General features: G+C 44.3%; 3 protein-coding genes across 7 annotated transcripts in view; all 3 read left to right on the top strand.

The window, feature by feature from the left end:
• The first annotated feature begins 2,886 nt into the window (after positions 1–2,886).
• Positions 2,887–149,281, top strand: PTPN22 (protein tyrosine phosphatase non-receptor type 22). 5 transcript variants are annotated; one of them, XM_056558334.1, is made up of 22 exons: positions 2,889–3,064; positions 16,915–17,010; positions 77,829–77,937; positions 84,214–84,290; positions 90,120–90,215; positions 101,684–101,722; positions 104,841–104,912; positions 105,002–105,061; positions 107,852–107,994; positions 109,344–109,410; positions 111,884–111,961; positions 113,486–113,578; positions 117,684–117,745; positions 121,901–122,607; positions 127,830–127,895; positions 130,550–130,692; positions 137,859–137,886; positions 139,966–140,049; positions 141,829–141,938; positions 144,572–144,602; positions 145,739–145,810; positions 147,188–149,281. In XM_056558334.1, the coding sequence occupies exons 1-22, from the start codon at positions 3,062–3,064 to the stop codon at positions 147,250–147,252; spliced, it is 2,301 nt and encodes a 766-aa protein (XP_056414309.1). In that variant the 5' UTR covers positions 2,889–3,061; the 3' UTR covers positions 147,253–149,281. The 5 variants fall into 5 exon arrangements, with proteins under 5 accessions (XP_056414311.1, XP_056414309.1, XP_056414312.1 ...); XM_056558335.1 differs by lacking the exon at positions 2,889–3,064 and adding an exon at positions 75,135–75,275 and having other exon boundaries at positions 16,971–17,010; XM_056558336.1 differs by lacking the exon at positions 139,966–140,049 and having other exon boundaries at positions 2,887–3,064.
• A 14,497-nt stretch (positions 149,282–163,778) lies between these two features.
• Positions 163,779–188,928, top strand: RSBN1 (round spermatid basic protein 1). The gene is made up of 7 exons (XM_056558333.1): positions 163,779–164,359; positions 174,180–174,862; positions 175,548–175,685; positions 179,732–179,874; positions 180,755–180,922; positions 181,792–181,900; positions 186,332–188,928. The coding sequence occupies exons 1-7, from the start codon at positions 163,969–163,971 to the stop codon at positions 186,725–186,727; spliced, it is 2,028 nt and encodes a 675-aa protein (XP_056414308.1). The 5' UTR covers positions 163,779–163,968; the 3' UTR covers positions 186,728–188,928.
• Positions 188,929–204,355: 15,427 nt separating this feature from the next.
• Positions 204,356–212,304, top strand: part of PHTF1 (putative homeodomain transcription factor 1) — a 250,128-nt gene continuing 242,179 nt past the window's right edge. The window contains exon 1 of the mRNA XM_056558324.1: positions 204,356–204,374. The gene's annotated coding sequence lies outside the window, so the exon portion shown is untranslated. The remainder of the gene's footprint in view (positions 204,375–212,304) is intronic.

Raw genomic sequence — 212,304 nt, 5'->3', positions numbered from 1 at the left:
AAACATTGGCATATTCTGGGTAGTTGTTATAAGAATATCCCTGAATTTGCCAACCCTCCTTTAATGTCTTTTAGGAGAACACCAAATTTGTGTGACAAGATAGTGAGAGCAGGGTCGGCCTTAGGTGTTCAGGCGCCCTGTGCGAGCTAACCATGTCCCCCCCCCCCCTATTACCCCTCATACATACCTTTTTGTGAAAAGGCGCAAAAAAGGTGCAAAGCCACTGAAAAGTCTCTAAAACTACACCAGCCCCGACTTAGCTTTGGGGTGTATGTGAAGAGAAAATTTTCAGAAAATGTGACCTGCACAAAATTTATCAAATGCTCTGTGACCATTTAATAAATGTGGTGCTCCTACACATTACCAGCACACACAAAAAAAGGTGTAGAAAAATGCGTCACTTACACTACAATGATAAATGCCGGCCTATACCTCTGAAATGCAAAACACTCTGTCCCCCTCATATATAGTAATAATGCCCATCCTGTGCCCCCACATATAATAATTACAACCCGTCCTGTTCCCCCCCCCCCACATAATAATGCCCCATGTCCTGTGCCCCTCGCATATAATGCACCCTGTCCTGTGCCCCCGAACATATAATGCCCCCTATCCTGCCCCCTCAGGGGGCATTATATGCGAGGGGCACAGGACATGGGGCATTATATGTGGGGGCACAGGACAGCCCCCCTCTGTCATGTGCCCATATAATGCACATATAATGCCCTGACTTATAATGCCCCATGTCCTGTGCACCTCACATATAATGCCACCTGAGGGGGCAGGACAGGGGGCATTATATGTAAGGGGCACAGGACATGGGGCATTATATATGGGGCACATGACAGGGGGGCATTATATGTGAGGGGCACATGTCAGGGGGCATTATATGTGGGGGCACATGTCAGAAGGCATTATATGTGGGGGCACATGACAGGGGATATTATAAGTGAGGGGCACATGACACGGGGGCATTATAAGTAAGGGGCATGTCAGGGGGCATTATATGTGCATTATATGGGCACAGGACAGGGGGGCCCCTGTCATGTGCCCCCCACATATAATGCCCCCTGACATGTGCCCCTGCCATAAAATGCCCCCCTGTCATGTGCCCACACATATAATGCCCCCCTGGCATGTGCCCCCACATATAATGCCCCCTGACATGTGCCCCTCACATAAAATGCCCTCCTGTCATGTGCCCCCATATATAATGCCCCCCAGTCCTGTGCTCCCACATATAATGCCCCTGTCATGTACCCCCACATATAATGCCCCCTGTCCTATGCCCCTCACATATAATGCCCCCTTGTCATGTGCCCCCACATATAATGCCCCCCTGTCCTGTGCCCCTCACATATAATGCCCCCTGTCCTGCCCCCTAAGGGGGCAAATTATAAGTGAGGGGCACAAGACATGGGGCATTATATGTGAGGGGCACAGGACATGGGGTATTATACAGGAGGGGCACATGACAGGGGAGCATTATATGGGCACATGACAGGGGGTGGGCCTTTCATGTGCCCCTCATATATAATACTCCATGTCCTGTGCCCCTCACATATAATGCCCCCCTGTCATGTGCCCCTCACTTATAATTTGCGCTCCCCCCCTTTCTCACACCCGTCACCTTTCTCACACGCTGCGCCTGCTCTGTTCTTGCAGTGTGAGTGAGAGCCAGGCGCCGGCGCGATGATGTGATGTCATTGCGCCGGCCTGCCGTGGATGGCGTCCCTGCGGCGCTCACTCACACTGCAAGAACGGCCGCAGCGTGTGAGAAAGGTAACGGGTGTGAGAAAGGTGAGGGAGTGGTGGAGCTCCGCCATGCTATAGTACGGGAGGAGGTGGAGCCACTGGATCCACCACTGCTCCGGCCGGTCTGTTACACTGCAAACTGTGTTGGCCGCCCAATGCCCCTGTTGCTATGGCGCCCTGTGCGGCCGCACAGCTCACACACCCTAAAGGCCGGCCCTGAGTGAGAGCAGATGTGTCCTTAAAAAAATCTACACAACGCTCCCTCACCACAGTTAGAAAGGGATCTTATCCATGCATTACGTGCATTAATTGTTCATACATGCATAAAATTACAGAATTTATTCACCCTTCTACTTTGAAAAGTTATAAGATTAATTTTTATTTGTTATTTTGTTATTTATATATTAAAATGTTTAATGTTTAATTTACTATATGTGGGGGAAACCACGCTAAGTGTTAAGACTAGAATAAACCAACACCGCTATTCAACAAGGAAAATATGAACAGATTTACCAGTGCCCAGTCACTTTGTTGAGGCTGGACACTGTGAGAAAGATTTAACATTCAGTATCATCGATCATGCACCCCCACTCAAAAGAGGTGGGAACCGCACCCCAGTTCTCAAAAAACGAGAACTGTGGTGGATATATGAGTTGAATACTTTAAAACCGTATGGATTGAACGTAGATTTCAAGATAACACAAGAAATATATAATGCATAAAGTACTGTGACTCTGTTCCTGTATAGGATTGTAATTTTATTATTATTCTTTTAGCTCTTGTCTTTTTTAATAATTTTTTACAGATGGTGATGCATAAGGGAAGGATCACTCACTTAATCATTCAATCACTGTTTCCTCTTATACAAATCCTTTGGAGTTGAGCTGTACAGTTGTTCAGTACTTTAATCATACAAAATGATAAATGCATGAAATGTAGCTGTACTTCTCTATATAGAAACACAAGGCACCTTATGCACCCGGTGGTGGTTGCCTATGGAGACACCTCCGGGATGCTATGAGAGGCTTATGTGTGTGCAACATTAAATTGCCGCACCACTGTTATGCCCTGTGCAGATTGTGATCGCTCAGAGACTGCTGTATAGCTAATGAACGAAATTGCTCTCATGCAAGATTGCGCTGATGTCTCACAAGTGAACAGGACTCATGAGCAGCCTGTACAGACGCATCGCTTGGCAACTGTACCACACGACCTGCAATAACTGAGGTCACATCCGGTCCATGCTGCTCCATACCAGAAGTGCCGAATACCAGCGTCTGCATGGAATACAGTGTGAAGCATACGAATGGTGAGTGAATCCATCCCCCCGCCCATCTGATGAAATATGTATGACGACACAGCTGCTCGTAATTGATGATTAACAGGAATATCAATATTTTAATGTATATTGCACAATTTTATGTACAAATGAATATGGAACAATATCTGTATATTCCCTATGATTATGCACAAGGCACTTTCTGTATATTATTACTGTCACGATTCGTCTGGCAGGAGGTGGATCCTCTGTGCCAGAGAGGGATTGGCGTGGACCGTGCTAGTGGACCGGTTCTAAGTTACTACTGGTATTCACCAGAGCCCGCCGCAAAGCGGGATGGTCTTGCAGCGGCGGTAGTAACCAGGTCGTATCCACTAGCAACGGCTCAACCTCTCTGACTGCTGAAGATAGGCGCGGTACAAGGGAGTAGACAAGAGCAAGGTCGGACGTAGCAGAAGGTCGGGGCAGGCAGCAAGGATCGTAGTCAGGGGCAACGGCAGGAGGTCTGGAACACAGGCTAGGAACACACTAGGAAACGCTTTCACTGGCACAATGGCAACAAGATCCGGCAAGGAAGGGAAGGGGAAGTGAGGTTAAATAGGGAAGTGCACAGGTGAATGACTGATTAGACCCACTGCGCCAATCAGCGGCGCAGTGGCCCTTTAAATCGCAGAGACCCGGCGCGCGCGCGCCCTAGGGAGCGGGGCCGCGCGCGCCGGGACAGGACCGACGGAGAGCGAGTCAGGTACGGGAGCCGGGGTGCGCATCGCGAGCGGGCGCCACCCGCATCGCGAATCGCATCCCGGCTGGGGGCGGTATCGCAGCGCACCCGGTCAGTAGATCTGACCGGGGCGCTGCAGTAGCGAGGATGTTGCGAGCGCTCCGGGGAGGAGCGGGGACCCGGAGCGCTCGGCGTAACAGTACCCCCCCCTTGGGTCTCCCCCTCTTCTTGGAGCCTGGGAACCTGAGGAGCAGACTTTTGTCTAGGATGTTGTCCTCAGGTTCCCAGGATCTCTGTTCAGGTCCACAGCCCTCCCAATCAACCAAAAAGAACCTTTTTCCTCTGACCGTCTTGGAGGCCAGTATCTCCTTTACTGAGAAGACGTCAGAAGAACCGGAAACAGGAGTGGGAGAAACAAGCTTGGGAGAGAAACGGTTGATGATGAGTGGTTTAAGAAGAGAGACATGAAAGGCATTAGGAATACGAAGAGAAGGAGGAAGAAGAAGTTTGTAAGAGACAGGATTAATTTGGCACAAGACTTTGAAAGGACCAAGATAGCGTGGTCCCAGTTTGTAACTGGGGACACGAAAGCGGACATATTTAGCGGAGAGCCATACCTTGTCTCCGGGAGCAAAAATGGGGGGAGCTCTTCTTTTCTTATCGGCAAACTTTTTCATGCGAGATGAAGCCTGTAAAAGAGAATTTTGGGTCTCTTTCCATATGGTGGAAAGATCACGAGTCACTTCATCTACAGCGGGCAAACCAGAGGACAAGGGAATAGGGAGGGGGGGAAGAGGGTGATGGCCGTACACCACGAAAAATGGGGATTTAGCAGAAGATTCAGAGACTCTAAAGTTGTACGAGAATTCGGCCCAAGGTAGAAGATCTACCCAGTCATCCTGGCGGGAGGAAACAAAATGCCGTAAATAGTCACCCAGGACCTGGTTAATTCTTTCTACTTGCCCATTGGATTGAGGATGATAAGCAGAAGAGAAGTTTAATTTAATCTTGAGTTGTTTACAGAGAGCCCTCCAGAATTTAGACACGAATTGGACACCTCTATCCGAGACAATCTGCATGGGCAAACCGTGAAGACGAAAAATGTGTACAAAAAATTGTTTTGCCAACTGAGGCGCAGAAGGAAGACCAGGAAGAGGAATAAAATGTGCCATCTTGGAAAATCGATCAACGACCACCCAAACAACAGTGTTGCCACGGGATGGGGGTAAGTCTGTAATAAAGTCCATACCAATCAGAGACCAAGGCTGTTCGGGGACAGGCAGAGGGTGAAGGAGACCAGCAGGCTTCTGGCGAGGAGTCTTATTCCGGGCACAGACAGTACAGGCCCGCACAAAATCCACAACATCTGTTTCCAGAGTCGGCCACCAATAGAAACGAGAGATGAGTTGCAAGGACTTTTTGATGCCCGCATGGCCTGCGAGGTGGGAGGAGTGACCCCATTTGAGAATCCCGAGACGCTGGCGTGGAGAAACAAAGGTCTTCCCTGGAGGAGTTTGCCTGATGGAGGCTGGAGAAGAGGAGATCAGACAGTCAGGAGGAATGATGTGTTGCGGAGAGACCTCTACTTCCGAGGCATCCGAGGAACGAGAGAGAGCATCGGCCCTAATGTTCTTGTCGGCAGGGCGAAAATGAATTTCAAAGTTAAAATGGGCAAAGAACAACGACCACCTGGCCTGGCGAGGATTCAGCCGTTGGGCAGACTGGAGATAGGAGAGATTCTTGTGATCGGTGAAAATGATAACTGGAAATTTTGATCCCTCCAGCAGATGCCTCCATTCCTCAAGTGCCAATTTAATGGCCAGTAGTTCTCGATCCCCGATGGAGTAGTTCCTCTCCGCCGGAGAGAAGGTCCTAGAAAAAAAACCACAAGTAACAGCATGCCCGGAAGAATTTTTTTGTAGAAGGACCGCTCCAGCTCCCACTGAGGGGGCATCAACCTCCAATAGGAAGGGTTTAGATGGGTCAGGTCTGGAGAGCACGGGAGCAGAAGAAAAGGCAGACTTGAGACGTTTAAATGCGTCTTCCGCTTGAGGAGACCAGGACTTAGGATTGGCATTCTTCTTGGTTAAAGCTACGATAGGAGCCACAATAGTGGAAAAATGTGGAATAAATTGTCTGTAATAATTGGCGAACCCCAAAAAACGTTGGATAGCACGGAGTCCGGAGGGGCGTGGCCAATCTAAGACGGCAGAGAGTTTATCTGGGTCCATTTGTAGTCCCTGGCCAGAGACCAAGTATCCTAGGAAAGGAAGAGATTGACATTCAAACAGACATTTCTCCATTTTGGCATAAAGTTGATTGTCTCGAAGTCTCTGAAGAACCATGCGGACATGCTGGCGATGTTCTTCTAAGTTGGCAGAAAAAATCAGAATATCGTCCAGATATACAACAACACAGGAATATAAGAGATCACGAAAAATTTCATTAACAAAGTCTTGGAAGACGGCAGGGGCGTTGCACAGGCCAAAGGGCATGACTAGATACTCAAAGTGTCCATCTCTGGTGTTAAATGCAGTTTTCCATTCGTCCCCCTCCCTGATGCGGATGAGATTATAAGCACCTCTTAAGTCCAGTTTGGTAAAGATGTGGGCACCTTGAAGACGATCAAAGAGTTCTGAGATAAGAGGTAGGGGGTAGCGGTTCTTTACCGTGATTTTATTAAGTCCGCGGTAATCAATGCAAGGACGTAGGGAGCCATCTTTTTTGGACACAAAGAAAAATCCAGCTCCGGCAGGAGAGGAGGATTTGCGGATAAACCCCTTTTTTAAATTTTCCTGGATGTATTCAGACATAGCAAGAGTCTCTGGGGCGGACAGAGGATAAATTCTGCCCCGGGGTGGAGTAGTACCCGGGAGGAGGTCAATAGGACAGTCATAAGGCCTGTGAGGAGGTAAAGTCTCAGCTTGTTTTTTGCAAAATACGTCTGCATAGTCCATATAAGCCTTAGGGAGACCGGTTACAGGGGGACCCACAGGGTCACGGCAGGGAGTTCTGGAAACCGGTTTAAGACAGTCCTTGAAACAAGAAGTACCCCAGCTCTTGATCTCTCCTGTGGACCAATCAAGGGTTGGGGAATGGCGTTGAAGCCACGGTAGTCCAAGGAGAATTTCGGAAGTGCAATTGGAGAGGACCAAAAACTCAATTTTTTCGTGATGAGGTCCGATGCACATTAGGAGGGGTTCCGTGCGGTAACGCACGGCACAGTCCAATCTTTCATTGTTAACACAATTGATGTAGAGGGGTCTGGCGAGACTGGTCACTGGGATGTTGAACCTGTTGATGAGAGAGGCCAAAATAAAATTTCCTGCAGATCCGGAATCCAAGAAGGCCTTAGAGGAGAAGGAGAAGGTAGAGGCAGATATCCGCACAGGCACAGTAAGGCGTGGAGAAGCAGAGTTAACATCAAGAACTGTCTCACCTTTGTGCGGAGTCAGCGTACGTCTTTCCAGGCGGGGAGGACGGATAGGACAATCCTTCAGGAAGTGTTCGGTACCGGCACAGTACAGGCAAAGATTCTCCATGCGGCGTCGTGTCCTCTCTTGAGGTGTCAAGCGAGACCGGTCAACTTGCATAGCCTCCACGGCGGGAGGCACAGGAACGGATTGCAGAGGACCAGAGGAGAGAGGAGCCGGGGAGAAAAAACGCCTCGTGCGAACAAAGTCCATATCCTGGCGGAGCTCCTGACGCCTTTCGGAAAAACGCATGTCAATGCGAGTGGCTAGATGAATGAGTTCATGCAGGTTAGCAGGAATTTCTCGTGCGGCCAGAACATCTTTAATGTTGCTGGATAGGCCTTTTTTAAAGGTCGCGCAGAGGGCCTCATTATTCCAGGATAATTCGGAAGCAAGAGTACGGAATTGGATGGCGTACTCGCCAACGGAAGAATTACCCTGGACCAGGTTCAGCAGGGCAGTCTCAGCAGAAGAGGCTCGGGCAGGTTCCTCAAAGACACTTCGAATTTCCGAGAAGAAGGAGTGTACAGAGGCAGTGACGGGGTCATTGCGGTCCCAGAGCGGTGTGGCCCATGACAGAGCTTTCCCAGACAGAAGGCTGACTACGAAAGCCACCTTAGACCTTTCAGTAGGAAACTGGTCCGACATCATCTCCAAGTGCAGGTAACATTGCGAAAGAAAGCCACGGCAAAACTTAGAGTCCCCATCAAATTTATCCGGCAAAGATAGTCGTAGGCCGGAAGCGGCCACTCGCTGCGGAGGAGGTGCAGGAGCTGGCGGAGGAGATGATTGCTGGAGCTGTGGTAGTAGCTGCTGTAGCATCACGGTCAGTTGAGACAGCTGATGGCCTTGTTGCGCTATCTGTTGCGACTGCTGAGCGACCACCGTGGTGAGGTCGGCGACAACTGGCAGTGGAACTTCAGCGGGATCCATGGCCGGATCTACTGTCACGATTCGGCTGGCAGGAGGTGGATCCTCTGTGCCAGAGAGGGATTGGCGTGGACCGTGCTAGTGGACCGGTTCTAAGTTACTACTGGTATTCACCAGAGCCCGCCGCAAAGCGGGATGGTCTTGCAGCGGCGGTAGTAACCAGGTCGTATCCACTAGCAACGGCTCAACCTCTCTGACTGCTGAAGATAGGCGCGGTACAAGGGAGTAGACAAGAGCAAGGTCGGACGTAGCAGAAGGTCGGGGCAGGCAGCAAGGATCGTAGTCAGGGGCAACGGCAGGAGGTCTGGAACACAGGCTAGGAACACACTAGGAAACGCTTTCACTGGCACAATGGCAACAAGATCCGGCAAGGAAGGGAAGGGGAAGTGAGGTTAAATAGGGAAGTGCACAGGTGAATGACTGATTAGACCCACTGCGCCAATCAGCGGCGCAGTGGCCCTTTAAATCGCAGAGACCCGGCGCGCGCGCGCCCTAGGGAGCGGGGCCGCGCACGCCGGGACAGGACCGACGGAGAGCGAGTCAGGTACGGGAGCCGGGGTGCGCATCGCGAGCGGGCGCCACCCGCATCGCGAATCGCATCCCGGCTGGGGGCGGTATCGCAGCGCACCCGGTCAGTAGATCTGACCGGGGCGCTGCAGTAGCGAGGATGTTGCGAGCGCTCCGGGGAGGAGCGGGGACCCGGAGCGCTCGGCGTAACAATTACACTGTATAATGATATTTTTCCACTAATTTGACTAATTATTGTAATGGTCCTGCGTGACCATAAATATGCACTGACTATTTCCTTTGTAGCTTGAAAATGGTTTGGTGAGCAAACCGAAACGTCGCCTCACGTTGTGTGAATAAAAGACCCAATTTTGCACCTTAAATGGAGTTGCTGCTGCCTATCTGCTATACAAGGTGAACTCTGGACCTGGGTTCTGTGCGCTTTCTTTGCTTTGCTTTTTTTTAACCCTAAAAGAAGCTATACAGGCTGCTCTAGAGGTGATAGATGAATTCCATTAGGTTTCCGGGTTTCTTATAAATAATGAACGAATCGAATCTGACGAATCCGAATTCGTTATGAATTTCATGTAAAATTCATTTCGTAACTAATGTGAATATTGCCGCGATTCTATTGCGCAAATTGCTTCATTAAACTCCATTTAGAGCTGTCCAGGGCATCTAAAATGACAGATCCACATGTGAGGACATGGAGCAAGGAATCCTGGAAAGACGGGAACAAGGGTAGGCAGGATGACCCTGAATCACATGCAGGATGCATTCTTTCAGCAGCCAGTCACCCCTGGGATGTCACAGCCCTATATAATCGGCAGCCATATTGCGGCCAGTCACTTCATCCTTACACTGCAGAAAGATGAAAGATACATAGGGACAGACAGCCCTGTGTGTTACACAGAAAAGATTTTTCCAGTAGCAATTTACCTCTTAGTCAAGTCAGTGTTCTGTTGGACAGAGAGCAGTTTGCTTGTCACAGAAAAACATTCTTACTGCAGCGATCCCCCCCCCCCCCCAAAATGTCACTGTTTACAGCGCTCTATTATAGGGAGGATCAGAGAGCAGTGTGTTGCACAAAAAAACAGCAGCGATTCAGCTGAAGCACAAATCCTGGCTAGAAGCACTGATAGGGAAGGGAGTGAGATTGAGAATTTTGAGTGCAATTTTGGCTGTAGTACACAGCGACTGTGTGCTGCAGCACTGGTGTCTACTGCTGGTGTTGTGCAAAAAAAACTTTTTTAAGCGTACTGTAGCGCATTTTTAAGCCCTCATAAGTGCATAACACATACGTACATCAAAGTGTTGTTCCATTTTTTTCCTGATAAAGTCTCAAGGGCCTAGATTCTGTGAAAGGTCAACAAAAAGTAATCACTGGCTGGTGTTGTACACAAAAACTTTTTTAAGCATACTGTAGCGCATTTTTATGCCCTCATAAGTGCATACCACAGACGTACATCAAAGTGTTGTTCCATATTTTTTCCTGATAAAGTCTCAAGGGCCTAGATACTGTGAAAGGACAGCCAAAAGTACACACCTGCTGCTGTTCTAGACAAATACTGTTCTAAGCGTAGTGAAGTGTATTGTACTCCCCTCAAATACGCACTAAGTATGTCAGACAGAGAAGTGCCAGGACATCCTCAGAGGAGTGGCTGAGGCCTAAATTCATCAGGCACAGGCAGAGATCAAAGCAGGAGTCACAGCAAGAGGCCTGATCTCCTGGTATCAGCTAGCGGTCATGTCTCGACCAGCAACCCATCTGCTATCTTTAACTGGTTAACACAGTCATCCATTTTATCACAAGTGACATTTGATACCCCCAGTCGGTGGGTTCCTCAGACACAACCCTCAGTTGGCATGGCCTGGGAGCAGTCCCTGTCTTCCCATTGCCTCTGTCCTATGCTGTTCCCTCCCCTACAGAAATATCTAATGCTATGGGTTCAGCTCCACTATTCCATGAGGAAAATCTGTGGTAGCCCTTGGGGGGTGTATGGTAGTGGTGGTATGGTATCGGTATAGGAGGGGTTAATGTTAACTCTATAGTTCGTGAATCCAGGCTGAGGGCTGGTATGCTGAGTCAATGCTCCGGCCTATCGCCGCCCTTCACAGTAACGATAGGTGCATGAAGTGACTGAAGGTCCACAAAGAGATTGCACTTGAACAACTTTACTTAAGTGCTTGCAGCATCCAAGGCACAGTAACAGTCTCATATAAACAGTCCTTATCTTGCTTAGTGACTGGCAGTTGTTGCAGACCTTGAGCTAGTCATACAGTCTCTGAATTTAGGGTAGATATTTGCAGATCCGTCTGGATTTAGGGGTATTATTAGGTCCGGTGATGCTGCAGAGTGTCTGGGGATTGATACACTCTAGACTTAGAATTGTTCAGCCGTTGCCGCAAAGCTCGGGCCTAACTCACTGCGTTAGTTGCTGCGCAGATCCTTCTCTCATGACAGCCCACGAGGTAAGAGAGAGAAACATGGCCGCCGCTCCCTTATATGGGCAGGGGGTGGGGCAAATCCGATTGGTCCGAACATCTGCCATTCACCATTACAGAGAGTAATGGGATTGCTTACGTCACAGGGCCTCCAAAGGTCCTTAAGCTTGATACCATAGAGTTCACCTAATTGGTATAGGTCACAGCAAAAAGTATGCAGACTCCCAGTTTCAAAAAGGCTGTGGTCTTTATTTAGGTCATCAGCAATGCAACGTTTCGGCTATGGTGTAGCCTTTGCCAAAGGCTACACCATAGCCGAAACGTTGCATTGCTGATGACCTAAATAAAGACCACAGCCTTTTTGAAACTGGGAGTCTGCATACTTTTTGCTTTGACCTATACCAATTGGATGTTCTGTATCTGGACTGGTTATCCGGATGGTCACGGGCATAAGAGCAGGGACTAGTGCTGTCTTCCTCCCTGGACATAGAGTTCACCTAGTCACATGACCCGCAGGTCCTGCAACGCTATGGCACAGGTAATTAACCATTTATTTACAGATATATCATTATATTTACATTAACCTTATATAGACCACTGATCTATTAGTAGAAATAGAGGCGACAAGGGATTAAATAAGTGACAGGGATCCCTACGTCCTAGGGACTCTGGCAATGGGGACCCACACATACATAGGTACCGTATAGTATGCAGTACCGGGACACCACAAATCTAATAGAGGACAGTCAGCAACTACTGCCCAGCCAAGAAGTGGAGGAGACATCCGTCGCTTCCTCCGCTAGGCGGACAGGTAGTGATGAGGAGAGTGACGTGGGAGGTGGTGTTGTCAGCATTCAGGGTCCTGAAGCAGACACTGTTGAGGGACCTGAGGAGGACAACAGTGACGTTCAGACACTTGTTGATGATGATAATGAAGCTGATCGCAATTGGGAGCTAGGTGCAGAAGGGGCTTCATCATCATCAGGAGAAGAGGGTTGCAGGTTGCCTGTGAAGCATCAGCTGGTGGCAGAAACGGAAATTCTGGACCCAAACGTGCCCGGGGGAGACCACCTGCTTTGCGGAAGCCTACCTTCCCGGGAGGTAGTGGAACAGGGGTTCCTGGAGACGGTGACATTATCAGTCAATTAGTGCGGACTGTTGGTGGGAAAATCAGCTACTCGGCAGTGTGGCAGTTTTTCAACAAGCATCCGGAGGAGGTTAACATAGCCACATGCAAGATGTGTCGGCAGAAGGTGAAGCATGGCCAGGGTCCCAATGTTGGCACCACAGCCCTGCGTCAACATATGCTTTGCCACCATAAAGCGGCCTGGGAGAACCGTGGGTCCAATGTGGTGGTCCAGCCTGCTGCATCACCCTTGTGGTATGCTGCTCTCTCTTTCAGCCAGCCAAGGCTCCACCACCTCAGCTGAAGGGAGCTGTGTGTCATCCCCTCCTTCGCTCCAGATGCTCCTCCTACTTTTAGTCAGTCATTCCACCAGCAATCCATCGGCGAAGTGACAACAGTATGTGCCCACTCATCCAACAGCGCAGAAGCTGATTGTGCTCCTGTCTAAGTTGCTGGTGCTGCAGTCCCTCCCTTTTCAAGTGGTGGACTCTGCACCTTTCAGAGAACTGATGGCTTGTGCCGAGCAAAGGTGGAGAGTCCCAAGCCGTCAATTCTTTGTGAAGAAGGCAGTACCTGCCCTGCACAATTTTTTGGAAGAGAAGGTGGGCCAGTCCTTGAGCCTGTCGGTGTGTACCAAAGTGCATGGCAGCGCCGATTTCTGGAGCTGTAACTATAGTCAGGGAAAATACATGTCCTTTACGGCCCACTGGGTGAATGTGGTTCTTGCACAGCCACAACACCAACTTGGACAGGTCACGCAACTTCGTCCTCCACACTCTCAGGACTGACAGTGTGCAACTCAGCCTCCTCATCCTCCACCGTGTCCTCAGCCACCACTGCACAGGCAAGTCTCAGTGCCCCTTCAGCATACCATGTGTGCAGGGCACAGCGGTGTCACATTGTTCTTCACACAGTGGAGGAACACAGGGGAGGAACTGCTAAAAGTAATTCATAAAGAAATCGGAGCATGGTTTACTCCACGAAAACTGGAAATGGGAACCATGGTGACTGACAACGGGAAGAACATCTTGTCTGCACTGCGACAAGGAAGGCTGAGCCATGCGCCCTGCATGGCACACATGTTCAATCTGGTTGTCAAGCTGTTCCTGAAGTGTTCCCCCCATTTGTAAGACTTCCTAACAATGGGAAGGAAACTTTGCATGCACTTCAGCCACTTGTACACCGCAAAGCCCACCCTCCTTGAGCTCTAGCGTCAGAACGGTATCCCCCAATATAGTCTGATTTGCGACGTTGCCACACGTTGGAATTCAACCCTCCTTATGTTGGACCGACTATACGAACAGATAAAAGCCATTACCGATTTCTTGATGATCCAAGCGGATGGGGGACTCCCCTGTGTAACTTCAATGTCAACCAGTTGCAGCTCATACGTGACACATGCCGTTTGCTCAGGCCCTTTGAGGAAGCCATATAATTTGTCAGTCACCAGGATTACGGGATAAACAACATCATTTCACTGCTTCAGTTCCTACAACACATGTTGGAAATGATGGCTGGTCAGGGCACTGGAGATGTGGCACCTACATCTCACAGCCACACTAGCTACCATAAATCTTCAATTTTAATTTGAAAATTCTTCTTTTAATCTTAGGGATTGTGAAGCCCTATTGTCTCCTCATGCTGCCGCCAACTCCAGATTGTGTAATTCAGCCACTATATGGTTTACTGATGCTGCTGGGCCTGGGACATTACCTAAAAAAATTTATGGTAGCACTAGCTACCAGAAATCTTCAATTCAAAATTGAAAATTCCATTTTTAATCTTAGGGATTGTGAGGCCTTATGGTCTCCTTATGCTGCCACCAACACCAGGCTGTGTCATTCAGCCACTATATGGTCTCCTCTTGCTGTCGCCAATTCAAGGCTGCGTCATTCTGCCAGATTATGGTCTCCTCATGCTGCTGCCACCTCTAGGATGTGTCATTGTGCCGCCACTTGACTTTTTGTTAGATTGGGTTTGTGGTCATACAGTATTAGTTCAAAGTAAACGCCGGGACATTAAACTTGGGAATCTAATATAAATCTTAAATTAAAAAAAATATTGATGTAATCTTTTCAAAACTGAGGCTCTATGGTCGTCGACATCATATTACCTGTGGAATTATCACAAGAATCCAATTAAACAGCTTGGAGCGAAAACAATTAACCTTAACTGATTAAATGAAACATTTGCACTTTAACAGTAAGGGGGGTGCTGAGAGGTAGGGGCTGGAACAGGTGGTTCGATGCTCACCAGAATGGGTAATCTAAAAGTAAATATAAATTCTAAATAAATTAAATAAAAATTACATAAAAAATTGTAATAGTGATGCCTGTAATCTGCATGTCATACTGAATAACAGTATTATTTCACTAACACAGCACACTCCCTATGCGTGTTAGGACAAGGCAAAGTGTTCTTCACCCCTATTGATCCTCTCTTTAGGCCAGAAATAGCCGTTTTTAATAGCGATTCACAGTGAAGAAATTTGGTCCGAACCAAATTTTTTCAGAAATTCGCTCATCTCTAATGCTATGTCTCATGCCCTTTCTCTTTATACATCAGCAGGGATGGACCAAGAGTTTTCCATTTGACTGGCAGCCTGACGCTTTCACTTATATGGGAGTTAAATTTCCTTCTCAACCACATAATAATCATTATGAATTCAATAACAGCCCTCTCCTATGAGATCTCCACATCTTTCCTTATGGGCCGTTCCCATTTAATATAAGCAATTGCCTTCCCTGAACTACTTTTTCTATTACAGACCCTGTCAAACTTTTTTTGAAAGGCTGATGTCAAACAGCTTGATACTACTTGAATGTATTTGGAGGTCTCATTGGGGAAACCATATCAGCCTTTTTTTATTTATAGCAGACAACAGTTCTGGATGGTATTAACCTGCCTAGTAAAGGTTTGCGGTATTGGGGCTAATTTATGCTACAGACTGGATAGGGTGCAGGAAAAGATTTGCCAACTCTTCTCTTGATACTGCTCTTGCTTCTCCCTTAGTGTTGCCTATCCTACTACTCTTGCAATCCTCTGAGGTCTCTCCCATTCTTAAAGATAATCCAGTCATATGGTGTACCATTCAGAGCTGTGTACTTTCTAAACTTGATTCACATACTTCAGCATTACTTTCTTTTCTGGGTAATCCTTTATTTCTTAATGGTGCACCAACCCCTTTTTTAAGTCCTTAGAACTCAATAATTGTGCTTATGTGTGCAACCTCTTGTGTGACTTGTCTGAATATATAAAACTCATATATTTGGGGATTCGAATTCTGAACAATTGCATCCTACTACATGACTTCTTCATGTATGGACGGCAGCCACTCGGAAGAGTATTCTGTAACTAAGCACAGGATTCAGTTCCTTTACTTTGTTTGATCACTAGTAAAGTACATTTTTTGTTTCAAATTCACTGGATTGAAACCCTCATGGATAAGGAGAGATTCTTCAACACATGGACAGTTTATGTTAAGGGAAAACTGTCAGCTTGTTGACCCACACTAAACCCAGTACTTTGAGTTATAGTTTGGGTGAACAGGAGTCCAACGAGTCCATACTTAAATGTGCCCAGTAGGTCCTGAGATATGTCCCCCAGAAGATCCTCTGCTAAATTCAGTGAATCGCACACAGAAGGCGGGGCTTCACCGGCTCAATTTATATATTCATTGTCTGTGACTTCACATTATTGTTTGTTTTTTATTTTTTATTTTTTTTCTGCTTTATTGGTAAGTAATTTAAATAAAAAATAAAAGGATAAGCTAAGGATAACCTGTCTAAAAATAGCCTGAGGGGCCCCACCATTTGTTTCCATGGTCCCCATTTTATATAAAACCATCCCTAATTGTATCTGGTATTGCAGTTCAGAGGGTAGGGCTGAGTTGTAGTACCATACAGGGCCCATGGACAAGAGTGGCAAAGTTTCTAACAAAAATAACAAAAACAAAAAAAACAGATAACCTGTTTATTGTAATATTAGCCATTGCTCATTCAATCCATTAAATTGTTGATCAACTTTAAAGATCTTGGACAACCACTAAATTTACAGGAATTTTAGGGGATTTAGTCTTTAACAATTATTTACAGATAAATAAGGCATTAAACTAATATTTATTGTTATAAATGAAATTCTAAATTACAACCATAGGCATAAATTAAGTATGTTGGAAATAATCTAATGAACTTCATATATTGTATTGTACTATGGCCCTAAAGTAGCACAAGTATACAGTATATCCAAAGTAGCAACTTTCTGGCGATCTCTATCAACAAAGGACACATTGTTCATGAGACAGAGGAAGAGGTAACCAGATATTGTCGCAGCACAAGCATGTAGAGTATATGCACAACCCTCCGAGGGATGTGTGATCTCACAGCTGCTGTGTGAAACAACTACTACAATATCAATCTAAACATTTTCTACCACAAAGCTATAAACCAAGGCCTTGAATAATAACTGAACTTCTCGCTTAACATGAAATAAGAACTGGAAGGCAGTAGGACCCAGTTCATTTCTGGTTTTATCTTGACCACAAGTAGCTGTCAGTAATAGCTTCCGCTTAAGACTTTATACTTGTTTTGTGCTGTCGTGATGTTTGCTAACCACACTCTTCGCCTCTGCCTGGTGGTCTCTAGAAGCGTATACTTGATGTGACCATATTCATTGACAGCCTCACAAGATGGAGCAGAGGGAGATTATTCAACGTTATATCAGTGGGTACGAAAAGAAGAAAACGAAATCAGAAGAGTTTGCCAATGATTTTACGGTAAGATAAAACTTGATGCAATCATTTTGTTGTTGTGATGTTTAGTTTTTATATATACATGGTACTCCACATACATGTCTAGTATGCAGCCAGATCAAGATGTATATTTAGCCACCTTAAATTATCACAATCCAATGTTGTGTTTTATACCTATTTTACATTATTTCTATAAAAAATAAAATGTATTATAAAATACATGAATATCTCAGGAAACTAAATACTATGACTTGTGATTTTAGTCTTATGATATGGTAATATGTACTCATTATTGTGTTGTATTATGTTATGTTCATGCAGTATAGTCACTTGTGACCATATTGTATCATGCCCTGTTATCTCTGCTTTGGACAATATACCATATGAATTAGTGGTGATCAATTCAAAATACTGTAGGGGAGTCATATATTCCCCTCATGAACTCTACCAAAAGCCTACACCTAAGTTGATGGGTTGGCACAAACAATCACTATATTATTGTTATATTTGTGGCACAAGTTTCCTTCGTAGTAGCTCTTCTGTGTATAGTTGTGCCAAGCATGTTGTGCAGATCATTATCTTAGGAATGGTAGCTGCACTATATGAATATGACTTTATCTATGTAAAGTCATTCATACAAGGGCCACATGTGGAGCCCACTCTGCCAGTTGAGCATTTCTGATCTACCTAGATATGTGTGGCTTATTTGTGGGCTAAAGTGCTCCAGGATCATATCTACAAGTGGACACCGCAGGTCTCCTAAGAAAAATTGTGATTCCTCTAGGATTCTGTTGGTAAACTATAAACTACAAGCTACGTGTACTAGATTGCTTGAGATTAAATGTTTATCTAGGGATTTATCCTTAAAGGGGTACTCCGGTAGAAAACATTTTTTTTTTTTTTTTTAAATCAACTGGTACCAGAAAGTTAAACAGATTCCAGTATAGCAGCTGTATGCTACAGAGGAAATTCTTTTATTTTTTAATTTCTTTTTTGACTTGTCCAAAGTGCTCTCTGCTGACACCTCTGTCCGTGCCAGGAACTCTCCAGAGCCGGAGAGGTTTGCAATGGGGTTTTTGTCCTGCTCTGGAAAGTTCCTGATACGGGAATCAGGTGTCAGCAGAGAGCACTGTGGACAACACAAAAAAGAAATTCAAAAAGAAAATAATTTCCTCTGTAGCATACAGCTGCTAAAAAGTACTTGAAGGGTAAAGATTTTTTAATAGAAGTCATTTACAAATCTGTTTAACTTTCTGGCACCAGTTGATTTAAAAAAAATATTTTCCACCGGAGTACCCCTTTAATGTCATATTTGTGCTCAAGAATGTTCTTCACTTAAAAGTGTTTTCCAGCAGAAAATAAAACTGTTAACTGAGAGAAAAAAATAGGATTACTCCCCTCAATGATCCATTGTCACTGACATTCCAATGTTCAATAAATTCCTGCTGTTCTCCACTTCCTGGTCTTATCTTGACTCACAGGAAATGCCCGCTCAGCCAATCATTGACCATAGTAGTTGCCCACCATAGCCAGTGATTGGCTGAACCTGCATCTCCTGTGTGTTGACACGTAACTAGAAAGTGGAGAGAGATCTCATGAGCATTAGGAAAAAATGTCAGTGAGATGATATATATATATATATATATATATATATATATATATATATATATCTCACTGGACAACCCCTTAAACATAATGACACCCAACAACTGCCATATAGGGGTTATTTCACCTTCTTTAGATCAACACTGCATGGATGACTGTCTTTAAACAATGTTTGACCTATGGCAATATATTAAATACTCATAATGAAACCTCCAAATGTGTTTGTTATATTGTTTATAGGGGGCAGGTATGTCTTATATGCACAATTTTTTTATGACTCAAAAGGGGGAGATTTATCAAAACCTGTGCAGAGAAAGAGTGGTGCAGTTCCCCATAGCAACCAATAAGATCCCTTCTTTCATTTTTAAAGATGTCTGTGAAAAATGAAAGAAGCCATCTGATTGGTTGCTTTGGGCAACTGCACCACTCTTCCTCTGCACAGGTTTTGATTAAACTCCCCCAAAAGAATCCCTATATTTCATGCCAAAATGGCCTGAATATCTCAGGCATTTTTTGCACAATGGACATTTTTTTCAATAATAAAACATGGCTATATTTTTCTGATACATTTTCAGCTGTTATTTTATTGGGCTGTAGAAAAAGCTATAAACATCTATTTCAGTTGGAACATATTGTGAGCCCAAATTAGATACCAAAATACGGCCATATTTTGGCACCTTAATGGCTGACAGTTTTACGGCCATAACAATTACAGCCAAGAAATCAATACATGTGGGCATAACTGCTCAATGATAAAAAAAAAAAAAGACACAGAAGGTTTCAGTGCATCTTTTGGAACATAAAACAACATAAAATGGCCACAATTACTGTTAGTCCACACAGCCCTATAGTTTTTTAAACAAAAAAGTTCCTCTTTCTTTCTTCACGCACAATAATATGCCTTCAGATCTGTGAGAAAATAAAACTCTCTGCCAATGACCTAAAAGCACAGCCAGAGTACAGGTGCAGTTTATACACTACTTGGCCCGCTCACAGACACCATGGCAATGTACTGCGGGCATCAACCAAGTTTAATGTCACCTGTATTTTCATGATAGGTACTAGCAATGAATGGGATTTTGCCAACTGCTTACAGACTTTTTATTGATATCTACTGCCGTTGTATAATATGAATCTTATATTAAAGAATTCTCAGAATTCAACTTCCTACCATAGAATGTTAAAAGCAGCTTAAAGGGATATTCCAGGCAAAAACATTGTATCCCCTATCGAAAGGATATGGGATAAGATGTCTGATCGCGCGATCTCCCTGCAGCAGCCCGCATTCTATGCGCAGCTGCGTCTGAAGTTTCAGAAACCGCCGGGCTTCCGAGACGGGGACGTGACATCACACCACGCCCCCTCCATTCATTTCCATGGGAGGGGGCGTAATGGTCGCAACGCCCCCTCCCATAGACAGGAATGGAGGGGGCGTGACGTCACATCCCCTTCTCGGAAGCCCCGCAGTTTCTGAAACTTCAGACGCAGCTAGGCATAGAATGCGGCCTGCTGCTGGGAGATCGCGGGGGGTCCAAGCGGCAGGCCCCCGGCGATCAGACATCTTATCCCCTATCCTTTCGATAGGGGATAAGATGTTTTTGCCTGGAATATCCCTTTAAGTGCTGCCGCTAGTGCCCCATGATAAATGACATTGTAAGGCTACTTTCACAAGAACGGCCGTCAAACCCTCTTTTTTTAATTTTTTTTTAGTTTGACAGCCGTTATTTTGATGGGGCGCAACGAGCAACAGTGGGTCCTGATGGACCCCATTATAGTCAATGGGGTCCGTCGGGCGCTGTTGTTTTTTAACAAAAGTAGTGGGAGAAAAAGATGGCGCAAGCTGTATTTTTTTCTCCCGTGTCATAACGGTAATGACACTCCAGTCTGGAGCCAGAGGAAGCGCTATACAGCGTGAAACAATTGTCGCTCCTCCGTTCGTCTGTCTATCCCCGCCTCATGTCCGAACCTTGCTCACCTTGCTCCTTGTCTTGTCCTGTGATGTCCGGAATGGAATAAACACATTTTTTCAAGACTTTATTTTGGGGTGAGTGCTCCATTTTTTTCTTCAAATCTTTTGTTGAAAGAATGAAAGAATTCTACATGAACATCCAACTATTTGTTGATGGGAAAACTTTTTCACATTTACCGTACATTGTCTTACTTACTCTATGCATCAGTATTTAAGAGGTTAAGTTGGGAGTTGATTTTTTCCCATGACATCAATATGAAATTGTGTGCACATATTCTCTCCCATACTCACATGTCAGATGACATTAATCAGGGCACCAACCCAAACATGAAGAAACCATTATCCTCCGAGACAGAGCTGGGGCACACAGACGCTTTTCCCTTTAAAGCTGCACATCAAGAAAGACAGAGTTTTAACAGCTGTGTCTTAAGCCACATCGCGAGGATACATATTTTGTGATGTATTTATATAACATTTGTCTATTCTATATGAACTGCCTAAAAGCAGAGAAGCATAATGACTGGATACCAGGGCAGACACAATGACGACCCCTTACTAATCACTTTTTTTTTTTTACGCAAATGCACATATATATATATATATATATATATATATATATATTTTTTTTTTTTAATTTTTTTTTTTTTTTTTTTTATTTATTTTTTTTTTTTTTGCCTATCTATTTATTTATTTTTATTTATTTATTTAACAATACTTTACTTTGAAATCGTGGGCCTTTTCCATAAATTGTTTTAGTAAACTGTATTTGCTGTAAAAAAAAAAAAATGTCATAATGAAAAAAACTATTATATTAAATATTGCTACTACTTTCATGTGCTAAAGCACATGAAAGTAGTAGCAAAATTCAATATAATAGTTTTTTTTCACAAAGAAAAAAAATGATAGCATAATACAGTTAACAGCATCTTCTGCTGTTTATTTTTATATATAACGTGTTCTTGTAAGAGCCAATTGATACATGGCAGATTTGTTGCAGTAATGCCATCCACTTAACCCCTTAAGGACCAAGCCCATTTTAACCTTAAGGACCAGGTCAATTTTATTTTTGCGTTTTCGTTTTTTTCCTCCTCGCCTTCTAAAATTCATAACTCTACAGACCCATATAAAGACTTGTTTTTTGCATGACCAATTGTACTTTGTTATGAACCCTCTCATTTTACCATAAAATGTACGGCGAACCCCCCAAAAAAATTTTTAGGGAGGAAATTTAAATGAAAACCACAATTTTGCACATTTTGGAGGGTTTTGTTTTCACACTGTACACTTTATGGTAAAAATGAAATGTGTTCTTTATTCTGTGGGTCAATACGATTCAAATGATACCCATGGCTAGATACTTTTATATTTTTGTACCACTTAAAAAAAAATCTAAAACTTTTTGTACAAAATCAGTAATCTAAAATAGCCCTATTTTGACCACCTATAACTTTTTTATTTTTCCGTATATAGGGCAGTATGAGGGCAAATTTTTTGCGCCGTCATCTATACTTTTTATCGATATCACATTTGCATATATAGAACTTTTAGATCATTTTTTATACATTTTTTGTTGAATAAAATGTGACAGAAAGCAGCATTTTTGGATATTTTTTTATTTTTTATGTTTACGCCATTCACCGTACAGGATCATTAACATTATATTTTGATAGTTCGGACATTTACGCACGTGGCGATTCCAAATATGTTTATTTAAAAAAATTACGCTTTTTGGGGGTAAAATGGGAAAAACTGACCATTTAAATTTTTATTGGGGTAGGGGATTTTTCACTTTTTTTTTAACTTTTTTTTTTTTTATTTTTCAACTTTTTTTTTACACTTTTTATGTCCCCATAGAGGACTATCTATAGCAATCATCTGATTGCTAATACTCTTCAGTGCTATGCATAGGACATAGCACTGATCAGTGTTATCGGTGATCTTCTGCTCTGGTCTGCTCGATATCAGACCAGAGCAGAAGACCCCGGGAGACAGCCGGAGCCAGGTAAGGGGACCTCCGGCCGCCATGCTGGATGATCGGATTGCTGCGGCAGCGCCGCGGGCGATCCGATCATCCATTCAAAGTACCGCACTGCCGGGGTTAATGGCGGACATCCGTGTGATCGCGGCCGGAACCTGCCGTGTATGACGCAAGCACCGTTCCGATGCTCACGGTCATACATAGGACGTAAATGTAAGTCCTGGTGCGGGAAGTACCGCCAAACCAGGTTGTACATTTACATCCGTGGTCATTAAGGGGTTAAACCAGAAATCGATGGGCCACCAAAATTACTCCATTTAGATTTTTCTGCAATTCTGCAACACAGTTGCTTAGTATGAATTCGGGTAGAAAACAGACATGGTGCACATCTACAATCTTGTATAATGATCTGATTGCTTCTCAGCATAATATCAAAAACTAACAGGTTGTTAGTATACATTTTTGATCAAAAAGTACAAGCCCACTCGCCACATCAAGGCCACCTATTTAGAGTGGGTCCCTAACGTCCCTAGCATAAAATGGCGCAGCACCGGGCGGCGAACACCACCGCCGCGACACCAGTGCCCACAGGGGGGAACGACCCACCGGCAGAGCGGCCCCAATGCCACTCAAACCAGTCTATGGGCCGCACCTCCCCGCAGACACGGCGCCACGGCAGCAGCGGACGCCACACAGCACCACACAGTTGCTTAGTGTGTACTCACCTTTACAGTTGGTTGTATAAACGCACATATTCTATGCAGGACTATAAAAAGTTGCAAAATTATAGCTTAAGCCTCAGTTTTGCTCAAAAATTCAGCAAATTGTTGAACTTCCGGCATCACTTGTCAAGTGGGCGAAGCTTGATGTGAAGTGGCCGTGACAGGATATGTGGCTTCTTGCAACACTGGATTCAATACAATTTAGACATTTTTCTAAACATTTTTGGACAGCAAATGCTATTATGCAATTTACAAACAAGTCATTTTTTGGGATGTATACTGTATAGGGGGGAGATTTATCAAAAACTGTCTAGAGGAAAAGTTGTTGAGTTGCCCATAGCAACCAATCAGATCGCTTCTTTCATTTCTAAAAAGGCCTCTGAAAAATGAAAGAAGAAATCTGATTGGTTGCTATGGACAACTCAGCAACTTTTCTTCTGGACAGGTTTTCAAAAATCTTTCCCATTGTCCATAAAAATGTGCATTGACATATATAACCCAAATAAGTCCCTGGAACATCATTTTAAGTCCGTAGTAAAATAACAGATGTTTTGCCATTGAATTCAAGACAAATAAATGGTAAACAGTCATTTTTTTTTAAGATGCAAAACATGCCAAAATACTGTGTGTGTACATAGCATTAGGGTAGTGGCACGCGCTGATGAAATGCTGTGAATTTTCCACAGCAGAATATCTGCAGCATTTTAGTAGCAAAATCTGCAACACAAATTCCACACCAAATTGGTGCAGAGTTTGCCGCAGCAGGTTAGTTGTTGCATATACAATACTAATATTTTAAAGTTTAAAAAGTTATTTATTTGACCTCTTAATGTCTGAGGGTTTTTCAGTTTTTTCACTTTTGTTTTTTCCTCCTTACCTTTAAAAAATCATAATTTTTTCAATTGTGCACCTAAAAATCCATATGATGGCTTATTTTTTGCACCACCAATTCTACTTTGTAATGAATCAGTCATTTTACCCAAAAATCTACGGCAAAATGGAAAAAAATCATTGTGTGACAAAATTGAAGAAAAAATGCCATGTTGTAACTTTTGGGAGCTTCCGTTTCTACGCAGTAAATATTTTGGTAAAAATGACACGCTATTAGCCACGGGTCCCTGCTTTTGTTAGAGGCCGGGCCTAACTTGCTATGACACTTGGTACGCCCTGAGTCCTTTAGTGGTTAAAATTAGCAATTGTTTATTTTGCTGCAGGTCCGCAGCATTTCCACAATAAGACCAAAATACTATTAGGGGGAGATACATCAAAACCTGCGTAGAGGAAGAGTGGTGCAGTTGCCCATGACAACCAATCAGATTGTGTCTTTTATTTTCCACAGGTCTCTTTAAAAATGAAAGAAGCGATCTGATTGGTTGCTATGGGCAACTGCACCACTCTTTCTCTGCACAGGTTTTGATAAATCTCCCCCTATCTCTGGATAGTATTTTGGTTAATATTTTAGGCAAAACCAGAAATAGGTTCACAGGAAAACAAAGAAAAAGCGGCAAATCTTTCTATGAACCCCTTAACGACGAAGGATGCAAATGTACGTCCTGGTGAGGTGGTACTTAACGCACCAGGACGTACATTTACGTCCTATGCATAACCGCGAGCATCGGAGCAATGCTCGCGTCATCCGCGGCAGGTCCCGGCTGCACATAGCAGCCAGGGACCCGCTCGTAATGGCGGACATCCGCGATCGTGCATATGTCCGCCATTAACCCCTCAGATACCATGATTAATACATATCACGGCATCTGCAGCATCGCGGTACTTTGAAAGTGTAAAAATAAAAGTAAAAAAATTAAAAAAGAAAAGTAAAAAATGTGAAAAACCCCCTCCTCCAATAAAAACGTAAATTGTCCCATTTTCCCTATTTCACCCCCAAAAAGTGTAAACAAAAATATTTTATATACATATTTGGTATCGCCGCGTGCATAAATATCCCAACTATTAAAATAAAATTTTAATGATACCGTAAGGTGAACGGCGTGAACGTAAAAAAAAAAAAGTCCAAAATAGCTGCTTTTTTATAACACTTTATTCCAAAAAGTTTTTATAATAAAAAGTATTAAAAGCTTTATATAAGCAAATATGGTGTCAATAAAAAGTACAGATCACGGCGCAAAAAATGAGCCCTCATACCGCCGCTTATACGGAAAAATGAAAAAGTTATAGGTCTTCAAAATAGGGGGATTTTAAACGTACTAATTTGGTTAAACACATAGGCAGTAGATAGAGATCTGACACCGGCACCACGGTCTATGGTAAGGAGCAGTTCATACAATATCGGACCTATTCGATGGCAGCGAAGGTCTCGATGAATGGCTGTATGGCTCATGTGTAAATGGCTTCAGGAGCCCGATGAAGCGCTACACAGTGTGAAACAATTGTTGCTCCTACACCTGTCTGTTTTCCCCTCGCCTCATGCCCATACCCCGTTTGTCCTGCTCCTAACCGTGCGATGTGATCCCGATGTCGTAATAAACTACTTTTTGCAAGACTTCTAATTGGGTGAGTGCTCCATTATTCCTATTCTCTCTGGATAATAATTTAGTTAAACAGTTTGCGAATTTTTTTAAGTGCAACAGTAATTGAAAAGTATATTATTATGGGTATCATTTTAATCGTATTGACCCAAAGAATAAAGAACACATTTCATTTTTTTCGTAACTTGTACGGCTTGAAAACGAAACCTTACAAAATTTGCAAAATTGCGGTTTTATTTTTAATTTCCCCACACAAATAGTATCATTTTGGTTGTGCCATACATTTTATGGTAAAGTGAGTGATGGCATTACAACGGACAACTGGTCGAGCAAAAAACAAGCCCTCATACTAGTCTGTGGATGAAAATATAAAAGAGTTATGATTTTTTTAAGGCGAGGAGGAAAAAACGAAAACGTAAAAATAAAATTGTCTGCGTCCTTAAGGCCCAAATTGGCTTCATCCTTAAGGGGTTAAAGATTATCTTGTGGCAGTTCCACTTAGGGTTTTGGCTAAAATTACTGACCAAAATACTGTGTGTGTACTCGGCCTAAATCTGCAGAAAATCTAACACAACTATTGACATGCTGCAGGTTTCAATTTTTTTCAAATGTCATCTACTTGGCTATTGTATTTGCTGCAGATTTTCTGCACACTAATGTATGTATTACGCCACTGGAATTGTAGGCACTGTTTTATTAACTTTTTATTCTTTTGGGTCAAAGGAAATATTTTATTTATTTGAGGAGAGGAAATATTTTATTTTCCCATTTTCTTTAGAGAACATATTTTACACATAAAGCAACAGCTAGGGAAACAACTATATGTTGTGAAAACCATCACATACAGAAACCCTGACCCTGCTCCAATTTTTGACCTGCTTATGTGCTAAGATAGCTGTTTGTGTTGCCTAAAAAGAGAATGGGTGGCTTACTCCAAGATAGCTGTGGATAATTTTCCCTTGGGCATAGTCTCTAGTGCGGTCACAGTATGTCCTCCTATGAACCTGTACAACTTTTGTCAATGGGGGTCTGCACAAGAAAGGAAATCCTTGACCCTGTGGAGCACTTGGGTGAGATGTCTGGGGGGGGGGGGGGGGGGGGTATGTGTGCAACAGAATCAATCCAAACACATAGATAAGTTGTAAAACAGAGTTAACCTTACTGAAGTCCACTGTTCCCATCCGAGCAATGTATACTCCTTTACAGCACATGGTAGCAAAGTTCCAGTCCATTGGTTGGATGCTTGAAAATTTGTCATAGTTCTCTTTAGTTGCTTTGTGAACAGTGATATTGACAGGAAAGTCATTAAATATACTGTTAGCATGTTATTGCTGCTAGTGATGATGTATGCAGTCCAGATAGGATATACTCTGCTGAAGGGGGGCCTACACAGCTTGTCTGACTGGAGAAAGAACTTGACAGATTTGTACTCACAGTACTGGTATTTTGATTCCCCTTTACAGGGTGTAAGACAAATACAATAGTGATGTGTAAGCCACTCAGCACTATCTCTGGCCCAAAGCCCACAAAGAGTTAAGTGTTGGCAGAAGAGTCCTTGCACAGCTATTCCCTCTTCTAGAAAGACGATTTTCAGTATGACAGTAGAGATGATTGCTTTCTGAGCATGAAATAGAGACAGTCTTGGGTTAAACACCTCCTAAAACACCACATGGTGCTGTGATCACCTTGACCGACCCAGAGCTTACTCATTTTAGACCTTAGCAACTGAAACTGGATGTAGATTTACTGGCAGATCTAGGGCTTGGTTAACTTGCTTCACAGCAGGTGAAAACAGAAACTGAACTATGCCTAAACCCTTTCTCACGTGGCCGAGCAGCACACAGTCTGACTAGATGCTCACACTGGGCTGCACGAACATCGCTGACGATTCATTTATATAATTGTTGGGCACACATCCCCGCGATTGGCCAACGATGAATCCCAGAGATTGTTACAGTGAGCGCTCCGGTCATTACCTCAGGACCGGAGCACCCGCTGCTTCTGCCCGCTGTTACTGGGTCCCGGCGTCCCACAGTAGCAGAGACGCGGCTAGCGTGGCGGCTGGTCCCCGCTCACACGCCGCGTTCCTGTCTTCCTTACCCGCTCCTCGCGTGGTGCTCTGTCCTCCTGTGTCCCGGCGCGCACGGCCCCGCTCTCTAGGGCTCGCGCGCCCCGGCTTCAGTAAATTTAAAGGGCCAGCGCACCGATAGTTGGTGCTCTGGTTCCACACCTTCCACTGGTCCTTCCCTATAAAATGTACCTGCCCCTTCCTGCCCTTGCCGGATCTTTGTGCCCTAGTGCCTTTGAGAAAGTGTTCCACACTGTGTAATCCGCCTTGCCTGTTGCCGTACCCTTGCTACCGTCTACTCGCCTTTGAATCCTTGCCGCCTGCACTGACCTCTGCTACGTCCGACAACACTACTGCCTGCTCCCTGTGTACCACGCCATATCAGCCACCAGTGAGGTCGAGTTGCTACTGGGGGATACGACCTGGTGGTTACCGCCGCAGCAAGTCCATCCCGCCTTGCGGTGGGCTCTGGCGAAAACCAGTAACCACTTAGAACCGGTCCCTTGGTACAACCCGCGTCATCGCCTCACTGGCCTAGAGGATCCACTACCAGTCCTGCCGGTTCCTGACAGCGATCAGCTGATGAATGAGTCATTGCCAGTTTGCCAGCTGATCGCTGGGGCTTTTACATGGTGCAATAATTGGCCTGTTTGACAATGGCTCCACAATAACTTTAAGTACTTTGATATACCATATATATAGCAGGCCCAAACTACCTCAGACCCTTGACATACTATTATATTAAGAAGCAGAAAGGGTTAAAAATACAAAAGAAATTATAGCTCTCATATAATATTTGCACGAGCGGTTTTGTTTAAGGCTGTTGTTGCTGACTTTGCAGTACTTTGGCTTTTAACATTTTACTACACAAGCAAAAATGTCCAGCTCAAAGAACCCTCTGCACTAGGTAGAAAATAGATGCTGTACGAAATGATGCATCATTGATGTCCAATCTAATATAGGAAAAATCGTTGGAATTATGTATTTCAGTTCCATGATATCATGAGCTGTCATTTGCATATTCTCCATTAACCCCTTGGGGACGGAGCCCATTACGACCCTAAGGACGGGATCATTTTCTTTTTCGTGACATATTCTACTTTATGGTAGTGGTACATTTTCGTCTATACTTGCATAATTTCTTGGTGAAAAATTCAAAAATGTGATGAAAAATTTGAAAATTTAGCATTTTTCTAACTTTGAAGCTCTCTGCTTGTAAGGAAAATGACATTCCAAATAAATGATATATTGATTCACATATACAATATGTCTACTTTATATTTTGATCATAAAGTTGACATGTTTTTACTTTTGGAAGACATCAGAGTGCATCAAAGTTCATCAGCAATTTTCCAATTTTTCTCAAAATTTTCAAAATCGGAATTTTTCAGGGACCAGTTCAGTTTTGAAGTGGATTTGAAGGGCCTTCAAATTAGAAATACCCCACAAATGACCCCATTATAAAAACTGCACCCCTCAAAGTAGCCAAAATGACATTCAGTAAGTTTGTTAACCCTTTAGGTGTTTCACAGGAATAGCAGCAAAGTGAAGGAGAAAATTCAAAATCTTCAATTTTTACACTCGCATGTTCTTGTAGACCCAGTTTTTGAATTTTTACAAGTGGTGATAGGAGAAAAATCCCCACAAAATTTGTAACCCAATTTCTCTCGAGTAAGGAAATACCTCATATGTGTATGTCAAGTGTTCGGCGGGCGCAGTAGAGGGCTCAGAAGGGAAGGAGCAACAATGGGATTTTGGAGAGTGAATTTTGCTGAAATGGTTTTTGAGGGGCATGTCACATTTAGAAAGCCCCTATGGTGCCAGAACAGCAGAAAACCCCACATGGCATACCATTTTGGAAACTACACCCCTCAAGGCACATAACAAGGGGTCTAGTGAGCATTAACACCCCATAGGTGTTTGAGGACTTTTTGTTAAAATCGGTTGTGTAAATAAAAAAAATGAAAACTTTTCGCTAAAGTGCAGTTTTTTCCCAAAATGTATCATTTTTACAAAGGGTAATGGGACAAAATGCCCCCCAAAATTTGTAACCCCATCTCTTCTGAGTATGGAAATCCCCCATGTTAGGACGTAAAATGCTCTGCGGGGGAACTACAATGCTCAGAAGAGAAGAAGTGCCAGTGAGCTTTTGGAAAGAGAATTAGTTTGGAATGATAGTCTGGTGCCATGTGCGTTTACAAAGCCCACTCACAGAATTTAATAAGGGGTGCAGTGAGTATTTACTCCCCACTGGCGTTTGACAGATCTTTGGAACAGTGGACTGTGCAAATGAAAAACTAAATTTTTCATTTTCACGGACCACTGTTCCAAAAATCTGTCAGACACCTGTGGGGCGTAAATGCTCACTGCACCCCTTAATACATTACATGAGGGGTGTTGTTTCCAAAATGGGGTCACATGTGGGGTGGGTCCATTGTTCTGGCACTATGGGGGCTTTGTAAACACACGTGGGCTTTGTAAACACACGTGGCCTTCAATTCTGGCCAAATTTTCTCTTCAAAATCCCAATGGCGCTCCTTCTCTTCCGAGCACTGTAGTGCACCAGCAGAGACTTTACATCCACATATGGGGTATGTTCTTACTCACAAGAAATGGGGTTACACATTTTGGGGGGCTTTTTCCCTTGTGAAAATGAAAAATTTTGGGTAACACCAGCATTTTAGTGAAAACATTTTATTTTTATTTTTTTTTCCAATCCAAATTTAATGAAAATTCGTCAAAAACCTGTGGGGTGTTTAGGCTCACTATACCCCTTGTCACGTTCCGTGAGGGGTGTAGTTTCCAAAATGGGGTCATATGTGGGTATTTCTTTTTTTGCGTTTATGTCAGAACCGCTGTAAAATCAGCCACCCCTGTGCAAATCACCAATTTAGGCCTCAAATGACCATGGTGCACTCTCACTCCTGAGCCTTGTTGTGCGCCCGCAGCACATTTTATGCCCACATATGGGGTATTTCCGTACTCAGGAGAAATTGCTTTACAAATTTTGGCGGTCTTTTTTTCCTTTTACTGCTTGTGAAAATAAAAAGTATGGGGCAACACCAGTATGTTAGTATAAGCATTTTTATTTTTTTACACTAACAGGCTGGTGTAGACCCCAACTTTTCCTTTTCATAAGGGGTAAAAGGAGAAAAAGCCCCCCAAAATTTGTAGTGCAATTTCTCCCGATTACGGAAATACCCCATATGTGGCCCTAAACTATTTCCTTGAAATACGACAGTGCTCTGAAAAGAGAGCGCCATGCACATTTGAGGACTAATTTAGGGATTGCATAGGGGTGGACATAGGGGTATTCTACGCCAGTGATTCCCAAACAGGGTGCCACCAGCTGTTGCTAAACTCCCAGCATGCCTGGACAGTCAGTGGCTGTCCAGAAATGCTGGGAGTTGTTGTTTTGCAACAGGTGGAGGCTCCGTTTTGGAAACACTGCCGTACAATACGTTTTTCATTTTTATTGGGGGGACAGTGTAAGGGGGTGTATATGTAGTGTTTTACCCTTTATTTTGTGTTAGTGTAGTGTTTTTAGGGTACATTCGCACTGGCGTGTTACGGTGAGTTTCCCGCTAGGTGTTTGCGCTGCGGCAAAAAATTTGCAGCAGCCCAAACATGAAGTAGGAAACTTACTGTAAACCTGCCTATGTGAATGTACCCTGTACGTTCACATGGGGGGGCAAACCTCCAGCTTTTTCAAAACTACAACTCCCAGCATGTACTGACAGACTGTGCATGCTGGGAGTTTTAGTTTTGCAACAGCTGGAGGCACACTGGTTGGAAAACCTTCAGTTAGGTTCTGTTACCTAACTCAGTATTTTCCAACCAGTGTGCCTCCAGCTGTTGCAAAACTACAACTCCCAGCATGTACTGATCGCCGAAGGGCATGCTGGGAGATGTAGTTATGCAACAGCTGGAGGTACGCAACTACAACTCCCAGCATGCCGAGACAGCTGTTTAAGCTGTTTGCTGTTTGGGCATGCTGGGATTTGTACTTTTGCAACATCTGCAGGGCCACAGTTCAGAGACCACTACAGAGTGATCTCCAAACTGTGCCCCTCCAGATGTTGCAAAACTACAAAACCCGGCATGCCCAGACAGCAAAGAGCTGTTTGGGCATGCTAGGAGTTGTAGTTTTGCAAGATCTGGAGGGATACAGTTTAGAGACCACTGTATAGTGGTCTCAAACTGCAGCCCTCCAGCTGTTACAAAACTATATATTCCAGCATGCCCAAACAGCTGTCTGGGCATGCTGGGAGTTGTAGTTTTGCAACATCTGGAGGGCTACAGGTTAGAGACCACTGTATAATGGTCTCAGATTGTAGCCCTCCAGATGTTGCTAGGCAACTTACTGGCTTCTGTACGATCCAGGGAGCCGTCCTCTTCTTCCGCACAACATCGCCGCCGGCCGATCACGTCGCCCCAGCCTCCAGAGGGGTAAGTGGACCTTCGGCGCCCAGTCCCCTTCGGTTCCCCGTTCTGCCCCACCTATTGTGAAAACGAAAGTTAACGATCTGCTATTGGTGGTTGCGTCTAGACCACCAATAGCAGGGATAGGAGGGGTGGCACCTCTGCCACCTCACTCCTATCCCTTCAGGGGGATCGTAGGTGTTATGGACAACCGCGATCCCCCTTTAATTCCGGGTCACCGGGTCACCATAGACCCGTATGACCCAGAATCGGTGCAAATCACAAGTGTGAATTCCCTTGCGATTTGCTCCGCTCGCCGACATGGGGGTCTAATGACCCCCCTGGGCATTTGCACGGGGTGCCTGCTGATAGATATCAGCAGTCACCCCAGTCCGGTCCACGCCAGGCGCGCGGCGGGGAACTAAATTCCCACGGGCGTATGGATACGCCCTTCGTCCTAGGCCTCAAATGTACATGGTGCGCTCTCACTCCTGAGCCTTCTTGTGTGCCCACAGAGCATTTTACGCCCACATATGGGGTATTTCCACACTCTTTTTTTTCCTTTTACCTCTTGTGAAAATAAAAAGTATGGGGCAACACCGGCATGTTAGTGTAAAAATATTTTTTTTTTTACACTAACCGGCTGATGTAGACCCCAACTTTTCCTTTTCAAAAGGGGTAAAAGGAGAAAAAGCCCCCCAAAATTTGTAGTGCAATTTCTCCCGAGTACGGAGATACCCCATATGTGGCTCTAAACTGTTTCCTTGAAATACGACAGGGCTCCGAATTGAGAGAGCGCCATGGGCATTTGAGGACTAAAATAGGGATTGCATATGGGTGGACATAGCATGCCCAAACAGCAAACTGCTGTGTGGGCATGCTGGGAGTTGTAGTTTTGCAAGATCTGGATGACTAAAGTTTATAGATCACTGCAAAGTCATCTCCAACTGCAGCCCTCTAAATCTTGCAAAACTACAAATACCAGCATTCCCAAACGGCTGTATGGGCATGCTGGGAGTTGTAGTTTTGCAACATCTGGGGGGGGGGGGCTACAGTTTAGAGAGCACAGTATCGTGGTCTCCAAAGTTTAGCCCCCCCCCCAGATGTTGCTAGGCAACTACTCACCGGCTTCCGTAGTCTTCATCAGGGAGCCACGAGGAAGCCGCACGTCATCGCCGCCCACCACAGCAGATCAGGTAAGGGACCTCCGCCGCCGCCTGTCACGCTACAGTTCCCCCGTTCTGCCCAGAGTACCGTCGGTGGGCAGGACGGGGGAACCGAACTTTAAACCCCCCCCCCACTCCCGACCTGCTATTGGTTGTCGCATCTTGACGACCAATAGCAGGGATAGGAGGGGTGGCACTCTTGCCATCTAACTCCTATCCCTTCAGGGGGACTGGGGGTGTCTTGGACACCCACAATCCCCCTGATTTTCCGGATCACCGGACACCGGTATGGGGGTGTCTCAGGATCCCCCTGGGCATATGCACGGGATGCCTGCTGATAGTTATCAGCAGTCATCCCGGTCCGGTCCCCAACCCAAGCTAGCGGCGGGGACCGGAATTCTCACGGGCGTATCCATACGCCCCACGTCCTTAAGGACTCGGGATGCAGGGCGTATGCATGCCCTGCGTCCTGAAGTGGTTAAAGCTTTTCAAAAAATGGCAATTTTTTTTTACTGAAATGGAATTGGACTGTGTTTCTGCATGATGGTGAATGCATGCATCAAAAACAACATCTCCATGTGTTCTCTAATGACTGTCTGATGTTGCTGATAGGCCCACAGGTGCTTCATGGCAAAACAACACTGCTTATCTGTGTGCATATTATATGACTATCCGTAATGCATGAAATATTGGTTTCAGTACACCTGTAAGGCTGGGTTCAGACCACATTTTTGCAATACAGTTCCCGTATCAGGTTTTTGATTTTTTTTTAAACGGATTCCTCAAAACCTGACTAAACTGTGTCAAAACGTGTGTACAAATTTTAATCCATATACAGTTGAAAACCGTATACGCTTTAACAAATTATGTCTGGTTTTTAAGAAATGATGTTCATGTTGTAAGAAAAAAAAAGTATACATTTTTAACTTATCACTCCATTATGAATAAAACTTCACTTGTTTGATTGAAATTCCAAGAAAAAAAACTGTGCAAAGTCAAAAACCGTATGGTGAAAACTGGATGGAACCGTACGCACATACAGGTCTGTATGGTCCCCATTGACTCCCATGTTAAAAAAAAAACAACTCATACGTTTCAATACAGTTTTTCACCCGGACCAAAAACCGTGGTAGACTACGGTTTGGGTACAGGAAAAAACTGACAAAACACTACAGGGTGCAAAACGGACACAACCGGATGCATCTTTTGGCTTAAAGTTTTCAATACAGTTCTGTACAGTCAAATTGAAAACGTTTACGGGAACTGTATTGCAAAAACGTGTAATCATATTAAAACATGAAAAAATTATATTATGCTTTAATGACACCTGTCAAGAAAAGGGATGTATTGAGCAGCAAGCGCACATGAGTTCATGTGCTAGAAGTGTAATCTGAGCAACTTAGTCAACTGGGTAAGCATCTTCAAAATGGTAGGTCTTGTAGGGTGCTGAGGTTATGTAGTGGTTGATACCTTCTAAATGAGACCTAAGGAAGGACATCTGGTGAACCGGCTAGAGCAGGGCCGCCATCAAGGGGGTACAGCCAGTACTCCAGTAAGGGGCTCGGGCCCCCCGCTGCACCACTTTACACAGCAGTCTCCTGATTCGTTGGCCGGTCCAGGACGCATTAAACTATAAGTGCATCTTACATATGCGCCTATAGTTGAATGCTGCACTCGGGCTCGGCTAATTGAGAGAGCGAAGAGCCATTGGCTCCTTGCCCTGTCAATCACTCTTGTGGGCCACCCACATTATGCAGGCGCCGACAAGAGGCCCGGGCATCTGTCCTCTGCGTTCCGGCACATGAATTACATCATCATCATGTGCCGGAGCAGAGACCGACAGAAGAGGTCATGGACCGAGCGGGAGCCAGGTAAATATGTTTTTTTTCCCTTTATTTTTACTTATTGGGGCTACTGATTTCTACCTATTGGGGCTACTAATTACTACTTAAGGGGGCTACTGATAGCTATCTAAGGGGGCTGCTGATAACTACCTAAGGTGCTACTGATAACTACCTAAGGGGGCTACTGAAGTCTCACAGGATAGGGGATTAGATGTATGATCTTATGGGGACCCCCGCGATCTTGGTGCAGCCCCTGTCATTCTGTGCTGCCTCCGAGATGGGGACGTGAGTCACGGCCACGCCCCCTAGTGACGTCACATCACGCCCCTCCATTCATGTCTATGGGAGGGGGCGTGATGGCTGTCACGCCCCCTCCCATAGACATAAATGGAGGGGGCTGCCCCGAGATCGCGGGGGTCCCCAGCGGCAGGACCCCTGGATTCATACATCTTATCCCCTATACTTTGAATAGGGGATAAGATGTATAAAGCCGGAATACCTTTTTAACTGTAAGTGCATACATACATGGACAGATAAAAGCAATTATACACAAAATTTGGTGAGCATTTGGATGGATGGCTGCACTCCCCACCCAGTGGTAGAGACTGCCTTGGTATTAAACATAGTAAGTAGGACATCAGAGCCAAATGTGACTCATTTATCAAAATTTTTCATAGTTTTTATGCTTAAAGGGGTATTCCAGGATTTTTTTTTATTTGACTATGCTACAGGGGCTGTAAAGTTAGTTTAGTTCATAAAATAGTGTCTGTACCTGTGTGTGACGGTTTTCTCACAATTCTTATGTGATTTTCCCCCCAATATTTATTTTTAACAGCATACAAAATGACTTTTGTCTCCGATTTTTCCCAGCTTGCAATGCGGCCGAGACCTGACTCACTAGTCAGCTGATGACAGGGAGCCTGTCTGCTTCAATGGGTGGAGCAATCGCTTGGTGGGAGAGAGATCAATCTGCAACTAATGCCACAGCTGTAGGCACCCTGATTGAAAACCACAGGTCTTTTGAATGGATGCAGCTCATTTATGTTTCAATGGGTGGGGTGGCTGATGTGCGGGAGGGAGGAAAATGGAATTATGGGATTTGTAGGCAAAAGAAGAAAACTCAAACAGGAAATACCAGTTCACAAAAAAAGCCACAGTGTTATGGTAATCTCACAACATAGTCATTTAGCCCCAAGACAAGTGCAGATCCTTCCTAAGCATGTCCATTACTGCCTGCCAGGTACGTACTAAAATCACCTTATGGTGGATAACCCCTTGACACCATGCAGATTTTTATTGCAGACATGTGATCTCAATATCATACATCGAATGGAATAAAAATCTCACGCACGTGTTGCAGAAGCAACCCTGTATGTATGAAACACATTTCTACCACATAGTATGGAACACATTTCTACCACCAATGTGATCATAGGTTTGCAATGCTTCAGTACATTTAAAGGAACACATGTACCTGCTATAACAAGTACTTCCCTTTTAGACCTAACCGTTGATTTCATGAGAATAGTTCTGAAATAAGGCAGATATTGGCACAGCTGGGCCACAAATAATGCCATTTTGCTTTATTCAATTGCTTTTAGAGGATTTAAGAGAATCCAGTTTTTACCTAAATGACCAAAGCCAATTTTTCAAATCTGACATGTGTCTCTTTAAATTATAATAACTTTGACATGCTTTTACTGAGTAAAATCATTCTGAGATAGTTTTTTGTTATATATTGCACTTTATATTAGTTGTAAATCTTTGTTGATACATTCAGCATTGTTTGTGAAAAACTCCAGAATATTTTGGAAAATGTCTGTGTTTCTTTTATTGCATTCACTGTGCAGTAAAAATGATGTTATCTTTATTCTCTGGATCGGTACGATTATAGCAATTCCCAATTTATATTTTATAGCTTTTTATGTTCTTTTTACAATAAAATCCTTTTTTTTTTTTCTCGTTTGTTTTGCCATGTTTGGACAACCATAACATTTTTAATTAGTTTTTGCAGGACAAGCTGTACCTTTTTTTGGTACTATTTTTGCCATACATGCTACCTTTTGCTTTTTTATTCCAACAGCAACGAACAAGACAAGTCATAAAGAACGTGGCAATACCTATGTTACATAGTTACATAGTTAGTATGGTTGAAAAAAGACATACGTCCATCAAGTCCAACCAGGGAATTGAAGGGAAGGGTGTAAGGGGATAAAGGAAAGGGATTTAGTTTTATAATTCTGCATAAGATTTAATGTTATTTTGTTCCAGGAATGTATCTAACCCTGTTTTAAAGCTGTTAATTGTTCCTGCTGTGACCAGTTCATGAGGTAGACCATTCCATAAATTCACAGTCCTCACGGTAAAGAAGGTGTGTCGCCCCTTTAGACTAAACCTTTTCTTCTCCAGACGGAGGGAGTGCCCCCTCGTCCTTTGGGGGGGTTTAACCTGGAACAGTTTTTCTCCATATTTTTTGTATGGGCCATTTATATACTTTTATACGTTTATCATATCCCCCCTTAAACGTCTCTTCTCAAGACTAAACAATTGTAACTCCTTTAATCGCTCCTCATAGCTAAGATGTTCCATGCCCCATATTAGTTTAGTCGCACGCCTCTGCACCCTTTCCAACTCCGCAATGTCCCTTTTATGAACAGGCGACCAAAACTTAACAGCATATTCCAGGTGAGGCCGTACCAATGCTTTATAAAGGGGGAGTATTATGTCCCTGTCCCTTGAGTCCATGCCTCTTTTGATACATGACAATATCCTGCTGGCTATGGAAGCAGCAGCCTGACATTGCATGCTATTCTGTAGTCTGTGATCTACAAGTACACCCAGATCCTTCTATACCAGTGACTCTGCCAGTTTAATCCCCCCTAAGACATACGATGCATGCAGGTTATTAGTACCCAGATGCATTACTTTACATTTATCCACATTGAACCTCATTTGCCAAGTGGATGCCCAGACACTTAGTCTATCCAAGTCATCTTGTAACTTATGCACATCCTCTATAGACTGTACCGTGCTACAAAGCTTGGTGTCATCTGCAAAGATACAAACAGAGCTGTTAATACCATCCTCTATATCATTGATAAATAAATTAAACAGCAGCGGTCCCAGTACTGAACCTTGGGGTACACCACTAATTACCGGGGACCAATCAGAGTACGAATCATTGACAACCACTCTCTGGGTACGATCCATGAGCCAGTGTTCAATCCAGTTACAAACTAAAGTTTCCAAGCCCAAGGACCTTAACTTACCTGTCAGACGTCTGTGAGGGACAGTATCAAACGCTTTGGCAAAATCCAGAAACACTATATCCACAGCCATTCCTCTGTCAAGGCTTCTACTCACATCTTCATAAAAGCAAATTAGATTGGTTTGACAACTTCTATCCTTAGTAATCCATGCTGGCTATCACTTATAATACTATTATCCCCTATGTATTCCTGTATGTAATCCCTTATAAGTCCTTCAAACAATTTACCCACAATGCACGTTAGACTTACCGGTCTATAATTGCCTGACGAAGACCTAGAGCCCTTCTTGAAGATTGGTACCACATTCGCCTTGCGCCAGTCCCTTGGCACAATACCAGACACCAGAGAATCTCTAAATATCATGAACAAGGGTACAGATATTACTGAACTTACCTCTCTAAGAACTCTTGGGTGTAGTCCATCCGGCCCTGGAGATTTGCTTACATTTACTTTACTTAACTTACCTTGTACCATCTCTACATTAAGCCAGTTCAGTACATTACATGATGTGTTACCAGCACTGACCTGGCCAATGTCAGCTCCTTCTTCCATAATATATACAGAACTAAAGAACCCATTCAGTAGCTCCGCCTTCTCTTGATCGCCCGTGACAACCTCCCCATTATCATTATTAAAGGGTTCTTCATGCTCTGTCCTTGGTTTTTTTGTATTTATATATCTAAAAAAAATATTTAGGATTAGTTTTGCTTTCTTTGGCCACCTGTCTCTCATTTTGTTAAATTTTTACAGATTTTATTAAGCTCTTTGTACTGTTTAGATGCTATAGCTGACCCATCAGATTAGATTTTTTTGAAGGCTATTTTTTTGTTGTTTATTGCTCTTTTAACCTCATTTGTCAGCCATGTAGGATTTAGTTTTAATCGTTTATATTTGTTCCCCTTTGGTATATATTTAGCTGTATAGTTATTTAGAGTTGATTTAAAGATGTGCCATTTACCTTCTGTATCAGTATTTGAGAACACCTCCCCCAGTCTATGTCCTGTAGTGCAGCTCTCAGCCCAGGGAAATTTGCCTTTTTAAAGTTATATGTTTTTGCCTTCCCCGTCTGTCTTTGTTTTCTACATTTTAAGTCAAAAGTAACTATATTGTGGTCGCTATTACCAAGGTTTTCCCTCACAGTTACATTACCAACCAGCTCTGCGTTGTTGGAAATGATCAGATCCAACAAGGCATCACTTCTTGTTGGGTCCTCCACAAACTGGCCCATAAAATTATCCTGCAATAAATTTAGGAATTTTCTCCCCTTTGTAGTTTTAGCCAGCCCCCGGCCCCAATCTATATCTGGATAGTTAAAATCTCCCATTATTACCACTGTACCTGCCCGGGCGGCCCTCTCTATTTGTTTATGAAGCCGACCTTCTATCTCTTCAGTGATATTAGGGGGTCTGTGTTACGCCGAGCGCTCCGGGTCCCTGCTCCTCCCCGGAGCGCTCACGGCGTTTCTCTCCCTGCAGCGCCCCGGTCAGACCCGCTGACCAGGAGCGCTGCACTGACATTGCCGGCGGGGATGCCGTTTCAGTGCATCATACAACTCAGCGTCCCGGACTGATCTGTGCCTCTGTGATTCGCATGCTTTGGTACAGACCAAAAATAGTTTTTACTCTACTAAGTCTATATCAGATCATTGCCCCATAACAATGATAATAGGTGAGATCCAACAGACTAGTAAGCGTCCCTTATTTAAATTAAATCCATATTGGATGGAAATTGTTGGTGAGGAGGAATGGTATAAGAAGGAGTTAGAACAGTTTTGGCAGATAAACTGTCCATCTACTGCTCGAAAGATTGTATGGTACTGTATTTAAGCCTACTTGAGGGGTTTGTATAAAAAAAGATAGCTATAAAGAAGAAAACATTTGTGGAACAAGGAATAAGACTTAAACAAAAAGTGGACCAGTTAGACCATCAAATAAATGGGGAGGGGCAAGAAATGGATATTGATTAATTAAGATTAGCACAAGAAGAATATGCAAACTTTATTATAGAAAAGGCGCAGCACAAAGTAAGATTTAGAAGTCAAAAGGTATTTTTTGAGGGAGGTAACCCAAATAAATTGCTATCAGATACATTGAAAAATCAGCGGGATAGTCGAGAAATTATTATGTTAAAGAACCAGCGTGGAGAGGTAGTTAGAGACCAACAGGGTGTTGAGAAAGAGTTGTTATCATTTCATTCCAAACTCTATCGATCAAAAGTTGTGTTGCAGATGAAGTAATTAGCAATTAACTACCAAATTAGATGCACCAATTACAGTAGGGGAATTGGAGAATGCTTTGAAATTAACAAAGGGCAATACATGCCCTGGACCAGATGGTCTACTGTTTCAGGTGTATAGAAATTTTTCCTCAATTTTGTTACCCAGACTGGTATTTGATGAATCCTTATTGACGGGTACCCCTCCAGATTCAATGAGGGGAGCTAATATAATTCTAATACAGAAGCCAGGTAAGGATGTGTTGGACCCGGGATCATATCGACCAATATCTTTACCAAACACAGATATTAAATTAATAGCTGAAGTACTAGCAAATAGGTTAAATTAGGTAATAAATCAAATTATAGGTGAAGAGCAATGCGGCTTTATGCCTGGGTGTACCGTACACACTAATATTCATAAGATGTACGAATCCTTGCAATTTTCAGGCAATGGCCCCCGCTCTATCCTGTCTTTGGATGCATCTAAAGCTTTTGACAGGGTAGAGTGGGAGTATCTATGGCTAGTATTGGAGAAATTTGGAATAGGGGCTAACTTTATTAAGTATGTTAAACTATTTTATAATAACCCTGAATCAAGTATCATATTAAATGGAATCCCCTCAGATTTATTTAAATTAACTAGAGGTACCAGACAAGGGTGCCTGTTGTGGCCATTACTTTTTGCCATATATATATGGAACCTCTCACAGTCTGGATAAAAGATAGCAATGCATTTGAAGGGTTTGGGGTAAGGGGAATAAAAAAATAAAATTTTACTTTATGCTGTCGACATACTACTCTTTGTCAGTAATCCCCGTGAAAAGGTTCCAATATTATGGAAATGTTTAGGGAGTTTGCAAATATAGCCAGATTGGAAATAAATTGGTTAAAAACCACAATAATGCCAATAGATGAAGATCTATCTGAGAGGGAGTTTGGCAACCTAGGCAAATTGAAGCAAACAGAACTTTTCACGTATTTAGGGGTTAAAATATCATCGTCAATCGATAAATTTACTAAAAATAGTATTGTCACAATTATTTCCAATCTCACCCGTAGAATATCAATTTGGAATAGACTACCTTTCAGTACCCACAAATATTGTTCCTATTTAACTCATCTCCGTTGTGGATCAATGAGATCTGGTACAAGAGAATTGAAATTCAACAGGGTAGAGTGATTTGTGGGCAAAAAAAGAGTCAGATTAAAATATGAGAGATTTACCCCAACATGGGAGAAAGGGGCTGCACGGTTACCAAATTTAAGATTGTATTACATCACTATGCAATGGTTGATGAAGTTGGTAACAGATGCGTAAGTCGGGAATGTATTTGAACTACTAGAACAGATGGGCTACATAGTGATGGGAGTAAGGATAAGGGGTTGTTTAGGAAATTCACAAGGGCTTGGAATTATTTGAGGGTTAAATTTCACATAACTGGCAGTATGCCGTTTACACCAATATGGGGGAACATGAAAATGAAAAAAAAGGGATCACTAGAATAACACAATTGTTCACTAATGGAAAACATAATAGTTTTCAATATATTAAAGACACTTATGGAGTTAAAGATAATGAATGGATTTACTATATGCAACTGAGATTTGCATATGGTAAAACCATTGAAAAAAAAATATGTTTTTTTTACTCAGGAGCACCACGGGTTAGAAGCACTGACACCAATGAGCAACATCAAGAGAGGGTTATCAATGTTAGATAAAAGTTTGAATAAGTCAATAGGTAGTAATGGTTTAGGATATCTAGGAAAGAGGTGGAGGGGAGATATAGGAATCATCCCTGAGGAGTGTTGGAGTAATATTTGTCAGAATATATGTAAGATTTCACTGAACTCGGAACATAAGTTGACCAAATTTCGTATTCTCCATAGGGTCTACTATACACCTAGGGTCCTGTTTAAATTTAGCAAAGGAGATACATCAGACTGCCCAAGATGTGCGATGGTAAATACAGATCTGCTACATATGTTGTGGGGTTGTACACACATTCAGAATTTTTGGGTAGATGTAGTTGCAGTCCAGCAAAGTAAATTGGGTCGTCCCGAATAATTGTAAAGAACTAATATTCAGAAAGACTCAAAAAGTAGGAAGTTCATCTAACATGGTGTGTAAAGCTCTATTTGATGCGAGATTATTCATTTTACGTCAATGGATGAACCCAGTAGCACCGGAGGTGAAAAATGGTTATCAGAATTACAACAGCTCAAAAAAAAGGAGAAGATGTGGTTGAGAGGAAGGAAAGGGAGGTTGAATTAAGTTCGAACTTGCAAACAATGGTAAAACAGGTTAATACGGTGGTTTGTCGAGTCACTACGGAATTTTAATTTTTGAGTTATTACTTATACTTACACTTATTATATTTCTCTCTCTCGATCTCTTTGTGACTGATGCTGGGGGGGTTGGAGGGGAGTGGGATCGCATTCTGTGTATTATAATATGTACCGTATATACTCAAGCATAAGCCGAGTTTTTCAGCATGATTTTTCGTGCTGAAAACGCCCCCCTCGGCTTATACTCGAGTGAACTCTCCGCCAGTCAATCCCTTATCAGTGGTCTTCAAACTGCGGACTTCCAGATGTTGCAAAACTACGACTCCCGGAACGACTAACCCTCCCCACCGGACAGTCCCTGCAGCATAGATGGCCCGGACCAGCTCACCCTTCCTTCCCAGCGAAGGGAGGTGAGTAGAAAACTAAAGGGGGGTCTGGATGATGATGAAGGCCGCAGTGGTCTTCAACCTGTGGACCTCCAGATGTTTCAAAACTACAACTCCCAGCATGCAGGGAGTTGTCCGGGCATGCACTCGGCTTATACTAGAGTATATATGCAATGGATAGTAGATATGGCACAGCTCACACACTCGCCCCTCCCGCGTCTCGGACCGAACCGGACCTTGGTTCAGAGAATACTGGTAAAGCAAAGAATGTCCAGCGCGGATGTCAAGCAATACGAAAATTTATTCAGCCATAACACCAAACGATGACAGGTGACGCGTTTCGGCCGCAATCAACGGCCTTAGTCTTACAAACAAAGTGTGCACATGGATCTCTTTTATGAAGGGGAAAAATGGGGATCCACCCATGGGAGGATCTCCCAGGGTTTAACCCATCATTCTCCTACATATAACATACATTATAAAAACATGTTCAATGTGAATAGTAACTAAAATTAACACATGAAAAAACATGTACAAAAAGTAACAAAAATTTTTTTTACAAAAAGGATTTTTTAAAACAATGTAATACCTCCATATTGATGTCGGATTCATATTTATGTTTATGTGTGAGCATCGGAAAATGCATGAGCCAACATTTGTTGTTTATTTATACTATAATTTACTTTATACATATTATTTCTATTTTGAAAAATTTTCAAAAAATAAAATGAAATTAAGCATATCCAATGTAACACACATCCGCATAAAACGTCTTATTATATCGTATACCTTAAACATAATATTTAAAAGATTATTACAACTTGCTGTTATGCATATAGAATCATCCACCTACCTAACTAAACTATGTGAATATATCTAGAAGGAGAACCCATACTGTGTCAGTAATGGAACCCCACAATATTTTTTAATACAGTATTCTTAATATAATGTATATATTACCAGACAGGGATTTTAATAATGCAGGATTACATCCTGTCTTAAATTAAGACCGGATGGATTCCTCGTCTGCAATTTAATAATCCCCAAAACTTCCCTGTCTAGTAATTTTTGTTTCAAGTTCCCTCCTCTGATATTTTGAGTAACCCTATCAATCCCCTGAAGGCTCAAACCAGAAAAATCTCCCTCATGGTTTTCGGCAAAATGCCTACTTACCATGGAAAGGTGACGTGTATGAAAATGCGGAATATCCGACAGGTGCTTTCTGGTCCGAGCCTTCAGGGGGTTGGTGGTACATCCCACATACTGTAACTGACAGATCTCCCATGTCTTAAGGTATACTACATTATTCGTATTGCAATTTATATATTCTGACATGGTGAAAATTTCTTTAGTTACTGTAGATGAAAATGTTTTACTGTTTTTCATGATTTTACAGCATGTGCACCTTGAGTGTCCACACTTAAAATTGCCCTTGATGTTCAGCCAAGTAGGTTTCTTTTCCGCCCTTGAATTGTATAAACTGGGGGATACATGTTGACCTATGGTTTTAGTCCTACGTGACACATATTTGTATCCATGTTCAAATGTCTTAATATACTGAGTGTCATTGGCTACCATGGGTATATATTTCTCCACAATATTACAGGTTTGTCTAAAATTCTGACTGTATGATGTGGAGAAAACTAAAGGTTTTGTATCCTTATTTTTTATTTCTTGATGAGTGGAAACATTAGTGGGAACATCCTTACCATAAATTAAATCTGCTCTATTTTTGTTGGGGGATGATGACAGGGGTCTGGATGATGACAGGGGGAGATGATGATGGGGGTCTGGATGATGACAGGGTGATGATGACGGGGGTCTGGATGATGACAAGGTGATGATGATGGGGTGATGATGACAGGGGTCTGGATGATGACAGAGGGGTATGATGTATTTCCCAACCTAGGCTTATAGTCGAATCAACTTTTCCTGGGTTTTTGGGGTGAAATTAGGGGCCTCGGCTTAAAGGGGTTCTCCGATGCTTACACATCTTATCCCCTATCCAGAGGATAGGGGATAAGATACCTGATTGCGGGAGTCCCGCCGCTGGGTACCCCAGTGATTATGCACACGGCACCCCATTTGTAATCAGTCCCCGGAGCGTGTTCGCTTCGACAGCAAACAGATATTTGGTATAAGATATGATGAAGAACTCAAAGACAGTGGCCAAGATTAACAAACATTGTTCGCTCCGGGTCTGATTACGGGCAACTACAGGGCCGGCGGCGTGTGACGTCACGCCACCGCCCCTCAATGCAAGCCTACGGGAGGGGGCGTGATAGCTATCACGCCCCATCCCGTCGGCTTGCATTGAGGGGCGGAGCGTGATGCCACACGGGGCAGAGGCGTGACGTCACACGCCGCCAGCCCTGCAGTTGCCCGTAATCAGACCCGGAGCGAACAATGTTTGTTAATCTTGGCCACTGTCTTTGAGTTCTTCATCATATCTTATACCAAATATCTGTTTGCTGTCGAAGACACTATTACAATTGTATTGGATTGTCCGGGCATGCTGGGAGTTATAGTTTTGAAACATCTGGAGGTCTGCAGGTTGAAGACCACTGCGGCCTTCGTCATCATCCAGACCCCCCCTTTAGTTTTCCTCCCCTCGGTGGGAAGGAAGGGTGAGCTTGTCCGGGTCATTTATGCTGCAGGGACCGTACGGTGGGGAGGGTTAGTCATTCTGGACTGTCCATTTTCACCGGGAGGCCCTCTTCTCCACTCCGGGCCCGGCCCCGGACTAGTGACGTTGCCTTGACTACGACGCACAGGGATGTTCATGTGCAGGGAAGTCTGCTGTGCACGGACGTCCCTGTGTGTCGTCATCAAGGCAACATCACTAGGCCTCCTGGTGAAAATGGACAGCCCGGAACGACTAACCCTCCCCACCGGACGGTCCCTGCAGCGTAGATGGCCCGGTCCAGCTCACCCTTCCTTCCCACCGAGGGGAGGTGAGTAGAAAACTAAAGGGGGGTCTGGATGATGACGAAGGCCGCAGTGGTCTTCAACTTGCGGACCTCCAGATGTTTCAAAACTACAATTCCCAGCATGCCCGGACTGCCGATGGCTGTCCGGGCATGCAGGGAGTTGAAGTTTTGCAACATCTGGAGGTCCGCAGTTTGAAGACCACTGCTAAGGGATTGACAGGCGGAGAGTTCACTCGAGTATAAGCCAAGGGGGGGGCGTTTTCAGCACGAAAAATCGGCTTATACTCGGGTATATACGGTATCTACTGTATGTCTGCAACATCTCCACAAAAAATAAAGGAATAACTGGTTAGATAGTAGGGATGTAAGAAAAAATCGATTCTCGCGATAATCGCGATTTTTCATTTGCCGATACAGAATCGATTCAAAATATTTTTGAATCGATTCTTTTAGGGATGTGGAATTTTTATCTGCGGACGCCCGGAACAGCATGTCATGTCCCGGGCATCAGGAGATAAAAGTTCCACATTAGTGGAGCCGGGCAGGCCGGATCTGACACGGCTATGGAGCGGGCTCCGACTCGTGCCCACTCCGTACTACGCGACCCCCGGCTGATTTCAGTAGCCGGGGGCCGCCGCTAATAGCCAGCCGCGGCTGGCTATTAAAGGAGTATCCGGTGCGCACTTTTCTCATTTTATCCTATCCAGGCTGCAAAATAAAACGCACTTTATCTTACCTGCCAACGAGCCCGCGGAGCTCCGGTACAGTCCGGTACAGGTGTTCGGTCCCCGGGCTGTATTGTTCTTACTTCCTGTTAGTCCGGCACGTCACATGGAGCTTCAGCCTATCACCAGCCGCAGTGATGTCCCGCCTCCGCTGGTGATAGGCTGAAGCTCCATGTGACGTGCCGGACTAACAGGAAGTAAGAAGAATACAGCCCGGGGACCGAACACCTGTACCGGAGCTCCGCGGGCTCGTTGGCAGGTAAGATAAAGCGCGTTTTATTTTATTTTGCAGCCCGGACGGGATAACATGAGAAAAGTGAGCACCGGAGTACTAGATCGCCGCTGTCAAAGCTGACAGCGGCGTCTATTGGGATCTATGAATGCTCCCAGGTGGGCGATATATCGGGATATATCGCGATGTATCGTCACCTAGACGGTATCGCGATATATCGGGATATATCGAATCGCCACACTGGTATCGCGATTCGAATCGAATCGCCAAATTCTTGGCGATTCACACCCCTATTAGATAGTAATACACATTAGACTTCTACTTTTTGCAAGGAGGGCACTTGACAATCTCTAGAGGTTCTTGCACAGTTCATTGATAATCCATCTCACCTTCCTTACATTCAAATACTTCTTACTGTTGCATCTTAAGTAAATGTATTAGGTAATAAATATAGTAAATACAATTACAGTGGTCCCTCAACATATGATATTAATTGGTTCCAGGAGAACCATCATATGTTGAAACCATCATATGTCGAGTACATATGTCTATGTAAAAATGGTAATTGGTTCTGGGGCCTCGGAACCATTGTATGTTGAATGCATATCTCTATGGGAAACTGCCAATTGGTTCTGGGATGACCATTGTATGTGGAGTGTATGGGGAGTGTTTAACAAACCAGGGTGCCTCCAGCTGTTGCACAACTACAACTCCCAGCATGCATGTACAGCCATTGACTGTCTGGGCATGCTGGGAGTTATAGTTTTGCAACAGCTGGAGGCACACTGATAGGGAAACATTGATGTATGGGGTGTATAGTGTGTGTATATGTATTGTATGTGATGTGTGACATCGCATACAGTACTGTACAGTTCTTTAAATACCTTCAGGGGGGACAGAATGTCCTCATTACGATCCTGCCGACTACAGCTCTATGGGAAAGGAAGGGGAGCAGCTCATTGGATGCCTGCAGCAAGATGCTCCAGGCTATTGGCTATAAATGCACTGGGGGCGGGGCTTACACAGAGCTCACAGTGGAAGCCTGCGTGAGTTAGCAGGACAGCATGTGAGTAACAGGAGGCAGAAGGGGCACACCGGGCACATTAAACAACTGTCAGTTGCTGAAGTTATCAGCGCTGTCAGATAGCTGTTTGTACGATGGCCCCAACACACAGCAGCATCATATGTCGAGGCTGCCTTCAACATACGATGGGCTCTGAGATGCCATCATATGTTGAAATGATCATATGTCGAGGCCATCATAAGTCGAGGGGTCACTGTACAGATTATATTAACTTTCTATTTTGGGGACTCCCAATGATGAAATCACGTCAGCTAGGTCAGCAGAGAGTGGGTAGGTCTCCTACATATATATGAGCAACATAGGAATTCCATTTTATATTAAAAAAGCTTAACAAACATTCTGCTATGTTTTCTTTCAACCTGAAGATTGTACAAAGCTTCTATTGAAACCTTTTCTTTCTAAACACACCCTGGTTAGACATTATATTTCCATTTCCTGAAGAGTTGGAAAATATGAGTATTGTGTTTGTGCAGCATTTCAATATTCTGACATGCTGTCAATGAGAACAGTTAATACACTGCTCAAAAAAATTAAGGGAACACTTAAAGGGGTACTCCGCCCTGAGACATCTTATCCCCTATCCAAGGATAGGGGATAAGATGTCTGATCGCAGGGGTCCCGCTGCTGTGGACCCCCGTGATGTTTCCTGCAGCACTATCCATTCATAAAAGAATACAAAGGCACTCACCGCGTTCAATGTGACTTCTTCTTTATTGCTAGTAGTTAAACAGACAGGTATACGGCGGCACCATGCCGCAACATGTGAGTAGACGCCAGTGCACGCTGAGTGGTTACAGCTGTCCACTCAGGAAGCAACACTGATTGACAATCAATTTCACATGCTGTTGTGCAGATGGAACAGACAACGGGTGGAAATTATAGGCAATTAGCAAGACACCCCCAATAAAGGAGTGGTTCTGCAGGTGGCGACCACAGACCACTTCTCAATTCCTATGCTTCCTGGCTGATGTTTTGGTCACTTTTGAATGCTGGTGGTGCTTTCACTCTGGTGGTAGCATGAGACGGAGTCTACAACCCACACAAGTGGCTCAGGTAGTTCAGCTCATCCAGGATCCCACATCAATGTGAGCTGTGGCAAGAAGGTTTGCTGTGCCTGCCAGCATAGTGTACAGAGCATGGAGGCGCTACCAGGAGACAGGCCAGTACATCAGGAGATGTGGAGGAGGCCGTAGGAGGGCAACAACCCAGCAGCAGGACCACTACCTCTGCCATTGTGCAAGGAGAAGCAGGAGGAACACTGCCAGAGCCCTGTAAAATGACCTCCAGCAGGCCTTTCTTTGGGGGGGGGGGGGCACACAGCCCTCCATGTGTTTGCCAGAGGTAGCCTGACTGCCATTAGGTACCGAGATGGGATCCTCAGACCTCTTGTGAGACCATATGCTGGTGTGGTTAGCCCTGGGTTCCTCCTAATGCAAGACAATGCTATACCACATGTGCTTGGAGTGTGTCAGCAGTTCCTGCAGAAGGAAGGCATTGATGCTATGGATTGGCCCACTCGTTCCCCAGACCTGAATCCGATTGAGCACATTTGGGACATCATGTCTCGCTCCATCCACCAATGCGACATTGCACCACAGACTGTCCAAGAGTTGGCGGATGCTTTAGTCCAGGTCTTTGAGGACATTCCTCAGGAGACCATCCGCCACCTCATCAGGAGTATGCCCAGGCATTGTATGGAGGTCAGACGGGCACGTGGAAGCCCCACACACTACTGAGCCTCATCTTGACTTGTTTTAAGGACATTACATCAAAGTTGGATCAGCCTGTAGTGTGGTTTTCCACATTGATTTTGAGTGTGACTCCATATCCAGACCTCCATGGGTTGATACATTTGATTTCCATTGATAATTTTTGTGTGATTTTGTTGTCAGCACATTCAACTATGTAAAGACGAAAGTATTTCATATGATTAGTTCATTCATTCAGATCTAGGATGTGTTATCTTAGTGTCCCTTTATTTTTTGAGCAGTGTATATCTAAGGGTAAAAATGAAAAGGTACATCTATAAATAAATATATTTCCTGCACAAATAGTATTCTTTTTCTCAGTTCTTTTTTTGTATATCATTGAATGCAAGAAATCAAACAGTGTTGCAGTATTTCAAAGTAATGCAGATTCACTACTTTATTTACTGTATATGCTGTATGCAAACACAGTCATGCAGTGATCTTTGTTTTCACATCAACATTGTGAATACTAAAAGGGGCATATCATGACAACAGATACTCTTTATAAAGTACCATGTGGGAGAATTATCATTGTTTTTAGAGCATTTTTTTTGTCTATGTTCAGGCGCAGTTCAGACGCAAGCAGCATATTTTATGCGTCTTTTGATATAGACCATTTCACTCTTTTTGCCTAGCCGTAGAACTTTTTTCTTTTTGACCATGCAGTGGTCACGTATTGATCATTTGCGACTTTTGTCAAAGTCGCTATTTTGTGCGCAAAGGTACTTTTTTAGGCGCAAAGCTACACCACCTACCAGTAGGCGTTAGAATATTTTCTACCTTCCACAATTCAACCTTTAACCCCTTGTGGACAACAGCGTCCCACTCCCCTTCAGGAGCTGAGCCCGGGTCATAGCTGGGTGTTCCTGGCGGCTATCTGCCACCAGGACCCATCTCTAATCCCACACATCACATATCACGGTGATGCCCGGCTTTAACCCCTTAGACACCGCAATCAAATTTGATTGTAGCATCTAAAATGCAGATAAAAATATCCAGGCAGCTCTGTGAAAGTAAGTAAAAACACCTAACCTGACAAATTCAGGACCCGGGAAAGTGTCTACTTCCCTCCCTCACAATTGTCTAGAAAAGTGTATGTGGTAGAGCTTTTCCCACCCACAGCAAAGCTGCACAAAATTAATCATCCTGCTGCACCTTCTTGATAAATAAGATGCACGCTAGTCAAACCCACCACCCAAATAAACGTGGGAAAAGAGCTCTACCATAGACATTCTTTGATAAATCTGGGCCCATGTTCTTATACAGTATGCCCACATCTCTATATGCAATTTGCAGGTAACATTGAGATATATTAGGCAGGAAATGTACAATCAGTTTTTATAGATGTTGTGATGTTTTGTAGGAAAACTGTGGAAAGATAAGGATCTAAGCAACATTGTCAAGACAAAATTGTGATGACTAGGTGACTTGGTTAGAACATCTCCAAAATGGCAGGTCTAGTGGGGTGTTCCAAGAATGTAGTGGCTAGCACCTACCAAAGGTGGTCCAAAGAAGGACAATCAGTGACAAGGTAAGGAGGACCGAAAGGATCTTTGGTGTCCCGGTACCGCATCTTATACGGTACCTATGTATGTGTGGGTCCCCATAGCCAGAGTCCCTAGGACGTAGGGATCCCTGTGATGTAGTTTACCCCTTGTCGCCTCTATTTCAGCTCATAGACCAGTAATTTATGCAAAGGTAATGTAAATATAGTAATATAGATGTAAATGAATAGTTAATTACCTGTTCCATAGCGTTGCAGGACCTGCGGGTCACGTGACTAGGTAAACTCTATGGTATTCTGCTTAAGGACCTTTGGAGGCCCTGTGACGTAAACAATCCCATTACTCTTTGTAATGGTGAGTGACAGATGTTCGGACCAATCGGATTCGCCCCGCCCCCTGCCCATATAAGGGAGCGGTGGCCATCTTCTCGCTCTCTTGTTCCTGTGCAGCCAAGCTGTAAGCAGCTCTCTTGTTCCTGGGCTGTCAAACGAGCAGGACCTGTACCGCAGCCAATGCAGTGAGTTAGGCCCGAGCCTTGCGGCAACGGCCGGAACATTCAAAATATAGAGTGTATCAATTCCCAGACACTATGCAGCATCGCCGGACCTAATAATACTCCTAAATCTGGACGGATCTGCAAATATCTACCCTAACTTCAGAGACTGTTTAAATAGTAAGGTCCGCAACAAATGTCAGTCACTAAGCGATTTAAGGACTGTTTGTACGAGACTGTTACTGTGCCTTGGATGTATCACAAGCACTTAAGTAAAGTTGTTCAAGTTCAAGTTCAATCTCCTTGTGGACCTTCAGTCATTTCATGCACCTATCGTTACTGGGAAGGGCGGCGATAGGCCGGAGCATTGACTCAGCATACCAGCCCTCAGCCTGGCGTCACGAACTATAGGGTTAACATTAACCCCTCATATACCGGTACCATACCACCGCTACCATACACCCCCCAAGGGCTACCACAGATCCATGATTTGCATTGGGGAGGGGGGATTCAAAAGTTAGAATGACTGGTCTGCTTCCACAGAGAAGCTACTATAGCAAACATTGATGAAAAGTTAAGGCTGGCTTAGGCAGAAGTTTCTGGGACACACAGGACAACACCTCTTTTGGCTCTTTAGCCACGAACTGGTCAGTGTGTCCACGCAGCGTGAACAATGAAAATACACCAAAGAAAAATGAGCCTGGTAAGCACTGCTGAACCTCTAGATAAATAACTTCATTGCAACAGTGGAGGCATAACATTAGTCAACTTTATTAAACGCTAACTTGCTCCTTTCTCAGGTCCACCATTAGTCACTATGTAAACAATATATAAGGTCTCTGACAATGTTAGCTAAAAGATTATATGGTGGATATACAGAAAATGCAGTGCCAAAGGTATAAGTAAAATATAAAATAAAATATAGGAACAAGATGGACTTAAAATATTGTGGGTTGTAGTGCTAAGGGAAATCACATAGGGTATATACTAATGATACAATACAATGAATTAAAAAGCATGATATATATATATATATATATATATATATATATATATATTGCACAGAATACTTTAACCTTTTTTTCTCTTTTCTCTACCATAAACAATGAAAGAAGGTGGTTGTCTGAAATATCATATGTTTTACTTATGGGCTGAGGGTGTGTTTGGATCTGTTACCTGGGAAAAGGTGGCACAAGGATAGACTTCGGTAAGGAGGCAAGTAAAATATCACTTACGTGCTTAATTCTCTTGGTGACAAGGGCTCTGCTCTCTTGGTTTCCTTCCATGATGTACAGTGTACTATTTGCTGTTTCTATTTCTTTTATTCTTTCCCTTGCTGTTGGAAATCCTCAGAGATCAATCCTATGTCCATTCTTTTTCTCTCTCTAGGCAGCCCTATTAGATGAACTATCAGCAGATGAGGCTTTGGGTGCCATCTTTAAGTTGATAGGACCCAGCTATATACAGTAAAATCTCCCCACCTTTTTGAGAAGACCACCTGAAGACCACCTGTGACACATTTTCAGTTCCAAATTTATTTTTTGTTCTTTGAAAGAACCATTCCATTAAAAGACCACTTTTTTGGGCACATGTGGGTGGTCGTCTGAAAGTGGTATCTCTGTACCTCTTTACATGATACCACCCCTGCACAGTTACAATACACCAGTTGTCTTATGGCTGTCTCTAACCTCATGTGACCTTTATATCTGAATCCAAATCTTTTAATAACGGAACGTCTTGTGTTTCCCCAATCTACTAACCTACTTAAACCTAATATTTCCATTTCAGTTTGTGTTACTAGCAGATCTCTTAGGCATCATGACTGTTGTCTTGAAGTCATGTTAGAAATGTCTGTTACTCCCATGCGTGCCATGTTAACGCATGCACATATTCAATGATCTACAAACCACCTGTGAGATTTGATGCATTGCTAGTTAAAGTTCTCCACGCTCCCTCCCATAGACTTGCATTCAGGGGCGGGGCGTGATGTCACAAGGGGGGCGGAGCTGTGACATCACCATACTCTGTCCCCTGCATCGCCCATCATCAGACACAGAGCGATCCTCGCTCTGTGCAGCTGAGAAAGGGGGTGCTGCAGGAGAGATTGCTGTGGTCCCCAGCAGCGGGACCCCCTCGATCAGACATCTTATCCCCTATCCTTTGCATAGGGGATAAGATGTCTAGGGCGGAGTACCCCTTTGAAGGGTTATCCAAAGGATAAGGAATAAGATGTCTGATCGTGCGGGTCCCCCAGCTGGGGACCCCTGCAATCTCGGGTGCAGCACCCCAGACGTCTGGTGCACGGAGCGAACTTCATTCCATGCCGGGGTGGAGGCTTGCGACGTCACGGTCACGTCCCGCTTGTGACGTCACAGCCATGCCCCCTCAATGCAAGTCTATATGAGGGGGCGTGACGGCTGTCACAGCCCCTCCCATAGACTTGCATTGAGGGGGCATGGCCGCAACGTCACGAGCGGGGCGCGGCCGTGATGTCACGAGCTTCCTGTACTCCGACGATGCACCCGACGCTCTAAACAAATACTGGGTGCAGCAGGGAGATCGCTGCGGGACCCCCGCGATCAGACGTCTTATCCCCTATCCTTTGAATAGAGAATAAGAAGTCTAGGGACGGAGTACCCCTTTAAGGTAAAAAGCCAGTAAATCCAGGTACGTAGCTGCAGACACTGGCAGGTAACTAATATGGAAAGACAGCTTGATAGTCCAGCTGACGTGTCAGCGAGTCAACGCCTAAGAACATAGAATCCCTTCTCTTACCTACCCTGCTTTTACAGGGCACCATGCCGGAAGCAGAGCCCTGTACAACAATCATGCTGGGCAGGGTGGTAAGGGGAGGAAGGTGGTGTGCTGCTGCAGGTTGGCACCGCCTCTATGATTCTTTAACTACAAAAAATAAAGCGATTTTCTGACTGTGGAAACAATCATCCATCAAAATAAAAGTATAGTTACCGTTTGTATCCCTAGCTCCTTGCCGGTGTCTGTATTTACTCACCCGATATGGAGCTAACAGATTCCCTCTAAAGCATTTACCTGGCTGTCATGATGTTTTAAAAAATGTCTTGGAGCATTTGACACATACAAACCAATAGGGTTTACTATATAATATATACATTCTAACGCTCTAATCTTACATTTTGTACTAGTGCAACCAACATGTTTAAAAGCTAACACAGTTGGCACTTAAAGGGGTGCTCCGGAGCTAAGAAATCTTATCCCCTATCCAAAGGATAGGGGATAAGATGCCTGATCGCGGTGGTCCCGCCGCTGGGGACCCCTGTGATCTTTCACGCAGCACCCCGTTACCATCAGCCCCCGGAGAATGTTCGCTCCGGGTCTGATGACTGTAGATCACAGGGCCGGAGTATTGTGACGTCACGGCCCCGCCCCCCGTGTGATGTCATGCTCTGCCCCCTCAATGCAAGCCTATGGGAGGGGGCGTGACAGCTTTCACGCCCCTCCCATAGGCTTGCATTGAGGGGGAAGAGCGTGATGTCACACAGGGTGGGGCCGTGATGTCACAATACTCCGGCACCATGATCGGCAGTCATCAGATGAACATGCTCCGGGGGTTGATGGTAATGGGGTGCTGCGTGAAAGATCACAGTAGTCCCCAGCGCCGGGACCACCGCGATCAGGCATCTTATCCCCTATCCAAAGGAAAGATGTCTTAGCACTGGAGTACCCCTTTAATAATATACATTACATGAGAATATGACTTTTCATGAAAAATGGTCTTTTTGTCTGAGCCATAAAACTCTTCACATTGCTGCACAAATGAACATGTCCTAAAAGGTAACAAACATTCATTTTAACAATTCTGTACCATGTAACTAATTCTATAACCACTGGAAGACAATAAAATACTGGGAGATTCCTATTGTAGGAGCCCCTATTCAGCCAATACAATACAATGTATCAGGAATGGCTTCTACATTGAATTATTTATCACCTGCCAGAATGTTGATGTAAACAATTCATTCACAGAAGGGAGTAGAGGAGGATGCCAAGAATATATTTGAATAAATACAGGAACTAAATACAATATTGGTACTTCAATTTATATATCCAAATCCATAACTCATTGTTTCTAAGCACATGCCTTAGGACAGATGGGCTACATTAGCAAAAGATCAGTTTAGGTGCAGTTGCTGTCTAAAGGAAATTATATATACAGAAAAAATGTAAATGATTTTTTTAAACTAAAACAAAAAACATCTTGACCCATATTGGCACATATAAGGATACAATTTTAGATTTGAAGGAGTTATGTAACATGGCATTGTGGTTTGACCAATGTGCTTCACAGAATGGATGAAAGAATGGGTGGCTGTTTCCTAAGCAACATCTATAGCGAGCCATGCTGTGTTTCAGGTGGACAACACTATGGAGAAGCTTGTGTATGCTGTCAGTCATTCTCCATGACAAAGCCACAAGAGTGGCGAAACATGTTGGGGTGTGACAGTTTATGGTTTTAATCAGCATCTCCATGTAATATCATAATATAGCCTCACTCATAGTGACTCCAGATCTGTTCTGGACCCGCACCCACGGTGCACAGTGGTGTGACGTGGTCTATATATAAACATTCTGTTGATGGATTAGTATTAAGGAATATCTATTGGATAAGACCAAACTCCCATGAGAGAGGGTTATACCCTGGGAGAGCTCCAATAGATATTATTTTTAAATGACCGTCATTTCCCTGTTCAGGATTCATATATGACGGTCATTTATTATCCATACTCCCATGAGACAGGGTTATACCCTGGGAGGGATTCAAATTAATACCATCACTGAATGATTGTTATAGGCTTATTGGGGATGGTTCATCCCAGATAGACACATATAAACTTTTTCTATAGGTTGGAGTTAAGAAATCACTATATAGTGTATCTGACTAACATATCACAATTGATTGGATATGTACATGAAGTTGTGATTTTAATTGTGTGTCTCACAAGTTTCATTATTTCATTTTTTTCTATAATAAATTTTTTTTACTCTAGCACATGGAATACCAGGTTTTTGTTAACCATTTGGGTTAAATTGTTGTTGGTAGCCCTATACCTGCCATGTGCTTTTTGGCCATCTTCTGAGTAGCATTTGTGTTAGCTAAATGGCACAATTCTATACTGCATGTTGGAAATTCTGAATGGGTGAACATTAAGTACGGGACTTTTTTGATTGGTGTGTACTATATGTCCGCCTCCATGTACCATATGTCATTTAATACTGAGGACAATAGTACATGAGACGTTCCGAAATGCTTTGCTGCATTTGGCTTTGTATGTTTTTTATATATTAATAAATACACCTCGTTGGGTTCAGTGGTCGCCTGACAGCATACGCCATTGAAACCTTATACAACTCATGGGCCATTCAAAAAGGGGGATTTACAATTTTCTAGTGACATTCATCTAATAATTTTCTGCATAACACATGTACAGCTTGTTTTATTTTTAATTTTTTTAAACTTGTGACAATGTGGTCTACAGGCATGGCAACTTGTCAAGTATGGGATTACAGTTCTGCTTTGTAAATATGTTGTAGCAATAAACTGGGGCACGGCACAAGAAAGCACATATTGAAGTTATTTTAAGCAGAAGAAAGAGGAAGAAGTCACTTCCGTCTTCCAAATTGAAAAAAAAAATCATAAAATGAAGGGCAAAACCTGAAGCTTTTTTTTTTCAATATAAAAAATATTTTCTTTACTGCACTAAAATGACGGCCATGTAAAATCATGTAAAATAATGTTAAGTGGGCAGAATGTGTCTTGTGGGAGCTTTAGTAAGGCCTTTCTTGAGTGGGCTGTGTGTGTCATGTAAAAGGTTAATGTATTTGGTAAGCTATGTAAGGGAAGTGGGGAAAGCAGACGTAAAAGATATGGTGTGAAACAAGAAACTATGTTTATTTTTACATGTAGCAAACTACAAAGTAGATAAACCGATCAGTATAACATTAAACCACTGGGTAACATCGATTATCTTGTTACAATGTCTCCTGGGTCATGGAATATATCAGGAAACAATGTTAAAGAATATAACAGTTCCAAAATCCAGGGAAAATATTTTATTCAACACATTATTAAAGTGACATGGGGGAGGGGCTGTTTTTGTGTGTATATTTGTCTCACAGTTGGTGCTGCTCAGCATCTTAGGCTCTTTTTTGTGACTTTTTGGTTTACACTTTTTTTTTTTTAAAGGAGTACTCACGTGGAAAACTTTTTTTTTTAAATCAACTGGTGCCAGAAAGTTAAACAGATTAGTAAATTACTTCTATTAAAAAATCTTAATCCTTCCAGTACTTATTAGGGGCTTTATACTACAAAGGAAATGCTTTTCTTTTTGGATTTCCCTTCTGTCACAACCACAGTGCTCTCTGCCGACCTCTTCTGTCCATTTTAACCCCTTAAGGACAAAGCCAATTTTGGCCTTAAGGACCAGAGCGTTTTTTGCAAATCTGACCACTGTCACTTTAAACATTAATAACTCTGGAATGCTTTTACTGATCATTCTGATTCCGAGACTGTTTTTTCGTGACATATTCTACTTTAACATAGTGGTAAAATTTTATGGTAACTTGCATCCTTTCTTGGTGAAAAATCCGAAAATTTGACGAAAAAATTGAAAATTTTGCATTTTTCTAACTTTGAAGCTCTCTGCTTGTAAGGAAAATGGATATTCAAAAAACATTTTTTTTATTCACATATACAATATGTCTACTTTAGGACTGCATCATAAAATTGGCGTGTTTTTACTTTTGGAAGACACCAGAGGGCTTCAAAGTTCAGCAGCAATTTTAAAAATTTTCACAAAATTTTCAAACTCAATATTTTTCAGGGACCAGTTCAGGTTTGAAGTGGATTTGAAGGGTCTTCATTTTAGAAATACCCCATAAATGATCCCATTATAAAAACTACACCCCCCAAAGTATTCAAAATGACATTCGGTAAATGTGTTAACCCTTTAGGTGTTTCACAGGAATAGCAGCAAAGTGAAGGAGAAAATTCAAGATCTTCATTTTTTTACACTCGCATGTTCTTGTAGACCCAATTTTTTTATGTTTGAAAGGGGTAAAAGGAGAAAATTTTTACTTGTGTTTGTAGCCCAATTTCTCTCGAGTAAGCACATACCTCATATGTCTATGTAAATTGTTCGGCGGGCGCAGTAGAGGGCTCAGAAGCGAAGGAGCGACAAGGGGATTTTGGAGAGTATGTTTTTCTGAAATGGTTTTTGGGGGGCATGTTGCATTTAGGAAGCCCCTATGGTGCCAGAACAGCTAAAAACCCCCACATGCCATACCATTTTGGAAACTAGACCCCTTGAGGAACGTAACAAGGAATTAAGTGAGCCTTAATACCCCACAGGGGTTTCACAACTTTTGCAAATGTAAAAAAAAAAAATTATCTAAAATGCTTGGTTTCCCAAAAATGTTACATTTTTACAAAGGGTTAAAGCAGAAAATACCCCCCAAAATTTGAAGCCCAATTTCTCCCGATTCAGAAAACACCCCATATGGGGGGTGAAAAGTACTCTGCTGGCGCACTACAGGTCCCAGAAGAGAAGGAGTCACATTTGGCTTTTTTGAAGCAAATTTTGCTCTGGGGGCATGCCGCATTTAGGAAGCCCCTATGGTGCCAGGACAGCAAAAAAAAAAACACATGGCATACCATTTTGGAAACTAGGCCCCTTGGGGAACGTAACAAGGGGTAAAGTGAACCTTAATACCCCACAGGGGTTTCACGACTTTGGCATATGTAAAAAAAAAAGAATACATTTTACCTAAAATGCTTGGTTTCCCAAAAATTTTACATTTTTACAAAGGGTTAAAGCAGAAAATACCCCCCAAAATTTGAATCCCAATTTCTCCAGATTCAGAAAACACCCCATATGGGGGTGAAAAGTGCTCTGCTGGCGCACTACAGGTCCCAGAAGAGAAGGAGTCACATTTGGCTTTTTTGAAGCAAATTTTGCTCTGGGGGCATGCCGCATTTAGGAAGCCCCTATGGTGCCAGGACAGCAAAAAAAAAAACACATGGCATACCATTTTGGAAACTAGGCCCCTTGGGGAACGTAACAAGGGGTAAAGTGAACCTTAATACCCCACAGGGGTTTCACGACTTTGGCATATGTAAAAAAAAAAGAATACATTTTACCTAAAATGCTTGGTTTCCCAAAAATTTTACATTTTTACAAAGGGTTAAAGCAGAAAATACCCCCCAAAATTTGAATCCCAATTTCTCCAGATTCAGAAAACACCCCATATGGGGGTGAAAAGTGCTCTGCTGGCGCACTACAGGTCCCAAAAGAGAAGGAGTCACATTTGGCTTTTTTGAAGCAAATTTTGCTCTGGGGGCATGCCGCATTTAGGAAGCCCCTATGGTGCCAGGACAGCAAAAAAAAAACACATGGCATACCATTTTGGAAACTAGACCCCTTGGGGAACGTAACAAGGGGTAAAGTGAACCTTAATATCCCACAGGCGTTTCACGACTTTGGCATATGTAAAAAAAAAAAGAATACATTTTACCTAAAATGCTTGGTTTCCCAAAAATTTTACATTTTTACAAAGGGTTAAAGCAGAAAATACCCCCCAAAATTTGAAGCCCAATTTCTCCCGATTCAGAAAACACCCCATATGAGGGTGAAAAGTGCTCTGCTGGCGCACTACAGGTCCCAGAAGAGAAGGAGTCACATTTGGCTTTTTTGAAGCAAATTTTGCTCTGGGGGCATGCCGCATTTAGGAAGCCCCTATGGTGCCAGGACAGCAAAAAAAAAAACACATGGCATACCATTTTGGAAACTAGACCCCTTGGGGAATGTAACAAGGAGTAAAGTGAACCTTAATATCCCACAGGGGTTTCACAACTTTGGCATATGTAAAAAAAAAAGAATACATTTTACCTAAAATGCTTGGTTTCCCAAAAATTTAACATTTTTACAAAGGGTTAAAGCAGAAAATACCCCCCAAAATTTGAAGCCCAATTTCTCCCGATTCAGAAAACACCCCATATGGGGGTGAAAAGTGCTCTGCTGGCGCACTACAGGTCCCAGAAGAGAAGGAGTCACATTTGGCTTTTTTGAAGCAAATTTTGCTCTGGGGGCATGCCGCATTTAGGAAGCCCCTATGGTGCCAGGACAGCAAAAAAAAAAAACCCACATGGCATACCATTTTGGAAACTAGACCCCTTGGGGAACGTAACAAGGGGTAAAGTGAACCTTAATACCCCACAGGGGTTTAACGACTTTGGCATATGTAAAAAAAAAAGAATACATTTTACCTAAAATGCTTGGTTTCCCAAAAATTTTACATTTTTACAAAGGGTTAAAGCAGAAAATACCCCCCAAAATTTTAAGCCCAATTTCTCCCGATTCAGAAAACACCCCATATGGGGGTGAAAAGTGCTCTGCTGGCGCACTACAGGTCTCAGAAGAGAAGGAGTTACAAATTTCGCTCTGGGGGCATGCCGCATTTAGGAAGCCCCTATGGTGCCAGGACAGTAAAAAAAAAAACACATGGCATACATTTTGGAAACTAGACCCCTTGGGGAACGTAACAGTGTTACAGTGAGTACTTACACCTCACAGGTTTTTTGAACAGTGGGCCGTAAAAGTAAAAAATTTTATTTTTTTGCACTATATTGATAGTGTTACCCCAAATGTTTCATTTTCACATTGGATAATAGGGCAAAAGGCCCCCAAAATTTGTAGAACAATTTTGTCTGAGAAAAAAAATACCCCATATGTGGATGTAAATTGCTCTGTGGACGCACTGCAATGCTCAGAATAGAAGGAGTGAAAATTTTGTTGTAATTGAAGTCGGGGGTCATGTGCATTTATAAAGCCCCCATTGTGCAATAACAGCCAAAAAAAAACACATGTGACACCATTTTAGAAACTACACCCCTCAATGAACGTAACAAGGGGTACAGTGGGAAATAACACCTCACAGGTTTTTTGAAAAGTGGGCCATAAATTGAAAAATTAGATTTTTTTTACAGTAAAATGCTGGGGTTACCCAATTATTAACATTTTCACAAGGAGTAATATGAGAAATTGGGTTACAAATTTTTGAGGGCTTTTCCCCCTGACTATAAAAATACATCCACATATGGGGTAACATGCTGGACGGGCGCACAACAAGGCTCAGAAGTCATAGAGGTCACTTTGTATTTGTGGCCTTTGGCATATCAGTAGCTGACATTCATTCCGAGGAAAATACAAAAATGAAACACCCACATGTGACACCATTACAGAAAGTACCCACCCTGAGGAATGGGTATAGGGCTAAAGAGGACATTTTTAATGCACAGGTGTTTCCTAATTTTTTTTTTCCAGGAATGGATGAAGGGTAGCCATTGAAAATTGCAATTTTCAACCTATACTCTGCTTCATTTTTCTGGGAACAACTAACATGTGACTCCGAATTGTCGCCTGGAAATACGACAGAGCTCAGGGAGAACTCTTCGCATTTGAGGCGGATGTTTGTTACGGACCTAACAGTTACATACATTCAGAGGAAAATACAAGAAAGGAACACCCACATGTGAGAATACTACAAACAGTACACCCCCTAGGGAAGGTGTATAGGGTGAAGTGGAGATTTGGAACAGACGGGTGTTCCCTTCATTTATTTTCCAGGAATGGATGAAGAGTACAATGGGAAGGAAGAAAATTGCAATTTTAGAACTGATTTGCCAATTATTTTCCCAGAATGATGACCCAGAGTACAGCCAAAAGTAAAAAGGATGCCCGCCCCAAACCCTATACTCTGAATCATCATTCTGGGAAGGGGATGTGTGGGGCCGTCCCTATTCTGTTACCTCAAATGCGCAACCCGCTCAGGTGGGGAGAGAGAGCGTTGCGCATTTGACGCAACTGAAAACCTCCAATGCTGTTGACTCTGTGTCCCATGACCCATTTTTGGGAGACAAAGATATTATGAGGGGCATTGGGAAAGAGGTTTTGGGTTTGATTTTTTGGGGGTAGGGTATTTTGGTATAAAATTTGGAAGATAATGTACCCTGGACTGGTACATTGGAGCCGAATTCTGGGGAATTAAATTTAGGGCAAAGGATGGAAAATTTAGTACTCCATGGAAGTGTGATACTCCCTGAAGCAGCCTATGCAGAGGCCCGCATGATCGGGGCAAGTGTCACACTGAGTGGTGGTGTCCCTCCGTCTCCCCTTCCTGTGACACACTCTGCATCTTTTCTGGGTTCGTCCCGACCTTCCAGTGTTGGGGATCACACCTGGAAAGTGTTGGCCGGGGACGATCCGGGGACCTAAAGTTCCAGAGGTGCCCTGACCCGCTCTTTGGCAGTCACCAAAGATGAGGGCCTTTAGAACTACCTCTTGGAACTCCAGGTATGTTCTGGTACAGTATAAAAGAGTTGTACATGGCAACCTGTACCATGTAGACCACAACCTTTTTATACCATACGCGTGTTTTCTGCATGGCGTTATATGGCTTGAGGACTTGATCAGAAAGATCAACTCCCCCCATATACCGATTGTAGTCCAGAATACAATCGGGCTTGAGGACCGGTCCCGCGGTACCTCGCACAGGGACAGGGGTGCTGCCATTCCCATGAATTGTGGTGAGCATAAGGACATCCCTCTTGTCCTTATACCGGACCAACAACAGGTTCTCATGGGAAAAGGCACGGGACTCACCCCGGGGGATAGGAGCATGTAGAGAATGATGGGGCGGAAGGCCTCTTTGATTCTTCCGGACTGTCCCACAAGCGACCGTGGATCTGGCGGCGAGGGATGAAAAGAGAGGGATACTAGTATAAAAGTTATCCCCGTAAAGGTGGTAACCTTTATCTAGCAATGGGTGCAAAAGGCCCCAAATGATTTTCCCGCTAACACCCAGAGTGGGGAGACATTCTGGGGGTTCAAAACGGGAATCTCGTCCCTCATACACTGTTACGCCGAGCGCTCCGGGTCCCCGCTCCTCCCCGGAGCGCTCGCTTCTCTCTCCCCGCTGCAGCGCTCCGGTCACATCCTCTGACCCGGGGCGCTGCGATTCCGCTGTCAGCCGGGATGCGATTCGCGATGCGGGTAGCGCCCGCTCGCGATGCGCACCCCGGCTCCCGTACCTGACTCGCTCCCCGTCTGTCCTGTCCCGGCGCGCGCGGCCCCGCTCCCTAGGGCGCGCGCGCGCCGGGTCTCTGCGATTTAAAGGGCCACTGCGCCGCTGATTGGCGCAGTGGTTCCAATTAGTGTGTTCACCTGTGCACTTCCCTATATCACCTCACTTCCCCTGCACTCCCTTGCCGGATCTTGTTGCCATTGTGCCAGTGAAAGCGTTCCTTGTGTGTTCCTAGCCTGTGTTCCAGACCTTCTGCCGTTGCCCCTGACTACGATCCTTGCTGCCTGCCCCGACCTTCTGCTACGTCCGACCTTGCTTCTGCCTACTCCCTTGTACCGCGCCTATCTTCAGCAGCCAGAGAGGTGAGCCGTTGCTAGTGGATACGACCTGGTCACTACCGCCGCAGCAAGACCATCCCGCTTTGCGGCGGGCTCTGGTGAAAACCAGTAGTGGCTTAGAACCGGTCCACTAGCACGGTCCACGCCAATCCCTCTCTGGCACAGAGGATCCACTACCTGCCAGCCGGCATCGTGACAGTAGATCCGGCCATGGATCCCGCTGAAGTTCCTCTGCCAGTTGTCGCTGACCTCACCACGGTGGTCGCCCAGCAGTCACAACAGTTAGCGCAACAAGGCCAACAGCTGTCTCAACTGACCGTTATGCTACAACAGTTACTACCACAGCTTCAGCAGTCATCTCCTCCGCCAGCTCCTGCACCTCCTCCGCAGCGAGTGGCCGCTCCTGGGCTACGCCTATCCTTGCCGGATAAATTTGATGGGGACTCTAAGTTTTGCCGTGGCTTTCTTTCCCAATGTTCCCTGCATCTGGAGATGATGTCGGACCTGTTTCCCACTGAAAGGTCTAAGGTGGCTTTCGTAGTCAGCCTTCTGTCCGGAAAAGCCCTGTCATGGGCCACACCGCTCTGGGACCGCAATGACCCCGTCACTGCCTCTGTACACTCCTTCTTCTCGGAAATCCGAAGTGTCTTTGAGGAACCTGCCCGAGCCTCTTCTGCTGAGACTGCCCTGTTGAACCTGGTCCAGGGTAATTCTTCCGTTGGCGAGTATGCCGTACAATTCCGTACTCTTGCTTCAGAATTGTCCTGGAATAATGAGGCCCTCTGCGCGACCTTCAAAAAAGGCCTATCCAGCAACATTAAAGATGTTCTGGCCGCACGAGAAATTCCTGCTAATCTACATGAACTTATTCACCTAGCCACTCGCATTGACATGCGTTTTTCCGAAAGGCGTCAGGAACTCCGCCAAGATATGGACTCTGTTCGCACGAGGCGTTTCTCCTCCTCGGCTCCTCTCTCCTCTGGTCCCCTGCAATCTGTTCCTGTGCCTTCCGCCGTGGAGGCTATGCAGGTCGACCGGTCTCGCCTGACACCTCAAGAGAGGACACGACGCCGTATGGAGAACCTCTGCCTGTACTGTGCTAGTACCGAACACTTCCTGAGGGATTGTCCTATCCGTCCTCCCCGCCTGGAAAGACGTACGCTGACTCCGCACAAAGGTGAGACAGTCCTTGATGTCTACTCTGCTTCTCCACGTCTTACAGTGCCTGTGCGGATGTCTGCCTCTGCCTTCTCCTTCCCTGCTGTGGCCTTCTTGGACTCTGGATCTGCAGGAAATTTTATTTTGGCCTCTCTCGTCAACAGGTTCAACATCCCAGTGACCAGTCTCGCCAGACCCCTCTACATCAATTGTGTAAATAATGAAAGATTGGACTGTACCATACGTTTCCGCACGGAGCCCCTTCTTATGAGCATCGGATCTCATCACGAGAGGATTGAACTTTTGGTCCTCCCCAATTGCACCTCGGAAATTCTCCTTGGACTTCCCTGGCTTCAACTTCATTCCCCAACCCTGGATTGGTCCACTGGGGAGATCAAGAGTTGGGGGTCCTCTTGTTCCAAGAACTGTCTAAAACCGGTTCCCAGTAACCCTTGCCGTAACTCTGTGGTTCCTCCAGTAACCGGTCTCCCTAAGGCCTATATGGACTTCGCGGATGTTTTCTGCAAAAAACAAGCTGAGACTCTACCTCCTCACAGGCCTTATGATTGTCCTATCGACCTCCTCCCGGGCACTACTCCACCCCGGGGCAGAATTTATCCTCTCTCTGCCCCAGAGACTCTTGCCATGTCTGAATACGTCCAGGAGAATCTAAAAAGGGGCTTTATCCGTAAATCCTCCTCTCCTGCCGGAGCCGGATTTTTCTTTGTGTCCAAAAAAGATGGCTCCCTACGTCCTTGCATTGACTACCGCGGTCTTAATAAAATCACGGTTAAGAACCGCTACCCCTTACCCCTCATCTCTGAACTCTTTGATCGCCTCCAAGGTGCCCACATCTTTACTAAATTGGACTTAAGAGGCGCCTATAACCTCATCCGCATCAGAGAGGGGGATGAGTGGAAAACGGCATTTAACACCAGAGATGGACACTTTGAGTATCTGGTCATGCCCTTTGGCCTGTGCAACGCCCCTGCCGTCTTCCAAGACTTTGTCAATGAAATTTTTCGTGATCTGTTATACTCCTGTGTTGTTGTATTTCTAGACGATATCCTAATTTTTTCTGCCAATCTAGAAGAACACCGCCAGCATGTCCGTATGGTTCTTCAGAGACTTCGTGACAATCAACTCTATGCCAAAATTGAGAAATGTCTGTTTGAATGCCAATCTCTTCCTTTTCTAGGATATTTGGTCTCTGGCCAGGGACTACAGATGGATCCAGACAAACTCTCTGCCGTCTTAGATTGGCCACGCCCCTCCGGACTCCGTGCTATCCAACGCTTTTTGGGGTTCGCCAATTATTACAGGCAATTTATTCCACATTTTTCTACCATTGTGGCTCCTATCGTGGCTTTAACCAAAAAAAATGCTGATTCCAAGTCCTGGCCTCCTCAAGCAGAAGACGCCTTTAAACGACTCAAGTCTGCCTTTTCTTCGGCTCCCGTGCTCTCCAGACCTGACCCTTCCAAACCCTTCCTATTGGAGGTTGATGCCTCCTCAGTGGGAGCTGGAGCTGTTCTTCTACAAAAAAATTCTTCCGGGCATGCTGTCACTTGTGGTTTTTTCTCTAGGACCTTCTCTCCAGCGGAGAGGAACTACTCCATCGGGGATCGAGAGCTTCTAGCCATTAAATTAGCACTTGAGGAATGGAGGCATCTGCTGGAGGGATCAAGTTTTCCTGTTATTATCTACACCGACCACAAGAACCTCTCCTACCTCCAGTCTGCCCAACGGCTGAATCCTCGCCAGGCCCGGTGGTCTCTGTTCTTTGCCCGATTTAATTTTGAGATTCACTTTCGTCCTGCCGATAAGAACATTAGGGCCGATGCTCTCTCTCGTTCCTCGGATGCCTCAGAAGTTGAACTCTCTCCGCAACACATCATTCCACCTGACTGCCTGATCTCCACTTCTCCTGCCTCCATCAGGCAGACTCCTCCAGGAAAGACCTTTGTTTCTCCACGCCAACGCCTCGGAATCCTTAAATGGGGTCACTCCTCCCATCTCGCAGGTCATGCGGGCATCAAGAAATCTGTGCAACTCATCTCCCGCTTCTATTGGTGGCCGACTCTGGAGACGGATGTTGTGGACTTTGTGCGAGCCTGCACTATCTGTGCCCGGGATAAGACTCCTCGCCAGAAGCCCGCTGGTTTTCTTCATCCTCTGCCTGTCCCCGAACAGCCTTGGTCTCTGATTGGTATGGATTTTATTACTGATTTACCCCCTTCCCGTGGCAACACTGTTATTTGGGTGGTCGTTGATCGATTCTCCAAAATGGCACATTTCATCCCTCTTCCTGGTCTTCCTTCTGCGCCTCAGTTGGCTAAACAATTTTTTGTACACATTTTTCGTCTTCACGGGTTGCCTACGCAGATTGTCTCGGAAAGAGGTGTCCAATTCGTGTCTAAATTCTGGAGGGCTCTCTGTAAACAACTCAAGATTAAATTAAATTTTTCTTCTGCATATCATCCCCAGTCCAATGGACAAGTAGAAAGAATTAACCAGATCTTGGGTGATTATTTGCGACATTTTGTTTCCTCCCGCCAGGATGACTGGGCAGATCTCCTTCCATGGGCCGAATTCTCGTATAACTTCAGGGTCTCTGAATCTTCCTCCAAATCCCCATTTTTCGTGGTGTACGGCCGTCACCCTCTTCCCCCCCTCCCTACCCCCTTGCCCTCTGGTCTGCCCGCTGTGGATGAAATTTCTCGTGACCTTTCCATTATATGGAGAGAGACCCAAAATTCTCTCTTACAGGCCTCTTCACGCATGAAGAGGTTCGCGGATAAGAAAAGAAGAGCTCCTCCCGTTTTTTCCCCTGGAGACAAGGTATGGCTCTCCGCTAAATATGTCCGCTTCCGTGTCCCTAGCTACAAGTTGGGACCACGCTATCTTGGTCCTTTCAAAATTTTGTGTCAAATCAATCCTGTCTCTTATAAACTTCTTCTTCCTCCTTCTCTTCGTATCCCTAATGCCTTTCACGTCTCTCTTCTCAAACCACTCATCCTCAACCGTTTTTCTCCCAAATCTGTTCCTCCCACTCCTGTTTCCGGCTCCTCGGACATCTTCTCTGTCAAAGAAATCTTAGCTTCCAAAAAGGTCAGAGGGAAAACTTTTTTTTTAGTGGACTGGGAGGGTTGTGGTCCTGAAGAGAGATCCTGGGAACCTGAGGACAACATCCTAGACAAAAGTCTGCTCCTCAGGTTCTCAGGCTCTAAGAAGAGGGGGAGACCCAAGGGGGGGGGTACTGTTACGCCGAGCGCTCCGGGTCCCCGCTCCTCCCCGGAGCGCTCGCTTCTCTCTCCCCGCTGCAGCGCTCCGGTCACATCCTCTGACCCGGGGCGCTGCGATTCCGCTGTCAGCCGGGATGCGATTCGCGATGCGGGTAGCGCCCGCTCGCGATGCGCACCCCGGCTCCCGTACCTGACTCGCTCCCCGTCTGTCCTGTCCCGGCGCGCGCGGCCCCGCTCCCTAGGGCGCGCGCGCGCCGGGTCTCTGCGATTTAAAGGGCCACTGCGCCGCTGATTGGCGCAGTGGTTCCAATTAGTGTGTTCACCTGTGCACTTCCCTATATCACCTCACTTCCCCTGCACTCCCTTGCCGGATCTTGTTGCCATTGTGCCAGTGAAAGCGTTCCTTGTGTGTTCCTAGCCTGTGTTCCAGACCTTCTGCCGTTGCCCCTGACTACGATCCTTGCTGCCTGCCCCGACCTTCTGCTACGTCCGACCTTGCTTCTGCCTACTCCCTTGTACCGCGCCTATCTTCAGCAGCCAGAGAGGTGAGCCGTTGCTAGTGGATACGACCTGGTCACTACCGCCGCAGCAAGACCATCCCGCTTTGCGGCGGGCTCTGGTGAAAACCAGTAGTGGCTTAGAACCGGTCCACTAGCACGGTCCACGCCAATCCCTCTCTGGCACAGAGGATCCACTACCTGCCAGCCGGCATCGTGACATACACTATAAACTTGCAAGTGTACCCGGAGGTACTCTCGCAAAGTTTATACATCTTCACGCCATACCGCGCTCGCTTGGTCGGGATTTATTGCCGGAAGCTGAGTCTCCCCTTGAAGCTGATGAACGACTCATCAATAGAGACCTCCCGCCCCGGGACATAGGCCTCCCAAAATCTGGCCCCGAAGTGATTGATGACCGGCCTGATTTTATACAGGCGGTCATACGCGGGATCAGTTCAGGGGGGACATGCCGCATTATCAGCATAATGCAAACATCTCCGAATGGCCTCGAACCGGGAACGTGTCATGGCCATACTGTAGAGGGGTGTCTGGTAAAAGACGTCCCCACTCCAATATTGCCTGACACTGGGTTTTTTAACCATACCCATATGCAGCGCGAGGCCCCAAAAGGTCCTCATTTCGGCTGCATCGACTGGAGTCCAGCCGCCGGGTCTAGCTAAAATTGAGCCCGGGTTAGCGGCGACGAACTGTTGGGTGTACAGATTTGTCTGTGTAACCATCAAATTAACAAAGTCGTCACTGAAAAAATGACCAAAAAAGTCCTTTTCAGTAAACCCGGCGATGTTAATTTTGATTCCTGAGTCGCCAACAAACTCAGGAATCACGGGCTCGTGGTCCGCTGGCTCAGCCCAGTCAAGTTCTCCGGTACGAGGTACCAGTGACCTTGGCAGGGGGGCTTCACTAGTATGAGCGCCAGGGGGACTCATACTAGCATGGGGCACAGGGTCAAGGACAGAGGAGGTTTGCGGCACCGCATAGCGGCGAGTTCGCCGCCTTGGTGGCTCATCATCTGAACTAGATGATGAGGAGGACGATGAAATAAGGAAGGTGGGGTCTTCATCGTCCTCTGAGATGCTTTCAGAGTCTGAGGCAATTAGGTCATATGCCTCCTCCACCGAAAACACTCTGCGGGCCATTTCCCTACTCTAATGGGGATACGGGTATGTGTGTGTGTGGGGGGGAAAACTTTATTGGTGTGTGTGCTGCGTGTGGTGTGGTGCGATACTACCTCCCTAACCCGCCCTAGCCTAACCTAACCTAACTAAACTAACCCGCCCTAACAGAAAAAAATATAAAATAAAAAGGGGACTTTTAAAAAAAAGGGGGACTTCTAGCGCAAAAAAAAAAAAAAACCCTGCGCCAAAAAAATAAGCTTTTATCTAATCAGTGGTGTGCGCACTGATTAGCGCTTGTGGCGGCAGGGGGCGCAGAAGTCAGTGGGGGGTCCGGCCACTCAGCCCAGGACAGTGGCTGGTGGCTTGTTCACAAACCCCCACACAAAAAACCCGAAAAATAAAATAAAAAAACGCTTTACCCCGAAAAAAATGCACCCGCCTGAACAAAAAAAAAAAACGCTGATCAGTGATAAATCACCGACAGTGGTGGGACAGGCTGCACACACAGGTACGGTCCGTCCACACAGTACACGCCTGCTACTGGTGGCACGGACCGCCTATGGGTGCAAAAAAAAATACGCGTTAACCGAAAAAGGTGCCTTTACCACAAAAAAAACGCTGATCAGTGATAAATCACTGACAGTGGTGAGGCACGCCGCACACACAGGTAAGGTCCGCCCACACAGTACATGCCTGCTACTGGTGGCACGGACCGCCTATGGATGCAAAAACACGCTAGAAAACCCGAAAAAAAGCGCCGGCACCACAAAAAAAAAACGCTGATCAGTACTAAGGGACTGATCAGCGGTGGGTGGGCTTTAACAAACAGTGGCGGACCGCTCTTTTATAACTAAGAGGGTCCGCACACACGCTTAGTGAAAAAAAAAAAAAAAAAGATCTGCGCCAAAAAAAAGGCTGGCGGCAGACCGCAGCGACCCAGCAGGGCCGGGGTCATGCAGCTAAAGGTGCTACAGACCCATGGACACCCGCTGAGGTACGCCGGAAAAAAAAATTAAAACAATTTTTTTTTTTAACCCTAACCTGTCCCTACCTAATCTAAAGCTATCCCTGGGGATTTCTGTGCCAAGGGGCCACAGAAAGGGGGCAAGGGGCACTTTTTTGTAACTGAGGGGATGGTGGGCAGCACGGGGCTCCATCCTGCACACCAGATCACTCTGAAATGGCGGGCAGAACGGAGCAACATGCTCCTAGCCCACCAGATCCCCTCCCATTACATTGTGATTGGTGTGGCCACTTTGGCCACCCAATCACAACTGTACTGAGGGGGGTGGCCACAATGCGTGACCCTGATGACCCGGAACCGCTGCAGAACGCCGGTTAGTAGTTACCGGCGTCCTGCAGCGATCGCCGGTATAGGAGGTCCTCCGGACCTCCTCCGGCACACTGCCGGGATGTCTGCTGATAGAAATCAGCAGACATCTGGCTCCGATCCCCGCCCCGTCGAGTGGCGGGGAACGGAATCGCAGCGCATCGCTCGTCTGAATTGACGAGCGATGCGCTGCGATCGCCGACATGGGGGGTCATCATGACCCCCCTGGGCAATATGCCCCGATGCCTGCTGATCGATTTCAGCAGGCATCGGCTCCGCTCCAGATTGTTGCGGGGGGCCGGTAAAGCACATGACGTTCTCATACGTCATGTGTCCTTAAGGACTCCTTAAGGGGTTAAGAACAGTCTAAACCAGGGGGAAATCCCCATAGCAAACATATGCTGCTCTGGACAGTTTCTAAAATTGACAGCACAGGTCAGCAGAGAGCACTGTGGTCATGACAGAAGGGAAATCCAAAAAGAAAACCATTTCCTCTGTAGTATACACACCCTAAAAAGTACTGGAAGGATTAAGATTTTTTAATAGAAGTAATTTACAAATCTGTTTAACTTTCTGGCGCCAGTTGATTAAGGTTTGTCTTCTGCTGTGGTAATTAGTTTATCAACTGAGACTTTTACATTTTTTTTAAGTCTGCACTTTTTGGATAAACAGCTCCAAAAAGTCCCAAAACAGCCCAGACTTAGCTCAGCTTTTTGGTGTACAGGTAGAAAAGTTGCAGAAAAAAATGCAAATTTTTGCGCAGCAGAATAAAAAGTTGTAATATTTGCTCAATTAATAAACCAAAGAAGTTTCAGGAGAATGCCCTGTGGCCATTTCATAAATTTGGTGCGCCTACACATTAGCAGCACACAAAATAAAGGTGGACACAAATGTTTCACCTACACCTACAATGATTAATTTCCTCCATATTCCTTATTATCAGCCGCTGAAGTTGAGTTGTTCTTTTCTTTCTTGCAACAGTGCTCTCTGCTGACATCTCTGCTTGTCTCGGGAACTGCACAGAGTAGTAGAGGTTTGCTATGGGGATTTGCTTCTACTCTGGTGAGTTCCCGAGACACGTGTCATCAGAGAGCAGTTAGACAGAAAATAACAACTCAACTTCAGCAGCTCAGAAGTACTGAAAGGATTAAGTTTTTTAATCAAAGTCATTTACAAATCTGTTTAACTTTCTGGAGCCAGTTGATATATAAAAAAAAAGTTTTTCTTCCTGGACAACGCCTTTAATATGCAATAAAAAATACATATTTTGCTATATTGATGTGTCAAATAAATAACTAACATACAATATTTTCATTGGATTTTCAAAAATGTTGGAGTACCCTTAACCGCTGTAGTAAGACAACTTATGTAAGAGAACTTACCTTAGCTTATACCTTGTTTTTGTGGTGTAAATTTGTTGCACAGTTTGTTTAAGATGCCGTTTAGAGACTTTTCATTGTGACTTTTGCCTAAGAAGCTTTTTTTAAAAAAAAAATTGTGAAGCTATGTTATAGTCTGGTTAATTTTCTGTAGTGGACAGGAATTCATTATGTGCGATCCTTGCACAGTTTTATCACAAAGCCCTCAACTTGTTGCTAATCTACTCGAGCCCCAACTTGGCTGTTGAAAGGATTATCTCGTATATCTTGTAAACAGGAAAAATTTGAAAGTCTGAGCATCTCTGAGAAGGGAAAAGACTGGGAAAGAACGTCTGTACAACAGCAGCCCTTGGAAGGTGCTTCCCAGTATGTAGTGGTTACAATCTATTAGCATTGTTCTAAGGAAGTACAACCAGTTAACTGGTAACAGGGTTATGGGTGAGTAAGACCAACTGATGGGGAACGTGTGTGGAGAGCAAAAGCTAGCCCGCCTAGTGAGATTCCCATTGTGGCAAAAACAGCTGAATAACTTAATTCTAGCTATTATAGAAAGGTATCAGAATACAGTTTGCTGCATATAGGACCACATAGTTGCTGACTGGTCAGACTGGTGATGCTAACAGCTGTCCATCACATGACCGTCAGAACTGGCCTTGGAGAAATGGAAGAAGATTGCCTGATCTGATTAAGCACTTTTTTTTTTATCTTACATCGTGTGGACTGATGTATACATATGAGGTGTATAGTATAGTGCTTATAGTACTATAAGTTTTTATTTGAAAGATCACTAACTTTTCAACAAACTTTGCATCAATCATTAGTATTTACTATATAAGAAATTTTGTAATGCACCAGACTCCCGTTTCTAAGTTCATCATTAACAATAAAAAACTCCTAAAAGTCTCTCTTGAGAGTCAAGATGGTCTAACAGCTCACTGTTATTGAGCTGCATATAGACACCTATAGAGAGGAGATGAGGGTAGTTAACTACAGAGTGAAACTGAGGCAGAAAGACTCAGAAAGACACTATTGATATAAGTGTTATATGCCACCCCAGTGTTTGCTTTACAGCATACACTACTCAGTATTGCTCTATGATGTTCTCCTTGCTACTGCTGCTTCTAAGGGTATGATATGGAGATAAAGGAGAACAGAATGTCCTCTTCTGTGTCTGTGTAGTGTATAAGAGGCATAATAGCAGCTAGTCTTCCAGTAATAGCTTGGAAACAACTAAAATTCATAGATAATAAATGCAGCGCTCCTTCTCATGTACACGTCTTGCATGACACGTCTTGCATTTTGAAATCCTACCAAGAATTTGTAGTAATGCTGATGTGTAGGATGATGTGGTAGATGAAGAAATCCTTAAACTCATGGACTTTCAATAGATCAAAAGAAGTTTTAGCTGTGGTAAGACACTTGATATGATTAAATAAAGCATTCATAATAAAATCCAATTAATCAATGATGATTCAAGTGTTCCCCAGGTGCTTTATATATGAGTTTGAGTAGCACAATTCTGCATCATTGTGTGGTAAATATTTTGTTACGTATACATTCCATTCTATGTGTCTCCTTCAGTCAAAAGCAGACCAATTTTCTATTTGAGTTAGCACAAATGAACCCTTTCCTCCGTAGGAACAGACTGCTTGTTTCTGACAGTATCTCTCATTGTTCTTGATTGTACATATATGTCTCTCATACAAGTAAGAGAAAATACACTAGTTACTCATGATAGATGGGTTGTCTGAGCACAAACTAACTAAACTTACTTTTTCTCTAGAGAGGCTAGAGAGGCTTTTCACTAGAGAGGCTGGACCAGAGCACACTCCTCTTCTGAAAGTATCCTAGTTTTGTCAGTTGTTGGTCAACCCTTGCATAGCTCTCAGCCTTGTCTGTTACAGAAAATCTCAGTATAAAACAGCATGAACCAGTACATGATAAATAAGGTACATACGCATATAACATTCAACAAGTTTGGGCCCAGTAGGGTTCCCAGTGGGACACTGCAATAACACTCTAATGCACTAGAGACAAAAGAGAGGCTAGAACTGTCTCCAGTGATAGTAAAGTAGTATTCAGAGCTAATAAACAATGTAAACGAGTAAAAGATTTTTCCTTTCGGTAACAGACATAGATCTTTAAATATTAAAAATTGAATTTCAAAGTATATTAGAAACCTGCACTTTTGATTATACAATGATTAACCCTGTGTAAACCAAACTTATGGTGAGGTTGCCATGCCATCAGTCAATTTCACTCCTTTAGATGGGATTGCACACTTTACTGCAGTGTTGTCCGCTAGATGAGGCACATTAACGCTTATGACATATTCACAGGACTGGGTTAAAGTCGGAAAATGTATTTAAAAATCAGGTCAAACTGTTTCTCAGTTTTTTTATACAAATTTCGCAGCATCTGTTGTATGTATTTGCACACTAGGCCATGCCTAAATACAGGCCTAATACGATGTATGTCAGTAAAACACTGGCATGGGACAACAATCTGCACAATACTGGTGTATTGCTTTAAGAGTTCATCATAAATTCAAGTCCCACAGTGAGACTGAAAAAATATATAGTTAAAGTTAGATTTCTAAAGTAAAATGTAAAAATCGTTTTAAGTATAAAAATAAATTCATTTACTTTTGAATGCACTTAAAGTACAAAAATTGTGGAAAAAAAATACATATTAGGTATTTATAACGAACCAAGCTGTTATTTATCTCACACAGTAAATGTGGTCAAAAATACAGAAAAACAATGGTTACTCTAATCTCCACCCATTTCAAAATATCTAAAAGTTAATCAGTGACTTGGATCTACCTCAAAATGGTGCCATTAAATAATATAACTCATTACACAGAAATAAACCCTGCATGCATAAAAAATTTAAATATATATATTAAAAGAAATTGTGGCTATGGATAAACAAAAAAATAAATGCTACATCCTGGGCCATAAAAAGCCATGAAAAAAAATATTTATATCATGTTACAATGACTGACAATCACTTTAGTAAAGTATATATGTAACACCATACATGGCCAATTCTAGCTTACTGTATTCATTGTTATTAATAAGATATAAAACAAAATATGATTGAGTTAAAAAATAGATTAGTTCTTCATTGTGGATAATAAACATTATCTTGTTGAAAAACAGGCTATAAAACCTAAAAACTGCAGGAGTTTCTAATTGTACATGCAATGGGCCACATTATATACTATGGACTTGGGTTGTGCTGCTTCAAAGAATAATAAGATGGAGCTCTGTTTATCCAAATTAAACATTCCAATTTCCTATAGTGAGAGGAAGTACAATAAATGACAATGGACAATTTAATAATCGTGTTCCTTCCCCTTTTATCACCTAACGTGGAAGCAAAGCCAACACATTATTTTAATGAATTTGAATGGGGACTGTCATTAAAATTTTTTTTTGCTATTGCACTCCTTATCTTTCTAATGTACTTTGTTTAAAAAAATGAAGTTTTCTATGTTTTATTTATGTTTAAAAAAGCTGCCTCTAGGTGTCTCCCTACTTGTCCAGAGCACATTGCCCCCCCATCTCTTGCACAGACTTTGGACTCCTTCTGGCCTGGCTGAAGTTCAAAATCAAGAAATGCAGTCTTGAGTAGGGGGGGGGGGGGGGAGTGCAGCCATATCCAATCAGAGCTCATCTCACACTGGACTGCTCTGGGCTGTGTGTAGCAGAGTGAGGGAGGAAGTTCTCCCCTGTATGGCTTCAGAACATAACAGGTACTCTTTAAGTGCAGTTCTGGAAACTTGAGCTATGGAATGAGACTTCCTATAAAATTGATTAATTTTGCATTCAAGACACAAATGAAGAATTACAAATCAGTACAAATGTGTCTATATCCTTTAACACATACAAACAAGAATTAATATCCGACACGGCGTGATAAGTGGCAAAACACACTGAGATGAGTGGGTAGATACCGCACTAGATCTGCACCTATTGTCTTCTAGGGGCGGTACTCAGGCAGAGAAGATAGAAATTGAAAGGCAATCAAAAGGAGAATAAAGATGGCACTGACCAAAGAGTAGAATACATATCTATAATCCACATCTTCGGTGCCTAAAACCAGCCATTTGTTTTATGCACCAAACATGAAGATTAAAGATATGTGATTCTGCTCTATGGTGAGTGCCATCTTTATTTTACTTTTGATTGCCTATATCCTTCAACCTTTTGACTGCTGGAAAGCATTGTGTGTTGGGGGCTCTATCGTACATATTCGCTATGTGGTGACAGTCTGCATGGATTGTACATGTATACAAGAGTGTGATACATGCGCAGTTTTGAACCTGAGCGGAAAGTAAGTGGACAAATAAGTAAAGATAGATTTACTCCTTAGGGAGGAACCTACATGTATTGCTAAAGAAGTGTGCACATGATAAATACTATATTATAATAAATATATAATAAATTATGTTAGTAATTATAATCTGAAATCATATCTCTCTTAACATGCTATAGAATCTGAAACGACAGTCTGCAAAATATAAGACTGATAACAGCTACACTACAAAGGCAGCAGAAAGACCAGAAAATTTCAAAAAGAATCGATACAAAGACATCTTTCCATGTAAGTTGTAGACCAAAATTGTTAATTTGTTCATGTGTATGAGGTTTGTACTGTAATAGAGTCAAATAAACTATCAATGTGATTTAAATTTTTGAAAATCAATGAATCGAGAAGTATGATGCTAGTTTACCTACCCCCCCCCCCCCCAAATCACATACGAAAATAACAAAAATATAGGCTAGGGTCACACATGCCATATTTTACTACGTATTTGCTACTACGTAGTTTCCTACCCATTGAAGCTAGCTGATTTTGTTACCCATTGACTTCAATGGGTAGAAAAATAGGCAGCAGCAAATATACAGAAAAATATGGCTCGTGTGACCCTACCCTTAAAGAACAAGGCAAACAGGTGAAAGTAGGTGATCAAAATTTTAGCACTGGCAACTTTGACAACTAGTCAGTTGTCTACCAAAAAAAATAAAGGGAACACTAAGATAATACATCCTAGATCTGAATGAATGAGCTAACCGTATGAAAAACTTTCGTCTTTACATAGTTGAATGTGCTGACAACATAATCACACATGGAGGTCTAGATATGGAGTCACACTCAAAATCAAAGTGGAAAACCACACTACAGGCTGATCCAACTTTGATGTAATGTCCTTAAAACAAGTCAGAATGAGGCTCAGTAGTGTGTTTGGCTTCACATGCCAGTATGACCTCCCTACAATGCCTGGGCATGCTCCTGATGAGGTGTCGGATGGTCTCCTGAGGGATGTCCTCCCAAACCTGGACTAAAGCATCCGCCATCTACTGGACAGTCTGTGGTGCAAAGTGACTTTGGTGGATGGAGCGAGACATGATGTCCCAGATGTGCTCAATCGGATTCAGGTCTGGGGAATGGGCGGGCCAGTCCATAGCATCAATGCCTTCCTCTTGCAGGAACTACTGACACACATGAGGTCTAGCATAGTCTTGCATTAGGAGGAACCCGGGGCCAACCGCACCAGCATATGGTCTCACAAGGGCTCTGAGGATCTCATCTCGGTACCTAATGGCAGTCAGGCTACCTCTGGCATGGAGGGCTTTGCGGACCCCAAAGAAATGCCACCCCATACCATTATTGACCCAGCGCCAAACCGGACATGATGGAGGATATTGCGGCAGTAGAACGTTCTCCATGGCGTCTCCAGACTCTGTCACGACTGTCACATGTGCTCAGTGTGAACCTGCTTTCATCTGTGAAGAGCACAGGGTGCTAGTGGCGAATTTGCCAATCTTGGTGTTCTCTGGCAAAGGCCAAACGTCTTGCATGGTGTTGGGCTGGAAGCACAACCCCCACCTGTGGATGTCATACCACCCTTAATGGAGTCTGTTTCTGACCATTTGAATGGACACATGCACATTTGTGGCCTGCTGGAGGTCATTTTGCAGGGCTCTGACAGTGCTCCTCCTACTCCTCCTTGAACAAAGGTGGAGGTAGCGGTCCTGCTGCTGGGTTTTTGCCCTCCTACGGCCTCCTCCACATCTCCTGATGTACTGGCCTATCTCCTGGTAGCGCCTCCATGCTCTGGACACTATGCCGACAGACACAGCAAACCTTCTTGCTACAGCTCGCATTGATGTGCCATCCTGGATGAGCTGTACTACCTGAGCCAGTTGTGTGGGTTGTAGACACCGTTTCATGCTACCACTAGAGTGAAAACACCGCCAGCATTCAAAGTGACCAAAACAACAGCAAGGAAGCATAGGAACTGAGAAGTGGTCTGTTGTCACCACCTGCAGAACCACTCCTTTATTGGGGTGTCTTGCTAATTGCCTATAATTTCCACCTGTTGTCTGTTCCATTTGCACAACTGCATGTGAAATTGATTGTCAATCAGTGTTGCTTCCTGACAGGACAGTGTTATTTCACAGAAGTGTGATTGACTTGGAGTTTGCTTTGTGTTGTTTAACCCCTTAAGGACTCATGACGTTCTCATACGTCTTCATTTCAGAGTCCTTAAGGACTCATGACGTATTAGAACGTCATCAGCTTTCCCGGCCCCCCGCAGCCAGCTGGACCGGAGCTGGTGCCCGATGCCTGCTTAAATCATTCAGCAGGCATCACGGCATATCGCCCAGGGGGGTCATGATGACCCCCCCATGTCTGCGATGGCCACAGATCGCTGTACACAGATCAGCCCAGCGATCTGCGGCGGATTCCGGGTCAATCGGGTCTCCAGTGACCCGGTGACCCGTAATTACTGGCTGATCGGGGCTGTCAGCAGCCATAGCCAGCAGGGGTGAGGTGGCACTGGTGCCACCTCACGATCGCCCTGATTCGTCGGTAGTGTTGCTCGCGAATATTCGCAATTCGAATTTTATTCGCGAATATCGCATATTCGCGAATATTCGTGAATATAGCGCTATATATTCGTAATTACGAATATTCTTTTTTTTTTTTCACAGTACACATCACAGTGATCATCCCTCTCTGCTTCCAGCTTGTGTGGTGTAAAGAAGGCTCTAATACTACTGTGTGAGACCGGCGTGCGAATTTTCGCATATGCGAATTTTCGCTTATGCTAATTTTGTATATGCGAATTTTCGCATTTATTAATTTTCGCACGCGCGAATATTCGCATATGCGAAAATAAAACGAGAATATTACAAATATGCGAATATTCGAGAATATGACGAATATTCGTCCATATATTAGCGAATATTCACGAATTCGAATATGGTCTATGCCGCTCAACACTATTCGTCGGCCGGTCTACCGGCCGACCAATCAGGGCACCTGCTGCGGGTGTCACTCTCGCAACCCACTCCGCCCCTCTTCCGGAGGACGTGAGCGGGTGCGGGAAGTTGACCCTGGCAGCTGGGGACCCCGATCCCCGGTGTCCCTGTTGGGATCGGGGCCCCAGGAGCGGTGGCGGCGACGAGGGACTGACCTGTGTGCCGGAGCAGGAGTTGGAGCTGAGTGACAGCCTCCTGCTGTTGCTTAGCAACAGCTCCCAGCATGCAAAAAGGGCATGCTGGGAGCTGTAGTTATGCAACAGCAGGAGGAAGACCACCACAACTCCCAGCATTCCCTTATGGGCATGCTGGGACTTATAGTTTTGCAACAGCTGGAGGCACATTTTTTCTATGGAAAAGTGTACCTTCAGCTGTTGTATAACTACAACTCCCAGCTTCCACAATCAGCTAAAGTGCATGCTGGGAGTTGTAGTGGTGCATCTGCTGGTTGCATAACTACAACTCCCAGCATGCCTGTTGGCTGTCGGTGACTGCTGAGAGTTGTAGTTTTGCAACAGCTGAAGGCACACTGGTTGTGAAACACTGAGTTAAGTAGCAAACCAATGTGTCTCCAGCTGTTGCATAACTACAATCCCCAGCATCCCCAGCCAAAGTAGTATGCCTCCAGCAGTTGCATAACTACAACTCCCAGCATGTACGGTCTATCAGTGCATGCTGGGAGTTGTAGTTTTGCAACAGCTGAAGGCACACTGGTTGCAAAACACTGAGTTTGTTACCAAACTCGGTGTTTCACAACCAGCGTGCCTCCAGCTGTTGCAAAACTACAACTCCCAGCATGCACTGATAGACCGTACATGCTGGGAGTTGTAGTTTTGCAACAGCTGGATGTTTCTCCCCCCCCCCCCCCCCCCCCCCCCAATGTGAACGTACAGAGTACACTCACATGGGCGGAGGTTTACAGTAAGTATCTGGCTGCAAGTTTGAGCTGCGGCAAATTTTCTGCCACAGCTCAAACTGCCAGCGAGAAACTACTGTGAACCCCCGCCCGTGTGACTGTACCCTAAAAACACTACACTACACTACACTACACTACACTAACACAAAATAAAATAAAAAGTAAAAAACACTACATATACACATATCCCTACACAGCCCCCCTCCCCTCCCCAATAAAAATGAAAAATGTCTGGTACGCCACTGTTTCCAAAACGGAGCCTCCAGCTGTTGCAAAACAACTACTCCCAGTATTGCCAGACAGCCACTGACTGTCCAAGCATGCTGGGAGTTTTACAACAGCTGGAGGCACCCTGTTTGGGAATCACTGGCGTAGAATACCCCTATGTCCACCCCTATACAAGTCCCTAATTTAGGCCTCAAATGCGCATGATGCTCTTTCGCTTTGGAGCCCTGTCGTATTTCAAGGCAACAGTTTAGGGTCACATATGGGGCATCGCTGTACTGTAAATTTTGGGGGGTATTTTCTGCTATTACCCTTTTAAAAAATGTAAATTTTTGGGGAAACCAAGCATTTTAGGTAAAAAAATTTTTTATTTTTTTTACATATGCAAAAGTCGTGAAATACCTGTGGGGTATTAAGGTTCACATTACTCCTTGTTACGTTCCCCGAGGGGTCTAGTTTCCAAAATGGTATGCCATGTGTTTTTTTTTTTTTTTTTTGCTGTCCTGGCACCACAGGGGCTTCCTAAATGCGGCATGCCCCCAGAGCAAAATTTGCTTCCAAAACGCCAAATGTGACTCCTTCTCTTCCGAGACCTGTAGTGCGCCAGCAGAGCACTTTTCACCCCCATATGGGGTGTTTTCCGAATCGGAAGAAATTGGGCTTCAAATGTTGGGGGGTATTTTCTGCTATTACCCTTTATAAAAATGTAAAATTTTTGGGAAAACAAGAATTTTAGGAAAATTTATTTTTTCGTTTTTTACATATGCAAAAGTCGTGAAACACCTGTGGGGTATTAAGGTTCACTTTACCCCTTGTTACGTTCCCCGAGGGGTCTAGTTTCCAAAGCAGTATGCCATGTGTTTTTTTGTTTTTTTTTTGCTGTTTTGGCACCATAGGGGCTTCCTAAATGCGGCATGCCCCCAGAGCAAAATTTGCTTTCAAAAAGCCAAATGTGACTCCTTCTCTTCTGAGACCTGTAGCGCACCAGCAGAGCACTTTTCACCCCCATATGGGGTGTTTTCTGAATCTGGAGAAATTGGGTTTCAAATTTTTGGAGTTATTTTTGGAGTTATTTTTTAAAAATGTAAAATTTTTGGGAAACCAAGCATTTTAGGTAATTTTTTTTTTTAAACATATGCAAAAGTCGTTAATCACCTGTGGGGTATTAAGGTTCACTTTACCCCTTGTTACATTCCTCAAGGGGTCTAGTTTCCAAAATGGTATGCCATGTGTTTTTTTTTGCTGTTCTGGCACCATATGGGCTTCCTAAAGGTGACATGCCCCCCAAAAACCATTTGTCGCTCCTTCCCTTCTGAGCCCTCTACTGTGCCCGCCGAACAATTAACATAGACATATGAGGTATGTCCTTACTCAAGAGAAATTGGGCTACAAATACAATTAAAAATTTTCTCCTTTTTACCCCTTGCAAAAATTCTAAAATTGGATCTACAAGAACATGCGAGTGTAAAAAATGAAGATTTTGAATTTTCTTCTTCACTTTGCTGCTATTCCTGTGAAACACCTGGAGGGTTAAAACGCTGACTGAATGTCATTTTGAATACTTTGGGGGTGCAGTTTTTATAATGGGGTCATTTGTGGGGTATTTCTAATATGAAGACCCTTCAAATCCACTTCAAACCTGAACTGGTCCCTGAAAAATAGGGAGTTTGAAAATTTTGTGAAAAATTTTAAAATTGCTGCTGAACTTTGAAGCCCTCTGATGTCTTCCAAAAGTAAAAACTCATACATTTTATGATGCAAATATAAAGTAGACATATTGTATATGTGAACCCAAACATTTTTTATTTTGAATATCCATTTTCCTTACAAGCAGAGAGCTTCAAAGTTAGAAAAATGCTAAATTTTCATTTTTTTCATCAAATTTGGGGATATTTCACCAAGAAAGTATGCAATTTCCCACAAAAATTTACCACTATGTTAAAGTAGAATATGTCACGAAAAAACATTCTCTGAATCAGAATGATAAGTAAAAGCATTCCAGAGTTATTAATGTTTAAAGTGACAGTGGTCATAATTGCAAAAAACGTCCGAGTCCTTATGGTGAAAAAGGGCTACGTCCTTAAGGGGTTAAGTGTTCCCTTTATTTTTTTGAGCAGTATAGTTATTGCCATACCAAATAACACAGAGATGCAGACTAGTCTAAAGAGCATACTATATAAGTATAAATAATAAATATAAATAAATAAATATATATAGGTTAGGTGGAAATCAAGTGGGCGGACAGTAACTGGGTGGAATGGAAACTTTTCAGTGGGTTTGTGGTAAAATACAAAATACATAAACACATGTATTATAGAATTAGCATGACACTGTGTTGTGGTAAATGACATGGCTGGGTGGGCATGGATGGTGTTCACTGTTATCTCACCTTCTTTCTCCATCCTGCAGTTGACCACAGTCGCGTGGAACTCTCTTTGATCACCTCGGATGAAGATACTGATTATATCAATGCCAGTTTTATAAAGGTAAATAGTTTAATAATCCTTTATTCTGCAAATAAAAATTGGGTAACTCTACATATATTCTGAAATATACAAAAGAGCCATAGCTCGGCTTTTCATCACGGAGGACATAGATACAGTTGGTTGACCCCTTTTTTGTATCTAAGTAACCTGGTAAAGGCAAAATGGTACCCAGAAAGCCCACACTATCTTTCCCCATCTACAAAAATAACTTTTCTCTCTTTGAAAACTACTTTTTTACAATAATCAGTTGGCAAGCAATGGAGTATGGTAAATGTAGCAGATCAATGGCAGATCAGCTTTCACTACTGTCCCACAGATCAGAGGTATAACTTGATGATGCTGGGCCCCAATGCAAGAACTGTTAGGGTGCATTCACATCTTGATTTGTGAATCCAGACTATACAGATACAGTGGGAAATTTCATAACCAGCCATCTGCCATATCCCTGCCAGGTCCACGCCGTACCCCATTGACTTCAGTGAGCCAACCAGAGTCAGCTAGTATTTCCGTGAGGCTGCGCTTTTCAGTCCAGTTCGAAAGCTGGATATGGTCCGAAAATGAGCCCACAGGAGATACTAACTGACTCTGGTCAGCTTATTGAAATCAGTGGGCTATGGTACAGCTGGAATTCCTCAAGAGGCGGTTTGAAAATTCTCCTGCTGTATCTGACTGCTGGATTGGCAATCTGAGATGTGAAGACATCCTTACAGGGCCCCCAGCCATACCGCCTCATTAATAGCACTGGTCTACTCCTATATAGAAGAGAGATCTTATGGGCCCCTCGGGCTCCTGGGCTTGGATGTACCCTCTGAAAACCTTGTTTATCCCGCCTGCACCAGATGACAGACATAGATATGGATGTCTCTATGATCTTTGTGTTGTGTCCCGGTACCGTATAGTATACCGTACCTTGTATGGTGGTCCCCAATGCCAGAGTTAATTCGTTCCAGTAGGGTCCTCCTGGTGGGATAGCCCCTAGTCACCTCTTCCTTCTTTAATTTTGTGATGTTTCTATGTATATTTAATTGTATATTTAATTGTGTATATAGTGTCTCAGGACCTTCGGTCATGTGACAAATGTTAATTCTCTTAGGGTATGTTAAAGGACCTTTCTAGGTAACGTGTGTGGTCACATGTTTAGACCATAATTCCTTGTGTAAAGTGATTGACAGATGGTATGGACCAATGAGCTCAAGGCCAGCCCCAGCCCATATAAGGGACATGCCAACCAATCCTCGCTCTCTTGGGTTCCGGACTAGCAGAGAGTAGAGATCCGTGCAACTTACAAAGACAAGACCAGGCCGAAGCCTGATAATACTAAACCGTGAGTTATAATACAACTCCCCGTTAAAGTCTGCGTGACTGCTGGACCTAAACTCAATCCCCTAAATCCAGCGGAGCAGCGCATATAAATCTCCTGATTTTAAAACTCACAAAGGTCCCAACCAACGGTCAAGATCCTAATAGACTCTGATTGTACAAAGAATGTTCCTGTTTAATTCTGCATAAAATCTGCAGTAAAAGTTCCGACAGTTTTCTGAAACCTCCGGTTGTGGACAATCATTTATTATTCCTCCCTATCGCTCTTGGGACGGGTAGCGATAGGACCAGCATATACAGAGGAGCCCTCACCCTGGCGTCATGACAGTTAAGGCTTAAACCAGCACCCTTTCATCACTGCACAGCTACACCCTATATACCCTACACCCCCACAAGCTTACCACATTTGCAAATGCATATGATTTTGTGATTTCTCAACTGCATGGTTATATAGGCTGATATGATATATAGACTTTGATGACACCAAAGTCTAGATTCTAGGCTTTATTGCCAGAAAATTAAGTGAAAACCTTGATACTCGGCAAATTGCAAATTTTCAAAATGAAGTCGATATGAAGATGTGCATAAAAAACACACATTGTTACATGTTGAGAAGACCATAAATGACAAGGAATGTTATACTGTTTCACACAAGTGTATTGGTATAAATCACCAATACAGATCCATAATAGCATTAGTACAGTGTGTCATCAGTATTTTTTTTAAGTACTGCTTTAGTATCACATCTGTATTTCTAGGCAGGAAATAGTAATGTAAAATAAGTAAAATAATGATGATATACTGATGCAATACAGATTACATACATAACACGTATGAATGTATCCATATTTTAATGGGAATGCTTCATCTGCAAAATGGATAAAAGTTGCATTTGCTTCGTTGGTTTTAAAATCCAGCATATTTTTATGCCCATGTGAATAGCTCCATAGATTAACATTAGCACCCTACTGTGGTCCAAAGAACAAGATGAAGTACCGATACACAATGCGCTAGTGTAAAAGCATCCTTAAAAAGTAGCTCCCACCATCCTTTTTTTTCCTGTCCCTGCCTATTGCCCATCTATCCCTAACCCCCTCCCAGCCTTAAAAAAAAATTTCTACTATAGTAAAAATGCCTGTTACGCCGAGCACTCTGGGTCCTTGCTCCTCCCCGGAGCGTTTGCGGCGTTCCTCTCTCTGCAGCGCCCCGGTCAGACCCGCTGACCGGGAGCGCTGCACTGACACTGCCGGCGGGGATGCGATTCGCATAGCGGGATGCGCCCGCTCGCAAATCGCATCCCAAGTCACTCACCTGTCCCGGTCCTGGCGCGCGGCTCCGCTCCTTAGGGCGCGCGCGCGCCAGCTCTCTAAGATTTAAAGGGCCAGTGCACCAATGATTGGTGCCTGGCCCAATCAGTCTAATTAGCCGCCACCTGCCACCTGTCTATATAACCTCACTTCCTCTTCACTGCCTTGCCGGATCTTGTTGCCTTGTGCCAGAGAAAGCGTTTATAATGTTTGCCTTACCAGTGTTCCTGACCTCTTGCTATCGCCATTGACTACGAACCTTGCCACCTGCACCGACCTTCTGCTACGTCTGACCTTGCCTCTGTCTAGTCCTTCTGTCCCACGCCTTCTCAGCAGTCAGCGAGGTTGAGCCGTTGCCGGTGGATACGACCTGGTTGCTACCGCTGCAGCAAGACCATCCCGCTTTGCGGCAGGCTCTGGTGAATACCAGTAGCAACCTAGAACCGGTCCACCGACACGGTCCACGCCAATCCCTCGCTGACACAGAGGATCCACATCCAGCCTGCCGAATCCTAACAATGCCTTTTTGTCTGCCTGGTAGTGTGCTCACTTACCAGGCAGACTTCACCAGCAGACGTGACATCACTGATGCCTGCTGGGGGGCCTGACTTCCACCCTTAGTTCACCTATACAGGGTGCCTCCAGCTGCTTCACCACTGCAACTCCCAGAATGCCCTGACATTTATCGGCTGTCAGAACATACTGGGAGTTTTAGTGGTGAAACAGCTGGAGGCACCCTGTGTTGAAAACAATAAGTTTGGTCCATGGCCGCGGCGCTACCCCATTCCCTCCATTCCCCCCCCCCCCAGTTTTGAAAACCCTGAACCCCACTCCCCCCCCCCCCCCCCCGTTTTGAAAACCCTGAACCCTGCTCCCCACCATGTTGAAAACCCTGAACCCCGCTCTCCCCCAACCCACGTGTTGAAAAGCCCGAACCCCATTCTCCCCAAAACATACCCTAGTGTAGAGTCCTGAGGCAGCAGTAGTGGCGTGGAAATGCTGGGAGGCAGAGCCGGCGTGTGAGGCTAGGGAGCCAATGCGCTCTCAGTGCTCGCTCCGCCTGTCTGATTGACAGGCAGGGAGCGCAGGCTGAATGAATTAGGACCGATTGCCCGGCCGGCATCAGTCTGAATTCAAGCATGACGTCAAACCAGCCTGCAGCCGGCCATTAGGAGGGAGACCCCTAGTGGCCGGTTTTCAAAATTAAAATAAACTATTTTAATAAAAAAATTATTAATGGATCTATATTAGAGATATGTTGTAGTACATAAGTACTACAACATATCAAAAAAAAAGTTTGGTGACAGTGCCCATTTAAGGGTAGGGTCAAACATAGCGTAAACGCAGCATCATTGGACGCACCTGCATATTAGACGCACCTGTGTATTTGACACTGTTTAAGTGCTAGCAAAGTGTATGGGTGTTTACTATTACTCCCATAGACTTTGCTAGCACAGAAAAAGGCAGCGTCAAATACACAGGTGCGTCATATATGCAGCGTTTTCTTATTGTACCGAGGCTGCCTAGAAAAAAAAAACACTTTAACTCACCTTCTCCTGCTCCCTCGTACCTCCAGATCCAGGTGCCCCATTTCCGGCCGGTCCCCACTGCTTCAGCGGAGCCGGCAGGGGCTGTAGACGTGGTGTCACACCAAAGCTCTGCCGATCACTGGCCGCATCGGTGTCCCACCTAGGCCAGTGATTGGCGAGCAGCACCGTCAGTTCACCCAGCTGTAGAAGCTATGCTCTGCAGCTCGGGGGAAGGTAAGTTTTTGTATGTAGCATTGGGACAATAATAAATTACATAATTCTACTGGATAACCCCTTTAAGGTAGGTAAACTGAAATGAATAAATAGGGTTGCCACCCAGCCGGTATTTCAACCCTGCTGCTGGTATTTTCATAACACAAATACCGGCCATGCAAATGGTCGTTATTTTACATTAAGGCGCACGACCGAGCGCAGAAGGCGCTGCCACTTACTGTGCACTAAGTGGCCACGGGCCGCACTGTGCTGGGTTCACAGCCGAAGCTGTCTCCATGACAACCCCAGACTATGTGTAACCTCAAGCAGCAAAAGCCAATCAGAAGGCCAGAGCTGCCGATCCAGGGCCATCCTCCTCCTCCACCTCCTGAATGAGAGCTGCGACCATAGTAGCAGGTGAAGCTCTAGTGCTGCTGGGAGGATCCTCATCCTGAGACTCTAAGGTGACATCAGATAGGAAGCTATTATTTTTATTATATTATTATTATTATACTTATCTTCACTTTCTTCCTTCTCTTATATTTGCTAATGCGACTTTCGAAAGTTCGAAAACTTCTGCGAATGAAGTCGTCATTGACACCTGTGTAACTTATATATACTGTATGACCTATATGTGTAGGTTTTCTAGAATTAGTGCAGTACCACAAAAAAACATTGGCAGATCGCTTACTTGTTGGATACAAACAGCAATTTTACCACTATGGCATCTGTCCCATCATAATAAATTTTAAATATGTGCAGCATGCTACGTTATTTTCCAGCATTTTATAACGGAAATAACCCTGAGGTGTCCCAAAGGAATGTCCGAGGAAGGTCTCTAAACTGTAGCTATTGCAAAACTACAACTCCCAGCATGCCCAGACAGCCTTTGGCTTACGTTAGTGATTGCTCAGGACAGTGTTTCCCAAGCAGGGAGCCTCCAGCTGTTTCAAAACTACAACTCCCATCATACCCGTTTTGCAGCATGCTCAGGGTAGGACTTTAGACGAAGTATGACCTGGAAAAAAAAAGGGCCACAAAAAAAGCACTCTTATTTTGCACTAGTTTAAAAAATAGTGGGTCTTGGCGTTCTTTGGCGATTTTTCTTCCCCCCAGGCTGATCCCCCTGTGCTATTTTAATCCCCCCCCCTCTGGCCACGCCCCCGATGCCATTTTAATCCCCTTCTGATCCTCCTGTGCCATTACATAATGGGACATGTTTGGGCATGGGCAGAGCTTCCTGTGATGCCACGCATATATAATTAATTATGCAAATTAGGATGGCTGGTATTTTTTTGCAAGAAAGGTGGCAACCCTATGAATAAATGACCCTGAATGTTATATTATTTTATTATTGTAAACGAAATTGGACTATGCAAGTGCTGGAATCCTTCTATATAAAATACCTGGCATTATAATTTTGGTTTTACTATTTACATGTACATTTTTGTTTGTTACAGGGTGTTTATGGTCCCAGGGCATATATTGCCACTCAAGGTCCCCTGCCAAGTACCCTTGTAGACTTTTGGAGAATGATTTGGGAATACAATATTGGGGTAAGAAAAGTGTTGTTGATAAATACATAGCATGCAAGACAGTATTTTTCGTCCTATAGGACGCACCGGCGTATAAGACGCACCCAATTTTTAGGGGCAAAATCTAAAAAAATAAAGATTTTGAACCCAATAGTGGTCTTCAACCTGCGGACCTCCAGATGTTGCAAAACTACAACTCCCAGCATGTCCGGGCATGCTGGGAGTTGTAGTTTTGCAACATCTGGAGGTCCGCAGATTGAAGACCACTGCATAGGAGGAGGTAATACTCACGTGTCCCCGCCGCTCCGGACCCGTCACCGCTGCCCTGGATGTCGCTCCATCGCTGTCGCCGTGTCCCCGTCGCTCCGGAACATCTCTGCTGCCGGCCGGGTATCCTCGCTCTCCGTCGCCGCCATCACGTCGTTACGCACACCGACGCACGTACGCGACGACGTGATGACGAGGAAGGAGAGCGCCGGTCATACAGGGGATCCCTGAACGGAGAAGACACCGAGGAGGCAGGTAAGGTCCCCCCCCCCCGGTGTCCTGTAAGCACTAACCCGGCTATTCAGTCGGGCTGTTTGGGACCGCCGCGGTGAAATCGCGGCGGTCCCGAACAGCCCGACTGAATATCCGGGTTAGTGTCACTTTCCCTACAGACGCGGTGGTCAGCTTTGATCGGCGCGTCTGAAGGGTTAATACTGGGCATCACCGCGATCGATGATGTCCTGTATTAGCCCGTTGATGGCCGCAGGGACCGCCGCGATAGGGGTGTATTCGCCGTAAAAGACGCACCGACTTTTTCCCCCCAGTTATACGGCGAAAAATACGGTAATATAGACAGTAGAGAGTATCGGCTCCTATTCGCACATTCTATGCGGGTGCTCAATCTCCAGTTTCGGAAACCTCTGGGTTTCCGGTACTGGGGACGTGACATCACGCCACGCCCCCTCCATTCATGTCTATGGGAGGGGGGGTGACGGCCACCACGCCCCCTCCCATAGACATGAATGGAGGGGGCATGGCGTGACGTCATATCCCCAGTCACGTCCTCAGAAAACTTAATGTGAATGTAGTAAAATGGTTACAGAACATGTCAGATGTTTATTGAAAATAACCAAGGTGCCAATTAGTAAATGAAGCTGGTACTTGTAGTACTTGAAGGAACATTCCTATTTTATAGCATAAACCTCTTAGTGGGGTTTTCCTTCATGGACCCATACTGTTCTGGGAACAAAGAGAGCCTTTTAACAAATACCTGCACAGGTAAAAAGGTTAGGGGGAAAATGTGCAGGAGCACAGCAGCCCTTTCCTTTTGAGAGTTATTGAAAGTCCAGGGGAAAGTGCCCTAAATGTACTAACCCCTTTTTTGTTTTTTTTTCTTTTCTTCTCATTTCAGACTGCTCACATTCTGTGGACTATTTCGATGACCAGCATTTTTTATTTATTTATATAAAATGGTTAAAGATGGCTTGTGGGGGAGTGTTTTTTGTAATAGCGGTTTCTGGAGCTAAGGCTAAGCCCCGGCTTAGTAATGGACTTCATCTATGAGACAGTTTCCACTACTAAGCCTGTAAAGTAAATACAAATTTAAAAATAAAAACATGTTAAAAAATATTTTATTACAAAAACACTCCCCCACTTGCCCTCATTAACCATTTTATTTAAATAAAAAACTTTTTTTTGCTCATTGACATAGTCCACGGAATCTGACGTTGTCCACAGGATACACAGATCAGAAACTAAAAAAAGAAAAACACAAAAAATAGGCGCCTGGGAGAGAGCACACAGATTGCAGTCTGTTCCCAAACAGGGAGCCTTAAGCTGTTGCTAAACTATAGGGCAATTGGGTCAACCTCATAGGGGGCTTTATGCCTTCTTCTGGATCAACACAGTAGGGTAATAAATTAAAGGGGTACTCCTCCCCTAGACATCTTATCCCCTATCCAAAGGATAGGAGATAAGATATCTGATCGCGGGTGTCCCGCTGATGGGGACCCCTGCGATCCCGGCTGCGGCACCCCAGACATCCAGTGCACAAAGCGAACTTCGCTCCGTGCCAGATGACTGGTGATGCGGGGTGGAGGCTTGTGACGTTATGGGAGGGGGCGTGATGGCCGTCACGCCCTCTCCCATAGACTTGCATTGAGGGGGCGTGGTCGTCATATCACAAGTGGGGTGTGGCCGTGACAGCTCGAGCCTCGGCGCTGCACTCACCGAATGCCGGGTGCAGAAGGGAGGACCCCTGCGATCAGACATCTTATCCCCTTACCTTTGAATAGGGGATAAGATGTCTAGGGGTGGAGTAGCCCTTTAACTTTATGGACCCATCCCTTTTTAACCTTATAAATTGTGTATCTATGTAACAATGATGTTATCGTTGTTATGTGTATTTATCTGTCAGCATTTCTGAGATACCCTTATATTGGGGCTTTGTGGTATTTTTTTTTCTTTTAACACATTGGTGTGTTATATCTTCTAGCATTATTAAAGGAAATTCACCACAGAGGGCAGTCATGATTATTTTTGTGTATCTCATGTTTTTAACATGTTGTGGTCTGTGCATTAAGTAAGGATTATTTTCTTAGGTGTGCACATTTATAGCTGCTTGCTTTTGTTCATTTCTATATATTGTATGCCATCTGTCACAGGCATCCTTTTAATAGCAACCGCATGAGTTTTTTACAAACTTGGTTGTGATCGATGAATGCATGGCATCTGTCAGGACTTTTGTTTTTAATATATATGTTCGGGGCTTCCTACCAGTGTATACACTAAAAAAGAGATATAAACAAATGAAAACATATATAAAAGAATGTTCAGGTTTAAGCAAATAAACGATTTTCTTTTAATAATAAACGGTTATATAATTTTCTAATAATCTGGGCATTATCCCCTATTCCAGCAGTCGGATCTCATGTGATCTTCAGAATGGAGTGGCAAGTTGGCACATTCCCGAATCATAGGGAATGCCAGAGATACCTAAGACCAGCACTTAGGGATCTCCAGCCGTCCCATAAACAATGCCTGCAGATATGCCACTCTGTGCCGTGTGCAGAGTCAGGGCCACATTCTGAAGATCAGATACACCACATTCTAGGATCAGACACACCTATCCACAAGATAGTACCACTTTAATTCCAGTCATTCACCATGGACATTCCATGTTTTCTTCAAGTGATAGACATGGTCATGTGATTGACACACAGGTACATGACACATTATGTAGCACTGATGGCACAGTGAGATTTAAAACTTAGCTTTTAATAATAGGTAATAAAAAGCTCAGAAAACAAAGAAAAGAAAAACGGGTGTATATATTCAATACACATAAATAGCGGCCGTCATCTTAGTGTCCACGCTATCATATAAAGTAACAGAATGGTATATAGTTCATTGTCAGGGACTCACTTAGCTCAGGATTATACCTCTCTATTCTTGCAGATGGGTGTATCCAGAGAGAAGGTCTAATCAATAACATTACATCCCAGAGGCCTCGTGCTGTCTATTCACAATCTCCTGCAGACAGTATATATTTATGTCCATAGGCCTCTTATTATAGCACATCCAAATTGCACTTGTATTATTTCACATATATCCACATAGCAGTTATTATCTGGGGCAAAACAGAATGTCCATATAGCCACATATATATATGAGATATCGCTAGGTATTAGTTATGTTATGCACACTGGAAAAATTGCTGCTATTCTAAGGAAGGACCTAATCATCCAGGGGCGGACACAGACAGCAGAGGGCCCCTGTGCAAAGAATGTGCCTGGGCCCCCCCCCCCCAGCACTGTGCCCCCTCATGTACCTAGACCCCACCGGGGGGGCCTCCACTTAATCCGCGCATGTAGTGTCGCCACTTGCCTTGTCCACCACAGGTGGATGGAACGACTCCTGAGGTGGGCTCCGGGTGGCCCCTGTCCCTCTCAGTGTGCGGCCCAGTGAGTACTCCCCCAGGTCAGCCTGACCCGTATCTAGCTGGGAGGCAGAGGGCAGTGCTCCCCTTTACATTCGCACCCCTGGACTTAGCATGACACCCCTTGGCACCCCCTGGTTCCTTGGCTTCTTATCCTTAATGATAGAAGTGACTTACAGGCAGGGCCAGACTGGGACCAAAAATAGGCCCAGGCATTTTAAAATAAACAGCCCATTTTTATGGTGGGGGTCTGACTCATGGGACCCCCACCAATCACCTTGGTTCAAGTGGCTCCCGAGATGTTGGAAAGCTGCAACTCCCATCATGTCTGAAGTGACTACAGCTGATGGGACAGTCAGGAGACTACACAATGATATCAGTGACTACAGCTCTGATGGGACAGTTAGGAAAATACACAATGATATCACTGACCTGAGTGACGTCTTCTCTGTTGTCTTTACTTTTCTTCTTCCTCTGGTCCAGACACCAGGATTTCTTCCGTCTTCTCTGCAGAGTCTGACACCTGGACATCATTGGTTCCTTCATTTGTCAGTAGATCCTCATCCTCTGTATGATGACAATAATCATTATAACCTTGCCAAATACTGTACCCCTGAATATAATACTGCCAACCACTGTACCCCCTGAATATAATACTGCCAACCACTGTACCCCTGAATATAATACTGCCAACCACTGTACCTCCGAATATAATACTGCCAACCACTGTACCCCTGAATATAATACTGCCAACCACTGTACTCCATGAATATAATACTGCCAACCACTGTACCCCTGAATATAATACTGCCAACCACTGTACTCCATGAATATAATACTGCCAACCACTGTACCCCTGAATATAATACTGCCAACCACTGTACTCCATGAATATAATACTGCCAACCACTGTACCCCTGAATATAATACTGCCAACCACTGTACCCCCGAATATAATACTGCCAACCACTGTACCCCCTGAATACTGCCAACCACTGTACCCCCTGAATATAATACTGCCAACCACTGTACCCCCTGAATACTGCCAACCACTGTACCCCCTGAATATAATACTGCCAACCACTGTACCCCCTGAATACTGCCAACCACTGTACCCCTGAATATAATACTGCCAACCACTGTACCCCCGAATATAATACTGCCAACCACTGTACCCCCTGAATATAATACTGCCAACCACTGTACTCCATGAATATAATACTGCCAACCACTGTACCCCTGAATATAATACTGCCAACCACTGTACCCCCTGAATATAATACTGCCAACCACTGTACCCCTGAATATAATACTGCCAACCACTGTACCCCCTGAATACTGCCAACCACTGTACCCCTGAATATAATACTGCCAACCACTGTACCCCTGAATATAATACTGCCAACCACTGTACCCCCTGAATACTGCCAACCACTGTATCCCTGAATATAATACTGCCAACCACTGTACTCCCAAAATACTGCCAACCACTGTACCCCTGAATATAATACTGCCAAATACTGTACCCCTGAATATAATACTGCCAACCACTGTACTCCCTAAATACTGCCAACCACTGTACCCCTGAATATAATACTGCCAAATACTGTACCCCTGAATATAATACTGCCAACCACTGTACCCCTGAATATAATACTGCCAACCACGATACACCACTGAATCACCCCATACACTCCATCCTCAGTCTCCTCATCACCCCATACACTCCATCCTCAGTCTCCTCATCACCCCATGCACTCCATCCTCAGTCTCATCACCCCATACACCCCACACAACCCATCCTCAGTCTCCTCATCACCCCATACACCCCACACACCCCATCTTCAGCCTCCTCATCACCCCATACACCCCACACACTCAATCCTCAGTCTCCTCATCACCCCATGCACTCCATCCTCAGTCTCCTCATCACCCCATGCACTCCATCCTCAGTCTCCTCATCACCCCACGCACTCCATCCTCAGTCTCCTCATCACCCCACGCACCCCATCCTCAGTCTCCTCATCACCCCATGCACTCCATCCTCAGTCTCCTCATCACCCCACGCACCCCATCCTCAGTCTCCTCATCCCCCCATGCACTCCATCCTCAGTCTCCTCATCACCCCATCCTCAGTCTCCTCATCGCCCCACGCACTCCATCCTCAGTCTCCTCATCACCCCATTCACCCCACGCACCCCATCCTCAGTCTCCTCATCACCCCATGCACTCCATCCTCAGTCTCCTCATCACCCCATGCACTCCATCCTCAGTCTCCTCATCACCCCATGCACTCCATCCTCAGTCTCCTCATCACCCCATCCTCAGTCTCCTCATCACCCCATGCACTCCATCCTCAGTCTCCTCATCACCCCCATATACCCCATCCTCAGTCTCCTCATCACCCCCATACACCCCACGCACCCCATCTTCAGTCTCATCACCCCATACACCCCACACAACCCATCCTCAGTCTCCTCATCACCCCATACACCCCACACACCCCATCTTCAGTCTCCTCATCACCCCATACACCCCATGCACTCCATCCTCAGTCTCCTCATCACCCCATGCACTCCATCCTCAGTCTCCTCATCACCCCATACACCCCACGCACTCCATCCTCAGTCTCCTCATCACCCCATGCACTCCATCCTCAGTCTCCTCATCACCCCATACACCCCACGCACCCCATCCTCAGTCTCCTCATCCCCCCATGCACTCCATCCTCAGTCTCCTCATCACCCCATCCTCAGTCTCCTCATCACCCCATGCACCCCATCCTCAGTCTCCTCATCACCCCATGCACTCCATCCTCAGTCTCCTCATCACCCCATGCACTCCATCCTCAGTCTCCTCATCACCCCATGCACTCCATCCTCAGTCTCCTCATCACCCCATCCTCAGTCTCCTCATCACCCCATACACCCCACGCACCCCATCCTCAGTCTCCTCATCACCCCATGCACTCCATCCTCAGTCTCCTCATCACCCCACGCACTCCATCCTCAGTCTCCTCATCACCCCACGCACTCCATCCTCAGTCTCCTCATCACCCCATGCACCCCATCCTCAGTCTCCTCATCACCCCATGCACTCCATCCTCAGTCTCCTCATCACCCCATGCACTCCATCCTCAGTCTCCTCATCACCCCATCCTCAGTCTCCTCATCACCCCATATACCTTAAGCACCTCATCAGTATTACACAGCTGACACCCCCCACCCCAGTCCTTCTCATCAACATTAAACCCCCTAATCATTACCCCCCTGACCCCCCCTCTGGTCCTCCTTATGAACACTACGCTCTCCCAGACTCCCAATCTTTCTTATCATTACACCACCAACCTCTTCAACACCCCTCCTGTCCTCTTCTTCATCATTACAACCCCCTCCCCACCCCCCCCACCGCCCTGCACCCGACCGTCACTCTCCTCACCTCATCTGCTCAGCGATGCGGCCGTGTGAGGCGGGAGGGTTTGCTGCTCCTGTCGCTTCTGCCGGGGTCAGAGGCCATGACACGTGACGTCAGGGGCTTGGAACAGACGTGCGTGCCTGCGCGGGGCACGTCTGTTCCCATCAGCCCCTGGCCTGTCCTCTCGCCCGGCCGAGGTAAATTACTGCTGTCAGCGGCAGGTCCGGGACCTGTTGCTGCAGCATTTAGTATGAAGTACTGGCAGGGGGCCCTGCAGGGGCCCAGACTGTGAGGTCCAGGCTGTGACCTGGGCTACTAGGGGGCCCCCTAACACGCTGGGCCCCTGTGCAGCCGAACCGGCTGAACAAGTGATATGTCCGCCCCTGTAATCATCCCATAAAGCCCAGAATATCATGTATGGGAGCATAAATAATATTGCACAGTTGGAAGAGATATTGCACGTATCCTATTGCACAGTTCATAGAGATATTCCACAAATCTTGTTGCACAGTTCATGGGAATATTGCACATGTAATAATTGCACTTATGATGTATCTTGCACTGTATCCCTAAAATGTGCCATTTGCAAAAATAAATAAATCCTATTCCAGTGTTATGATGTGCATAGTGGGTGCTATACAATCAAACTAAAACCTGTGGTCCCAAACTTGCTTCATTCATGTATCCGGGTTAGCGTCACGTGCCTACTTCTTAGCTCCTATGCTCAGATTCAGCTTAGATTCAGTTTGAATCTAAAGGGATACAGTGCAATATACACTGCTCAAAAAAATAAAGGGAACACTAAGATAACACATCCTATATCTGAATGAATGAACTAATCATATGAAATACTTTTGTCTTTACATAGTTGAATGTGCTGACAACAAAATCACACAAAAATTATCAATGGAAATCAAATGTATCAACCTATGGAGGTCTGGATATGGAGTCACAATCAAAATCAAAGTGGAAAACACCACTACAGGCTGATCCAACTTTGATGTAATGTCCTTAAAACAAGTCAAAATGAGTCTCAGTAGTGTGTGGCCTCAACGTGCCCATATGACGTCCCTACAATGCCTGGGCACGCTCCTGATGGTGGCGGATGGTGGCGGATGGTCTCCTGACGGATGTCCTCCCAGACCTGGACTAAAGCAAACACCAACTCCTGGACAGTCTGTGGTGCAACATGGTGTTGGTGGATGGAGCGAGACATGATGTCCCAGATGTGCTCAATCGGATTCAGGTCTGGGGAATGGGCGGGTCAGTCCATAGCATCAATGCCTTCCTCTTGCAGGAACTGCTGACACACTCCAGCCACATGAGGTCTAGCATTGTCTTGCATTTGGAGGAATCCAGGGCCAACCGCACGAGCATATGGTCTCACAAGGGGTCTGAGGATCTCATCTCGGTACTTAATGGCAGTCAGGCTACCTCTGGCAAGCACATGGAGGGCTGTGCGGCCCCAATGAAATGCCAACCCACACCATTACTGACCCACCGCCAAACCAGTCATGCTTGAGGATGTTGCAAGCAGCAGAACGTTCTCCACGGCGTCTCCAGACTCTATCACATCTGTCACATGTGCTCAGTGTGAACCTGCTTTCATCTGTGAAGAGCACAGGGTGCCAGTGGCGAATTTGCCAAACTTGGTGTTCTCTGGCAAATGCCAAACGTACTGCATGGTGCTGGGCTGTAAGCACAACCCCCACCTGTGGATGTCGGGCCCTCATACCACCCTCATGGAGTCTGTTTCTGACCACAATTGTGGCCTTCTGGAGGTCATTTTGCAGGGCCATGGCAGTGCTCCTCCTGCTCATCCTTGCTGCTGGGTTGTTGCCCTCCTACGGCCTCCTCCACATCTCCTGATGTACTGGCCTGTCTCCTGGTGGTGCCTCCATGCTCTGGACACTACGATGACAGACACAGCAAACCTTCTTGCCACAGCTCGTATTGATGTGCCATCCTGGATGAGCTGCACTACCTGAGCCACTTGTGTGGGTTGTAAACTCCATCTCATGCTACCACTAGAGTGAAAACACCGCCAGCATTCAAAAGTGACCAAAACCTTAGCCCGGAAGCATAGAAACCGAGAAGTTGTCTGTGGTCACCACCTGCAAAACCACTCCTTCATTGGGGGTGTCTTGCTAATTGCCCATAATTTCCACCTGTTGTCTGTTCCATTTGCACAACAGCATGTGAAATTGATTGTCAATCATTGTTGCTTCCTGAGTGGATTTCACAGAAGTGTGATTGACTTGGAGTTACGTTGTGTTGCTTAAGTGTTCCCTTTGTTTTTTTAAACAGTGTACATCATAAGTGCAATTATTACAAGTGCAATGTTCACATGAACTGTGCAACAAGATTTGTGGAATATCTCTATGAACTATGCAATAGTGTGATGTCCCAGTACGGGATGATGTGGCCCCGTACTGTCCTCCTGCCCTGTCAGGCAGAATCCCTGCATGTCCCCAGGGCTCCCCTGCAGCATGCCCCCATTATGTATATAGGTTTGTCTCATTTAATGTACTGTTGTTTAATGTTTGTACTAGGGATGTCCCGATACCGATACTGGTATCGGTATCGGGGCTGATAATAGCCATTTGCATGGTATCGGGGACTCGTTTAATATGCCCGATACCATGCCCGATACCTGGTGCCGCTCTGATGCCCCGTTCTTCCATCCTCCCGTCCGCATCATAGTGTTCCATGAAGAAGCATGTGACACACACGTCACTCCACCTCCTCCCCTGCACCCTGCATAATGCTGCGCAGGAAGCAGAGTGACGTGTATGTCACATGCTCCTCCATTGGATGACACGATGTGGACCGGAGGACGGGAGAACGGGGCAGCAGAGCGGCAGCACTAGCACCCGACAGAGGAGGTGAGCTGCCTGCAAGGAGGGGGCTGCTACTAATGTCTAAGTGGGGGGGGCCCTGCTGCTGTCTAAGCGGGGGAACCCTGCTGCTGTCTAAACGGGGGGCCTTCTGCTGTCTAATAGGGGGGGCCCTGCTGCTGTCTAAAGGGGAGGCCCTGCTGCTGTCTAAGCGGGGGAACCCTGCTGCTGTCTAAACGGGGGAGGGGGGCTGCTGCTGTCTAAAGGGGGGGCCCTGCTGCTGTCTAAAGGGGGGCCCTGCTGCTGTCTAAAGGGGGGGCCCTGCTGCTGTCTAAAGGGGGCCCTGCTGCTGTCTAAAGGGGGGGCCCTGCTGCTGTCTAAAGGGGGGCCCTGCTGCTGTGTAAAGGGGGGGCCCTGCTGCTGTCTAAAGGGGGGGGGCTGCTGCTGTCTAAAGGGGGGGCTTGCTGCATTCTTAAGGGGGGGCCCTGCTGCTGTTTAAATGGGGGCCCATTGCCTAAAGGGGGGCTGTGGTCTACAGGGGGGCTGCTGTCTACAAGGGGGGCTGCTACTAATGACTGCCAGGGGGCTGCTGCTAATGTCTGCAAGGGGATACTACCTACTATTAAAGGCAATCTTACAGCAGAGTCACCTGCACTAACTTGAATTTATAGGTAGATAGTGCAGGTGACCCGGTTTCTATCGCTGTTCACCATGTGGTCATCGGTCTCACCCCCAATGCAAATTCCCTGTTCTGTCCAATGGAGAAGAGAGAAATCTTGGCTCATACTACTGCAGCAGCCTATATTGTACACAACAAGGAACCCACATATCGGCACGGTAAGCAGCGCCAGAAACCGCGTCACCCTGGTGTCAGATTCCCTTTAAAATATAAGTACTCGTACTTGGTATCGGCGAGTACTAGAATTAAAGTATCGGTACTCGTACTCGGTCTTAAAAAAATGGTATCGGGACATCCCTACTTTGTACCACATGATTGTTACCCAGAGGGCTCCAGTGACCAGGTGACCCCCCCCCCCAAGTGACCTATGGGCTCCTTGCACAGCCCCCCTATATAACAAGGGGAGGGGCTGCAATCTCTCTCTTAGCACATTGCTACTTCTGCTGAGGTCCAGTGCAGTCAAGTTGTTCCAGTGTCTGTGCCCAGAGCATTGGAGGCCTCAAGCCTAAAGTCATGTAGCCACAAGTCTGTCATCAGTAAGTCAAGTCATCTTATTGTCAGTCACCATCTCTGTCAAGTTCATCTGTAGTCATGAAAACTCTTTTAACATATTAATATATATTTTGTCTTCCAGATTATTGTCATGGCCTGTATGGAATTTGAAATGGGGAAGGTGAGCTTAGAATAGTATGGTATTTTATCTCTCTTATTGTAGGAAAATGGGGGAGATTTATCATTGTTTGCTTATTTATTGCTTTTCTTAGTAAATTTTTCTTTACGTGAGACTTATTTATGCACTGGTCTCAGCCTGTTGATAAATATGTCACATGTATGCAAAAATGCCTTTTTTTTGCTTAGGAACTCGTTTTTTGCTCTTTTGCTTATAAAAGTTGCACGGCATTACATAAATTTTAGTTTAGATCAGAGGCCAACTGTCAGAGCCAGGGTGTAAGTTGGTTTACCTAGAAATTTTTGCTTGTTGTTGGTGTCATCCGTTTTTGGGTGTTTTATCCTCTCAACAAGTATTTTTTTAATTTTTTCGCCCATATTTCCTTTGTTTATCCTGTTAACAAAATGTCTAACATTAGAGGCAAGAAGACCCAAATAAGAAAGAACACATTTCTCTATCTAATGCCGCTGAGCAGTTGTTGCTTACTATGACCTCTGAAGGTGAGGGCACACAATCTGAATGTTTGTCTGAATCCCAGCCCTCTCAAGACACACTTTCTTTAGAGGATTCTATGTCTTTACCCAATCCTCGCTTCCCTGAGGAAAAAAAATAAATAAAATATATATATATATATATATATATATAAAAATCAAAATAGAAGCAGCACATCAAGCAATATGAGCTGATAATGGATGCGGGGTGCTCGCATAGTTGGAGCCTGGGTCCACCGGTTCCTTAATCCAGATATGCAAATATAATGCAGCACACCACGAATACAGTCAAAAGTGTTGGTTTATTCCATAACGTGCAAAAGACAACGTTTCGCCAGCCTCACACTGGCTTTTTCAAGTGAGGAATAGTGACATATACAGTGTATATATGGGCCGCCCTAGGACCGCCCACATAGTTATGTGATCAATTACAGATATAATTTGCATATCAAAACAACATATAGTGGTAAGTGACAGTGTTACCAGATCTATATATCAAAACATCAAAACAAAAGGTGCATCATTAATATATACATACATGCACACATCGGTGCCGGTAGGTAATGGCGACAAATCATGTGTAGTATCATATTTAAGATCATTATGGTCTCCAGTGATAACAGTTCATAGGTAGTGTCAGCGGTGACTGTGATTACTCTTCACCACCCGTTGTGCAAACTTGCCCTGTTCAGACGCTGCGATACTCTACTATGCAAAACGGGTCTGAGATACTGGTAACCATGGACGCTTTTCCTACACGCATGTGCACACTGCAGTGATACGGAGACACATTTTTTCCCCACCGTACCCTCCTGGAGCATGCGCATTTGACGGAACATCTGGGTGAGCGGTTACTATGGATGCGTCGGCGCGCGACCAATAGACAGGAACCGGTTCACGAACCCGGAAGTGGAATTGAGATACGCGCCATCCAGCTCTCCAGGAGAAACGGTGAACTTCGCACTTCTTGGACATCATGGCACATCCCTGTGAGGTAATCACAGTCACCGCTGACACTACCTATGAACTGTTATCACTGGAGACCATAATGATCTTAAATATGATACTACACATGATTAGTCGCCATTACCTACTGGCACCGATGTGTGCATGTATGTATATATTAATGATGCACCTTTTGTTTTGATGTTTTGATATATGGATCTGGTAACACTGTCACTTACCACTATATGTTGTTTTGATATGCAAATGAAATCTGTAATTGATCACATGACTATGTGGGCGGTCCTAGGGCGGCCCATATATACCCTGAATATGTCACTATTCCTCACTTGAAAAAGCCAGTGAGAGGCTGGTGAAACGTTGTCTTTTGCACAAAATGGAATAAACCAACACTTTTTGACTGCATTCGTGGTGTGCTGCATTATATTTGCATATATATATATATATATATATATATATATATATATGACTCGATAGTGACTTGAGTCAGCTCATTTTTGACACATATCCGGTTTTGTGACCGAACCTAAAACAGTGGTATACTACAGTCCTGTTCCAGTCAGAAAACCAGATATGGGGCAAAAATGAGCCGACCAGAGTCACTACCTGACTCCGTTTGGCTCATTCAAATGAATGAAATCGGGGCTGGGGTACGTGAGCGCACAGTTTTCACTCCCACCAGCCGGATCCAGTCCCTGTACTGACTAAATGTGGTGTGAATGCACCCTAATATATGTCTAGGATTTGTACCCTATGATTTTTTATTTTTTTTGCTATTGTATTTAATGTTTGTCTGAAGCATTGCAGGTGAACAATTTTGGCAAACACACCAGTAACCCACTGTTTGTAGTTTTTAGTGAAGGAGGGATGCATAGTAGCCTACCTGGGGTGCATTTTTCTCTCCTGCTTGCCTGCTGGCTTTTTTCTATTTTTAAAAACTTGTGTAGATAAAGAGTGTTTTAGTTGCTCATAGCAAACAATCAACTTGCTTTACTCATTTTTGAGAGGTCCTTGTATAGATTAGATCCAAGTGAAAGGAAAAACAAAGGCACTCACCCGTACAGTGAACTTTTTGCTTTGATTTTTCAAAAGTCTATACAGACATGGAGCTGCGGCATGCAGCTATAGCAGGTGGAAGACGCCAGTGTGCACTGATTGGTGACAGCTGTTTCTTTCCTTCCGGAACTTCAACAGACCGATGATGTATAGATTAGTAAAGCAATATCATTGTTTTTCTCTGGACAACTCCACCACTCTTTTTCCGTCCTGGTTTTCCCAAATCTCTCCATTGCCCTTAATATCCGCCTTGCAATTTACCATGAACTGTGTTTCTTTTTTGCTTAGGTAGTGGCTTTTTCTGCTCCATGGTTGAGCTGGAGTAAATTTAGTGGTGTTTTTCATGCGATGCAACCTTTTTGTGACTTTCGATAAATCTATGACCACTACAAGTTCAAAATTAGTTTTTGCTTTGGTAAGCAACTTTTCATTTTTTTGCTTTGCCAACTAAAGAAACAAAAAGATGGAGGGAAAATAGTCACACGTGCAACTTTTTTGCAACAAATATAAGCAAACAAAAAGCACTAAATGCAATGATAAATGTCCCTCATTATGTCCTGAAATTAATATTTATTTACAAAAAGTTGTAAAAATTGTGTCTCTACTTCTAGAAAAAATGTGAACGTTACTGGGCAGAAGTAGGATGCGAAGTGTTACAGTGTGGGCCATTCTCTATTACATGTGTAAGTAGCGTGATGACTATTTGGACCATTAGCTCAAGTAGCGAACTGTAATTTTCCTGTCCCTTTAACGATCTGTCCTTGTTCCCTAGACTAATGAGGATAAGAAGACTGACTATGTCATCAAGCTGTTGGCGGTAACTTATGGGAATGTAAGCATCTTGTGATTGTTTTGCATTTTGCATTGTAATACAAGCAAATGTGTTTTATTATATTAACGTTTTTAAAAACCTATACAAGTATAAGTGCAATTTAGATAAGTCACTAATATTCAATTTAGCTAGGTTATTTAGCTAGGCCGGGTTAGAGTAATAAGAGTATTAGAGTACCCGAGGATCCTGTTTTAAGCTCATGCTCTGACACAATGGGCTTTTAATACATTTGAGTTCTTTGCAGAAGAAATCCCCATGTGAAGCTTATCAGTTGCCTCTATATATTTTTTAATGGGTAGACTTATTAAACACTTTGGCAGATAGACCACATATTTACACTACTGATGGGATATATGTATGACATAAAGATGGCGTCAGCACGGAAGCTGTGCCTGTGCCATCAGTATTGGGTGTCAGCTGTATGGTACAACTTGTTCCACAAAAAAAAAAAAAAAAAGGCATTGGATGGCTAGGTACACAGAAAAATGACAAAGTTATGACTTTCAGAATATGGACACAACTAAATCCTTAGGGTCAAAAATTGCAGTTTCTTTGAAGGGATGCTCCAGCAGGTTTTTTTTAATACAGAAGCCCTGGCTGCCTGCTATAAAAAAAAAAGCCATTTCTTACCTCCCGCAATCCCCTGTGTTTGGGCCGAATGTTCTCTTTCCAACAAGCCAATAAGCATGCAGCTAAGACAACAGGGGAGTGGCTTAGAGACAACTTTGTGAACGTCCATGAGTGGCTGAGCCAGGGCCCTGACTTAAACCCAAACATCTCTGAACAAACCTGAAAATCGCTGTCCACTATCCAAAGTGACAAAGCTGGAGAGGATCTGCAGAGGAGAATGCTAAAAAGGAAAAGTCCAAATCCAAGTGTGCAATCCTTGTCAGACCCAATCATACCCAAGAAGGCTGGAGGTTGTATTCAATGCCAATAGTGCTTTAACTAGGTACTGTGTAAATGGTCTGAATACTTATGCCAATGAAATAATTTTCTTCTTCAATAAATTAGAAAAGATTTCTAAATCTAATATTCTGTGTTCCTTATCTCATTATGGGGTATAGTGCAGAATGGTGGGCTAAATTTGACTTTTTTTCTATTTAAGCACAAGGCTGCAACATAACAAAATGTGAAAAAGTGAAAGGGTCTGAAGACTTACTGCATACATTGCATATGCTATGTAACTGTGTATCCCATGCACTCTCTGAACACCATATGTACCAAGTTTCAATGGGCTGGCAGAACATGATATAAAGCAGCCCTTACTGGACAACAGAGATAGTAATTACACTGGCTGCCATCTTGTAGGTGGAGGTGTCTGCGTCAGCGTAGGTCCATGAAAAGGATGATGCTGTTGCATGTGTGAAAATGCTGCATCACAATACTAGTAGGAGGGGCTAAAGGGCTGTTTTTTAAGGGCATTGTCTGGCACCAGTTAGGAGTGTATTGAAGCCCCATGAATTTTAAGAGACAACTGCTTTTAGCCCGTAAGAGAAAGTAGACCAGAGCATGTAGGTACAGTTGACTTTAAAGGACTGGAATCTGTAAAAAGTTTTAGTAGCTGTGCATGGGTTAATGACAGTTTCAACAGGAGCCCAGAGTTGGAGAAGGGCCAGGGTAGTACAGTGCAGAAAGAGTATTATTACGGAGAGGCCATCAAGGAGTTGGTTGGAATCTGTGAGCTATATGACCTCTTCAGTCCTGTGGTAAGCCAAAGGGAGGCCTGAGTACACTGTGTAAGGTGGGTGATTGGTTACCCTGTAGCCTGTGGAAGCTGTTTCGGTAAGCAAGTGGACAGGCGAGTGACACTGGGACAAGAACAAGGGGTCCCTGTTAGTAGTAGCTGGTTAAAAAGTAAGATCTTTGGCCTGTGTACAGTGAACTTACATTTGGTAAACCCCATGTTATAAGTGAAAGTATTCTGTTAACAATGAAATGTCTCAGGTTAACGATGAACCTTTTGAAGTACTGATGCAATTGTATTGTTGTTTGCTGTTGATGCAAACCAAAGTAAGTGGTCCTCTTGTACCCATCTTTTAACAAGAACTTGAACATAGACTATATGACTGTACTTTCTTTCTTACTTTTAATGGTGGGTGAGAGTAATTCTATAGGATCTAGTGAGTTTGTTGCCACTAAGACCTGCTAAAGCTCGTACAACTTCATGGGTACATCCTAGGCAAGAAGTGGTAAGATTAGGAGTTCCTAAGGTTTCACCATGGCACTGTAAAATAAGTTAAAGTCAAAAGCCACTTTAGGTGCAATCCAACCCTCTGCGGACTAGTGAAGTATCATACAGTCACCGAACCACTCAAAAAGTGAACCACTAAGTTAACAGGCTTTTCTAGATAAATATTTTTTTAATATTTAAAAATGCTCAAGGTGAGAGAAAAGATAAGAAAAAATTATACTTACCTGCCGCCAATCCACTTCAAGTGCTTCTGTAGCAGTGATCTGCCTTAGTAAATGATATCAAGCAGGCAGTTCTCAGCAATGGGAACTGTCACTGTTAAAATGGTGCCTGTGGACAATTAGGTGAGTACCAATGTTTTTTTTCCCTACCATGATCACTTTTAAAAATGTTTGAACAACCCCTTTAAGCTTAGCAATGTTCCTTTATATTTGTAACCATCAAGCTTTCTATGCCTTCTTGGGAACAAATAAAGACAGTTGATCTGTAACCATTCTTAAAGAGAAACTCCATAAGAATCTTTTACGATCTTCAATCAGATTCAACTGGTCACAGCATATAATAAAAGTGTGTGTCTTATCACTTCTCTGGTGCAGGAAATACGAATAGTTCATCAAATTCATTACAAGAACTGGCCTGACCATGATGTCCCGTCTTCTGTGGAGTACATTTTACAAATGATACAAGACATTCGTCTTCTCCAGAGAGATGACAGTCCACCAATATGTATCCACTGCAGGTAAGGAACATGTGATTTTATTTCTATATAGAAGTTTTCCCAGCATAAGGTGTCAGCTTCTGGAAATAAAGAACCTGTTTGTGGAGCTTATTCAGTAATGCATGTAAAGTCATTAGTTGAAATTGAAGTTGAACTAATAAAAAAAACATTAACAATAGTTAACTTTATAGCCCCAATGCACAGGATAAGGGATTAGTGTCTGATTGTTTGGAGTCCCAGTGATCCCTGCACTGTACTTGTTTATTTCCAGCTTTGCCATAGAGATGCATGGAGGGAGCCTGTTGACCATCGCATCATCCGGTGGTCAACACTGTTCCATGAACAGGGCTGTGGTCCCTCCCTGCATGAGGAGAGCCAGGGAGCCGGGTTGGAGATCACAGGGGGTTCCAGCAGTTGGACCCCCTGTGATCAGACACTTATCCTTTATCCTATGGATAGGGCATAAGAAGTTAAGTACCAAAGTTTTCCTTTAAAGGAGAACTGCAGCCTAATACAACATATCCCTTATCTTCCGGATAGAGGATAAGTGTCTGATTGCAGGTGGTCCGAACACTGGGACCCCCGCGATCTCCTGTACAAGGCCCCGGCTCTGCTTCCATGTATCTCTATGGGAGAGGCGGAGATGCAACGTTCGTGCATCCTCGCCTCTCCCATAGACATGAATGGAGGGGGAGTGTCTGTCGAACCTCTTAGTGAGGTCGTTGACAGGAGCATTAGCCGTTCAGAGCAGCGGCAGTGCATATGCTCGTATGAGAGATCGCAGGAGGTCCCAGCGGTCAGATCCCCCGCGATCAGAAACTTATCCCCTATCCTGTTTCTAGGGGATAAGTCTCTATGACTGCAGTACTCCTTTAAGGTCCTATTTACACAGCAGAATTTCAGAGCAGAATCCGGTGGAGTAATTCAGCTCAGAAATTCTGTTGCAGCAGAGTCTCATTCAAGTCACAGATATTTTGGGAACATCCCGCTATACTTTGTAAAGATCGGTACTGGAAAATCTCTTCATATTTTGATTGTTACATACCTACATTTCTTCATAAATCCCCTCTACCACATTATACCACTAGGAAACCATTCTTGTCTCCACTACCACTGGTTATGTAAGGAAAGTGAGCCATGTGGAGATCTCATAGAATGCTGTGATGTGTTCAGCAGTACCAAATACAGTTCTTCTAAAATATATATCTGACCAAACTGAGGAATTCTTGAAGCTACAATGCCATCTAGATTCAGATTACTAGAACTGCAGAATGAAAAATCAATTATTCTATACTAAGCATCAGGTAAAATATAAATCTATATAATATAAACATCCTTTTTATTCATTTATAATGTTTTGCTGTATTTAGTGCTGGCTGTGGGCGGACTGGTGTCATTTGTGCTATTGATTACATATGGAGACTACTAAAAGATCAGGTAAGATTGGTGATGACATAAATGTGTTATGTGGTATAGATAGATAATAGACAGATAGATAGATAATACATAGATAGATAGATAGATAGATAGATAGATAGATATGAGATAGATAGATAATAGATAGAAAGATAATAGACAGATAGATAGATAGAAAGATAGATAGATAGATGATAGATAGATAATAGACAGATAGATAGATAATAGACAGCTAGATAGATAGATATGAGATAGATAGATGATAGATAGATAGATAATAGACAGATAGATAGATAGATAGATAATACATAGATAGATAATAGACAGATAGATAATAGATAGATAGATATGAGAAAGATAGATAGATACTACACTGCTGAAAAAAATAAAGGGAAACACTAAGATAGCATCAATGCCTTCCTCTTGCAGGAACTGCTGACACACTCCACTCACATGAGGTCTACCATTGTCTTGCATTAGGTGGAACCCAGGGCCAACTGCACCAGCATATGGTCTCATAAGGGGTCTGAGGATCTCATCTTGGTACCTAATGGCAGTCAGGCCTCCCCCAAATAAATCCCACCCCCCACCATTACTGACCCTACGCCAAACTGGTCGTGCTGGAGGATGTTGCAGGCAGCAGAATGTTCTCCACGGTGTCTCCAGACTCTGTTACATCTGTCACATGTGCTCAGTGTGGGCCTGCTTTTATCTGTGAAGAGCACAGGGCCCCAGTGGCGAATTTTCCAATTTATGTTCTCTGGCAAATGCCAAATGTCCTGCACGGTGTTGGGTTGTAAGTACAACCCCCACCTGTGGACGTCAGACCCTCATACCACCACCCTCATGTAGTCTGTTTCTGACCGTTTGAGTGGACACATGCACATTTGTGGCCTGCTGGAGGTCAATTTGCAGGGCTCTGGCAGTTCTCCTCCTGCTCCTCCTTGCACAAAGGCGGATGTAGCAGTCCTGCTGTTGGGTTGTTGCTCTCCTATGGCCTCCTCCACTTCTCCTGATGTACTGGCCTGCCTCCTGGTAGCGCCTCCATGCTCTGGACACTACCTTCTTGCCATAGCTCGCATTGATGTGCCATCCTGGATGAGCTGCCCTACCTGAGCCACTTGTGTTGGTTGCAGAATCCGTCTCATGCTACAACTAGAGTGAAAGCACAGCCAGCATTCAAAAGTGACCAAAACATCAGCCAGGAAGCATAGGAACTGAGAAGTGGTCTGTTGTCAACACCTGCAGAACCACTCCTTTATTGGGGGTGTCTTGCTAATTGCCTTACATAAACAACAGCATGTAAAATTGATCATCAATCCGTGTTGCTTCCTGAGTGGACAGTGTGATTTCACAGAAGTGGGATTGACTTGGAGATACATGTTGTTTAAGTGTTCCCTTTATTTTTTGAGCAGTGTATATAGATATGAGATACATAGATAGATAGCATAGTAACATAGTTCATAAGGTTGAAAAAAGACCAGAGTCCATCAAGTTCAACCTATATCCCTAATGAGTTGATCCAGAGGAAGGCAAAAAAACCCTCATACTAGAGGTAAAAATTTCTTCCCGACTCCAAATATGGCAGTCAGAATAAATCCCTGGATCAACATGCTGTCCCTATAAATCTAGAATCCATCTTTGAATCCTCTTCAGCTTCACTATATCTTTCTTGTACACCTGGTGTCTGCTAGTGGAAGCACATCTAACATGCGAGCAGTTCTGTCCCGTAACCACCTCAGCCTCCGGGTCTTTGTTTGACTGTAGTCCCATAGACTTGCATTGAGGGGTGGGGCATGATGTCATGAGCGGGCGGGGCTATGACATCACGAGCTCCCAAAACCGGCTCCAGCTTTCGGAACAGTTTGTTCCAAATGCTGAGCAACCGAGTACCCCTTAACATTTTTATATAGGAAAGGGCCTGTACAAGTAGATCTACTATGGCAGGCATGGAGGTCTAGTTAAGTGTACTGGCCTGCCTCCTAGTAGCGCCTCCATGCTCTGGACACTACCTTCTTGCCATAGCTCGCATTGATGTGCCATCCTGGATGAGCTGCCCTACCTGAGCCACTTGTGTTGGTTGCAGAATCCGTCTCATGCTACAACTTATCTGTCTTATTGTGATGGAGCTACAACCTCTGGGACCCCCATGACCTATAGAATAGGGCCCCAAAACTCCATGCTGCATGCCAAATTTTGCATGTTTACTTCCTGCAGGGACCCCACTAAACTTTTATCTGTTGTATGTGAGGTGTTTCTTTTGGAACCGTTTCCTTTTTTCATTTTTATATGATGTTTCAATAAAGCATTGTGTCCTTTATATGCGCTATTTTGTCTTCTTGGTAGTCCTGGCAATGATAGTTCAAATATACAATCCTCTGTCTAAACAAACAACACAGTTCACATGTATTTCAAAAATTCATACATACTTTGCTATTACAGAGACAAGGTATAGTATAGAGACGAATATGTTTCATTATCTCTCTCTACTTAGATTATTCCAGTAAATTTCAGCATTTATTCCATCATCCAAGAAATGAGAACACAACGGTCTTCACTAGTGCAGACCAAGGTATGTATGTGGATATACAGTAACTGCATTCACTAGCCTTACCTGGAAAACTTGTGGATAGTAAAAACTGTAAAAACAGTAAACAGTAAAAACAGTTTTTGTAACTTTAGCTGTCCTGATTTCAGTTTTTTACTTACATTTTGTGTCCCCCTGTTCTTAAGACATAAGGATCAGCTATTTGGTTGACTATCTGTACTTTTCCTGAATAGTCAAGTGGACGGTAACTTATTTGTAAAATGTGTAAATGCTAGGCTAAGGGGGTGTGGTTAGGAGCGTCAAAGTACACCCCCCCCCCCAACCTTCTTCCTTCCTTTTCAGCTCATATTCACACCCTCTGAGCCTAAAATTCACACCTCATTTTTTAATAAAGTCCCCACCCATCAGACTATTCAGGCATAACATTATCATGTAGTATAGCATAGTATAGTGGGTAAATTGAGGCAAAAGGGGTCTGCTGTGCCTTACTCCATGGCCCACATAAATCCGGGCCGAGCCTTTTTAATTCCTAGGAAAGTGTAAAATGTGAATGACTGCCATCATTTGTTCTAAGGGACAATATAATAGTATTTTCCGGAAGAATAAAGCCTGGCCAATAATGTTCACTGCACATACTCCTAGGAGGGCATCTGGTATCTCCCACATAAGATCATCAGCAAATGCCTTTATCATTGACAAGATTAGGCTGGGTTCCCACTACGTTTTCTCCCATACGGGAGCGCATATGGCAGGGGGGAGCTAAAACCTCGCGCTCCCGTATGCCTTCGTATGCGCTCCCGTATGTATTTCAAATCAATGAGCCGGCTGGAGTGAAATGTTCGGTCCGGTCGGCTCATTTTCTGTATGTGCTTTTTCCCCGGACCTAAAACTGTGGTCAACCACAGTTTTAGGACCGGTTGTAAAAGCGCATACGACTCAAAAATGAGCCGACCGGACTGAAAGTTTCACTCCGGCCGGCTCATCGAATTGAAATACATACGGGAGCGCATACGAAGGCATACGGGAGCGCGACGTTTTAGCTCCCTCCTGCCGTATACGCTCCCGTATGGGAGAAAACGTAGTGTGAACCCAGCCTAATTTACACAGGAATTTATTTGTATGTAGAGAATGGTGGGATTAGGTTACATTTACAACGCACTCGGGGTATGTTCACATGATGTCTTTTTTAACCTGAAAAAATAATGTTTTCGAATCTGCAGCAAAAATCCAAGACATTTCCCCAGTGGGTTAGCCTGAATCTGCATGGATTGCATTTCAAAGAACATGTCACATGTTCCCCCTAATGCAAATTTCATATAAAAATCATTGTATTTCAAGTGTAAGCAACAGCATGGATGTCTATGGAAAACAACAGGATAAAAATGGTTTCCAAAGTGGAATCTGTGTGAAAACCGACCTCTGTGTGAACAACAAGAAATATTAATAGTATTAATAATATCTTGATTACATGTAGCACTATAGATTTCACAAAACTAGGACAGATAACATGTATATAATCTTACCTGATTTTGTTTGTAATATTTCCAGGAACAATATGAGCTTGTCTACAGTGCAGTGATATATCTATTCAAAAGAGAACTTGAGAAGATGAATAGGATATCAAGCTCTGAGGATACTGAGGTAAGTGACTGTTCTAGAGACTGGAGAGGGGGGGGGGGGGATTTATCAAAACCTGTCAAGAGGAAAAGTTGCTGAGTTGCCCATAGTAACCAATCAGATCACTTTGTTCATTTTTGAAAAGGCCTCTGAAAAATTAAAGAAGTGATCTGAGCAACTTTTCCTCTGGACAGGTTTTGATGACTCTCCCCCTGCATCTCTATTAACCACAATCTCTAAAAACAATTACCGTATTTTTCGTCATATAAGACGCTCCAGCATATAAGACGCACCTAATTTGAAAGCACAAAAATCTAGAAAATAAAGATTCTGAACCAAATACAATGTAAAGTGTATGCGTAAACAAAGAAGAAGGATCGCACTCACCAGGAATTCAACTCTTTATTCTGTCACCAGTACACCATGCGAAAACATGAGTGGAGGCGGGGGGGGACAGGAGCTCCGGAACAAGTTGTTTCACGCCTGTTTGGCGCTTCCTCAAGCCGGTGAATTCACCGGCTTGAGGAAGCGCCAAACAGGCGTGAAACAACTTGTTCCGGAGCTCCTGTCCCCCCCGCATCCACTCATGTTTTCGCATGGTGTACTGGTGACAGAATAAAGAGTTGAATTCCTGGTGAGTGCGATCCTTCTTCTTTGTTTACGCATGAACTTTCTTTTTCCTGTTTATGGAGACGCACCGCTACAGGCAACCCTCTAGCTAGACCCGCAGCCCCTTTGGATGCTATAAGTGCCAGTAGCCTTTTATTCTGGTAGTGCCGGATCCGTGTTCTTCTCACATTGAATACAATGTAAAGTATAGGACAGTGATCTTCAACCTCTGGACCTTCAGATTTTGCAAAACTACAACTCCCAGCATGCCCAGACAGCCGCTGGCAGCAACATCTGGAGGTCCGCAGGTTGAAGACCACTGGTATAGGAGGTAGTACTCACGTTTCCCCGCCGCTACAGACCCGTCACCTCTCGTCACCGCTGCCCTGGATGTCGCCCTCCATCACTGCCGCTGCGTCCCCGTCGCTCAAGAACGTCTCTGCTGCACGGTATCCTCGCTCTCCGCCGCCACCATCATGTCGCTACGCACACTGCTACGCACGCCGCTCCTATTGGATGACGTGACGACGTGATGACGACGAAGGATAGTACCGGCCATGCAGGGGATCCCGGCACGGAGCAGACACAGAGGAGGCAGGTAAGGTCCCTCCCGGTGTCCTGTAAGCTGTTCGGGACGCCGCAATTTCACCACGGCGGTCCCGAACAGCCTGACTGAGCAGCCGTGTTAGTGTCACTTTCATTTCAGATGCAGCGGTCAGCTTTGATCACCGTGTCTGAAGGGTTAATACAGGGCATCACCGCGATCACTGATGTCCTGTATTAGCCGTGGGTCCCGGACGTTGATGGACACAGGGATCGCTGGTTTTAATGTGTATTTGCCGTATAAGACGCACCAACTTTCCCCCCCCCAGTTTTGGGGAAGAAAAAGTGTGTCTTATGCGGCGAAAAATACGGTATATACAATGAAACCTCTTTGAGCAGTCCACCCAATATTGCATTGAAAAGTGATCTTCTATGGGGGGTGGTCTTTTCGAAGAAAATGGCCACTATGCATAATGTATGGTAGACTGAAAATCCATCATACGAAATCCAGTCTGGATAAGGGGGGAGGTTATTTCAAAAAGGTGGTCTTTTGGAAAGTTATTTTCTAAAATGCTGTATGCAGGTATTAAAGGGGTTGTGCGCTGCCCTGCAGTTCGGAGCTGACAGTGGTCGCGCCCCCTTCCCATAGACTTTCGTTGAGGGGGCGGGCGAGACGTCACAAGGGGGCGGGCGAGACGTCACGAAGGGGCCAGCCGTGACGTCACGCCCGGCGGCTGCGAACACTGAAGCCCGCACACAGCGTTCGGAGTAATGAACTTCCGGACGTTGTGAGCGGAGCTCCGAACTGCAGGGCAGCGCACAACCCCTTTAAAAGATGACATTGGTCTAGTGTAACTAAAGGGCCTTGGTGCCTTGATGCAACTTGGATATTTATTTTACTGATAGTGTCTCACATTATGTTTGAAGTAAAGCACTATATATGTTACATGTTAGAAACTTATTGGATTTCCCTTTTAAAGGTCACTTGAGTGTTTCTTTTTTTCCCAAAATATGCTATACTCTTATTGCCTCTTAAGCTCAGTTAAGTCCCTTGATGTCCCACAAACCTGTATTTGTATATGTGTCCTTGAAACATCAAGGCGTTCAGTCTATTTCATCTTTTCCTTCTAATGGTTCTTAATGAGATGAGCTGTTTTGTCATATTATCAGAAGGACATTACATTGTACTTCACAGGCAGAAAAGGGTGGTTATGCATTATAAGTAGAACATCTCACTGTGTTAGCTCTATAAAGGTCATTTCAAACTTGTAGACTTATTGCCTCCTCTAATTCTTATCTATGTTTCTGCACTTCTTTATAAAGATAGAGCCATCTATATGAGGTACTTTATTAATGTTGAGCATGGGTTAGATGAATGGGGGTTCCTATATCTTATTTACTAGTTCCTAATATAGTCTTTTACAGGGGATTTACAGGTAGTTTTATGTTTACCTCAGTTTCCGCTGGGACTGAGGTAAACATAGGAAAGAAATTTGACCTATTCATATACCACCACTCTCCCACTGTTGTAGTTTCCCCTCTGAAAGGGCTGCAATGACCTCAGGTATATATCGACAGAAATGGTCTTGTTTCCCCTAAACAACCACAGCTCATGTTAAAAAGAATCTGTCATCAGCATCACCTACATTAAACTATTGGTATAGTGCAGGTGACACTGATGACAGTGGCATTTACTGTTTGCTTATGCGTGGCTCCGTTGCTCCTTTATTTCCTGTTTTCTAATTATGCAAATTTGGGTGCACTCAGGGTGTTCCCAAGCCCTGAGTGCACTGTGACTTCCAGCTTAGATCTCCAGAATAAACATCTCCTTTTGCATATTGATCCTCCTCCCTTGTGAAATCTTTTCCATGTATTCTGTCAGTGACGATTACCATGCACAACCGCGGCCGCTTGCTCGCAAAAAATGTAAGGCCCTCACAACACCCACCTGTTCCTGGTATAGCCATTGGTTCCTCCAGCACACATCTGTCATAATGCAAGTAACGCCTGGGACCTGCTGCCAAGCTTTTGTTTCTCCATTGACATCAGTCGCCTAATGGTTGATGTGCCATTCATATAAAAGAGACCCCATTGAAAAAATTTGAAAATGGTTGAATGAAAAAGATATTCAAAAATGCTTTCTATCCTATTTCTGTAATCCCATAAACTCTAGTTTAAATTACTATTCTTATTTTTAATGTAGACATGTATCTTATGAACAATTAATTACATTTTTGTCATCTTAAAAAAACTTTTGAAATGTTGTGCAGACGAATCAAAAAGTTTTGATTAATCAGGGTCTGAGTGTTCAGACACTGACCAATCACTATAAGTACGCACTAAGCATGTTCTCACCCAGCGCTGTACTACTAAACCAACATGGTCAAATCATGTAAACCTCAGCACGTTTCTAGCTTGGACCGAGCTCTTTATCAAGACGTGCATGTCTTGCACGTCTTGATAAAGAGCTCGGTCCGAGCTAGTAAAGGCGTTGAGTGTTGCTACCACTGTATGTATGAATGATGTAAAAATAAAGAACACCATTTTATTGGGAAAAGCACCAGGACTGGAGAATTTTTTCTACCTGCCGACATCCTGTGGGGATCGGGTACTCCAGGGCTGCTGACCCGCTCACATGTTATAACTTAATAGACGTTACGCTCTTAGCATAACCAACTTTAGTGAGCACAACTGATCTTCACCTTTTATATGATAATTGTCATCTTGGGTAATACACTAGGATCACGCTCCTGTATTTTTCTTGTTTTCTCAGTTGGATTTTATTATGCAAGCCAGCGGGACCATCTCATTTCCATAGACATGCGTGCTTTTCTCCTCACTTGTCCGAGTGTTTGATTGGGATCTGAACTCTCAGACCTTGACTGACCAAACCTTTTGACTTGTCTTTAGGGTACATGAAAAGTTTTCGAAAGCGACAGGTACAATTAAAATATGTCATTTTCTGTATTTTCTGTAGATGTTGAACAATGCACCAGATCCTCACGGCACTGACAGAGGTTTGTTAAGTCTGCCCAGCAGGTAAATATAAATCTTTACGGAGATACACATACAGTGGGGCAAAAATGTATTTAGTCAGCCACCAATTGTGTAAATTCTCCCACTTAAAAAGAGGGAGAGGCCTGTAATTTTCATCATAGGTATACCTCAACAATGAGAGACATAATGAGAAAAAAATCCATAAAATCACAATGTCTGATTTTTAAAGAATTTATTTGCAAACAAGCAAGATTTCTTCTTTAAGAGTCTCCTCTGTCCTCCACTCGTTACCTTTATTAATGGCACCTGTTTGAACTTGTTATCAGTATAAAAGACACCTGTCCACAACCTCAAACAGTAACCCTCCAAACTCCACTATGGCCAAGACCAAAGAGCTGTCGAAGGACACCAGAAACAAAATTTGTAGACCTGCACCAAGCTGGAAAGACTGAATCTGCAATAGGCAAGCAGCTTGGTGTGAAGAAATCAACTGTGGGAGCAACAATAAAAAAAAAAAAATGGAAGACATACAAGACCACTGATAATCTTCCTCAATCTGGGGCTCCACACAAGATCTCCCCCCGTGGTGTCAAAATGATCACAAGAACGGTGAGCAAAAATCCCAGAACCACACAGGGGGACCTAGTGAATGACCTGTAGAGAGCTGGGATCAAAGTAACAAAGACTACCATCAGTAACACATTACGCCTCCAGGGACTCAAATCATGCAGTGCCACACATGTCCCCCTGTTTAAGCTAGTACATGTCTGGGCCTGTCTGAAGTTTGCTAGAGAGCATTTGTATGATCCAGAAGAGTACTGGGAGAATGTCATATGGTCAGATGAAACCAAAGTAGAATTTTTTGGTAAAAACCCAACTCGTCGTGTTTGGAAGAGAAAGAATGCTGAGTTGTATCCAAAGAACACAATACCTACAGTGAAGCATGGGGGTGGAAACATCATGCTTTGGGGCTGTTTTTCAGCAAACGAACCAGGAGGACTGATCCGTGTAAAGGAAAGAATGAGTGGGCCCAGGTATCGTGAGATTTTGAGTGGAAACCTCCTTCCATCAGCAAGGGCATTGAAGATGAAATGTGGCTGGGTCTTTCAGCATGACAATGATCCCAAACACACCGCCCAGGCAAGGAAGGAGTGGCTTCGTAACAAGCATTTCAAGGTCCTGGAGTGGCCCAGCCAGTCTCCAGATCTCAACCCCATAGAAAACCTTTGGAAGGAGTTGAAAGTCTGTGTTGCCCAGCGACAGCCCCAACATCACTGCTCTAGAGGAGATCTGCATGGAGGAATGGGCCAAAATACCAGCAACAGTGTGTAAAAACCTTGTGAAGACTTTCAGAAAACTTTTGACCTCTGTCATTGCCAATAAATGGTATATAACAAAGTATTGAGATAAACTTTTTTTATTGACCAAATACTTATTTTCCACCATAATTTGCAAATAAATTCTTTAAAAATCAGACAATAGCCCTCATTTACTAATGTCAACCCAACTTTTTTTGTCGGGTTGTGCGACACAAATATATCATCACTTTTAAACCCGTCAAAATGGGCGTGGTTATCACAAAAAGGGACGTGTTTACGACAAAAAAGAAAAAACACTCATGATGAAAGACTCATGTGCACATCTATACACATATGCCTCTGAAGCGCTATCAATGACTAATGCTTGTCATTGATAGCGCTTCAGAGGCATATGTGTATAGAAGCGAAGTGGGGACCAGACATATAGCGTTATCTGATCCCCACTTCCCTTCTATGCACAATCCTCCAGAGTACAAACACCACAGCTGCCCCATCGCCTCCCCCATCCCCGGTGTTATAATTACCTGTTCCCGAGGTCCGCGCTTCTTCTGGCTCCGGCGCTGTCACTGTGCGCACTGACGGTGACGTCACGTTGGGCATGTCACTCGTCATTGCGCATCACAACGCACAGCAACAGCGCCGGAGCCAGAAGGATCGCGGACCCCGGGAACAGGTAATTATAACACCGGGGATGGGGGAGGCGATGGGGCAGCTGTGGTGTTTGTACTCTGGAGGATTGTGTATAGAAGGGAAGTGGGGATCAGATAACGCTATATGTCTGGTCCCCACTTCGCTTCTATACACATATGCCTCTGAAGCGCTATCAATGACAAGCATTAGTCATTGATAGCGCTTCAGAGGAATATGTGTATAGATGCGCTGTGCGGGGGGTATATAATATACATCTACATGCGCTGCGGTGTGTATATGATAGCGCTGTGCTGGGGGTATATATATATATATATATATATATACACATGCGCTGCAGTGGATATATGATAGCGCTGTGTGGGGGGCATATATATACACATGCACTGCGGGGGGTATATGATAGCGCTGTGCGGGGGATATATATATATATATATATATATATATATATATATAGTTACATAGTTACATAGTTAGTACGGTCGAAAAAAGACATATGTCCATCAAGTTCAACCAGGGAATTAAGGGGTAGGGGTGTGGCGCGATATTGGGGAAGGGATGAGATTTTATATTTCTTCATAAGCATTAATCTTATTTTGTTCCAGGAATGTATCTAATCCTGTTTTAAAGCTGTTAATTGTTCCTGCTGTGACCAGTTCCTGAGGTAGACCGTTCCATAAATTCACAGTCCTCACGGTAAAGAAGGCGTGTCGCCCCTTGAGACTAAACTTTTTCTTCTCCAGACGGAGGCAGTGCCCCCTCGTCCTTTGGGGGGGTTTAACCTGGAACAGTTTTTCTCCATATTTTTTGTATGGGCCATTAATATACTTATATACGTTTATCATATCCCCCCTTAAACGTCTCTTCTCAAGACTAAACAATTGTAACTCCTTTAATCGCTCCTCATAGCTAAGATGTTCCATGCCCCATATTAGTTTAGTCGCGCGTCTCTGCACCCTTTCCAACTCCGCAGTGTCCCTTTTATGGACAGGTGACCAAAACTGAACAGCATATTCCAGGTGAGGCCGTACCAATGCTTTATATATATATACACATGCGCTGCTGGGGGCATATGATTGCGCTGTGCAGGGGGCATATATACAATTTACCTTGCGACACAATTTCCAACCCGTGGGACACTATCTTTTTTCCCCATGCGACACATTAGTAAGTGAGGGAGAAAAATACACGGCGTAAATCAAGAAACACTCAGAGATAAACCCGACACTCTTAGTAAATGAGAGCCAATGTGATTTTGTGGATTTTTTTTCTCATTCTGTCTCTCATAGTTGAGGTATACCTATGATGAAGATTACAGGCCTCTCCAACCTTTTTAAGTGGGAGAACTTACACAATTGGTGGCTGACTTAATACTTTTTTGCCCCACTGTATAATCTTCTATCTTGTACAACCTCTATTTCCTTTTGCAAATAAAGAATTTTGCAGTATTTTGTTAACTATCATTTATAAATTGTTTTATTTTGAAAAATATTGAGAAAATACTAAACATTAAGAAATTACTTAAAGATACATTCCAAAAACAAACAATTGTGTACTCACATTGCCTGCTCTAATGCCTACTCTCCAGTCTGTGCTGGCTTCTTGGTTTACTTACCCTGACAATGCACTGTCTTGGCTCTCTGAACATACTCAGAGGCTGCTCTAGACTTTGCCTTAGGTCAAACTCTAACATGAGGCCCTCACTGACACTCATAATTAAAAAAGACATGCAAGCAATAATAAAAAAAAAAAGGACCATATAATTTGCATATTGTATGCATTGCCACTTATTTTTCATTGTTAGGGGGGGTAACAGGGGGAGTTAGGCAGCAACAGGGCCCTCGCAAGAGGGAGGCCTTAGTCAAGTGCCTAAATTGCCTAATGATTGTGCCGCCTCTGAACATACTGCAGCCGTAGTAATTGGTGGCAGTGTGTTCAAGATGTCATTTGGAGCGCAGGGAAATTGTATCATTGATGGAAATTGTGACATACAACATTACACACAAATCAGGGCAAGGGTATTGACTGCATGTTCAAACACAAATAATAACACTAAACAAGCACAAACCAGCTAACAAAGCATATGGTCCTAAAGCTTTCTAATAGAAAGTTCAATTCGTATGAATGAACAACTATAATCTACTATGTGATGGGGATAAGAAGACAGAATGAGATGGTGTGTTAAGTTAATGGCTTAGCATATATGTATATGATTATTTCTCTTTTAAAGTTTTCCAGTAGATACAAGAGAAGATATTCACCAATGGACAGGAGGTTCTGCAGCAGCAGCTTGCAATACCGGAATACGTTTTACTAATGTATTGGAACCAGTAACACCACCAAAGATGTATAAAACATGTGGCCATCCAGAGCTAAATGACCTCCAAAGCCATACGCAGAACTTAACCAATGAATGTTTTGATGTCCCCCACCCTTTACCAAGGACACAGTATGGCAAGCATAATATGAAGCCTTCTACGGTAGAAAGAAAGTTATACAGTGGACAGACACCATTGACTCGGACCAAATCGTCTCCCTTTGAACGGCAGCGACAGTCCTGTATACTGCTAAATACTGTAGAAGAATCAAATATGTGTCATGATGAATGGAATGTATTATCCCACATGGGACAAAGGCCCAAGCTGACAGGCTCCTTAACCAACATAAGTACTGTTCCTAGCAGTAATGTTTATATTCGTCTAAGTGAAGACCCTTATTTTTCGCCAACTCTATCTTCTGGCCCTGGCTCACCCAAATTTGCTGATTTTGGTCTAGAAACTGTTTGTCCTGAAATGACTAGAACAAAAGTGAGCAGTATGCAGAACTCTGGTTCACTACTGTCTGAGCCCCATCATGTGTCCTATGGGAATGAACCTTCCATACAAGCTCCGCTGGAAGGTTTAGAGGTTCCTCAGTTTAACAACCTAAATGACAAGAGTAAGTAGGCATTATCCTGCAAGAGAAACTCTTTTTAAAGGCCTGAGACTGGTTTACTGTAAATATATCAAATAGATAGATGGATGATAAGCAGGTCCGGCGCTTCCATAAGGCAGACCAAGCGGTCGCTTAAGGGCGCAGGGACCGGAGGGCGGAAAAATCAAGTTTTTTTTTTTTTTTTTTTTAAAGCTGTGTTGCGCCCCTCCGCCCGCTGGGCTGTGTTGTTCATAGAGCGGCGCCCACGGCAGCAGAACAGCTCAGGGTCATCATTAACATGGGGCAAAAGAAGCAGCTGCCCCTTTTGCCTTGCGTTAAAGATGGCCACCGCGGCTGGTCCTGCAGGAGGTGCGGGGTCCGGCTGAAATGCAGGGAGCAGTGCGGAGAGCCGTGTGCATGGTGTGATGGGGAGAGCCGTGTGCATGCTGAGCTGCGAGCACCTGCCGCTGGGGGAGCCCTCCCTGTACCGCCGCCCCTGTATAACGCGACCAGCCCCTGCAGCCTCTTTAGCATTTTCAGGTGCTGCTCGGGATGGTCACGTGTCGTCTGTAATGTCCCTGCCCGGCCCCGCCCCCGGCTGCTCACCACCACCAGAGAGGAGCGCGGGGCCTCCAAGTGCAAGAAGAGGAGATTGGCCGGGGCCGCCTCAGAGCGTTACTTCTTGTGACCCTCAGCAGCTGGAGTCCGTGTTCCCGGTGGCTCAAGCCCCTTACTTCAGGTCAGATGCAGTCATGCAGTCCATGTTCAGCACAGCATGTGGCCCAGTGCCTGGCTGCCTGTGCCTCCTCCATTACTCTGCTGGCAACACCTACCCCTTATATAAAAATGTACAGACACCAGGGTGCAATGCTCTGCACCCTTATTTATAAGGGTGCAGAGCATTGCACCCGATTGTCTGTACATGCTTATGTTAGAGGTAAGGGGTGTATTACATTACACCCTAGTGTCTGAACAGTCATATATGAGGGGTATTGCCCTCCCTTACCCCCAAATATAGGAATGGACAGACACTAGGGTAAATGCTCTGCACCTTTTTATGAGGTTGCAGAGCATTGCACCCTAGTGTCTATACATTAGGGGTAAGGGAGAGCAATGCTCTGCACCCCCTTACCCCTAATATAGGAATGTACTGACACCAGGGTGCAATGCTCTGCACCCTTATATGATGGTGCAGAGCATTGCACCCTAGTGTCTGTACATTTTTATGTGAGGGGTAGGGGGTAGAGCATTGCACCCCCTTACCTCTAATATAGGAATGTACTTACACTACGGTTCAATGCTCTGCACGCTCATATGTGGGTGCAGAACATTGCACTTTGGTGTCAGTACATTCCTATATTAGGGGTAAGGGGGAGCAATGCGTCACTCCCCCTGCATCTCCACAAGGGGAAACTGGGTCCCTAGCAATGCTGCTGAGCACCGGCCGGGCCTCAGGAGCAACGGAGAAGACTAAGGATGAGGGGAGGCTGGGGAGAACATAAATACAAAGATGGGGTGCAGGGGGGGAAGGTTAGGAGCCGAGGGGGAGGAGTCTGAGAAGGGGGAGGGGATGTATATTTATGATTGATAAGGGGGGGGGGAGACGCTGGGGTTGTTACGAGTTATCACTGTTATCTGTGGTGTTACATAGGACTGCAGGTCACATCTACTCCATTATCTGTACTCAGAGAGTTATCACTGTTATCTGTGGTGTTACATAGGACTGCAGGTCACATCTACTACATTATCTGTACTCGAAGAGTTATCACTGTGTTATCTGTGGTGTTACATAGGACTGCAGGTCACACCCACTACATTATCTGTACTCGGAGAGTTATCACTGTGTTATCTGTGGTGTTACATAGGACTGCAGGTCACATCTATACATTATCTGTACTCAGAGAGTTATCACTGTGTTATCTGTGGTGTTACATAGGACTGCAGGTCACATCTACTACATTATCTGTACTCAGAGAGTTATCACTGTGTTATCTGTGGTGTTACATCGGACTGCAGGTCACATCTATACATTATCTGTACTCAGAGAGTTATCACTGTGTTATCTGTGGTGTTACATAGGACTGCAGGTCACATCTATACATTATCTGTACTCAGAGAGTTATCACTGTGTTATCTGTGGTGTTACATAGGACTGCAGGTCACACCCACTACATTATCTGTACTCGGAGAGTTATCACTGTTATCTGTGGTGTTACATAGGACTGCAGGTCACATCTATACATTATCTGTACTCAGAGAGTTATCACTGTGTTATCTGTGGTGTTACATAGGACTGCAGGTCACATCTACTACATTATCTGTACTCAGAGAGTTATCACTGTGTTATCTGTGGTGTTACATAGGACTGCAGGTCACACCCACTACATTATCTGTACTCGGAGAGTTATCACTGTTATCTGTGGTGTTACATAGGACTGCAGGTCACATCTATACATTATCTGTACTCAGAGAGTTATCACTGTGTTATCTGTGGTGTTACATAGGACTGCAGGTCACATCTATACATTATCTGTACTCAGAGAGTTATCACTGTGTTATCTGTGGTGTTACATAGGACTGCAGGTCACACCCACTACATTATCTGTACTCGGAGAGTTATCACTGTTATCTGTGGTGTTACATAGGACTGCAGGTCACATCTACTACATTATCTGTACTCGGAGGGTTATCACTGTGCTATCTGTGGTGTTACATAGGACTGCAGGTCACATCTATACATTATCTGTACTCAGAGAGTTATCACTGTGTTATCTGTGGTGTTACATAGGACTGCAGGTCACATCTACTACATTATCTGTACTCACTGTGTTATCTGTGGTGTTACATAGGACTGCAGGTCACATCTACTACATTATCTGTACTCAGAGTTATCACTGTGTTATCTGTGGTGTTACATAGGACTGCAGGTCACATCTATACATTATCTGTACTCAGAGAGTTATCACTGTGTTATCTGTGGTGTTACATAGGACTGCAGGTCACATCTACTACATTATCTGTACTCGGAGAGTTATCACTGTGTTATCTGTGGTGTTACATAGGACTGCAGGTCACACCCACTACATTATCTGTACTCAGAGAGTTATCACTGTTATCTGTGGTGTTACATAGGACTGCAGGTCACACCCACTACATTATCTGTACTCAGAGAGTTATCACTGTGTTATCTGTGGTGTTACATAGGACTGCAGGTCACATCTACTACATTATCTATACTCAGAGAGTTATCACTGTGTTATCTGTGGTGTTACATAGGACTGCAGGTCACATCTATACATTATCTGTACTCAGAGAGTTATCACTGTGTTATCTGTGGTGTTACATAGGACTGCAGGTCACACCCACTACATTATCTGTACTCAGAGAGTTATCACTGTTATCTGTGGTGTTACATAGGACTGCAGGTCACATCTACTACATTATCTGTACTCAGAGTTATCACTGTGTTATCTGTGGTGTTACATAGGACTGCAGGTCACATCTATACATTATCTGTACTCGAAGAGTTATCACTGTGTTATCTGTGGTGTTACATAGGACTGCAGGTCACATCTACTACATTATATGTACTGGTGGGCGGTGGTGGAGTTTGGGGGTCGACTTGGGGGGGGGGGGCGCACCAAAATGGAGGTTCGCTTGTGTTGGCAGAAATCCTTGCACCGGCCCTGATGATAAGATAGATAGATTGATGGATAGATGGATAGATAGATAGATGGATAGGTGTTAGATTAGGTTCATACTACGGAATTTCCGCCGGAATTTTCGCTTTGAACTTTCCGGCAGAAATTCCGCTTACTATAATGCATAGTGTAGTGAATGGTTTTCCGTTCACAAATTCACACTTCAGAATTTGTGAAGCGGAAAATCCGAATGAAAAATCCGCTAGAAAATTTCCGCCTAAAGAAAGGGGTTGCTCTTTCTTAAGGTGGAAATCCGAGCGGAACACATAGCAGTCTATAGGAGACTGCAGTGTCCGCCCGGTCCTAGCGCCGACTAATTCAGTCGGCGCAGACGGAACTCGGAATCTCCGGGCGGAAATTTTCTGCCCGGAGATTCCGTAGTCTGAACCAAGCCTGACTCACCTCACCAATCCGCCACCAATGGCTTTCCAACACTCACCAGTTCTCGTTGATGTCCACTTTCTGGTCTCCCTTGAATAACCGGAAATGCTCACTGTCTGAAGTGTTTACCAGCTTTAGCCAGTGTTTGACAGAGCGGCCAATTCCTCAGTCAAGAGAGGTCCAAAAAAATGAGGATGAGTTTTAACAGCAGCAAAATATCGGTGAGGTGAGGAACACTATTTAACAGTCTGGCCCCTTTTAAGAAAAATGACATTGAACCTAATGTATATGGGATGAGCTCAGCTCCTGAAAGCCCTCTGACATTTTTATATGCATGTACATCAAATGCCTGGAAGGGGTTAAATATGTCAATTTTATTTGCTCTGTAATTATTGCATTATCACATATATAAAAAGCAGACATTAAAAAGTAGGGTTTTTGTAGAAATGTGTTCTTATAGGAATCTACAGCAAATCCGTCTAGTGTTTGTTTATCCTATGACAGCAAACAGTCTTAAAGGGGCACTCCGGCGCTTAGACATCTTATCCCCTATCCAAAGGATAGGGGATAAGATGTCAGATCGCGGGGACCCCGCCGCTGGGGACCCCCGGGATCTACCATGCAGCACCCACCTTTAGCGGCTTCCGGAACTGCTGGAGGTCCTCAGGCTGAGTCCATCTCGACCACGAGGATGGAGCATAGTGACGTCACGGCTCCGCCCCCGTGTGATGTCACGATCTGCCCCCTCAATTCAAGTCTATTGGAGGGGTGTGACAGCTTTCACGCCCCCTCCCATAGGCTTGCATTGAGGGGGCGGAGCGTGACATCACAATGGGGCAGAGCCGTGACGTCACTATGCTCCGTCCCCGTGATCGACAGTAATCAGACCCGGACTGATTCTAATGGGGTGCTGCATGGAAGATCACGGGGGTTCCCAGTGGCGGGACCCCCGCGTTCAGGCATCTTATCCCCTATTCTTTGGATAGGGGATAAGATGTCTAAGCGCCAGAATACCCCTATAAAGCAGAAGCTCATTTACAAGTCTACACAGAGGAAATAGTTGTCTGTGAAGAATTGCGCAGAATGAAATGGTTTGTGGCTTAATGTAAACATTAAGTAAATGAATTATTAAGGTGTACCCTATTTCCACTATTTACAACACAGATGATGACAGTCCCCCTCCATTGCCAGAACGCACACCTGAGTCATTCATAGTTCCTGATGAGCAAGGTAAGAAAACAGCATAGAAGAAATACAAACAAATGATTATTTACAAGCATTAGAAATAGCTGGAAGTAAAAATCCTCTCTGTTTTTTATTATCCTTTTTAAAGTGTAAAAAAGGCATACAACTATGTGTGAAAGGAAGAAATATGTATATCATGCAAGATTCTAGCTATGAAAACATATTGCATAGACTGACGTGGACCATTAGTATTAGGGCTCATTCACACCACATTTTGAGGATACGACCGCCGGATCCGGGGGAGAATTAAAAAACTGCCGCATCGGCAACAAACCCACGCCGCACCCCATTCATTTGAATGAGCCAAAAGGAGTCAGATAATGACTTTTATTGGCTCATTTTTGGACCGTATCCAGTTTTGTCATCAGCCTAAAAACTGTGATCTGCCACGTTTTTTAGTTGGGCAATAAAACAGATATGGTTCAAAAATGACCCGACAGGAGTCACTATCTGACTACTTTCGACTGTGGCCCGAGGCCAGCGGGGATATGCCAGCGGCTGGTTTTAAAATTCTCCAGCTACAGTATCCCCAAAATGTGGTGTGAATGCATCCTAATACAAATGGTCCACATGTCAGTCTAGGCAATATATTTTTATAGCTATAGCTTTAAAATAAGTACAGTACAGTGACCCCTCGACCTACGATGGCCCCGACATATGATCATTTCAACATACGATGGCCTCTGAGGCCATCGCATGTTGAAGGCAGCATCAATATACGATGCTTTTGTATGTCGGGGCCATTGCTTAAACGGCTATCCAGCAGCGCTGACTGCTTCAGCTGCCATCGGATAGCCATTTACAGTGCCCCGTGTGCCCCGGTGATGGTCTCTTACCTGTCCTCGGGGCTCCGGCGCGTCCTCTTCAGGATCCTCTGCATCGTGGGCGCTCTCCATCGTCGTCATCACGTCGCTGCGCACGCCGTCCCGTCATCCAATAGGATCGGCGTGCGTAGCGACGTGATGGCGGCGACGGAGAGCGAGGATGCCGGGGAAGTAGAGGCCTTGCCGAAGCGTCGGGGACACCCGGGGATGCGGCGACAGTGATGGAGGGCGACATCCAGGGCAGCGGTGACGAGCTGTGACGGTCCGGAGTGGCGGGGACAGGTGAGTACAACTTCCAATACCAGTTGTCTTCAACCTGCGGACCTCCAGATGTTGCAAAACTACAACTCCCAGCATGCCCGGACAGCCGTTGGCTGTCCGGGCATGCTGGGTGTTGTAGTTTTGCAACATCTGGAGGTTCGCAGGTTGTAGTTCACTGTTCTATACTCTACATTGCACGAATCCCTCAACATACGATGGTTTCAACAAACGATGGTCCGTTTGGAACGGATTACCATCGTATGTTGAGGGACCACTGTACAATTAAAAACAGCTACTACTTCTTTTTTAGACTCAAGGGATATCCACAGGTCCTCCAACCCCTTTCCATCCTATGAGGAGTGAATGAAGAGGTGGCACACTCCTTTGTTTTCACAACTCCCATAGAAGTGAATAGAAATGGAATCCATTTCAGTTTCTTCCTACATGAGCAATGGGGCCTGGTGTATTGGGGTCAGAGGAACCTGTTCTCAGCATCCTGTGGGTTTAAATAGTGAGACCTTCATTTGAAAATGATTATAGATATAGGATGAGCACTGAAAATGAAGCACTTGTCAGGGATTCTTGTTTGTCATTTACTATAGAGAAACTAACAATAAAATTGGTAAAGGAACTCAGGAGCCATGAAAGCCATGAATAGGAAAGATTTATGATTTAAAAAAAAGTAAGATATAATAATAATTACTATTAGTTCCTATAGCAGTAACATATTATGATCCCCAAAGAGGACACATTATAATGTGGAAAACAAAAAAAAAATCACTTAAACGAGAAAGAAGAATAAGGGTCCATTCACACGGGGGAATTTCCGCGCCAATTCCGCTTCCTCAGGTGGTTTCTGGCTTGTGCGGATTTTCGGTGGAATTGGTGCAGAATTCATGCGGAAATCGTGCAGAAATCACTCAGAAGTGTGGAATCCCATAGAAGTCTATTGAGCTTCCATTTGAGGTGGAATTCCGCAAGCGGAAATTCGGCCCATGTGACTAGATCCTAACGCTAATATTCCAGGTGTAGAGTATTGTAAAACTGTTTTAAAAAGTCTTTCCTACAGCAACCATTCACAGCACGGCATTTATTTCTTATAAAGTTTTGAATTAAATCTGGATTGTGGTTGGTGGCAATGGGCAATACCAACAGTTTTTATAGGCAGGTATGCAGGGCCGGCTCTGCCTATAGGCAAAATAGGCAGCCACCTAGAGCGCCCTCGTGATGGAGGGGGGGGGGGGGGGGAGGAATCACCGCTCTGCCTGCCACAAGAAAGTTAGACAACCAACATCCAAACCACTCGCTCAGCCAGCAGTATGAGAGGTAGGTTTGTTACAGTGTGTCACCAAGTTGTAAGCTAATGACATGAGGAGGGGGCTTGTTACAGTGTGTCACCCCAGTAGGGTGGAGTCAAGGAGGCTGCAAAATTAGCTTTTGCCTAGGGTGACAAAAATCCTTGCACCAGCCCTGCAGGTATTAATTCTGTTGCTTTCCATTCATTTGTATACAATATGAAGATTTTCTTAGTGAGTCCTTTCATACTGTTTACAGTTTCTGTGCAGTCTCAGGACTCTTCTAAGTTGCAGCCTGAACTGCAAACAAAAGTTCCTTCCATAAGAATCGGCACGTCGCTGGAGTGGAGTGGTGCGTCCCAATGTAAGAATGATGATTTCAGGCTCATGGCACGCAGCAAGGTACAAGTTATCTTTATAATGGAATAAAAGTATGCGGAAAATAGTTTATAGAGACTATAATAAATAAATAAAGTACTTGGTAAAATAAGGTTATGTTCACACCAAAAACTGACATATTAAATTAAATGTGTCAAAAGCCTTTAGGGTAGGGTCACATGTGTCGTATTTTGCTGCATATTTTGCTACCTACTGAAGTCAACGGGTAGCAAGTACACAGCTAATTTTGCTATCAATTGACTTCAATGGGTAGGAAATTATGCAACAGCAAATACACAGAAAATATGACATGTGTGACCCTACCCTTAAAGTGTACATCCGGTGATGGTTCAGGCAGCAGAATATATGATAACATTTTTGCACTACCATCCGGGACTTGCATGAGACTATGGCTGTTTAAGTCTATGGGACTTCTGCAAAATCAATAGATTGAATGTCTGTAGTCTTGGGCAGGGGTGAAAAAATGTTAACACATATCCTGAGCCACCACTGGATGTATACTTTAATACATATATATCAGTTAAGTTTTGTCATACAAAGATCAGCTATGACATTAAACCACCTGCCTTATATGATGAAGATCTTGTGCCACCAAAACAGCTCTAACTCATGGACTTCTCATGACCTATGAAGTTATCCTGTGGTTTCTGGCACCAAGATGATACCACAAGTTCTGTATGTCACATCATGGGGCCTCCATGGGTTAGGATTGTTTTTCCAGCACATGCCACACATAATGTCAGATTGAAGTTTGAGGAATTTGGAGGCAAAGTCATTTTTAGTTACCGTATTTATCAGGGTATACCACGCACCGGCCTATAACACGCACCCTCATTTTACCAAGGATATTTGGGTAAAAAAAAGTTTTTTACCCAAATATCCTTGGTTAAATGAGGGTGCGTGTGTGTGCATGCGTATACCCCGCTACACCCCCAGGAAAGGCAGGGGGAGAGGGGCCGTCGCTGCCCGCTTCTCTCCCCCTGCCTTTCCTGGGGTCTAGAGCCCTGCTGCCGCCGCTTCTCTCCCGCTGGCTATCTGCGCCGCTGCCCGTTCTCTCCCCCTGGCTATCGGTGTCGGCACCCCATTGCCGGCACCGATAGCCAGGGGGAGAGAAGCGGCGTCGGCAATGGGGCAGCGGCGCCGACAGACAGGGGGAGAGAAGGGGCAGCGGCACCCATTGCCGGCGCCGCTGCCCCGTTGCCTCCCCCATCCCCGGTTGTATAATTACCTGTTGCCGGGGTCGGGTCCGCGCTGCTTCAGGCCTCCGGTGTGCGTCCCATGCGTCGTTGCTATGCACTGCACGGCGCAATGACGAGTGACCCGTTCTCTCCCCCTGGCTGTCGGTGCCGCTGCCCCATTGCTGGCGCCACTTCTCTCCCCCTGGCTATCGGCGCCGGCAATGGGGTGCCGACACCGATAGTCAGGGGGAGAGAACGGGCAGCGGCACCGATAGCCAAGGGGAGAGAAGGGCCGGCAGCAGGGCTCTAGACCCCAGGACAGGCAGGGGCAGAGAAGCCGGCAGCAACGGCAGGTCTCTGCACCTGCAAAGCCACTGCAGTTCATTGATTTAAAGCGTCCGCTTTAAATCATTGAACTGCAGCGGCTTATCGGTGTATAACACGCAGGTAGACTTTAGGCAAAAAATTTTAGCCTAAAAAGTGCGTGTTATACGCCAATAAATATTTTATTAACCATTCCAGCACAATATTCAGAGGCGACTCTAGCATTAGGCAGGTGAGGTGGCCGTCTAAGGCCTCATGCTTGCTGGGGCCTCACGGCTGCCTAACTTGCCCCCCCCCCCCCCCCCTAACAATGTTAAATGAGTGGCAATTGCCACTCATTGTTATCACTTTTTTTATACAAGAGCAGGGAACAAGATCACCTGCTCCTGTACCTCTACTATGGCTCAGCAGAGCTTACGGTGCAAGTCACGCACAATGACGTCATCTCATCGTGTTCAGCTTGCATAAGAAGTCCTGCGCTGCTTCGCACCCGGGAGGAGGAGGAGAGGAAGGGCAGCACCTCCGGAGCTGCACCAGAAAGTAAACCACGGGCACCTGAGTGCAGGAGAGGAGACAGCACAGCCAGGGGAAGGGAAAAGAAGAAGCAAGAGACGGGGGCACATTAAATAGGGCAAGCACAGCAGAAGAGCAGGAGTCAGATGAATGGGGATCTGAGTGTAAGGGGAGGCAGTATGAGGACAAGTTTTGTAAGGTAGGACAGGTTGCTTCATAAGGGGGTACATGATGGTATTTAAGGGAGTACAGGGGGACAGGATGGCTTCATACGGGGTACATGATAGTATTTAAAGGGGTACTCCGGTGGGAAACAATTTATTTTAAATTAACTGGTGCCAGAAAGTTATACAGATTTGTAAATGACTTCTCTTAATCCTTCCAGTACTTGTCAGCTGCTGTATACTACAGAGAAAGATCTTTTCTTTTTGAGTTTCTTTTCTGTCTGACCACAGTGCTCTCTGCTGAAACCTCTTTTCATATCAGGAACTGTCCAAAGCAGGAACAAATCCCCAAACCTCTCCTACTCTGGACAGTTCCTGACATGGACAGAGGTGTCAGCAGAGAGTACTGTGGTCAGACAGAAAAGAACTTAAAAAAGAAAAGAACTTCCTCTGTAGTAAACAGCAGCTGGTAAGTACTGGAATGATTAAGACTTTTTAATAGAAGTAATTTGTCAAATCTGTATAATTTTCTGGCACCAGTTGATTTAAAATAAATTGTTTTTCACCGGAGTACACAGGAGAACAATGGGGTACAGGAGGACAAGGTGGCTTTAGGAGGGGGTACATGATGGTATTTAAGGGGGTACAGAAGGACAAGATGGCTTCAGGAGGGGATTCATAATGGTATTTAAGGGGGTACAGGAGGACAGGATGGCTTCATAAGGGGTACAAGATGGTATTTAAGGGGTACAGGAGGACATGATGGCTTCATATGGTATTTCATGATGGTATTTAACCTCTTAAGGACCAGGCACGTATGAATACGTCCCTGCACCCTGGGTCTTAAGGACCAGGCACGTACTCATACGTCCGTGGGAATTTCGGTCCCCGACGCGCGCCGGGCGGGGACCGGACCGGGGTGACTGCTGATATCAATCAGCAGGCACCCCGCGCAAATGCCCAGGGGGGTCATCACTGAATTCACACTTGCGATTTGCGCGATTCCGGGTCATTACGGGTCTATGGTGACCCAGAATATAAGGGGGATCGCGGGTGTCTAAGACACCCACAATCCCCCTGAAGAGATAGGAGTGAGGTGGCAGGGGTGCCACCCCTCCTATCCATGCTATTGGTGGTCTAGACGCGACCACCAATAGCAGATCGGGGGCGGGGGTGGTTAACTTTAGTTTACCCCGTCCTTCCCACCCACAATAGGCGGGGTAGAACGGGGAAACCGAAGAGGACCGGCGCCAGAGTCCACTTACCGATCTGCGGAGGCTGTGGGCGACGATCGGCGTCGGAGATCGGCGGGCGGCGATGTCGTGCAGCAGGCTCCCTAGATCCGACGGAAGCCGGTAAGTTGACTAGCAACAACTGGAGGGCTGCAGTCCGAGACCACTATATACTGATCTCTATACTGTAGCACTCCAGATGTTGCAAAACTACAACTCCCAGCATGCCCAGACAGCTGTTTGGGCATGCTGGGAGTTGTAGTTTTGCAACAGCTGGAGGGCTACAGTTTGAGACCACTATATGGTAGTCTCTGAACTATAGCCCTCCAGATCTTGCAAAACTACAACTCCTAGCATGCCCACACAACTGTTTGCTGTCTGGGCAAGCTGGGATTTGTAGTTTTGCAGCATCTGGAGGGCCACAGCTTGCAGTGGTCTCTATACTGTAGCTCTCCAGATGTTGCAAAACTGCAAATCCCAGTATGCTGGGAGTTGTAGTTGCGATCCCTCCAGCTGTTGCATAACTACATCTCCCAGCATGTACTGACAGACCATGCAGGCTGGGAGTTGTACTTTTGCAACAGCTGGAGGCACACTGGTTGGAAAATATTGAGTTAGATAACAGAACCTAACTGAAGGTTTTCCAACCAGTGTGCCTCCAGCTGTTGCAAAAGTACAACTCCCAGCCTGCATGGTCTGTCAGTACATGCTGGGAGTTGTAGTTTTGAAACAGCTGGAGGTTTGCCCCCCCATGTAAACGTACAGGGTACATTCACACGGGCAGGCTTACAGTAAGTTTTCTGCTTCAAGTATGAGCTGCGGGTAAAACACTATATATACACCCCCTTACACTAGGGGCTTCCTAAATGCGACATGCCCCCCAAAAACCATTTCAGAAAAACATACTCTCCAAAATCCCCTTGTCGCTTCTGAGCCCTCTACTGCGCCCGCCGAACACTTTAAATATACATATGAGGTATGTACTTACTCAAGAGAAATTGGGCTCCAAATATCAGTATACATTTTCTCCGTTTACCCCTTGTAAAAATTCAAAAATTGGGTCTACAAAAAAACATGCGAGTGTAAAAAATGAAGATTGTGAATTTTCTCCTTCACTTTGCTGCTATTCCTGTGAAACACCTGGAGGGTTAAAACGCTGACTGAATGTCATTTTGAATACTTTGGGGGGTGCAGTTTTTATAACGGGGTCATTTATGGGGTATTTCTAATATGAAGACCCTTAAAATCCACTTCAAACTGAACTGGTCCCTGAAAAATAGTGAGTTTGAAAATTTTTTGAAAAATTGGAAAATTGCTGCGGAACTTTGAAGCCCTCTGATGTCTTCCAAAAGTAAAAACTTGTCAATGTTATGATGCAAACATTAAGTAGACATATTGTATATGTGAATAAAAAATAAATTATTTTGAATATCCATTTTCCTTACAAGCAGAGAGCTTCAAAGTTAGAAAAATGCTAAATTTTCAAATTTGTCATCAAATTTTGGGATTTTTCACCAAGAAGGGATGCAAGTTACCACAAAATTTTACCACTATGTTAAAGTAGAATATGTCACGAAAAAACAATCTCGGAATCAGAATGATAACTAAAAGCATTCCAGAGTTATTAATGTTTAAAGTGACAGTGGTCAGATGTTCAAAAAACCTCTGGTCCTAAGGTGTAAAATGGCCTGGTCCTTAAGGGGTTAAGGGGATACAGGAGGACAGAATGGCTTCATGAGAGGGTACATGATGGTATTTAAATGGGTACAGGAGGACAGGACAGCTTTATAAGGGGTTACATGATGGTTTTTAAGGTGGTACAGGAGGACAGGATGGCTTTATGAGGAGGTACAGGATGGTATTAAAGGGGGTACAGGAGAATAGGATGTCTTTATAAGGGGGTACAGGATGGTATATAAAGGTGGCAGTAGACAGGATGGCTTTATAATGGTGTACAATATGATATTTAAGGGGTACAGGAGGACAGGGTGGCTTTATAAGGGGGTACAGGATGGTATTAAAGGGAGTACAGGAGGAAAAGAGGGTTTTATATAAGGGGTACCAGAGGAGAAAATTTGTATAAAAGGAGAGATGAGGTGTCTATAAGGGGGGGGGGGGGTAGAAGGCGAGGAGGGCACATATAAGGGGGAGACTGAACAGTCTATGTGGGGATGCAGAGAGGGAATCCATTAAAGGAGGATTAAAAGGAGGGGTCCATAAAGAGGATAAGAAGGGAGTTAGGTGATTCAGAGGAAGGGCAGCAGGGCCTTGCAGGCTGGACACACAGTGATGAATACTACTGTTACAGTCATCACTGACATCTCAGTTGTCTGTCGTCGGTTTAGGACATAAATGGTTTATGTACATTTAAAAGATTCCAAGATTTTGCATAATTGTATTTAAAGGCAGAAATGTTCACTAGAAAGTATTTCTATTGGGTGCAAAAAGGGGTTAAAAATAATACAGAACTGTAAATCTGGAGCCACTGTAGTGACCTGCTCTGTGACTTGGCACCGTTGATACCTGTATCTAGATAGCTGCACCTCCAGATTGATGGAGCGACCATATCAATCCTAGGAATGGGGAGAAAGTATTCACTGATGGCACAACACTTTGCCTTGCCCTGGGTGCTGCCAACCCACACTATGCTGTGGCATCTACTAGTCCGTGAAGGCCTCATGTTTGAGTTTTGAATAAGGCCTCATAAAGTCTAGAGTTGCCTCTGACAATGCAGAAGGGCACATTTTCCTACTGAAGAAAGCCACTGTCATTAGCTGGTTGGTGTCAATGTATTATGTACATGAATGCCACAACACAAATATTCCTTCATCGTCTCACCTTAAGTTCTCACCAGTTTGCCTTCACTTTCCCCATGCATCAATGAGCCTTGCATGCCTATAACCTCATGTTTATCCTTACTTGGACCACTTATTATGAGTAATAACCATGCGTACTAGTATAACCCTACACAACCTGCTGTTTTAGAGTCATCTAGATATCATAGTTTGGTCCTTACAATTCCCCATTTTCCCTGTTTTTAATAAATTAACTTTAGGAACTGCTGCCCAGTACATCCTATCCCTAGACAGATGCCATGTAGTGCCATATAGGTTAAGAAGGTGAAGTGGCACCATACATATAGAATGTATTGTGGCATGCCTCTGTATGAGGCATATGAAGGCACTGCAGAGACCCCGTGAGAACCCTATTATAGCTCCATACAAAATGGGGCCCTTATACAGGCTCACTTAGCCTGTCTTTGTTTGCCTTTACTCCAATGCAAACTTTACTTCACCTGCCATTTATCACAGCTGTCTGGATTTAGCTGAAGAAAGGGGTAGAAATTTGTACTAAATGGTCACTGAATACAAATGAGTCATAAAGGCTATATGACATGCAGAATACAAATGAGTCCTAAAGGTTATATCCCATATTTCACTAAACAATCCCGACACAATACAAAAAATTACTCACTGCTGTGAGCATAAGACGGAAGGAAAAATCCACTGGCAAATTCATACTCATAACATTTCCTACAGACTTACTGCATATAAAGAGTGTGATATAAGCAGCAAGTCTATAAAGACTGCTGTATGGACATATGTGTTCAAAAACACAGCAAATAAGATAACAGAATTATTCATAAAATTATATTATTCATGATTCATTTCTCTGAGTCTAATAATAATAATAGCAATTATTATAGTTTTCATGCTCTCTGTTTAATGTGTGGTATCATTTATATTCCTTATTTTTAGAGTGTGAAAGTGAGGGGGTCAAAGTTTGGTAAGTTAAATATTCACTAAAAAACTAGAAAGCTACAATTGTGTAACATGTTGTTGATAAAACTCCCATTAAAGGGGTACTCCGGCGCTAAGACATCTTATCCCCTATCCAAAGGATAGGCGATAAGATGCCTGATTGCGGGGGGGTCCCGCCGCCCCCTCAATGCAAGCCTATGGAGGGGGCATGACAGCTGTCATGCCCCCACCAAAGGCTTGCATTGAGGGGGCAGAGCATGACATCACACAGGGGCGGAGCCGATCCGTCCCCGTGATCGCTAGTAATCAGACCCTGAGTGAGCATGCTCTGGGGGCTGATTCTAACGGGGTGCGGCGTGGAAGATCATGGGGGTCCCCGGTGGCGGGACCCCCGCGATCAGGCATCAGGTACTTATAGAGCATTCTGCCTGATCATTGAGAGGACACTGCAGATGTTCATAACTACACAGTTCTCCCTCCAATTCCCCAGCACTGTACGGTCTGGTTAGCACAGGGCTGCAGGAGAAGGTAAATGCAATATGCACCTCGTGTTCTGCAATGAGAAGCTAAACGCAATGTGGACCTCGTGTTCTGCAATGGAAAACTAAACGCAATGTGCACCTCATGTTCTGCATTGAGAAACTAAACGCAATGTGCACCTCGTCTTCTGCAATGAGAACCTTAATGCAATGTGCACCTCGCCTTCTGCAATGAGAACCTAAACGCAATGTGCACCTCGCCTTCTGCAATGAGAACCTTAATGCAATGTGCACCTCGCCTTCTGCAATGAGAACCTAAACGCAATGTGCACCTCGTGTTCTGCTTTTTGCCATGGAGAGATGTGTGTAGCAATTCATAGCTGCTGGATTCTCCACCCTCCTTATCTGGCACTGATCTGTATGATCAGTGCAGGACAGCAGCTACATACAATGTACACTTTGTATTCAGCTTCCTGGCATGGAGAGAACTATGCAGTGATTTATAGCTGCACAGTTATAATCTTGTAACATATGGGCAGGGTACAGTGAAGCCCTAGCTCACCCACAGCCACTGTCCCTATTGCGTATTTGCCCTAAGTGGCGGATTGACAACCACGATGACAAACTCTCTTTGTTAAGTGCTGGGGCAGCGTTGTCAAAACAATAAAATACAAAACAGCCGGTAAATAGCTGAAGCAGTCTAAACACAGATACACACAGAAATCGTGGTCAGACTAGCTGGGTCAGCAACTGATGAAGTACGAAGTACCAAAACACAAAAGCAGAAGAAAGGTGAAAAGCCTAGCAAAGGTCAATATTCAGATAACAGAGAACAAACTGCTGGTTACTCAAACTAAGTTTTTTCACTGGCAACTGCAAACGGAGTGCGCTGGACTTAAGTAGCTATCCCCACAAGTGCAGGTTCAGCCTGGTTAGCTGCTAACAGCCCAGATTGGCTAGGGTGTAGCCAAGCAACCAGGCCAAGCAACAACTCAGGGAAGTATAACCCTTCGGGGCAAAAACGGATGAGTTATTACAAATCTAATGTGAAAAACAAAGACAGTCAACAGTGTTTAAGTATTCTAGCTACAGCTATCTACAAGATGTTTATGAGAATGCTATCAACAGGAAACAGGTAGTGTGGTCTAGAAGTTAGTGCCCTCTTAGCTTTCTTGGGCTGATGCTTTTTTAAACAAAGCTAACAGCAATGCTGTTTCACAGGAAAAGTAATATATAGCATTTTTACTCACCCATATACTGTATATCTCAGAAGGCAACGCCTTAGCGCTCTCATGCATTCATGCTTGACAAAGGCTCAGTTGAGTGAGCTGAACATTGCCTTTGATGACACATATTGGTGAGGAAAAAAAATGTTTTTTCACATACAGTATTTTGGAGTGCTGCTATTTTTTGTTTTTCAACATACTGAGTGCCCCTGGTTCTTATCTAGAATGCTGGCACCAGAACTGTGTGATGCTTGTGTTTTTCTTTTTTGCATATATTTTTTCTCTTTAAGTCCCTGGAGTTTTATTAAAATTGCCTACTCAATTACAGAAATATCAACATTTCTATTACATTACATATTTTTCTGTACCAAATCCATAATATTGCTTTCTATGTCCTAGAAAAAAACCGGAATAGATCTCCTTCTACACCTCCTCTACCAGAAAGAACTGCAGACTCTTTTATTATTGCAGATGAAGCATGCTGTGAGTATAAGGGCAGAACAGTAAAAACATGATAGTATTATGACAATACATGGTTTTCGGTTTTCCAAAACAAAATCTACACCATAAGGTGACTTTAGTACTTACTTTCCAGACACTCCTGCTTTCTTTTTGTGAAATAGCTATTTCCTGTTGGAGTTCCCTCCCTCCAACTACAATTCCCAGGATTCCTTGTTGTAAGTGTGAGGTCACTTTTCTCCCTCCCACACATCAGTCACCCTGCCCTTTGCAGCACACCTGAGCTACCTGCCTCTTTGAATGTTTTGGACAATTGGCCCTGAAAAAGAAAAAGAGTTATCGCTCTTAGAAGGCTAAAAGAAAAAAGAAGATGCCAAATGTCCACATAGCCAAACCCACTGTTAATCCACTCTAATAGCTAAAGCTATGGGCTCAGAGTTTAAATCGGGAGGAGTTCAGGCAAAAAAAATAAGACAAAAATAAGGTTGGCTATTGATTTTTCTTTTCAAAAGATGTTTATTAAAGTTTTTGAATAAACATTTACATGTAAAACATGGGACGGAGGGAGACAAAAGAGAGGGGGGGGGGGGTCTATTGATTTTTAATAGGCCCTTTATTGTTTTTTTTTTATAGCTGTAACATGGTAAAATCAGTTTTTTGCTGGCATTTCCGATAACAGATTCTTGGCAATCACTCTAAGTAAAAAAAATTATCAAAGATCTGTCTTTAAAGGAAAATTATAGCAGGATCACCTGCACTAACTTAAATATACAAGTAAATAGTACAGGTGACCCTGTTTCTAACGCTTCTTACCTGTATGAGCAATGCTTTCTTCTGGCCGCTCCAGACAATAAACCGCATCTATACCTCCCCCCCCCCCCCATCCCCGGCTAAGAACTCTGCCTCCTTCAAGGACATGCTGAGGAAGAGGGGATTCATATTTATAAAGAGTCAGGGATATCAGCAGAAAATTCCATACTAGCAACAGGATGAATATAACCTGTGTATTAGGGTTTGTGCAGGTGACCCTACTGTCAGTTTACCTTTAATCTAAAATTTGTATGATAGTTAGAGATCTGCATACCCCCTAAAAAATGTACCAGACATGCACAGTTTATATTCCTTTCTTGCACAATAGAAAACATACTTGGAAAAGGTGCAATGTAATTGCACAGTTCACAACTCTTGGTCAGTGAGACTCGCAATCTATAACAACAGGTGGTGCATTCGTTCACCAAACAAAATTCCATGCAATACTAATCCACAGAGAATGGATGAAAGAAGGAACAATGCACTCACCATCAGTTGGAGGACTTCTCACTTCTTTATTGTGTCCATTAGAAATATGTGCAAGGGAGAGACAGACAAACATGTAGGTGAGGGGGCATTCCTCTGAAACAACAGACCGTTTCACGCACAGGTGCATTTTATCGGGCTATCAGGTGGCCTAATGAAATGCACCTGTGGGTGAAACGGTCCATTTATCCAGAGCACTGCCCCCTCGCCTACATGTTTGTCTCTCCTTTGCACATTTTACTAATTAATTTATCTAAATAAGAAACATTAAAGAAGTAAGAAGTCCTTCAACTGATGGTAAGTGCATCGTTCCGTCTTTCATCCATCTTTTGTGGATTAGTGTTTTATTAAGATAATATTCAGACAATTTGACCCTGCTACAGTTATTTGAGCAAAATGTGCATTTGAGATAAGATTTTACATGTTTCAAAATTGTTGAATAATACTAGCTGCTTTTTCATTGTGTACTTGCTGTTTAGACCTTATGCATAGGCTCTACTTTTTCAGATGTTGAAAGCATTGTTCCAGAAGTCTCTGAGCCCTTACATCTCATTAAAACAGAAATGAGTGGCTCGGTGCCATCTTCAGAGCCTGAACAACAAATCACCAGAAAAAAGGTAATGAACGCTTTGAAAGCAGCAAACATGAGTGTTCAAAGGGTTCTCATCGCCAGCTTCCTTTCATTTATAGAACTTGCATTTTTACATTTATATGGTAATTAACCATTAAGTGTGATAACCTTATAGCATTAAACCTTACAATAGTTCCTCAAGCGCCATAAAATACCCAACAAATGGTGGGAAAAATATCTTCATCTCTACATCGAGGTAAATCTATTCGAGAGATTTCTGTGACATGTCACTAGAAATAAGTGGTTTACACTTATAATTTAATCATGTATGTGCAGGTGTAGTTATCATTATTGGCACCCCTTAATATTAGAGTACCTCTCATGATCTTCACTGTCACCATCATGATAAACCACCCCCTGTCTTTATTTTTATTATTTATTAGTTTCTTATCTTGATATTTCTCAGTATTTTCTGCTCAGTCTCAATCTGATTCACAGACTGGGTATGGGCGTTCCCCAACAGGCTGTGACATCATCTGAAGCCATACAGGGGAGAACTTCCTCCCTCACTCTGCTACGCAAAGCCCAGAGCAGTTCAGTGTGTGAGATGAGCTATCATTGGATAAGGCTGCACATCCCGGACATCCTATCCCGGACATCTCTGTGTCCCGAAAAACCTTTTCGGGACATAAGGATGTCCGCCTGTCACTCACCATTCCCCGGCGTCCTCCTGCGATCCCTTGCTTCTCCGCCTCTATGGTCGTACGCACGGGACGTCACTGACGTCCCGTGCGTACAGCCATAGAGACGCAGGAGGACCGCAGGATCGTCACAGGAGAATGCGCGCTGGCCGGGGCCTGGTAAGTGACCGCGTCATCTTCTTGAGTGTTCCGGTCACCGCTCCTCCGGTCCCGGGACCTACTGCTATGGCCCATAGGCCATAGCAGTAGATGTGACCCCGGGCCAGAGGAGCGGTGACCAGAACACTGTGGGGGCAGCAGTACAGACATACAGCCTCCAGCCATACACTGTATATGGCTGGAAGCTGTATGTCTGTGGGGTGGGGGGAGCTGCCTACTATTGTGGGGGAACTGCTGACCTAATGTGGGGGGTAGCTGCATACATATGTGGGGGGAGCTGCCTAATATTGTTGGGGTGGAGCTGCCTAATATTGTTGGGGGGAGCTGCCTGATATTGTGGGGGGGAGCTGCCTAATATTGTGGGGGGGAGCTGCCTAATATTGTGGGGGGGAGCTGCCTAATATTGTTGGGGGGAGCTGCCTAATATTGTTGGGGGGAGCTGCCTAATATTGTTGGGGGGGGGAGCTGCCTAATATTGTTGGGGGGGAGCTGCCTAATATTGTTGGGGGGGAGCTGCCTAATATTGTTGGGGGGGAGCTGCCTAATATTGTTGGGGGGGAGCTGCCTAATATTGTTGGGGGGAGCTGCCTAATATTGTTGGAGGGAGCTGCCTAATATTGTTGGGGGGAGCTGCCTAATATTGTTGGGGGGAGCTGCCTACAAATGTGGGGGGGAGCTGCCTACTATTGTGGGGGAACTGCCTACTATTGTGGGGGAACTGCTGACCTAATGTGGGGGGGAGCTGCCTACAAATGTGGGGGGAGCTGCCTAATATTGTTGGGGGGAGCTGCCTAATATTGTGTGGGAACTGCCTACTATTGTTGGGGGGAGCTGCCTACTATTGTGGGGGAACCTGCCTACTATTGTGGGGGAAATGCTGACCTAATGTGGGGGAGCTGCCTACTATTGTCGGGGAAATTCTGACCTTATGTGGGGAATTTGCCTACTATTGTGGGGGAAATGCTGACCTAATGTGGGGGAGCTGCCTACTATTGTGGGGGAGCTGCCTACTATTGTGGGGGAGCTGCCTACTATTGTGGGGGAGCTGCCTACTATTGTGGGGGAGCTGCCTACTATTGCGGGGGAGCTGCCTACTATTGCGGGGGAGCTGCCTACTATTGCGGGGGAGCTGCCTACTATTGCGGGGGAGCTGCCTACTATTGCGGGGGAGCTGCCTACTATTGCGGGGGAGCTGCCTACTATTGCGGGGGAGCTGCCTACTATTGCGGGGGAGCTGCCTACTATTGCGGGGGAGCTGCCTACTATTGCGGGGGAGCTGCCTACTATTGCGGGGGAGCTGCCTACTATTGTGGGGGAGCTGCCTACTAATGTGGGGGAACTCCCGACCTAATGTGGGGGAGATGGCAATCTAATGTGGGGAAATCTAATCTAATGAGCGGAGCGCTGCATTTTACCAGAAGACGAGGAGAAGTCATTTTCGGTATCGGTTTCGGCCGGACATTTTTTTTTATTTCGGTTTCGTTTCGGTTCTGAAATTTCCATTTCGGTGCACCTCTAATGACGACATTTACCACAAACATAACCCCAACAGATCCATTGTTTTTTTTATGTGGGCCTCGAAAGTGTAACTGTCTGCACTTTTGAGTCAAACAAAGAAAAGTACCATGTGTACCAAATATGGTAACTATGTATATTGAAATCAATGGATTCTGTGGGGGTATGCTGTGATATATGACAGTTTTCTGGCATATACCACAAGTGTAGGGAAGTTTTCTCATGTAAATGTAGCCTTAAAAAAAATATGCAAAACGACTTGTTATATGTAATGATTACATTTAGATTTTTTGTCAATTTATAGAGTCTGAAATTATTGAGAAACGTGAAAAAAAGTAAGTCTACCTTTAAAATACATTAATATAAAGCCTCATATTAATTTTGTGTAATATATATATATATATAGTGTAGATTTGTATATGTGTATACATGAATAATAATAATCCTACATAATCTATCCAAAGAAAAGGGGATAAGTGATAGATTGCGGGGAGTCTAACCGCTGGGGACCCCCCTGCGATCACATGTACTGGGCCTCAGCAGTCGCATGAAGGGAGTGTCCCCAGATGAAATGCCCCCATCCATGAATCTCTATAAGATACATGGGGGGGGGCCAGTTGGCATCCCAGAGGTCGGATCCCCCCCCCCCCCCCCCCCGCGATCTTTAACTTATCCCCTATCTTTCGGATTGGGGATAAGTTATTTTTTACTGCAGTATTCCTTAAATGGGGCGGACTTACTTATCAGGGGCCCTATTCACCTAGTGGGGTTACATACTGGTCTACCTATTAAGTTTTTATTAAGGGCCAGTTCACACTATGTTTGTAGTGTACGGGTGCCAGATTCGAGTGAAAACAGGCCGCCCCCGTACCCCAGTTGGATCCAGCCGGAACCACATTCATTTCAATGAACCGACCGGAAATGAATGGGATCCTGCCCAGATCAGGCTAGGGTACGGGTGCGGACGGTTTTCACTCCTCCCAACCGAATCCGGCACCCGTACACTACAAACATAGTGTGAACCCACCCTAATAAAGATCTTATTTACAGACTATTTTGGTTAAAATTATTTTATGTACCAGGACAAGTGGATCGTCATAAGGGACAAGTAGATTGTGCTCAGTTTTAGTCCATTGGCTAAGCAGTTTTTTTTTTTTTTTTCCACACCTGTCTACAATTTGAAATTCTCAATTTGTAGCAACAAAATGATAAGCATTTAATGCGGCAGTTCTGTAAAACATAAAAAAAAAGATAAAGCATGTTGTAGAAAATGCAGATATATGTGTACATATAAAAGAAGATTTATAGTAGACAAATAACTACACATTTGAAATGCATGTTAGACTCTACATGTTGCAGTTTTTATGACTAATGATACATAATAATCTGCTGCTGAAGTTATCAGAGAAAGGTTTATGAAAACTGTCTGAGGAAAAACTGAAATAGAAAAAAATCTTTTTTGTTTTAATAGATGTTTGCAGCTTAGCGAAAACAGAATCTTCATCTTCTCAATCGAGTACTCCCTTCTCATTTTTACATTTTGGTAATTTTTTATATTTTTAATATTCATTTTAGTTATAATTATTTCTCATTTACATGGCACCAACATATTCTGCAGCACTGAATAGAGATGTCACCATTCACATCAGTCTATGTCCCGAAGGTGTTTAAAATCTATTGTACAGAGAAGATAAAAATTGATGTAATATGTTAGACACCAACACTGCTCCAGATTCATAGAACACTAAGTTATCAGTATGTTCTTGGAGTGTGGAAATCTATGTAAATACAGGGAAATTATACACATTTCATGCAGATGTTGCCCTTGGTCATATTCGAACCTAAAAAACCCAGTGCTGCAGGGTAACAGTCCTAACCAGTAAGAGTGTTTATTGTAAGCAAAAAGGCAACAAACAGCAGCAGGATTACAGCAATCAAGGGGTTACATTACAAAAGCAGCCCTAGTCTAAGCAGTAACCTGCTGTTAATGAAGAGAAGGCATATCGGCTCAAGATGGATGCACACAGTCCAGATTTTCTGCCTTGCATAACAATCGCTGTGAAAATTGCGCCTCGAAAATTGCAGTGTACTTTGCAGCAGAATTCCATTAAAAACAATGGAAGGCTGCACCGGAATTTTCGAATTCCACATGAAAATTCTGTAGTGTGAATGGGCCCTAATAGTAAATTATATTAAAATATTTAAATACACAGCATTTGGCTTGTGGTGCCTTTTAGGACTTTGTGACATTTTTAAAGGCAGCATGCTCTGGGTATTATGATAGATTTGGTGTCCTACGCCCATTCTACAGTATATAAAAAAAATAAACCTCTACTTACCTCAAGCACTCCCGGTATGCCTCTGGTGTCCTGTCGCTCAGCCAATCGCTGGCTAAGGTGTGACATAGCTGCAGCCAGTGATTGGCTGAGCAGCAGTGTGACACACTGGGCCCCAACGTCACTCTGGGCCCAAAAGTCACGCTGTCTCTCGGGAAGAGGATCAAAACCAGGAACCGGAGCAGGACACCAGAGGCACAACAGGAACGCTGGAGGTTAATATAAGTTCATTTGTGATATACTGTAGAATGGGCTTAGGGGGGAGGAAAGGAGCTGCACTCATCAGCCTTGGGAGTAGTGAAAATTAGAGAAGAAGCCTGCAGAGCAGAACTTTGCAAAAAAAAAAAAATACCATATACAAGTTATATTATGGCCAGAAATAGTGCTACTTCTCATGTACACACACAACAGCTTATTTAGAAAAGTTGCCTAAAATGACAGGCAGGCTTTGAAGACCAGCTCCTTTAATCTAAAAATTCATGTTTAAGTGCACATCAACCTGAGTCATGGTGGTCTATTTATTTCCTGAAAAAGAAAAAATCCTTGTATTTTATTTTAACACTAACTCTTCACTTTTTTTCTAGGTTTTGGGAATCGATTTGCAAAGCCAAAGGGGCCTAGAAAACCACCAGCAACTTGGCATATATAAGGACCATCTACACATTACCCTGATATTAATATCCCTGTTCCTAAAGATAAAATAAAAACAATGTTATGATTCTATTTATTATAAGATACCCAGTGACCTTTTTTTTTCTTTCTTTTTTTTAAACTGTGACAATATTTCTGCCATCTTCCTTTATCCCCAAAGGCCCCATCCACACTGCACACATCGGAATTCAGCTACAGAATTCCCCTTGCAGCAGTGTCCCATTGTTTTCAATGAGTCTCAGCTGCTCTGTGCACACTATGGAATTTCTGTAGTGGATTTTCACTGGTGGAATGGACCTCTGGCTCAAAAAATGAACATGTTCATTCCCTAGGCGCCAAACTGCATTGCTGTTACACAGTCTGCCAGGTTTTACCGCCGTTGATTTTGGCGGGGCCTGCTGCAAGCGGAATTCTGACCTCTGAATGTCCACAGTGTGGGTGGGGCCTTATCAATGATCATTGTTAATAAAAAGTGTAAAGCTGTAAACATAAAGTATCTGTATGAAAAAAAGTCACACACAATCTTGACATGGTTGGAATTGTTGCAATTGGAAAACTTTTTCACCCATAGTAAATAACTAGGGCGTCAGTAATAGTCACAATAACTCACAATTCTAGAGTGACCAGTGCACAAATAAAAGTTGTGAAGCTGTTGTATTTTAACAAATGCCAAATGAATCTTGAATGGCGGAGCCACTGTATACAATCCTTCACAGTCCCTAAAAACCAAAGGACAAGGACTTGAAAGCAAATAAACAATAATACATCAAGTTACAATATTAATTGGTTCTATGATGAAAATTGTAAGTTGAAACCATTTTATCTTGGGACTACGACTCTATGGGAAGCCAGTAATTACTACTAAAGCCCAAAATGGCACCCTAAGTAATAAAAAATGAAGTGACCAGATAGCTAACAAATAAAAGACAGAAAGTGCTTCTAGAAGCAACAAATCACTGTTACTGGCGTTGTATATTGAGTATGATTTCAAGTCCCAGTTGTCCAGATAAGACCATTGTATATTGAAAATATTGTAACCTGAGGCCATTGTAACTTGAGGAACCACTGTACAGGGTAGTTCAAAAGGGATGGTGCAAAAGTAAAGGCCTATATTTAGGCTATGTTCACACGTCCGTGTGGAATTTTGCATGAATATTTTGTAGGGGTATTCCTTAATGGGATTCTACTGCTCTGTTCACACGGCAGAATTTCCGTGAAAATTCTGATTCCGGCATCTGCAAAAACATTGAACCTGTTGGGTGTTTTTGCAGATTCCACTCAGAAATGCATTGCCATCTATGAGACTGCACATTTCCGAGCGGTCCTAGTGCCAGCATGTCTGTGAAGTGTCCACGGACATTCCATTGCAGGAAAAACTGGCTTAGTTGCCAAATCATAGCACAGCTTTCAGTTTTAAGAGCCAAATTTAATGCATAGTGTGACATAAGATGGCAATATCGAAGCAAGAAAATTAGCAAGAATGGTGTCTGTTGTGACAGTACAGCGAAACTTTCAGAATAAATTTGTTAAATAAGCTTCGCATACAAACTGCACTTCACATTAGGTGAAGCAATTCAAAACCACTGGGTGTTTATGTCATAGGAAAAGTCTGGGCAAGAGACAATGAGCCGTGTACGGGCGTAATCCTAGAACGTCGACCAGACTGACTAGTATGTAAATACAGATGCAACAAACCATGTTATTGCGTATCTGCATTTTAATATCTGTAGTGTATAGAAAAAAACGGGATAGAAAGTATTTTTCATGTAAATAAATTAGTTTTATCTTTTCTCGGTTATAAATACAGAAGCTATAATTTTGCACCATCCTTTTTTAATCGCCCTGTATTACGTAAATTCCTAAGCATGGAAAAGATTTGTATTTTGAAAAGTAAAATGGTCAGATTGCTTAAAAAATGTATGAGAAAGTCAGAGATGGTTCATTATCTGTAAAAGAGAATTTTTTACTAAAATGTGTTTTATAATATGAAAGTAAATATTTATATTGATTGCATTTTTGTGTAAACACAATGGCCTTCAGAGTTATTCTTTATTATAACTGTATTATTTGTTTCGCTTCTATTTGTCATGCCTTATTCTTAAGTCAAAATGGGCTTGGTCCTTAAAGGGTTAAGCACAGTAACTTTTTTGAGTCAGACTGGCGATCACATGACTAGGTTAGAGTAATGAAATGTATGAATGCAGCTGCGCTGGAAGAAGACAAATGGTTCTGTAGGACTAGTGATGTTGAGAGTCCATGATATAAGCAATGCTTCTTTAGGGAAGCAATAGAATTAGTTGCCTTAGGCAACTGCTCCACTTTTCTTCTGAACAGATTTTAAAAACCTCCCCCAGTTTTGAGATGACAAAGCCTGGAAAAATTAGGTAAAAAAAACAAAAACATTTTTGTCTCCAAAGTTGTTCTTTATTTTTGTCCTGGGAAAATTAAATATGTTCTATAAGGTGTATAGAATATGTTCTTTTATAATGATAATATATTTATAACATGTTTCAAACAGTATAACATTTAGACCTTTATGAAATTCGCAAAAGTGAAAGAAGAATAACACACCTCAAGGATCTCACCATACCAGATGGTACATAATAGAATAAGGGGAGACAGTTTGTTTGAAAAAATGCTAAATTTATTATACAGTTTTTAGACCTTAATCGTAAATAAAAACATGCATGAAAATAAAATTAAAAGAATATAGCACTACTCATATATAGTGTTGAGCGGCATAGGCCATATTCGAATTTGCGAATATTTGTCATATATTCGCTAAATTCGCATATTTGTAATATTCGGTTTTATCTTCGCATATGCAAAAATTCGAGCGCCAGTCTCACAAAGTAGTATTAGAGCCTTCTTTACACCACACAAGCTGGAAGCAGAGAGGGATGATCACTGTGATGTGTACTGTGAAAAAAAAATAATAAACAAATTTTCGTAATTACGAATATATAGTGCTATAGTCGCAAATATTCGCGAATTCGCGCATATGCGATATTCGCGAATATTCACGAGCAACACTACTCATATAGACATTTACCATTGGGCCCTAATGGTAAGAGTGGAACACTGCTTTTAGTTGTAAAAGCACTTGATGTAATATTGGTGTTATCTGTTACTTCAGAATTTCGATAATCCGGCAAATGGAGATGGTTCGGCATATAGTGAACCATAAAATGTATATTGGACAGTTTCTGAGATGGTTAATAGACAGAGTCTAGGATGGTTATAATTGGCCACCTACAATATAATATAGGAATTGTAATCATGTATCTCACCGAATCTCCGGCCGCTGGTCCCGTATTGCGACGGACTGAGAATAATGTCCTGCGGCTGTTTGAGATAGTACGGGCGCTGAAGTCCTCTAGGTGATGGTGACTGCAGTCTCCGTGTGTACTGATGTACGGGATGGTTATTCACAAGATGACCCTGGAATCGGGCTCCAGCAGGAGACCACAGCGAGTGAAACCTACAGCTCAGCAGTCCAGTGCTCCCGGTTTAGCGTTCTCAGACACAGGCCAGGAGTGGCTAGTGGATCAGACAAACAGCATACCCGAGGTGTAGAATGGAGAACCAGGTGATGTAGGTGGGTCTGTTTAATTGAAGCCGGCTTACATTTGGGTTGTAAGCTGTTAGCAGTGCGGTTTAAGTGCTAAATTCAGATTAAGAAGGCTCTAGACGAGTTTCAGAGTGCTTAATCCGACCCCTTCCTCAGTAGACAAAAAGATTTTGGGGGAGATTTATCCAAACCTGTACAGAGGAAAAGTTGCCCATAGCAACCAATCAGATCGCTTCTTTCATTATGCAGAGGCCTCGTTAAAAATGAAAGTAACTTTTGCTCTGGACAGGTTTTGATAAATCTCCCCCTTTGTCTACTGAAAAAGGGGTCGGAAGAAGCAGTGTTCCACTCTTACCATTAGGGCCCAATAGTAAATGTCTATATGAGTAGTGCTATATTCTTTTTATTTTCATGCATATATAATACATTTTTCATTATTTCAAACAAACTGTCTCCCTTTATGAAATTCATCTGAGAATCTTTGTAGATTCACCAGTCTTACCTGAAGCAAATCCTGGAATACAATTCAAAAACTGCGAAAGCACTTTTTAAAAAAAGAGCAACATGCATTTCTGCCTCTAGGGGCACTGTAGGGGAAAGGAATCTATTTAGTTTGGTTATGTCTGGGCTGCATCTTGTTGGTATTACAGTAGTTTATTGTTTCTGTCCTCTTAGATTGGCCTTTATTGACATTTACCTATCTGATTCCTTACATTTTTTCCCCATCACAGATAATGTTCTCCTCCCCACCACAGATAAGGTTTTCCCTTATCACAGCTAAGGTTCTTCCCCCATCACAGAATATGTTCTTCTCCCCCATCACAGATAATGTTCTCCTCAATCACAGATAATGTTCTTCTACCCCATCACAGATAATGTTCTTCTCCCCATCACGGATAATGTTCTCCTCAATCACAGATAATGTTCTCTCTCATCACAGAAAATGTTCTCCCCTCATCACAGATAACATTCCTTCACAATCACAGATAATGTTCTACCCATCACAGATAATGTTCTACTCCCCAGCACAGAGAAAATGTTCTCCCCACCATCACAGATGTTCTTCTCCCCTATCACAAATAATGAATCCCCCCATCACAGATAACATTCTTCCCCATCACAGCTAATGTTCTTCTCTATGACAGATAATGTTTTTCTCCCCCATCACAGAAAATGTTCTCCCCTCATCACAGATAATGATTTCCTCCATCACAGATAACATTCCTTCACAATCACAGATAATGTTCTACTCCCCAGCACAGATAAAATGTTCTCTCCCCCATCAAGCTAATATAGTTCTCCCATCACAGATAATGTTCTTCTCCCCATCACAGATAATGTTCTCCTCAATCACAGATAATGTTCTCTCTCATCACAGATAATGTTCTTCCCATCCCAGATAATATTCTCCCTCATCACAGATAATGTATTCCCCCATCACAGCTAATTTTCTTCTCCCCCATCAAAGATAATTTTCTCTCCCCCATCACAGGTAACATTCTTCCCCATCACAGCTAATGTTCTTCCCCCAGGATAAACCACCCCCAGCCTTTATTTTTACTTTTTTTTTTGTTTTCTACCTTGATATTGCTCTGTATTTTCTGCTCAGTCTCAGACAGGTTCACAGACTGGTAAGGGGTGCTACCCAGCAGGGGGTGACATCATCTGAAGCAATACAGGGGATAACTTCCAGCCCAGAGCAGTTCAGTGTGAGATGAGCTTTAATTGGCTAATTTAATTGGCTAATTTGCACTCCAGACATGGGGGAAATGTGTTCTTGACAAGTAGGGAGACACCTAGTGGCAGCTTTTTTAAACACAAATAAAACATAGAGAACTTCATTCCCTGGCGTCCCTCAGCAGCACAATATGGGGTGTCTCCGCCCCTGTGAGCTAATTAGGACCAGGGATTTTTTAATGAAATAAAAAAAAAACATAGGTACCTCTCCTCAGCTGACTATAAAATGCCCTGCTCACATCAGAAGAGTGAGTTTTTTTCTGTCCTTATGTGAGCATGGATGCTCCTGAGCTCCCCTTTTCACCTTAATGTTCTGGGGCTTGCGCTCACTTCCGGCAGGGCGCCATCTTGCCGGAGTCCAAAGGCCTGAATAGCTGCTGCTAAGGCACTGGCCTGGAGACAGCCACTGAAAGTATATCCTCTATAACTTGGAGTTTAATCCAGGCAAGCTATTCTGTCCTGTATTGGATACCATTATGGAAGAGCTCTCCAATAAGAATGGGATAAATCTTCTGTTATCTGACAGATCCTTTCGTGGTCGCTACAGCCAGTCAAGACGCGACCGTTCTCTACAGAGAGCCAGGCAGAATAGAAACCCTGGACGTGGCAGAGGATCCAGTTCAGCAAGAAGAGGTTCTTCTAGAGCCAGAAGTTCAAAAAAAGTCAGAATTCTGACTCAGACAGCATGCCAGTAGCCGGCCGTCTCCATTTTTTTCTCCAGGCCGGGCAAGATCTAATAAAAGATGTTTGGGTGCTAAACATTGTAAGGAGTGGTTATTTTCTTCCCCTCATGTTTCATTCTCCAGAAAGGTTCCTAACATCCTTCATTCTAAAGTCTCCAAAGCAGGTTTTTTTGGAGGAGTCAATCCTAGAGCTTATTGCAAATGCTTCAGTAGAACCCGTTCCCCTAGCCAAAAGGGGCAAGGGGGTATATTCTCCTGTCTTTCTAGTACCCAAGCCAGGAGGAAAATGGAGACTCATCATAGATCTCAGGTATCTCGATCAATTCATAGTAAAGAAAAGGTTTCGTATGGAAATGATAAGATCTGTCAAGACGATTCTACAGAAGAACAATTACATGGTGTCATTAAAGAGTAGCTCCCATCATCTTTTTTTTTTCTGTCCCTGCCTATTGCCCATCTATCCGTAACCCCCTCCCTGCCTTTAATTTTTTTTTTTTTTACATATTATGAATGCCTTTTTGTCTGCCTGGTAGTGTGCTCACTACCAGGCAGACTTCCCCAGCAGGCGCGACGTCACTGATGCCTGCTGGGGGGGGGACTTCCGCCCCTAGTTCACCTATACAGTGTGCCTCTAGCTGTTTCACCACTACAACTCCCAGCTTGCCCTGACATCTATTTGCTGTCAGGGCATGCTGGGAGTTGTAGTGGTGCAACAACTGGAAGCACCCTGTGGTGAAAACAATAACTTTGTTATGGCCGCGGCGCTACCCCCGCAATGCCACCCCACCCCGAAAGCAATAAATGTTTTGACCACGGCGCTAAAAATCCCCCCACCCGAAACACACATACCGAAGTGTGTCCTGAGGCAGCAGCGGGAGGCGGGGCCGGTGTGTGAGGCCAGGGAGTGTAAGGTTGGCGTGCAGGGGCAGCAGCAGCAAAATGGTGCGGGAGGAGTGGCCGGTGTCTGAGACCAGGGAGCCAATGCGCTCGCTCCCACCTGTCTGATTGACAGGCAGGGAGAAAGCGCAGGCTGAATGAATTCGGACCGATTGCCCGTCTGGCATCGGTCCGAATTCAGGCGTGATGTCATGCCAGGCTGCAGCCGGCCACTAGGAGGGAGACCCCTAGTGGCCGGCTTTCAAAATAAAGGTTTTTAATTAAAAAAAAATAAAGTATATTAGAAATATGTTGTGGTACATCAGTACTACAACATATAAAAAAAAAAAGTTCATGACAGTGCCTATTTAAACCTCAAGGACGCTTACTTCCATATACCCATCTACCAGAGCTACAGAAGATTCCTGCGGATTGCAGTCTCCATCAAAGGGGTCTTTCACCATCTTCAATTTTGTGTCCTTCCCTTCGGGATCACAACAGCCCCATTTGTTTTTACAAAGGTGGTATCTTCTATGATGGCGGTCCTCAGAGTTCAGGGTATCAGAGTAATCCCCTATATAGATGACTGACTTATATTAGCCAGAACACAGGAACAACTACACCTTCATACCACCATGACTTTGGATTTACTCCACAGACTAGGATGGCTGATAAATCTGCAGAAATCTCAGCTAACCCAACCAAGATAATAACCTTCTTGGGTTTCTGTATTGACTCCTACAATATAAGAATCTATCTATCCCCAGCGAGGAAGGACAGGATATCAAAGGGATATCAATTCCTTTGCATTCCTCACAAAGTATCTCAGAGGACTCTTACGAGATTCCTAGGTCTCCTATCCTCCTCAGCAGAAGCTGTCCCATGGGCACTCTGGCACATGAGGCCACTACAAGCAGAATTTCTTCATGCTTGGGACATGAAGATTTCCTCCCTAGACTCTCTCCTCAGACTCTCTCCCACAGTCCACAGATCTCTGAATTGGTGGGCCGTTTCCCAGGACGGGATGTCACTTATAGAACCTCCATGGTTACTCTTGACAACAGACGCCTCAGGATCCGGTTGGGGAGCCCATCTGCTGGGAAGAAAGGTGGCTGGAAAATGGAGTCCAGAAGAACTTCTTCTCTCATCCAATATCAAGTAACTAAGAGCAATATATAAGTGGCCAAGATCTTCTGTTGGGCGGAGACACAGATGCTCAGATTATCTGCTGTCCACATAAAGGGAGTTCAGAATGACCTTGCAGATCGCTTTAGCAGAGACTTGATGATACCTGGAGAATGGACTTTGAAGCAAGAGGTATTCTTTCAAATTGTAGACCTTTGGGGTCTTCCAGAAGTAGATCTGAAGGCCACAAGAGCCAATCCAAAACTTGACAAATTCTGCTCCCTATATCTGGCGGACAGACCCTTTTGGGTAGATGCCATGACAATTCCTTGGAATTTCAATCTGGCTTACATCTTTACGCCAACTTACATGATACTCAGGGTATTGATGAAGATCAGACAGGATCAGGCCTGACTTATCGCCATCATTCCATTTTGGCCCAAGAGATCATGGTTCTCCCATCTCATTCAGATGAGCAGAAGGACTTATTGGAGACTTCCCCCCAAGCAGAATCTGATGTCTCAAGGCACTCAGCTCTGCCACAACCTCAGAACACTCAGTCTGACTGCATGGAAGTTGATAGGTCCATATTGAAAGCCAGATGGTTTTCAGACCGTATACTTGAGACGCTATCTCACTCTAGGAGTGAGGCGACTAACAAGACCTATCTTCCTCAGATGGTGTACTACCAAGAACATTGACTCGTCTTCTTCTATTCCTTCAATTCTGGAATTTTTGCAGGATGGGTTGGACAAAGGCCTATCTTCAAACTTTATTAACTCCTTAACGACGCAGGATGTATATTTACGTCCTGTGCCGGCTCCCGCCATATAACGCGGGATCCCGGCAGCCTTCAACGGCCGGGACCCGCGGCTAATACAGGACATCACCAATCGCGGTGATGCCCTGTATTAACCCTTCAGACGAGGTGATCAAAGTTGACCGCCGTGTCTGAAATTAAAGTGAAAGTATCCCAGCAGCTCAGTCGGGCTGTTCAGGACCACCACAATGAAATTGCGGTGTCCCGAACAGCTTACAGGACACATGGAGGATCCCTACCTGCCTCCTCGGTGTCTGATCGGCGAATGACTGCTCCGTGCCTGAGATCCAGGCAGGAGCAGTCAAGCGCCGATAACACTGATCAATGGTATGTAATACATGCCAGTGATCAGTGTAAAAGATCAGTGTGTGCAGTGTTATAGCCCCCTATGGGAGCTATAACATTGCAAAAAAAAAGGGGGAAAAAAAGTGTTAATAAATGTGATTTTACCACTTCCCTAATAAAAGTTTGAATCACCCCCCTTTTCCCATAAAAAAAAACTATGTAGTATTGCCGCGTGCGTATATGTCCAAGCTATAAAAATATAATGTTAATTAAACCGCATGGTCAATGGCGTACACGTAAAAAAATTCCAAAGTCCAAAATAGCGTATTTTTGGTCACTTTTTATACCATTAAAAAATGAATAAAAAGCGATCAAAAAGTCCGATCAAAACAAAAATCTAAAAACTTCAGATCACGGCGCAAAAAATGAGCCCTGAAAAAATGACCCCTGTATGTGAAAAAATAAAAAAGTTATAGGGGTCAGAAGAGCACATTTTTAAACATATAAATTTTCCTGCATGTAGTTATGATTTTTTCCAGAAGTACGACAAAATCAAACCTATATAAATAGGGTATCATTTTAACCATATGGACCCACAAAATAAAGATAAGGTGTCAGTTTTACCGAAAAATGCACTGCGTAGAAACGGAAGCCCCCAAAATTTACAAAATGGCGTTTTTTCTTAAATTTTGTCGCACAATGATTTTTTTTCTGCTTTGCCATGGATTTTTGGGTAAAATTACTAATGTCACTGCAAAGTAGAATTGGTGGCGCAAAAAATAAGCCATAATTTGGATTTTTTTGGTGGAGAATTGAAAGGGTTACGATTTTTAAAAGGTAAGGAGGAACAAACCTTAAGGGGTTAAAGTACAGGTAGCAGCCCTATTTGCATCTCACCAGAGACAACTCACTCAGGAGCCGGTAATAAAGTCTTTCATCAAAGCCATCACTAAGATCCGCCCTAGATCTGTGAAACCGGTTGCTCAAAGGGATCTGGCGTTAGTCTTGCATCAACTTTGTGCTCAGCCCTTTGAACCCTTAGGCTAAGATTCCACTTGGTTTTTTGTGCTGCGTTTTTTTTGGATTAAAAAAAAGCCAGAAAAAACACCAGTGCAATGTCATGCGTCTGGCGTTTTTTCATTTGTGTGGAAATTGCATTTTTGTCACCTTTTGGCATTTTTTTTTTGGTACCCAAAATCTTTTGGGTACCCAAAAAAAAAAAGGATGCTGCAGTGATGGGAAACATTTTATTAAACAAAATGTATATATTTGATAACAATCTTTTTATTATTTTTTAATAAAGTGTGTGTGTTTCACTTTTTTTTCTAAATTTTTTACATTTTTTAAGTAGTACTACTACTCCCAGCATGGAACGGACTGTTCCATGCTGGGAGTAGTAGTACCTGTAGTAATAGACAGATCGCCCCGGGTCTCAGTCCTGACACCCGATACGATCGTCCATTATATACCACAGATGCCGCCGCTCTATATAGCGCTCACATCTCTGCTCTGTACTCCGGCCAGTGATGTAAATAGAACATAATTCATTCATATTTCCCACCCAGAGCTGTGATTGGCCGGATGGTTACAGCCAATCACAGCTCTGAGAGAAATATGAATGAGTGAGTGGCCGGCCTGGAGTATAGTGCAGAGCAGGGATGTGTGCGCTGTATACAGTCGCTCAATCTCTGCTATAGACAGGACGATCACAGCGGGTGTCAGTAGTGATATCCACTGTGATGTGTCCTTAACTGCAGGCACTACTACTCCCAACATGGAGTACACTCTGCTCCATGCTGGGAGCTGTAGTATCTGCATTAATAGACAGATCGCAGCGAGTGTAACTTCTGACACCCGCTGCGATCTGTCAATTAATGCAGGTACTACAGCTCCCAGCATGGAGCAGAGTGTGCTCCATGTTGGGAGTAGTAGTGCCTGCAGTTATGGAAAGATCACAGCGGGTATCACTCCTGACACCCGCTGTGGTCCTTCTGTATAATGTATGGATGCGGCCAGCGCTCTTCTATGGTCCCCTGCACTGCCGTATATATACACATGTTCCTATTTCTCACAGAGAGCTGTGATTGGCTGGAACCATCTGGCCAATCACAGTTCTGTGGGAAATATGAATAAGTGTAAATATACGTCAGGGCAGGGGACCATAGAAGAGCGTCCGGCATCATCTATATATTATACAGGAGAATCGCAAAGGGCAATCTGTCTATTAGTACAGGTAGTACTACTCCCATCATGGAACAGTGTGTTCCATGCTGGGAGTAGTAGTACTAACTAAAAAAAATTAAAAAAATAAAGAAAAAAAGTGAAAAACACACACACAATAAATTTTTATAATTGTCGGCTACATTTTTATTTCCTCGCCCACATAAATTGATCCCTGTTTAAAAAGTAATAAAAAAAACTTTTCTTTACTACTGTATCTTTTTTGACATTTTTTTTTTAATGGTACCCTACGAAATTTTATTCAAAACAGGTATCTACATCACTTTCTTGGATCACTAAAGTCCAAAAAAGATTAAAAACCGCCTGCAAAAACGCCAAAGTTAAAGCCCGCATGTCGTTTTTCTTGGCGTTTTCTCACTCCCATAGACTTCTATTGGAGAAAAATGCCATAATTTTGACTCAAAACGCCAAGAAGCTGAAAAAAAAACACCAAAAAAAGTGAAAAAAAGACAAAAGGATAAAAAGAAAACGCCAAGTGGAATTAGAAATTTGCGATTTCTCATTGATTTACAGCTAGCATCTGGCCACAGCGTTTTTTGACCAAAAAAATGCCATGCGGCAGAGTTGGTGTTTTTGCAAAAAAAAAAAACAAGTGGAATTCCAGCCTCACTCTTAAAATTGTTTTATTATTGGCTGTTACTACTGCCTAAAGGGTTAGTGAACTCCAAGCTTAAAGAAGTACTGTGGTGTAAAAGTTTTTAGCCCAAAATGTTCCCTGCGACCGTACCTCTATGTACATATCCTTCTTTCTTCAATTGGTCCAGCCGTTCTCCCGCTGCAGTGCCGCGTACTTCCGGGTTATGGTGGTGTGGATGATGACGTAAAAATCGTCATCCCCCATGCTGCCTTGCTCCAGCTTTCTGTCCCTCGGTGCCTCAGTCCTCCTCACCCCCTCCCCCTTCCTCACCCTTACCCCTCCCTAGTAATTATATTAAACCCGTCCCGTTAAAATGTTACACATTGAAATCATGTGAAACTTGTTTGAAGAATATCCCTGTTAGTTACGGCACCGTAATTGGACAGGAGTGGTCACATGTTCGGTCCGGGGGGGAAATGCTGTATGTGATAGGCGGGAGGCATTCAGTGTCGTTTGCGCAGTCCAGCCAAGGACAGCTGCGCAAACGAGGAATATATGAATATGTAAAATATGAGAGTAACCGACTCGCGGCTAGGGCCGTGAAAGAGCGGGGAGGATCTATACAGTGATGACGTTTCGTTACCAAGATGGCTGCGGCAGGCTGAATACAGGGGTACGAAATTCATAATTGTAAGATACTGGCTGAACTTCCGGTTTTCCGAAAAGTCGCATGAGCGTGCAGTTAGCGCAACGGAGGTAATTTAGGATACTATATAACTTTGGCCTAGCTTTACAATGGGCTATAAATATTCTGCTCCAGAGTACTCCTTTAAAGGGGTACTCCGGCACTAAGACATCTTATCCCCTATCCAAAGGATAGGGAACAAGATGCCTGATCGCGGGGGTCCTGCCGCTGGAGACCCCCGTGATCTTCCTTTGGATAGGGGATAAGATGTCTAGGGGCGGAGTACCCCTTTAAGCCTCTGTCGGACCTTATACTATTTTCTTACCTGACGAGGTCCTTTTCAGATTTTTCCCTTCTTTTCTACCAAAAGTTCCCTCTTTTGCAAATCTTAATTAGGTCATTTCTCTCCCACAGTTTTCTCCTGAGCCTGGAGCTGCTCAGAAGGACCTTGCTACCCTAGATCTGGTATGATGTTTAAGAATGTATTTAGAAAGAACTAAATCCTTCAGAAAGTCTGAGAAACCTCCCATCTCTAGATGGATTTGCGAATGCATAAATTTATGCTACACTTCCAAGGGTTTGGCTGCACCAGAGTTCACTAGGGCACACTGCACAAGGTCTATTTCTGCCTCTTGGGCAGAACGTTATTCCGTTTGGAACACATATGCAAATCTGCAACCTGGAGCTCTCCTTTAATGTTCTTAAAACATTATAGCGTGGATACTTTCTTGTCTATTGAAACCATTTTCGCTAAGCCCATCCTAAATTCTGCAAGGCAGGAGAGCCCTCCCTAGGCTAAATCCCAACATTGTGCTGCTGAGGGATGCCAGGGAAGACTAAATTTAGTAAGTTAATTTGTTTTCCCTTAGCCTCCACCGCAGCGCAAGCTTCCCTCCCTTATTAGTTTATTTTTTACTTTATAATTTACTCACTGTCCTGATGTGAACAGGGCATTTTATAGTCATTTGAGGGGAGGTACCTATGTTTTTTTTTCATTAAAAAATTCCCGGTCCTAATTAGCTCACAGGGGCGGAGACACCCCAAATTGTGCTGCTGAGGAGACTAAGGGAAAACAAATTAACTTACTAAATTTAGTCTTTTCTTTAAACAAAGTACATTAGAAAGGTTTTTTATTAAAGTGTACCTGTCATTAAAGGAGATATCCAGTGCGGAAAAACGTATCCCCTATCCTAAGGATAGGTGATAAGTTTCAGATCGCGGGGGGGGGGGTCCGACCGCTGGGGCCCCCCATGATCTCCTGTACGGGGCCCCGGCAGGGAAGGGGGCGTGATGTGCTGTGCTCGTGATGTCATCAGAGAGCATTCCAAAAAGAAAAGAATTTCCTCTGTAGTATTCAGCAGCTAATAAGTACAGGAAGGATTAAGATTTTTTTAATAGAAGTAATTTACAAATATGTTTAACTTTATGCCACCAGTTGATTTAAAAGAAAAAAAAAGGTTTTCACCAGAGTACCCCTTTAACTCACAAGAATGCCAAATCAATGAGAACCCTGAGCTTGTTTCTTTGCAACAAGACGGTTCCATCTGGGGGAAATAGGAGACAATGACACCTGAAGTGTGTTGCTTATGTCCAGTTTATTCCCTTGTTTTGTTTTGGTTGCTGTCACTGCAGAAAACCCCGCTTCACACAGATAGGTTGTCAGAAATGGCAATAGGGATTTAAGTGCTGTGGTGGCAATCTCAGGGTATTCCGCTATGACTTTAATCCAGAACACCGGCAGAGTTGCTGTCTCGAACGTAGTTTTAAGGCCAGCGTCATTTGCAATCTCCAGCAGTTGTTCTTCTTCTTCTATAGACATGCTAGATTCGCCTGATTTGTTGGCAAATGGGTCGCGGATCCATTCCTTACCAGTTTGTGGGTCTTTTGTGGTTGGGAAGTAGCGCTCAAACGCTTTTAAAAGCAAAGACAGGTGATCGTGCACCAACTGGCAGAAAGAATGTTCAAGCTCAGTCTCGCCTAAAATCCCCGCTAATGTCTGAAACATGTCCAAAATGCCTGCCGTCCCCACAACTCCAGTTTGGCTTTAAATGCAGCTACTTTGGCGGCGCCCCCTCCTCCTCCTCAGCCAATGGCATGGGGTTTGCCTTTCGGCCAATCAGGAAGCGGGAGGACCAGCTCCCTGGTTGGCCAGGAGGAGGATCAGTGTAACAATAGCGAATTTTCATTCGCTATTGTCACACAATGGGCGGGCTCGGGAGGGCGCAATGCTCTGCGCCTCGGCCGCCACAGTGAAATTATTTAAAGTTCCTCGGGCGGCCCGGCACCGCTTGATCCACGGACCGGTACCGGACCGCGGCCCGGGGGTTGGGGAACACTGATGTAGATAATACCATTATATGTATATTTGCAATATACATTGATTCAACATTTTTTAGATTTTTGTCCCAACAGCTATTGTCTATGTGTAGAGATGAGCGAACTTACAGTAAATTCGATTCGTCACGAACTTCTCGGCTCGGCAGTTGATGACTTTTCCTGCGTAAATTAGTTCAGCCTTCAGGTGCTCAGGTGGGCTGGAAAAGGTGGATACATTCCAAGGAAAGAGTCTCCTAGGACTGTATCCACCTTTTCCAGACCACCGGAGCACCGGAAAGCTGAACTAATTTATGCAGGAAAAGCCATCAACTGCCGAGCCGAGAAGTTCGTGACGAATCGAATTTACTGTAAGTTCGCTCATCTCTATCTGTGTGTCATTTTGAGAAGTCCAAATACAGGAAATGAGGGTGGACAAGCAGGACTCTGTGCAGTGAGGCTCTATGACACGCCCCCGGCTCACACAGCAGGGTGATTGACAAGCCAGGAGCCTGCACAGAGCCCTGCTTCTCCTGCCCTCACTTCCTGTATTTGGACTCCTCATAGACAATAGCTGCAGGGACAGTATTTTTTCACCCAAAAATATACAATATTTGTAACGAATCTATATGACAAATATACATATAATAGTATTGTCTACATTCTATCCAAAATTTTTGATAACGACAGGTGCACTTTAACCATAAGGAGTGCTATAGCAAAAATGAGTTTTAATGACTGTGCCCATTTAAGCCATAGACTGGTTTCAGACATTTGCCAGCTAGTTTTCCTAGGTTGCTGGCATCTGCAGTCCCTTGATTTAGGTGTTTTAGGGTAGAACAGGCTGTTCAGAACAGGCTGCCAGTATTTCCATCTATGTGCAGCAGCTGTATGAAGCAAGAAATCTATTACTAGATGTCTGCCTGTATGTACACCAGTGTTTCCCAACCAGGGTGCCTCCAGCTGTTGCAAAACTACAATTCCCAGCATGCCCGGACAGCCTTTGGCTGTCCGGGCATGCTGGGAGTTGTAGTTTTGCAATAGCTAGAGATGGGCGAACTTACAGTAAATTCGATTCGTCACGAACTTCTCGGCTCGGCAGTTGATGGCTTTTCCTGCATAAATTAGTTCAGCTTTCAGGTGCTCCGTGGGCTGGAAAAGGTGGATACAGTCCTAGGAGACTCTTTCCTAGGAATGTATCCACCTTTTCCAGCCCACCGGAGCACCTGAAGGCTGAACTAATTTACGCAGGATAAGGCATCAACTGCCGAGCCGAGAAGTTCGTGACGAATCGAATTTACTGTAAGTTCGCTCATCTCTAGCTAGAGACACCCTGGTTGGGAATCACTGGTGTATACCAACAGAAGTATAGTCGTGAGGGCGTGGTCAGGAAGTGAAGAGGCGGGGCCACACGTCTGTGCTCCTGTGCATAGGTCATTATTGGTATCGCCATCTCTGCTCTACAATAAGACTAATATTGAGCGTGTGAATGAGGGCCGATACACCCCCCAGCCACTTTATGCAGAGACAGAAGGATGTAAACAACTGGCAACCGAGGGGTTAACAGGGAACAGCAGTGACGTCAGGTGCTCCGTGCTCTCTAGCACGAACCTCTCCAACGGACTACAGACTTGCGCTCCCCGAACTACATCTACCAAGAGCGAAGAGGCGCGGCACATGCGCACTGGCAGACTCCTCTGTCACCTGATAGGCGGATGGAAAGACTACACTTCCCACACTGCCTAGCGGCGTGCTCATGCGCCCTGAACGTTGGGCCATTTAAAAGTCGTCGTTAGGGGAAATGGCCGCGCAGCTAGGTACGTTCGCTGAGGAAAAAGACAAAGCCAAGGTAGGGCGGAAGAAGAAGCGGAGGGATAGTTCACCTTCCTCGGAGAAGAAGCGGAAAAAGAAAGATGAGGGGAGCGCCGGGGAGGACCTGACCGAGAAGGAGGCGAAGAGGAGGAAGCTGATCAATGACACCCATCACAGCTGTCACCATCATCACCACCACCATCACCATCATCACCACCACAAGCACCTCCAGCGGCCTCCGCCCACCGCCGGCACCCCCATCACCCAGGCACTCTTCACCCTGTCCTCCCAGCTGGAGAGGCCGAGGGACAAGGACAAGAAGAAGCACCGAATCAAGAAGAACGGGGAGGGGGACAGCCCCCTGAAGTCTGTCAAGACAGGTGAGCAAGTGCATGGGGGATGGGGTGTAGACTGTTTGGGGGGTGACATGTGCCAAGAGGGTGGGCAGTGGTCATGTGCCAGTGGGTGTGAGCACTGCTGGGGGGGATCATGTCAGGTGGTGTGTGTGCAGACTGCTGGGGGGGGATCATGTCAGGTGGGGTGTGTGCAGACTGCTGGGGGGGATCATGTCAGGTGGGGTGTGTGCAGACTGCTGGGGGGGATCATGTCAGGTGGTGTGTGTGCAGACTGCTGGGGGGGATCATGTCAGGTGGTGTGTGTGTGCAGACTGCTGGGGGGGATCATGTCAGGGGGTGTGTGTGCAGACTGCTGGGGGGATCATGTCAGGGGGTGTGTGTGCAGACTGCTGGGGGGGATCATGTCAGGGGGTGTGTGTGCAGACTGCTGGGGGGGATCATGTCAGGGGGTGTGTGTGCAGACTGCTGGGGGGATCATGTCAGGTGGTGTGTGTGCAGACTGCTGGGGGGGATCATGTCAGGGGGTGTGTGTGCAGACTGCTGGGGGGGATCATGTCAGGGGGTGTGTGTGCAGACTGCTGGGGGGATCATGTCAGGGGGTGTGTGTGCAGACTGCTGGGGGGATCATGTCAGGGGGTGTGTGTGCAGACTGCTGGGGGGGGGATCATGTCAGGTGGTGTGTGTGCAGACTGCTGGGGGGGGGATCATGTCAGGTGTGTGTGTGCAGACTGCTGGGGGGGGGATCATGTCAGGGGGTGTGTGTGCAGACTGCTGGGGGCGGGATCATGTCAGGGGGTGTGTGTGCAGACTGCTGGGGGGGGGGGATCATGTCAGGGGGTGTGTGTGCAGACTGCTGGGGGGGGATCATGTCAGGTGGTGTGTGTGCAGACTGCAGGGGGGGTAATGTGTCGGGGGGTAGTGTGTCGGGGTGTGTGCAGACTGTTGGGGATGGCGTGTCAGGGAGTGTGGCTACCATATTGACAGCTACTGGGCATCAGGGGGGTAGTGTGTCAGGGGTGTGTGCAGACTGCAGGGGGGGGGGGGTAATGTGTCGGGGGTAGTGTGTCAGGGTGTGTGTGCAGACTGCAGGGGGGTAATGTGTCGGGGGTAGTGTGTCATGGTGTGTGTGCAGACTGCAGGGGGGGGGTAATGTGTCGGGGGTAGTGTGTCAGGGTGTGTGTGCCGACTGCAGGGGGGGGTAATGTGTCGGGGGTAGTGTGTCAGGGTGTGTGTGCAGACTGCAGGGGGGGGGGTAATGTGTCGGGGCGGTAGTGTGTCAGGGTGTGTGTGCGCAGACTGCAGGGGGGGGTAATGTGTCGGGGGGGTGTGTGCAGACTACAGGGGGGGGTAATGTGTCGGGGGGGTGTGTGCAGACTACAGGGGGGGGTAATGTGTCGGGGCGGTAGTGTGTCAGGGGGGGTGTGCAGACTGTTGGGGACAGCATGTCAGGGAGTGTGGCTACCATATTGACAGCTGCTGGTCATCAGGGGATGTGTGCAGACTGCTGGGGGTATGGGGGGAGTCACACATGGCTTCCTTGTTGGCAGCAGTTGGGCATCAGGGGTCCTGGCATAGTTTTGGACCCGGAAACACCATGACAGTCTGTGGAAGAAGTGGATGGATCTCCCTGTTTTGTTGGTGATGGTGGAGGCTGAGGCAAACAATACAGTTGTGTGCACTACAATCTACATACGAGATATAGGAGAATATTATTATTATTATTATTATTATATTTACATCTTACAATAGTGTCCCCCATTCTGGAGCTCTTTACCTGTTACAAAACTACAACTTCCATCATGCCTGGACAGATAGGAGTTGTGGTTTTATACAGAACCTTGTATGGATGTTAAGTGGAGCAGTTACCCATAGCAACCAATCGGATTCCTGCTGTCAATCTTTAGAGGCTGTCCGGGTATGCTGGGAGTTGTAGTTTTGCAACAGCTGGAGGCACCCTGGTTGGGAAACACAGTTCTAGAAGAGAATGATTTTGTGATTGTCTTATTTCTTCCTACGGGCATCTACTTTGAAAGAACAAATAAATGTAAATAAGTGTCCCAAATGTCATGTAGTGACATAAGGAAAATCCTTTGCCCACTTCTGTTCCTTCCTAAATCTGGTGGGCACCCTTGTCTTTATTTACTAGCAACCGACATGTGACTCCAGCAGCCAGTCAGCTGCCTTAGAGTGCATTCACACCACGTTTTTGCAATACAGTTCCCGTATACGTTTCAATTTGAAAATCGCACGGAACCGTATTGAAAACCGTATGCATTGACTCGCCATTGAAAACCGTATGCATTGACTCGCCATTGAAAACCGTATGCATTGACTCGCCATTGAAAACCGTATGCATTGACTCGCCATTGAAAACCGTATGCATTGACTCGCCATTGAAAACCGTATGCATTGACTCGCCATTGAAAACCGTATGCATTGACTCGCCATTGAAAACCGTATGCATTGACTCGCCATTGAAAACCGTATGCATTGACTCGCCATTGAAAACCGTATGCATTGACTCGCCATTGAAAACCGTATGCATTGACTCGCCATTGTGAGTATGCCAAACAATGCATCCGGTTGCATCCATTTTGCGTCTTTTACGGTTTTGTCCATTTTTTTTTCTTCCGCTTTTCCCCATACCCAAAACCGTAGCCTACCACAGTTTTTGGTCCGGGTGAGAAACCGTATACGTTTTATTTATTTATTTATTTATTTATTTAATTTAATTTTTTAAAACATGGGAGGCAATGGGAACTAGAGATGAGCGAACTTACAGTAAATTCGATTCGTCACGAACTTCTCAGCTCGGCAGTTGATAACTTTTCCTGCATAAATTAGTTCAGCTTTCAGGTGCTCCGTGGGCTGGAAAAGGTGGATACAGTCCTAGGAGACTCTTTCCTAGGAATGTATCCACCTTTTCCAGCCCACCGGAGCACCTGAAGGCTGAACTAATTTACACAGGATAAGTCATCAACTGCCGAGCCGAGAAGTTCGTGACAAATCGAATTTACTGTAAGTTCGCTCATCTCTAATGGGAACCATAGAGAACCGTATGTGCGTACGGTACCATACGGTTTTTGACTTTGCACAGTTTTTTTTTTTCTTGAAATTTCAATCAAACAAGTGAAACTTTATTCATAATAGTGTGAAAAGTTAATCAGACATAATTTTTTCAAACCGTATACGGGTTAAAATTTGTTCACACATTTTGATAGTTTAATCAGGTTTTGAGGAATCCGTTTTTTCATCAAAAACCTGAAACGGGAACTGTATTGCAAAAACATGGTGTGAATGCACCCTTAGGGATCATGTGTCGGCATCACCAATGATGGGTGAAAAATAATGGCAGTTGTATGACACATGACCCCTGAGGCTGGTGATTGGCTGCTGTGGTCACTTGTCGGCAGCTAGTAAACAGACCAGTCTGTTCACCGGAGTTTTGGCTTAGAACTAGAGAGGCAAGGAAAGGTTTTATGTCATATGTTAGAATTTTTAAAGGGGTACTCTGGTGAAAACCTTTTTTTTTCTTTTAAATCAACTGGTGGCAGAAAGTTAAACATATTTGTAAATTACCGTACTTCTATTAAAAAATCTTAATCCTTCCTGTACTTATTAGCTGCTGAATACTACAGAGGAAATTATTTTCTTTTTGGAATGCTCTCTGATGACATCATGAGCACAGTTCTCTCTGCTGACGTTACTATAATAATAATAACGCTTTATTTATTGTTGTCCTTAGTGGGATTTGAACCCAGGTCCCCAGCACTGCAAGGCAGCAGTGCTAACCACTGAGCCACCATGCTGCCCTTAGCATACATCTGCTATGCATGGTTGCTAAAATGGACAGAGATGTCAGCAGAGAGCACTGTGTTCGTCATGTCATCAGTGTTCCAAAAAGAAAGGAATTTCCTCTGTAGCATTCAGCAGCTAAGTACTGGAAGGATTAAGATTTTTTAATAGAAGTAATTTACAAATATATAACCAATTCTTCTAGGATTTTACCCCGAAGGGTACATAATGAATTGTGTACCCTTCGGGGTAAAATCCTAGAAGGATTGGTTATATATTTCTCTTTAAATATTATTCATTCCCGGCCGTTGGGGTTTCGGCATATAACCAACCATATCCTCGGATTTTTGATTTGTGAGCTGCACACGTTTTCTCTTTTTCACTAATTTACAAATATGTTTAACTTTCTGCCACCAGTTGATTTAAAAGAAAAAAGGTTTTCACCGGAGTACCCCTTTAAAGGGTAAATCCAGTGTTTTCCAACCAGGGTGCCTCCAGCTGTTGCAAAACTACTACTCCCAGCATGCCTGGACAGTCAAAGGCTGTCCAGGCATGCTGGGAGTTGTAGTTTTGCAACAGCAGAAGGCACCCTGGTTGGAAAACACTGGGTTAGATAGTCCCTTTTAGGTAACATTTTGAGATTTTTGTTGTGTTCCCTGTCTTTGGTTCTCAATGATGTCACTAGTGAGTCTGATGTTTCTATAGGCTTTTCCTCTTGATACATATGATGTATAATGATAGAGGATCTCACAATTTATGAGGGGGGGGGGGGGGCAGTAGAAATAGGACATCTGGTACCACACATTTGCATACTCATTTACGTTGCTGGTGGTCTGTTGTTGTTTGCTGGGGAGTTTCAGGAACTGCGGTCCCAATGATCAGATGGTTTCCAACCGGACCTAAAACCGTAGTGTACCACGGTTTTAGGTCCGGTGTGAAAACGGCATATGGGAGAGTCATGGGCCCAGATTTATCAAACTGTGTGAGAGAAAAAGTGGGGAGCAACCAATCACAGCTCAGCTTTCACTTTACCAGAGCTCATTAGCTGAGCTGTGATTGGTTGTGGTGGAAAAATCCCTCCACTTTTTCTCTTACACAGTTTGATAAATCTGGGCCATGGTGTTCACACTACTCTGCAAACAGTGGGCTCCGTCCATTGGGTAGTGGGGGAACAGTGTATACTGCAGGTCAGCTCCTGTTAAAGTGTATGGAAGCTGAGCCTCAGGCGGGGATAGGCCATCCTCCTAGAAGTCTTCATGACTAAATGAATGCCGTGGAGCCTTGTTATGGGCCACACACAGTGTGTGACTCCACTTACCAGAGACTGATGTCCTGATAGCAGCATAGCATATTATTTCTATACAGCTTTTTAGGGCTTTTAGAAGAATCGCGTTTTGGGATTAGTTCCGATGCTACCCATAGTAGGTACATAATATCCATACCTAGTTCTTCACTTTCGCCTGGGTTCCCTGCTTCTCTCCTGTTTGGTCTTGTCCTGACGCAGTTGGTTGTTTGCCCTGTTACATGCTTCCCTGGGGTACGGTCTGTATTTGGCTTTTCTCTCTGTACTCTGGAGCAGTGTATTTGTGGATACACTGATAAGCTTGGGGAACATGCACCTGTAATGTACAAATGGATGCAATAATATATGTAGGTCAAAACCATGGCAACCTTGAGATGTGTAAGGCGAGGATGGCGTCGTAATGGCATACTCTGATATTCATAGATCCTGTGTCATTACATGGAGCTTTTCCTATGCCTGCTGGCAATACAAGTCATTGTGGAAGAGTCTATGTTATCATAAATGTTATTTATCTGGTGCCACCCAGTACAGTGCTCAATGGCGCTATGGTACATGGGAACTGCACAGATTAAAAAGATTATCATACTGCACTGTCTGTGACATGTTAATCTTATATTAGTTTTTTTAATCATTGTAAATAGTTGTTGCTTTCTAGTCCACATAGCAATTTGGGTTGTGGGTCACCCCCTCCATGCACACTGCAGCATGCGCTGGGCACCATGCTTTTCGTGTGTGTGTGGGGGGTGTGTGTGTGTTTTTTTTATTTATTTATTTTCTCTCTCTTCTGTATAGGACTTAAATAGCACCAGAAAAATTGTTTCCAATTTTTTTTTTCTTTAAATACCACCCAAAACCACGTCAAAAAGGCACAAAATCATTTTTTTAGGGAGGAAAGGTTGCCCATAGCAACCAATCCGATCGCTTCATTATTGTGTAAAATTAAAGAAGCAATCTGGGTGCTATGAGCAACTGGTGATTCTCCCCCCCAACACCATTTTTATTTTGTGCCTTTTTGATGTGGTTTTGGGTGGTATTTTTTTATTTGAAAAAATTTTCAGGTGTTTTAAAATTTTTAAAAAGCCACGTCAAAAGATACAAAATAAAATTATGTGGGAGAGAAAAGACTGAGCTGTTGCCCATAGCAACACATCTGGTTGCTTCTTTCATTTTTGAAAAGGCCTCTTAAAAAATCAAGTGACCTGATTGGATGCTATGGGCACCTGCTGAACTTTTCCTCCGCACAAGTTTTTAGAAAAGTAAAGTAATAAGCTGAAAATTCCTGTTCTGTAGAGATCTCTTCTTAGCAGTCTCCTCCTTTATCATCGGACAGGAGTACAATGAGAGGTGACACAAGTATATAGATAACACAGGATCCACTACCATTCACAGCTGGTGGTCACCTGTGTGTCAGGGATATGTATAAAGGGGCTGCCAGTATTCTGAGCAGCCAACCCATTCATGCGCATCCCTAGCCATGTAGTGGCACAAAGGAAGGCACTGTGCGAGAATAGGACCGGTGGGAGACTGGTAGAAAAGTAAGCTGTGATTGGCCAGATGGTTCCAGCCAATCACGACTCTGCGGGAAATATGAATAGGTGTGTGTGTGTGTGTGTGTATATATGTCAGTGCAGGGGACCATAGAAGAGCGGCCGGCCGCATCTGTACATTATACAGGAGTGACAACTGCCATGATCTGTCCTTACCTGCAGGTACTACTGCTCCCAACATGGAGCACACTCTGCCCCATGCTGGGAGCTGTAGTACCTGCATTAATAGACAGATCGCAACAGATGTCAGAAGTTACACTCGCTGCGATCTGTCTATTAATGCAGGTACTACAGCTTCCAGCATGGAGCACAGTGTGCTCCATGTTGGGTGTAGTAGTACCTGCAAATAAGGACACATCACAGTGGGTGTCACTCAGGACGACCGCATCAGGTGTCATATCTATTGCATAGATGTGGAGCGGCTTTCTCCTGCGCTCTGCATCTCTGCGGTATACTCCGGCCGGCCAGTGATATGAATAGAACATCACTCATTTATATTTCCCTCTGAGAGCGGTGATTGGCTGCAACCATCCGGCCAATCCCCACTCTGAGCGTAAAATATGCAAGAGTGATGTGAATTTCTATTCACGTCACTGGCCGGCTGGAGTACAGAGCAGAGATGTGAGCGCTGTGTAGAGACGCTCCGCATCTCTGCTATATATAGGACAACCGCATTGGGTGTCAGGAGTGACACCCGGGGCGACATGTCTATTAGTACAGGTACTACAACTCCCATCATGGAACAGTCTGTTCCATGCTGGGAGTAGTAGTACTAATTACATTTTAAAAATAGAGAAAAATGAAATGCATGCATTCACTTAATTAACAATTAATTAAAATGTCATTAAAAAAAATGTTAAATACATTTTTTTTCCCACCCCCTACTGCATTTTTTTTTCCTGGTGTGTTTTTTCTGGCGTTTTTTTCCATACAAAAAAAATGCATGAAAAAATCCAAGTGGAAACTTGGCCAAAGGGTGTGCAACCAAATATTAAGTTAAGGGTCTTGGCGTACATTCATACATACCATATTTTGTGTGACTTGATGTTGTGTCTACTCATATGGTTACATTGATTTACAGTGTCTAATCCACAGCAAACATGATACGTGTGAATGTACCCTAACTGGTCCCGGGGGCAAATGGAAAGCAAACAGTCTGATAACCAGAAGATAATTTAGCGCTGCTACTTGGACCCTTGGGCTGCCTCCATGCAGCTGTGATGCCTGGGCATTATTCTGACCTCTATGCATTTATTATCTTGGTAACAGTCACTCTAAATCCATTTAGTTATTAGTTTACATTTTAATCAGAATTGACAATATGACCAGCATTTTGAGACCTCTATTTTAAAAAACAAATTCAAACGGATTTTATTATTTTTTTATGTACTCCTTAGGGTACGTTCACACATACAGCATTCTGCGCATATTTGATGCGCAGGATTTGTAATTGCAGATTAGAAGCTGTGCTCAGTCATTTACCGTATATACTCCAGTATAAGCAGAGTTTTTCAGCACAATATAAAAAAAAATCACTTCGGGCATACCGGGAGGAGGCGGCGGGCCGCCCATCTTCGTCGATCTACGCTGCAGGGACTGTCCACATTTCAATGGGGAGGGGGAGCCGGGCCAAAGTGGAGAAGAGGGCCTCCCGGTGAAGATAGATGGCCTAGACCAGCTCACCCTCTCCACCGGAAAGTGGAAGTTCCCTGCAGCTACTAGGCAATAGGACTGAGAGAACTGGGGAGGGGAGTAGACAACAAGGGGGCGGTCTGGATGATGACAGGGGTTGATGATGTATTTCCCACCCTAGGCTTATACTCAAGTCAATTTGTTTTTTTGCTTTTCCCAGGTTTTTGGAGCTTATGCGGTGTCCTGGTACTGGACATGGTCCTGTACCTTTGGCCATAAGTCCCCATAGTCAGAGTTCCTCCGTGCTGTTAGGATTCTCTTAGTGGGATAGCCCTCAGTCGCCTCATAAATCTGTAATTTATCGTATATATTTAGAATATTTAATAATATAAAGGTTACTTACAGGACCTTAGGTCATGTGATTCATTGTAAATGTGTTATGCTAAAGTTAAGGACCTTTCGGGTCATGTGATGTACCACAATCCTTTGTGATAGGACTGACAGGTTTGGGGAAACAATAAGCTTTGAGCCGGCCCCTTCAGATATAAGGGCGCTGTGTCCCATCATCGCTCTTTCCCCCGGGATATGACAGCGAGAGGAGCTCTGTGCAAATCTATAAGACTAATTAGGCCTGAAGCCTATACCTTCAACTTCTTAATAACCGCAAGTCTACCTAACTGCAATTCAGCTAATTCTACGTGACTACTGAACCTAAATCAAACCCCTAAATCCAGTGGAACAGCGTAAAGCAAGCCTCAAAGCTTATTCCCTACAAAGTCCCAACCAACCTGTGAGGAGCCTAAAGTCCGGTCCTCCTTGTAAAGACTGTTTGCTGATTGCATCCTGCATAAAATCTGCAGTAAAGTTATTTCCCGTTTATTACAATTCCGGTTGTGGACAATCCTTTATTCCTTCCTATCGTTCCTGGGACAGGTGGCGGTAGGATATATATATGCAGAGGAACCTGCACCCTCGCGTCATGACAGTTAAGGGTTAATGCTACGCCCTTTCATCACTGCACAGCTACACCCTATTCACCCTGCACCCCCCAAGCTACCACACTTATATTTGGGTTGGCTTATACTCGAGTATATACGGTAGTGTACATTGAAATCTGCAGCAGAAGATCCTGTGCATCAAATCTGCGTACGTGTGAACGTCAGACCAGATATTCCAAACTATTTGAGATGGTTTGGTGGGGTTCAGATTGGACTTTGTAATTCAGTAGATGGGGGGAGACCTTTTTTTATGGCTTGGTTTCCTTTTGTAGTACAGGAGGTGATACTCTCCCCACTGTTCAGACATGGAGCAGACTAACACTGATTAACATATATTATGGGAACATTTATTTCCATGTCATTAACATTATCTTCACAGTGTCAAAGGTGTTGTGGTGAATAAAAATAACAGTGCATCTATTATGTTTGCCTTATGCTTCACAAATGATCCCAAAAAAATACAAATGTCATTTATGCTTCTTGTTCTGTGTAAGTATTCCATGTTATGCAGTTTAGTATGTTTTGTCACACACTTATTTATGGTGTTTAATATCCAACTTATTTTACAGAAATTACAGATGAAAATGGTAAATTTCAGAGACTGATAAAAGATGAAGATTGCGATGACGCTCTCCTCCTTAAAAAACTCAAGAAAAAGAAAAAGAAGAAACATAGGGATGACTTGCGGGGCAGGAGGTTGAAAATGTACAACAAGGAGGTACAGACGCTTTGCGCTGGGCTTACACGCATTAACCAAGAAGCCGTGGATCAGTCTGATGTAGAGGTAAACAAAGAATCTTGTAGGTATCTGAAGGATGAGCAGTTATGTCGCTCCGACTTGGGGACCGAGGAATACAGAGTCCCCCAGGAGGTCCAGATGCCTTTTGCATCTCACCAAGAGCACTGCATCCGTACCAGTACATTAACTACTGAATCTAGGTTCAGCAGGTTGATGCATGAGGAGATTCAGTCGAATGGCGGAGCACCGGTTTTACATGCTTACATGGATGAACTTTCCTTCTTGTCTCCTGTGGAGATGGAGAAATTTGCGGAGGAATTCTTGGAAAGGACTTTTGCTGAAAATGACAAGAGTGCAGCCTACTATGCCCTGGCCATAGTACATGGAGCCGCTGCATACTTGCCAGATTTTCTGGACTATTTTGCTTTTAACTTTCCAAACACCCCTGTGAAAATGGAAATCCTAGGCAAGAAGGATATTGAGACAACAACAATTGCGAACTTCCACACACAGGTTAGAAGTCCTGTTTTTTTATTTCCTCTTTTATTTGATGTTATTCCAATGCAGTGAAATTCTTTACATTTGACGTTACGATTTTAGGTTTTGAATTTGTGCATCAAATGTATTGCATAATTCTTGTGCCTATTGGGTTTGGCACTGCATAAGACAACCTTAACCCACTTAAAGGGTTACTCTGGCCAGAAGACATCTTATCCCCAGATAGGGGATAAGATGTCTGATTGCGGGGGTTCTGCCACTGGGGACCCCCGCAATCTCTCATGCAGCACGAAACTGTGTCTAAAGGGTCACGACTACGGGGCCCGAGTTTCGTGACATCACAACTCCGTCCCCTTGTGACATCATGCCCTGCCCCCCCTCAATGCAAGTCTATGGGAGGGGGCATGACTGCCGTCACGGCCCCTCCCATAGACTTGCGTTGAGGGGGCGGGCGTGACATCACAAGGGGGTGGAGTTGCGACATCACGGTACCGTGGTCGTTAGTCTTCAGACACAGAGCGATCATCGATTCATGCTGCGATCAGACCTTATTCCCTATCTTTTGGATAGAGTATAAGATGTCTTAGGGCCGGAGTACCACTTTAACCACTCTTTCATAATAAAAATAAATGTGTCATACTTAATCCCTTATTTGCCTACTTTTGCTGATCCATTATTTACCTAACCCCTTCTGTTACAGGTCAGCAGGACATATTGTTGCGGCACATATAGAGCTGGTCCGATGAGGCAGATCAGTTTAGTGGGAGCTGTTGATGAAGAGGTTGGCGACTTTTTTCCTGAGTTCCTGGACATGTTGGAAGAGTCTCCTTTTTTAAAGGTTTGCTAACTATGCTTAGAATCAAGCCATTATTTTTATTCAGAAAAGAATTGAGTTAATTTTTTTGGTGCCTCTCCACTTACGGACATCCAGTTAAGCCCAAGGCTGTAACAGGCACAGGACCAGGCTGGTGACTTTGGCAGGAGACAACTGTATTATGTTGCTGGCCTCCTGCTGCAGCTGTCAGGAGTTGAGTAGAGCTCCGATCCTTACAGTTAACCCTTTAGATGCTGTGGTTGGTGCTGACCATAGAATTAACATGGTGACAGAGGGCTCTTACGTTGTTCTCTATCTGGGCCCCTGAAAGTGATTGTGGGGTGCTGGCAACCAGAAGCCTGTGAATGGCCTCAGATTTGCTGGCTATGGGATCTGATCAGGCTCTGTAACGCTGATAGGCATAAAACAATGCAGTACAGAGCTTTCACTTCTCATATTGCTTGACAAACTGCACAGTCTAGTCCCATAGTGGGATTATAAAAGTAGAAATAAAATAAAAAAAATTTGATAAACCTAAAAAAAACTAAATAAAAATACACTATCTCCCTTTCCGCCAAATATGTAACCTATATACACTTGATGGGGGGGGGGGGGGAGGAGTTTATCATTTGTGGTAGAAGCTTTCTTTCTATATGTAGCGCAGATTTTTGCTCAGTGAGTTATTTTGCGTCTTTTTTTGATAGAGCAAAGAGCAAGTTCTCTGTTTTTGTGTATTGTGGAGTGCATTTTGCAGTGGATACTAATTTATCATGTGCGTGTTTTTTGTTTTAGACACTTTTTCTTTTTTTTTTTTTTACGCAGAGATACACTATCAAAAAGGACACGTAGGAAAGCGTTCTAGCAAGACAGCCGGGGGATGCAGGAGCCGTCCCTCAACTCAACTAAACTACAACTACTCCTATCATGTTACAGAGTATGTCCCATGATGGGAGTAGTCAGCGGCGCTGAGGGACGGCACTTGCACATCTCCCGGCTGCGGGACTCTTTTGAGACAGTTAGGACTACTACTCCCATCATGGACAGACTCTGCCCATGATGGGAGTTATAGTCCAGGGGCTTAGGGGCAGATTGCGGCAAGTCATTCTCCAGAGCAAGCCTACGGGAGGGGGCGTGACAGCTATCACACCCCCTCCCGTGGCTTGCATTGAGGGGCGGAGCGTGACGTCACACGGGGGCAGAGGCATGACGTCACACGCCGTCGGCCCTGTGGTTGCCGGTAATCGGACCCGGAGCGAACACGCTCCGGGGACTGATTACAAACGGGGTGCCGTGTGCAAGATCCCGGGGGTCCACAGCGGCGGGACTCCCGCGATCAGGCATCTTATCCCATATCCTTTGGATAGGGGATAAGATGCCTAAGCACCGGAGTACCCCTTTAAGGACAGAATATGAGGACAAATGCTTCCTCCTTTGTTGTTGTTCCTCCCCCACAATGATAAAGTAGGAAAACCCGGACAGTGCCGGGTACTCTGCTCATATAATATATAAAACTCAATGGGGGGACATTTATCAATGTTTGCTTATGTATTCCTTTTTTTTTACATAGTTACATAGTAGGGATCGACCGATATCGTTTTTTAGGGCCGATACCGATAATCGGTGGAGGTTAGGGCCGATAGCCAATAACTTATACCGGAATATCGGTATAAGTTATCGGCTATTTATCCCCCCGCGACACCGCTGCAGATCATTGATTTAAAGTGGGCACTTTAAATAAATGCACTGCAGTGGCTTTTGTGGTGCCATAGGCCGCCGCCGCCACACGCTTCTCTCCCCCTGCCTGTCCGGGGGTCCTTAGACCTATCACCACCGCCGCACCGCACCCATGACCGCCCCCTCGACCCACCTCACTCACCTCACCTTGGTAGTGGCTTTTTCTGCTCCATGTCGGAGCTGGAGTAAATTTAGCAGCTTTTTTTTTTTTTCATGCCATGCGACTTTCGCACTTGATAAATCTCTGACCACTTCTAGTCAAGAATCAGTTTTTGCTTTGGTAAACAAGTCTCTCTTTTTCTTTTTGTCTAGGGCTCTGCACAATGAAGAAGTTGCCCAAAAAATAAGTAGTCTCACATGCAACTTTTTTGCGACAATTTTAAGCAAAAAACCTACTAAATACTTGTATAAACGTCCCCCAATATCTGTATGTTCCAGCATCACTTCCAAACGGCTAGATATTTCGATAAAACTTGGTACTTATATGTCAACAACAAACATAGGCTAGATAAAATAATCCTTAAAGGGTACCTCTCATCAAAAAAACTTTTGATATATTATAGATTAATGTATGCAGAATAACTTCACAATTGCATGTTATTAAAAAATATGCTTCTTTCTATTTAATTTTCCACTTTGAAGAAATGACCACTAGGGGTCTCCCTACCAGTCCTGGCAGCAAGCATTTCAGACTCATGCTGGAGTCCTAAACACTACGAGCTGCCAGTCTGCTTTGTTCACAAAGGAGAACACTCAGAGCTGCCAGCCTGCTTTGTTCACAGTCTGTTTGGCTGTGAACAAAGCAGGCTGGCAGCTCTGAGTGTTTAGGACTCCAGCATGAGTCAGAAATGCTTGCTGACCGGACTGATCGGGAAAAATACAATAGAAAGACGCATATTTTTCATTAACATGCTATTGGAAAGTTATTCAACATTCATTAATCTAAAATATATCAAAAGTTTATTTGATGAGAGGTACCCTTTAACCACCCCCATTTGCCAGGGTCGGGATTTTTGTTTAAAGTCCTATGCAAGTCTATGGGAAATGTATGTTCCAGCATAACTTCCACATGGCTGGAGATATTTTGATGAAACTTAGAACACATGTTACTTTTATGTCCCATAAAAATATGATAGTTAAATTAACCCTAACCTACCCACTTACGTGAATGAAGGGGGTTTTTGTCTTAAGTCTCATGCAAGTATGTATGACTTCAAATACCTTGCTCAAAGTTCTGCGCTGCATCTCCTGGTGAGTACGTTGGTCTGGCCACACCCCTCCCGCATGCCCCCTCACATGCCACACCTGCTATCTAAGCCACACCCCTTTTATTTTCTACCCTTTTTGTGCATTGGTCCAGCTTGCAAGTAATACCCACTATTTTCCACCTACAATCTCTTCATCTCAACTCAGCCGCACCTGAGGTCGGGACCTGAGGACGTGCTATGAGTTCGGGATGTGTGGACAAGTACTTCCTTCTATGTTGCTTTTCCTCCCCCACAAGGATAAGTTAGGAAAAGCCGGGCAGCGCCGGGTACTCAGCAAGTAAATTATATATTTTTTAAATGTTGCTTATAGTGCAGCATAGGCTGTTATAAGAAGATAATGTAGAGGTGGTTCTTCTTGTGTATGCCTTGTGCTTACCTGTTTTAGTTGATGTGGCAGAACAGTAATTGTTATGCTGCCTACATTTCCCATGATTCCTCTGGGTGTATTGTTTTCACTGCAAAACACAAAACCAACCTAATGAGACCCACCTAATCACATGGCTAGATTCCAGCAACTAAAAGCCTAAACTGCCCAGACTCATAAGTGGGTTGGTTTCAGTTCACATTCTAAAGAAACATAGAAGAAACAGTTTTCTTTAATATGTGCTGCTTTTCTAATATGAAAAATATTGCCACAAGTAGTGATTTGATTTAAGCTATAATCGCAAAGTTTTGAAGTCTTCAGGATGTGTTCACATTTTGCATTTTCACTGCATCTTTGACACATTTTACAGCGATTTGTGCAATTAAGCAGCACTATTTTTGCCACATGGCTTAGAAAATCACATCAAAACAGAATGTTATACACCTGAGTTGTGGTGTATAACTACTATATCCTGATCACATAGTTAGTAGCAGTATACAGATAGAGCTGGGAGCTGCCAGGAGAATCTGATACATGTCATCCTGTAGTCCTAAAGGAATTCTTAAGTTTATTTTGTTTTTGGTTTAGATAAATAGTTTATTGCATTGTCATTAGTAAAACGGTTGTTTAGTCGGTTGTGTCTACATGTCTAAAAGATGACCGATGTGCTAGGTGCACTTATTATTTTCTTTTTGTTTTTATAGATGACTTTGCCCTGGGGAACCATGTCTACCCTTAAGCTTCAGTGCAGATCACAAAGTGATGACGGCCCGATCATGTGGGTGAGACCAGGAGAGCAAATGATCCCCACAGCAGACATGCCAAAATCCCCCTTTAAAAGGAGAAGGTAAAATGGACTGTATGAACTAACATTCAGGGAGCAAATTTGGACAATTCAACTATTATGGAATTAGTTTCCTTAACAATTATTGACTTTGGATGATTTAGGTAGCTTACTATATTAATAATTTTTTATTTCCGCTAGTGTAGTTGAAGGGGTACTCCGCCCCTAGACATCTTATCCCCTATCCAAAGGATAGGGGATAAGATGTCAGATCGCCGGGGTCCCGCTGCTGGGAACCCCCGGGATCTCCACTGTGGCACCCCGCTATCATTACTGCACAGAGGACGCTGGCTCTGTGCATAATGACCAGCGATACAGGGGCCAGAGCATGGTGACATCACGGCTCCGCCCCCTCGTGACGTCACGGCCCGCCCCCTTATTGCAAGTCTATGGGAGAGGGCGTGATGACCGCCATATACTTGAGGGGTGGGCTGTGACATCACGAGGGGGCGGAGCTGTGATGTCACCATGCTCTGGCCCCTGTATCGCCGGTCATTACGCACAGAGCGAACGTGCTCTGTGCAGTAATGATAGGGGGGTGCCGCAGCCGAGATCCCGGTGGTCGCCAGCAGCGGGACCCCGGCGATCTGACATCTTATCCCCTATCCTTTGGATAGGGGATAAGATGCTAGGGCGGAGTACCCCTATAAAGTACACAGAAGGTGCTGACAGAGAGTTTGTGAATTTCTAAAAAGTTTGAGATCCTAAAAAAATTACTTTCAGTCCGATCATCCAGCATAAAAATTCTTATCATATGAAGCTTAGTTTTCAGTAACTATTCAAATTATTTAAGAAACTTGTTAGTTTTAATATTTTAGTTGTGAAATCTTTTGTAGTTAGACATTTGTGTTTGTGTTTGAACACTTTCTCCCAACAATTGTAGGTCTATGAATGAGATAAAGAACCTGCAGTACTTGCCGCGCACCAGTGAGCCAAGAGAAGTCCTGTTTGAGGACCGAACAAGAGCTCATGCTGATCATGTTGGTCAAGGCTTTGACTGGGAGAGTACGGCTGCAGTAGGGGTTTTGAAGGCTGTGCAGTTTGGAGAATGGTATGCTCACCTTTCTCAAAAATAAATCTTTTCATTATTTTTTTTTTTCTTCTGCAAAAAAATCACTAGTACAAATGTAGATATGTTTTGTAACATATCTTATTACACTTAAAGGAGTAGTCCAGTGGTGAACAACTTATCCCCTATCCTAAGGATAGGGGATAAGTTTGAGATCGCGGGGGTCCGACCGCTGTAGCCCCCTGCGATCTCCTGTACGGAGCCCCAACAGCCCGCGGGAAGGGGGTGTGTCTCCCTCCGCACGAAGCGGTGGCTGACATGCCCCCTCAATACAACTCTATGGCAGAGCCGAAGCGCTGCCTTCGGCAATCTCCGGCTCTGCCATAGAGATGTATTGAGGCGGCATGTCAACCGCCGCTTCGTGTGGAGGTCGACACCCGCTCTTGCTCTTGCCCATAAAAGCCTACAGAGAGAGGAGGAGGGATCAGCAGCTGCAGAAGAGAAAAGCGCAGCAAGATGCTGCTGCTTCTTTTGAGTATTCTATCTCATCACACTACTGAATCCACAGCATTTCTGCTTACTACTGCTGTTACTTTATGTGAGAAATAGATACAGGGACATGATCTTCTCCTCCTTCTGGTTGTGTGCCATGTATACAAGACAACATAGCTGCTAGTCTTCACCTGTACATAAGGCAGTCACACTTTAAGAAAACATGGGGAGGGGAATTAAGTTTTGCCTTTATTTAAAAAAATAAATAACTACATAACGCCTCAAAGTAAATGTATTTTCTGAAAACTTACTAGTATTAGCTATGAATAATAAGATGTGGTTTAATATAATGGCATGTATCTGACTGTAAAAATGCTCTTCAGGTCAATATTTTTTATTTATCATTGTCCTATCCTTAGGAGTGCTCAACCTCGCATAACCAAAGATGTGATCTGCTTCCATGCAGAGGACTTCTCCCATGTTGTGCAGAGGTTACAAATAGATCTCCATGAACCTCCGGTTTCCCAGGTAACTCTATGAAACAATTCTGTTTGACTATTTATTTCACTACATTTGGGTATGAAAATGAATCCTACCATTTCAGATATGTAGTCTAACGAACACCAATGGTCCGACTTCTCCAAATGCTGGTGATCAGTTGTTGTCACTCATAAAAGACCTGTCTAGCCACTTGGTTTGATCTTGTAATGCAGTGGTCTTCAATCTGCGGACCTCCAGATGTTGCAAAACAACAACTCCCAGCATGCCCGGACAGCCGTTGGCTGTCTGGGCATGCTGGGAGTTGTAGTTTTGCAACATCTGGAGGTCCGCAGGTTGAAGACCACTGTTGTAATGCATGCATCAGGTCTGATAGAACAGATAAATAAGAGATTCCCTTAATACCTTCCCGCTATGAGGTGTAGATTTGTTGTATGGGAAAGGTACTTAAAGGGGTACTCCACCCCTAGACATCTTATCCCCTATCCAAAGGATAAGGGATAAGATGTTAGGTCGCCGCGGTCTCGCTGCTAGGGAGCCCCGGGATCCCCGCTACGGCATTGCGCTATCATTACAGCACAGAGCGAGTTCGCTCTGTGCGTAATGACGGGCGATACAGGGGACGGAGCAGTGTGACGTCATGGCTCCACCCCTTGTGACATCACGGCCCGTCCCCTCAATGCAAGTCTATGGCAGGGGGCGGGATGACCGCCGCGCCCCCTCCCATAGACTTGTATTGAAAGGGAAGGGTCGTGACGTCACGAGGGGCGGAGCAGTGACGTAACGATGCTCTGGCCCCTGTATTGCGCGTCATTACGTGCAGAGCGAACTAGCTCTGCACAGTAATGATAGCGGGGTGCTGCAGCGGGGATCGCAGGGCTCCCCAGCAGCGACACCGCGGCAATCTGACATCTTATCCCCTATCCTTTGGATGTCTAGTGCCGGGGTACCCCTTTAATGCTCTGACGGACATGCACATCAGAGAATTCATGGGCTCAGAAGCTAAGTTTGCGTGTTTGCCAGCTGGCATACACAGCCAAGTAGGACGGCTGCATCTACAGTTCTGACGGAGGGAGCACCCTCCCCTTGTCATCCATCTGAAACTCTGCAATGCTATCTTGGCGTTACAGAGCCAAATCACAGCCTCAGAGTCTGCCTGCTATGATAGTATGTAGCTGGACCTCACAGGCTCATAGGGTCTCATAGGCAAAGTGCCAGAACAGTACTGATATTTATACTATGCTGTACAGATCTACTGCAGTATAGTATAACAGCGAACAGACAATTGCAGCTTGAAGTCTCCTAAGGGGGCAAAAGGAAGATGGGGGGGGGGGGGGGGGAAGAAATATTATAGGAAAAGAAAATCGCCTCTTTACCAATAAAGCCCTAAAATATTGCTACAAAAAAATAATAATAATAATAATAATGATAAAGACACATTAGGTATACATTATTTATTTTATTTTTTTTCTGTACAAGGGGTATTCTGGGCAAAAACATCTTATCCCCTATGGAAAGGATCGGGGATAAGATGTCTGATCGCGGGGGGCCCACACATCAGTAATAAAAAATGTCCTTTAAAGTGGATATGTGGCCTTTCCAAACTTTGACTCTTCAGTTCCCTCTGATAACTTAGGGTGATCTTACATCATGAATTTGTGCCCCCCACCCTCTTTCCATTCCTGAGATATAAAGGTGGATCTGTCAGATGGGTGTACCCTTCATTACAATGCTGTGTGCTGATGCTGCAGTGAGGAGCTGTAACTTACATAAGGGGCATACTGGAAGCAGCCGTGTGGCAGGATGGTATGTCATCTCATACAATAAGGGTAATAATACCTGCAGAATCCTTATCTCTTCTGATTCCCTGTGTTGTTTCACTCCCTGGCTGCACAAGCCATGCTTCTCGGGCTGAAAATGATTTGTAAGGTCCCGTCAGTATGGAGCCCACATTGTGTACATTCTAGTGCACGACTCCGCTTCTGCTGACAGGACGTTTACACTACAAATCCTTTCCAGCCTGGGAAGCGCAGCATGTGCAGCCAAAGAGTGAAGCAACACAGGGAGTCAAAAATGAAAAGAATTCTGCATCGTCCCCTTTACTTCACCCTTATGTAAATTACAGTCCCTCACTGCAGCATCAGCACACAGCATTGTAATGAAGCGTACACCTATGTGACTGTTTCGCTGTCAGATGTGGTACAGAAACCTTTATATCTTGAGAATGGAGGGGTCAAATTCTCACCACACCTGTCCTCAGATAGTGTGTGGCAATGCTGTTCAGTCTGAAGTCAATGGAGCCAAGTTGTAATGCCACACACGACCTGAGTTAAAATTTTATTTTTTTTTAAAGAAAACAGTTCTGCCTTTTTATTCCATGATAACCCCTTTTTTAAAGGAAATCTGTCAGCAGTATCACCCACACACAGTTGTCACACATGCTTGTAGTGCAGGGGATGCTGATCATAACGATACTCCAGATTCGCCCAGTCGATCCGCTGCAATTTGCGTTTTTCTTTTTATGCAAATGAAGGCCTTGGGCTAGGGGCATGCTAACGCCATCTTTGCCGGGTGGGCGCTCCGCTCGGCCTCACTAATATTCATAACCCCCCTCCCTGCTCTAGCGCCCCATGTTAGTGCATGGTGCATGCGCCGTGCACTAACACGGGGCGCAAGAGCAGGAATGGGGTTATGAATATTGAGCAGTCTGGCCGAGCGCACGCCCGGCAAAGATGACGTCCGTGTTCCCCTAGCTAGTTTCGGAGCTCCGCCCATGCCCCAAGGCCCTCATTTGCATATAAAGAAAAAGGCGAATTTTGGCGGAACGGCTGGGCAAATCTGGATGCTGTGAGTATCGTTATGATCAGCATCAACCACACTACAAGCCTGTGTGACAGCTTTAGTGTGGGTGATACTGCTGACAGATTTTCTTTAATGTCTGTATCTGTTGTGAATGTGGTCGGCATAGACATTTCATGTCAATGGTGGCACAGATCGTTATGTTAGTGGATCAACTATGGGAGTTCTCCATCAGTACAGGGTGGGCCATTTATATGGATACTCCTTAATAAAATGGGAATGGTTGGTGATATTAACTTCGTGTTTGTAGCACATTAGTATTTGTGAGGGGTGGGGGGGGACTTTTCAAGATGGGTGGTGACCATGGCGGCCATTTTGAAGTCGGCCATTTTGAAACCAACTTTAGTTTTTTCAATAGGTAGAGGGTCATGTGACACAACAAACTTATTGGGAATTTCACAAGAAAAACAATGATGTTCTTGGTTTTAACGTAACTTTATTCTTTCATGAGTTATTTACAAGTTTCTGACCACTTATAAAATGTGTTCAATGTGCTGCCCATTGTGTTGGATTGTCAATGCAACCCTCTTCTCCCACTCTTCACACACTGATAGCAACACCGCAGGAGAAATGCTAGCACAGGCTTCCAGTATCTGTAGTTTCAGGTGCTGCAGAATGGGAAAAACAAAAATTGGAACAGGGCCCTCAGTTTGCGCAGAAGATTTTGTTCAGTAATGAGGCAAACTTTTATGTGAATGGTGAAGTTAACAAACAAAACCACCGCTATTGGTCTGACACTAACCCACATTGGAAAGATCCCTCCAAGACTGTTGGAACACAAAAATTGATGGTATGGTGTGGTATATGGGGTACAAAGATAGTGGGGCCATTCTTCATCAATGGAAACCTCAAGGCCACTGGATATGTGAAATTGCTACATGATGATGTGTTTGCCTCTTTATGCACTGAAGCTGGCACGTTCCCTGAGTGTTTCCAGCAAGATGGTTCACCACCACATTATGGGTGTCAGGTCCGAGCATTCCTAGATGAACAGTTTCCTGGAAAGTGGATTGGTCGTTGTGGGCCAGTTGAATGGCCCCCAAGGTCGCCTGACCCCCTTAGACTTTTATCTTTGGGGCCATCTAAAGGCAATTGTCTATGCTGTGAGGATACGAGATGTGCAGCACCTGAAACTACGGATACTGGAAGCCTGTGCTAGCATTTCTCATACGGTGTTGCTATCAGTGTGTGAATAGTGGGAGAAGAGGGCTGCATTGACAATCCAACACAATAAGCAGCACATTAAACACATTTTATAAGTGCTCAGAAACTTGTAAATAACTCATGAAAGAATAAAGTTACGTTAAAACCAAGCACATCATTGTTTTTCTTGTGAAATTCCCAGTAAGTTTGATGTGTCACATGACCCTCTTCCTATTGAAAAAACAAAAGTTGGATTCAAAATGGCCGCCACTGTCACCACCCATCTTAAAGTTTCCCCCCTCACATATACTAATGTGCCACAGACAGGAAGTTAATATCACCAACCATTCCCATTTTATTAAGGTGTATCCATATAAATGGCCCACCCTGTAGTTTAGGTGAAGGACATCATTTGGTTTTTTGGTCAATATTCTGAAGGTGTATCTTTTTACTTTTCAGTGTGTTCAGTGGGTCGATGAGGCAAAGCTCAACCAGATGCGTCGAGAAGGCATCCGGTACACTCGGATCCAGTTGTGTGATAATGACATTTATTTTATCCCTCGCAATGTCATACACCAATTTAAGACGGTGTCTGCGGTGTGCAGCTTGGCCTGGCACATAAGGCTGAAGCAATATAGCACTAACAAAGAGGAAACCCAGCCTGTAGGAACAGACCACAACCCTGATGTTAAACCTCTGGAGGATGTTCCTACCGCAGTAAAAACTGAAACCGAGGAAACCCCTCTCACTGTACCAACACAAGGACCTTTCCCAGCACCACCCATTCCTTCACAGAGGTTGGAAATCCAGCCGTCACCAACACAAACTCCTAACACACATCAGTCAGATTTGTAGATAAAATATTCTAAAGATTATATATTTTATTTTATTTTGTTTCTTAAACCTATTTTTAAAACTTTTTGATGTGAAGTTATAGTTTTATAACAGACTTTATTCCTGTAATTTCCAAATACTCCAGTACCGGTTTCATAAACCTTTTATGTAAGTTTCTTTTAGCTGACAGCCAACCGGGACAGCAGAATATGTAATTTAAATAAAACTGCTGGCTAAAAAAAAAAGCATATAATGCCTGAAAAAAGTAGAATTAAGCTGTCATGTCAGCAGAATATTTGTATGGCAGGGCTAAAAAAAAATGATGCTTGGGGTTTAATAAGAAGCACTTTTCTACATAATGTTTGTAAATGTGACTAATTGATATTGTAAATTGGACTGTAGCCTTTTTTTTTTTTTGGTATGCATATTTTCTAACCCCTTACTGGGTTAATTGTGCAGTATTTTTTATCGCAAGGGTAGGGTCACAGGTGCTGCGTATTTGGCTGCATATTTTCTGCAACTGATTTTACTACCCATTGACTTCAGTGAGTAGGAAAATATGCAGCAGCAAAATACAGCACATTTAACCCTACTCTCAAAAGGGCACATTTGGGGGGGGGGGGGACTTACTGTTTACTGTTGCCTGCTGAACTTCACTACCTGGTATTTGGTTCCGACTCACTGGAAATGCTTTGCTTTCTCATTGGGCATTCCAAGCCATTTCCTGTGTGCCCAGACCAGGTAACAGGAGGCAAAGTCAGTCACTCTTGCAATGTCTGATTTTTTTTTTTCTTTCTCAAACCAGTCTGTTCCTTTTTGAGGAAAAATTATTTTTTTTATTATACACTGCTCAAAAAAAATAAAGGGAACACTTAAACACAATGTAACTAAAAGTCAATGACACTTCTGTGAAATCACACTGTCCGCTCAGGAAGCAACACTGATTGACAATCAATTTCACTTGCCGTTGTGCAAATGGAACAGACAACAGGTGGAAATTATATGCAATTAGCAAGACGCCCCCAATAAAGGAGTGGTTCTGCAGGTGATGACCACAGACCACTTCTCAGTTCCTATGCTTCCTGGCTGATGACTGGTCACTTTTGAATGCTGGCTGTGCTTTCACTCAAGTGGTAGCATGAGACTGAGTCTACCAGGATGGCACATCAATGCGTGCTGTGGCAAGAAGGTGTGCTGTGTCTATCAGCATAGTGTCCAGAGCATGGAGGCGCTACCAGGAGACAAGCCAGTTCATCAAGAGACGTGGAGGCGCCGTAGGAGGGCAATAACCAAGCAGCAGGACAAATACCTCTGCCTTTGTGCAAGGAGGCGCACTGCCAGAGCCCTGCAAAATGACTTCCAGCAGGCCACAAATGTGCATGTGTCCACTAAAACGATCAGAAACAGACTGCATAAGGGTGGTATGAGGGCCCGACGTCCACAGGTGAGGATTGTGCATACAGCCCAACACGTGCAAGACGTTTGGCATTTGCCAGAGAACACCAAGATTGGCAAATTCGCCACTGGCGCCCTGTGCTATTAACAAATGAAAGCAGGTTTACACTGAGCACATGTGAGAGACATGAGAGTCTGGAGACTCTGTGGAGAACGTTCTGTTGCCTGCAACATCCTCCAGCATTTGGCGGTGGGTCAGTAATGGTGTGGGGTGGAATTTCTTTGGGGGGGGGCCACACAGCCCTCCATGTGCTTGCCAGAGGTAGCCTGACTGCCATTAGGTATCAAGATGAGATCCTCAGACCCCTTGTGAGACCATATGCTCATGTGGTTGGCCCTGGGTTCCTCCTAATGCAAGACAATGTTAGACCTCATGTGGCTGGAGTGTGTCAGCAGTTCCTGCAAGAGGAAGGCATTAATGCTATGGACTGGCCTGCCCGTTCCCCAGACCTGAATCCGATTTAGCACATCTGGGACATCATGTCTCGCTCCATCCACCAACCAGTTGTACCACAGACTTCCAGAAGTTGGTGGATGCTTTAGTCCAAGTCTGTGAGGACTTCCCTCAGGAGACCATCCGCCACCTCATCAAGAGCATGCCCAGGTCATACGGGCACGTGGAGGCCACACACACTACTGAGCCTCATTTTGACTTTTGTTTAAGGACATTACATCAAAGTTGGATCAGCCTGTACTGTGGTTTTGATTTTGAGTGTGACTCCATATCCAGACCTCCATCTGTTGATAAATTTGATTTCCATTGATAATTTTTGTGTGATTTTGTTGTCAGCACATTCAACTATGTAAAGACGAAAGTATTTCATATGATTAGTTCACTAATTAAGATCTAGGATGGGTTATCTTAGTGTTCCCTTTGGTTTTTTTTTTGAGCGGTGTATTATCTCCCCACCCCCTATTTATTTTTTTATACCAGTTAAAGTGTACCCTTTTTGTGTATTTAAAAAACACACACACACACACACACACACACTTTTTTTTTTTTTATCATTTTAGGATCTGGGTCAGATCCCCAATATTCCTTAGAACAAGCAGGGAGAAGTGTGTGGCTGATCGCTTCTTCCCTCCCATCTCCCTGCAGGAAACGGGCCCATAGACTTTCTGAGAACGTCTCCTGCTACGAGGACAGAGCAGGGAGAGAATGTGCCTGTTGACCCATTCTTCCTGCTGGTTCTAGCTTTCAGTGGGGGTCTGAGCATTCTGAGCCCGACTTATCAACATTTTTAACATGTAAGGTTTTGTTTTCTTTTCAGTTAGACAATGTTAATTCCATATACAAACTATATAAAATATTTTTTTTATTTTGGTACTAGAATTTTGGGTTAATGCAAATATATTCCTAATTGTGTTAAAGGGGAACTGACAGCCGATTCACCTGCTCTAAACACCAATACACTGGGTTATAGTGTGGGTGAAATGATGTATAAGATACCTGGATCAACACTACCATTCTGGAGGTACAGGGTGTATTAACCTCTGTTGCTTATATGTAAATGTTGTCTTCCACGCAATGGAGGCAGGAGCTGGCATATCAAGCATCCCTGCATTCGTCCCCAAGGCTGCCATATACCTGCCTACCTTGTTAATATTCATGGAGAACCCTTTGCCCATGTGAGGTTGGTGGCCATATAGGAACAGAGAGGAATAAGGCAGGGATGCTAAGCATGTTGGGCCCTGCTTCCAGTTTCAAAGGACGACCTTTACATATAAGCTACGGAGATTAATACACCATGAGTCCCTTTTATTAAAAATAATAATAATCACTCTGTAAGGGTGTTTGTTTTTTTTTTTATTAATTTTTTCTTCTTACTCACATATTGTAACTTATATTGTTCATCTTGACCAAGGACAGACTAAGCAGATTCCAGCACTTAGGCATTTGGTATTTTTATGGTTAACATTCTGTTTTAAATGAAGTGAAGTGAATTGAATAGGATTTTACCAATCCCATTTCTTCCACGTACAGTAGCTGCATGTTTAATGGATTGTTGTCCGTTCAAACAACTCATGTTCCCATGTCAGCTGCAAAAGTGAGCTCATATTTTTATTACTACGTCGATGTAAATCTTGGTTATTCAATGGATGATAGAGAAATTATCAAAATGAAATGGTTTCTGGACTTTAATGCTAAGCTTTTTAATGCAGTGACTTACCAAGAATAATCACGCTCTAAGCAATGTTTACACCAATCCTGGATTATGATGTGGTTAACTATAAATGTAGGCAGGAGTTCAGGTTACCACGGAGGAATGGCATTTTATTGCTATTTTTGTAGTAATTTGCATTGGTTCTTTTATATGAAGGATGCAGTTTACCATTTCAGTCTCCAGGTTATGGTGTCTTTATTTTCACCAATGATGGCTTATATTTATATTGTTTGAGCATCTTGTTCTTCCATGTTGCATAAGGAATATCTCCACTTTGGGTTGTGTCTGAAACCTGGCTCCTGATTTTGTTAACATGTACTTTCCATGGTTCTCTACCAACCAGTCGCACACTTGGAACAATGAACTCTGTAATTCCAATATTGGTTGAGAGCAATGGTGGTAAAGTTCAACACTGTTGTTCTTATACAGAAGCATCCTCACCAGCTACACAATTGTGAACCACTAAAATGCCTTTTGTACCTTGTTGGCATTTCAGTAAGAGCCTTGTATTTATTTTTTAATAACTATGTATAGATAGCAAGTGGGTGGCTGTGTCTCTTGAAATATAACCAGCTGTATAAGACCTTTTTATATACAGTTTAAAAAAATCTTATAATCCGATATTATCCTTTTGGGGATTATAAGCATACACTTCAGTAACATGTTGCAATACAGTGCAGGTCAAGTGAGACACTTTCTGTTGTATGATTTGTATTCTCTGAGTTCACACAGTGGCTGTAGCGGAAATTGAATATGATTGTATAAAAGGTAAAGCCAAATAGATTATGGTTTTAAATGAGCTTTATTTTCATTTAGAATTAAATGTATTATTGTAAATACTTTACTTGTCGGAATGTCTCATTTTTCAGACAGTTTCACCTAGAGTGCAGTTCACTTCTGAAGAAGGGGGGACTCCTATTGCAAGTTAAGTGAGATGGGGATTAAATAGCAAAAAAAACAAGGGTGGGTTCCAAAAGCAGAAAAGAGTAATTCCGTATGAAGACAGTTCTTTCCTATGGCAGAGAAGCAGCCCTGTGGTTAAAGGGGTTATCTAGGGCCCTAAATGCATTCAAATAACTTAAATTTGAACTCTATTAAATAATCCAACTTGCTATTGCACTGAAAGAAAAAGATCTTTAAAAAGACATTTAAAAAAATGTAAAATAAATTTAAACATAGAGTCCATATGAATTTACTCCCTGTGCTATGAAACTTTTAAATAAGGTTGGATCGAAACTAGGGATCGACCGATATCGTTTCTTTAGGGCAGATACCGATACTGATAATCTGTCACCTTTCAGGCTGATAGCTGATAACTTATACCGGAATATCGGTATAAATTATCGGCTATCCCCCCCCCCCCCCTTTATCATCCTCTTGTCATCATTCCACACCCCCCTTCATCATCCCCCTGTCATCATCCCACACACCCCTTCATCATCCCCTTGTCATCATCCCCACCCCCCTTCATCATCCCCTTGTTGTCATCCCCACCCCCCTTCATCATCCCCTTGTCATCATCCCACACCCCCCCTTCATCATCCCCTTGTCATCATCCCACCCCCCCCCCCTTCATCATCCCCTTGTCATAATCCCACCCCCCCTTTCATCATCCCCTTGTCATCATCCCACACCCACCCCCCCTTCATCATCCCCTTGTCATCATCCCACCCCCCCCCCCCCTTCATCCTCCCCTTGTCATAATCCCCCCCCCCCCCCTTCATCATCACCGCTTGTCAATGTCTGATACAGTGGTCTTCAACCTGTGGACCTCCAGATGTTTCAAAACTACAACTCCCAGCATGCCCGGGCAGCCATCGGCTGTCCGGGCTTGCTGGGAGTTGTAGTTTTGAAACCTCTGGAGGTCCGCAGGTTGAAGACCACTGAGGGCGGAGAGTTCACTCGAGTATAAGCCGAGGGGGGGGGTGTTTTCAGGATGAAAAATCGTGCTGAAAAACTTGGCTTATACTCGAGTATATACGGTAGGTGGCTTGGTGAACAAAACATTAGAATTTTGGGTCTATGGCCAGGAAACTCCCCAAATCTTAATCCCATTGAAAACCAGTGGTCACAGAAATTGTAAATAGACAAGAATGGATTGTCTTTAGTCAGGATTTGGTCCAGAATCTGATATTAAAGGGAACCAAGCACCAAATTTTACCATCTATTACACTTGGCAAGCATTATGTGGTAAAATCTTTATCCTCACCATCATCGGGGGACATTTTTGTCCCAGGGATGGGGAGGATGTAAAGTTTGTAAGTTATCCCCGCCAAACCTGGACGTACATTTAGGGGTTAAAGCGCAACTGTCATGGATATTGTACCCCCCCAGACTAATACCATGATAGTATAGATAATGACACTTGTATCCTGCGGTCAGAAACAGTCGAATAGGCGTGGCTGGGGGTTCGTAATGCTCCACCTCCGCCACGCCTATCCCCTGTAAGTGAGCGCTGGACCACTGTGTGATTGACACACAGATTCCCACCCTCGATGTTCATGATGTGCGAGCCGGCATGACTCCACTGAGCCTTTACATATTATGTGCACCTTTTATGATATACAGTGCCCGTTCTCCTCTGCTTTCTTCTGGTGCCGGAGACGCGCTTCTTCTGCTTTCACTAGAGGCAGAGAGAAAGCGGTCACTCCAGTTGTCTGCCACCAGCTCAGTGCATCTGTACAGTGCTAGAGGCAGGGAGCAATCTCTCCGCCTCTAGTGAAAGCAGAAGCAGCGCGTCTCCAGCACAGAGAGGAGAACGGGCACTGTATATCATAAAGGTGCACATAATATGTAAGGGCTCAGTGGAGTCACACAAGCCCGCACATCGTGAACATCAGGGCGCTTGAACTGGGGACCTATGTGTCAATCACACAGCAGTCCCAGCGCTCACTTACAGGGGATAGGTGTGGCAGAGGTGGGGCATTACGAACCCCCAGCCACGCCTATCTGACTGTTGCTGACCGCACGATAAATTTTTTTTTCCTGTTGATAAAGTGGGATAAAGAGCAGCCAAGGGTGCATTACAAGAGTCATCATCTATACTATCCTGGTATTAGTTTGGGGGTACAATGTCCATGACAGTTGCGCTTTAAGTAGTCCCCTGGGCTTAGCCCTGTTGCTCCAGCTGTAGTGTCTCCCCCTCAGCATCGCTCTGCTGCCTAAGCAGATGGAGCAGAGCGGAGATGTGGGCCGTCAATTGTGCTGACCGAGGGCGGGGGGGGGGGGGAGCGTGGGTTACTTACAAACTTTGTATACTCACCATCCCTGGGGGGAAAAAACATTCCCCAGGGATGGTGAACTATTTAAGAACTATTTAAAATGTGTTGCCAAACATTATATATGGTAAAATCTAGCGCTTGGTTCCCTTTTTAAAAGGAGGATCAACAATGTCAACTTATGAAATGCTTATAATTGTACTTTACTATACTGTAAAAACATCTGACTAAAAGCACTGAAACAGCAAACTTTCTGAAAACCAAAATTTTTTTTATTCTCAAAATGTCTGTCCGCGACTGTCACATTTAGGAGGTCTAATTACATCCTACCTATTCAGGGCACTTATCAGCTGAAGGGTTTACAGGCACCTGGATCACAGAAATTTATCATCTGTTTAGTTGTGGTGATTTTTGTACATGTGAATGTGCCAAATGTCTATTTTCAGAAAATATAGGGGTATTAGGAAATAATGTTAGTTTATTATAGAATTAAGGTTTTGTGTTTGTCAAAAGTGGGAAAGCGTAAATGAGTTTAAAGGGGTACTCTGCCAGAAAACATCCTATCCCCTATCCAAAGAATAGGGGATAAGTTGTCTAATTGTGTGGGGACCCCGCGATCTCCGCTGCGGCACCCCAGTCATCCGGTGCATGGAGCGAACTCCACTCTGTGCTGGTTGACTGGCAACTACAGCCACCACGACCCCTCCATTCATGTCTATGGGAGGAGACGTGACAGCCACGTACTATTTGTTACTCCTCCTCCCATAGACATGAATGGAGGAGGAGTGGCGTGACGTCACGAACACGGAAGCTTCAAGCTTCCGTGTTCCGGCTGTTGATGGTCTGGTGGTTGTGGGGGTCCCCAGCGGCAGGACCACTGCGATCAGACATCTTATCCCCTATCCTTTTGGATAGAGGATAAGATGTTTTCTGGCAGAGTACCCATTTAACACAAGTTTTTACTTTACGTCATGGTTGTCTGTAGCACTATTCACTTGTATAGCATTCTCTAAGTAAATCAAGTGCCTGACTGCAGTAGATCAGTTTTCCAGTTAAACATGAACTTTACTCTGTCCATAAATGTCACACCTTGTTTTACTTTTGCATAAACATAAGGTAGAACAGAAGACTACAGCTTACCGTATATACTAGAGTATACGCCGAGTTTTTAAGCACGATTTTTCGTGCTGAAAACTCCCCCCTCGGCTTATACTCGAGTGAACAAAAAAAAAAACTTTCTGGCTTAGTGGTGAGGGGATGGTCCGGGCTGTCCATCTCTGCCTGTCAATCCCTTCATCAGTGGTCTTCAACTTCAACCTGTGGACCTCCAGATGTTACAAAACTACAACTCCCAGCATGTAGTTTTGAAACATCTGGAGTAACGCAGGTTGAAGACCACTGCGGCCTTCATCATCATCCAGACCACCCTTTTGTTTTCTACTCACCTCCCCTCGGTGGGAAGGAAGGGTGAGCTGGTCTGGGCCATCTATGCTGCAGGGACGGTCCGGTGGGGAGGGTTAGTCGTTCTGGGCTGTCCATCTTCACCGGGAGGCGCTCTTCTCCGCTCCAGGCCAGCCCCGGACTAGTGACGCTGCATTGACGCCACCGCGCAGGGACTTTCATGCACAGGGACGTCGCTGCGCGTCGTCATCAATGCAACGCCACTAGTCCGGGGCCGGCCTGGAGCGGAGAAGAGGGCCTCCCAGGGAAGATTGAAAGCCCGGAACGACCAACACTCCCCACCGGACGGTCCCTGCAGCATAGATGGCCCGGACTAGCTCACCCTTCCTTCCCACCAGGGGGAGATGAGTAGAAAACTAAAGGGGGGTCTGGATGATCACGAAGGCCGCAGTGGTCTTCAACCTGCGGACCTCCAGATGTTTCAAAACTACAACTTCCAGCATGCCCGGACAGCCGATGGGCATGCTGGGAGTTGTAGTTTTGCAACATCTGGAGGTCCGCATGTTGAAGACCAATGATGAAGGGATTGACAGGCAGAGATGATGAAGGGGGGGGGGGGGGGGGAAGGATGATGACAGGGTGATGATGACAGGGTGATGATGACGGGGGGGGGGGGGGGGGGGGAATGATGTATTTCCCACCTTAGGCTTATAGTCGAGTCAATAACTTTTCCTAGGTTTTTGGGGTGAAATTAGGGGCCTCTGCGTATATTCGGAACAGCTAATGCTCGCGTTTATACAGTATTTTCTATCGGTTTGCGTCTTAGATGTTGTAATGTAAAACGAACTGTAAACAATTTTCCTGGGAACTGCATGAATAGCAACTTCAGAATCTATACGGAAATTCATGTACTGTAGGTAATAAGACCTTTCTGATAACATTATAAACTTTACTGTAATTTATGTTATTATGTTGGAAGTAGGTCACCATACGATTTTGAGTGCTGAGCTTTGGCAATATTTGCAGGCCCATAGAGAATGAATAGAGCACCTGCCACACCATTTATTCGGGGGAAACTGACCTCTCTTCTTAGGATGGTTGGGGAGGATACAGACCCTGGCCAAGGTACTTCAAAGTGCTTAGTGATTTTATAATAGTATAGTCTTTTAAAGGGGTACTCCGGTGGAAAACTTATATTTTTTTAACCCATTAAGGACCCAGCCAATTTTCACTGTAGGACCCGGCCATTTTTTGCACATCTGACCACTGTCACTTTAAGCATTAATAACTCTGGGATGCTTTTACCTTTCATTCTGATTCCGAGATTTGTTTTTTCGTGACATATTCTACTTTACGCTAGTGGTAAAATTTTGTCGATACTTGCATCGTTTCTTGGTGAAAAATTCCTAAATTTGATGAAAAAATTGAAAATTTTGCATTTTTTTTTACTTTGAAGCTCTCTGCTTATAAGGAAAATTAATATTCCAAATAAATTATATATTGATTCACAAATACATGTCTACTTTATGATTGCATCATAACGTTGAATTTTTTTTTACATTTCGAAGACATCAGAGGGCTTCAAAGTTCAGCAGCAATTTTCCAATTTTTCACAAAATTTTCAAAATCAAAACAGAACTGGTCCCTGAAAAATTTTGAAGTGGATTTGAAGGGCTTTCATATTAGAAATTCCCCACAAATGACCCCATTATAAAAACTTCACCCCCAAAGTATTCAAAATGACATTCAAAAGGTTTGTTAACCCTTTGGGTGTTTCACAGGAATAGCAGCAAATTGAAGGAGAAAATTCAAAATCTTCATTTTTTACACTGGCATGTTCTTGTAGACCCAGTTTTTGAATTTTTACAAGGGGTAAAAGGAGAGAAATCTTCCTAAAATGTGTAACCCAATTTCTCTCGAGTAAGGAAATACCTCATATGTGTATGTCAAGTGTAAGGCGGGCGCAGTAGAGGGCTCAGAAGGGAAGGAGCGACAATGGGATTTTGGAGAGTGAGTTTTTCTGAAATGGTTTTTGTGGGGCATGTCGCATTTAGGAAGCCTCTATGGTGCCAGAACAGCAAAAAAAAAAAAACACATGGCATAGGATTTTGGAAACTACACCCCTCAAGGCACGTAACAAGGGGTCCAGTGAGCCTTAATACCCCACAGGTGTTTGACGACTTTTTGTTAAAGTTGGATGTGTAAATGATTTATTTATTTTTGTTCCACTAAAATGCTAGTTTTCCCCAAAATTTTACATTTTTACAAGGGATAATAGGACAAAATGCCCCCCAAAATTTGTAACAACATCTCTTCTGAGTATGGAAATACCCCAAGTGTGGACGTCAAGTGCTCTGCTGGCGCACTACAATGCTCAGAAGAGGAGGAGTTACATTTGGCTTTTGAAAAGCGAATTTTGCTGAAATGGTTTTTGGAGGGCATGTCGCATTTTAGGAAGCCCCTATGGTGCCAGAACAGCAAAAAAAATGCATGGCATACTATTTTAGAAACTACACCCCTCAAGGAACACATCAAGGGGTACAGTGAGCCTTAAAACCTCACAGGTGTTTGACGACTTTTTGCTAAAGTCGGATGTGTAAATGAAAAACAAAAATTTTTCACTAAAATGCTGGTTTTCCCCCACATTTTATATTTTTACAACGGGTAATAGGAGAAAATGACCCCCAAAATTTGTAACCCCATTTCTTCTGAGTATGGAAATACCCAATGTGTGGACATCAAGTGATCTGCTGGCGCACTACAATGCTCAGAAGAGAAGGAGCACCATTGAGCATTTGAAGACAGAATTTGATTGGAATAGAAGTCGGGGGCCATGTGCGTTTACAAAGTCCCCCCCGTGGTGCCAGAATAGTGGACCCCCCCCCCCCACATGACCCCATTTTGGAAACTACACCCCCCACAGAATATAATAAGGGGTGCAGTGAGTATTTACACCTCACTGGCGTTTGACAGATCTTTGGAACCGTGGGCTGTGCAAATGAAAAATTACATTTTTCATTTTCACGGACCACTGTTCCAAAAATCTGTCAGAAACCTGTGGGGCGTAAATGCTCACCCTTATTACATTACGTGAGGGGTGTAGTTTCCAAAATTGGGTCATATGTGGGGTCCATTGTTCTAGCTCTATGGGGGCTTTGTAAACACACGTAGCCTTCAATTCCGGACAAATTTTATCTTCAAAATCCCAATGGCGCTCCTTCTCTTCTGAGCATTGTAGTTCGCCCGCCGAGCACTTTACATCCACATATGGGGTATTTTCTTACTCAGAAAAAATGGGGTTACAAATTTTGGGGGGCTTTTTTTTCCTATGTTTCCTTGTGAAAATGAAAAATTTGGGGTAACACCAGCATTTTTGTGAATTTATTTTTTTTTTTTTTCATTTTTCCATCCAACTTTAATGAAAATTTGTCAAATACCTGTGGAGTGTTAAGGCTCACTATACCCCTTGTTACTTTCCGTGGGGGGTTTAGTTTCCAAAATGGGGTCACATGTGGGTATTTATTTTTTTGCGTTTATGTCAGAACCGCTGTAAAATCAGCCACACCTGTGCAAATCACCAATTTAGGCCTCAAATGTACATAGTGCGCTCTCACTCTTGAGCCTTGTTATGCGCCCGCAGAGCATTTTACGCCCACATATGGGGTATTTCCGTACTTAGGAGAAATTGTGTTACAAATTTTGGGTGTCTTTTTTTTTTCCTTTTAACACTTGTGAAAATAAAAAGTAAAGGACAACACCAGCATGTTAGTGTACTATTTTTAAATTTTTTACACTGACAGGCTGGTGTAGCCCCCAACTTTTCCTTTTCATAAGGGGTAAAAGGAGAAAAAGCCCCCCAAAATTTGTAACGCAATTTCTCCACAATTACGGAGATTCCCCATATGTGGCCCTAAACTGTTTCCTTGAAATACGACAGGGCTCTGAAGTGAGAGAGCGCCATGCGCATTTGAGGACTAAATTAGGGATTGCATAGGGGTGGACATAGGGGTATTCTACACCAGTGATTCCCAAACAGGGTGTCTCCAGCTGTTGCTAAACTCCCAGCATGCCTGGACAGTCAGTGGCTGGAGGCTCCGTTTTGGAAACACTGCCGTACAATACATTTTTCATTTTTATTGTTGGGAACAGTGTAAGGGGGTGTATATGTAGTGTTTTACCCTTTATTATGTGTAGTGTAGTGGTTTTAGGGTACATTCACACGGGTGCAGGTTTACAGTGAGCTTCCTGCTAGAAATTTGTGCTGCGGCGAAAAATTTGCCACAGCTCATACTTGAAGCAGGAAACTTGCTGTAAACCTGTCCGTGTGTATGTACCCTGTACGTTCACACTTCTGTGAAATCACACTGTCCACTCAGGAAGCAACACTGATTGACAATCAATTTCACATGCTGTTGTGCAAATGGAACAGACAACAGGTGGAAATTATAGGCCATTAGCAAGACACCCTCAATAAAGGAGTGGTTCTGCAGGTGGTGACCACAGACCACTTCACAGTTCCTATGCTTCCTGGCTGATGTTTTGGTCACTTTTGAATGCTGGCGTTGCTTTCTCTCTAGGGGTAGCATGAGACTGTGTCTACAACCCACACAAGTGACTCAGGTAGTGCAGCTCATCCAGGATGGCACAACAATGCGAGCTGTGGCAAGAAGGTTTGCTTTGTCTGTCAGCTTAGTGTCCAAAACACAGAGGTGCTACCAGTCGACAGGCCAGTACATCAGGAGACATGGAGGAGGCCGTAGGAGGGCAACAACCCCACTTTTGTGCTAGGAGGAGCACTGTCAGAGCCCTGCAAAAGGACCTCCAGCAGGCCACAAATGTTCATGTGTCCACTCAAACGGACAGAAACAGACTCCATGAAGGGGGTATGAGGGCCCGACGTCCACATGTGGGGGTTGTGCTTACAGGACGTTCAGGACGTTTGGCATTTGCCAGAGAACAACAAGATTGGCAAATTTGCCATTGGCGCACTGTGCTCTTCACAGATGAAAGCAGATTCACACTGAGCACATGTGACAGACGTGACAGAGTCTGGAGATGCTGTGGAGAATGTTCTGCTGCCTGCAACATCCTCCAGCATGACCGGTTTGTCAGTGGGTCAGTAATGGAGTGGGGTGGCATTTCTTTGGGGGGCCACACAGCCCTCCATGTGCTTGCCAGAGGTAGCCTGACTGCCATTAGGTACCAAGATGAGATCCTCAGACCCCTTGTGAGACCATATGTTGGTGCAGTTGGCCCTGGGTTCCTCCTAATGCAAGACTATGCTAGACCTCATGTGGCTGGAGTGTGTCAGCAGTTCCTTCAAGAGGAAGGCATTAATGCTATGGACTGGACCGCCAGTTCCCCAGACCTGAATCTGATTGAGCACATCTGGGACATCATGTCTTGCTCCATCCAGCAATGCAACCTTGCATCACAGACTGTCCAGGAGTTGGCGGATGCTTTAGTCCAGGTTTGGGAGGACGTCCCTCAGGAGACCATCCGCCACCTCATCAGGAGCATGCCCAGGCGTTGTAGGGAGGTCATACGGGCACGTGGAGGCCACACACACTACTGAGCCTCATTTTGACTTGTTTTAAGGACATTACATCAAAGTTAGATCAGCCTGTAGTGGGGTTTTCCACTTTGATTTTGAGTGGGACTCCATATCCAGACCTCCATGGGTTGATAAATTTGATTTCCATTGATCATTTGTGTGTGATTTTATCAGCACATTCAACTATGTAAAGGCGAAAGTATTTCATGCGATTAGTTCATTCATTCAGATCTAGTAGAATTGGTGGCGCAAAAAATAAGCCATCATATGGATTTTTAGGTGCAAAATTGAAAGGGTTATGATTTTTAAAAGTTAGGAGGAAAAAACGAAAGTGCAAAAACAGAAAAACCCCGGGTCCTTAAAGGAAAACTCCGGAATATAAAAATTGTCACCCATAGTGCCGGCAGTAGAAAAAATGAAGATGTACATACCTTCCTCCGCTCCCCCGGGGCCTCCGGTAACCGGCTCCGGTCTCCGCCACGATCCACTTCCTGGTTGTTGGTGGTCGGAAGTCAGACTCAGCCAGCGATAGGCTGAGCGGCAGTGTGAAAACGCTTCAGGACACAAGATTCTTCACTACACCGGCACCTGCGGCCGGGGCAGAAAACGTCACACTGCCGCTCAGCCTATCACCGGCCGAGTCGTGACTTCACTGCGGCCGGTGATTGGCTGAGCGCAGTAAGACTCTCCGACCACCGGCAACCAGGAAGAGGATCACGACCGAAGGCCCCGGGGGAGCGTAGGAAGGTATGTACATCTTTATTTTTTTTACTGCCGTTACTATTGGCGACAATTTTTATATTCCGGAGTTCTCCTTTAACCCCTTAAGGACCGAGCCCTTTTTCACCTTAAGGACCGGAGCGTTTTTTGCAATTCTGACCACTGTCTTTTTAAACATTAATAACTCTGGAATGCTTTTAGTTATCATTCTGATTCCGAGATTGTTTTTTTGTGACATATTCTACTTTAACTTAGTGGTAAAATTTTATGGTAACTTGCATCCTTTCTTGGTGAAAAATCACCAAATTTGATGAAAAAAATGAAAATTTTGCATTTTTCTAACTTTGAAGCTCTCTGCTTGTAAGGAAAATGGATATTCAAAATATTTTTTTTTTGGGTTCACATATACAATATGTCTACTTTATGTTTGCATCATAAAATTTATGAGTTTTTACTTTTGGAAGACACCAGAGGGCTTCAAAGTTCAGCAGCAATTTTGAAATTTTTCACAAAATTTTCAAACTCGCTATTTTTCATGGACCAGCTCACGTTTGAAGTGGATTTGAAGGGCCTTCATATTAGAAATGCCCCATAAAAGACCCCATTATAAAAACTACACCCCCCAAAGTATTCAAAATGACATTCAATAAGTGTATTAACCCTTTAGGTGTTTCACAGGAATAGCAGCAAAGTGAAGGAGAAAATTCAAAATCTTCATTTTTTACACTCGCATGTTCTTGTAGACCCAATTTTTGAATTTTTGCAAGGGGTAAAAAGGAGAAAATTTTTACTTGTATTTGAAACCCAATTTCTCTCGAGTAAGCACATACCTCATATGTCTATGTAAAGTGTTCGGCGGGCGCAGAAGAGGGCTCAGAAGGGAAGGAGCGACAAATGGTTTTTGGGGGGCATGTCAGCTTTAGGAAGCCCCTATGGTGCCAGAACAGCAAAAAAACATACATGGCATACCATTTTGGAAACTAGACCCCTCAGGGAACGTAACAAGGGGTAAAGTGAACCTTAATACCCCACAGGTGTTTCACGACTTTTGCATATGTAAAAAAAATAATTTTTTTTTTTACCTAAAATGCTTGGTTTCCCAAAAATTTTACATTTTTAAAATGTGTAATAGCAGAAAATACCCCCCAAAATTTGAAACCCAATTTCTCCCGATTCAGAAAACACCCCATATGGGGGTGAAAATTGCTCTGCTGGCGCACTACAGGTCTCAGAAGAGAAGGAGTCACATTTGGCTTTTTGAAAGCAAATTTTGCTCTGGGGGCATGCCGCATTTAGGAAGCCCCTATGGTGCCAGAACAGCAAAAAAAAAACACATGGCATACCATTTTGGAAACTAGACCCCTCGGGGAAAGTAACAAGGGGTAATGTGAACCTTAATACCCTACAGGTGTTTCACGACTTTTGCATATGTGAACATTTTTTATTTTTTTTTACCTAAAATGCTTGTTTTCCCAAAAATTTTACATTTTTAAAAAGGGTAATAGCAGAAAATACCCCACAAAATTTGAAGCCCAATTTCTCCCGAGTACGGCGATACCCCATATGTGGCCCTAAACTGTTGCCTTGAAATACGACAGGGCTCCAAAGTGAGAGTGCCATGCGCATTTGAGGCCTAAATTAGGGATTGCATAGGGGTGGACATAGGTGTATTCTACGCCAGTGATTCCCAAACAGGGTGCCTCCAGCTGTTGTAAAACTCCCAGCATGCCTGGACAGTCAGTGGCTATCTGGCAATACTGGGAGTAGTTGTTTTGCAACAGCTGGAGGCTCCGTTCTGGAAACAGTGGCGTACCAGAGGTTTTTCATTTTTATTGGGGAGGGGAGGGGGGCTGTGTAGGGGTATATGTATATGTAGTGTTTTTTACTTTTTATTTTATTTTGTGGTAGTGTAGTGTAGTGTTTTTAGGGTACAGTCGCACGGGCGGGGGTTCACAGTAGTTTCTCGCTGGCAGTTTGAACTGCGGCAGAAAATTTGACGCAGCTCAAACTTGCAGCCGGATACTTACTGTAATCCTCCACCCATGTGAGTGTACCCTGTACGTTCACATTGGGGGGGGGGGGGGGGGGAACATCCAGCTGTTGCAAAACTACAACTCCCAGCATGTACGGTCTATCAGTGCATGCTGGGAGTTGTAGTTTTGCAGCCGGTGGAGGCTCCGTTTTGGAAACAGTGACGTACCAGACGTTTTTCATTTTTATTGGGGAGGGGAGGGGGGCTGTGTAGGGGTATGTGTATATGTAGTGTTTTTTACTTTTTATTTAATTTTGTGTTAGTGTAGTGTTTTTAGGGTACAGTCGCACGGGCGGGGGGTTCACAGTAGTTTCTCGCTGGCAGTTTGAGCTGCGACAGAAATTTTGCCGCAGCTCAAACTTGCAGCCGGATACTTACTGTAATCCTCCGCCCATGTGAGTGTACCCTGTACGTTCACATTGGGGGGGGTGGGGGGGGGGGACATCCAGCTGTTGCAAAACTACAACTCCCAGCATGTACGGTCTATCAGTGCATGCTGGGAGTTGTAGTTTTGCAACAGCTGGAGACACACAGGTTGTGAAACACCGAGTTTGGTAACAAACTCAGTGTTTTGCAACCAGTGTGCCTTCAGCTGTTGCAAAAGCTACAACCCCCAGCATGTACGGACAGCGGAAGGGCATGCTGGGTCTTGTAGTTATGCAACAGCCGGAGGCATACTACATTGGCTGGGGATGCTGGGGATTGTAGTTATGCAACAGCTGGAGACACACTGGTTTACTACTTAACTCAGTGTGCCTTCAGCTGTTGCAAAACTACAACTCTCAGCAGTCACCGACAGCCAACGGGCATGCTGGGAGTTGTAGTTATGCAACCACCAGATGCACCACTACAACTCCCAGCATGCACTTTAGCTGATTGTGCAAGCTGGGAGTTGTAGTTACACAACAGCTGAAGGTACACTTTTCCATAGAAAAAATGTGCCTCCAGCTGTTGCAAAACTACAAGTCCCAGCATGCCCATAAGGGCATGCTGGGAGTTGTGGTGGTCTGCCTCCTGCTGTTGCATAACTACAGCTCCCAGCATGCCCTTGTTGCATGCTGGGAGCTGTTGCTAAGCAACAGCAGGAGGCTGTCACTCACCTCCAACGATCCTCGCCGCACAGGTCAGTCCCTCGTCGTCTCCGCCGCGGCCGCTGCTCCTGGGACCCCGATCCCAACAGGGACGCCGGGGATCGGGGTCCCCAGCACCGGGGGTCGTCTTCCCGCACCCGCTCACGTCCTCCGGAAGAGGGGCGGAGCGGGTTGCGGGAGTGACACCCGCAGCAGGCGCCCTGATTGGTCGGCCGGTAATCCGGCCGACGAATCAGGGCGATCGTGAGGTGGCACCAGTGCCACCTCACCCCTGCTGCCTCTGGCTGTTCGGGGCCGTCTCTGACGGCCCCGATCAGCCAGTAATTCCGGGTCATCGGGTCACTGGAGACCCGATTGACCAGGAATCTGCCGCAGATCGCTGGACTGAATTGTCCAGCGATCTGCGGCAATCGCCGACATGGGGGGACATAATGACCCCCCTGGGCGATATGCCAGGATGCCTGCTGAACGATTTCAGCAGGCATCCGGCTCCGGCTCCCCTCCGGCTAGCGGTGGGGGCCGGAAATGCTCAGGGCGTATCCATACGCCCTCGGTCCTTAAGGACTTGGAAACGGGGGCGTATGGATACGCCCTATGTCCTTAAGGGGTTAAAGTGATAAGGACCAGACCAATTTCATTTTTGCATTTCCGTTTTTTCCTCCTCGCCTTCTAAAAATCATAACTCTCTTATATTTCCATCCACAGACCCATATGAGGGCTTGTTTTTTTGCGTCACTCATAGTACTTTGTAGTTACATCACTTATTTTACCATAAAATGTACGGCGCAACCAAACAAATATTATTTATGTGGGAAAATTGAAAAGATAACCGCAATTTAGCAAATGTTGAAGGGTTTTATTCTCACGCTGTACACTTTACTGTAAAAATGACATGTTTTCTTTATTCTGTGGGTCAATACGATTAAAATGATACCCATGATTATATGCTTTTCTATAATTGTACCGCTTAAAAAAAAATCTCAAACCATTTTAACAAAATTAGTATGTTTGAAATTGGCCTATTTTGACCACCTATAACTTTCTAATTTTTCCGTATATGGGGCGGTATGAGGGCTCATTTTTTTTTTTTTTTGCCATGAACTGTAGTTTTTATCAGTAGCAGAAATTTTGGACTTTTTTAAATTTTTTAAGTTTACGCCGTTCACCATGCGGGATAATTAATAATATATTTTAATAGTTTAGACTTTTACACACGCGTCAATACCAAATATGTGTATTAATTTTTTTTAAGCTTTTTGGGGGGTAAAATGGGAATTATTGGGGGAGGGTATTTTTCACATTTTGTTACTTTTTTATTTAAAATTTTGTAACTTTTTTTTTTACACTTTAATAGTCCCCATAGAGGACTATTTAAAGCAATCATTTGATTGCTAATGCTGTTCAGTGCCATGCATAGGGCATAGCGCTGATCAGTGTTATCGGCGATCTTCTGCTCTGGTCTGCTCGATCTCAGACCAGAGCAGAAGACCCTGGGAGACAGCCGGAGCCAGGTGAGGGGACCTCCGGCTGCCATGCTGGATGATCGGATCACCGCAGCAGCGGGGATACCCTGCGGGTAATCCGATCATCCATTAAAAGTACCGCACTGCTGCAGATGCCGTGATCTGTATTGATCACGGCATCTGAGGGGTTAATGGCAGACATTTGCGCGATCGCGGATGTTCGCCATTACCGGTGGGTCCCTGGCTGCTAATAGCAGCCGGGACCTGCCGTGCATGCCGGAATGGTGCTTGCGGTCATGGGGGAGCGTAAATGTATGTCATGTTGCGTTAAGTACCACGGCACCATGACGTACATTTACGTCCATTGTCGTTAAGGCGTTAAAGAGTACCTGTTATATCCCACAAAAAATATGTTGTGTTACTCAGTACTTAGAAGTCTCATGCGGTTATATGAACCTACGCGCAGGCACAGTGTTTGCGACTGGGGATAGATTCTGTCGCAGAAGTGAACAGAAGTAGAGGGCAGTGGGCATGCGCGTGACACTGTTAGATATTGCGGGATCTCATACTGACGCATGGTGATGCTAAAATAGGATGTGAGGTATGCGGATATGTGAAATTTCCTTGTTTGGGATTGGCTGTGACTTTAGAATGATCATGTTTCCATGGTTATTGATGGATGCCTAGGATTGATTGGGTCAGAAGTGATGTGAATTGATGATGTAAAAGTACCATATCCATAAATATCGGAAGACCAGCACATGGTAGGTGGTTTGCCTCATTCATCCACCAGAAGATGGTGTTGCCACACTGAAACATGTAGAGGGGGCAATTTTTAATTAGCATCATGTGCATACCTATACTAATACAATGACCTGTGGGGAATAAGGTGGAAGAGCCTGTGAGCCCCACCAGCTTAGGTGGTTAAGCCGGAAGGCTCCACCATTGATATTAAGAGCCAATCAGGCTCAATAATAGACACACATTGCGTTGTAAAGTGGAAGGCCCCACCATATACACCCTGTACACTACCGTAATAGTCATGCTTGGTGGAAAAGCCCGTAGGCTACGCCAGTGACTTCATGCATACTATAACTGACAAGAAAAAAGATACATAGGTGACAGTGATGCAAATTTTAACAGTCTCTAATTATTAGGTTTATTTTACTTACACACTCATTAAAAGTTAAGTTTTAGGGGAGTTCAATATATATGGGACTTTAGTGCCACTTCAGTGCCCCTGGCTTAATTGCCTTGGGGCAATTGTGAATATATTACTCAGTACCTAATCCTTGTTTTACAACAGTGTTCTAACACAGTATTTTACAAAACTATACCTCCAGCTGTTGCAAGACAGCTTTTCTACCATTCTGAAGGCACACCCTCTGTTGACCATTTTATTGTGGATTACACTAGTCTTCCATGTGTCCACTAAATTAGCAACAGCTGGCGCATATGGTTGTGAACTGCATGTGGGACCCGGAATTGTCAATTAAGGGTGCATTCCCACCTGGCATATATGCAGCGTATTTCATGCTGCACAAAATTTGCGGCAGTAGCGGGAAATTCGTTGCGTATTTCTCGCTCATTATAAACACAGGGCTTTCCGGCGGCAGCCTTATGCTTGTAGTGAGTTTTGGAGGCGGGGCAGTGTGCTGGCGTGACTGTGATGCACAGCTCCGCCTTTAAAACTCACTGCACACATAGGGCTCCTGCCGGAAAGCCCTGTGTGTATGGTGAGCAAGGAATATGCAGCGTATTTCCCGCTGCTGCTTCAAATTTTGCGCAGCGTGAAAGACACTGAGTATACGCCAGGTGGGAAAGCACCCTTAAACAGTGGAGATTTAGGGTAGGTCAGTTTGCAACTACATATACTATAGCCGCTGGCGCTGGAAGCCATGCCACTGGCTCAGCTCTGCTACATATGCTATAGTAAGCCTCTCTCCTCCCCTTGTATGCACTAAAGAGCAGCTACCAGGGCAGGGCTTAGAGAGACCCCAGTCCGTATGCCCCTCACCTGCGCTAGCAGAAATTGTCAGGGATCACTGAGGCTGCAAACTTTCGGCTACACCAAAATTTCTCACCCTTGGAGCTCTGACACTTGCCTCCAGGAAACCCAGAGTGTCCTCCCCATTTAACATATCTCCCCAACCCCCCCAGCTGCGGGACCTCCGTGATCAGACATCTTAGGGCCGGTGCATTGCCGTAGAATGAGATTTGCCATAGAATGAGATGGTCCGCCTCCATCACATCCTATTGGCTCACTCTTGTCACGTGACATATTTAAACGTCACGCATCGATGCGCACAGTAGTGTCAGTTTGGCTATCACAGGGAGAGGATCTCCTCTCCCTGTGATAGCTGAAGCTGCACGGAGCTCTCATGGCCTCTGTTGCCCGACAGAAGTTCACACATTTACGCAGCTCATACGTCTGGCTCATATACATTTACTGTTGATCCACAGCGCTATCGGGATCCCGATGTTGCTGTCATCAGTGTGCGTCCCCGCGAGCGCCCCACGCCCGCAGCTCTACTCCCCGTCCCGTTAACGCTCAGTGAGCGGGGAACAGAAAGTAGAGCATTGGGCGCAGGTAAAGTAGTACTGCGCATGCGCAGCACTACGCGAATAACTTAACCTGCGCCCGATGCTCTACTTTCTGTTCCCTGCTCCCTGAGCGTTAACGGGACGGGGAGTAGAGCTACGGGGGACGGGGAGTACAGCTGCGGGGGACGGGGAGTAGAGCTGCGAGCATGGGGCGCTCGCGGGGACGCACACTGATGACAGCGCCATCGGGCATCGGGATCCCGATAGCTCCCTGCAGCTTCAGCTATCACAGGGAGAGGAGATCCTTTCCCTGTGATAGCCAAACTGACATTGCTGTGCGCATCGATGCGTGACGTTTAAATATGTCACGTGACAAGTGTGAGCCAATAGGATGTGATGGAGGCGGACCATCTCATTCTATGGCAAATCTCATTCTATGGCAATGCACCGGAGTACCCCCTTAAGGCCCATTTTGGCCTTAAAGGGGTACACCTGTGGAAAACTTTTTTTTTTTTAAATAAACTGGTGCCAGAAAGTTAAACAGATTAGTAAATTACTTCTATTAAAAAATCTTAATACTTCCAGTACTTATTAGCTGCTAAATACTACAGAGGAAATTCTTTTCTTTTTGGAACACAGAGCTCTCTGCTGACATCACGAGCACAGTGCTCTTCTGACATCTCTATCCATTTTAGGAGCTGTCCAGAACAGCATATGTTTGCTATGGGGATTTTCTCCTACTCTGGACAGTTCTTAAAATGGACAGAGATGTCAGCAGAGAGCACTGTGTTCCAAATAGAAAATAATTTCTTCTGTAGTATTCAGCAGCTAATAAGTACTGGAAGGATTAAGATTTTTTAATAGAAGTAATTTACTAATTTGTTTAACTTTCTGGCACCAGTTGATTAAAAAAAAAAAAGTTTTCCACCGGAGTACCCCTTTAACCCCCAAGGACTCAGCCCATTTGGACCTTAAGGACTAAGACAATTTTATTTTTACGTTTTCATTTTTTCCTCCTCCCCTTCAAAAAATCATAACTCTTTTATATTTTCATCCACAGACTAGTATGAGGGCTTGTTTTTTGCGCAACCAGTTGTCCGTTGTAACGCCATCACTCACTTTACCATAAAATGTATGGCGCAACCAAAAAAATACTATTTGTGTAGGGAAATTTAAAAGAAAACTGAAATTTTGCAAATTTTGGAAGATTTTGTTTTTACGCCGAACAATTTATGGTAAAAATGACATGTGTTTTTTATTCTCTGGGTCAATACGATTAAAATGATACCCATGATTATACACTTTTCTATTACTGTTGCACTTAAAAAAAATCGCAAACTTTTTAACCAAATTAGTAAGTTTAAAATCCCCCTATTTTGAAGACCTATAACTTTTTCATTTTTTCGTATAAGTGGTGGTATGAGGGCTAATTTTTTGCGCCGTGATCTGTACTTTTTATTAATACCATATTTGCTTATGCAAAACTTTTATTACATTTTTTTATACATTTTTTGGGGAATAAAATGTTATAAAAAAAAAAGCAGCAATTTTTTTTTACGTTCACGCCGTTCACCATATGGGATCATTTACATTTTATTTTAATAGTTCGGATGTTTACGCACGCGGCAATACCAAATATGTATATAAAAGAATTTTTTTTACACTTTTTGGGGGTAAAATAGGGAAAATGGGACAATTTACGTTTTTATTGGGGGAGGGGGTTTTTCAAATTTTTTTTACTTACATTTTTTTAACTTTTTTAACTTTTATTTTTACACTCTTATAGTCCCCATAGGGGACTGTTTATGGCAACCATTCGATTGCTAATGCTGTTCAGTGCTATGTATAGGACACAGCACTGATCAGCATTATCGGTCATCTTCTGCTCTGGTCTGCGGGAAGGGAGATCAGAGCAGAAGACTCCCGGAAGGCAGCGGAGGCAGGTGAGGGGACCTCTGGCTGCCCTGCAGGATGATCGGATCGCCGCGGCAGCGCTTCTGGCGATCCGATCATCCTGTTAAGTGACCGCGATGCTGCAGATGCCGTGATCTGTATTGATCACGGCATCTGAGGGGTTAATGACGGACATCCGTGGGATCGCGGGTGTCCACCATTACCGGCGGGTCCCTGGCTGCGATCCACAGTCGGGACCTGCCGCGCATGATGCCGGCATAGCTCCGATGCCCGCGGTTATGCTCAGGACGTAAATGTATGTCCTGGTGCGTTAAGTACCACATCACCAGGACGTACATTTACGTCCTGCGTCGTTAAGGGATTAAGGACCTGGCCAATTTTCATTTTTGCACTTTCTTCTTTTCCTTCTCCCCTTCTTAAAATCGTAACAAAAAGTCACATATACGCAAAAAATGGTATTGATAGAAACTACAGGTCACAACCCCAAAAATGATCCCTCAATGAGAAAGTAATAGGGGGTCAGAATAGAGAAAATTTAAACATGCTTATTTTCTTAAAGTTTTTTTTTTTTTTAGCAGTACAAGAATAGAAATGTGTGTAAAAATGGTATCATTTTAATTTAATAAAGAAAAAATTTCAGTTTTACCGTAAAGTGTACAGCGTCAAATGAAATGCTCTAAAAGTTGCAAAATTGCAGTTTTCTTTCCCCACACAAATAATAATTTTTGTGGGGATTTGCTGTATTTTTATGGTAAAATGAAAGGTGTTATTACAAAGTACAATTGATTGTGCAAAAAAAAAGGCTCACATGGCCCAATGGTTCAAAATATAAAGAGTTATGGCTCTTAGAAGGCAAAGAGGAAAAAACGCAAACTAAAAATTGGCTGTCTTCAAGGCCAAAATGGACTTTGTCTTAAGGGTTAAGGCCCAGGTGGTAGTGCCATACTTCAGATATTACTTTTTTGAACAACCAGGGACTATTCCCTCTTAGCATTGACTTATGCTGTACAACTCCAACAGATGGCACTAGAGAACCAGAACTCCTTTTCCAGGAGAGAACTATTTTGCATATCCCATGCAAAGTAGTTTTCCACACACCTTTTGACAAACATCCTCACACTTCCACTATTTCAAACTGGCCATAAATGTTCAAAGACAACTGGTGAAGGACAAAAAAATCTTTCTGGGAATGATTTATTATGTACACTTGTAACTATTGGACAAAAAATATTTGACCAATTTGGACCTAAAACAAAGCCAACTGCTTTCCAGACAATGACTATCTGTCTTGCCCAGTTCCAGACAATGACTATCTGTCTTGCCCAGTTCCAACTGTCTTTGGTTTCGTTTCACATGATGAACAATTGGTAGAAATCATAAAATATAGATACTGGATTCTTGATGTGAAAGTTGCAAACTTTTCCACAGAGCCTCGACGGACCCCCTTATCATTCAGTGAGTCTGTCAGGAGCCATTCAGAAATGGTAGGACGTATCCAGCACAGCACTGTGGCTTATGTTATCAATGGACGCCATGACGCAAATTTAAACAGATCCATTGTATCGAATAAGATATTTCCTATGGCTACTTGTTTTTCAAGTACAATGCTTTATCTATGTAAGTATTCTTATTAAGAATCAATTGTGAACCAGGTCAAAGGTTTCTGAACACAACAGCTGTCTTCTGCCACTTCATGGAGGGAAAGTGAAGCAAATCAATGTTAAGGTGCTTGCAATTCCATAGTTGTCTTTACATGGGCTCATTGTCCTTCTTCACAATTTCAGTTGTTATAACAAATATTCGGCTGTTGAGACCAATTGAAAAAAAGAATTACATGCTACAATGATTGTAAGATGTGTTTAAAAGTAGTAACATCATCCATTTTTCATTACATGTACACCCTGTTCCAAATTATTATGCAAATGATATTTAAGTGTCACAAAGACTAAATATTTTGTTTTTCAGTTTAACTCATGGATGGCATTGTGTCTCAGGACTGAAAACAATCTCGGACACCTGTGATAATTAGATTGCCAGGTGA

Source organism: Hyla sarda, chromosome 2 (assembly GCF_029499605.1).
Source record: "Hyla sarda isolate aHylSar1 chromosome 2, aHylSar1.hap1, whole genome shotgun sequence".
Lineage (NCBI taxonomy): Eukaryota > Metazoa > Chordata > Amphibia > Anura > Hylidae > Hyla > Hyla sarda.
The sequence above is the reverse complement of the archived record's forward strand: the minus strand, read 5'-3'. Positions and strand labels throughout refer to the sequence as shown.

Excerpts from the sequence above, each read along its gene's own strand:
- PTPN22 (XM_056558334.1), top strand. Across the intron at positions 101,723-104,840 it reads TGGAATTTGAAATGGGGAAG|AAAAAATGTGAACGTTACTG; the intron begins GTGAGCTTAGAA and ends CTCTACTTCTAG. Across the intron at positions 113,579-117,683 it reads CAAGCTCTGAGGATACTGAG|ATGTTGAACAATGCACCAGA; the intron begins GTAAGTGACTGT and ends TATTTTCTGTAG.
- RSBN1 (XM_056558333.1), top strand. The coding sequence starts at position 163,969 with ATGGCCGCGCAGCTAGGTACGTTCGCTGAGGAAAAAGACAAAGCCAAG. Across the intron at positions 164,360-174,179 it reads CCTGAAGTCTGTCAAGACAG|AAATTACAGATGAAAATGGT; the intron begins GTGAGCAAGTGC and ends CTTATTTTACAG. Across the intron at positions 180,923-181,791 it reads GCTGTGCAGTTTGGAGAATG|GAGTGCTCAACCTCGCATAA; the intron begins GTATGCTCACCT and ends TCCTATCCTTAG.